Source organism: Microtus pennsylvanicus, chromosome 21 (genome assembly GCF_037038515.1).
Source record: "Microtus pennsylvanicus isolate mMicPen1 chromosome 21, mMicPen1.hap1, whole genome shotgun sequence".
In the NCBI taxonomy this organism is placed as follows: domain Eukaryota; kingdom Metazoa; phylum Chordata; class Mammalia; order Rodentia; family Cricetidae; genus Microtus; species Microtus pennsylvanicus.
In genome coordinates, this window is record NC_134599.1 from 13,379,649 (window position 1) to 13,603,817 (window position 224,169).

At 48.6% G+C, this 224,169-nt stretch overlaps 3 protein-coding genes across 10 annotated transcripts; all 3 read left to right on the forward strand.

The window, feature by feature from the left end:
- The first annotated feature begins 14,765 nt into the window (after positions 1 to 14,765).
- Positions 14,766 to 27,109, forward strand: Aqp1 (aquaporin 1 (Colton blood group)). The gene is made up of 4 exons (XM_075955137.1): positions 14,766 to 15,339; positions 23,928 to 24,092; positions 24,365 to 24,445; positions 25,200 to 27,109. The coding sequence occupies exons 1-4, from the start codon at positions 14,956 to 14,958 to the stop codon at positions 25,377 to 25,379; spliced, it is 810 nt and encodes a 269-aa protein (XP_075811252.1). The 5' UTR covers positions 14,766 to 14,955; the 3' UTR covers positions 25,380 to 27,109.
- Positions 27,110 to 51,821: 24,712 nt separating this feature from the next.
- On the forward strand, positions 51,822 to 64,600 carry Ghrhr (growth hormone releasing hormone receptor). The gene is made up of 13 exons (XM_075955406.1): positions 51,822 to 51,878; positions 55,184 to 55,286; positions 55,407 to 55,514; positions 56,107 to 56,204; positions 57,132 to 57,229; positions 58,036 to 58,168; positions 59,404 to 59,557; positions 59,850 to 59,910; positions 60,332 to 60,401; positions 60,919 to 61,010; positions 61,555 to 61,684; positions 62,808 to 62,849; positions 64,475 to 64,600. The coding sequence occupies exons 1-13, from the start codon at positions 51,822 to 51,824 to the stop codon at positions 64,598 to 64,600; spliced, it is 1,272 nt and encodes a 423-aa protein (XP_075811521.1).
- Positions 64,601 to 71,960: 7,360 nt separating this feature from the next.
- Adcyap1r1 (ADCYAP receptor type I) lies at positions 71,961 to 178,234 on the forward strand. Of its 8 annotated transcripts, XM_075955745.1 has the most exons (18): positions 71,961 to 72,138; positions 113,275 to 113,376; positions 133,049 to 133,170; positions 134,377 to 134,482; positions 146,852 to 146,959; positions 149,175 to 149,195; positions 150,050 to 150,091; positions 152,647 to 152,756; positions 153,252 to 153,349; positions 153,763 to 153,895; positions 155,155 to 155,308; positions 155,656 to 155,716; positions 156,367 to 156,436; positions 160,195 to 160,286; positions 166,524 to 166,607; positions 169,408 to 169,537; positions 172,169 to 172,210; positions 173,568 to 178,234. In XM_075955745.1, the coding sequence occupies exons 3-18, from the start codon at positions 133,120 to 133,122 to the stop codon at positions 173,754 to 173,756; spliced, it is 1,491 nt and encodes a 496-aa protein (XP_075811860.1). In that variant the 5' UTR covers positions 71,961 to 72,138; positions 113,275 to 113,376; positions 133,049 to 133,119; the 3' UTR covers positions 173,757 to 178,234. The 8 variants fall into 8 exon arrangements, with proteins under 8 accessions (XP_075811860.1, XP_075811861.1, XP_075811864.1 ...); XM_075955746.1 differs by lacking the exon at positions 113,275 to 113,376 and having other exon boundaries at positions 71,974 to 72,138; XM_075955749.1 differs by lacking the exon at positions 113,275 to 113,376 and having other exon boundaries at positions 71,974 to 72,138; positions 166,527 to 166,607.
- The last annotated feature ends 45,935 nt before the right edge of the window (positions 178,235 to 224,169 follow it).

A 224,169-nucleotide genomic window follows, 5' to 3' on the forward strand; every position in this document is an offset into this window, starting at 1 on the left:
TCCTAGCTAACTGTAGGACCCAAACTGCTCACCTGCACTCACGGCCAGGAAGGGGCTTGGTAGAACATTGGCTCTATTCCCTTAGAGTAGTTTCTAGGACAGCTGAAGTTTCTGGGGGTCAGAAGTAGACCAGGGCTTAGAGATGTCCAAAGTTAAGGATACATTCAGACTTAGCCTGATTGCCCTGAGTGTCTGTGTCACGGGGATGGGACCAGCATCCAATGGACAGCAGGCCTCCAGTCTGCTAAGAGTGAAGAGACCTCCTTGCCACACGCCCTCAGAACTCTGCTAAGCAGCAGTGACAATGGAGGACTTTCCCTTTTTTCAATGCTAGCTTTACTGCTCAAAGAGCGGTCTTCAGACCACCAGCACTGCTGTGAGTTTCTCATCCATGCCCCATCCCAGCCACGCTCACCTGGAATCTGCATTCTAAATTGGTGGACCAGTTCAAATCTGAAATAATCTGCTATAGAGCTTGTGATTGCCATGAAGTTCAGAGGGCTACCTAGGAAACTCACATTGTAGGTCTGGGAGGAAGCAGTTGCCCCAGCGTCCACCTGACCCACGTGGCCCTGAGCACCTGACTTTGGCTTGCCCAGCTCTGGTGTCTTGTGTATGAAGTGGCAGCGTCACAGCATTCTAGCTAAGATGAAGCGAGTTCAGACACTGAAGCACTTAGACCAGGTCTCAGCACCTTGTAAGCACAAGTCTCGATAGAGACTTCTTGCCAGATTCTCCAAGAGACCGAGAAGAAACTTCTGCCCCGGGCCTTAAAGCATCATTGAGTGAATGATTATTGCAGATGGAAGGCACAGGGTGGGCAGACAGTCACAGTATCTGTCTACCTCATCATGTGCGAACAGAGTGTGCCCAGAAAACCGGTGTTCGGAGGAGAGGACAGATGAAGACTCGGTACACAGGGCAGGAACGGGGTGGCTGCTGGTAGGAAGATAGCATAGGAGCACATACTTGGGTAAGGTGCTGATGTCTTGTGTCCTGTGCCACCACAGGCCCTGTGCAGGTTCCGAACATGTCCACCAGACCCTCAGAGGATCCCCAAAGTTACAGGCGGCAATCAAATTGGGCTGCCAAATCTCTTGGCAGGTCTTTGGCTCCACTCGCCAGAGTTTTCCCGCCTCCCTAATCATGCCCTAATCCTCCCGGGGCTGTGGGAGGTGTGATTATCAGGCAAAAATGCCAAGCATGTGTGATAATGGAGATTGCTTCATGCACACTGCGGGACGGGGGTTGGTGGGTAAATGGCATAGCCAGGTGTAATACGGCCAGGACTTTTATGGGGGACAGCAGTCTAAGCTTGAGGTAGCCCTAGCGGTCACAGAGAGGGCTTAGGACCCCACCGGACAAGCTGAGTGCTCAGTGGTGGCCATAACCTGCAGATGGCCTCTCTGACTATGCTCTTGCCCCTATCCTCAGTCCCACAAATACCCAGTCTGCACCTTTCTTCAAGAGAATCATTAAAGACCTTCTTTGCCTATGCAGATGGGGAAACTGAGGCACTTTTCTTTTGTGGCAGGTTCTTGGAGGTCTGGCCACCAGGTGGTACTTGGGCTGGGGCGGGGTTTCCAGCTTGCTTATCCAGGCATTCTTCCCATCTCCCCTCCAGCCGTAAGTGAAGTCACAGCAGCAGATTCCCCATGAGTCTGCCACTATTGGAACCTTCCTTGGTGTTCCTAGGCATGGCTGGTTCCCGTCTTCCAGTTCCCATTCCAGCTGTCACGTCCTGCCACTCACGTGGGTGGGCTCCAAGGCCCTCCCTTGGGAAGCTCCCAACGTCCTTTCATGATACTCTCGACTTCTTTGCCACAACCGCAGATCCTGCAGGGGTCCTCTTCAATGGGCTCTCCTTTAACACAGATGCACCCGCATATACGTGCAGCCCTTACCTAAGGCATCATGTTTCTTTCCTTCTCCCTGGACCCAGGGCCCTTCCTTCCTTCCTCAGGGACTGATCCAACTGAAGGTTATGGCTACAGGTTTTCAGGCTTTCCCTTCCCTGTCACTCCCCCCGCCTGTCTCCACCAACAGCCTGTCACTGAACATTGGGCTGGGCAGCTAAACCGTTGGTTCAGGGTGTGGTTCTGAGCGTAAACCTGGCGGCTTTCCTGTGGCCCCTCCGATAAGAGTGATCCTGGGTGTTTATCTGTCCTTTTTTTTTTTTTTTTTTGGTCCTTTGAGTCTATGAAGTCTGACAAACGCCAACCTCTCTAGGAGCCTCAGAGAACTTGGTGATAAGCGCAGTGCGGAACCACCTCCCTGTGGCCTGCTTACTTTCAGGGTTCAATACCACCCCTAAGGCCAGGCCTGCCCTGCCCAGCCTTGGCCCTTCCTGCCCCAGCACAGGAAGAACCCGGGACATGATTAATAATTACATGGGTACAATGTGTAAACAGACACTGCTGTGCATGGGGAGCTTGTTCCGAGGAAGGGCTCACTATTGATCTTCTACCCCCTTTCCCACACATTCGCGAGCCAAATTCCTTCTTGGATGACTCTTAAGTAGAGCAGACGGAGGCTTCCTGAAGTGAGAAGGAGCAAAGCTATTTTGTAGGGGAAAGGTGGTGATGGGGCACAGGGGGTACTCTGGGGATATGGGGGGAGCAGGGTACAGAGGGTAATCTGGGGATATGGGGGGAGCAGGGTACAGAGGGTAATCTGGGGATGTGGGGGGAGCAGGGCACAGAGGGTACTCTGGGGATGTGGGGGGAGCAGGGTACAGAGGGTACTCTGGGGATGTGGGGGAGCAGGGCACAGAGGGTAATCTGGGGATGTGGGGGAGCAGGGCACAGAGGGTACTCTGGGGATGTGGGTGGAGCAGGGTACAGAGGGTACTCTGGGGATGTGGGGGGAGCAGGGCACAGAGGGTACTCTGGGGATGTGGGGGGAGCACGGTACAGAGGGTACTCTAGGGATGTGGGGAAGCAGGGGGCACAGATGGTGCTCGGGCATGTGGGGGAGCAGGGGCACAGAGGGTGTTCTGAGAATGTGGGGGGAGCAGGGCACAGAGGGTACCCTGGGGGTGTGGGGAAGCAGGGTACAGAGGGTACTCTGGGGACATAGCTCTCAGATGGAAGGGGTCTTGGGAATCTAGGGGAGATGAAAGTTAAAGTTGTCAGAAAGTAATCACAAAGAACTTTGAATAGGTTTCAGAGTTGAGCATGCACACTGGGGAGCCACAGCAGGGTTTAGGGCAGTTGTGGCCCCGAGCTGTGTCCAGAAGACTGAGATGTCAACAATTATGGACAGTAGATCCTAGAGAAGAGACGAAGAGCTGGGGCCAAAGGACAAGGTGGGAGAGAAAGAGGCCACCTAGGAACCAGGTGGGTGGGGCCATGACCTGGATTCAAGTCCTGCTGTCGCCTCGACTTCTTGGCCTGGAGCAGCTGCCCCCTCTGTTGGCTGCTCTGACAGCCGCCATTCTCCCAGAACAGTCTGTAAAACTTCCCAGCCTAGGATGAAGGTTTCCTCTACTAGCCTGCCTTGGCAAACCATGAAGGAGGGGCCTGAGCTCGGAAAGGTGCCAAGCCTTTGTTCAGATGCTGGCCATGACTGGACCCACTGCCCATTGTTTCCCTTACTTTTGGCGACCTTGGGCCAGATGGCAAGAATTGCTTGGCTCCTGTAGGCTAGCACTGAATAAGCCAGGCTGGCAGGATGGTTCTCAGTCCCTTGGTAGCCTTGGGTAGGGCTCCTCCCATGGGGATACTTGGCGTCCCTATCTGTGTTCTGAAGGCCTGAGACCCGTCTCTGACCATTTGGGGTTTCAGAGGCCATTGTGGAAAATGCTCAACCCCCCAGAACCAGTATCTTCCATCAGGTGTCAAACTTCAAATCCCAGGATGGAACTCTCGTACCCTTGTCTGGCGTCAGATTCTGAGAGCTCTTCTAGACCATGGGTCAGAGACCCGAATCTATCTTCCCTGGCTCTTATCATCCTGGGTTTGGGTGACTCCAATCATGGATTTTGTGCGATAAGACAAAGCAGGAAGTTGGGATATTGACGTGTTTATGATTTTGAACTTGAAATTTGCTTGGTTTAGATTTTAACTCCCCTTTAGTATTTGTCTCACCTGAGTTAAATTACACAGCAGTGGGTTGGGAGTATAGCTCAGTTGGCAAAGTGCGTATCTATCATGTACAAAGCCTTAGTTTCAAGTCCTAGAATCCCAACGTTTGGGAGGTAGAGGCAGGAGGATCCAAAGTTCAAGGTTAGCCTTGACTGCAAAGCAAATACAAGGTCAGCCTACACCGTGGGAGGCTTGCCCCAAAACAAAGGAGCAAACAAGCAAACACGTGACATGACTCTGTGCCTCGGTGTCTCTACTCTTAACGATGGCAAGAATAGTCACACACGTTTGCCCTCTAGCGTGAGGATACCCAATAGAGGGGTTGGAGTGGAGCTGGCGACTAGAGGTGCTCAGGAATGGTTGACCTTGCTCCTGGGAGCTGGAGAGAGGTCCTGAGGCGCAAGTGCGACTAGATGGAACGTTTTGGTAGAACGAGGCTGGCTGGACCTCATGCATGTTGGCTGAATCCTGGATGATGCTCACCCCATCATCCCCAGAGTCCCCTCCCAAATCGCACATCTTTTTCCCTTAGGCACCTCTGACTTCTCCTGGGCCACACGGAGAAATGCCTTCCTTTTGGTTTGTCCTCCCTATACCAGACTTTGGTCTCAGGTTTGGAAAATGAGATTGGGCTAGAAGCTGGGCCTCTCCCCTCAGCAGTGACTGGAGGATGAGACTAGAGGCCATTGTGACAAGCTCTGGGTGCAGCCTCAGTGGTCCTGGGGACAGATTGGAAACTGAGTCTGAGACTGTTCATCCTTCCTTCTTGCTCGGCTGCTCTGTGGAGAAGCAGTGGAGGCTCCAGAACATCTCCACAGCTGACGGGGGGTGGAGTTTCCTGCAGCCCCTCCCCTCTTATCTCCTCTGGTTTCCTGAGGTTCTGGGAGCTTGTGTATCTGGGTGTCCTGATTCCATACCCGGGTCCTATTGTGTGGGAGTCTGACCTTTCCTTCAATTCAACCCTCTCCCAGAGGGTGAGCAGCATGAGGAACGACAGGTCAGCAATGCACAGACCCCGAAAGAAGTCAGCTGGCTAAGGTGGGCAGCTCTCAGCCTAGGCACCTGTAAACCCGCTTCCCGCCACTCCTAAACCTTTGCAGAAAATGCCAAGCACTTCCCTTCTTCCCGGCCATGGTGCACGCAGCTTAGGTTTGTGTCTCTGACTGTCTCACTCTCCTGTTTTCTGGAAAGTTATCAGGATCCTAAAAGCTGCCTTCACAAGGGGGGGCAGGGAAAGAGGGGTGGGGGTGTCCCAAGCATGGCTGGGTCCTTAGGACCTGCTGTGTGTTATCCTATCAGGACCCTCGAGTATACCAGCTTGAGAGTGGAAACCGGGGACTGGACAGCACTTTCCCCCATGGCTTCTTAGCAGGGCCCCTGCTTAGGTCTTTCCTCTCTGTCCTACCATCTTGGGCTCGCGTTCACCTTCCCAGGGCTGACTGTGCTAGGTCCTCCCTCAGCTCTGCTCCCCCTCCGCTGGCCAGGGAGGAGGCATAAGGCTTCCTCCTGCAGAGCCTCTAGCCTTCTCACTTCCACATCCTCTGTCCTCTGTCTCCGTCTCTGGCAGGGTGCTCTAGACTGACTCAGGCCTCCTTATCTGTACATGGCATTGGCTGAGATCTCCACTGGTCAAAGAGTTCAGGCAGGGGAAAGAAGACAGACTCACGCAACAGGGACTGGGGGTGGCAGGAGACATCCCATCCATCCAATGAGTCCCTCTCTTAAAGTCAAGCACAGCCAAAGCAGAGAGGCTTCATGGGAACCACATCTGTGCCTGGCACGACCAAAGAGTCGCCCTTTTGATTCTTCTCCGTGGACTGTCCTCTCCCTACACCACCTCCCTTCCTTGATATAAACAAATCTGTCTGTCATATTCCCTCCTCCTCCCGGAAACCCTTCCTGATCGCCGAGAAGAGGTGGGACTCTTCTCGGGCTCACAGAGCCACATTGCCTCTTCCTGCCCTTAGGCCTGAGTCTCAGCTGCCCTCAGTCATTCCCTGTAGGGCTACATGATGGGGCACCCCAAATCTACTTTCCGTCTTGTCTGTAGGCAGAGGTGTTCAACTGGCTGGTATTGAAGCCAGTGTGCAGTGTGAAGATGCTTCCCCGGGCACGATGTCAGTTTGAGCCCAGGATGGGCACCAGGGGCACTGTGTTAGCATATCCGAACCATCTCTCTGGGCAACAGAGTTACTATACTGAGCCTGAGTCCCTCCCATAGCACACCCGGCAGTTCACAGTCTGCTCTTTAAGACTCTGGCTATAAAGTTTAGTCAATTCCCTGGCAGCCAGAATCAGGGAAAATACTTTCTACTGATAGCAAGCAGCTGCACTGGCTCTCTCAAGGTAAGAACTCGCGAATGGTTCTTTGCATTCTTGCAGTGGCTACCATCCATTGTATCAGTCACTGATACGGCAAACAGCTGGCTGCATTGGGGAGTCTTGACAGTTCAGCCCCTTACTGCTCATGGTGTAACTCTGGACTAACTAGCATTCCTGGGAGTGTGTGAGAACACGGAATTCATAGGTTCTACCCAGTCGGACTTAAGTATCAGCCACTGCATTTTAAGAACTCATGTTCCTACAGAAAGCTGAGACATGCCAGGGAATCATTTGACAGAGGCTTCTAGAACAGATGCGAAATACCCATTCAGGAATGCCTGTTATGCCTCCCCTCTGTCCTCTGTGATTTCATGGTCCTCAGGTCTGGTCCACGAAAACTCAGCCTGCCTTTGACTGACCCTTCAATGTTGCTCTGGCAGGGTCGGGTTCCAAAGACTGCAGGGTTCTCTGTACACACGGAGCACTCTACATGGCGGGTTCTGAGAGAAGAGGCAGGCATTGGGCATGTGCCTCAGGTCACAACTGGACATCATCTGTAGTGCTGGGCTTTCCTCAGTAACAGGCATGGACACTGGGTAATCATGCCAGGCTTGGGAGCTGTACTGCTGTTAGGCTAGGGAAACCAGCTCTAGAGACCCAGAGAGGCCCTCTGAGAAGTTACGACTTGAGAAGATGGAGCCTCCAGTGCCCATTCTGCTCTAAGGAACTGTTACTTTGTGGCGGTATAGAACTCGCATGGACTAGGGCCTTGAAGCACGGCCCTGGAACAGGTGACTGAGTAACTAAGAAAGTATGAAAAGCGCCGTTCAGAGCTTCCCTGAGATGGGGATAGGATGCCTGGGAAGGGAAGATGCGTCAGTCAGAGGACAGGACTTACCAAGGAGCTTTTGCATATGATAATGCACCTGTGATTCAAACCCTGTCCCCTCCCGAAAGGCCTCTGAGACTTCTGCCTCACCAACCAACCTTTTCTCGGTGGCATCTGGCTGTGCCATGGACTCTGCAATCTTTTTTATGAGCATGGGCTCCCTGAAGCTTGCAGACTAGGGTATGGGTCTCCATCATCTGTGACCATCCATCCTAAGCCATGAGGGTAATCAGAAAGGAAGGAATGGCCCATTCCTAGCTCATGAAGTGGCACGTCCTTCTCAGTGTGCCCATTGCCCTGCTGGAGCCACTCTGTCTGGCAGAGGAAGGTGGTGACCTTCTATAAATGATGTTTAGGGAATCACTGGAGCCGGGAGCCTCAGTTTACCAGTGTGCAATGGGGTTGTAGTAACCAAAGCCCCAACTGCCCCAATGCTCTAAGATCCTGGGAGTCGGGGGAGGAGTTCAGAACGGGTGACTGCAGAGCCTCAGAGTCGATGACAGGGAGTCCCTGGAAAGTGACCTGGTGGGCCACTGTAGCAGAGGAAGGATTTGTATGGCTCTGGGGCTGGACTGGGAGTGGGGTTTACTGTGGGGGACCATGTCATCATTTTCTCATTAGATGAGACAGTGATCGCCTGTGTGAGATGATCTTGCTGGCTCGGTGGGCTCCTGGAATGTTGGCTTCACATGAATAGAATGCTCAGATGGACACAGGGGAGGAGGGGTCTCCAAGGCAATGGGGCAGGAGCTGGCCTTGCTCGCTCTCCCCCTAGTATTCAGCCCACTAACCTAGCTCACGCGGTTCCACGATTCCTGAGGAGATAAAGCATGAACAAGAATGGTCTCATAGGTGCCCTGCCTTGTCTTTGCTCCAAGGGGAGTCTAGCACACACGCTGGCACTGGCTGCCTGGTAGGTTAGTGATGTCTAGCTCCATTCATCTTTGAGAATGGTCCCTAACTGTACAGTCTGCAGAGCCTGCTTTCTTCCTGGCCAAGGGCAGGGAGCACCCAGGGTGCAGAGTACTGCTAGGTGAAAAAGAGAGAAGAGCACACAGGTAGCAAACAGCATCCCCCAAAGAAAGACCATAATCAGGTGGCCCCAGGAAGTCCCACAGACGTATTCCTTTTTGTGTCTGTCCTCTACACCACTAAATTCGGCTCCATGAGTGAATTAGGAGAGTCAGGTCCCTAGATTATGAGTGACAAGAGCTGTGAGCACTTGGAAGAGACGTGGGACAGAAGTACAGGGACCAGGGTTACTGATAGCAAGGCCACAATGCATGGTGGAGGTTCAGATGTATGTGGGACTATCCTTATCCTTCATGGGTATACTCATGTATGCATGCTAGTGTCCCTATGTGTACACATTCATATGCATGACACCTATGTGTGATATATTCATGTGTGGATAGACGTATAAATCCTGTATGTTTGTATTCATGTTTGATCATGCATGTGAAAGCAGGTGTTGTATGTGTGTAATGTACGTGTAACCCATACACAAGAAGAGGGACAAATAAGCCTATCATGTGACATATGTTAGGGCTTGCATAGGCTGTCAAGAAGGATTGGGAGCAGAGAAGATCAGGGAAACCAACTCATGGGAGCTTGCTAGAGAAGCTAAACAGAGTTTAGCTACATGGGGCAAGTGCTGTGGTTGCTAAGAGTACTCCTGACTGTTGGTGGTGGACCAAGCCATACTACACTTTGGTGATCTCTGAGTTCTTCCCTAGAACAATGTCCTCAAGGCTCTGGTGCCTATAGGCAAGCAGTGTTACTGGGGACACAGCCCAGAATAGGAGGCTTTCTTGTAGAAGGTGTCTGGGACCTGCTGGGCTTTGCATTCTGAAAACCCGAAGCCACCAAAAAAGCCAGAGAGGCCTTGGTGCTTGAAGCCCCTGATTCTCCTGCAGCATCCCTGGACGAGGTCCCAGAGAATTGGATTTATCTGAGAGGTGCAGGAGCGGTGTCCGTGATGGTTCTCAGTGGTTGACAGAACCAACAGGAAACAGCGGCATGGTGGAGGACATCAGGCCCCACTCAAGGCTGAGACCCCAGTGCCAGCCCAGAGGGCCCAGAGGTATTCAGGAAAGGGATGTACCTCAAGGAGACCCTGCCAAGTCCCTGCCTTGTGGCCTGGGTCTGAACACCTGGGCACAATCTGTGGAGATCGTGAAGAGCAAGGGATAGCATGGGTGGGATGTTCTGAGACCCTCAGAAGCTGAGCAGCCAGGAGTGGTGATGGAGGGGCCACAGTGCCTGCAGGAGGTTCAGACAGATGTGGGACTGTCCTTTTATAGGAGCTGGAGGCGATGTTGATGTCACTCGGTGGGTTCCAGGCCTTTCTTCTGTCGTGGTATTGTGGAGCCTTTCAGGAAAGCCCGTGAAGTTGTCTGAAGAGGCGGCTTTTAGTCAAGAGGGGAAGAAGGGAAGCTGGTTATGGCTAGCAGTTCAGAAGGGCGCAGAAGCCCAGACTGTTACGGATCCATCCTGATGGCCCTCTGCCTACCTCTGGACCATCTTTCTTTTCCTCTCTCAGCCCCGATTTCTCCAAGGGCTTCGGAGCAAGTGGTTTATGGATCCCTTCTCTTGAAGCTTTGTAGTACAACAAGGCAAAGACAGGAGATGTCTAAAAAAGACAGGGAGCAGGAAGCTAAGCTGTAGCCAGGCTGGGCCCAGAGCAGAGAAGGAACCCAGAGTGAGGAAGTCTTCCCAAACCACATACACACATGACACTTCCTCCCAGGGCCCCACAGAGCAGCAGAGCCCTGTTCTGTTCTGCCTTCTCCAAGGGTGCGGTCAGGCTGCTCATTTCAGAAACCACCAGCGGTGCTCTCTGCAAGTGGGAAGACACCGCCCTCCTGGACCAGAAGGGATTCCCACTGCAGAACGGATTGGGGAAATTTTGACTATACTCCTTCACGGAGGCCTTTGCCAGCCAGCCCTGAGTGGGTTGGAGTAGAGGCTGGGGCATCCCTGTCTCCTCAGGCACCCCCCTTGGACCTCAGACTTATTCCTGAATCTCCATTTTTAATCCTGGATATGAGACAAGGATCAAAGCTGAGTAGACTCCACCAGGCCAATGGCAGCTTTTTTCCATCCTGTCTCAGACATTGTTTCACTATGGCCCGAGAATTGCTGGTGACACATTGAAATAGAAAACCCCACTGTCCAGAAATGGGTGTGGTGTTGCCCCTAACCCCAAAGACAAGAGGCCTGACTTGTGACTCAAGGCAAGCAGGGGTGAGGATGAGGGTAGGGAGGAGCAGGGTGAATGGGAGGCAGTAGCCAAGAAAATTATTAAATTGTTCCATCCCTGCTGAATCACTGGGGACCTGCTAAATCCGTTTTTGATTTAAGAGCGATCGTGTGATGCCTAAATGCCCAGGCACCGCCTCTTAGACAAGGAGCTTCCTCCCTTCACATGCTAGGAAAGGCAGGTGTCCCTCCCTTGACAGCGGGGGCAGATGCTTACTAGAGCACTGTGCCCAGCTCTCTGCTCAGCAACCTTAGGGAGCTAGCGTTTCCTGCGTTCACTGTGGAATGATCCAGGGTGCCTTCACAGTGGAGGATGTGCAGGGGCATCTGGGAAGGAGGAGGGATGGGCACTGTGCAGGGGAGGGATGTAGATGGCCACAGCAAGCCAGAGCACAGGGAAGGGCGACATGGGACCATGCTGTGCTGCGAAGAACCTTAGAACCGGGTAGGGGAGCCGAGTCTTGGAGGTACTGAGAAATCCCCTTCCCTGGCTTTGAGCTGACATTGCCTTCCCCGGTTATCTCATGAGGAGGATGGCTCCAGACTGGCACCTCTGGCTCTGAACGCCTGAGAGGAGTCCAGAGAGCTATGGCTAACAAGTCCTGGATGAAAGCCGGGAGAAGGGTATTAGCAGGTGACCCACTGCGGGGAAGTTTTCAGACAAAGCTGGGAGCCCCATTTGGTAGGCCAGAAGGGGAAAGGGGCCCACTTTCCTCAGGCCTAGGAGAGACTTTCCTCTTTTCCCCTCCTGTTTCAGTGTTCTTGCTTCCAACTCAGGAAAGCCGGAGCAAGCCTGGAAAATGCATTCAAGCTGTTGGTGAGCTTATGGTGACTGTGTGCTGCCAAGTCCCCTCCTGTCCCATACTCTCTTCCTGGTGGACTTTCTGGGGGCGGGGGGATAAAGTTGTTGCTCTCTCCTGCTGGCTTATGGAGAACATCTCTGCTGGCAAGAGGAGCAGTCCTTTCCTTTCAGCTCCTCTGCCTGGCATGTCACAAAAGCTAGGCATTGAAGATGGACCACACCCAGGGACGTTTCTTTTCCATACGACCTAGTAATCCTGTCCATAGCCAACATCTGAGGCTCCGGTGGCCATCCTCTGAGGTGGAGATGCAAGTTCTGTGGATCTGTGAAGGAATAAGACAGCCCCAGATCATCCCATGAACAGCGGGCTCTGACCGGCGCCAGCCTCACTGGGCATGTCAGGAGTGGGACACATCTGGAAAAGCACTTGCTAGGACAAAACTTTGACTGATGCCTGGGCCCCAGTGGCCTCAAGTCCTGCATGGATGGAGGGCATATGCTTTATTTAGCCTTCCCGAGCCTGGGAGTCTATTCACAGGAAAGACATGAGCCAGTCCCAGGATTCTGGGACACCGTGAATGAGAAACACACGCACCAGGCCTTGAACCTAGGCTCCCAGGGCTGGGTTCTGGCTGCTCCCTGCTCCTCTGTGACCACTGCAATCCTCCCCACCCTAGCTATGCATGGAAGCCGGAGCTGCTTTCACCAGCACCACTGTCTGAGGTTTGTAGCCCGCGGCCCTTGCCCTTTGTTCTGGGCCAATGAACAGAGTAGAGTAACCTGTACCTCGGGGACCCTTCTTTGGGGGAGAGGTGGAACTTAGGCTCTGGGGTCAGAATTAAGTGGTGGAACATTTTAATGCCAACATCCCTTCCCTTGGCACATCACTGAGGGTTACCCCAGCCTCAGCAAGAGACTGCCTACTTTTGGCCCGCCTCTCCTGGCCAGGCAGCGTGGACTGTGACAGACCAGTGAGGGAGAGGTTGAGGTATAGGCCTTTCTGTCTGACCTCCAGCCAGGAGCCTTCCCACCTTTCCTTGCAAATAGTCCGTTCAGAATTGTAGTGGCCCCTTGACATGGTGGGAGGTAGTGACAGAATGCCTGCATTCTGATGGCATCCTCTATTGCTGACATCACCTTTGCCCAAAGAATGAAGCCATGTTCATCGGCTCAGCTGTTACTGGGTTTTCACAGAGTTTGTGAGATGATGTGGAGGAAGGGAAGCCTCAAGAAGACAAGGGGCTGGTTTCTGTGGCCCATGGCTGTTCAGCGGTATCCAAAATGGTATTTGGGATGCTATCAGCGCTAATAAAATACCTGTGTTAGTGAATGTGTTACTAGTTTCCAAGGACCAACACACACACACACACACACACACACACACACACACACCACATACTTCAGCCACAGTAGACCTGGTCTGCAGATACTGCCATAGCCTCCTGGGACATACTTAGGTACAAAATGGCTGATGTTTCCTCACTTGGTTCTGTTGTGCTGTTCTGCTGCCTGGCCACACCAGCTTCTGGAAAGTGCTCTCCCTACTGTTTTCCTAAAGTCTTCCTGACCGGGTCCCTGAGCCAGACAGCATAAGATCTTAGCTTCGCAGCCTGATCTTTGATTAGAGGCCCCTGGAACTGAAGAATGAGTTCCTTGAATGGCTACACCACAGTCAGGCCATAAGGGAACCTCTCAGAATAAAGGATGTGGTGGAGGTCCCGGGAGGTGGTCCATCGTACTAGCTGCCTCTCTAGAGGGTTAATAAACCTTTGATTACCTCCGGCTGCCAAGACTGCCTGGGCAGAGGGAACCAAGTGCCCTCTGTGCCACCATTCTTCCCTGAGCCCCTCCCTTTTGGCCTTGTAAGAATTTAGGTGCATGGCGGTGAACGCATTCCCAACATCAAACATACCACAATCCCTGCAGGCCACATCCAGCACCAGGGATGCAGCTGGACACAGGTGGCCCTTGGGAGACAGTATCATGCTCTGTATGGTGGATCCCACTTTAGAAGGTGCTTGATCCACGTGTTTATCCTGCTCCATCTTGACCGAGGTCAGATTAGAAGTTGTCCTTGGTTTCCCAGGTATAGTGGGTAAGAAGCCAATGATCCCGAGAAGGACTGAGGTGGGGAGAGGGTGGACCTGATCATCCTAGGCCCAGCCCTGTGGCCACAGAGAGTGCCCCACCCCTGCTGGGCTTGGTTCATCTCCCAGCACACTCACACAGTAGGTAAGTGACCAGTTCTCTGGTCCTTCTCTCCGGATTCTGGGGGTGTCCAGGGAGCAGGGTGGGTTCGGGGTCTGCAGCACCTCCTGCTGTTGGAGGTCTCTGACCTCCCTCTTCCTTCGTTTCTGTATCCTGACTCCGGTTCAGCCAAATGTCCCCTCTGCTCAGTTTGTGCCCTTCCTGTTTCTGAAGTATTGTGTTTTGTTCATGTTTTCTGTGTTGCTGGGGATTGAACCCTGTACCCAGGCAAGGAGACTACCCAGAGCTACGACCCTAGCTCTTCCTGCTGTCTCCCTGGCTGGGAAAAACTCCTTCCCTTTCCACTCTCACTCAGAAAAGCTTCCCGCTGCCCTGTCATACCATCTCTGTCTCTTAGCCTCAGCCGTGTGTGTCTCCCTTACTCCCCTTCTCAGGTCCAGCTGCCATTCCTTCTATCTCCCCAGTGACCTGCCAGCTCCACTGCCTATTAGAGGAAACCCACACAACACACACACACACACACACACACACACACACACACACACACACACACACACCAACCAAGCACCATTATTTCCCTCTCTGTCTCAAATCATTGGTTCAAAGTGTTTTTTAAGTGTGAGGATTTGGGAGGGCATTCCCAAATCCCAGGCCTTGTCTGGCCCAGGCCAAGGCCCATCCTTGTCTGGAGAATAGTAGGTGACTCCAAGAAAGCTTCTCAACCCCAATCAACTGAGGCCTGGGTGGTGAGGGAACATCCCCAAAGTGACATGCAGCCCCTTGGCTCAGGCCAGGACTGAGGCCAGACTTGCTCTCGGATCCCTGAGCCTGAGGACTTCAGATTAGTAACTGCACAGAGTGGGATGGGACAGGCAGGCGGGTTTGGGTGCCACCTCCAGGGAGGGCAACGTCCATCCTGAGAGTCCAGTCAACTCCTACTCCCCACCCCCTCTAGAGTGCCTGGCTCTGCCCTCAGGCACCCTTGAGCTTTGCAGGCTGGGCGGGGACACCTGGATTTCTCTGGCCCCCTGAGAAGGGCCAGCTTGGAAGAATTTCCCAAAGCCTATTAGAGCAACGGCTGCCTCCTGCCTGCCTCTTCAGGCTGGGCAGGGCCGAGGGCTGAGGCGGGTGGAGGGAGCAAGGGAGGGCAGGAGGGGGAGAGGAGGAAGGAGAAAAGTTGGCAGGCAGACAGCAGAGCCCTGTCTGCATCCATCGCAGAGAGGAGGCCCGTGTGGTGTGGGGCGGGACAGGAGCAAGGAGAGGCCCTTCCTCCCTTTGTGCTCCCCCCGCCACCCAGCCCTATAAATAGGCCCAGCCCAGGCTGTGGCTCAGCTCTTGGAGGGAGTCGAGCACCAGGCATCCAGCAGTTAAGTTGTACCCCTGCCAGCATGGCCAGTGAATTCAAGAAGAAGATCTTCTGGAGGGCTGTGGTGGCCGAGTTCCTGGCCATGACCCTCTTCGTCTTCATCAGCATCGGCTCTGCCCTAGGCTTCAATTACCCGCTGGAGAGGAACCAGACACTGGTCCAGGACAACGTGAAGGTGTCGCTGGCTTTCGGTCTGAGCATTGCCACTCTGGCCCAAAGTGTGGGTCACATCAGTGGTGCTCACCTCAACCCAGCTGTCACACTGGGGCTCCTGCTCAGTTGTCAGATCAGCATCCTCCGGGCTGTCATGTATATGATTGCCCAGTGTGTGGGGGCCATCGTCGCCACTGCCATCCTCTCGGGCATCACCTCCTCCCTACCTGAGAACTCCCTTGGCCGCAATGACGTGAGTGGGGTGTCTCAGGCTTGGGAGGGTTATGTAGGAGGACACAGAGAGGGCATTGGCTCCATTTGCCTTGTGCACAATGGGGACACTGAGGAACAGAGAGGATGATGAGGGTTGCTGGGGTCATGCCGAGTGCTGGGGCTGGAACCCAGTATGCTGCAGGGTTTGTTTGCTGCCAGGTGCTGTGGGCATGAGTGAGTTAGTCTCTAACGGTTGTGCCAAAGTCCCCTGCAGAGTATCTACTGCCAGGAATGAACTGAGGGGGCAGCTAGCTGTGTGCCAGCATTTCTCCACCCCACCACTAAAGTTTCTTGGCCCTCCTCTGTTCTACCTGAGAAGCCACTTCCCTCCTTGGCAGCCCTGTGCCCTAGGCAACCTCTTCCTACTGTCCCAAGTCCACTTTCTCCAGATACATATCATGTTTAAACCCACTTTTGCAAGTATCTGAGCATGAGCCCCTTATGAAGTTGCCTGGGCTTCTAGGTCCACACTCAGGTCCCCAAGTCAGCTTTCCCAGAAGGTCAGGAGACAGCTCTCTTTCATTCCTCTGTCCCCTATAATCAGACAAACTTGAGGAGTTGTTGGGAGAGTTTTCTAGATAACAGTTCAGGAGAAGAGCTCAGCTCTTCAGTCCTTGGCCACTGAATGGTGTGCCATGCCCGCTTCTTGTGTGTGGAGGTGGGAGTGGAGCGGTGCACGTGTCTACACGGGTCCTGAACTTGTGTAAGCTACTTTCAAGTTGATGGTGCATTTGCGAGTGTGTAACCACTTGTGCCCATCGTTCCTGACTTGGATGACAAGCAGATGCTGACAACTGCATGGCAGCTGTTCAAAATAACTGCTAAGTGGCTGGCCCTGATGGTGGCTGCCTGGCCACAGACCTTTCCCATCTTCTTAGCTCAGTGCCCATGCCGAGTGCACTTGGGTTTAATGGGGACCAGTTTAGTAGGAGTGTCTGAGTAAGGGTGGCGGATGTCTCAGGCGGGACAGGGGCAAGGGAGTGGTCTGGGGGCTCCTGAGAGTTGGATGTTTATGGATGAGTAGACTCCTCTCATTTCCCAGCCGAAGTCCAAGTGCAGGAGATGCAGACAGGGAGGGAGGTGAAAGTCTGGTGCAGAGGGCAGCTGATGTGGCCCTGCTGCAGGGATGAGCACGTCTATGTCACAGTGACACCTCAGGATCACGCTTTTAAGTCAACCTCTGCTCAACTGGAGATTGAAGATTAGCCCTGTGGCCGGAGTTTAGACTTTAGTTGGAGAAAACTTGGCTACGGTAGGCGCAGGGAGCAGAATTAGATAGACTGTGTCCCTCTAGACTCCAGTCTCTCCAATAGGAGCAGGACTAGGTGCCTTGCTGAATTCCACTGAGAAGGCTCAAGTTCCCACTGAGCTGGGGGCTGGGGGGACAGAAGCAATGAAGGGCCCCTGTGGGAAAGAGGTGGTGGAGACTCCTAACTCTTGTCCCTTCCAAGTCAAGTGACAGGCAAACCTCTGCCCTTGCTGGCAAAGGCTTTGCATTCTCTAATATGTCATCCCAGGCAGAGGCAGAATGTGATTGCTTCAGAGGCACCTGAATCTGGCTACACCCCACTTCAGTTTCTGCAGCCCCCTCCATTTTCCAGAGTTACCCCAGTATCTGTGTCAGGCAGGATACAACTGAAGGAGAAGGAGGGCCAGGCTTGTGTGGGGACAGCTTGGGGACAGGCACCCTAGCCCGAAGTCCTGTTTGCTGTTAACCACTGAGTCTTCTTGGAGCCGAGTATCCTGAGGTTTGAGGTGGGGGCTAGGTTCTCGTGACATTTCTGCTGCCCGCATACTACCAACTTATATTGTTGGCTGGAGCTAATTACCTACCTGAGAAGGGCTTGGCTAAGAGGAACCCCCAGTGGCAGTGCCATATGAGGGGACCAATATGTGGTGGGACTCTTACTAGCCACCCAAACCATGGACTTTTGGCATACAGTCTGTCCCCCAGCCAAATAGCTCTTCTCAGGCACTAGCTCCTGGACCTGGCGGGACTGAGGGTGGTCTCAATGCCTTGGAGGGACAAGCAGACAACGGAACAGGTGGCAATCCCTTCCTCTGCACCCCAGGGGAAGGCGCTCACTGCTCCTCTGATCTTACTCCCACCCCGCTGCCAAAACCTGGGTGGGGTGAGTTGTTGGCATGGAGATTTTCAAAGAAAATAGAGAGAAAAGTGGCAGGAAGTGGTTGGGTGAGTCAGGGGGTGTCCCCAGGGGACATGGTGGGGACAACTCTCTCCTGACTAAGTCAGGAAACGCCCAAGAGAGAGACCACGGACCTCCTATAATCCCATTGGTGCCTTCTGGGTTAAAGACCTGAAGCCTAATTTTCACTCTTGGTTGGAGGCTCTGAGGTTCCCTGCCCAGGGTCAGCCACCTGCACCTTGTGTTGCTCCATGCAATTGATGGGACTTAGATGTCCCTGATTCCCACCTATGAACCATGAACAGGATATAAAAGGGTGTGGCTATCTTTGGAAAGTAGAGGATGCTGGGGCCTTAGAGTCCTGGCGTTCTGGCTGTTTTCATTCTTCCCCCTCTCTGGCCCTCGTCCTGCAGAAATGACTGGGGCTGTTGGGTGCTGAGGGTAAGGCTGGGTCAGCCAGGCTCCCCACACCGGGCAGCTCATGGGCTTGGGGCCAGATAAGCAGCACAGCTGCCTGAGATACCGCGCAGGAGGCAGGTGAGATAAGAAGTGTCAGGGCGGGCCAGGGAACTTTTGAACTGGAAGGATGGGAGGGCCAGGAGAACTGCAGGGAGGTGATCTTGTAAGAACCCACGTGCGGACTGAGAAGGGGCTGCTGGGCAGAGCTCAAGCAAAGGGCAAGGGAGGCCATGATCTAGAGGTGGTCACTGAATTTGGGCAGGCTGGGATCATGATGGGAGGCTGGACCCCAGAAGCGGTAGGAGCTGGTATCTGAGTACGTCTGGAGAGGACTGTGTTCCCCGAGCCTCCCCGTCTAGCCACCTGGGGATACAGGCAGAGGGCACAACTAGTCTCTTTAGGGTCATTCTTAGTCCTATTCATTTGGGTCCAAGGACCCAAAGGCTTGGAAATGCTTCCACCTGCTATGCCAGATGGTATAGCTCCTGGTTTTAAGTTTTCACTCTTCTAGTTTCTTAGGGGTTAGCTTCCTCAGAAAATGAGGAGAGAGGGCCTTTCCTACCAATAGGCCTTCCCAGGTTGAGCCCCCTGCTGCCTCCCCCGGGACTTAGGAGTGAACTATGTGAAGTAGGTGTGACTTTCCAATGCCTTGGGCCAGTCCAGCATGGCCAGGAACAGAGCTGGAGACGGGGTGTATAGCAAAGCTGAGACCTGTAATTACTGTTTCCAGCCAGAACCTAGGAGTGAGAGGGCAAGGGAAGAGCGTAGAGAGGTGGAGCCTTTGTGGCAGGGTAGTCATTCCTTCTCGCAAAAATGCTGAGGCCGGGTCCTCCAACAGCATCTGCTGAGCAGCGCAGCTAGTGTGGACCACTTGTCCCAAATCAGGGTCTGCCTGGAACACGTATCTGAAAGAGTGTACTCCATGAAGGTCTATGCAGGTGGAGTTTGAGGAAAACTGCTCCCACCCCAGGTCACCCCACCCCACTACACCTCAGCCCTTCTGCCCCGGTGCTCCCCTCTCTAGCCTGAGCAGCCCCTAGCAGTTCATCTGGAAGCCCCTTCACAGTTTATTCTCTCTCTCTAGGGCTCCACTCAGGGTGTCCTCACCTGCAACCCATGAAGCCTTTCCAGGCAGATCACAATACCCCCCCCCCGCTGTGTGTCTGGGAAGCCATTCATGGTGGCAGAACAACCTTAAATTCTTGATCACAGTGGGTCCCTGGGAACTCAGGTCCTGGTCACTCCTGTTCCCATCATTTAGAAGCAGCTGTAGGGCTCAGAACTCGGAACGGTTGAAACTTCAGCCTCTTACTTGCAGATCTGAGCGGGAACATGTCCTTGAGGTTCCATGGTGACCAGGGGCTCCTCTGTCTGGACCTTTTCCTGGAGACTAGAGAGGTCTCTCTGCCACAGTAGGATGGTACCTGGCGGAATGAGCAGGAAGTTATCCATACTCATGTTCCTCAGCATCCTGGAGCCTGAGACTAAAGCCCACAGACCAAAGACAGTGGGCAGGCATGATCAGCCCTTCAGGGGTCTGAAAGCTCAGTCAAGCCTTTCCAGAGGGGAGATTCTGCTCTGTATAAAGAAGATTTTGTTGTTTGTTTTAAACTCAGGAAGCAGTTTCCTCTAAACAGATGAGCTCCTGTCTCTAGAAATATGTAGGTTGGACCCACCTGACAAGGCAGCTACTCCAGCAGAGCCTGGCTGTGTGGAGGTGCAGTGGAGATGGGCAAGAGTGTTTGTGACACAGGCCTTGTGCCACACCGAGAATGGAGACTTGTACTCAGGTCTCTGGACGCTGGCTAGAGAGACACTACCTGATTTCAGGCAAGAGGAAATCTGAAGACCACCTGGGGCTGGAGTCTAGGCCAATGTCCCCATTCTACAGTTGGGAAAACTGAGACCCAACGAAGGTGTGGATCCTTGTCAAGGTCATACGGTGGGTAATGTCAGGGTAGGACCGTGTTTTAAATCTGCCTCCCCACCCTCCAAAGTGCACATATACTGCACAATCATGTACACAGCCATGCACATACATGACATGGGGCACAGAGCATGGGTTCGACACTGCCTGGATCTGGGGGCCCAGGCAGGGAAGGCTCCTCTCAGGAGCCCCTTCCTCTCCCTGCCCTGCGGTAAGGAAAAGGAAAAGAGGAAGTTGGAAACCATTGCTTTGTGTATTGTTTCTTGTCAGAAAGACAAAATGGTTCTGGGCGCAAATAAAAGGCCTTTGAGGCCAGCTGCTTTCTTACTCGAGGGGTCGCTCCCTCGGCCACTTCCCCCCCTTCTCCAGCTCGTAGTGGCACCACCCCTGTGGGTGTGAAGCCCGAGGAGGGACACAGTGACGCACTCAGAAACGCCAGCAGACACACCAGTGCAAACACACAGCAAACATCTGGGACTTCGTGCCGTGCAGAGCTCCCTGCTCCGCAGAGCATGCCCAACGTGGTGTCTTGAGTCACAGCGAATGTCAGGCTCGGCTTAGGAGTACTTGGCCAGGACCCTATCAGCTTGTTTAAATTTCCCTCGGGAACTTCAAAAGACTGACAAGCCTCTAATCCCAAGGCGAGGGTTTTCCCTCCTTTTCTTTAATCAAGTACAGCTAGTTAAGTGGCTGGATTCTCGCCTGTGTATGTTATTAGGCTTTCCGACTGCCTCATTCTATCATTTCCTAAGGGGAGGGTTGCTGAAAAACATTCACTTTGGGACTAGCTTGATCCGATTCTTGTAACGTTCCATTTTTAAATAATTTACTTTTTTGTCTAAGCAATTTCTTCTTTCTGCCTATAGGTCTAAAATTTTTTATAGTTCTTAGAGCGTTTAATTATTCTGTAACAAACCTGTTAAGGTCTAATGAAAGAGAAGGAACGAAAAGCACAATTGCCACTTGCAGACACAGCTGATGGTGGTCCACAAACCCATGCAGCTGTGCACTGAGACAGGAACACATGTAAGTTCTGGCTGTGGGGTGACAAGGTGGGGCCCACCGTTCCCTGGCGGACCAGGGCCAAGTACTGGAAACAGTGGGGGTGGGCAGACAGCCTTGTCTCTTAAGCCGTTCCTTGAGAGCAGAGCCTCAGCCAGGCCCAGCTCTGGACTCTGCAGCTCCCCAAGGGTGGGGCACAGGGGCAATCAGGGCCCTGTGCCTAGGACTTAGTGAGTTTTCCCAGTAGGCTGCCTACAAGTGGCAGGGAGGGTTCAGGTAGCATGTCATGGAAAGGGCGATCCTGGCCTGGGACACACACACCTCCTGCCAGCAACCCATTCCAAGCTGGGAACAGCCCGGTCCCTTGGTAGCCAGCGGCCTGGTGCCCTGGTAACCAGCACATTTGCCTGTGAGCCTGGGGTGAGGGTCCTGGCCTTACTGCCTCCTCCTTGAGCATAGGTGCTCCTGTCCTTCCATATGTGAGTCTCAAAGGTCGGCCGATCCTCTCCCAGCTAAACAGCAAAAGCATGGGCCCTTCTCTCTAAGAGCTTTGTTGAAATCAGCTGCCACACAGAGGTTGGAAGTTCTGGAAAATGTGCACTTTCAACCCATTTTGTACTGCACAACAAGCTTCCCCGTGGAGGTTTGTAGAGACCCACTAAGGCTCCCAGGTTAGGAGGGACAAACACCCAGCTGGGTGGCAGGTGGATTCCTCTTCTCCGTGATGCTCAGCTGCTCAGGTGATTCCATGAGGGCGTGGCAGATGGGAGCAGAAAGAAGCCAACTTCCATAGAAGGCTCAGAGCTAGTGTGTCTGAAGGGTGGCTTAAGCCGTGAGCTTGCCTGGGTCCAATAAGGAGCTTTCAGATGCTTCCCAAGAGCTGCGTGGCCTGGTCCACCACTCAGAAAACTCAGTGCTGCAGTTGCAATGTTAACCAGTGAAAATCCAGGCAAAACTCTGCACGCATGTGCTGACCTGGATCCTTGCCAGTGACAAACGGCAGCAACTGGGGTTGGCACTATTAAAGCGGTTGTTTGAAAGATAATGGACTGTATGTGATCGCTACGGTTTGACGTTTCTAACCTTCTCTTTCCTGGACGTGGAGTTTCTGCAGACCTTTATCGTTTCTGACCCTCTTACGTTTTCCCAGATGTAAGTTGAAGTGCATTAGGCAGTGGAGAACAGTTGTGATTAGCAGCCCAGACGGGAGGTGGGTGGGGGAGCTGGTGACTGCTGGGAATGGTGGTAGATGTGGGCTTTGGAAGGGAAAGGCTGCCAGTGTTATTGTGGCTTTTGGCAGTCAAGAGTAGGTACCTTCTGGAGTTCCCAGGCCTCCTGAAGACTCAGACCTCTGGGCCTGGAGCTGCCCGCTCTGCTTTGTGTAGACAGTGGTACTTGGGGTATGGCCTGGGATCGGCTGTGGTTAAGAAGCAGGGGAAAAGATGGACTGGCTCTGGCTACATCTGTGAGAAGGGCAGGGTGGTGGTTGGATCTGAGCAGGAGACTTAGGGACAGCTCCATTAATTGGTGAGGAAGTGCTCATCTCGGGACTTCTGCCAGCTAGCAATTAGGCCATCCCCAGAGAGAAGAAGAGATGGAGAGAGAGAAGCCATGAATTTAAATGAGGGTCACAGCCTTCCAGACTGTGAAGTGGAATTAGCCATCCTGGGCTTCTAGTCCTTCCTCCATCAAGCCTTCCCAGCCTTAGGTATGCTCTGCCAGCCAGCCCAGCTATCCCTCACCCATCTCTACCTCCCGATAGTTCTTGCTTCTGCCACCTTCACCAAATGCCTGAGACAGACCCGGGACCCTTGAGTCTTCTGGAGGCTCTAGAGTCTAGACAGAGCTGAGACCTTGAGCCCATTTTGCAGATGGAAAAGCTAAGGCCCAGAGAGAACCAGGTTTGTGGTACCAACAAGCAGAAGAGTAAGAACCTGAGCACTGGGTTCTGCCTCGATTGCCTGACTTAACAGTGAGGTGATAAACAGGCATTGCCCCAGAAGGCTCACAGGGCTTTGGTGGGCGGGGGAAGATGGGGGACGGGGACATAGCTTTGGGGTTGGTCAGGAAAGGCCCAAAGCTGGGGCTTCAAGGCAGCCCAGGGGATGTGAGTCATTCTCTGGGAGCCAGCACTGCAGACAAAGGCGGGAAGAGAATTGTTCTTGTGAGAGGGCCTCAGGGCCGAACTGGGAAAACCCCTCAAGAAGTGGAGGTGTGCCTCCCACCTCTCCCCCATAGAATGCCTGGTGGCCTTGGAGATACCACCACTCAGTTGGGAAACTGGAAGTGAGCCTTTCGTGTCAGCTTGCTGGGGCCCAGCCATGCCTCCTGGGAGGCAGACTGAAGGCAGAACATGCCGGTGTGTTCACCAACGTGGCCCAGCTCCCCTGTGGGTCTTCTCACTGCAGCTGCAGAGATGGTAGGGCTCCAGTGACTTCGTGGCCGTTCTCGTTCCCTTCTTTTTCCATGAGTCATGTTTCCAAAAGTGGTGTAGGCACAGGGGCAGCCAGACTACGGTGGTGGGGCCTGTGGAGCCAAAGAGAGGGGAAGGCAGGGCGGGGACCAGGAGAGAAAAGAGGGAAGAGAGGAGATGCAGGGGGGCAAAGGGAGTGGAGATAGGAAAGGCTTTGGACTTGAAAGGGTGAAACGACATCCACTTGGCTCCTCCTGTCTATGCTTCTCTTCTCCTGTGAATGTCCCTGACCACCTCTTGTGTCTGAGAAGCACCTCTCACCTGTATGAGCACTCCATGTAGCCAACAAGGAGGCCCTGCTTCACCCTGGGCCTCCGAGCAGAGGGAGGCAGGGTCTAGACAGGACAAGGGATCAAGCTAGAGGATCAACAGGTGTCGGAGGGGACGAGGACTGATCTTCGTTAACTGCTGTGTATGTCTGGGCCCTCTGGGTACACACAGTGAGAAACTGAGTGAAAAGCTAGGAAGGGGTTGAAGGTTGTCTGTTGGTGCTCTGGGGTTCTCATTACAATCGCCCCCCTGCTCCACTCACTGGGCCTTCTTGCTTCTCTCCTTTGCAGCTGGCTCGAGGTGTGAACTCTGGCCAGGGTCTGGGCATTGAGATCATTGGCACTCTGCAGCTGGTGCTGTGTGTGCTGGCCACCACTGACCGGAGGCGCCGTGACTTAGGTGGCTCAGCTCCTCTTGCCATTGGCTTCTCTGTGGCCCTGGGACACCTGCTGGCGGTGAGTAGGGGAATTCCTAGGTGAAAGCCACGGTGGGGATCAGGGTCAAAGCAGCTGGTGAGAAGGGCTAGTGTGGTATTTGTGGTACCCTGGATGGAACTTCCACCATGGGTAGGGGATGGCAGAGCTGCTTTGGGTGCCAGGAAAAGGACCCAAGGACTTCTAATCATGCCCCTTACTCAACTGGGGTTGATTGTCCCCTTCTCTGCACTCTCTCCCTGGTCTCCTTGCCACTTTCTTTACATTCCTGTTCTTTATATGCCCCCTTCTAGATCGACTACACCGGCTGTGGTATCAACCCTGCCCGATCATTTGGCTCTGCTGTGCTCACCCGCAACTTCTCAAACCACTGGGTAAGTGACCCTGGGGCAGCCAGGCACATGGTGGAAGCAAACTCTACCCCCACCCTTGAGGCCTATCTTCCTTTCACAGAGATTTTGGGAGATACATAGGGCAAAGGAAATCAAGAAATCAAATCCTGAGATGAAGAAGGGTGTTTGCATCCTGATAAGATTTCTGTTTAGGTTCCACTCTGGTAGCTCAAGCCTACAGCCCTGGCCGGTGCTCTTCCCCCATTGTCCTAACAATATGGTGGAGAGTAGGCTTGGAATCTTGGCTCTGCCACCTTTGCTTTTAGCAACCTCAGGAAGGCTTTGTGCCTTGGTTTCCCAGGCTGTGAATGAAGTGGGCTTAGGAGAGTTGGCTCTCCCAGGCTTTTTAGGATCAGGAGAGGACCCATGTCTGCAAACAGAGCTCTGAGCAGAGGAGACATTGCGTAGGTTTTAGCTCTAATTACCGTTGGTCTGTGTGCTCCTGGCCACCCTTCTATTACACTAGCCCATCGCTGGGAACTTTCCAAGGCTGGGGGAAGGGAGTAGTAGCCATCTTAAGAAGTGAGGTGCTACAGAGATGCCAACAGCTGGGTACAGAGGCCAGGATGTATCTCTACTACATACCCTGGTCTGGACCCACTCTGGGGAACCCAGGAATCAGAAAGTAAGAGTCTGGTCTATCTGCTTCTGACTCAAGACCGATTTGGCGAGATCCCCAAGGGGAGAAGGGATGATGCGGCCAGCTGTCCCCTAAACTCTCATGCTTCTTTCCTAGATTTTCTGGGTGGGGCCATTCATCGGGGGTGCCCTGGCAGTGCTGATCTATGACTTCATCCTGGCCCCTCGCAGCAGCGACCTCACAGACCGCATGAAGGTGTGGACCAGTGGCCAGGTGGAGGACTATGACCTGGATGCTGATGACATCAACTCTAGGGTGGAGATGAAGCCCAAATAGAGGAGGCTTGGCCTAGGCATCCATATGGGGGTGGGGCAGGGATGGGTGGAGGGAGGGGAGGGCTTAAATCCTATTGTAGACACTCTGACAGGCTGACCAAAGTCACTCCCCGAGACCTGCCTGACCTGAGTGGTCCTGCCTCGTCTGGGGCAGCAATATCACTGTCTTTCTTTCTATTTCCTGGTCTCAGAGCTTCCTGGGGACCAAGATTTATCAACTCAGCACCTCATTCCATTGACACCATGGAGGAGTGAAAGGGAGGGACCCGCTTGCTAGGTGTCCCCTCAGAGTGTGCTAGAAAGTCCCCCTCATCCCAAAGTTGCCCAGCAAGTCACCCACCTTAGGTGCCTGGAACCCTGCCATTGTTGCTTTGTGCCTTTGACCTTGGCCTTCCTTGAGTAGGCATCTTGTCCCCAAACTTGGAGGGAGAGGAGGTCCCCTAAAACTTTTACCTTTGGTCTATATTACCTCTAGGGCCCTTCCTCTTAGACTCACTATAGGACCTTGAAATTGTCCCTATGTGCTGGGGCTTCAGTGACCACATCTGTCAAGTGGCAAGGAAAGAACCGCTATGGGGACCCACAAGAGGGGACATACCACAGGTTCTAGAAGGAACAGTCTAGACAGCACTGCTCTGTCTACCTGGCCTGAGCTCTTTCCCAACATCCACAGCCCATGAGCACATGTGGATGAGCTATGAAGCAGAGAAGTGGTTTGGGGTGCTGGAAATGCCTGTCACCCAAAGAGGCCTTCTTTAGGTCGGTCTGCGGTAGCAGAATGAAGGACATTTTGTGGTGGAGGAAGAGCTCCCGCTCAATTATCGAGCTCTAGTTGGTCTGCCCATCTAGTATGGCCCTAACTGGATAGTTTTTTTCAGTCCTCCAGGCCCCCGTGCAGTGTAGATTCAGGGGATGTGTTTATTAAAGAGCGTTGAGCTAAGCAGCACTGTGTCTAAGGACGGAAGCAGCTGGACGTGGAGAAATCCTGGGACAGACACCCACACTGGGCATGCAGGGCCTTGGGTGCCCTAGCTCACACCATGATCAAGGAGGTCACTCCCGCCCTGGCTGATGAGCTCCTGGCTGTCTGTGTTCTGGACAACCTCAACAGGCTCACTATGGGACCCTAGGCACAGTCTTCTTTCTTTATGGACCTGATGAAGCATCTTCTGCTGCAGCCCAAGGACAGGTCAGAGCACAGGCAGCCCAGGGGCTGACATCCTAAATTCAGCTCTTTAGGCTAGTCCATCCAATCCCATCAGGCCAGAGTGGCTCCACCACTGTGCCCTTAACCGTGTTGTGAACATAAACAGATAGGCACATTCTTCAGGTGCTTAGGAACAGCAGGACAGTCAGAAGGCCTATGGTTACAGCCTCATCTCCACTCCCTAGCAGGCACCATAGCCCACTTAACAGATAAAGACACTGAGAACCCATGTGCCCAACTAGATCATATTGGGTCAATCTTAACAGCCAAGGTCATGTTTGGCCGCTCCCTGGTCAACGACGTGGACTCCTCTCACCTCCAGCTTCTCAGTTTCTGCCTGGGTAATGGCTAAGGGTCATGGGTGGTGATGAGAGACTATGTTAGAGGGGGCGGGGTGGACCCATCCCACCTGGTTCTGGCTACAATGATCAAGGACCCCACATCTGTCTGCTCTGTGTATGTTTCTTTGCAATTGAAATTTTATCTTATGGTAAGAAAATAAAGGACAATGACTTGTAAGGTCATCCAGCCTTCCTGTGTTTTTTTTTTTTTGCTTTGTTGTTATTGCATCCCCCCAAAAGATGCAATCCCCATCCTGGTCTGTGAGGGGATTTGTCTCACTGTTATGCCACCCAGTCTGGGAAGATGACAGACGCCCTTGTGTCCTAAGAGAATGCGTAGAGCTACAGGACAGGCCCGAGGGGGCACAGGGTCTTGCCCTTAGTAGGATGTGGAGATCTTGGGACAACTATGGAGAAGTGAAGGACAAATTGGAGCCACTTTAAACGGAGTTACAGGAGACATTCTGGGTTCTGGAGGATGGAAGGGTTAGGGAAAGCAGGGTTGAGGTTGTATTCTTGTTACCCCTCTGATCTCAAGACAGAGTCTGCAGGACCAGACTCTGCCACGCCTCTACCACCCCTCAGCTCATCCTGGAAGCCCCACTTATAATTGTCTTAGAAGCCCCAGGGGAGTTTTTGGGGTTGACTCATCAGAGAAAATGACCCCTGTGCTATGCTATACTGAGATTTGAATGCAAGTTCCTGACACTGACCCCACCTGTGACACATAAAACACTTCAGGGGAACTATGAGCCTAGCCACTGGGACCAGGCAACGGGCAAGTCGGCTCCTTCCACAAGCTTGCTCTGGGAGGAAAGAACCCTCATCTTTATGGAATGGTTTCCAGACCACAAGCACACATATCACCAGAAGTGTAGGCTGAGAAGGGCTCAGTATTCCATCATGTTTCCTAAAGACACAGTGATGACATAAGAGGTCACACTGAGAGGGCTTAGTGTCATTGGAATGGTGTCTCTTACTGCAGTCTGTGTGCAGCCTGGGGCTGCCTCAACCCATCTAAGCTTCCCTGGCTTCTTTCTGGTGAGGTTATGTGCTGCCCTTATGAGGGAGTGATTTCTAGGCCACAGGGACATTGTAGAGGCTAGCCCGAAACCTCACAGCCTCACCTGTGAGGGGATTCCAAAGTGTTACCTCACAGTCCCTCCTAGCCTGCCTTCTTGTTCCATCTCCTAGATCACAGGTCCCCTCAGTCTCCAACCACTGCGGCCCCCAGCTACTCCAGTGCTCAGCCTCTGCTCGATTCCACAGTACAGCCCTTCTTGTATGGCTTCTAGAAGTTGTCATTTCTAGAGTCCTAGAGCGCAGATAGGTCCTGGAGAAGAGGTCAAACTGGGTCTTCTGGAGTACCTACGGAGTAGAGTTTTAGGGACCTTGCTGTGACTTACTATTTAGAAGACAGAGCTATCTGCGTTTGCAGAGATTGCTCAGGCTCCTGAAATCTTTCTCTCAGGGCTACACAACAGGATGGTGGTGGGATTGAGATTTGAACCTGCTCTGCCTGGCTTCAACAATTGGCTGTCTCCATCACGTGATGCTGACCTATCTATTTTGTTGTGATGCTTAGCAGAGTTAGGCTCTGGGCTCTCAGAGAACCAGGCTGAGCTGCAATTGCATCAACTCCTACAAGGTAATGGGGAGGCAGAAGGGAGAAGGGCTGGCCTTGGGGCCCCTGATGATCTGAGAAGCCTGCTCCTTCTAAACAGACTCATGTGGTGATGGCTAAAGGGAGCACCAGGCTGACGCTACATTCATGAAACTGTACTTATTCCTGGCTGAAAGGGGATAAAATAGCATATATGAACAGGGGAGGCCAATGCTGCACCATGAGGGATGATAATGCACCAAGCCAGGTATTCGATACCCAATAGGCTTGGCTATAATAGTTTTGGGGCCAGGCTGTCCCGGACTCTTCCTCTAGCCTATGGGATTAGTGCTCTAGGTATCCGTCTCCCTGGGGTCCACAAACATTGTTCCGCTCATGTTCTACTTAGCTCTGCGCAGAGAAGCGGTTTGGGGAAGCACTGGGATTGGACGGGTCTTCTTGAGTAAGCAGAGGTCCTTGTCTGTTTTGTTCATCAGGTTTTAACACAGGCAGCATATTTCCTGAAAGCCTCAGGACTCAACCTTTGTCCCTAGGCTCCTGAATAGTCAGGCGACTAGCACGTGAGGTGCCTTGGTGGGGGGCATCTGTCACCAGCCTCTAGATTGTGACCTTGTGGAGACTAGATTATAGGTCAGCCACCCCTATCAAAACTATCCAGTGTTAATCTGAGGTTGATTCAGCCAGCACGAAAGGTCATGCCTCTGCACCTGGCCTACAAGGAAGTAGGATGTGTTCTAGCAGTCACTGAATCCTAGAGTATTTGTCTTTCCATTAAACGCACAAGAGCAAAATGCTGAAATACTACAATTGTCACACCCCATCGGAGGTCTCTGATCAGGCCTGATACAGAGCAGAAGCTCTTCCAAACCAGGGAGCCGGGAGCACCAGTCACAGTGCTGTGTTCAGAGTCCTGCCAGCTTGAGGTTGAACTAGTGCTAAGAGAATCCTCTGTCATTTCTAAACATGTAGTCTGGAATCTTTACAGATCTGTGACCCGTGTGTGTGTGTGTGTGTGTGTGTGTGTGTGTGTAAGAGAGAGAGAGAGAGAGAGAGAATGAGAAAGAGAGAGAGAGGTAAATGTGTGTGTGTGAGTGAGAGAGAGAGAGGTGTAAATGTGTGTGTTTTTTCTCTCTCTGTGTGTGAGAGAAAAGTGTGAATGTGTGTGTGTGTGTGTGTGTGTGTTGTTCAGGTATGTGGGTGTAGGCATCCACAGCATTCTTGTGACGAGCAGACGACCTTCAGATATCAGTACTTGCCTTTCTACCTTGTTTGAGGCAGGATCTCTTTGTGACCCGGCTGGAGATGATTCTGCTCCTGCTTCCATCCTCCTCTAGGGGCATGCTGGGTATACAGACACTACTGCATTCATATCATAAAAGTTTTAAGTTGTTTTGTGTGTAGATTCTGAGGATCTGACCTCAAGTTATCATACTTCGTGTGGCAATGTTTTTATCCACTCCACCATCTCCCCAGCTCCATGTTTCTTCTTTCAGTAGCTCAGATTCTCCACTAGAATCAGGGGGATTCCGCTGTCTGGGTGCTGAAGAGGTCTGTAAAAGGATTGGCCTATGCAGGCACCCTTGGCTCGATCACCCGCTGGTTAATGTGATCTATTATACTGGCCTTGAACCCGGCGCTGTTGCCTAAGAGCTCAAAGCTCTGGTGGAAGGCGTGGTGGCTTAAGGCAGCCACTTGCCACTTGACCCTAAGGACCATAGTACCTTTGGGGAACTTGATAGATGTCTGGAGGGTTCCTTTACTTTGGGGTTTCCAGGACTGGTTCTCAGCATCCTTGGAACGAAAGTTGGAAGCCCAGCTGGAAAAGCACTGGCACCAGGCCCCCGCTCTCGGTGTGGCCAGGCCCCCGCCCTCCGTGTGGCCAAGCCATGTATATTAGGATTTTTCCATGGCTCCTGTAGAGCATACCTTCGCTGGTCAGAGGCTTCTCAAGGAAGGGACAGTGATTAATGTTTTATAGATGAGCTGCTGGGCAGGATGCCTTGTTTTCTTTAGGTTTAGAATACAATGAAGACGATGATTGGAATTTGCTGCCCAGCAAAGGGGGCTGGGTGAGGCCATCCTTGGGAGGCCAAGGACCAAAGGTGCTGGTGTTTACCATTCTTAGTGCCAAAAGGGAAAGGAGGCGAAACCCTTGCTTTCAGGGCCATCTTTACCAGCCCCAGGGGACCATAAGTCCCCATCTGTGCTTTGGGACCAGTGTTCAGTGGGGCATTGACAGAAAGTTCAAGAAGCTTGCCTGCCAGGCGATTCCCTTGCATGCTGATAAACCATTTTGGCTGTGTGTAGAGTTGGCGCCATTGTTCTTCCTGAAGTTCACTGATTGGTTACAGGGAGGGGGGGATTCCGCTGCTCTGCAGTTGTAGGGCAAATTGACGGCACTTGGTTTTGTTGATCTGGGGTGTTTGTTTATTTGTTTAGATAAAGTCTCCAGGTTGGTCTTGAAGTCTCTGTGGAGCTAAGGATGATTTTGAACTTCTTATCCTCCAGCTGCTACCTCCTAAGGTCGTTGTTACCAAGCCTGATTTTTTTGGCAATGCTATGGGCAGAATCCAGGGCCTTAGGAATGTTAGGCAAGTATCCTACTAACTGAGCTACACTCCTAGTCTGCATGTCTGTTTTTAAAATACTACAATTCATTCAGGTGGGAGAACACAGTAAAGGCTAAAGACCAGAGTATACGTGTACACGCACTTGTGCTGGTGAATGGGGACAACTTTCATCTGTCATACCATTGTAATTCATCCTTCTACGGACCGTTCCCTGTAGTCGACTGTCCTAAGGAAGGCCAGTTCAAGCCTTCAGAACTGCACAGACTCAGGTCTCGGGGGATTTGCAGCCTAGCCCAGGACAAGCAGAGGCCACAGAAATATCTTCTGTCAATAGCCGCTCTTTCCATGGGTGCTGTTTGGTTTGCCTACCTCCATTCTGCTGTTTGCGTTTATGTAGCTCAGCTTGGGTCGCTGGGGGACTAGCACATGTTTTGAAAATAAGTGGCAAAGTAAGTGATAGACTTGTAATTTGTCTGCAGTTATGACATCATAGACAAGGGAAGAGAAGACTTTGTGAAGAAGTCTAATCCAAAGGGGGGGGGCATAAAATCCCAAAGCATTGATTAAAGAGAGACACATCCTCTGAGGATTGGAGCCCACCATTGGTTGCACAGTCTTTGATGTTCTGGAAGGGTCCAATGTGTCCCGACACCTTATTAACATAAATCTCACTATTTTTTAAACCTATTGTTTGTAATGAAAATCAAATAGAAAACTAAAACCAAAGAAAGCAGTAAGATACATTCAGATTAAGTTTAAAATTGATGGGTGGCGTCGAATCCTTTGAATTGTTAATCTCAAGTATCATTTTGGTGTGTGTGTGTGAGTGTGTCTGTGTGTGTGTGTGTGGTTTGTATTCAGTTCATTGCAGAGAGCTGCCAGGCCTCCATATGGGATGCCCATGCCCATGCTGAATCTGAATTGACTATGGAAATTGGCCCAAATACGCCATGCCCCAACTCACACCTTCCTGGTCACTTATCTGAACTCCAAGGATGCCTTTCTTTTACTTGAGTTTTGAACAACATGAGGGCAGCCACTGGGTAGGCCTCCCTTCTGAGCAGAGGCATCAGTGTTAAGTTCATAACAAGCAAAGTAAGCCTCTGGGTGGCTTTCCAGGTCAGGTGACATCCATGTCCCTAGTCACCTTCTTTGTAGATGTATTGTCTGAATTGACCTCTTTCCTTCGTGGGTATCGTCCAAGGCCATTGTGCTCCCCTCCATGGAATAATTTTGTTTCACTGACAAATAGATACTAAATTCTAAATTTGCTAAGAATACTGGTAACCTGTGTCTTCATTCAGCATGCTTCCTCAGCTGCTAGTCTATGCCAAAGATGGTATGGCTTTGACAAAGCTAGTCCCGTGTCTCAAACCAGGATTGGGAGGCAGGTCCAACAGGTGATTTGGCACGAGCAGGAGCCTGGCATGCATCCAGGCTGTGCTTTTCCTGCATCCTGCATGTTCACGGACTCTGGGGGACCTCAGTGATGGAGAGATGGATGGGCAGGAATTTCCAGGCTCCCCTTGCACCTGATCCTTTAGCTTCCTGCCTCTCTTTGCACCATCTTTTTTTTTCTATGATGCTGCAGACCCAAAGAAGCGTCTCTGCTTCTCCTGTGGATTTCTAGGCCCTGAGATGGAATGACTGCTCAACCGTTCGTGAAGTTCCCGGAATCACTGATTCACCTGGACTGTGACCACGCCAGGGCACTGACCACGCAAGACAGACTCCAAGAATTGCACAGCTGCCAGTGACCTCCTGAGCTGGGAGGGGCAGCTCATCTGCCTCCAGGAATGTGGGACCCAGAGACACCAGATCGGAAACTCTCAGAGAGCCTGTGGCTTTGTTTCCAGAAGATTCTGAAAGCCCCTGCTCCCATTCCTTGCCATCCTTCTATGTGAATGGGAAGCCAATCCAGGTCTCCCTGGGCAAGATCTTTGGAAGAAAAGATATCCTAGAATGTTGAATCTGAAAGGAAATGAGCAGACTCTGGGGTTTCAGTCATGGGGGAGGGGTGTTCCATTTTATTCTGTCTGCCCACCCCTGGAAGATGCAGGCCAACGCTTCATCCATGAGCTGTTGTACCCACAACTTCCAGTCTACCTTGCTTCTACCTAGCTGTAGTACACTGAAAGCCTCTTTCCTTCTCAGGTCCCCTGAGAAGAAGGTCTGAAGCAGGTCATCTCAGGCTCTGCTTGGCAGAACCCCTCCGTATTCTGACCACAGAAATAAGACCCACTCACATGTCTCTCTGTCATTCCACATACCTTGCAACTTATTCAGGTAGAAACAGCACCTTGTCTCAACAGTCCCTGAGCCAATACTTTTGGAAGCTGCTATAAGGTTATGGCCAAAGGCCTAGGCCTGCAGAGGCTATTTGTGAAGCCCTATTCTCCAGACCTTCTCCCTCACCTCTCCCTGACTGGAGACTAAGCTGTTTCTCATCTTCTATAGGGCAGGTCCTGGGATTTAAAGGACCTAAGGGTAGCTGATAGAACAACACAGAGAAGAAAGGAATCTGGAGCTTTGGTTTTAAGGCTGTCCCCACAAAGGGGGGCCAGGAATGCTGTTTTCCCTGGTGCTAAGTGGAGGGACTAGGGTATGGGGAGATTAATGGGGATCAGGGGCCATAGGAACTGTTGGGCAGGTTTGGGGTTCTCACTACCCATGCACTTCAGAATGAAATCTGGGCCTGGAGATTGGGGATCCCTGACCGAAGCCCCCTGAGCAGAGAGAGGAGGGCCTCCGTTGCTCCTACAGCATGTGGTATTGTGCTGTGACTTTATAAACACACTACCATGCCTGATGTTGAAAAATGAGCCGAGAGTGAGGGATTCCGTACTTAATACATCGGCCAAATCTGTATCAAGTTCTTCCTAGGTGTCAGCACTATTTTGGCCGCTGGGCATTAAACAAAAGGGGTAGCATTTACATTTTATGAAGAACAAACCAGAGGGGTTAGGTGATAAGCCCAAGGTTGCTAGAAAAGGCAGACCAGGACACAGAGCCAGAGCTGGGGAGTTCTGAGATGGAACTGCTTCCACATCTGTGTACTGACTGGGCAGAAAGGCAGGATGGTGAAGTCGGAGGTGTCCAACTACCTGGCTGTTCAAGTCGAGGCAGCTCACTTTTCGTTTTGAGCCTCGTTTTCCTCCACTAACTTCAAGGCCCTTGACCAAGCTGTGAGGAATTGACCCTGGGAAATAATAGAAATTAAACTTTTACATGAGAACAGCTGTCCACTTTTGAGCAGGTCTAGGTATTAGCTTCTTCAAGATCTATAGGAAGGTCTGGATGGTTCCCCAGCAGTGGAAGGGATATGGCAAAGCATTCCTGAACTCCACATGCCCCGAGCCCCTCCCAGTTCCCCAGAATTGGTCCTTGAGTTATCAGGGGAAGCAGCTGAAGCTGTGGACAAACAGGCAGGGCAGGCAGGGACACAGGGACATGTGGTTTATAAATAAGGGTGGGCGGGACAAAGACAAATCAGGTAGGAAGTGGGGAGGGGAGCAGCAGGGAGAGGCAGAAGGTCTCAGCCTCTACCCCCGACCTTGAATTCACATCCCTTCCCCAAGGAGCAGGCTCCCACTCAGATCAGAACTGACTGTCAGCCCCCTGCACCAGTCCCAGCCCCAGTAGCTCCAAAGGAAACCCAAGGGGCAAAGTCCTGGCCCAACCCCAGGTCCTCCCAGAGGGATTAGGGCTGCTTCCTCTTTAAAGTCTTCCAAATTCTCTGGACCACACAGGTTATACTCTAGGTTTGTAAATGGAAGGAGGGGCTAATTAGCACCAGGTGCTCAGGAAAAGGAGGGAGCTAGTGGAGGTGTGTGTGTGTGTGTGTGTGTGTGTGTGTGTGTGTGTGTGTATATGTGTGTGTGTGTGTGTGTGTGTTTGTGTGTGTGTGTGTCCCCATCCTAGCGACTGCTCTCTGTCAAGCTTCTTGCCTCTTTCTTCGCACACCGTGACCATCTCGATGTTTTGACCCTTTCAATTCTCCCAAGACATTTCAGTTACTTATTTCTTTAAAAAGCAGAGCATATAGTCAAGCATTGGGGCATACCTTTATAATTCTAGCACTCTGGAGGTGGGGGTAGGAACATCAGGAATTGAAAGTCAACCATTGAAAGTTTGGTGCCACCTTAGGCAACATGAGACCGAGTCAGACAGCCTGGCTTAGGATCTGGGGTCTGACGCCAGCCATATGATCTTCAAGGACTGATGTACCCTGTTTCTCCATCTTTAGAAAGGACCGCACATCCAGAGGTCTTTGTGAATGCAGACTCTCCATATCACAGTGCTCTGGCTCACTCCTCCTCCTCAGTTCCCCAACTCTATAGCCGCAGGTCTGCTCCACCTATTAAAGGCTGCATGAACCCCAAGGGCGATCAGAACCATTATTTCCTCAGGCAACAGGTAGGGGGCTATAGAGTAGAATGGAGAAAGAAGTGAAGGACCAGGGCCGAAGGAGCTGCTAAGGGCGTGGCCTGGAGGCGCCCCATTTTGTAGGTCCCACCATGTCATCCCTCTGCTTATGGCTCTAAGCAGAGTGGCTGGTCAGGGGGCACTGGGCCTGAGTCCTGGCTTTGTGGCTGACTGTGTAATCTTGGCTAGTCTTCTGTTCTCTCTGGCTCTCGGCGCTTCTCCCCGCCGAGACAAATGAAAGGCTTCCAATTCCAATTCCTGCCTCAGCCCGAGGGCACTGTGCTCTACCCAACATGCTCAGGGGTCAGGGCCTAGCTGGAATTCTGCCTGTAGCCCTGTTTGTTCCTTCTCAGCTGGGGTTTGGGGTTCGTTCTCACAGGACTCTCCCATCATGCTCTGGGGACACCACTCCCTGTGTTCTTTACGCTAGTATGCAATAACCGCTTTACACCCCAAACAAAGACTTCGTAGGTTTGAATAAGAACATCACAGCGAAGGGCAGCATGGGAATGGATGGTTCCTGGGGGTCCCCTCTTAGAGAACCTCAGGTGCCCCACTTTTTTCCTGCAAATTCAAGCCAATTATCCACATAGGACACATGCAGAAACAGCTGAACCTGTTCAACCCACAGAAGCCCCTGCTCCAAGGAGGAGGGCAAAGTCTGGGGAGACGCTGGAAGTTTATAAAGGCCTGAGTTACCCATGTACACATCAAAGCACTTTTTCCGTTAGAGGAAAACAAAGTGCCACGTTGTTCTCACATCGCCTGGCCTGGCTGGAGGCCAGCGCTCCTCCTCACCTTTGCCTCTCACACCTACCTTGCCCTCCACCTCCATTCATTTAGCAGGTGCCCTGGCCAGATACCCGAAGGGGCCACACTGCTTCTGGTAGAAAGGGAAGGGGGCACTCAGGAAATGGACCAGGGTCTGGGCAGGGTGGTCTTGGGTGGACAGGGCCACGGACAGGTAAAGATGCAGCACGCTCCTTCTACCTGCACTAGGGACATTGGAGTTCTCTTCCTCCCGGCCCTAATCGCTTCTCACAGGGGGCTCTGGGCATCCATTGTACATGGACTCTAGGGACACACTACCATAGAAGACCCAGTCTAGCCCATATGTCCAGTTATGACCCCAAATTCTAAGTCAGAAGATGCCTTAAATACACCCTGGACAGAAACATTTCTGAGAGTGACCCATGGAAGCTGGGGAGTAGCCAGCGATTGTAAAGCTATGGTTAAGAAAGGGCTGGGGATGGGACATCTGCCTTTGTGCTATTCATTCTGAGGAGACAGGGACCCTGCTTTTTCAATACCAGTGATTCTCAATCTTTCTAATGCTCTGACCCTTTAATACATTTCCTCATGTTGTGGTGACCTGAACCATAAAAGTAATTTTATAATTACTTCATAACTGTAATTTTGCTAATTTTATAGATCGTATTGTAAATATCTGATACACAGGATATATAATTTGTGATCCCCAAAGGGTCAACCCCATAGGTTGAGAATCACTGTTCTATACTGTTCATTTTCTCCGTAGGGAGGGCAATGTGAGAGCAAAGCTCAGGATTGTGGTTATCCTGATCTTTCCCTGAGTACAGCCTGAAACCTACAGCAAAAAGCCATTTGAGCTAAATATCCAGAGGTAGCTGACCCCTGAACCTATCCAGTTTATCCCAAACTGGGTAAGTATTAAGGGCCCTTAACATTCATCGGAATACTCTCCAGTCTGCTTCTAGAAGATGATGTAGTTGCTCAGGTTCACCACCGGGGGCGGTGGACGCAGGCGAGACGAATGTCTCAACATAGCAGCTTTGCAAACACGGAAGGCTTTCTGTGACAGCGAGAAGCCAACTGTCCACTATCAAGGAGTCCACCTGTTTATGGGATGGGCAGAAAGAAGTCACCCCGCTATCTCCAGCATTCACCCAGCGTGGTCAGAAAACCATACCATTCGCTACTGCTAGAGTTTAAATATAATTGTATATGTGGTGTCCAGATAAATATTTTTTAAAAACTAGAATATAGGAATAAAAGATAATGCTTGTTTTGGCGGTTTACCCACATTACAGAACTCTGTGCCTTGGTCCTGAGAACATCTAGACTTTCATACAGAAACTTGTAAATACAAACATTGGGTTTTCCTTAAACAAAACAAAACAAAAACCAATTTATTCTGTACTTTCTGTTTTTGTCTTAAGACCTACGTATTTTTATTAGATTAACTGAGTAATAATTTACAAAGAATATATTTCTAAATGTAAGGTCTGGTAAATTTTACCCAGTGTGCACAGCCACAATCGTGATCTCTGGGACATTCCTAGCATCCCCAAACATTGTCTCCCCAACCCCTCACTATTCATTCATACCCTCCCCCCTGTGCCCTGACTACCTCAGCTTCTCTGATGCTGCAGCTTTGTTCTCCTGGAAGGAATTATTCTAAGCCTGATTCCTTTCACTCAGCACAATGCCCTTGATATTCACCTCTATCATGTTTAAGAGCCATGTCCCTTTTTATCATCAAGAATTATTCCATAGTATGCAAATGCCACATGAACTCCCACCAGCAGTTTGAGCTGCTGGATAAAGATCTTTGGATATCTGAATACAAGTTTACCTTGGGCAAATATGTACTTGGAAGATTACTGACTCAGATAAGTGTGTTTGACTTTATATTTAACTTTCAGCCTGTTGTCTGGATAGGCTCTGCTTTGTATTCCAGAATTGTAGGTGTTCCCATCTTTGCCAATGCCTGCACTGGACCTTCACACTCAGTTAGCCTGTCCAGCTTGGTGTGCAGTGGGGTGTCATGGTGGAGTTTTTGTTCCTCTAACAGCCAGTGATGCTGAATATCTTGAAGAGATCTTATTTGCTATTCATAGCTTCTTCGACTGACAAAAGAGCTGTCCATCCTTCTAAATCTTTTTGCTTCCTCGTCATTAAGAGGTAGGGCGTTTTTATGAAATACATACTTTAGAAATGTATCTTCCCCGTGGCTTTCCTTCTCATCCTAGGTAGTTTTACTTGGAAAGAACGTTAGACTTAGCACCCTTGCAGAGGTCACACTGCTAATGGTAAAACTCAGTGGTCAAGCATTAGAATCTATGTTAGCCCCGCAGTGCAAATATCTGCGCACTTTCTAAAAACCAAGCTCCAGTTAGGTCTCCCTGGTCTGTTCTAACCTGTGTTGGGCCAGTATTTTGCCAGCGGCCCTCAAGAGCCTTGTGCAAGGCTTTCTCCTCATTAGATTGGACTACTGGGCTTGGAGCATACGATGTGTTCTCATTACGTCACACCATAGCACGCCCAACTTCTCACTGGAGATGATAGCTTTGAACGTTTCATGTCTGATGCCTTTCTCTACTCCCCCCTTTGTGTCTAATGCACATTTGGGAGAGACACTTGGAGACCAGACAACTCTCCCATTCTTCCTAAACTTTGGCATTTAGTGGAGGATTTGCAGGTAGAGATTGCTCCCATGATGTTCTGAGTTGCTTGTTTCAGCTCCCTGTAGTGTCCGAGTCCACGTGCAGGGCTGTGCCCCCTTCTCCGCCATCTATTTCCAGCCCTGCCTGTGTGGGTGTTTGTTTTTCTCTTTAGATCATAATACCATGTCTCTGCTCTTTCTTTATTTGCTTGCTTATCTGCCCGGCCCCTGCAGAGGGAGCTCTGCCAGGCTTGAGTGATCCCCAGTGTGTGTTCTCTCTCTCTCTCTCTCTCTCTCTCTCTCTCTCTCTCTCTCTCTCTCTCTCTCTCTCTCTCTCTCTCCTGAATACTTTTGTTGTTTCTGGCACTGAGAAAGGCTTCTCCAGGCTCATCTTGAATTATTTGGGATGTAGTCCCCAGGTCAACCCTTTCTTAAACACCTTAGGTCCTACATGGCATGTGGTATTTAAATGTATTTAGATACTAGACAGCTGCCAGGTGATGTAGGGATATCACTGCTTTTGTGACATCGTAGGCCAGAATTGGGACATTTGTGAACAAGCATATGTGTGCACACATATGCTTGTTCATAGATTGACAAATTTACATATTGGTAATCTACTGACCTGTCAACCCACCATTCATCACATCGCCTATTAAAGAAGCCTGATTTTGCACTAACACTGATTCTGGCCCAGCACCAACTCCTCATTGCTCTTTACCCCCTAGCTTCCAAACTAGTATTTGTTTCACCATCTCGTGGCCATTCAGATTCTTTGACTTAGAAACAGACAGAGCATAATATGTGTTCCTTTTTGTCTTTAGCCTCACAGCATCCAGGTGAAATATTTAGACTATATCCTCTCTTTTCTGTCCACTACTGGTGACTAAATCACACATCTGTGATCCAGCCAAGCTAGTTTGTCTCAGCCTGCTCTCATCTGGAACCTCCTAACATTCTGGTTGGATTTTATAATTTAGACGGTAAAGTGGGGACTGTAAGGTGCACAGAACCATACATCGAACATTACAATTTAGAGGAAGTGTGTGTGTGTGTGTGTGTGTGTGTGTGTGTGGCCTGCTTGGCTCTTAGCCATTCCTAGTCCTCTGGAACTTGCTCTTCCGGGGTCATGAAGACCCCAGAGCTGCGGTCACTGGCATGCTTGGCACTTAGTCATTTCCAGTTCTCTGGAACTTGCTCTTTCGGAGTCATGAAGACCCCAGAGCTGCAGTCACTGGCATGCTTGGCTTTCAGCCATTCCTAGTCCTCTGGAATTCTCATGACTCAGTCTCAGTGTCTTCCGTTTTCACAACCTCTTGGCTATTGTCCTCTTGGCTATTGTCCTCTTGGCTTTCTGTTGTCACTTGTTGCCCTCTTTCCCACTTCATAGCCTTTGCTGCAGTCACTCTCTGGAGTTCTCAGTGTCCTCCTGGCTCCTAACTAGGCTGCAAACCCATCGGCTGTGGAGTTCAGGGAGTTGCTGACACGATAATCCTCTACATCCACTTCCTTGTCACCTCTATTATGTTCTTGGTACTGGAAGCCAAGGATTCTTCTGCTTACAGTACTACCAGCTCAGCTTCCCCAGCTTAGGACAAAGATCAAGAGTAGGCCATCAAGAACCTAAAGGAAAAATATAAGGGACAAGCTTTTCGTTTCGGGGTGACACACCTGAGGTAAGCTTACAGGAAGAGAGTTATCCTCAGACAGTGGAAACGAACCAACTTAACCTCCTAGGAGAAGGGCACACATGGGCACAGTATGACAGTTTCTAATTTCACCAATCACAACCCTCCCACCAACTACCACGGGTTTTCTGCTAAGTCACTAAGGAGGTGCCTCCTTCCTGCTGCAGGATGGCCAGAGTCATCTCTACCTCAGGAGGCCAATGATGCATGTGAAGTTTTTTATGGGATATTGTTTTAACTATGGTAAAGTGTGTTACATTTATTTCTGCTGCATTTGTTTAATTATGGAAAGATGTGTTGCTGTTTCACCTTGACTACCTAGGGCATCTGATGGGTCTAATAAAAAGCTGAATGACCAATAGCTAGGCAGTAGAGGGATAGATGGGGCTGGTGGGCAGAGAGAATAAAAAGAAGGAGGAATATAGTGGGGTGGGGGAGAAGGGAGAATGAGCCTGGGGCCAGCCAGCCCGGCAGTTGCCAGACTGTTGTAATGGGAGCGGCGGGGCTGCATTCCCAGTACCCCAGCCGCCTCGCTAGCTTATGCCCCAAAATAACAACACACAAATTGTATTCATTTAAACACTGCTTGGCCCATTAGCTCTAGCCCTTACTGACTAATTCTGATATCCTGATCAACCCATCTCTAATAATCTGTGTAGCATCAGTCTTACCGGGAAAGATTCTAGCCTACGTCCATCCTGGGTCTGAGCTTCATGCGTCTGCCTCAGAGAGCAGAGCTATCGCGTCTGCCCGGGGGAGGGGAGCATGGCATCTCTCTGAGCTCACTTCCTCTTCCTCCCAGCATTCTGTTCTGTTTACTCCACCCACCTATGTTCTAACCAATAAAATGGGCCAAGGCAGTTTCTTTATTTTTTAACCAATGACCTTCCTCCATCACCAGACAGATAGACAGAGTAGGACATACAGAATAAAAGAAAAGTAAAAAGCCCCAAGGATAAAGAGAAACAGGTTAAATCAAAGACTAAGAGCTGGTGGGACAAGCATAAGATAAGGCTGAGCATTCATAGTTGATAATAAGTCTCCATTTCTTGATTTGGGAGCTGGTAATCTGAGAAAGCTTGCTACAGAAGGTTCCTTGACTTGTGCAAGGTGTCTGGAGTAGTTGTGACTGGGGCAAATCCCCCCCACCTCCACCCCAGAACAGAAATTGTGATTGCACTGCTTCTGCAACTGACATGGACCTCCCTAGACACCGCTGATGTGTTCAGATCAGCTAAGCTACCGTGTGACTGTCTGGCCGATTGTCCAAGGAGGAGTTGTTTGGTTGACATCTCCCAGTTAAAAGACAATCAGCACAAGGGGGAAGATTTGATATCTGTCAGTCAAAGGATCAAAACCAACCCATCTCCCCAGTAGCTTAGTTTATCTGAAGGAAAACTAGGCACCAAAGAGTACTTACAGTAAAAGACTTGCCATGACACTGTGATGTTAACAGTCCTTAACAGTGGTTAACCTCTGGCCAACTATCCTTAGTGGGATGTGGACCCCTCCTATTTTTCTCACTACAGAGTGTTTCCCATCTCAGCCATACTGTTTGGCGTTCTTAACAAAGGTTTCAGAGGACTCCACTTGCTCTACATCTTCGTAAATACTTAGTTTTATTAGTTTGAAAGTTTTAGCCATTCTAGTAGGTGCTAATAGGTATAGAGTTTATATTTTGTAGCTTGTGGTTTTAATTTTCTTAATGACCTATGTGGAGAATATGCTCTGATGTCATTTGAATTGCCTCTGTTGATGGGTCTTTCTTGGAGAAGTATCTGCTTAGTTCTTTGGCACATCGAGAATTTTATTTTGCTTTTCTCTGGGTTTTGAATACTTTTTTCTATATTATTAGTACAATTCTGATTAAAGATCTGACATCTGATCTGTACATCCTTAAAAAATAATAAACTAATTTGTGGTTTGTCTTCATATTATCTTTGAAGAGCATATGGCTTTGCTCTGTTGGATAATAACGTCTCAGTTTTCCCTCATGTGGATTGTGCTGTGAATTGCCTCTACTGTGGACAAGCGCAAGGAGACGGCAGTCTCCCTGAGCTTTCTTCCAGGTTATTTATTGATTTTGGGTTTAAATTTAGGTTGTGATCCACTTTAGGTTAGGTTTATGAACGCTATAAGGTGTGTATTGAGGTTTACTTTTTTCTTTCATGTATGGGCACTCAATTGTTTCAGCAGTCTTTCTTAAAGAGCTGATCCTTTCTCACTGAATTGACTCTGTACCTAAAGATGTGTGGCTCTATTTCTGGGCTCTCTGTTTTGTTACATTCCTTTATGGGGTTGTCCTTTTGCCAGTACCACACCACCTTGTTTACTGTGGGTTTGTGGTAAATTTTTAAATTGAATAGTGGGCAACAGGATCTGAGTATGTTATATTGCCCATGGCTCATATCTTGAGTGCTTCTCACCAGATTGTGGCATTATTTTGAAGGCTGCAGAGCCTTTAGGGAGTGGAACCCGGACAGCAGGAGGACACTTTTGAAGATTATACCCACTTCTGGTGCTAACCTGAATTCTTTCTTTCACATCCTGCAGGATGCCACCTGTCTGTCACCACAGAGCTGTTCTGCTATGCCTCACTGTGGTGGGCTGGATTCCTTCTGAAAACATGAGCCAAGCAAACCTTTCCTTTCCGGAGTTGTTTCAGCCAGATGTGTTGCCATAGAGATTAAAGTGGTGTCTAGCACCGTGGGGTCCTTTAACTTTCCTTCTTTAAGGAATTATTTTACTTATTTTGCTTCCTTTGGTTTTCTGTAAAATCACTAAACTATATCAGTAAAGCAGCCACCTAAAGCTATGTTGAATTTATAGTTCAAATCAGAGAGAACTAAAAAAAAGCATTTTCTTTAATTTTTTATTCTTTGCAAGTTGCATATATTTATATAATGTATTGATCATATTTATCCACCATCCGTTCATCCAACTCTCCCTAGTGCCTCCATTCCTTTTTCCCTCCCAGATTCATGTCCTCTTTTAATTTAATTAATTTTGTTATGTTATTAATAACTCCCAAGTCCAATTAGTGCTATCTGTATGCACGTGGGTGTAGGACCATCCACTGAGTCATGAAAACTCATTATGGTCACATCCCCAGTGAAGAGTGACTGTCTCTCCCTCAGTAGCCTTCAACTGCCTATAGTTCCTCTGATAGGGTAGAGCTTTGGGGACCCCTCTACTACTTATGCTGGAATTTTGATTGACTTGCTATTATGCAAGCAACCACAACTGCTATGAGCTGATGCATGCAGAAGCCTTGTAGAGCCCAAATTTAACATTTCACAGCTCTCCTTCCCATTTACCAGCTCTTACATTCTTTCTGCTCCGTCAGAGGCTGTGGAAGTATTGAGCAGGTGACAGCTAGTGTTCATATGTCAACCCACCAGAGGAATGATTCTCTGATGGAGAAGAATCCCATTAAGGTAAGGCCCATGGGACCACTGACTCTGGAAACTTTTGCTCCTGTTTATAATTTTCCATCTGCAAAAGCAGTTATGGTGTCTCTTCAATATCTGAATTGTAGTATATAATCTCATGTGATGTGTATATGCAATCCCATGATTGCATCTCAATATTATAGGCACATATATCCATGGGTGTTCAGGAAGATGACTTCTCAATAATCTGTATAATTTTGATATATAGAAAATATACTAGGATATGCTTTATAACTAGATCTATTGTGCCATGAGGACTGTAAGATACTTAAAAGCCTTCTTTGTTTCTTTTACTCAGACTAACACAAGAAAACAACAATAATTTCTCCCCAGTCTATGACAAACTACACACAGTCAACCCATTTTTACCTCAGAGCAAGTTCAAACTAGACTGAATGTTTTTGTAAATGGATCCTAAGTTAAAATAAAAACTTTACAGCATCTTGGTTTCCACATGTACTCCAGACAAGACTAGGGTCTACATATGAGAAGGAAGCTGTCATATTCTTTTTTTGTGCCCGGAGGACTTCACTCAGTTTTTAAAAACTCTATCCATTTGCCTGTGTCTTAGTTACTTTTCTATTGCTGTGATAAGACATCATGACTAAGGCAACTTATAGAAGAGTTTATTGGGGTGGAAACTCACAGCTCCAGAGGGTTACAGTCCATAACTATTGTGGGGGCAGGCAGGCATGAGACTGGTATGATAACTGAGAACTTGTATCCTGATCTGCAAGTAGAGGGCAGAAAGAGCTAACTGGGGATGGCATGGGCTTTTGAAATCCTAAAGCTCACCCCCAGTGACACACTTCCTCCAACAAGGACATTGTTCCTAATCCTTTCCAAACTGCTCTACCAACTGGTGATCAAATATTCAAATACATGCCTGCATGGGACCATTCTTACCAAAACCACGAATTCTGTAAAGTTCATGATTTCAGCTTCTTTACAAGTGAGTAATATCCCATTGCGTATATGTACTACATTCCCCTTATCCATTCATGAGTTGATAGACAGCTTGGGAGATACCATTTCCTCTCTATTGTGAATCAAGATACAGTGAACATGGGCGTGCAGTATCTCTGTAGTAAGATAGAATGGACATTGGGTATATGCCAGGAGTGGTTTGACTGGGTTACATTGTAGTTCTGTATCTAGTTTTTTTTGAGAAACTTCCAGAATGATCTCCACTAATGGTGTATAAGGGTTCCTCTTTCTCCACATTCATGCCAGTATTTGTTGTCACTGTATTCCTGATCCTGACCCCCAAATGGCACTATGTAATCCACAAATACTAGTTCTAGAGGCTTTTCTGTGGGTGTCTTGAATTTTCTACAAATGATGGTGTATACTCAAAGAAATCCAGAACAAAACAAAGTAAAAAAAAAATAGCTTTTTTTTCATTGATATCTATAGTTCCCTGCTGTCCTTTTGATACTGAGTAGGAGTAGGGAAGGATGCTGTTTTTGGATCCCTAGCTTAGGGTAAAGAATTAACCTTCTGTTATTTGTCACAGTAACAGCTGTGCTTTGAAATGTTCTTATTTATTATGTATTTATTTATTTAGAGAATTTCCTATGTGAGTAATGTATTCACATGATTTCTCCCCTCACATGGACCCACTACAAGAGTAATAGCTACAAACCAATGGTTGCTGAGAGAGAGAAAATTCATCTTAAAAGGTGATGAAAAGCCTGCAAGATTATCCAATCTCAAGCAGTCAGCCCTAATTACTTATACATATGAGCAACAGCAAAGAAATTTAGCAGATTATATTAGAATATATATATATATATGTGTGTGTGTGTGTGTGTGTGTGTGTGTGTGTGTATGTGTGTGTAATAATTAAATAATAAGAGGTCAAGACTTTGAGAAGGAGTCGGGGGAACACAGAAGGAGCCTGAGAGAGAAACCCATTATACCATGGGTTATGATTCATGAAAATTGCATTTCTGGAGGCGTCTAGACAATTTTTTGGCATCTCAATAATCAAAGAATCTCTCATCAACATTTGTGTTGCATGCACGCACACACATATACAATTTCCTTGAGAAGGACTAGCTGTTAAACAAATTCTCTGGTAGGTAGACAGTTACGGAGAGGGAATAAAGATGGCAAACTTCAAAGATGGCCAAATTTTCCCTCACCCTCCTATCTGACACGAAAGCCTGAACTTAAAACAAAGGCCTTGTGGGATTTTTCTCCTGCCTATAGATCCCTTGCTAATGGGCTAATTCAACACATTCAAGCCTGGATCAGGAGGTATTTTCACAACAGTTGTAGGTCAACTAGTTATCCCGTCTTTCTATAAACCAATTGAGCCTAAATTAGGGGAGGAAGACCCTTCACACTTTAGAAACTCCCGCCCTTCAAGGAGAAGGCCAATCATGTATTGGATTCCTGAGTGCCTCTTCTGTTTTGTGGAGATTTTTTTCCCTGGGTGCCTGCTGTAGGTGTGTGCTTGCTGATCCCTAATAAAGCCTTCCTTCAACTGTTGATTTCCTCTGCTCCTATTTGCTGTGTTAGCAACTCTCCCAGCTGTTACCTGTCATGATTGAGATTTTCCTGCCCTTGAATTCTTTAAATGGTAGAGAAAACAAACCGGATCAAGACCTCTAGATGGTATCACTTTGAGAAGGGACTTGGGGATCTTGTAAGTTTCAGTGTCTTCCTGGGTCTCAGAATTTCATCAGGTTCCCAAGTCGTGACTTGTATGTGCCAGCCTGTTGGAGATTGATTTCAGGTTCCTGAGTCATGGCTTGTATGTATGTGCTAGTCTGCTGGAGATAGATTTCCCTCATATTTCCTCAGTCTTTGTCTCTTTGAGGAATGGGTATTTTCTGTATCTTACTGGGTTTTTCTGTTTCTCCAGCACTTGGACTTATCTCATGCACCTCCATGTTTCATAGCTTTGGCTGTTAGTCTATGAGAGGCTCTTTTGTTTCTTGTTTGAATCCTTTTTGGTACAAGTAGTTCAGATGCGGAATGTTCCCTCATTATCAATTTCCCATACTTGGCTGTACTGAGGCTCCCATCTGTGTATGAATCACAGATTTTCTTTTCATCTACATTAAAGATTGAACCCAAGGGCTATCTCCTATCACTTCTATCACATTCTTTTTTTGCACTGTCCAATTCTTCACTTTTAGATTCTGAAAAGGGCTCTTTAACATATATATAACTTATACTCTCATCTCTTATCTCATTCAAGCATTAAGAAACAGCAAGACAACACACCTTTATCTCATGCACCATATTTTCTGTTTTTCCTGTCAAATCAAAGCCTAATGTGCTGGTGATTTCATCACTGTTCTGTTGCTGTGAAGAGACACCATGTCCATGATCATTCTTATAAGAGAAAGCATTTTAGCCATGCAGTGGTGATGCATGCATTTAATCCTAGCACTAGGGAGGTAGAGGCAGGCAGATCTCTATGAGTTCAATGACAGCATGGTCTACAGAGTGAGTTCCATGATAGCCAGTGCTACAGAGAAAAATTTTGTCTTGAGAGAGAGGGGAGAAAGAGAGAGAGAGAGAGAGAGAGAGAGAGAGAGAGAGAGAGAGAGAGAGAGGAGAGAAAGAGGAGAAAGAGAATAGAGAGAGGAGAGAGTGAGAGAGCTTTTAATTGGGAGTTTGCTTCCAGTTTCAGAGGCTTTAGCTCATTATCATCATGGTAGGGAGCACGGTGGCAGGCATGGCAAGCAGGTGCTGGAGAAGTGGTTGAGTGTTACATCCATATAATACAATCATATATATATTCCCATTATATGGACAGGTTACATTTTAAGGCAACCATTTATTAAAATAAAAATATGAAGAAATAGAACTTCTTGCTCTTAAGACATGTTGGCATAGAGTCAGTAAGTTGTACCAAGTTATTTTTAGAGTTGCTCAATAACATTTTCACCCATTCACACACACACATACACACAGTTTAAAGGTACCTGCTTTCTCACATCATCATAATGGTACATTATTAAACACAAAAGTTTTGAGCCAGAAACTTGGAAAAGATGGCTCGTTGGTTAAGAGCACATGTGTATTGTTCTTGTGGAGGTCCAGGGTTTGGTTCCCACTACCCACATTGGGAGGCTTGTAATCACCTAGAACTCTGGCTCCAGGGGACCCAAGGGCTCCTTCTGGCCTCCATGGGCACCAAGACTGTTGTTCTCTCAATACATACCCAGGTTAAAAATAAAACAAAGCCTGAAAATAAGTTTAGGACAATGTAAAGAAGGGTATATTAGTACTTTTCATTTCTTGAGTACTATCAATGTTAAACATATTTTCTTCTCATCTGTTCGGTAGTATATATGTTTTACTTTTCTCAATTGCTAGTATGTATGCATCCTTAGCCCAGTTTTCTGTTGCATTTCTCTTTATTACTGATTAATTAGTATTTCGAAAGCTAGGCATCTACTGGTTGGTGCTGTTGGCAAGTGTTTTTCAGTGTGGAACTTGTTTCATTCTTATCCACAGCATCCTTTCTAGAGCATGCACTTACTTGGATGTTCATATGGTCAGTCTTACAGACTCTTCCCTTATAGCTTTATTTTATTATGTAAGAAAGTCTTCTTATTCTAAGATCATGTAATAAATTTCTGTTTTCACAAAGTTTTTATTATTCTACTATCTTATAGTTAGGGGTTTAAATATTTTCTTTCTTTGTTTTTTTTTAAATATTTATTTGTTTATTATGTATACAATATTCTGTCTCTGTGTATGTCTGCAGGCCAGAAGAGGGCACTAGACATCATTACAGATGGTTGTGAACCACCATGTGGTTGTCGGGAATTGAACTCAGGACTTTTGGAAGAGCAGGAAATGCTTTTAACCACTGAGCCATCTCTCCAGCCCCTCTTTCTTTGTTTTTTAAAAAAGATTTATTTAGCCAGGCGACGGTGGCGCACGCCTTTAATCCCAGCACTCGGGAGGCAGAGGCAGGCTGATCTCTGTGAGTTCGAGACCAGCCTGGTCTACAGAGCTAGTTCCAGGACAGGCTCCAAAGCCACAGAGAAACCCTGTCTCGAAAAACCAAAAAAAAAAAAAAAAACCCAAAAAAGATTTATTTATTTATTTAATGTATATGAATACTCTATTGACTTTATGCCAGAAGAGGGCATCAGATCTCACTATAGATGACTGTGAGCCACTATGTTGTTGCTGAGAATTGAATTCAAGACCTCTGGAAGAACAACCAGGGCTCTTAACTGCTGAGCTATCTCTCCAGCCTGATTTAAATATTTTCAAATTTTTATTTCACAGTTGCGAGCTGGAGATCTGATCTCTTTCGATGCAAAGGGTCTTCTGTGCCAGCTTTGTTGATGGTCCATTCTCAGACATGCTGGTTATTGTCTATTGAGAGCAAAGCTCTAGAAGAAGGCTCTTTCTGCCTTTTCTTGTCTATCTGTGTCTATATGAAAGGTTCTAGTATTAACCCTATGTGCTGGAAGAGTTTTATGTCAACTTGACACAAACTAAAGTCATTGAGAAGAGAGAGCCTCACCTGAGAAAATGCTGCTGTAAGATCTGGCTGTAGGCTAGCCTGTAGGGCACTTTTTAGATTAATGATTGATGTGGGGAGGCTCAGTCCATGGTGCGTAGTGTTACCCCCAGGCTGGTAGTCCTGGGTTCAATAAGAAAGCAGACTGAGCAAACCAGGGGGACCAAGCCAGTAAGCAGCACTTCTTCATGCTCTTGCTTCCAGGTTCCTGCCTTGTTTGAGTTTCTGCCCTGACTTCCCTTAGTGATGATTGTTACCTGGTAGTGAAAGCCAAATAAACCCGTTTCTCCCCAAGTTGTTTTGGTCATGGTGTTTCATCACAGCAATAGTGACCCTAACTAGAGCACCTCACTTTTTACAGGTAGGGAAACAAGCTCAGCAAGATGTACAGCAGCAAGCAAGTATTGGGGGGCACTCACATCCTGGGTGGTACACTACACCAGGGTGACCAGGCTGTTCTAATGACTGTCCTGGGGAAAGCATGGGGAAGCAGAAACCTGGGGTTAGTTCAGTCTTGTCCTGCTGACCTTTCAGACTGGGTGGATCATTGAATGGCTATGGAAGCTGCCTACCACACACCAGCCGTACCTGGCTGCCCTTCTCCCCAGGCCCAGCCCCTGCTCGTGGCCGTAAAACATACTGTCAGACATTGTTAAATGTCTCCAAGGGGGCAAAGTTTCTCTTTAAGTGCCATTCATTTAAATAATATGAACTGCTGTGAATTCTTGGTATAGATTATTAATACCGCTAATGCTGGTAGGGGAGATGCTAATTACGAAGCGCGATCAATCATGTATTTCTTCTCGTGCAGTGGCCTCTGTCCCTTTTTAGTTGTGTCTTTTCAACAGCCATTGATTTCTTCCTGCCTGAGTCTCCTTAGCCTGCCAGGGAGCAGCCACGTACCACCCACACTGGGCGACATGTGTAGAAAATATTTTCAGCGTTTTGTTGACAACGAGTAAGAGTGGAAAAATAAAGCCTTGCTGATGTCAGATGATTCCTAAATGCAGATGCGGTGGCGGGAAGCTTTCCACATTCATGACACGAATTCACTAGAACCACATCTGGTGCCCCCAGCAGCAGCTCTGTAAATGGCAGTGGCCATTCAGGAATCAACACCCCATAAGTCCCCCAACATTCAGGGTTGTTAAAGGTGATATTCATTTTAATTTCCGAATGCTCAGTAAGATCTACTCTGGTTTAGGACACTGTTATTAGTCTGGCCAACTGAGAGCTTGTATTTTAAAGTCAAAATAATTTGAATGGGTCTCTTCACTCCTGTAATGGAAGATGGATATCTTGCCCCTGTTGAATGGCCCAGCTCCAGGGATCCCTTTGAGAGGCCTCTAATTGGCTTCATTGTCATCTCTAGACAGAAGGAGTCTTGGGAAACTTTGCTTAGCCCCAGGTGAAGTTGGGAGCCTTGATGCTCAGATGTCACCTCACTAAGTGTCCCCCGTCAGGTAAATAATGTGACACATTCTTGGGCAGCCTAAGCCGTGGTTAGTGACTGCTTCTTTGTTTCATGGGGCAAGAGATTTGAGCCCAGAGCCTCACACACATTGAGCAAATGCTTTATCACTGAGCCACACCCCAAGACTCTTACGGTCACTTCCATAAAGCTCATTTAAACCTTGCAGGCTCCACTGTCACCTGCCCCACTTCTTCTGGGTTCCCTCGGCTTTGAGCTCACCCTCCACCCTCCATAGAAGAGACTGGACCATCAACAGACCTGGGGCTCCTTATTTTGTGAGGTCCCCTCATTCTGATACAGATGTTGGAGGTCCCTTCTTTCTGATGCAGATCTGGGACCATCCTATACTTCTAGGTAAGACCACTGAGGCTCAGAAAACGATAGAAATGCAAACTGACTAAGTGGAACCATGCCCCGTGGTTGTCACCTCTCTCGTGTCTTATCTGTGTCCTCTGGATTCTTGCTGCCAGAACAGGTACACTCAGACATAGAGTGAGGTGGTGTACCAGAGCTCAGCTACCCCCCGCTGAGGACACAGCGTACCATCTAGGGCTGACAGTAACACAATGTCCCATCATTCTGCTCAATATTCAGCTGGATGTCCCTTCTGCTGGCCCTGCCTACACAGCTCCTGGGAAGGGAAGGCAACAGAAGGCACGCCTAGGTGGCACCAGCAGAGATAGTCTGGGAGGGAATGGCCAAGGCTCACTGAAGCTGAGCACACACATCACCGCCATGGACCGCCTGTTGTGGGGTACCTGTGTCCTCTGCTTGCTGAACCTCTTGGAAGTGGTAAGTAGCCAGCTCAGACCTCCTCTTGTGTCTCCAGCTGGGTGGTGGCAGACTGTGGCTGGGGACCTCCTGAGTCTGCTGGCTACCTCCTTCACCTGACTGGTCTCAGATTCTTCCTGGAAGTGAGCTGTCTCCGTGTTCCCTCAGACATGTCTTATCTGTGTTCCCTGGGGGTCCCAGAGACACATGTCCAGAGACTCTGTCTTGGAATAGCCGAGGCCAGGTAGGACCGCCTTGTCACACATGAGCTTGCCCCTTCTGTAAGCCACATACTTCCAGGCTGGCCCCACTCCTTCATCCTCCCATTGTCCTGTCTCCTCAGCCATCTCTGGAATGGATGCTTCCTTGAAGGGAGTGTGGCCAGCGACCTTGTGGAGTTAGGGTCCCTGTGGGGTCTGAGGAGTTAACTCTTCCAGCTGTGACATTGGGGGACTCTTCCTGTGGTGATGCTAGGGTTGGAGAGGCTTCAGAAACCAGCCGCTGCTCCCTGGTCTGTGCACCGGGGTGTGGTTTGGCCAAGAGAGGAGGCTTCCCTGGATGTGCTGCAACTTCCCAGCAGACTTTTGGGGTCACTCAAAGTAGCGTCAAAGGCCAGTCGGGGAGGAGTCCCATGACACTAGTGGGAGCACATGGGGACTGAGACTGTCTTCTTCCTCTACTGCGTTCCCAGGGTGACCACCCATTTTGGTAACTCACTGCCCTTCACTCAAGATGCCAGCATCTGGGGACTGTGAAGTGAACTGTGTGACACCTGAGCCTTTATTTGCGGCTGTAAAAAGAAAATCTTGGCGTGAGGTGTGACGACTCATGCCTGTAGTCTCGGCACTTGCTCATATCTGCCGTCTTGGTACTCGCAGGGCAGGAGTATTACCATGGGTTTGATGTTAGTCTGGGCCACACTGAGAATTATAGGGCACCCTCCATGGGACTACCATACCTCAGGGAGGGGGTAGGGGGTGAGTGATCTGACTTGCCATGGGCTGGCGTGGGAGTGTCATGTGGGTAACTTCCACGAGCTCCCTGAATAGCACAAAGGGCTCATACTGTCTCCTCTGTACACAGCACCATGAAAACTTCAGTTGGGGGAGGGAACCCTAGACTGGAACCTGTTGTTCAACAGCTGGAATAGATACCAGATTCAGGACTAGAGTTAACTATTATCTCCCAAACTTTGAGGTGACCACCTTGGTCAGGTCAGGAAAAGGATGTGTGTGTGTGTGTGTGTGTGTGTGTGTGTGTGTGTGTGTGTGTGTGTGTGTGTCTGGTCTGGCAAGGGCAAATGGGTAAGTCTTGAGAGATGTTAGAAATTCTAATTCTCTAAAGAAAATTAAACGCCAAATCCTAGACATATCCCAGATCTCTGCCTAGCCTGGAGCACTTGGGCTTCAGATGGCCTCAGAAGCACTCTTCAGAAATAAAGGTGTCCAGAAGAACTTAGAGACCATTCCTTGTGGTCACCAAGCTGGAGGAGGTACCCAATCTGCAATTTTGATGATCACCCAGTCACACATGAAAACAACTCCTTCTATCTGCCTAATGATCAACTCAGTCACCCTGATACGGGGCCCTTATCGCTCCCCGTACTGCCATGCATCCTATGTGTCCATCCTCCCCTATCTCATTGTCTGTGTGTCTGTCTGAACACTCATCCCCTCCACCAGCCCTCCAGCTAGTACCCTTTCTCCCAGGCCCTCCTTCCTTCCTGTCCATTGTTCCTTTACCTCTTAGGTGTATTGTCTTCCTGTTCTCCCAGCCACCTGGATACTCCACCTCTTACTAGCCTACACATTTGTTCATGTAACTTGCCTGAAGCACATCAGAAGGCCAACATGCTAATCCTAATTGCTTGGCAAGATTGTGGTCTCTAACTCCATGCAGCAGTTTTGACCCAGAGAGAGTGTGTCTGGGGCCAGAAGGCAGCTGGAGCAGAGCTTTGCCACCACAGCTACTGCTGCCGGTCTTGCTCTCTCACAGACTGTGCAGACAGCTGAGACTGTCAACCAGCAGGCTGAAAGAGTCAGCAATGCTTTGGATGTTCAGAATGATCTTAATGGACATATTCATTTGGACATATTGTCCTTGAACCAATAAGTGGCTCTGGTTCAGGAGCAAGTGGACTATCTTTGGACTTTTCAACTGTTTATCATGTTATGTGTGTTACTCATGGCACTGTATTGCATGCTTCTGCTACTGTTACGGAACTCAACTGTCATATGAGAGGGATTTGGAATACTGCTTTTGTTAATTTTACCACCCAGTTAGTGCATGCTAGATGGTTGCAGCACTGGTCTGGCTCCTTGGCACTGTCAGTCCTGGGGATCCTTGGTCTAGGGCTATGTGTCTGTGTAGCGACTGACTGGCAATACTTTGGGGGCACCTAAGACAGGGAATATTAGAGGGCTATTCCCCATGACAGGCAAGGTATTATAAAATAAAAGAGGGGGAGTTGTTGTGATCCAGCTGCCCTCACTTCCCCTGACCGGCAGGGGAACTTCCTTGTGGTCTGTAATTGACAAGAATGTTTGTGTTCTTCCTGGCCGGTGGGTCTCCACAGAGGAGTAGAGGTATATAAGGTTGCTGAGCAAAATAAAGGTTGCTCTTCTTCCACCTGAAAAAAAAAAAGATTGTGGTGTCTAGTTTCCTTCCCTGGCCTGAGGCTTTTCTTCATCTTCAGTAAGCGCAGTAACCCCATATAACCTCTCTTTCCATCATTTCCTCTCTGACTTGGTCTCTGTGGCCCCCTGTGATGACTCTGGCCCCCATCAGATAACCAAGGACATCTTCCTGCTTGGTGATCATATCTGCTAAGTTCCTTGGTTGGGTTGGGCTTTGTGGATTGGGAAATGAACATCTTTGTGACCATTGTTCTACCTACCAGGGTTGTTTATGCAGAAAAACACTTCCAGGACCTAGGAATATAGAGCAGGGGGTGGGGGAAAAAGGAGAGGCCATGTTAGGGACTGTCATGTTCTGTAGTAACTTTAGATGGCTTTCTTTAACGTGTCTCAGACCTTACTGCCATGAAATGGAAGAGTGCATCTGACCCTCCCTCCTTCCCCCCTCTCTCTCTGACCCTCTCTTCTTTTCCTTCCTCTCCCCCTCTGCTCTCTTTCCCCCCACTCCTCTCTTCTTTCTGAACTTTCCCTCCATCCCCCCCCCCTTCATGCCTCACTACCCACCAAGCATGCCTGGATTCCAGTGGGGCACAGAGATGTGTCCAGCTTGGTCTCTGTCTTTAGATCATTAGAACTTGAGAACTGGAGGCTGCCAGTGGGCTTGGCTCATCCTGTCACTGTTTCTCATAGGCCCTGGGTCACCTCCATTCGGAATGTGACGTCATCACTCAGCTGAGAGAGGATGAGCTCGCATGTCTTCAGGTGGTAGAGGGGACCAACAACACCTCCCTGGGTATGAGGGAATAGGGGATGGATCCTCCCTGATCCTGACATATCTTCCAGGTTGCCCTTCAGAATGGCCATATCAGCTTCCCTTTCTAGGTCACCCCGTGTCTTCTTTCTCTTCACCTAGGCTGCCCTGGGACCTGGGATGGGCTGCTGTGTTGGCCCCCGACAGGTTCTGGCCAGTGGGTGGTCCTCCCTTGCCCTGACTTCTTCTCTCACTTCAGCTCAGAGCCAGGTGAGTGGCCTAGGTATGGCCAGGGTGGGGATGTGGTGATCCTTTCTGGGTTGTACATCACTGATTTGGGGACAGGCGTCCTGGGTTTAAGCATGACCTCCCCCCCCCCACCATGTTACCCTGACAATTTTTAGTCATCCTGAATAAGGATAATAGTTTAACCTCACAGTGTAGGATCAGTGAGAACATGGGGGGGGGGCTGTCACCCACCCAGTGCTCTCTGGCCGTTGCCAGGAGGTGGTACCACGCTGAGAAGGATGAGAGGCACTGCTTTCTCCACTTCACCACCAGGCCTTCCTGCCTCTTACGGGGCAGAGGGCATCTGCTTTCTTCCCACCTGCCCTTACGATGTAGAGGCCCATCATTCTCCACTCTGTGTTCCTCAGTTGAATACTATTCAACAGGTCTCTTGGAGGCCAGAGGCAGACCAGGCTGGTCTGGAACTCTGGTCTCTAGAGAGGAGGACTCTTCTCTCCCTGTGTTTAAGAACTCCTTGTGCATACCTCACCGGGGCACTTGATTGACAACCAGGGCCCTCCCACCATCTTCTGGGAAAGGGAGAAAATCTGCAGAGACTCTTGCTTGCCCCTAGGGGATGTGAAGAGAGACTGTACTAACGCTGGCTGGTCTGATCCCTTCCCACCATACCCCGTGGCTTGCCCTGTGCCCTTGGAGCTGCTAACTGAGGAGGTAAGCGACTCTTAGTATCTTCGAGGAAGGTGGCCACAACTGCTGCTAAAGGAATGGTAGGTGGCTGCCTTTCTTTCCCCTCTGTAGCCGTCATGTGGTCATAGTAGTTAAAGGAGTTGTCCAGCAGATGGCAGTAAAGTGCCTAGTGAAGATGGTCCCTTTACTCAAGGTTGACACGGATTACTTTGCTTTGAGGGAGAAGGGACGCTGGAGTCACTCTCCTCTTGGCCAGCCTTTTCCGTTCTCAGTTTCCAGTGGAGAGGCTTTGGTTGTTTCAGAGAAAGCAAGGACTGCCGGCTACGTGGGGCAAGAAGCTCTTGCTTTCTCTGGTCCTCAGCCGATAGGACAGCGTACAGGGCTGCTGCATGGTGAGTGGGAACTCAAGGATGTAGTCACAGAGAGCCTTGGCTCTGTGCAGCATACGCACATTCTCCACACAGCATACCCACAGGGTCTCCACAAGACCCATCCACACGCACAATTCCATTTCCTTCAGCCCTATGAGCAAAAGATGTAGGTACAAGCCAGAGTGGCACAGACAGGGATTGCCTGAACAGCAGAGCCCGAGTAGAGGCAGCCCCTGGCCCTGCTACACTCCAGCTCTGACCGATTCAAACACTTGGGCCTCAATGAGCCCTTCCCTGCCTGCCTGTGGCTGTTCCTGGTGCCCTGGATGTCACCTTTATCTGGGGGTGACTGTGTTCTCAAACGGGTAGCTCGCTGGTGTCGATTTTACCTTGGGCTTTCATTACTCCCCAGGGAGGTGGTTTCTGCCCCCTCTCCCCACTTCCAGTGCAATTGTGAATGTTCAGCTTCTCCACCTGCAGGCTCAGTGCCCAAACGGGGCTTTCTGCGGCATCCAGGAGGGGGCAGTGGGTGGAGCCGCAGACTACCTGCTTGACTGCCGAACCGTTCTTCTGTCCCCAGAAATCTTACTTCTCCACCGTGAAGATCATCTACACCACAGGCCACAGCATCTCCATTGTAGCCCTCTGCTTGGCTATTGCCATCTTGGTTGCTCTCAGGTTTGCCACCCTTGTCACTTGCTCAGTAACCTCTTGTCCCAGGACCAAGCCTAGTTCTTTGCCTGGATGGTCAAGAGGGGCTCAGAGCTAGGTGAGATGCTCATTGCTGACTTCTTGCCTTTTCCCCAATGTGTGGCCCATCTCATCTCTTCACACACCAGAACTCAGTTCTGTGGCCACACCTCCGCTCACACAGAGCTCAATCTGTTTGCTTCCAGGGCCTTCTTTTTCTTTTTCCTGCCATCCCTGGAAGCTCAGCTTTCCTCGGGTTCTAAGAATCCTCCTTGCCCCTGTGTGATACCCTTTGATGGTTGTAGCCTTCTGAGCATTATAGTGCTTTTTGTTTTGTTTCCAGGATTGGGGATTGAATCCAGGGTCCCCTGTATGGGCTCTACTACCTTGGTCACCCTCAGCCCTTACTTCTGGGTGCAATGGTTTCCAGCCGTCAGAGACTGAGTTTCCCGTGGGACTGTGTCTCCCTGATACCTAGAGGCTCCCCTAGGCCATGCTGGGCTGTGACTGCCTCTACACCCACAATCACAGAGCTGTCTGAAGATGGGGCTGTAGTTACCTTGCTCCTGTATTTGAACCTAGCCCAGGAGGAGGCTGGTCAGCTGACCTTCAGGGTCAGACTGGCACACTATTCACTTCTACTCAGTTCTCTGGGTTTGATTGCATTTGATGTGGCACTGGCTGCTTTGCATTTGCTGGCTTGTGCCTAGCTTCCCAGCCATGCCAGGCCTATTGCGGGCCCCAGGAAGCCCTTTGCAGCCAGATTCTTTATTCATCTCTCCTGTCCCTTCCAGGAGGCTCCACTGCCCCCGGAACTACATCCACATGCAGCTCTTTGTCACTTTCATCCTCAAGGCCAGCGCTGTGTTCCTGAAGGATGCTGCCCTCTTCCAGGGTGATGGCACAGACCACTGCGGCTTGTCCACTGTAAAGGCCCTGGCTGGAGGGGGTTGGGACAGGGGGAAGAGGGCTGAGGGCAGAGGGCAGAGGGCAGAGGGCAGGCCTGAATTGCCTAGGCTGTTGCCACACAGGCTGACCCTGTACTCATGACCAATGACAAGTGAAGGAAGCCTCAAGCTTTTCCCCACATATTCAAAGGCTGCAGTGCCAATCCAAGCTACCTTTAAAAATGAGTATACAAGGATCCAGGTGGAGCTCGGTCCCTCCTTCCAGAAGCACCTAGAGGACAGTAGGCACCCCAGATCTGGGGACGAACCAGTGCATGGAGAAAGCGGACAACTAAGAGAACAAAAAGGCTTTAAGGAGGAGGTGACCTTGGAGCTGCGCTGGCACAACACTGGAAAGACAGGGAGGAAGCTCTCAGTAATGGGAGAGTCTGGGGTAGAGCCTCTGAAGTGGAAATTGTAAGTGGAGGAGCAGAGGAAGGAGAGGAGAGAAGTGGATTGAAAACCAAAGAGGTCAGAGTTCAAGGTCTTTGAGAGTGCTCTGGAAATGAATAGACAAGTGACTCCCCAGATCAACAAGGGGCCGGGTTTAATTAATGAACTAATTACTGAATGCGCTGTGCACTTACTTAGGCCGGGCAGCACACCAAGTACTTTACATGAATTATCTCCTTTGATCTTAAAATGCCTTGAAAGCCCCACTTTAATCCCGTTTTGCTAACAAGGGGCAGCTGGCCAGGTCACCTAGTCACACAGCTGGGGAATGGATAGAGTTTGGGCAGCTGGGCTGGCTCAGAGTTGGTACTGTTGCCCCCATAGGTAGGAGAGGGAGCAAGGCAGATGGTCGCATCTATGCTGAGAGTATCCTGTATTCCCAGACCAAAGCTGTGCACGGACAACTAGGCCATAGCTATCACTCTAAAAAGGAACTCTAGCTTTGGAAAGGCCTACGGCAGAAGAACTAGAGCAGGTCTTAGTGGCCCCGAGACAAGGCCGTGAGAGATCCTGGAGTTCTTCCTTTCACAGAGAACACTGAGGCTGATGTGGTTGGCATGTTTGACAGAAGGCACACGTGAACCCAACCTGCCTGTCCTCTGCCTATCACAATTATATTGTCAAATTCCTTTTGGGGCAGCCCAAGGCCCGGCGTGGTCCAGGCCAGGGTATAGAAGTGGACCTGAGGGTTTGGTGTCTCGGTGGGGGTGAAAGAGATCCGACGGGAGCCAAAGCCCTGAAGCATCACCACTGTGCTTCCAGATCCTGTGTAAGGTCTCCGTGGCCATCTCCCATTTTGCCACCATGACCAACTTCAGCTGGCTGCTGGCGGAAGCTGTCTACCTGAGCTGCTTGTTGGCCTCCACATCTCCCAGGTGCAAACCAGCTTTCTGGTGGCTGGTTTTTGCTGGCTGGGGTGAGCATCAAGGGGTCACTGGCCACCATAGGGGAGGTAGAGGCTGGGAAGGCCCCTGGGAGCTCATAAAGAGGCATTTCACATTGTGGGAGACTCTGAGGCCCAGGGAGGGGAAGAGACAGGCCACAGTCCTGTACTGAGCATTGGGAGGTAAACCAGATCCCCCCCAAGCCATTGCTTGGTCCCCACTATTACTGTCTGCACATGGCTAACAGACTGGTGGGAAGTGGAGGCTAAACTCAGAGCGCAGAGCGCAGGGAGCTCACTCACCCCAGCGCTGTCTCACCCACAGGGCTCCCTGTGCTATGCACTGGTACATGGGTGGGCTGCAAACTGGCTTTCGAGGACACTGCGTGAGTATCGCAACTTCCTCACCCCCATGCTGTCAGCAGGGCCTGTAGTAGACCATCTGAGGAGGAGGAGGGAGCCCGTAGCTTAGAGTGTCGCTGGTGGGCAGGCTGCTGGTAGCACGGAGTAGTCACGAGCTCAGGCAGGAGAGGATGTCAGAGCTGCATCTCCGGAGACCAGCTCTGTCTGAGCAGGCCTTTTTACAGGAAAGGAAAAGTCTGAATGAGGATGAGAAGCGTTAGCCAGCCTTCACTGGGGCTTTCCTGTGGAAAGACTGAGAAAGATCAGGCCAGAGGGAGATGGAGTGAGGCTGAAGCTCTGAGCATTAGACGGGAGAGGCTCCCAGAAGCCATAGGATGTTTGTTGAGGAGGTGGTCATCACTGTAGAAAAGGGGCGCCTTCAAGCCCAGGCTGTCTTCTTCCCAGGTGCTGGGACCTAGACGACAGCTCCCCCTACTGGTGGATCATCAAAGGGCCCATAGTCCTCTCTGTTGGGGTCAGTCTCTGAGGCCAGTGTCCTTTGCTTTATCCAGCCAGCCTCCAAGTTTCTTTGTATGGTCCTGCAGGGGTGGTAACATGGCTACCTGGAGGGAATCAGGAAACCGATAACCTAGCTTCTCTGGCAGCCTCTCTGGGCCATAACCACTAGGTTTGTCAGCTCCTAGGCATGTTTTCTGGTTTCCATGGGGCTGACTTGCAGAGCATCTCGGGCTGGGATGGCACGTGACATGCATGGGTCCTATGGGCGTGGGATTTCTCCCCAGCAGAGAAACTGCCCCAGTGACGGACAGCTGCTCTATACCCGAGTGACCCTGAGGTGGATGGAGACAGGTGGCTAGACCTGACTCTCATCCTTGCTGCCAGGGCTGGAGAGGGAGGAGGAGCCCTCAGTCTTTCCCTGACTTGCACCTCATGGGCTTGAGGTTCCTGGTCACCGAAGGACTGGGGCAAATCCTAGGCCACCTAGTGCTGCCTCTGACTTTTGCAACCTCTTTCCTTTGCCTCGTTTCTAGGTGAACTTTGGGTTGTTTCTCAATATAATTCGCATTCTGCTGAGGAAGCTAGAGCCTGCACAGGGAGGCCTCCACACACGGGCTCAGTACTGGTACAGTGCATGTGTTCGTGCTTATATGTGTATGCATGTGTGTCTCTCTCTGTGTGTCTGTGTGTGGTATATATTTGAGCGTGATAAGCCTCGTGAAAAGCGCTCGGCAAAAATGACATTTGTTTGTGTCTCCTCTGGAAGCTGTTTATTACCCTGGTCCTGTCCTCTTCCCTCCCTATGTCCCCTAGAGAGAGAACAGATCTGACGCCTGCCTCCCATGAGATCACAGTACTTGAAAGTGGGACACAAAACTGCCAGTTATCATGGCAAATGGCTGACAAACGCTTCATCTGTTCCTAAGGGGGCCTGGAGAAGCAGATTAGCAGATTATATCTAGATGGGGAAAGGGAGAATTGGAGAAGGCTTCTTGGAAGAACCAGACTTGGAAAGATGTATATAGACTCTGGAGTAGCTGGGGTAACTACATGGCCACCACAGTGGGTTGGCCTTAAAGTAAAGAAGTTCAGAGATTTGTGGGGAGGACAGAGTCTCCAGTGTGGATGATGGTGGGCAGCCTCATAATCTAGAATTTGTCTTCTTCAAGGCGGCTTTCCAAGTCAACACTTCTCCTTATCCCGCTGTTTGGAATTCATTACATCATCTTCAACTTCCTGCCTGACAGTGCTGGCCTGGGCATCCGCCTACCCTTGGAGCTGGGACTGGGCTCCTTCCAGGTGAGATCCTCCCCACAGGTATTCCTTCCAAGCACTAAGGCAGCTAACCTTGACTAAATTCATGTTAGGCTGAGGTCTATTGTTATTCAGTTATCCATCCATCTATCCATCTACCCATGTGCACATTTACTCACCCACTTAATCACCAACTCATCTGCCATTCAATATATGTTAATCAATTCAGCACCATTTCTTCCTACCATCCATCGCTACCTACCTATCCATCAATTCTTTTTTTCTTCCTCCCTCTCATTTATTTTCCATCATTTGTCACCAGCTGATCAATTGAAACACCTACCCACTCACCTATACATCTTTACATCATTTTCTTTTTTTAATTTTTTTTAAATTTATTTATTTATTAAGGATTTCTGCCTCCTCCCCGCCACCGCCTCCCATTTCCCTCCCCCTCCCCCAATCAAGTCCCTCTCCCTCATCAGCTCGAAGAGCAATCAGGGTTCCCTGACCTGTGGGAAGCCCAAGGACCACCCACCTCCATCCAGGTTTAGTAAGGTGAGCATCCAAATTGCCTAGGCTACCACAAAGCCAGTACGTGCAGTAGGATCAAAAACCCATCGCCATTGTTTTTGAGTTCTCAGTAGTCCTCATTGTCCGCTATGTTCAGCAAGTCCGGTTTTATCCCTTTACATCATTTTCTTTCTTTTGTTTCTTTCCTCCTTCCTTCCATCTGCCCCACTTACTCCTGTATCATTGCACCCACTCTCCACCCACCCATCCATCCATCCACCCACCCATCCATCCATCCATCCACCCATCCATCCACCCATCCACCCATCCATTCATCCATCCATCCATCCATCCATCCATCCATCCATCCATCATCCATCCATCCATCCGTCCATCCGTTTGCTTAGTCATCCATCTAATCTTTTCAGTCTTACCGAGTACCTATCATGCATCAGGCTGTGTGCTCGCTAATGCAGATACAGAAATGAAGATACATCGTGAGATGGGGCTATCTATACAGCCCATGCAGGCATGGCTTGGTATGTCTACTGCGCTGTGAGTGAAGAGTGAGGGAGAAAACAGTAGAAAAACTACCATGTTCCAAGGCCAGAGAAAGTGTTCTGATGAGGTCCTTCCTTCCTCTTTGATCCCACAGGGCTTCATTGTTGCTGTTCTCTATTGCTTCCTCAACCAAGAGGTACGTGTGCTCCCAATGACTCATGTTTACTCAACAAGTAGAATTTCTCTTCATCTCCGTTTCTTTTGCCCTGGCCCTGTAAATTCCTGCTAGGCTAACTCCCATAATCCTCCACTCTTGTGATCCTCTGTGGGAGTAGGTCTTGATCCTGAATCAAATTGAATCTAAATACTTGATGAACACCTAGTACACATCCTTCCTCTGAGTTGGGATAGGTTTGACTACCCATTTATGAGATGGGGGAGGTCTTTCAGGGGTCAGGGAAGGGTAGAGGACAAAGTAGATCAGTTGGTGGACAGAGGATGAAAGAACAGAGACAGAAACCAAGAAAAGTAAGACGTTCATATAGAAGGAACTGGGGTAAAGCATCAGATGCAGAGACCAGAAGAGCCAGAGCAGAACAGGAAACAGGAAACTTCTAGAGGACAGGGAATCTAGACTAGGACACCAGAGTGGAGGCAGAGCTGAAGCAAGCAGACAGAACAGAGACCATGGCACGTAAGAGACCACAGAAGAAGGCAGGCTGGTGGAAAGAGATGGTCACTCCGAAGACCCTAGCGTTTCTCCCCTTGTGAATGTCCTGCTGTGTGGAGGCAGGGAGAATTCAGCCGGGTCCAGACCCCTAGGACTCTGGCATTGTGCACAAGCAGGGCCACGGATCCTCCTGATGTCTTTGCGTTTGCCATGGGCTCTGAGGCCATCTGGCCAACTCCTGTCCTGTTTCTCTACTGCTGAGAAATCCCTTCCTTCTTTCTTCTCCTCCTCCTTCCTTCTGTCTTTCCCTTAACCTGCACATCATCTCATCTTTCTTTCCATCCATCTGTCCATCCATCCTGTCTTACCTGCCAAACCTGTCCCCAACTGACCTCTCCCTCTGAGACTCTCAGTGCACCCAACCTGGTCTCTGAGTCTTGTTCAGCCTTATAAAGGCCATAGTATCTGAGTATAGCAGTCCCAAGGGTCCTGGGAGCCCTGGAAGGGGGTGGGGTCAAGAGATCACTGAGGTGAGTTTGTCGGGGAAAGGAGCTCACACAGAAAGTAAGTTATGAGGGGGTCTGTTATATGGAGCAAAGCTAGACATGAGGTGGTTGCATACTTTTGGTAATAGGGACCTACCTCACTTCCTTTCAATTAATTACCCTTTCTACTTTGGGGCAGTTCTGGGAACCAGTTTCCCTTTTCTCTTTTATATAGCCCCAAATTAGCTATCAGGAAGAATGTCTCTCAGCCAGACACAGATATAGACTGCCCTACTCCCTCTTCCCAGCTTTCTCTCTCCACTGGCCCCCAGGACTTGAACCTTAAGACAAGGGTGGGTCAGAGTCACTCAGAGAGGACCACCTGGTGATTGGGCCAGCAGGCAGAGAGGTACTCACTATGTTTAACTGGCCTCGGACACAGGCAGTGTGGAAAGACGAGGTGTTAAAGACAAATGCCAGAAACACTCCAAGGATGGAGGGAGGAGTGTCCTCCAGAGGCTGTACTTGGCAAAGCCCATGCCCAGGCTTCCCTTGCCTGCCTTGTTTCTCCCGCCTCATCTGTCGAGGCAGTACCTTTAGTCTTCTGGGGTTGAACTGAGGAGTGTCCGTGGGATCTCTCTAAGTTCCTCTCCTTTGTCTGTGGAGGTGAGGACGGAGATTTCACGCAAATGGTATGGCCACGACCCTGAACTTCTGCCAGCTCGTCGGACCTGCACTGAGTGGACCACACTGCCCCGATCGAGAATGAAGGTGCTGACCTCGGAGTGCTAGGCCAAACATCAGCAGGAGCTGAGCTCCAATCCCTGTTCTCAAACTACCATGCCACTGAGTTCTCTGCATCTGCTTTCTCTAGGTCCCTGTATGTCAACCTCCGACTTTCTCAGTTCCTGTCTCTGCCCCCATCTATTCTTTCCTCCCATCTAGGGCTATTGCCCAAGCCCCAGAGAAACCCATAAACTAGAACATGAATGATCTGTGCTTGAGTCAATGTGGCTCCGAAAGGGTAGCTCTTGTAGCAGCTATTATTGTACTTCCGGGGCATTCCTCATCCCTTGGCTCCGGCTGCCTTATCGCCATTTGTCTCTTTGAGAATTCTCATGTTTTATTTATTTTTTAAAAGCATGCTCTCTCTTTTGTCCTAACCCCCACTCCCACCCCCCTCCTCCCACAGGCAAAGATGCGAATCTTTGCGTTTCTTTGTGTCTTGCTAGTGTGGAGTGTGCCACGTGTCTGTATTTGAATTTAAATAAATGCTATCCGTCGTGTGTCTCATCGTGCCACTAGCGTTTGCCCCCAGCACTGTGCTTTTAGGAGCTCCGCTGTATGGCTGGATGTACATCAGAACATCTGGTGCCCTGTTTTGACTGCACCATGCCACCTGATACCATTGCCCAAGGGTTGCCCAGCCCCCTCCCGCTAGATGAGCACCCATCTGCCTGTCCTCCCAAGGACTGTAAGACAAGCCTTTCTCTGGGACTCAGATCAGGAAGACAGCCTTGGGGTAGTAGTTACAACCCCCTTTGATACGATTCGGTGGTACCAGATTGCGGGCTTGCGAATCAGTATCCTAACAGCCCTTGTCCTTGGGCAATCCCTGCAGCCCAGTGAGCACTTGGCATCCTCCCTCCTTTTAATGTTTACAAGCTAAACAGGTGTAAAGTGGCAGGGTGCTGTTGGTCCCTTTTCCTTGATGTCAAACGAGCCTGAACAGACCCTTCTTGTGTCTGTTCGCAGTCTGAGCTTGGTCTGGAAATTGCGCACAACTCTAGTCTTTTCTCAAGAGGCGGGGAGTCCCCAACTTTGCATCTTTCCCCTTTGTTCTCCTGTTAGGGTTCTGGGTTTGATAACATTTTTCACCATCATGAAAAAGTACCAGAAAGAAGCAACTTAAGGGAAAGAGAACTTATTTTGGCTCACCGTTTAAGAAGGTACACTTCACCATGGTGGGAAAGCATGGTTGGAGGGCAATGGTTCTCACCTGGTTCAGCTGGGTCATGACAGTTGGTTTCATTGCACCAACAGTCAGGAAGATGGGAGCTCTGGCCAGAGCGAGAATCAGGTCAGGCTGCACCCTATAACACCCATTCTCCATCCCTTCCACCAAGGCCTCGTTCTGAAGATTCCACAGCCTCACTAGACAGCGCTCTCTAGGGACCGAGTGTTCAAGCATATGAGATTATGGGGGATTGTCCCCACTCAGATACTAATGTAGGTCCGTCTATGTCTGAGCCTATGGCCAGCTGCTCTCACTCACTGCAGGCTGCCTTGATGCTAGACATCCTCACCCTCCCTCGTCTTCCACCCTCCTTCTTGGCAGGAGGAAGGGGAAAGAGAGCAGGCGCTGTCCCCAGGGACTTGCTTGCTGACTGATGGGGTGGGGGATTTAATCAGGACGGGAGGAGGAAGTATAAACAGTGTTTTGTCAGCGTACAACCCCTCTTCTGCTTGGTCTACCACAGCAGCCATGTTCTGCAGAGCCCAGCTCCCCCCTCGCAGGAAGCCTTGCCTGCACTACACAGCCCTCCTCCTCTCTTTATCCTGCTGCCCTAAGAGCTCAGATCTCTTCATCTGTCTAGCCCAGCGGTTCTCAACCTGTGGTTCATGACCCTCTTAGAGGTCAAATTATTCTTCCATAAGGGTTGCATATCAGATGTCTTTGCATATCAGATATTTAGATTATGATTTATAGCAAACTATGATTTGTAAGAAGATTTCAGTTATGAAGCAGCAATGGAAATAATTTTATGGTTGGGGGTAACCATGACATGAGGAACTGTATTACAGGGATTTCTTAAAGTTGTGGTAAAACTCTCTCTTTCACGAAATTCATCATGAACACCGGAAAGTGGGTGTGTGGAGATTCAAAATAAACAGAGACTTACAGATTTGACTCTTCTAGATTTGCACCAAATACAGAGGACTCCCTGCATAGGTGGTCTAGAGCTTTCTCGCTTAACAGTGGTTAATTAGTGGTGAGCAGCTAGTTAGTGTTAGCAGAGTCTAGTATCAATCATTGTTAGTGCTGAGTATCAATGGTTAATGGAAAGTTAGTTGCTAGTTAATGGTTGGTGGCAGTAAACGCTAGTTAGTGACTAAGTAGTACTTACCTAATGGAGTTTATGTTGTCAGCTTTGGTGGAAATACTGGCTTTGTGGATTATGCATCTCACCCTAGGGGTTTTATTGTGGTTACTTCTTGGTCCCTACCAATTTCATTCTGAGCTTCAGATTCCCACCACTTCTTTACTCTACTCCGTGACAGGGCTCTGGAGTCTTAATATATTGGCACCATCAAGTTCTCAACAGATTTCTTGACTGGCCACTCTCCCTCTCTCAGAATCTTGGCTTTCTCTTGGTGGTAGGAGAGGCTGGCTAGAAGGTGTTGCCTGAGGGTTTTCATGAGGGACACGATATGGGCTGGTGTATAGTTCAGTATAGAACCCGTGTCTGGAAAGGACACTTGGGGGGAGAGAAAAAGCAATGTTCGTCCTGGCCACCAGGTGGCATATGAACTGTGGCCAAGATTGGGAGCTGGGCAGTTGATAGTCCCTGGAGAAGTCCTGATCTGGAGAGGACAGAGACTCCCAGGATCTGGCTTGGGGCTCAGCAAGTCTAAGACGTAGGTGGAAGAAGGGCCCCCCCTTCTTCCGTCTTTGAAGAAGGGGAGCCGAGTTGAGTAAGAACTGTATAAGCAGAGAGAGTTCTGAGGAGACAGGATAATCAGTGTCCCATGGGGTCTCTCTCTGTGCAAGGGTCAGGCCACAGGGGGTTTCCTGAGGACCTTGGCTTCTTTTTGAGGAAAATCCTTGTCCGTTTTCCAGTCACCACACTCCTCTTGGCACCTCTTTTCAGGTTCTGAGAGGAGTTTTGTATGGAGACAAAAAGAAAGAAAAGGATGGAAGGGAGGGAAGGGAGGGAGGGAATGGAGGAGAGAAGGAGGAGGAGAGAGCAGGAGGGAAGGAATGAAGGCTTCTCCACTCCGAGGAATATGGAAAGCTTTAAGGTAGAGCCTGGGGCTGGTTGTGAGAACCGCCATGTTGGATGTGTAGGATTAGAGCGGAGGGTGTGGGTGGCTGCAGGGATGGCTAGGGAGCAAGTGCTTGGCTGACTATTAAAACCCAGCGCACTGGGCTGCACAGTGGTCTGTCCTGGCTCTGCTGCCCCGCTGACAAGACTGTGGCTCAAGACTGTCTGATTCCATGCTGGGAGCTATGCTTTGAGGAAGCAGGTGGAGGATGGCGAGCCCCGGACCTGGTTTTGCAGCTCCCAGGGACTCTCTTGGGTTTCATTCCTGACTGGTCTTCCTGTTCCTTCATTAGGTATTAGGTAAGTATCAGGCTCAGTGACAGTGATGTGCTAGTGGAGATAATGGTGATCTTCTCAGGGTTTAGAGACTGATAGGGGAAGGTAAGGTTAGTTTTATGTGTTCCCTCGATGGGGCATTTAACTAGGAGTTGTTTAGGTACTGGAAGGGTGTGAATGGGTGGGCCAGGTCACACACTTGGCCTTTCCCAAGGTCATTGGATAGAAATACAGAAGTCTGGGTGTACACCTTCTCTGTCTCACCATTGAACTGGAAAAATGTACCTGGCTGACCTTAGTTCTCAGGCCTTCCGGTATAGTACCCAGGCCTTCACAAGGCTCTCCTGTGAGAGCAGACTTCCATAACTGCATGAGCCAGTGCTGTGTAGATTCCTTTTTAGGACCAAGTGAAGGGCTTAGTAGTAGGGTGGTTGACCACTTTCCTAGTAAGTACCAAGTCCTGGTTTCATTCACAGCAACGGCACACACATGCACACACACATACTTCATCTTTCTAAAGAGCCCTGATGAGTGTAGAGGGTGTAGAGAACGCCTCCATTACACTTTCCATTCTGCAGGCACGTGATGCTGTCAGGTCTTTGTGTGGTCTATGGGCTCTGGAGGACCAAGTCTCATGGTAGAGGCCGTAGCCAGGAGAAGTGCACACCTCACACCATTGTGTCAAATGCTATTTCCCACGTCAGAGACAGAGTGGGTCACAGCATTAATACTGGGCACGGAATGCCAGGAACCCTGCCTGGCTGTCCTGAGAAGCTGACGTCTTGCACTGCCTCGCTTCTCAAGGTCCCTGATGCACCTGTCCCTAGACCCCTTCTTTCCACCCAGTCCCACGGAGCTTCCACTGACGGAGACAGCTTTGTCCTGACCCGGCCATCTTAACTTCAGCAGGGCTCGGCCAGCAAGCTGTAGCTAACACCCTGGCAGGTCTTCCTAGTGTTGCAAGCTCGTCAAACACAGGAAGGTCATTCCAAGCAAGCTGGCCAGCATCTAAAGTGACAGATGTTCAGCACAGGGAGACAAATGGCCACTCAAATGACCGTCGGAGCCATAAGCCTGCAAAAGAGAAGTCAAATGTGGAGAGAACAAGGGTGTGCAGGATCAAAGATAGTGTGGAGATCTTTTGTTGTTGTTGTTGTTTGAAAGCTTCTTATAGGAACGTATACCTAAACTGAGTTAGACCAGAAATATGAGTTGGCTAGGTGAAGCTCCGGTGGAGGAAACAATATGTGCAAAGGCCCTGTGGCAGGAGGAGCTTGGCACTGAGGGGGCTGGAAAAAGGTGCAATGAATGAATTTCAATGGGAAAAGGCGAAGGTGACCAAGACCACAGTGGGGTGGGCCAGGCCATTCCCAGATGGCAAAGTGCCAGGAGAGCCATGAGAGGGAGGTTTTATCTCAAAAGCTATAGAAAGTGTCTGAAATAGTGGAGGTCATGCATTTAAAATACCCACCCACCCCGAAGCTGGTGTGTGCAGACTGGATTTCAGGCAGAGACCTCTAATGAAGGCAGCAAGATCCAAATTGAGGCCTCTGACCAGAGAGACGGTGGCTAAAGCAGAGGAACAGACTTAAAAGGTGTTGGCAATTGAAGTTCATGTGTGAAGTAAAGTTTCTCAGGTTTCCTGGTGCGTGCAGAGATAGAGAGGAGAGGGTTTTAGAGGAGAGTGGCGGTCAGTCTGAGCAGACTCATAGTGGTAGCCACGAAACCACCACTGACGTATGCGTGAGATGCCTGTGGGCTGCAGAGAGCGGTGGGGTTGCGAGAGATCCGGTCTGGAGTTGGGTGGAGGTTGCTGGACTATGACTGGGTTTCAACATTAAGAGCACTGGTGAAGCCACTTTGTGATGAACACCACCAGCTCAACTTTCTCCTGGGTCTGACTGAGGAGCGGGAGTTCCTGAGGAGGCTGAGAAGGAACAGCCAGCGGGGTGGGAGGAAAAGCAGATGAACGTGAAATCCTGGGGCCAAACAAAGACTACGGCACAGAGTTTCTGGCGAAGGGTCTGAGCACTGCTGAGCAGCCTTTCAAGAGGAGGCTGGAGACGCATCCAGGATTTGGCAGCACCGCGCACAGCAAGAGCAGATTTGGCAGGGGACTGGCAGACGTGGGAGCCAGACAGAAGGGTACTGAGAAGTGAATGGGCCGTGGGAAAGTGGGGGCAGTGTATGCACCAGCTCCTGACTGAGGTGTGCCTAGGATGGGTGGGAGCATCCTGGGTAACAGGAGGCAATTCTGCATCCAAGTGGACCCAAGCAGGTGCGCTTGAGGAATAGGGCACAAACGCCATTCATATGGAGATGGAGCCACTGATGGCTGAGGGCATAAGGCCATCAAGGGAAGGTGACTGGGGACTGAGGAGGGCCAAGAACATGGGTAAGGGCACAGCCAGGAAGAGGGTATTTTCCTAGAGGGTGTAGCCCAGGCATACAAGGCTTGGCATGGCTGTGGACAGCAGAGGGAGGTGAGCCACTGGCTCCTGGTTTACCATGGTAGCTAGGTTCATGGCTGGCTGCAGTTGGGATGGTAGGAGCAGAAAGTGGGGTGGACCTTGTGAAGTGTGATGATGAGAAATGATTGTATCTGGAGTATACAAAGCAGAAAGGCAGGGCACATGGGGACTGCCAGCCATTATTAATAACGTGGGTGCCTCAACTAGAGAAGACAGGATTGCGCTTTCTCAAAGACAGGGAACAAGAGGCTTGGCCACACTTGCAAGAGAGCTTATGCAGTAGGCATGGAGCTAAGGGGAAGGATGCTGACTGAATGGGACATAGACCTGGCATGTTTAATGTCAGGGTGGAGCAGAGTGCTGACAAGGAACCCTGGAAGGAAATGAGGTTTTACCCACACAGTAGGCTCTCTGGCACTGTTGGAGCAACATGCCGCTGCTTCCAGGGGTTCTGAAAGAGTGAAAGAGGAGGCTGTGTGGAGTCGAGGGGCCTCTGGAGACAAGGGACTGACCGTTAGCCCGGGCATTGCTGTCAGCCAAGATGAAGGCTGGGGCCAGGAGAACCTGAGCCAAAGACTCCTGATCTTTGGGAATACTGCAAAAGGCCAGGAATCTTAAGAAGTGAACCTTAACAGGGGGGTGACGGCTCCGAGAGAAAGGACCAGGATGGAGAGAACTCAGGAAAGTAGCAGTTGCTATAGGAAACTCGTGTCCTGGACTCGTGTCCCTGTGTGCCACTTGTGATGGTTTATCCTGCAGCTTCAGAAGTTACCAGAGGCTCGAGCCCTGGAGTCCTTGACAATAGATTGTGCATTGGAACATATCAAGAAGCAGCAGGGTTGGAGGGTTTTTTTTGTTCTCCGTCTGCTCTGGTTGGCTCACTCATGCGCACGAACCTCTTCCTGTGGACGGTGCTCTTTCTGGCTGGCTCTCAAGCCTATGCTCATCTCGTCCCTTCGTTCTTCCCTCTAGGAGGCCCCAGCTCCCAGATTCAGGCCAATGAAACCAGAATAGCACATAAAGCAGTTGTCCTGTCTCTATGATACCAAACATCTGGGCCCTGGGGCTGCCAGAGGTGGCTGGAGCCTTCCTGTATGCAGGCGGTCAACTACTAGTCAGAATTTTCCTCTGCTCCTACTTTCTCTTTCCTTCTCCTTCTTCCCCACTCAGGGCCATTCTAACTCAGGCACGGTATTGTGTACATGACTGGGAATATGTGGCTTTCCACCTGCCCCTCAGTAGGGAGTCACAGGTGGGTGACATACATGTTCACAGGCAATTCTGGGGCTCTGGCTTCCCTGCAGCAAGCAGGTGGGTCTGTGAGTCTCCCTCCCTCAGAGGCATTGCATAAGCAGCAGCAGCAGCCCCGAGTACATTCCCATGGTTACCAGGCTGGGAAAGGCTGGCCGAGATGGCATCGCCATGGCACCGGCATGGTCCACAGCTCTGATGGGTGTGGCTCTGGGCTCTTGCTGGACAGATGGCCTTCACAGTGTCCCTCACAGACATCCAGTGGCCTTGGATCTCATGATGTGAGGTAAGCAGACGGGAGCAGGCTGGGTGGAGTATGAGGGCTTCCAGCTCCTCACCGAAGGCCTTCAGCCACTAACACAGCAGCCTTGCTGTGCGGTTGCCTCTGAGGTTAACCTTTCCACACCGAAGGCTCAGCACATATCAGATAGGCCAAGTCACAGCACTGCCTGTTGTCCGTGCCCCTTGCTCAGGCCCGTAGGAATGTGGAGCGTGGACTCCATAACCATCTGTGTCCTGCCACCCTCCAGCAGCCTATGCCCGGGGTACCATAGAGTCAGGGATAAGAGCTCCAGGCCTGGCTCTGTCTCAAGAACAAAGACATGTAAGATGCAGATCTTCAGGGTGACTGAACTATCAAAGCAGCTATGGGGACAGGTGTGAGGGGAGAAAGCCAGGTAAGGAAGCTAGCAGGGAGGAGGGGCACGATTCTAGTCATCAGATCAGATCAGTGATGGATGGTGTACGGAAGTGGCTCAAATCTGGGCTCTGTGGTGCGAGAGCACAGGACTCTACCTGAATGTGGTAGGGTGGAGAACAAGGCTCCAGGATGGCATATGGCACCCAGGAAGCCTTAGCAGACAGGCCTCTCACAGTACAGCCAGATTAACTCAAGTGGTCCCCTGAAACGCAAGTTTGCATCTGTGATTGGCCCATAAGATACCTCACAAGGGTTGCTCAGCTTTTCCAGCCTGGTTCTCCGCTCCACAAATGGCGGCTTTGCTCCCAGCAATTCTTCCACACTTCGGCTGTCATTCCACGCCTCCCCTTCTCCTTCCCAGCCCAGTCAACCAATCAGATCATCCAAACCAGCCTAACCAGGGTGCCCTAACCCTTACTCTTGTCGCTGCTTTCCATGTATAAGCCGTCTTAGGCCAAACCAGGCTGCCTGCAGACCCTAAACCGAGACCCTTTTGCCCTTCACAACCCATGTAAGAGGGATAAAACAGACCTTGTCACCTCCCTGCTGTGGCAACCCTTTGGAACAGGAAGCCTCGCTAACCTTTGAGGACGGCCGTGAAAGTGCAGTGGGATGGACTGTGGGGCTAGACGGCGGGGAATTCACAAATGGGACCCCTCCGCAGATGGAGAGGGTCATGCTCATGATCCCGAGCAGATGTCTCTCTGAAGCTGTTTCGTGTTGCTATGACAAAATACCCGAGGGTGAATGATTCCTAAAAGCCAGACACATAATTAGCTCACAGTCCCGGATGCCTAAGGACATGGGGTCAACATCTCAGATTCGGTGAGGACCTCTAGGCTATCTCAACACATGGTATGTACATCACACTGGGAGCACTTGGGGGAAGAGGGAGGGAGGGAGAGAGCGTAGGGCAAGACAGAAGGGGAAGGCTGCATCAGGAATGGCTTTGCAGCACCCTGTTCTCTTGCCAGTCAACCCATCCCCCATATCAGCATCCGCTCCTTCCAAGAGTGGTTCTGACTTTACTATGTGCCCTGTGGCTCCACTCCTTAAAACTTTCCCAACTTTAACGCTGCCTCCTGGGGTCTTCCAGCACATGTTCTTTGTGGGATGCAGTCAAGCCATGAAAATGTCAACATGATGTCCAGTGACATCCAAACCTGGGCACACAGAGTGCTTATGGAGAAAGAGATAGGACATTGCTTTCTATTCTGGAAAGCCCAGGTGGGAAATAGAAGGAAGATGCTGGCAGGAAAACGGGGGATCCATAAAAGAGAGCCCTTGTCCCATAGAGCCCCATTATCTCCATTGTCTCTGTCCCTATTGTCAGACCCATCACTTGCTATGGGGATGGGGGAGGGGATTCTCTCTCTCTCTCTCTCTCTCTCTCTCTCTCTCTCTCTCTCTCTCTCTCTCTCTCTCTGTGTGTGTGTGTGTGGCACAGAGAGCTCTCTCTGGTCGGATGAATGCAGCACAGGGTGTGGACACACAGCTTGGCTGAGACCCCTGGTCCTGAACAGGGTGGATGTTCATTTGAGGGTGCATGTGTATGTGAGTGTGCACATGCAGGGATGTGCATGTGCGAGCATGAAAATATCGGTGCGTGCACACACATGAGAGGGAGCCTGTGTCCCCAGTGGCGAGGCACATGTGTCAGCATGTGCCTGGCTCTGTTCTGATGAGGGCTGCCGGCTTTCCAGCAGCTGGAGTGCTTGCTGTACTGACAGGGCCTGTAATCACGGGAAATTACCCAGCCCCGAACTAAAATTAAGGCTGAGGCTGCTACCACAAGACCTGCTTACAGAGCAGGCTCCAGGAAGAAACTGAGGGAGGTGTCTCTGCTGGGAGTTGGGATTTCTAGGGAGGACAAAGCCTGGCTTAGAGGCACGAAAAGCAGAAGCCCAGCTCTAATTTGGCCAGCAACCGCCCAGTGCCAAGGGCCATGTTGCCTGCTTGCACGCTGCCTTTCACTTCCTGGCCGCACAGCTCAGCATCCCTCTCCCTGCCTAGGAGGTAGGCATTGTCCTCTTCACCTCTGAGAGGAGAGACTGAATCTCCCCGAGGCTGAGTAGTGGAGTTTGTCGCTGCAGCTCTTGAAGGACAGGGCTGCCTGACAGGAGGAAGGTGCCTGAGGAGGGAGAAGGCAAGCTCTCTGGGTCCTGTGTGACTGAGCAGTGTGGGTCTTGAAGGATTTCTCTGCTTTTTAATACTTGGTGGGTGGGTGCAAGATGCACCAAGAAGAAACCCTGGGGTCCCCAATTAATTCGTTCTCCTGGCTCTATCTTTCCCCGTGGTCTGGAGCATGACTTCCGGAACCCACACCGATCTCCACAGAACTCAGGGAACCAAGCATCGCTCCATTCAACCCTGTTCCCAGGGCCTATGGGCTCAAGGCTCTCCCGCTGAGGACTCTGCTGGCGTCTTGTGTCTCTGCAAAAATCTCTCTGTGACCTTGTGAATGAATGCGAATGAATGAGTGACAGTGGGTGGCGTCTGAAAGGGGCTCTGGGCCAGGGTAGATGGTTAGCCATAGGTCCGCCTTGCTCCTACCCACCAGTCCCCAGGATAACCTAGATCACTGGTGTAGAGGCTATGGAGAGAAAAAGTGCTAGCCCAAGGCCCCATATGGCATTTGTTGGCATACAATCTGCTGGCTTGCAGCCAAGGACTGGCTGCATCTGACTGAGCAATGAAGAATGATCCTAGCGCTGTTCTAGGACTCGAGTGTGCACAGGCATACCATTTAAAGGGCCCACTCGTCACCAGCTCCGCTTCACAGGTGAGGAAAGAGGCAGCCAGCCCCATGATTTGTGCACAGCTGGGTGGCAAGGGGGTGTCTCCCCTCTACTAGTGGCCTGGTAGCGAAGTTGCCATGTGATCTAGTATCTGAATATGTTTGAATATGTCCAAAGTAGGTACTCATTCTGCGTAGCCCTCCAAAGATGGCTCTGCTCATCAGATAGATCCCTTTTCAGACATCCTAAAGCAGCACCCCAAGTTGTGCCTGCACCAGACATCAGCTGTCTTGTTCTGTGTGCTTGGTCCCACGATGCCCCTTTGAGGACTCGGAGAAGACAGCCATTAGGCTATGAATGTAAACTCCCAATAGCCTATGCCAATGTTTGCCAGCTGCCACATGGATTCTGGGACCTGAACCTGGATCCCTTGCAAGAGCAGCCAGTGGTCTTAACCACTGAGCTATCTCCAGGGGCCCCTGTTTCACCTTTTACATTTCATAAAGTTTGGAAATATTTAGCCCATTCGGCAGATAAGAAATGGAGACCGGGAGAACTTCATCTACTTGTTTAAAGTCTCAGCTCCTGGGCTCAGCTCTGGGTCACCGGTTCCATCTGTCTGCAGCTGTACCCCTGTCTGGGAATTATGAAGACAAACCAGGTGTGGGGCCTGACCCTCACCATCCCACCTCATTGGTCATCTCCTTCTCTTTCCTGAGCCGCAGCTCCTGTCGGGTTCCCTTGGGATGCTCCCTAGAAGGACTGAAGGATTCTGTTGGCTAGAGGCAATAGTTTCCCCTGGAAATTCTTGGAAGCCTGCTGTGGCGTGGGGAGTGGGCCAGGCTGATGGGGGTCCTGCCTGGTTCAGCAGGATCTGTTAAGCAATCCCTGGACCCAGACTCACTCATCCCCAGGCCTTCGCTATTCTTCTTTCCCACTCAACTCACAGCGAGCAGCCGGAGGCAGGTTGACACCACATTTTTGGTGGATGATATAGCACAGGAACCCATACATCCTCAGAGGGCCTCAGAGCCCAACACGACTGCTCCTTAGGCCTGCGTCCTTCTCTCACGGGTCCAAGTCCCTGGTCCAGGATTTACTTCCAGGGCTATTGTGTCCTGTACTCTTGACTTCTTTCCTAGTGGGGTCCGACTGAGGGGTGGAGTCACTAAGTAATACAGCAGCTGGTCAACTCCCCAGCCCACTGCCTGCCCCTTCTTGTGCCGTGGCCACTCAATTCTTTACCAAGCCTTCCTTTTCCCTACTTCCCTTACTTCACTCAAAGCAAAATGCTGAGCACATGGAAGCCTTGGGTGCCATGCCTCTCGAGACCGTCTCTTGTTTTTACTTCCTTGGCTTAGTTCCAGCAGGCAGGTCTGTTAACTGCTTCTGATCCAGGGTCTTCGTACCTGTCCTTCCCTCAGGTGTCTGCGTGGTTCCCCTCTTCACCTCAGTGAGGCCTCCGAAGCACATGACTCCTTCAGCCAGGACTTACACTGCTTCCTCACTTCCCAGTTTTCTGTTTGCCACCTCCTATTGAAATGTAACTTATTTTAGCTTTTCATTGTTTGATTGCATTGGGATATGCGTTCCATAAAGGTGGAAGTCTTTGTTCAGTGTGTTCAATAGCACCTGGCCCAGGGTAGGCTTTAGAGAAATGGGAACGTACCGGCCACAGACATGGGCCTGTGGTGTGTCCTCTGCAGGCAAGAATCCAGGCGTGATCTCACCTACTGGCTGTGGTGATTATTAATTAATTTGCACCGTGTCTTTCCCATCATAAATCCCGAGTAAGTCTTTATCATGAGGAAGGAATGGCATTTTTATGACTTGAAAAAGGAAAGAAAATGCTTGGAAATGAGATCAGATAAAAATCGATATGAAGAAGATTGGAACTCTGATTTCTCCCTTAACTTCCCCCAAACTTCCCTTTTAAGTTCCTTGAAGCCAAGATCACCCTACCCACCTGTTTCTGTTGCCTTTTTTTTTGCCTATGCCCTTTTCCTTTGTGGGATCCTGCTTTGGTCTAGGACCGGGTCCACGCCGCTTGCTTCAAATCTGCATGAAGCGCCCTAGTTCAGGCTTTGTAAGGAAGACTGCTCACACAGACCAGCCAGGTAGAGCGTGCCTGACCTCCCATCCCAGGGTTCCCAGCCAGAAAAGTCCAAGGGCATAGCCTGCAATGGTTTGTTCCTGGCTGGGACACTGTTCCTGTAGGCACCACAAACACAGCTTTGGCTCTTCGGGACTCAGAAACTGTGCCAGTAACTAGGCAGAGAGCAGTTTGACTGTGGCCACACAGGGAACCTGCATCCAGGCAGGGACTGAAGGGACTGAGAGTTGACCTCTTGCCTCATCCTGAGGCTTTCCAACTGCCTTACACATGTTCTTTGGAGCCCCTGAAGGCAGCCTGGGTTCCCTCCAGAGAATGCCATGGCCTTGACCCTGTTAAGCCTTCAGGGCTGTTTCAGCATCCCTGGGGCCACGGAACTCAGTGTTGCTGAGGCCTGCAGGGCTGGCTGGAGGCGTGGGAGTCAGGGCAAAGCTAGTTCTCACCGTGGTCTTTACACGATCTGAACTCCCAGGCTCCCCCTTGCCCTTTGAGGATGGACAGTCCTTTCTGAATGTCTCTGGGGAGACCACTGCTTACCTTCTTGGGATAGAATCTCCCAAGGGCAAAGAGAAATCTAATCATCCAAGCTAGAGAGGCTGTAGATACCTTCTTGCCATTCTGGAGACTAGGAACTGGGGGCATCAAGAGGAAGTGGCCAGAGTCAAGGCAGGTGTGGTTTACACTCTGAGGGCCTTTTCATCCTTTGGCTGGTGTCCCAGCATCTAGGCATCTATCTACCTTACGTGTTCAGTGACAGAGCACTCCCTAATTCAATGGTATTTAGAACTTCCTGTCCCCACACCATGGACCCTTCTTGCTTTCTTACTTGGTGCTCCAAGAAACCCTCACGGGCTGGGTCCAGAGGGGACTTAGGTCTCCATAGACACACAAAAGGTCAGAGACAGTGTTTGCTCATCCTTCCCTCTCAGGCCTTCAAAATTTTCAGTTGAAGTTTGGCTATTCTGTGTGCCAGAAACTGCTCCAGTGACCAAAACGCTTGATGAAAACAAATAATACCAGACCCCAAGGATTTAATTGGCTCTTGCCTTTGACTCTTTCTCACCCACAGCATAGTCTCTTGCAGCTGTGAGGCCAGCAGCCAAAAGAACAACTGGCCAAGGGAATAAGGAGACAACAAGGATCCGAAGCACAAGAGGGGGTGAGGATGGGGAAAGCCACAGCCAGGGTTTTCTCCGCCCACAAATTACAGGGCTTCCTTTTGACCCTCTCAGGATTGGAGGCGGAGGAGTCTTTGGGGACATCTGGAACATCTGGTAGCTATCCCTCCCATCGAAGAGAACAAGGCAGCGGGCAGGAAGGAAGAAACAAACCCAGGTATCTTCCTGCTCCCAAACCTCAAAAACTGCCTCTACATCCTGGTGGTCTGACTTTCTCCCCAGCCTATCCCTGAACACCCCAAGACCTCAGTTTCATCTCCTGCCCTCACCTCTCAGCATGGGCCTGCTCCTACACACTGTAGAGCCTACTTGGAAGATTAGAGTCCCACAGGAACCCAGGCTGAGAGGCAAGGGTCCGAGATGAGAGGCTGAGATGTGGGAGGAGGATGCACCCGAGGCGGGGAGGAAACGTCCTGCAGGAGAGCTGGTCTTTGGACAGTGAAGGAGGAGCTGGGTAGAGATGGGACAGCAGAGCGGTGAGCTCACAGTCGTGAGATGGAATGAAACGGCTGAAACTCAAAGGCTGGAGGTGGCATAGGCTGCTCAGTTCGTCCCCAAATCCACATGCTGAGCTTTCAAACCTAGTGTTTCGAATGTGTTCATTGAGACATAGCACTTTCTTACCTGTGCTTTTGGTAGTGCTGGGTGAGGGTAGATCCTAGGGTCTCACACATGCTAGGTAGATGCTCTACTGCAGAGCTGTACCTGAAGCCTACGTAGAACTTTAAAAGAAATTAGTAAGGGAAAATGATATCACTGGGGAGGCTCTAAGCCGACATATTGGTGTCATGATGAGAAAAGGTGATCAAGGTGGAGACAAAAAAAAGAAAGAAAGAAAGAAGGGAAGTCACATGAAAAAGGAACTATGTCCATAAGCCAAGGAGTGAGGTCTCAGAGCACAGCCTGCCAAGGCCTTGATTCTGGCTCCTAGCCATCCTTAACTATGAGGAAACAGATCTCTGTTGCTGAAGCATCCTGACCAGGGTGTTTGTTACAGTGGCCCCGGCTAAGTCATCTAGGAGTCAGACTATTGGATTATGACCCTGTTCCTTGTCTCAGGCGTGTGTGCCTATGGGCCACATGGAGAGTCCATTATCCCAGGACTCTGCTGGGAAAAGACAGATACCAGGGAAAGAGTCCTGGCTTATTCTTTCCATGTGTTTGTGTCCAGTGGAGCCTCTTGTATGGCTGAGGCTCATCCAGAAGAGAAGGTGATATTATTTATATGAAGATTGGGCTGACCTTTGAAGGGAATTGGTGAGTTATGTTTGCTTTCAATTATGTGGGGAAAAAACAGATGCAACATTGCCAGCACAAGGAGATGGACCAGACATAGCACAGACGCTGTCTTCTTCGTGTGCTCTTAAGGGAGGGAGGTGCCGTTTTTACTCCTTGAGCCAGCAGAAGGCCTATGAGGAAAACATCCTTAAATACACATCTCATGCCTGGGCGGTATCATTCACAAAACTGGATGTGGCAGGTGCAGAAGGGAGACATTGAATGTCCATGGCATAGCTCTAATGTTTTCCTCTAGATGCTTAGAGACTCTTGTGTTTTAACCAAGTAACTGTGTCATCCTTATCAAGCCTCAACAAAGCCCAACAATGCAACATAGTTGCTTCCCTTGCTTTCCAGATGAGAAAAGGGAGGCCCAGAGGGAGTCTGTGACAAAGCCTACAACAGATGCTAAAAAGAAAGAGCCAGGTGGTGGTGGCACAGGCATTAATCCCAGCACTCAGGAGGCAGAGGAAGGTGGATCTGTGTGAGTCTGAGGCCAGCCCCATCTACAAGAGCTAGTTTCAGGACAGTCAGGGCTGTTACATAGAGAAACCCCTGACTTAAAAAACCTAAATAAATAAATAAATAAAATAATAAAAGAAGAAGAAAGAGCAATACAGTCAGGTGTGCTGGGATCGTGAAGACAGAAGCCCAGGAAGAGGTTAGGCAGCAAGCACATGGGCCACTCCTCCAAAATCTTGCCCTCAAGAGGGATTGTTCAGACTCTTACTAGATTACTAGTACTCCTACTAGATTACCTACTAATTACTAAATGTGGTCTGCTGCATCACCCATGAAGCAAGGCAAGCACAGTGACCTCAGTATACCATGAGGCAACATGCCCGCAGCGGTCCCTGTGATGCCCGTGAAGAGATTTTAATATAGCAGCCCCTGTCGTCCCCCTAAAGTCATTAGAGTAGAGTGACCCCATGTGGATGACATGTACTCAGAAAGATAGTGCTCATTCTGATCATACACTGATTTGCATGATACACACACAAGTATGACAATTCTTTACTTCGCACTTATTTTATGTTGGGTAATATAAGAATTCCTGAGATGTTTTAAATATATGAGGTATGCGTGGGTTCTACATGAATACCATGCCATTTTGTTAAGAAACTTGACCATCTCAGGACTGTGGTATTCAAGTGGTAATTTAGAAGAAAGACCATGTGGGTTACTGGGGAACCAGTGATCCTACTAACATGTGGTTGGTAGGCTTGGGCCTGCTGCCATCTCTCAGAGGTGTCGACATCTATTTTTCTAGTGGTTTAGCATGCAAAAGCCCAGAGATCTGTAAGAATTACTTTTGTTTCCTTGATCTTTGTGTGACACATCCAGAAACCTACCCTTTTAAAAATCGTGTTGTTTATGATAACAAGGTTGAACCCCAGTGTGACACCTGTTCTATTTGTTACTTCTGTTCTTTGCTAATGGATTTGGGGACCAGAGAGTCTCATTCAGTCTTATCTAATAACAATTTCTGTGAAGGCCATTTTACCTCCTGAGCTTCATTCTTTCTTCCTTTCCTTGGGATAGTAACCCAGGATCCCCCGCTGATTCTTGGGCCTGCCTGCCAGATGTGGGGACTGCGGGTGGAATGACTAATGTTCTCTGGTAATCCCCAGATGACTCCTGTCAGCTCGAGCAAACTTGGACTATTTCTGGAAGATTTGGGCAAGAGAAAGGGCTTGGTGTCACTAAGTGGGTGAATGGATAAGACCCAGTTGGCTGTGGAGTTTTCCTCCTGGAGGTTCAGAGAGATAGGGTGTGGACTTGTGTGTCTTCATGGGCGGGGGAGGGGGGATCAGGCTAGGACGCTTCCCAGAGTTGATGGGAGGCCTGACACCCACGCCATGGCGGCTGTGGAAGGATCTGCTCTAGTGTCTAGCCAAGGCCCTGGGTTTGCAATCAGGCCTGAAGCAGTGGCCAGAGGAAAACCAACCAGAAGCAATGCACTGTGTGCCACTTTTCCTTGGAAGAATGCCAAACGATGCTGAGGATGGCCATACTCCTCGTTTAATAAGGCCAAGGAAAATGGCCTGAGAAATTGAAAAGATAAGGAAGAGACCTTTAGTGGTCTGTGCCCTCGGCAAATGTGGTGTCTTTGCTGTGTTCACAATAACTGCCCTTTGAGAAGGTATGCCCTTCTGCCCCCTGCTGCATCTTCCAGGGAGGGAGGCTGCTTCAAGGAGCCACACTGTGTAATTATAGGTTGGACCAGAAGAGAGAGAAGAGGCAGAGGGTGGAGGGTGACCTCAGAGGCCCTGGGGAAAGATGATGGTGGCGTAGGGAGGAAGGAGGAGCGACAGGACCCTGTGGAGGCCTATTTCTCAGCTGATAGTATGGGGTGCCAGAGTGGTATCCATGACCACCACTGTATCCCCCTCATCTGTGTTTCCGCAGAGGATTCTAGGAGAGGTTGCATCTTCCGGCCTCTCATCCATAGAGGTGGGAGTTGGGCCAGCTTTGGGAATCCAGCCAAACTCCCCCCATCCCGGACCCTCCCCACCCCTGACAAGGAAGAGCCTGTCATCAGGAGAAGGATCACACTCCCGTGTCCAAGTCTTCATTTCACTTGCAGCTCGGCACTAATCCAATTGCTGCCTCTAACCTAATTCTCCATTGTTGCTAGAGTCCTTTGCTTTGCCGATATTAAAACTCTTTTCATTTAATTGTGCAGAAGATAGATCCTCCTTGGCCATCAGGTGGTAAATATAGAATAGCTGATGTGTAGCTCTAATTTCTTCCCTGGCAGGCCTCCTGCATCTCTGAGTAATTGGGGACCCAGATCTTATGGAAGGAAGGAGACAGGAAGGGAGAATAGGGACAGGCTTTCTGCCCTGATATTGCTAGGAGGTCGCAGGTAAAAGGCAGTCTGCACATGTCTATAGGGCCAGTAGTTTCTCTACTGCCCTGAAACGCATATGTGTGTGGTGTGTCTGAACCAAAGGTGAGTAAGGGATGCTGATCCGTTGTAAACAATGTGAGGGGTCACATTATCGGCCAGAGCTGGGACCACAAGAGAGAGATGGCTTGGATTATCTCCTGACTCTCTCTCGAGGCTGCACTGCTCATGTCTCTGTGCATAGTCACCAAAGAGCCGCATGATATCACAGTTCTGCTATTCTCTGAGGTCCCGTGTGACAGTGGACTATAATCTTGTTTGGTGACTACGGGGTTTCTCAGCAAGACAAAGAAGGGCAAGATATCAGTGCAGGTGTATTGATCTCTAGCTGGGAGGGGAAATAGCATGTGGAAGGTGGGGCCACTGTGTTCCCGTTAGGTGGGGAGAGAAAGCGTATCACGGTAGGTTCCAGGGCCCTTAGCATGCTCTGAGTTCTCTCCTGCTTATCCAGGAGGCAGGGATCTCAGTCGCAGTCACTGATCCAGTCCACAGTCACAGTTAGCTAAGGAGGAAGAAGGAAACATCTTTGGATGAACCACGGGTCAACAGGGGGTCCTGATTAGCTGTGACTGCAGCTTCCTGGAAGCTCAAGCTTTCATGACTCCCGTACGCTATGGAAAACACAGCAACCCATTTGGTTCTCTCAAGGAGAGTGGTAGCATCCTTTGGGCAACATGCTCGGCTCTCTGAGCCTCTAGGCCCCTCCTTCAAGACTCCGGATGAACACAAGTTTTTAGACTAGTCTAGTTTCCCATCAGCGGCACCCCTGCACTGTAGTTTACTGGCTTCTCTCACCCCTGCTCCTCATGAACTGGTAAGAATATTTCCCCCAGGCTGGGCCTGGGCTGCCTTTTATTCCTCTTCAGCCTCACAGTGAGATATGTGTTCAACTCAGAGTCCACCAGAGCAGGACTCTGCAAGACCTGACTCTCCAATTCCCTTGGTGCTGATTCAAGACCCTCAGAACAAAGGGGGAGGATTCTCAGGGTTCAAGTAGCCATGGATCCCTCTGCACTATGGTCCTAAAGACACCAAGGTAGTGCTCAAGACTCTGACCTGGACTGGTCTCCATTGACACTTATCTCAGATCCTAGGACCCAGCATTCTGGCCTGCAGGTGACTCTCCTTCCTTGCCTTTCCATTTTCGGAACCAGGAACAGCAGGACATGTGACTGCTGGAAACACTGACCCGGATGGTTCATTCACAGTTGTATCAGGGCCAGGATCCATCATAGCTCTCAGATCCTGTCTGTTCAGACAAGGAGCCTGAGGCCCAGAGGTGGAGTCTAGAAGGTATAGTACTCCTGCATGGCATCCTAGAATCCTGACCTTTCAGATTCTCATCTGGGATCAGCATTTCTGTTGCTGCAGTAATAGAAATGGGCACTTACAGGTACAATGGTCGGAACTACAGGCATATAACTCCATCTTCATCCTCTACCAGCTGGGTGATCACTCACAAGTTACCTGACCTCTCTGGCCATCAGTTTCCTCATCTATAAAATGAGGGTGACAGTGGTCTCTGTCTCTTGCGGTGGCCTGAGAGGTGAGAGATAGCCTTTGCAAAGCCCCAGCGTAGCATCTGGAAAGTGCACATGATAATTACTTATCTCACACTTCCCCTCCAACCAGTTCAAACCAGAATGAGCACAGCAATTTCAGCAATCCGCGAACAGGCATTTAATTTATTGCCTTGGAAAATGGAAGGGTTCTGTCATCAAGGGGCTATTTGGATGGCTTTCCCAAGAAGACAAGATTGCACAGATGTCTTTTTCTCCGCCGTAGAAGTTTCCTAGCACTGGGAAGGGGCAGCAGAGTCACCCTGTCCCTCTTGAAACTGTCCACACACAGGAAGGAGAGAGAGAGAGGGGGGAGAGAGAGAGAGAGAGAGAGAGAGAGAGAGAGAGAGAGAGAGAGAGAGAGATAAAGTCAGGCTTCTGCTGGTATTCCCCCGGGAGGCTTCCAGAAGTCAGGGTTGCCTTGGCTTTTGCATGCCTTTCTCATCTCTTCCTTACTGACTTCTGCACGGAGGTTACAGAGCAGGAGGAGCCTTGCTCCACGTCTCAGGAAGCTTTGCCACAGTGCTAAGCAAAGATGTGAGTTCTTCTCCCCAGGGGCGCGAATAGAGGAATGTCACTTGCCTAGCACAGAACACACAAGGGACACCACAAGCTCAGAATAGTAGCTCCTCTAGCTCATGGATCATCCCGAAAACTCCAGCCTGTGGCTCAAGATAAACTTACGAATGAGGCATAGCACAGTAGGCGAGATGGACAACTGGTCATAAGGAATAGTTATTGCATACTGACATGAAAGTTAGAAGGCCACAGTCATTTTCTCTGCCAGAATAACTTAATGTACTGGACCCACATATCCCACGATGACATGATGTTTAGGTTTCAAGACGAAATGAAGGGGATAGTGCTGGAGGTCCTGCTAGGTTCTGGAAGACAAACCATGTGGTGCTGAGAGAGTGTATCTGATAGCCAACATGGCTGTTCTGTGGCCAGTGGGCCACTGGTAGCATACTCAGAGTGCACATTACATCAAGGGATGATTCCTGGTCCCAGGTGGGTGTGTATGGAGCCGAACGGCATGAATGTCAGCCCAGTACCCAGAATAAGTTGTTTAGTTCTGGAATTTTCCACTTCGTATTTTTAGACTGTGGTTGAGTAACAATAAGTAACTGAAACCGTGGAAAACACAAGGGAAGCCACTTGTAATATTTTATTGACATCATTCATTAAAAACTTAAAAAATCAGTTTCAAGACTCCACAAAGAACAGAGCGTCAGACTTTTAAACAGAATGGCATCAACCGTGTGCCTGTGTCCCCTGAAAGCAAGAGCCTCCCACCTAACTTGCCTGACCTTAAGGCTCAGCCCATCTCAGGCCAGTGTGGTCTGTGTCTCTTAAAGTAGAATCTGGGCTTGCAAAGCCCCACATTAACTCAGTTGTGAGAGGACCCAATCCTCCTGCTTTGAGGGAGGAAATGAGGGAAGGGCATTCAGCTGCAGAGAAGGCTGGGGGGTGTGATCTGGTCCCTTCCAGTCCCTTTCAAAAGACTAGAGCTGGTGAAGTTAGCTACGGGTGGACAGGAGAGCCTCTGCCCAGGGCCCTGCCATTCTTCTCTCCTGCATCTGTCTGATGGGGATCTTACTGCGGTTCACGTTTGTGCAGAAACTTTAAGAACTACAGACCCATGCAACGGATGCACTTATTTAATCCATGAGGACACTGCAATGCAGTGTTTCCCACTCCAAATATCCGGAGTCCTCTCTGCTGCTTGGCCTCTTCTGCCTATTTCCAGGCCCAGCCCACTCTTCCCAGTCTTCTCTGTAATCATCCATTCCCACGGATATACCCGTGAGGGATTTTTCTTAATGAGATAATTTGAAGTGGGAAGAACCGCCTTTAATCCGGGCCACACCTTCTGTGGCAGCCTATATAAAGGGCATGGAAGAAGAAAGCTTTGGCTCTTTGCCTGCTTGCCCTGGTTCTCACTGGCAAGCCCACTCTTTTGCTGGTGTTAGAACCCATGTCTTTGGGATTCGAGAGTATACTGAAGACCAGCTGAGACATTCAGGCCCATGGAGCAAACAGCTATTGGATTCTTGGCCTTTCCATTGGCAGACAGACATTGTTGGACTAGTGTTGGACCACAGCTTGTAAGCCACTCTAATACAGCCCTTTTTCTTACCCCCTTCTATCAGTTCTGTTCTTCTAGAGAATCCTGATTAGTAAGTACACTCTTGCTCATGGTTTCCCTCTAGAACTTGACTCTATTGCCGAAGACACCACATATTTTGGCCACTGGACAAAGAGAAATCCAACTGGTATTGATAGGAAAGCTTCCTCCCTGCTGGCTTCACAGTACTGGAAAGTGATTCTAGGGGAGAAAGTCACCAATAATGTTATTTAGGTATGAACCACTCAAGTTACAATAATGACAAAGCCCGGCAAGATTGGCCCATGGGTGCGGTAGTGGCACTGATGTTATTGGGGTAGCCAATTGCCTTTTGGTTGGATTTTAGGCTTGCTCCACAGTAGAAAGCACATGCCTGGGATATAACTCTGGCCAGCAACCCATTTCTGGGGGAGGTCATAAACCCTAGGGGTGATCCTCCTATTTTTTGATAAATGGACATAATATCAAAGTGCCCTATAGCTCTCTACTAATATAGTTCCCAGTCCTTATCAGAGAAGCTTCTTTGGCAGTATTTGGTGGTTCACACAGAAGTGCACAGATGGTCAAAGTGCAGAGAATGTGACTGTGTTGTTTGCTCAGCTGTAAGTGGGTCATCTATATAATAATCCCCTTTACCCCTAAGGTTTAGGTGACATCACAGAAGAGCAGGTGTGATGGTGGTAAGGGCCAGAGGCTCAGGAGAACCAGGTGGCTAAACCCCTGTACTCATGAACTTGCCACACCTGTGGTTACCTGAATAAGGCCCGCACACCATCAAACGAAACAACATTCCGGCATGCACAGGGCAGGAGGTCATGAGCCCCCATGCCTAGTTAGGAAGATACGGACAGTTGATGTCTGCTAGGGAGGAACTGCCAGTTTTCTTTCTCGAGCTTAAGGAGGGGATACTCAGACTCGAACACAAGAGGATCACAGTTCTGCCATCTCACCATGTCTGTGCCCCCAGCAACGTTTTAATCCCCTGTTGTTCATTCTCCATCTTGCGAGTTTTGCTTCCTCTTTTCAGTTGACTCCCCTATGTATTGACTGCGGACTTCTTATTCCCTGGTTCTCTTCCATTTTTGGTGTAGCCATTCGCTAGGAACTTTCTAAGAAACACAGTGCGTTTCATGTCTGTGTCTGACTACATCTATTTCTCCTCTTTTATTCATTGTTTTCCCCATATGACGAATGCTTTGATAAGATATGGAACTCTAGGTTGCAAATGAGTTTCTCTGGAGCCTGTGAATGCTTCAGTTAATCACGCTCCGGTTTCCAGTGTTGCTGTGGAAACATCTGGTGCCCTTTGAAGCCTTGTCCTGGGTACACGATCAGTTCTTCCTCTTGTTTCAAAATTTTCTGTCCCTGATAGTCTGAATTTCATGCCTTACCATGTCTTCTGTGATTTGTTCCATAATTCATGGGTGCTTTCAAAGCAGAGACTCACATCCTTGCATTCCAGAAGATCTTATATCTTCTCTTTGAAGCTATCGCTCCCTCCACATCCTCAAGGCTCTCACGTGTTGAAATCCCTGTTAATGAGATGTTAGATTTTATGCATTGAAATACTCATTTCATATCTTTTCTTACTCATCAGCTTGTACTGTTTTCCAAAAAATATTTTACCTAAGCTTTCTGCTTTTCAACTGAACGTTGACTGTAAGATGTGATATTTTTCTCCTTATTTTCTAAGAATTTTGCTTATTCTCTGGGTATTCAGTTAAAAATAGCATCCTGTTTTTAAAGAATGTTTCTCTAATACAATCTATTAATTTTTTAAAGACAACACTTCCATCTTCAGTTTCTCCAACTACCTGTCTCTGTGTCCACTAACTCGAGTCCTCTATCTGCATCTTCCTTTGCTTCTCTCCTTGTCTCAGACCCTTCACATTGGAGCCATCTCTAAGGTGTGAAGGATTCTCTAAAAGTCTGTATCACAGACAGAATCACTGGTCAGCTGTCAGAGGCTCTGTGCATAAACACAGCTTGCCACTGCTCAGCTTCTCTAGAGGGGTTCAGGTGACACAGTGTTTTGAGTAAGAATGGCCCCCCTATATTTAAATACTTGGTCCCCAGTTGGTGAAACTGTTTGGGAAGGATTAGGGCACGTGGCCTATTGGAGAAGGTGTGTCACTGGGGGAGTCTGAGGTTTCAAAAGTCCACACTGTGTCAGGTTAGCACTGTCTATGTTTGTGTCTCTGTGTCTCTGTCTCTCTCCTCCTCTCTCTCCCTCCCTCCCTCTTCTTTTGGATCAGATGGAAGCTCTCAGATGCTGCTCCAGAACCATGTATGTCTGCTATTGTGCTCCTCACCATCATGGACATGAACTCCAACTCTTTGGAGCTATGATCAATGCCCCACCCCCAGACTAGATGCTTTCTTGTATAAGTTGTCTTGTTCATGGTGGTTTTTTTCCCATTTTTTAATTAATTTATTTATCAAAGATTTCTGTCTCTTCCCTGCCACCGCCTCCCATTTCCCACCCCCTCCCCCAATCAAGTCCCCCTCCCTCCTCAGCCCAAAGAGCAATCAGGGTTCCCTGCCCTGTGGGAAGTCCAAGGACCATTGTTCATGATGTTTTATCTATCAGTACAAAAGACAGCTGTGTCACTTTTTTGAGGTCTTTCCTTTAGAACTGTTAAATCTTTCCTGAGGGGATTTCTGTCATCCCTTGTGCCCACATTGGGTAGAAGCTGGATTCATAAGTTCTCCCTCCTATATGTAACCCCTCTTTTCTCTGGTGCCTCATCTGCAGTGCCTCCTTACCACCCTAGGGATACCAAGGCTCAGCATCTCTGGCTTCAGTTTTCCTGAGAGTCACCCATCCAGCTTACGTAGGTGGGAAGGGGATCTAGAGATTGGTTTGGGGCAGGTCTCATGTCTGTTTAAAGCATATGTGCACTACTGACTCTATATTCAGCTCTATTTCTGCTTCTGGAAGTTTCTGGAAGCTTCTGGGAAGCTCTGTGCCTTAAGGCTTTGAGGCATCTAAATAGAATCTGGCTTGCTGCCTGCTTCATCCTCTCACCCCAGGCACTTAACTTACTTTTTGTGGTCCCTCTTCTGGCTATCTTTGACCTTTTTTGACCTCTTAGTGGTTTTTTCAGGGCTGGGGAAAGGAATATATAATCAAATGTGGTTACTCCATTGAAGTCTTTTGAATGTCTTGACAAGACCAGAGAGACCTCCTGACACCTTCCCACTCTGATACCAGAGACCTCTGCAGTCTGTTTCTCCCCCTAGTTCTACTCTGACCTTGAGTTTGGTTTATCTCTTTTTCAACTCCTTCCTTATCTTGTTTTCCTGCCTCTTCCCCTTCCTCTCATCCTCTCTGACTGAGCTCTCTTTAACACTTGCCAACTGTGTTTTGCCTTCTAGAGAGCCTTCCTTAATGTTATCCTGACCCTGAAGCCTTCCCTGATGCTCTCCTGACCCTGGCTTGCCAAGATTGGGAGAGTGATCTTGCTCTGCTTTTTTTACTTTGCTGCCAAGTCCTCTCTGCCCCCCCCCAATCTTGCTCCCCATGGGATTTCCAGGTCTGTGAAGGAGGTATGTGCACAAGGTATGTGCTCCCTTTCCCCTATCTCCCCAACTGGGCCCAGTTCTCGGGTGAAGTAGATTCTGATTTGTTGAACTCATAAATGAATGCTATAATTAAAGCATGATGACATATAAATTATATACTTAATATATAATTATATAAGTCATAGATTGATGTTATAATTCATTTAAGGGAGCATTAATTTTTTGCTAACTTAATGAGCCTGTAGCCATGAATGAGTAAAGTCCATATTGGTCTGGGCAGAAGGCAGAAAAGGGGGAACCACTTAGGAGTGCTTAAAGAAGTCTCTGTAAGTCACCATGACCTGGCCTCCCTGAGACCTTCGAGAGAAAAGAGGGTGTGGAGTGAGCCTCAACAGTTCATCTTCTGTAGCCAGCTTGGTGCTGGGCACCCTTCCTTGGGGAGGTAGAGCTACATATCCAGGCTCGGGGCAGAAGAACCATCACTGTGTCTGTGTGCCTCCTGCACCAGCTCCATCTGGTCTTCTGAATAAAGCCAAAGAGGCAGAGCCTCTCCATGGGGAACCAGAGAGTCTGGACAGTGTCTTCAGCCCTTTTCCACGACATCCTGCTATTGCCCCTGCTGCCCTTCCACAGCATCACTAAACTCTGACCACCTCACAGAGATCCCTAACGCACTGGCCCCTGTACAGGTCTAGGTGTCGGCCTGGCTGGCGAGGTCTATAGTGACCGTGATTTGATTCCTACTACCCGACACATTGCCCCTCCTGAATTGACACTGGCAGAAGCACAGAAAGGCACAGGGCCAAGACTCTGGAGTGGGCATCCAGGCGTGGTACAAGAATCCCTTGCAATCCCTGCTCTGGTTTTCTTGACTATAAAATGTGTGTGAAGGAACACTAATTCACTGGATTGAAGTGCAGTTCAAGCACAAATTGCTGAGAATTCTGCCTGGCCCACACAAACCTTATGAAAGAAAGTCTTGCCTGTGATCGCTAAGCAACTGCTTAGGAAAGATCTGCTGAGTTGACCAAATCAGGTGCTAACAGTGGGATTATCACTCTGCTTTGGCAACCACACACTCCCTGTTGGCTTTGTGCCTCCCATTGACCTCTTTCAGTCTGCCCTCTCTTCTGGCTGCTCGCAACTTTGAGGAGGTCAGGCTCATTATGTCTGACACTGCCCTATTTCTCTGCTTCCCCTAGCCACACATGCACAAATGCACACGGATTACTGTGTGTGTACGAATACATGGATCCAGGCTCCATTTCCCTGGTCCCTTATGCTCTCCAGTCTGCCCATTCTCAGGGTTCCTTCTTTTCTGGTTCTCGCTGTCTGCAAGCTGCTGCCCAGTTTTGGTCCTAGGAAGCGCTCACGATGCTTTTGGCTCCGTTATTTTCTTCCCTGGAAGCCAATTATGGTCCATTGCTTCTAGTGCTTTGAGAGGTTCCCGTTACATTCTGTGACTCCATTACTCTCCAGAGCTTCTGGAAGAGGTCCCCACCCCAACTCATAGTGTATGGAAGCCTCCCCACTGGTCGATGAACAACTAGAGTCCCACTTGGGCCTTAAGAAGAGTGTTTATCACCCAGGACACAGTGACTTGCTCTTGCTTCTGCTTGGCTAGCTCCCTGCTCACTAAGGATGCAGGATTCTGGGGTCTTTGGGCTAAGGCAGTCCTTCTGTTTGGCTGGGTCTCAGCCTCAGGACTGAGCCTGTCTGTTCTGTTCACTCCTTCTGCACTCTTCCATTCTTTGCTCTTTGTGTCTCTAGACCATTTCTTCATTGCCATCCTTAGACTTGAAGGTCCAGGGGCAGAGTTGAAGGTGAGTTGTCGTGTTACATCAGCTCAGTCTGAGGAGCAGCACACGCACCATGCTTTTCACCTGCTTTCCCCAATTCCTGGGGGAAAGGGCGGGTGTAGGATTGAGCTCTGTTTCAGCAGAGGGTAAGAAGAGGCTTCACTGGCCTCTCCCCTCCCTTAGCATCTCTCTTCTCCCATCTTTCATCGACACTCAATTCTTCAGTACTCCGCATGCTGCTGGACCACCTGTGCCCTGGGCCAAAAGCAGGATGTGGTGAGGAGCTGTCCCGAGGCTGAAGTGCTGAGGAAGCCGGCACCAGTCTATGCCGAGGGCACTGGCGGGAGCGGGGTGTCCACAAGGGAGCTCCCATCCCAGTCTTCCTTTTAGAGGGTGCGTGGTGCTCACCAGTCTACTCTTAGCCCTGTGGGACTTGAAGTCTCACCTCAAAGGCTTTTTCCTCAGGCCACTGGAAGCTTATCTTTTACCTTAGTGTGAATGAGATCGTGCCTCTTCTACGAATGCATCCTTTAATTATTGAGGGCCCTATAGATGGAGCTGGAAATGCCTTTTCTGAGCCTATATCCCAGAGCTGAGACCCCTCCTCTGGGCCCCTGAGCTTCCCCTCTCACCGTACTAAACCCATTGCCCCTGGAAGGAGACACGGGGTGGACACACAGGAAGCTACAGGGTGACTGTGGGCATGAGGGAAAAGAGAGCAGTCCCAGGGAAGGAAATGAAGTCTCTTGAATGTTAGCACACCTCCCCTCTGCCTTGGCCTAGCCTCCCCAAATTCCCAGGGTTGTCTTTCTCTGGGGAGGGCAGAGGAAGGAAGGGATATTCTTTGTTTGGGGCCCCAGCCTGGCCTTGTGCCCTTTCCCTCTGAACCAAGGGTGATGTCTTTATTGTTGTTTTTGCAGTGTTTTTGGCATCTAGGGTGAACTCCAGTTACCATGGCAACTCCAGCAAAGGGAAGAAGGGAGAGGGTTGAGGGGGTAAAATGTATTCCACTCTCAGCTTCTTTTCTAGGTTGGGGTCTACAGAGGGCTAACACTAATATTTTCCACAGGAAGGCCCCTCAGCACCCCACATCTGCCCTGCCTGGACCTAACTCCATGCTGACTGCTGCACCTAGCAAGCGAGATTCCTTTTAGGGTGAAAAACAGGCTTCCATGCAGTTAGACTAGGGGGAAGGGGAGAGCTCAAGAAACTTCCCAGTTGGAGAATCACTCAGACCCCTCTGTCCTCCCAGGGCACAAGGGAGCATCAGGCAGGGCAGGAAGTCCTCTAAGTGCTTGGTCAGTGGGAATTTAAGCTCTAGAAACCCAAGGCCAGGAAGTCAAAAAGGAACGTATCAGCGTAGACATGCCACTGTCCTTTGTTCTGCAAGGACAGAGTCTGCATTAGAAAATGACAAATAGATCAATCCTTTTATCTTCCAATTCAATTTTCAACTTCTGCTTAATAATGCTACCATGTCAGAGAAGCAGTTTTGTGCTGTGGTGACAAGCAAGCCCACTGATAAATGGCAGCTGGCATGAGGAATGGGGGTGCTGGGAGAAGGTGAGTCTGTCAGTGGAGAGCAGTCATTCTGGGGAAAGGACTGTGGCCATCTGGCCTAGGGCTGCCTGAGTGTCTAACTGTTCAGACGGAGAGCTGGGTGGTATGAGCTTCCTGCGTTTTGCTGTTTTCTTCACCTCAGTCCTGGGTTCTGTTCCCTGGCTTGATCCACCTAGAGCTTGTTGTCAGATTACAGATGTCGGCCCAGGCTGTATTTCTGAACGGTTCATAAGGGACGGCTTTCTGAAAAGACTCACTCATTCTGTCTCTTCCTGTTCTGCATGGGGAAAGTGGGCCTGTATGGGTTCATGGATTCTTGGCAGGGCTGCAGCTGGGGGTCCCCAGCAGAGAAACAAATGGGTGACCCGAGAATATACATGCTGCTGAGGGCACATGTGGACACCTCACCCTATTGGGGGCAGGTCAGACCCAGAGGACCAGGGAATGATGGTAACTTTAGTTCACGTTGACTGGGGCAGGTGCTATAGCTAGCATGCTGGTGTCTATTGACCGCACTTTTGTGTTTCAAAGTTCTTTTGGAGGAGTACTTGCTTATTGCACTAGATGAAAACCCGCTCTCACCTGCATCTTTTCTGCTCACCTCTAGGCCCCAGGAAAGATGTTACTTAGCCCCTAACACACATTCCCCTCATCTAACTCAAATCTAGAGACCACAGCAGGAAGGCTTTTCTGTCCTCCTTGACGTGCCCACCTGATGACCAGGTCCTGGTCCTTTCCCTCTGCAGGTGGAACAGAAAGGAACAAGTTGGAGGAGAATAGGAGGGGAGTTTTGCTGGACTTGCTTGGCACCATGTATTGTCTTCTCTAGTGGAGCCATCTTTGTTCTGACTTCTCAAGGGGATGGTATCCATCAAGGATAGTAACGCTCATTCATGGTCCACTATCACCCTCAGAATTCCATATTACCTGGTCCACCCTACAGAAATTGGTCAGCGTTAGATGCCTTTGGATTTGGCCATGTATGGGCCGTGTAACCTTATATAAACCAAGTGGAACCTCTCCATGTCCCAGTTTCTACATCTTGTAGAATAAAAAGTGAAGAGGTCACTACTTTGCATGAGTGGTCCTCCTGATGCTGAGGGGCAGGGGTGTCGTCTAAATGTCAAATGACAAATGAGAAGACCTTTCTCTAGGTCTTTAACTGGGCCCCAAACACCAGAGCAATGCCACATCTGATCTGCTGTAAGACTCCAAGCACATGACCTCACTAGGGTCTTTAGAGCTCTTTGGCCTGCTCAGAGCCCTCCCATCTCCTTCTGTTTACCATCTCTTTCCTTCCACCTACCAGGCAGAGGTAGAAAACCATGGCTTCTATCGTCACCCACAAGTCCTTCCCACAACCAACAGTGTTGGTCATGGGCTTGGTGGGGACACTAGATGACAGACATTCTTCTCGTTGATCCTCTGATGGTATTACTTTGCCTCTCAGTATAAGGCCAAGACTGAAAGGACCCTAGAGCTAAGTGAGTATCTAGATGTTGGATACAGGGGTATAGAAAGATGGACCTATCTAGGTCCTGTTGGTGTTGGGTATGGTAGAATTTTCTGTGGAGAAAAGAAACTGGATGGGGCCTCCTGGTTGGGGAGAGGAGGCCTTGAATCGTCTCTCTATTCAGTCAGAGAACTGGTGCGGCTGCTTCTGCACCTTTTCACTGGAGATCCAGTGCACCTATGACCTTCATGCTGCCTGAGGAAGGACAGAGATTTCATGTTGGGAAGTCTTGCAACAAGCTCCCTTCAGGCCTCAGCCACAGGCATGGAAGCCACTCTAATGAAAGCTAGGTCAGTCAGGTTTTCCAGAGTATCCAGGGAGCCTCCTCTGACATCTTAGCCTTCACAGGCCTTATTTTCCTTTTCTGCAGTGAAGGGAAAGAGCCACTGTGCCAGGTTCCTCATTTCCTGACTAGGGTTTGACCATATCCTTTTATCTCTGGACCTCTAGCACAAGACCATATCCTATCTGGCCCCAAACCAGCCTTGTAGGGATCTCTGCAAGGGATGCTTGCAGGATGTCTGAAGCAGTGCTTCCATGATGAAGGGAGAAAGTCATGGGGAGACTTGTGAGAGGAGGGGACTGAGGTAGAGTATGCTCCTGTGGACAATAGAGGCACTTCTGAGCATGCTCCGGATAGAGACTGGCCTGCTACCTTGGAGCACCTTTGACGTCAGACTGTGTACCTCGACTGCTAGCTGTGTGACCTGTCCACCTTTCACTTCCTGCAGAGATGATCCAGTAGAGGAGGGGCAGAGACTTGAGGAAAGCAAATGAATACAGTAAAAGAGAAAGCCAAAAGCAGGGCCTATAAGAGAAGGCTGGAGGGAAGGAAAAGAAGGAAGGAGGAAAAAGGAAGGATGCAAAGAAGAGGGATGCCAGGAGGGGTCACGCAGGAACGTGATGAAGAGGCTCCTTTTCTCAGTCTGTGTTCCCTTCAACCTGATGGAGCAGTTGATGAGTGTTGACTGACTTTTCTGTCCTGCCCAGTTCCCACAGTCATTAAGTCCCAAAGAAATCACACAGAGGTCTACATTAATCATAAACTGATTGGCCCATTAGCACAGGCTTCTTATTAACACTTATAACTTATATTAACCCAATATTCTTGTCTATGTTATCCACATGGCTCAGTACCTTATTCAGCGAGGCAGTCACATCTTGATTCTTCTATGGCTGGGTCACAGCTACAGACTAGGACTTCCTTCTTCCCAGAATTACCTGTTCTCATTGACCCGCCTCTACTTCCTGTCTGGTTGTCCCACCTATACTTCCTGCCTGGCTACTGGCCAATCAGCATTTATTTAAAATATAGTTGACAGAATACAGACCACTGTCCCACACCAGGTGAGCTTATTGTGAATGTTTCTTTGGGGCCTCTTCACCTAATAGCAGGTGAGACTAGATCCTTCTTCAGTGTGGGTCAACCTGAGACTCTAATCTAGGTTCCTGGGGCAAAATGACCAGAAGCTGGCTCCTTTCCTGGTCTGCAAATGTCTCATGCTTAAAATCAGGAGGTTTGTGGTCTCTGAGAGAACATGGCACAGTGAGTCTGTAGGATCAAGCTACCCAGGCTCAGGTGCCTGCCAACAACTCTTAGGTGACTCAATGACAAATAGTTTAAATGCTTTCATTTTTCATTTGAGGGTTTCCAAATGTGACAAGACCATTTCCCTAAGAGCTGGTATGAGGTTTGAAAGAGGCAATCCAGGTCGAACATAAAGTCTGGCCATCATGAGGACTGCAGAAGTCTGTGTGATTTTGTTCCTTGGGCCCTTATGTATGGAGGTGGAAGCATACACCAAACTTCCGATCATGGCTACTTGCTTACAGAAAGAGGTCAGTGATCCTGGCTCAGAAGGTAGCCAAGGATGGTGAAGATCAGGGACAAGCAGCAAGTTTCCAATGACCGCCTCTTCTTGGCTTTTTCCTCCCCTGTCTTTGAAGAAGTATTAAAGGCCGTAGTACAGCTAAGGAAACCCAGGCTGGCAGCAGACAGGGGCTTGCCCTGGCAATGTGCAAGATCCAAACAGCCAGAGAAGTAGGGATTCATGGCCTAGGAGGTTCCTTTCAATGTGGGCTCTGACAAAAAGCTTGAGGACCGTGGGAGGAGAGTTCCTGCCAATAGCACCCATTACCTCCCACTTACGGTTCTTTGTTGATTCTGAACAGCAGGTACCAGGTCTTAATGCCACCGTTGCCTCTCCACATCAGGAGGAGAAAATTGGACTAAAATGGCTTTGTGCTTTTACCTCACAGTTTGGAAGGGGATAAAGCAACAGCACAAGGGCAAGTAGGGATGGAAAGAATGGTTTCCAGTTTGAGTCCAGGCTTCCCAGCCTGCAAGGAGCTCAAAAGCAGGTGCTTGGGAAGAGGCAAAGGGAAGGGTTTAGCAGGGCCCAGGATCCTTCCGTATAAGATTCTGAGTGTCTGAGCATCCTCCAGCAATTGAGTGGTCCTCTCACTTGGGCACATCCATGTGGGATCCAGCAGGAGGACAAAAGCTTGCCTATAAATATAAGGTTTTTTAAAACCACACAAGAGAAGACAAAGTTTGATACTCAGCTGGCTGAGGGTAGGGGAAGGGGAAGAATCAGAAAACTGTGAAAATATGTCAGTTTTCCCTAGGGCTGGGATATAGGAACCTCACTTGCCTAGCATAAATTTAGGGCAGTGGATTCTCTTATTCACAGATCATCCCAAGACCTGTAGCTCAGGACAAACTCTAGAGTACACTTCCCACAGAGACTGGGTTTTCAACCCAGTACAACTGCAACCTAAATGCTACTTAGAGGATTACCATACCCTGTGGACCACTGTCATTGAGATGGGATGAGGTGAACACTCAGAGGGAGAAGAGGCTTGGAAAAGGGCTGAGAATCTGGCCATCATCATCCCGTGTTTCAGAGGCAACTGAGAGGCAAGATATGGAGTTGGCAGGAGGTTGCAGAATCCTCAAATCACAGCATGAAGTCTGTGGATAGAAAAGCCCAGATCTTGGAGGCCATGATGGGACTACCTTCGCTGGCCCTGAGGAACAGGTTGGGGCATCTAAAAGACCCCTTTCTTCTCTCATTACTGTAAACAAATACCTGAGCAAAAACAACCTAAAACGGTGTCTTAGGGTTTCTATTGCTGTTGTGGAACACCATAATGAAAAAAGAAAGTTGGGGAGCAAAGGGTTTATTTGGCTTACACTTCCACATTGCTGTTCATCACTGACGGAAGTCAAACAGAGCATGAACCTGGAGTCAGGTGCTGAGGCAGAGGAGATGGAAGGATGCTGCTTACTGGCTTGCTTCTCATGGCTTACCCATTCTGCTTTCTTATAGAACCCAGGACACCAGACCAAGGATGGCACCACCTACTGTGGGCTGGGCCCTTCCCCATTGATCACTAGGTGAGAAAATGCCTACAGCTGGATCTCAGGAAGGCATTTCTTCAACTGAGACTCCTTCCCCTCTGATGATGCTAGCTTGTGTCAAGTTGACACACAAAACCAACCAGTACAGAGGGGAAAGACTCTTTTTTTTTTGTGAAAATGGAAAGGTGGTTGCTCATGGTTCAGAGAAATGCAGTCATGTTGGGGAAAACAAGAAGATGGAATGCTTGCTCTATAATATAACCAGAAAGTAGAAGAAGGATAATGATAGTGTTTAATTTGTTCTTCCCTACTTTTCTGTGTCAGTCTAGTGTATGCGTATATGTGTGCAGTAGATGCAGGAACGTGCATGCCTGTAAACGTGTGTGTGGAGGTCAGTGGTTGATGTCTGTGTCTTCCTCTATTGCTCCACTTCTTATTTTCCGAGACACAGGTCTCTTATATAACTGGATAGCTCTGATTTGGCTAAATTAGATGGCTAGCAAGCTGCCAGAATCCCCCATCCGACTTTCAGGGCTGGGGTTAAAGGCACACACCATCATGCTCGGCTTCTCAAGGATGTTGGACACCCAGACACAGTCATTAGTGCTTATGTGGCAAGTGCTTTGCACTGAAATTCACAAGTCTGTCCCTTTTCAACTTGACACTCAGACATCATAAACCATAACATTCCACCCATCATCCTTCTTAGGCTCATGGAGATCTCATACATAATGCAAAATGCGTTCACTAGGAAGTCGAAAGTTCTCACAGTCTTAAATTTTAACACTTTTTCCAAAGTGCAAAGTCTCTTCAGAGACTCAAGACAATCTCTTCACTGTAAGCCTCTATTAAACCTAAACACAACAGGGCAAACACTAAATTTTTCAGTTCCTTGTTCAGCCTCTGGGGATCTAAATGACATATCTAAACTCCTGCAGTCATTGCTCTATTGATGCTACATATAGCACATTTAGCTTCTGTCTCTTGGTCCAGATCTACTCTGTGCTTGCAGCCTTTTTTTTTTTTTTTACAGATTTCCCATGGTCTTTGCATCTCCAGTGTCCATAGGTCTCTAACAAAATGTAGGCTCCACCTTTCCATTTTCACAAAACTTCTCAGAGTCACACATTGTCTGCTGGCCTTGGTTGCTTTCTGAAAACTTGGAATGTTTTCCATGACCTTCAGCTTATATTCTGCAAACCTGCAAAGCAGCACCATATCGATGGTGCTGCCAAATTCTGCTGCTGGTTTGAAATACAGCATGGCACCCTTCTGCCACGGCTGTAATTATCTTTATGCCTTGAAGAATGAACCTATACAACCCCTTTCTCAGTTTTTATTTTGCAAAAAGATTCCCTTTAGTGAGCAGGGCACCCCTTCAGAAGAATTTTTAGCTTACCCTCTCTCCTTTCAAATGGATTTGCATTCTTAAAAATTTTATTTTTAAGTATGTGCATGTGTGTGTGTGTGTGTGTGTGTGTGTGTGTGTGTGTGTGTGTGTGTGATTATAGGTGCCTGTGGAAGCTAGAGACACCAAATCCCTTGGGGCTGAAGTTACAGGCAGTTGTAAACCACTTGACTTGGTGTTGAGAACTGAACTAGATTTCTCTAGAAAAGCAGTACACATTCTTAACCTTTGAGTCATCTCTCCAGTCTCGCTTATGCATTTTTATAAGGTGCGTTTTCGAGGTGTGGGGTCTTGCTATTAACGAGAGCAAATGTGAGGTTTCCTTGTGACTGTTCTAATTTCATAAACAGTCACAATAGGTACATCTATACGCCCCTTGTTTAAAACTTTAAATTGGACCATGCTCTTTCCTTGTCAGATCCCACAGTTGTCTTATCTTTGTGCTCTCTGAAACTGATCAGGTGCACTAGATTCCTCCCTTCCCAAAAGTTTATAAGTAGCAAGGACTGCAGAGAAAAAGCAAGCAAGCAAGCAAGCAGCAAGGGAGCCAGAAAGCCCCCTCTATAATGCAGCAGAGTGAAAGGCAGAAATCAACTAAGCTGCCTGAAAGAGTCACTTCCCACCTTTCTGAGCTGCTAGTGTGTTATCATTAAGCTTTGGGTTTTCAGAATTTGGGAGCTATCACCCATTCCTGGTTGGGGTTGGGGTGATGCAACCCTCTTTGAGTCATTTAAGCCCCATAAGCCCATAAGTAACCATCACCTCCACTCTGTCAGTAACCCAATAAAGCTCACTGTCCATCAAATTGGACTTTGGCTGCATCCTTTCTTTGGTCTGTCACCAATTCCCTTTCTCAGGCAGGTGGACTTTTGTTCACGTTTCCACAGAAATAGTGTCACATAGCAAGTTGACAACCAAAATTAGTCATTACATGGAAGCTATACGGAGGTCTGGACCCCAGGAAGTCTATTCTGTATATGTTCAAACTCCATCCATTGAATTTTATATATTTTTCACTTAAAATGTTCTCATGTAATATGTTTTGATCATATCCTTTCATGTACCCCATCTCTTCCCAGATACTTCCCACCTCCCTACCCATCCAACTTCATGTTTTTTCTTTCACTTTCAAAAACAAAAATAAAAAACCCAAACTGAGAAAACAACAACAAAAAATGAGAAATGAAAATCAAAACAGACAAACCTAAAGTAAGGAAAAAACTAAAAAAAAAAAAAAGAAGAAGAAGAAAACAAAAAATGTATGGGGAAAAAACAAAAACTGAAAAACATGGGGAATATGGAGTCTGATTATGGTGACCAACTATTCCTAGGCATGAGGCTAGGCCAGGAGTGTGGCTGACTTACCTAGGGACACTACATTAGAGGAAACTGGTATTTACCTTTCCCAGTAGGTAATTGCGAACAGCTTGTAGGTGCGGAGTGGGACTCTGTGTGCATGTCCCCTCCTCAGGGTTGGGATTTTGTCAGCTTTGAGCCTGTGCTGGTCTTGGGTAGGCTGCCACCGTCTCTGCGCTTTCACATGTGTTTTGGTCCTATTGTTTCCTTAGAGTCCTCCACCACCTCTGGCTCTTATATAATCTTTCTGCCCCCTCTTCTGTATAGATCCTTGAACCTTGATGGGGTGGATTTGATGAAAAAAAGATCCACTTTACGCTGAGTGGTCCAAAGTCTCTTACTCACCCTTGGCACATGGCATAGTTGTGGATCTCTCTGCTAATTGCTATCTACCACAAGAAGGTGCGTCTCTGGTGAGGGTCGAGTGATGCTCTGATCTGCACGTATAGAAATTAGGGGCCACTCTATGTTCTTGTAGTAGAATAATAGTAGGAGTCTCCATAGGTCCATGACCTACCTACTCTCAGATTGTCTCCTACTTTATCAGTGTCCTATATGGGTTCTCGCTCATGGAGTGGGCCTTAAGTGTAATTTTTAAGGGACTCGCTGAACATAGCGGACAATGAGGACTACTGAGAACTCAAGATCAATGGCAATGGGTTTTTGATCCTACTGCATGTACTGGCTTTGTGGGAGCCTAGGCGGTTTGGATGCTTACCTTAGGAGACCTGGATGGAGGTGGGTGGTCCTTGGACTTCCCACAGGGCAGGGAACCCTGATCGCTCTTTGGGCTGACGAGGGAGGGGGACTTGATTGGGGGAGGGGGAGGGAAATGGGAGGTGGTGGCGGGGAGGAGGCAGAAATCTTTAATAAATAAATAAATTAATTTAAAAAAAGAAAAAAAAAGAAATGGTTGATTGCTCTCATAACATTTGCACCACGATTGCATCAATACTGGCAGATCTTTTGCTGGAGGTTTCAGGATTTGTAGCTTGGTGAAACTGACAGGTACTTTTCTTCTCTGTAGTGTGCAAAGTATGTGGTTAGTAGGTATGAAATTTCTAGTTAGGCACGAGTTTGATTTCTTCATATTCAGTGACATAAATAAGTTGTGTCTTCAAAAAGGCCTTATCATGAAAAGCTTAGAGAGTAATCAATAGCCGTGGTAGTAGCCTGTGACGGTGGGGGTGGAGTCTATAGTTAATAAGTCAACAAGATAAAACTCATTTCTGGAACTGGGGGTTTTACTTGGTGGAATAAGATGTCTACTTTGAACACTATCTACTCCATTATATGTTGACTCCGTTTAAATCCTTTTTATATATTTCAGGATGTTTTTGCCGTTGTAGGTTTATATATGGCCTTTACAAAGTCTTTAATGGTAGTTGTCTTTTTCCATATTTACTCATTTACCCAGTTCTCCCGTCTCCCTCCTTATTTAATTCTCCTACTCTTGTTTGTCCTTTATCTCTTTATAACACTCGAATCTATTTCCCCTAACTTGGAAGATCCCCTCCCCCACACCCGGTCTCTTACTAGGTACCTAAAATCTCGTGTTATTTGAATTGAAACAAACACACATATAAAGCTTAAGAGTTAACATCCATACGTAAGAGACAACATGCAATATATATGTTTTGGGTAAGGGAGGCTATTCTTGTTCCCGTGAGGTAAGACACTGATTTGAGGACATCTGGGAGAAATATCCTCTCCCAGATCATCTACTTTGCATCTCCCCTCTACCCTTCCTCCTCCTCTTTTCTTCTCCTCACACTTTAATAACTGGAAGAATAGACCACACATGTCTTGGTATGTCATCATCAGGGGCCCAGGACTTTCTCTTCCCAGAGGTATAGTATATACAGAGATGGAGTCTGTATTTCATATTTGTACATTGACAGCCTACAACTTGGCTTCCCTGGTAGGCATTTAGAAGAACATGTAAGCTGAGATCAGATTTTGAAATGGCAAAGTCCACCTGTAAGTTAGCCCTCGGGGGTACTGACCAGGAGAATACAAAGGGCCCTGTGCTACCTGTTCCAGTACAGTAGTCAAATCCCTGTGTCTAACATCCATGTCCACCAAGGAGAGAGGCTGTTAGCATCCTGCAGTGGAGGCTGCTATCACAGGCCCTTGGGTCCATACTCGGAGCTCCCGTGGTGTTTGTAGCAGCTGTATCGTTCTCCTAGCTGATATTACTGAACACCCAGTCTCTACTAGTGAGTGGGTGTTTGTCCATTGACTGCAGACCTGAAGAGGACCAAAGGAGGACCCCGATTCTCGTGTCCCGGTACTGTAGCCCTCTCTGCAGGAAATCCTTAGATCCTGCTCTAAAACTCAAGCATTCTTCAATTCTGGAGAATGCCAGGATATGTCCAAACTGGGGTAGACTAGCAACGTCAAGCATCCCAGTGGACTTTCAAAGCATGGAAGGGCTTCAGACAATGCTGTTCAGTGTCCTTTCTAGGCATGTTGAACATCAGGACTAAAAGTCTAAGCAGGAACCTCAGTGACTGAGACACATGATGACTGAGTTAATCTGACTGCAGTAGGGCACTGGCCCAGGGCCTCCAGACTGACCTCATCCTCCCTGCTCAGCCAGGTCAACCCTTGGAATATCCTTGATTACCCACCTGGGCTCTGGGAAGTCCGAAACTGGGTGGATTTAGTGCTCTTTGAGATGCTGTCTCAGATAGGGTTCCTATTGCTATTTTGACCACCATGACCAAAAACAAGTTAGGGAGAAAAGTGCTTATTTGGCTTAAACGTCCACACTCTGGTCCTTCATTGAAGAAAGTCAGGGCAGTAACTCAAACAGGGCAGAAATGGATGCAGAAGTCATGGAAGGATGCTGCTTACTGATCTGCTCCTCCTAGCTGCGCCCTCCCTCATCAATAACTAAATGAGAAAATGCCCTACAGACTTGCCTACAGCCTGATCTTATGGAGACTGTTTCCTAATCGAGGTCCTCTCCTCTGAGTTTAGCTTTTGTCAAGCTGACAGAAAGCTAGCCGGCACAGACCTTGTCAACAGATTTCTATTTCTCACATTGTGCATTTGTCCAGATGTTTTTAGATAGGTACACTGAGGCTAAGACAGAGGGTTTTATCCAAGATGACTTTGGCACAACCAGGGACACCAGTGTAGGTTCCTCCATCTTACTCTGGCTCCTTCCAGCTGCCCCAGAGAGCTCCATCTTCCTGCCTGATGATTGGATTCCAACAGCTCTGTTTTAGAGAATAATTTTATTGTCCTCATTATGCATTTCAATATTCGAAACCACCTTCCATCTGCTTTGGAGGCAGGCAGGGGAAACATTATAAACACATATATACAATCATTATGCTTCCTTTGGTCATTCAACTCTGGCGTCTGCTCCCTTGTGCAAGGGAATAAAGGAAGATAAAGCTGAGCATGGGTCTAGACAAAGGGTATAGACAGTGTGGGGTTGAAGGCAGAGGTAGGTACTGTGCTTGACTGCAGGCCTGTGATGTTGTGTATCATCCCTGCCTCTTAGCATGAGTGCCACAGATCCACAGCCACTTAGCAGCTGTCATCTTTGGCAAGTCTGCTAATATCTCTGTGCCTCAGTTTCCTCATTGACAATGTGATAAATAAAGCAGCCTCTGTGCCTGAGGCTTGGACCTTGGAGCCCTGGCTTGGACTGTTGCCGAGGTCTGTTCCAGAAAATAAGAGACTATGTAGGAAGGCAACTCTTCACTCTGTCCTGGGGCCGTGGACTTGCCTCTGCCTTGTCTGAGACAATGTTTGTCGCCTCTGTGTGAGTGCTAGCTTGGGTAAATGTGTAACAGGCATAGCCCTTTGCCTACCACATTGAAAGAATTCAGAGAGTGTGCATTTCCCTCCACAATAAGACAGGAAGCTGCCCTGCCCATGACGATAAGATCATCTTTTGAGTTAGGAGAGAATATTAGAGGTAATTGGAGCAGTTGAGGAGGCCAGGCTGAAACAGAGGAAAATTTCATTTTTATCCACTCACCCATTTTCTAGATATGATTTATGTCTGCTCCCTGGTTGGTATCCTGGGGTAGGCAGGTATGCCTTTATACTTCCTGCCCCCAGGAGTTCCTGTGCTGGAGGAAACAGGAGGATGTACAAAGGCTTGCCTGGTGTGTGGAGGCACCAGAGGTGGAGGGCTGAAGGACAGTCTCAGTAATGTAAGAATGTTGCCACACTGATCGAAAGACATTCTGAGTGGAAGGAACACATGGGAAACCAGGGGCAGATGACCACAAAGTGTGAAGGATAAGCTTGTGGCAAGTTGTGTACTGACCGCTTCCCTTGGACACCCCATTCAATGGGGGAGTCTCCGGTCCTGGAGCCAAAATGCAGAGAGCTCCAATAAGGTAGCAACTGACTGGACTAGTCTAGTTCTGGAATGGGGACCAAATCTTACTGGTTCATACTGCATAGATGAATAATATGTGCAAACTCAAACTCTCAAAAGGGCCTGTGAAGTTCAGAGAAGACAGCAGGAAGCTTGAATAGGGCTAGCAGAGGCCCAAAGGCTTCTGGGAGCAGGGGATGTTCAAAGAGGAGAAGGCCTCCCCAAGAAAACTGAGGTTGCTCATCCACCTCGCATGGCAGACACAAGCTGGGAGCCTCTTCGTACTGTGTCTCACTAAGGAGACAGGCCTCTTCTCAGGCACGGGGCTGACATGTTTGGTTTCCCCAGATGGGGATAATCAGCCTGTTTGGGAGCAGGGCTGACAGCTCCAGCAGCAGGCACGGGTTTGGGGGCGGGAGGCCCCAGGCTGCAGTCAGCTCCCAGCTCTCTAGGGAGCAGAGGCTGCCTGTGTGGCAACCTCCAGCAGGTGGGGATTTCTGTTTGCACCACAGAGAGGGCTGTGGAGTCATTTGGCTCAGTTACATGAATCCTGAGAATTAGCCCAGATCCTCTTGCCATTTAATTTATGTCTGAGTGTCAGAGCTGAAGAGCATCAAGCAGGCCTTCCCCAGCTCCACTGGGAAAGGCTATCCACAGCCCCGCCTTGGGCTGAGCTGGGCATTTGCAGTCCTTATGCAGAAAGAGGGAATCTGGCTGTCCTCTCCACTTCTTTGGGAAGATGAATATACTTACCTGTTCTTTCCTGAGCTCCCCACTTCTACCAGCTCTCCAGTCCTTGGCCTCCAGTCTCACATCCCAGCCTTTCATTAGGGGCTGTATAAGGTTCTTCTTTGGTTCAGGTTCTGGGGGGAGGGGACTCCTAGGCAAGCCTGCTCTGAGGCTGGGCTAGGGCCCTGGTTTGTTGATCAGCATTTTTAAGCATTGGGCTGGGAGGATATTTGTATCTTAAGACAGGACTGAGTCACTGTGATATTAACATTCTCAGCCATGTTCACCCCGAAGGTAATGGGTTCCTTCTCTAGAGGTCTTGGGAGACCCAATACTTGCAGATGGCAATGGGCTCTTTTTTTATCTTTTCTTCTCACCCTGTGTCTCAGACTGAATTACAGGAGACCACAGGGGCCTCCTAACCCGTGTCCCCATCCACAAGTTCTCCCAGTTCTAAGGCCCAGCCAGCTCAAGGTTTCCTGGTCATAGTTTTTGATGCCCCTCCCCCACCTTGTCTCAGTACCCCCTTTTCTGGGTCCCCAGCCAGATGGCAGCTTCCACATCTGTGTTTGCTCATTGACTCCCTGTCCATCAGTGTTTGGAGTCTCCCTCAGCCTCCAGCTGTTCCAGTCTAGCTGTTCCTGGGAACAAGCTTAATAAGGATCTTTAATAGAGTCAGGGGTCTCATCAGGGGAAAACCTGCACATATATGCACAGGCCTATGAGGTTCTCTGTCTGTGCACCTGGCCATCAGAGCCCAGGATGAGGCAGATCCCTGACTTTGTCCCTAGTTCCTCAACACCCACCCTCAGGGAATTGGTGATCCAAGCTCTGCACCTCAGTTCCCTCATCCACCTAGTGAGTGCATTCCCCGTGAAATCCCAGCAGGATGTACACAAGGTTGTGATCCCCAAGAAATGCACCTCTGGGACCCCAGGCCATCTGGTCTTCTGAAACCTTGTGGAACAGCTTTCCTCCGCTGTGGTCGCCCTGGCAACGCAGAGCCACCTGCCAAGCCTGCTGCCGGGGCCTGGTGCCCGAGCCGATCTTTAGAGCCATACAGAGATGGCTGATGGCAGGAGCCAGGGTGAGGCTCAGCCTTCCCAGCTGTCACAGCGAGCAAATCAGACAAAGGTTTAGTTGGTGGGGGTGGGGTGCTAGGGCCAGGGGGGCCTGGGAAAGTAGCTTTGAGGCCCTGGCTGCACCTCTCCCACCTTATTCTCTTGACACAGCCCTCACAGTGACCCTTACTTTCCCTAACACTCTCTGTGGGCTTTCTCCACCTGGCCTCTATGTTTCCTTATCTACCAAAGGAAGGGGCACATTCTCTATCCCTCTAGCTCATTGACTAAAAACAAGAAAGGAGCTTAGATATCACAGTCCTATGGCAGGGGCAGCCTTCAGGTAGCTAGTGACTTTGGGAAAGCTGCCCAAAATTGTCCTACAGGTCTTTGTAGGGTACTAGTCTCAGGGGCATTTATTAGCAAATATCTCCAAGACCCTTAGGTTCAAAACCCAGAAGCCACCATGACCATGATACTGAAAAGCGTTCCTTCCCAGAGCTAGGTTTGCCCTTGAAGTCTCTCCCCAAGACCACCAGGCTCTGGTGGCTGAGCATCTATCTTGGTTTCAGATCACAGGCACTCTGTTAAGGACACCATTATTTCCCTGTCCTGAGAGAGCAGGATGTTAGAGCTACCCCCGGGAAAGGAATCCAAAAGATCCGTGTGTTGAGGACAGCCCTGGGGCTGCTGCTTCTGCCTATAGGCAGATTAAGGACAGGGAAGGAGATACTATTATACTTCAGCAGACTCCAAGGTCCAGCGCGAAGGTCCAGGTACTTCCATCTAACCAGGCCTGGGTAGCAGTAGAAATGATTAGTTGAGAGAGGTTCTCTTGGTGCTAAGCAACTATCATCAAACAGCAAGATCCATAAGGACAAGTTGCCCTCAGGCCCCCATAGCCCCTTTATGTGAAAGAAAGATGCCGTCTTTTCCCAGGCTTGGTTGGATAGTGAATGCACTTCATTCACTCCCCCCTCTACAGGCTATAGTTGAACCTGAGTTGCTATCCATTGCAGCCTGCCAGGCAGGAACGGAGGAGCAGCAACTCCTTGACCAAATACTAGAAAATCCAGGGGCAATTCCCAGCTGGTCTCATGGGGAGGTTTTGTTGACACTGAGCCTGAGACCCAGAGGCCAGAGCAAGAGCTTTCAGTTCCTTCAACAAACACGCATTGAGATCCCCTGCCTTTGCAAGGGAAGTGCTCAACTCAAGACTCAAGACCAACTCACAGAGAAGGTCCCTGTGGTCTTGGTGCATGTTCTATGTAGAGAAGAGACTAGAATAATACCATGAGAGATGGGCACGGAGAGACCCGTACCTCAGGATGGGTAGCGAGCGCATGGTAGGAATTGTTCTGGTGTGCGAAAACACATCTGGCAAGACCCTCAGAGCTCTGAGCTGCAACCCACATAAGAAAAGATTTCTACTTCTGCATGGACACCTTGTCCATAATGTTTTCCTGTCCTCCCTGAGGTCTTGGAACTGACACAGCTGATCCCCTTGCTGGGCAGAGGCTTCCAATGCGCCAGTTCCAAGCTGTCATCTGAGCCTGGTTTCCAAGGAGCATTTGGGCCTGGTGAGATGGTGAGACGGGGGCAGTTTCTGCCTCGAAATTCAGGGCTCTGGGCACCGTTCACAGAGGCTCCTGTAAGTCTTCGCATAGCTGGAAGTGCAAGGCTGTTGAGTGAGTGGTATATGAAGGGACCTTAAACCAAACTCATTCAACACCCTCATTTTGTAGACCGAATCAGTCCTGGAGAGCAACAGTGACCCAATGAACTAAAATGTAGGATGGTTGGTTCCATCTTGTCTCTAGGGGAAGCTATTCCCCTAGCCCCCCACCTTTGGAGTCACACATCTTGGCCTCATGAGTACAAGTCTCCTCTGGCACAACACCCTCTTCTCAGCAGGTCATCAGCCAACCCACCCTGGGTGTTAGCCGGTGACCCGAACGCCTACTTTACCACAGACATCTTGGCAGTCTGTTGGCCTTTCAGTCCCAGAAGCACAGACAAAGCATGACAGAATCTCAGCAGAGGCTTTCCTCTTGGCATTCCACTTGCCAGCCTCCATGGGTATGAGCAATGGCCAGTAGATCCCCGGCACTCAGCAGAAGCCGTAGCAATCAGATTTCAGAAATCTGTGCGAAAGAATGGATTTTCTTGCTGGGCGTACTCTTTCATTTCCTGTGTTTGCCCCCGAAGGGCTTTTCCATCGACAAAGCACTTGCTTTTGCAGGCAGTGCAGTTGATGAGAAGCCGCTGATGGGGAGATTAGTGATGGGGACAGGAGGAACCTGGAGAGTTGGGGTGGCAGTGTTAATGAACGGCTGGGACAGCCCAAGCAAGCCTATAGACAGGAATAGGCCAACTAGGAGAGGAAGCCAGGTGTGACTGCACTGGGAACTGGGTGACCCCAAGAATTTTGCCAAACCAAACAGTCTTTATGTGTAAGCAGTGTTCCAAAGAAACTGTGTGTTCAGCTGCACTGCAGGTAAGAACTCTGAACAAATGTTCTAGTCAGACAAAAGGACTAACTTCATGGGTATTAAATGAAGGAGTTTCTTAGGTCACTTGTCTACACTGAAGAGCCTTCCTCTTACTTATCAGGGGCCACTTGGCATAGCCTTTCTTAGGAACAAGTGCTATCTAGCTCTTGGGGATCAAGGATGAGCTTGATGCCTGTGTGGATTAGCTGGAGGAAGTCCCGTATCAGAGAAACCCTGCCTTGGGCATCCCTAAGGTTGTCTTATTCCCATAGGCTTCCAATGGCCACCACCATCACCACTCCTAGGATGCATTCCTGCCTCGCTTCTCTGTCTTTGCCTCTGAGCTCCTCTCCTAGCCCCTTGCCTTTCCTTCCTGCCGAGCTCCAGGCTCCACTCAGAGGCCCTTCCCTCAATATCTGCACTGTCTAGGTAGTGTTCTCGCCCTCCGAGGCTCTTTGCCCACAATGCCCATCTATACTCCATGGACCCACACAGATCTCCTAAGTCTCTTTTCCCACCTGCATGTTCCATGCCCTGTAAACAGCAGTGCCCTTCCGTACTAGTCACACCTAGATCCTTCTGTACCTTTTGGATCCCTTGACTTTCCTTAAGCTTCCCTTTGCCTGCTGATCCCTCACTGATGCCCGCTGAGTTCTGACTCACCCTTCCCCCTCCCCGCCACTGCCACCACAGCCAGGCCCCCATTCCCAGAGGAAGTGATTCATCACCCAGAGTCTGCAACCAGCTATGAGATTACTGCCTGTGCAGCTTTGGGTGAGTTAATTAGCCTCTCTGGGACACGGCTTCCTTGTGAATAAATCAAAGATAAGAATGATATATACCTTATGCCGTTGTGAAAATCAAGTAGTACATGTGAAACAGGCTTGTGCGTAGAAGTAGGGACCTGTTAATCAAGGCTATCTCTGGCCACTTCCTGCTGCCTCATAGAAACATATGGGAGGCACAATGGAGCCATATATACAATTTCAAAACATCTAGTAGTTGTATTTAAAAAGAAACAAGGGAGTTTTAATGGTATGCTTTATTTAGCCCGTTGCATTCAAAATATTTCAAAATTTTATCAACATAAAATACGAATGAGCTATTTTGCCTTTTTTTCTCATGTGCCAATCCGGAATCCAGCGTTTATTTCACATTCCCATCACATCTCCGTTTGAACCAGCCATGTGTAGCATGTTCAGGTATCATGTGTGCCTTGCGGTGCAGGCCCTGGCCAGCAGCAGTGTGAATAGCCTCTGCTGCATGCTTCCTCCAGGGCAGACCTGCTCAGCCACCATGAACTGCTGCCATGGCTTCCTGAGAAGCCATGTCACACTGTGAAGAAAGTCCCTGCACTTCCCTAGCACTGACAGTGTCACCAAACTTGGCCCTGGCTTACGGAGGGGATCACCTCTACTCTCCTCAGCCACCTCTTCATTCAACATGGGACAGCCCAAGCCAAGTTCATTCTTTTCACCCGTTCTCTCGCCTGGGTGGGCTTTCCCCTTTGGCCTTCACTCTGGTAGGTGACCCAGTGAGGGGAGTGATGGAGTACAGGGGAAACAGGTGCCTTTGTTTCAGACCTCACTTGAAGGCTGATACAGACACTCCTTCAAGATCCTTGAGTTGGGTCAGTAGGGCCCAGTGGGGGAAAAGTGACAGCCAGCCTTAGGAAGACCCTTCAATTTAAGGTTTTTTGGTAGTGACCCCAGTTCAGGTATTTGGAGAATAATCTTCAGTGGGTTTCGCTTGGTCAGTCTCTACCTGGGGAACAATATCAGTAGAAGGGGGGTGCAGAAGAATTAGTATGCATCAGGATGGGGCTTTGGGAAGCTAGTTTCTCTAGCAACCACTTGTCTTGATAGGGCGCCCATAATTCTCTTGGTTTGTAGATGGGATCAGCAAAAGCACAGGGCTAGCTGTCAGGGAAAAGAGTGACAGAATAGCCTGAATGCCTGTGAGTTTGCAGCATAGGTTGGTGCTTGCAGACTCGCCAGCCGCTGCAATGACAGAGCTCATAGAATGGCCCTAGGCAAGCGCTGGGCAAGGAGCTCCTTCCCAGGGAGGCCCGTGGAGCCCACCTCCTGGTAGCCTACATTCAGGTCAGCTGTAAAGCCTAGAGAAGTTCCTGAGAGGCTAGGGGACAGTGGGGGTGTAGGCAAAAGAAAAGCGGGCATCGTCACTCTAGAGCCCTAGCCGAGAGGACAATATATGTCTTATCTGGTGTCCCCGCCATGTTCCCCATTGCCAGAGCTGGGCTGACTGGGCAGTGGCTAAGGGTCATCACACTTTCTCACCACCAGGTAGTGGCAGGATGTGTGGGAGGCACTGGAGAGGCCAGGTTCTGAGTTCGAGTCTCCTTACTCTGTGCTTTCTCCCTGAGCCATCTGTCCACTCCCAGAGTCACCATCCACCCAAGGAATCCCACCCTTAGCTGCCTGGGAGAATCGAACACAGAGTTTACCAAGGCACCAATGCCAGTCCTTGCCTCAAATCCCTTCTGTCAAAATCTGCATGTGCCTGCTTACCAGAATTCTGACATAGTCTTGTGCTTCCAGGGTGGAGAACCCTGACTTTATTTCTAAGCCCAGGCTTGCTCTTCCAACTTCAGCCTCTTTTCTGAGCTTCTCACTTCCTCCTGTGATGTCTCTTCCTAGGCTTCTCTTAGGGTGCCTCAAACCCACATGACCCAAGTCCAGTTCATAATCCATGTGCCGCCTGCTTCCTCCTTCAGGTTCCTGCTCAGTGAACGTGTCCACCAGGTAGACAGTAGTGCAGCCTGGTGTCAGCCGTAGGCTCTGCCAGCGTCAACCTCCCTATACCTCATGGCTAGTCCATCATTCTGAAGCATTGCTTCATCAGTAGCGTCCCTGAACAGCCGTGTAAGAATGAAAGAGAAGTGGACGGTTGCCTTGCATACAAATCTGAGTGGTTCACAAGGAAGCCAGATCCTTCTCAAGAAGCAGTTTTCTCTTCCTCACAAGGTTACCCTGGTTTGCACTATCACACTTCGGCCCCAGTCAGTGGGGAGGAGAAAGCAAATGGTGCATTCAGGCTTCTCCCTTCAAAAGAATATACTAGATGTTGTTTACGTTCCCCAGTGGCCCGAATTCAATCATACACTCATACACCTGGCTGCTGAGTCCTATTGGCTGTGTTCCTTATAGTCTCCTGTTTCTCCATCTCTCTGTCCTTTCCACAGGTCCTGCCTGATGCAGCCAGCCTTCTAGCTCTACTCTCTGCACCCTCCAACCCCCTTTTTCCTGACATCTTGGGAAATACTTTAAAAATGCAAGTGAGACCTTATACTCTCTTCAACCATTTCCCACTGCTCTGAGGATAAGGCCTCTGACCATGGAATCTGGCCCTATGGCTCAAATTCAGTCCAACCCCATTGGCTTGCATTGGTTGCAGTGGGGCCCGTGCCTGCTGCTTCTTTTCTCTGAGGCCTATAGCTTTTGGTTTCTCCATGGAGCCCCCCCCCCCTCCACTCCAAGCTATTCCTTAACTTCCCCTTTAAATCTAAGAGCAGTCAAATTCTTGACACATCCCTGACATCTGGCTGAGATCAGAGTGCCCTGCTTCCCAATGTCAATATTCTAGTTGGGTTCCACTAAGAGGTTAGTCATTGCTTTAATTATGTACATCCTATTTGACCACAGGCCGAGGAGGAATGGATCACTGCCATTTCAAGTGTGCCACTGTGACTAGCTCTTGGAAGTCCTCACCAACACTGCTCGCTGCATGAATTATGAGTAGCAACGGTAAGGAGTGACACCCAGGCTCCCCACTGCCCAAGAATGTAAAAGAGGTACATTTGTAGAGGAGGAGCCCTGGAAAACATGGAGATGGCAGGCTCTTGTGTTCAACATGGAAATGTGGCCGGGAAGTATCCCAGGAGTTAATGGGATCAGTCATATGGGTTGCTACACATGCTGGTCTGGACCCCCGGAGGAATATCCTGTCTGGATCAAAGGACACTGGATTCTCTATCTGCACCAGGGAACTGGAAAAAGTAGAAACTGCCGAAGATGGAAAGTGACAGTCTTCATTGTCAACGTGATTAGAGAGATAGACTCTTAGGAAATTAGTTGGACACAGCTCTGGGTGTGACAATGAGGGTTTTTCTAGGGGCACTTGACATGTGGGCAATGAAAAGCCTTGTCTGTGAGTGGTACCATCTACTAGTTGGGACCTGGAGAGAAGGAGAGGAAGAAGGAACAAGTCAGCTAACACACAGAGTGCATAGCATAGCTACTCCGTCCCCTTACCCCATCTTTCCTTCCCTCTCTTCCCTTCCTGGATACCGGGGGAAGTAAGTGACTTCACTCCTCCTCACACTGTGGTGTTCAGCCTCATCACAGCCTAGAAAAGCAAAGACAGCGGACATGGCCGGATACCCCGGGAAACATAAACCCAGGAACATTCTTTCTCCCTTGTTACTTTCCCTAGGTTTTTCTTTTTTTTCCAGAACAATGCATATGACTAATACATGCAGTCATTTGAATCTTCCTGTGTTACGTCAACCTTTGAAGGGGAAAACTCCCACCCCACCACCTCTGGTGACTTCAGTGCTGTTCTGGGGTTCCCACTTTCTGAGTCTTTACCTTTCCTGGGGTGGGTGGGACGACCATGCTGCCTAAACAGGGCTGAGGACTCTCTTTGTAAGTCCTGTAGAGATGACCTCTGTGTAGTTCTCAATGAGCAGAGGGAAGCCATGTTGCAAGTGTTTGAGGGTGTTTTAAATTTCCCAGTGACTAGCCATGACTACTGGGATTTAGAACCAGAGACACACTGAACATTGGCTAGGACAGCCTGACAATAGAAGGTCTCAACCCACAGACCTTCCTGTTGTCCTTGCTGAGAAGTGAATGCAGGTTATATGGCTGAAGCACTGTGGTTGGCAGCATGGACTCGGCTTAGAAGGAAAGTCTCTTTGCCACCACCCGTGAGGCCACTGTCACCCGCCTCTCACCTGTCACGCAGAGAAAGTGATTCTCTCTAGAGACATGTGAGGCTGGCTATGATGAAGGTTTTCCTTATGACCGCACGCTCTGTGGCCACATGGGCCACGTGAGGCTGGTCATGCCACTCCTTTATTATTCCTCCTGCTGAACAGTTGGAGAGCTGGGGGTCTTTAGGACTTCTTTTCCTTTCCTGACAGGAACCTTTGAGCTTGTGGGAGTGAGCATGTTAATCAAGGGCTCGAGGAGGAGGAGGTCTCGAACCCTCCACTGCGGCCATATTGAAAAGAAGAGGACAGCTCCCCCCTAGCTTGATAATGGCGAGAAATCAGAATTCCTCCTAGGCATTCTCTGTGCTCAAGAAGGGCAAGAAAGACCACCAAGGAGCCTGCATGAGAAGTGTGAACTGCACGACCCATTCAGGAAGGTCATCCATATCTGCCTCCATTTACCAAAATTACCAGGGTCAATATCTTGTTCACCTTGCAAGGAGGTGCTGAGCTGGGTCACTGCATGGCTTCTAGGAATGGCCTTGACCAGGGCACTGAAGGAATGGAGAAAACACAAACACACAAATACGTAGGGGAAAATCGAATTGGGTTGTCTGCACTCCCAAATGAAGAAAGCTCACTGCCCCAGAATCTCGCATGATTATTATACAGAACTGACACAGAGGCAGAGGCATTGCATTCAGCTGAACAGGAGAATAGGTTATTCCATACACATCAACAAGGAGGCCAGGTTTATGGCAAGCAGTTGGTTCAAGGAGGCAGGTGTAGCTAATCTCGGTAGGACAGTCTCTGTAGGGGAGCAGTGCTCCAGCTGTAAAATCAGTGGGGAGAAATCTACAGTGGATATTTTCTGAGCACACTGTCTATTCATGGACCAGAAGGGAAGGATTTACCATTTCTCTCCTTGCCCTGAGTCTCACCCCAGCAGGGGAAAGGGAATTTGCTACTTTCCAAAGGGGCTGAGAGTAGGCTCCCTGTCATGTCTGTGATGATGTCAACAACACACGTTCACTCAGGACTTTGATTCCTATAGAATGGTTACCTTCACCCTCACTCACCAATTCTATCACCACTCCGTGTCTTCACCTCCAGCAAGGATGACTCTGTCCACATCGTCTGTGTCTTGACTCTGGGTGGACTAGCATCTACCCACTGACCTCCTTTTAGACTCTTTGTGGACAGAGTCTGGAAGGGATCTTGGGCACAAAGCTACTCCTGGAATCACACACACACACACATACACACACACACACACACACACACACAGAGAGAGAGAGAGAGAGAGAGAGAGAGAGAGAGAGAGAGAGGGAGGGAGAGAGAGAGAGACGCACGCGCATACACACATGCATGCAAGCACACATATGCACACACACACACAGAGATGCGCGCACATACACACACGCATGCAAGCACACATATGCATGCACACACACACACACACACACACACACACACACACACACACACACGCAGACACTCCACAGTAGGATGAGTCCACTTTGAGGAGCAAGGGGAGGGAGTTTGGGCTAAGATTCTGCAGCTGCGAGTTTCTAGAAGTCAGTAGGGCTCAGGGAACAAGCAGTTCTTTAAGAAGAGTCCTGTCTTCAGAGAGAGAGCTCTATGGAGATGGGTGAGATTTAGAGATGCCCACTGAAGCATGCTGGGAGACTCCAAGTAGGGTCAGGGCTCTGTCCTGAATGAAGATGTTAGGTCATTTTGTGGCCTGATCCAAGGCTTCCTCTGAAGCCGAGATTAGAGGGAGGCCAGTCTAGAAGGGTAAGGGGAGGCCTGGCTGGGCTGCAGTACTGAGTGGCTTGAGCCTAGTGAGGTCTCATACTTGGTGCTTCTTATACACTCTCAGCCTCTTTCCTGGCTCAGTCTTTCTCCCCTCAAGGCTCCCTAGTGACAATGACCTTGCCTTTATTTCCCTGGTGCACAAGGTACAGCCACATTCTTCTCAGTGCTTGGGATCTCAGAGTGAGACAGAAAACCTTCAGAACCTAAAGTCCTCTGCAGACTGACTTTGCAGACTGTCCTGATCAGGGAAGGAGAGGACAGCCCTGGGGTCTGGGGTTCTGCCAGCACTGGCAGCTGGATGAGCAGCTGTAATGGGATTAGGACCAGCCATGCCCACATCCCTCCCCCAGTAGCCTGATTAGGATGCAGTGTTGGCTCTGCTGACTGGACCAGGCAGCTCTTTGTCCCCACCCCCAGTGCTGCTAGTGCCTAGCAACCCTCACAGGAGAGCCCTTTCCCACCATTCTGTCCACTAGCCTGGCCCTAAGCTTAGAGCACACACAAGCGCCATTTGCCTTTTTTTTGACACTGACAGGGAGCCAGCTGGCCTATCCAGATCCTCCCATGTTCCAGTTCCGAGTTTCTTCTGAAAGTCTAGGTTTCCTTTCCAAGAGTCCTGCCTCCTATCAGTGATGCTCGGGTAGAGTTTCATTATGGAATCTCTGAGTCACGTGATCTATTCTAGAAAGCCCAAAACTCCAGGATTGTAGGACAGGGGGTCTCAGATTGGTGGGCTGGACTCTAGTGTTTGGTGAGTGTGTTGGAGAGAGAGGAGTGATCTGGAAGTGGGGTCTGCGATTGTGGGTCGGGGGGCACAGCTAAGAGATGCTGGAAGCTGAAGCTTCCTTTGATTCTCTTGAAACTGCGGTTTCTGAGTGTGCAGAGAGAAGACCAGAGCCTTTCTCCAGCTCAGCAGTATCCAGCTGGCCAAACTGGGGCTGGAGCAATGAGTAAAGAAGGACTTGGTCCTCAGCCAGTCTGTGATGGCCTAGCGGAGACACATCTTGTAGGAAGAGGCAGGTCGTTTGTCGTGTGTGCACAGAGAGGGCTGTGGGAGAAAAGGGCGAGCCTGGAGTGTCAGTGCTTTAACCCTAGCATTGCTGAGAAGGAGGGGATCCCAGGTCTATCCTGGGCTAAGTGAGGAGAGCCTGTCAAAAGCAAACAGCAGTGACAACAACGAAAACTAAAGCAAACAAATCGACGAGAACAATCTTAAAAATGAAAACGAGCAAGCAAGGGAAACATGGCTCTTTTGTATTTCCCCAATGCTAAGCATCACTCCAAGACAGATGTATTATGTGTATATATAAAAGCACACATATTTATATATTTTCACAACAGCCTTAAATATTCAATGCTGTTATTTAACTTGGCTTTCAAGGTAAGAAAATAGAGGCATAGAAAGTTAAATAATCTTGTAGGACCGACAGTTTAAATCCTGAAGACCGATGATGAAGTCTCTGTCTTGTTAGTACTGCTTGCTTCAGTTAAACAGGAGGAGATGACAGGGTTCACAGTGGTAGGGACAAGTGAACAAAGACCAAGGAAGAGGAAGGGTGATACATGTGGAGATCTGGGGAAAGTTCTGGATAGCTGTGTCCTTCAGAGAGTGGGTTGGTGGCTCCTTCTAACAGGAAGGATGGGGGAGGTAGCCTGGGGGCTGGAGGGAAGCTTCCCGCTGGGGCGCTGGTAGAAGCATCAGTCTCTAATAGCGTGATGAGGATATGTCTCTCTCCATCCCAGTCAACATTATTCCTCTGGGACCTTTCCTTCCAGACTGCTGCGGATGAGGTCCCCTGTCCTGTAGAAGTGTCCTCAAAACACAAAGAAGCAGCCAAAGAGACAGCTTGGTGATGGAGATCACCAGCCAGGCTAATTGGGAATAATTGAGAACACCTCTCCCTGCGGCCGTCATCCCAGGGTGAAATGGATCCAGGACTGATTTCCCCTAGGACCCTGGAGAGAAGGGCAGGAGTGAGGGAAGTAGCTGAGTGTCTTGGGCTCTCCTTGCACAGCCAGCCCCTGTTACACAGAAGCAGTGTTGGTGACATTAGGCTTGAACTGAGTGGGCTGGCAGCATCTTTTGACTTGGTCTCTCTGAGACTTGGTTTCTTCCCCTGCATACACGTGATCACCATGTCCCTATCCAATACAGCCTGATGAGCTCCTAAGATGAGAGACAGCACAGAGCCTAACTTATAAGGCTCCTTGTGGACAGTGGGGCAGACGTTGTTTCAGCCTTACCATCTGTGGCTCTGGACAGGTTGATGCTGTTATTTTTCTGTCCTGGCCTTTGGACTACTCACTGAGGTACAATGGAGACAGGGGTTGGCCACTCACTTGTAATCAGCAGAGAGGGAATGCCAAACACTGGAGGCATAGACAGACAGGCCCAGGCACTGACTTCAGGGAGCTGCTTTAGCAGACTGCTGAGCCCCAGCCCTGCCTTCACATTCCAGGCTCCATAAGATGGGAACTGCAGTAGGTTGGATTTGGAAGTACCCACAGTTCCTGCCCCTGCTGTGAAATAGCACATAATTTCACCTTCTTGAATGTGGACAGGACTTGAAAGTACGGTGTGATCTTGCTTTCTTGATCGGCGCTCGTCTGAGGCAAAGGGGAAGGGATCTTGCTGTCTGTTCCCCATTGAGTTGCTTTTAAATTTAGGACCAGGGAACTTACTCTGAAAGAGTCTGAGCCAAGCAAATGAGCCTTTGGAAAGATAGATCAAAGACAGAGAGGCCGAACAGCTCTGAGGGTCACAGTGCTAGGACAGGCCTCTCTGCAGCATGTGGTGCTTGACCTTTCAAAGCTAAGGCCCAAGTATGACAGCCCCAAGCAACTGAATTCTGCAAACACCTTGGGATAAGACCGCAGACCTCCACGGAGCTCCCAGACCTGGTTTCTTTTTGATTGCAGCCTTATAATGCACTGAATAGAACTCCCTGTCCAGTCTCTGAATGCATGGAACTTGTGACATATGCCAGCTAGTCAGGTAAATTATCTCAAGCTACTATGTTTACAGTAACGGTTTGCACAGCACTAGAAAATCTAAACCATATAGACGTCGCCTTGAATATTTCCAAGGTCTTAGGTCATCCCGTTCGCGCAAGCTCAGGTCTAGGGCCGAGGCACCTTATGAATTTCTTACACACAGTTCTTCCATCTGCCACGCAGCAAAGAATTATTTTAACATCTGCCAAACTGTTCCCAAAGTTGGTCATCAAATAACCTTCTATTTGCCCTACTTTTAATATAATTATCAGCATCATTTGCATGACACCAACTCAGGTCTAAGGCTGTCACAGGCCTTGCATTATTCTGAACTGCTTTTTCTGGGAACAGCTGTATTCATGCCTCATGCAGCCTGCCTCCTCCTACATGAATTATCTGCAATTTCCACACCTCTGTGCTTGACTGCCGAGGTCCTTTATTAGAGCTAGGGCTGGTGTGGGGCTGGGGCATACTGTCATTTTTAGAGCAGTCAAGACAGACTCTAGGAAGCTGCAGGAGCGGCAAGCGGAAACTGGTTTTGACTATGGTATCGGCAAGAAGGGAGCAGACAGAGGTGATGCACAAACACATCATGACGGAACCTAGAGCAGGTCAGAGATAGCAGACCTGCTCCTAGCTAAGGGTGGGGTATGTGCAAAGTGCCCTTTAAATACATATGTGGTCATTTTGTAGTCTAGACTGGAAGGGTTCTTTCTACAACTGAAGAGGCTACGCCCAAACTCCAGGTATGAAGAAAACAGTTGGGGATGGAAGGATAAGAAAAGAATCCTATGGAGAGAGAGGAGATGGTGTGAGAATAGAAATATTTCATTCTCCACCAACTCTGGGCTCTCAGAACACTTGGTTCCCATGAGTAACCAGCTGACTCCCTGGGGAAGGCACTACAGAAGGTGAATGGGAAATGTCACTCACTCTCTGACAAGAACTGCCTAAGAGTGATGAAGCTATGCCTCTGCAGACAGGCCCTGCTGTCTGCCTGAGATCCCTCGGGAGGGAATATCTCTATCCCAGAGGAGAAGCTGCAGATTCACAGCACGAATCTGTGTGTGGGACCACCCACTGGCTCGTCTGTGGCCACACCCCTGGGGATGCAGCCTGTACCAGAAGGTGCAATGAGTATGTATATTTGCCTGTGTATATCTGAGCAGGGCAGTGTATTTGCATATCTGTATACACAGTGCAAAGAGCTGAAGATCTGCATACAGGTCTCTTGCTTTTCCTCTGGGCTTCAAAGAATTATCTCTCTCATCTAGTCCACCCCAACACCCATACTTTCCAACTTCCTAGACACATATGTGCTTATCCAAGAGCTGGGGAGGCCCGGGGCCGGTAGCTCTGAGACCTGCTCTGCCAGCAACTGTAACGTCCTGGAACTGAAGCATCCTTTCTAATTCTGAGCCTTAGGAGTGAGAGCTCCAGAGCTCTTGCCCCTGGATCCCACCTGCCCCTAATTCCAACCAGCCCTTGCCTCACTCATCTGTATCCACTGCTGGGCTCTGGAATGGATGGGAGGGGGAGCAGAGAGAATTTAAGCCTAGTGAGGGGTGCCAGGTGCCTCTGAAGATGACCCTCCGTCCTCCTTGACTCCAGGTAGCTGCCGAGATATCTCAAGGGATTTCAAGTACCACAGGACCACAGTCTGCATAGCACGGTTCTAGACAGAGAACTAACATACATTTCCTTGTTTTTCAGGGTATCCAAAGGTCTGGGGACCAGGTCCTCGAGGTCCCTGTTCTGGTGGTATTGAGTAGACCATCTTGAGAGGCTGGCACACAGGCGTGGGGAGGGCTTCTCATAGTGCTCTAGAGCACTCTGGTTGGATGTTAAGAGACCCTAGGGAGCTTTCAAAAAACACTCCTACCCAAGCCTCTCCACAGGCCAATTATCTAATTATCTGTGGTGGTGAGGCCTCAGGCAGGGGTGTTTCTTTCAAAGCTTCTGAAGAGATTCTGTGGAGAAGAGTTAAGAAGGGTCATTTCTCCACCAGCAAGTGCCAGGAAGCCAGAGCAACCTGGGGTCTCCAAAGGGAGAGCGTACCAGAAATGCGAGCTCCCCGCCATGAGACACCTGTGTTCTGGGAGGTGCAGCTTCTGTCTGAGTGGCGCCAGGGCTGGGCTAGAGTCACGAAAGGAACGGCTGCCCAGGAGAGATGAATGCTGGGTAGGGTGGCCTGGCATCCATCTCCCTCAATCCCTCATCTCAGGAAATTGAATTAAAACCCATATTTTTCAGATGCTGCCTGCCCAGCTGGCTGGCTGGCTTGTGGAGAGGGATGAGGCAGTGAGCTCCTCAGGGTAGGGAACAGTGGGAGTGGAGGCCCCTCATTCCCCTGCTCTGGGAGGGAAGGCAGCTCAAGCGGACTCTGGGATACCACTGCCACAGTGTGTCTTTAGCATCCCCTAATACGTTCCAGAGCCTGACAGCAAGGTCAGTGGCGGGCTGCCAAGCATAAAAAGTCAAGGTTAGAACTTGACCTGAAGTTGACATTTTGGGTGAATGAGCGTAGATATAATGGCTCTCTTCTTGAGGGTGCTCAGTTTAGGTGTCCAGAACTGGTGAAGTCATTATGCAAGGGACCATATTTGTCAAGAGGCCCAGAGACAAATGCCCGTGACAGGCAGAGAGCAGCATAGGACACAGAAACTCGTCCTGGCCTTATAGGATAGTGGAGGGGGTAGTCACAAGACACTCCTCTGCTGGGTTATGGTGTTTGGTCTGGTAAGAAGGTCATCTTTTTGCCCCTGGGAATTGAATCAACTAAGAAGAAGCACCACTTTTGGATGCTTCAGACAAATGTAGCTGCAGGTGTGTCATGGTTTTCCATCCCCTCTTTGCCCTTATCTCTTTCTAGGCTAGGTGCAACAGAGGCCTGACTGCCCAGTTGGTTCTGCCAGGGACTCACTTTCGGGCCATAGGCTGTGAATGTGTGTGTGCATGTGTGCACGTACGTATGTATCTCACTTCCTTCTACATGACTGGCTGTCTGGACAGAGGTAGATGCGTGCTCTCTCTCTCTGTCTTTTTCTTTCTTTCTTTCTCTCTCTCTCTCTCTCTCTCTCTGGAGAGAGGAAGATGCATCCTATGGCTACCTTTTCAGACACAATGGTGTGTGTGTGTGTGTGTGTGTGTACAGAGGAAGATGCATGCCATGACCATCTTCTCAGACACCACATTGTGCACCTTGTGACAAAGAACAGCAAACAGGGTTTTGGTTCCCAGACACAGATGTAAAGAACCAAAAACATGTAATAAACCAGGAACTGGATGCACAACTTCAGAATGGCAGGACTCCCATAGGGGACTCTGACTGTCACCATTTCTGGAGTGAACTGCCCTACCGTAGGTGATCCCTCCTCCCCATTCCACACATCCCTAGTGCCAGTGTCTTGCATTTCATGCTTAATTTCCAACCTAGACGCTCCCAACAGCCATGGCTTCCCTTGTACGTCTCAGTTTACAGAATACTTTCCCAGGTGACATCTCATTTGTTTGGTCCTACATTGGGGCTGGAGGCTGAGTAGAGAAGCTGACCACCAGCTTGGGAAAAAAGACTAGAAAGAGATGCAGTGCATTCCAGAGGGTAGTCTGGCTGACACTTGCTTAGCACCTGGCTATGTTCTTTCCAGAGGGGCCCTGACTACTCTTGATAGAGAAGAGTGGTAATCTGCACTTCTCTTCCTCTGGAACATGGCCTCAAAGGAACACAAGCCAGTACCAGTCAACAGTGAGGTGAAGCAGGCAGGCCAGGGTTTTTTTTGGGGGGGGGCTACAAGGGGGAATCATGGACATCTCTGTATATAGGGGACTTTATACACACATCTTTCTGGAACATTAGGTTGCTCCTTATTCTGAGCCTTATTATTTTTATTTGTGAAATGGGGTGTAAAATGGTCAGGTCTCGTGTGTTAGGGTTCTGTATGGCTCCCATCTATGCTGTGATTCTCTTACCTCCCAGACCTTTTATCTTCTGCTTGACTAACCTTGCCAAAGAGATGCTCAAGTCCTTTCTGCTTTCCTCTTCCTCCTTGGGGATTCCTCAGAAGGCACTCTGTACCCCAGTGACTGGACCCATAGGGAGGGTGGCCCAGAACCTACCTGAATGGGCAATGACAGGCCTGTTTGAGAGCTGAGTGATGGAGATGCAGAGAACTCTGACTGGGGACAGTTACAACCAACCGGGCATGGCAGGTTAGTTGGCTATGAGACCTACTCATGCTGAGTTCTACTCATTAAGCCTCCACTTACCAAATTGTACCAGGAGAAGACCGAACAGACCATGTCATCAAGAACAATAGGATTCGTTCAGCATCAGAGATTATAAAAGGCTAGTACCAGTCTACTACGGGCACATAGACTGTCTTTACTTAAGGCTGTTCTCAAGACTACAGAAACAGGAACTACGATTCTATAGTGCAGGTGAAGTCAGAAATGTCAGGCCACATGCCCAAACTCACAGCGCTGGCAGGGTAGTATCAATTATTTTAAGAGACCTCCTATTAGCACCATCATTCCTATACTGACTATAGAGGTGTTCTCCAGAGTGTCACATTTGAGGACGTCCAGACAGGCACTTGCAATCCAATCCTTGCAGATCTGAATTGTGGGCCGAGAAAGGCCCAAAGAGGGCCTGGGACTTGCTCAGGGGGCAAGGTTGCCAGAGGAGGCTTGGAACACAGTGAGGGAAGGGAGAGGGCTTTCTCTCTTGGATGTTTTGCCGTTGGACAGAAAGGTGGAGAGTCCAGAGGAAGGCTCTATTCAGCCCGGAAGCTCTGCGACAGAACTGGGAAAGGGGGGCTGTTACCTCCGCCTCCGCGCCCTGGGTCTCTGCCGCAGCTCCGGCTGTGTCAGTGCGGTGGTCCTCATCCTGCTCCCCATCTCTGCCCGGGGTCTAACCCCGCCCCCAGGCTCTCATTGGCCTGAACCCCCCCCCCCCCCAGCCTGCTCGGTCCTCTGGGGAGGCGGTGGTCTGTCGCCTCCCTCAGCTCCGGGCCTGGCTGCGCAGCAGAGGCGGCGCCTCTCCCGCAGGACAGAGCTGGCCGCGCTAAGCGGGTCGGGCGAAAGCAGACGAGGGGCTCCTGGCTCCCATCCCCGGCAGTGACTGACGGCTGCTCTGGACCAGTGTGGTCCCCGTGTGCACAGACGCACACGCCGCGGCGCAGGAACACACAGATCCAGCTGCCCGCGGCCACAAGCACTCAGAGACCAGGCTCAGCGCGCGCTCCGCGGCTCACTCGCTCTAGCCAGTGCAGCTCAGGGCGGGCACGGCTTCGCGGGCTGCACGCCCTCCTGCCCTCCTGCACCTTCCGTCCCGGCACCCTGCAGCCGGCACGACCCTGGGACTAGCAGGTAAGAGCCACCCCCGGCCTGTCCCTCCGCCCCGCAGCACGCGTCCAGCTCCAGACCCTTCTCTGGCGGGGCCCTAGGACCCCCTCCTCCAGCCCAGAGTCTCTTGGAGCCGCGTGCTCCGCCGACTCAGAGCCGGCGAGGGCCAGCACCGGGCACAGCGCTAGAGCCCAGTCTCTCTTGCTGCTGTGGGCTGCCTATGCTTCTCTCTGCCCCATCTAAGTGTCTGGGACGGTGGCGTGAGGCCACCATTCCTTTAGATCACTGAGTGGTGATCGGCCTAACACTCTCAGTCTTTTCTGGTGCCAGAAAAGGACATTCAGGGGAAGGGATGACACTGCTGCCAGAGGGACCCCAAGAGATCTATTTCCCTGTCTCCAGGGCGGACCAAAGCGCCTACGCGGATTTGGAAGCGAGGCACTGGAGAGTCCTTTGGGGGACTCCGTTCCACAGTCTGCGGGGTGCTTGAGGGGTGGGCAAGCTATGTGCTGGGGATAGAGGTAGGGTAGGAACCAGTTCAGTTTGTTCCCCAAGGGAGATAATTTTTAGGATTGTTTAAAAAAGGATAGTCCTCCAGTTTTTCCCGCGGCGCCGAGAGGTCGAATGAGAGATGCTTGGGCTTTGGTGGTCTAACAAGGAAACGCCCTGCAGGGCCTATGGGAGAAAATCGCTGCTGGAGTGGGCCCTCCTGAGACCCCTGCTGACTGTTTTAAAGGCCCTCAGTAGTTAGTTGCTGGGAGCAGGACCATATCATCAGCAAGAGCAAGGCAGGTTTGGGGGTCGGGGAGACCAGGCACCAGAGCATGGAACTAGATCTTTAGGAGGAAGCACGCAGAAAGAGGATGCTGATGGCATTTCATTTGCTGCTAGGGAGTGGGGCATCAATTCTAGAAGGAACTCAGAGCCTTCTGGAACATCTTGACCTGACAGTGGATTTTGGTAATTCTTCAACCCATTTCGGGACTGGTGTGTGTGCTTGTGGCTACTTTTCTATACTTCAAGCTATATGTCCCATAATCCCTCACTCCCCAAACAAAAAGAGAAACAGGCCTCTATTGCGATTTTTCTGTAGTAGCTCAGGTGCATTCCTGTGAGGGTATGTGCGAGTTTAGATCCCCCACAGAGCATGGGGGTGCTGGGGGTGGACTGCAGTTGGACTGAGGTAGGCCATTCTGAAGGTCAAGCTGAAGGCTGGAGGCTGGCTATGGGCATGGGAAGAGGATGGGTTACCATGACCGAACCTTTTGGGGCCCAGGAATAGCAGGTAGCTCTAGGTTTGTGGGGGACGTCCTGGGATGCATTTGGGGTGGTGGGCAGCTGAGGCTGGAGCAGGTCCCATTCCCAAACAGGGGGACCTAGGACTCCTGCTTCTCACCGACCTTGGAGAGAACAGGCAAAGGCCCCAGTCTGGACACAAGCCAAAATCTGAACACACAAATTAAAGACAGGACATGCTGGAGGCGGCCGTGAGCCAGGTCTCCTGACCAGTCCCTCAACAAGTGTGTGTGGTGTGACCAGGAGTCAGAGGTGGTTCCTCCTGCTTTATGCCGTCAGGGGAGACTCAAGGGTGGTAGGATATCTGTCCTGAGGTCCCCGAGGGTCTACTCTCGACTCTGTGTAGTGAGGGATGTGTGTGTGCTGAGCCTGTAGGAGGAGGACCTTTTCCTGCACTTGGAGACGGAGCTAGGCTAAAGGCTGTGTTCACATCCTGTTTTGTGAATGCTTCAGGCTGGCAGGGACCTGACTGGTGAAGCACTTTGGAGCGCTTGGTTTTTGTTTTGTTTTTTTCATATGGTCACCTCTCTGCCATGCTTCTACTTTTGGACTCCATTTGTACTGAATGAAGGAATGTACTCAGTGCATGTTTATAGATCAGTATACAGGTGAGATTCTAGAAAGGACAGTAGATAGGGTCACAAGGTGGCTTTATCACTGAGAAGGGGGCCAAGCAGGGATGGATTTCATTGCCTAGGAATGAATGGCATCGAGTAAGTGAGTAAGTGAAGGGCCCTGTGCTGCCTGCCAAATGGCAGGGCCCAGGGTGCTCAACGCAGCGTAAGAACTTCGTTTAGGACCAGAACACCATGCTCGCCTGTGAGCCACTTTTCTTAGAGAGGACCCTGAGGGAACTAGAACGAGCAGAGGATGTGTCCCGCAGAGCTGTGATGCTCCAGATAGGGGACATTGGGGCTTTTTTACCCCAGAAGTCCTGGAGGCCTCAGAAGCTGCCTGTCACTTCTGAATAGAAGGAACCGGGCTTCTGTGCCTGAACGGATTGGACCTCATGGCCCAGCTGCCTGGCAACATGGAGGCAGGAAAACCCTTAGCGGTGATGTGTTTGTACTGAGCTCTGGATGCCGTCAGAAGCACACCATGAAAACCACCCCCACATTGACACACAGAGGAGAGACACACAGCTGGGGAGGCATGGAGGCTTCCCACGATACCTGCCTGGGATCTGGGATGAAGCAGAGGTAGGCATTAACAGAATCATCCTCGCATAAGATCTGGGAACACTGGGTCACAACAGACAACTTTAATGAAGGCCCAGATGCGTGCGTGTGTGTGTGTGTGTGTGTGTGCGTGTGGTGTTTGTACACTGTATTGCAGGAGCCTAGAACATGGTATGTAGCTTTTTCCACCCTGTAAATCTAGTAAATATTTTAGACTCTGTGACCATCGTGATTGGTTGCAGTGACTTTATCTTGCTGCGTTAGCTTGGAAGGAAGCAACTGCAGGAGACATATGAACAGAAAAACAGCAACTAAAGGACTATGTTTTGGTAAACTTTAATTTCAGGCAGTTTGTATTTCATGAAATTCAATTCTTTTAATTTCCTGGCCATTTAAAAATGTACCATTTAGAAACCATACTTGACTCTCTGGCTGTTCAATACGGGGGCATGAAGTGAATCTGATGGACTAGAAGGCTCCCTAGCTGCTGGGCTGAATGGTTAGAGGCAAGAGAGGGTCCAAGAGATTGAAGAAAGGGGAGGTCTGGCCTGGGAGCTCAAGATGCCTGAGCACTAGCTGCTCCCCTTCGTCTCCCAGAGGCATCTGTTTGTCAGTCCTTGGGGAGGCTTCCACTGTGCTCAGGCGACACCTCACCCCCATAGTATAACTGGGAGACAGCACACACTAAATACTTCTGATGTTGTCTGAGCATGCCGTGTAGTTCCTAAGCCCCTTCTCCTGTTTCTCTTATGAGGGAGAGCCAACACAAAACCTTACCTTGGATCTCACAGTAAACTTGGCAAGATCTCAACAGCCCAGGCAGGAGGGAGGGGCTCTCTGTTCAGGGCTGGGGACCGGAGGGTGGGCTTTCAGGAGGTGGCGCTCCCAAGGTGGAGTGGCCTCTCTCCTCCCAGATCTCGTCAGACCCAGAGTAGCACCTGGCTCTTTCCACCTTCTCCCTGGCAGATGGGCATGTGGCGTACTGGCTGAGGGCACTGGCAGCCACTGTGCACTTTGGAACCTCTTCTCTGGGAACCTAGGGCTCGGGCAGCGAGCTCACCCTCCCCTCTGCTTCGCTCAAGTCCTGCTGTCCTCCAAGGACCTTTCCTTCCTGCCACATCTTCCAGGGATTCTTTGCTGTTATATTGCTACATACCTTAGCATTCGACCTGCTTCCCATCAGCCTGGTCCTGATCCTGAAGGGCCCTGTGGTTGCTTCTGCTCAGTGGCGGGGAAAATCTTTTCCCTTGGTGTGGTGCAATCATCTCTCCCCACCTCAGGGACACCCCATTTCCCGATACAGTCCTCCAGTGTTCCAGTCTCCCCTAACATCGTTCCTACCACCTGATGTCTTGCCCTGGAGGTGACTCTGCTGCCGGGTGTGTGTGGAACCCAAGCCTGTATGAGGGGCTAGGGATGGAACAGTGCTGTCCTCATGTCAATCCCCGCCTGTAGGGGCTTCATGGGGCAGAGTAGTTCAGAGTAAGGAAGGATGCAGAGAGACACCAGACTCCAACTGAGAGCCAGGACCAGCTGTGGGAGGAGTAAGTGGCCTAGGGCAGAAACCACGCCCCTGCTAAGCATGGCAGATGGCCTCTGCTGGGTTTGGTGCAGTGAGCTGAAGGGTCTGCAGATCCCCCCTTCTTCTTCTGACGAGGAAAGTCTCGAGGTCCGTGAGTCACCAATTCTCCAGTGTGCTGACTGGTGATGCGGCTGCTGCTGTCAGTTCCTGCTCAGCTCAGTTCAGCACTGCTGGGGCCTAGGGAGGGTTGCTGGAGGGGTGGGGGATGTTCTGGGGTTTCCTAGACCCCCTCAAGTTCTGTCCACATCCCATTTCTGTCAGTCATACCTCTAGGCTCTATGCCCTGTAACGTTGGGAAACACCTTCCCGCTCTGGCCTCAGCTTCTCCACGATGAGGTGGCTTTTCAAGTTGATCTCAGGCAGGACTGAAATGTTCTCTTCAGAGTGGCTCTTTCTGAATAGGGAGACAGGTACAGGTAGGGCTGCATCTGCACAGGCAAATGGCAGCCAGCGGTAGAGGATCTACATAGCTCTGGGCAGGTGAAAAGTGACCAGAGACTGCAGCAGGCTCCTTTACAAGTGATAGACCAGAAGCCAAGGGACATATGCTTTGGAACCACTTTCTAACTCTGTGGGGGTACTTCCTGTGTGGCCTTGGAGAAGCTGCATAGTCTCTCTGTGCCCCTGTCACCTACACTATAGAACGAGGATAATGCCAGGAGCCACTTCATGAGTTTCCGTCAGGTTGCAGGAGTTGACGGGTGTAACTTGGAAGCGCGCCCAGCACACAGGGAGTACTCAGAAAGGACTGGCCATTAGGAGATAGAGTGCAGCCAGCCTGCTGTTCCCAGCGACACAGGGCGGAGGTGACGGCACAATGACACGAGAATCAGGAACACGAGTGGGAGACACCTCGCAGATGCCAGTCTGTGGCACATCCCTGAAGCTGCTGTTGCCACAGGCATGGTTGTCATTCCCACTCTGCAGACAACGCGTAGAGGCTAAGCAGGAAGCTTAAGTACTTTGCCTGAGGTCAAGACTAAAATCTCCAGGGGGAACCTCCCACTTCTCTCCCTCTGAGAGCGTGGAGGCAGAGCCTCCCTGTTCTCAGAGCCACCTGCCTAGGACCGTTAGGAGCCCAGGGAGCACTGGGGTGGGGAGGGCATGCAGGGTGGCCGAGTCAAAGGGCCTGATGTCCCTCCTCAAGCTAGGGCTGTCTTTTAGACCTGCGGTGGCCTGGCTCATTCCAAGACGGGGACACTTGCATCTCCAAGGAGTTTTGAGGCAGAGGCAGCAGACTGGTGTGGCAGATCCAGGGGATACGTGGGAGGGCGGCCTGTGGAGGACTGTGTCTGTGGAAACCGTGTGCTAGGTGCTACCGGGAAAGAGTGGGAACAGTCCGGATGCACTGGAAGTTCAGAGAGCCGTGTTATGTGAGGTCTCCAGAGTCAGGAGGAGAAGCCAGGCCCCGAGCCCTCTGTGGTGAGGAATGGTAACAGCATTGGTAACCCAGAACCCTTGCTCTAGCTTAGTGGTTGCTCCAAGGGAAGATACTTACCTGTGTGCCCTCATGGCTCCTGTGTCAGACCTATGGATTTCTCCCTGGATTGTGATTTGTGTGGGAGGCTGCACACAGAACCAAGGATCCCCATCCATATCCACAGGAGGGTGATGTGAGGTGATATTTAGTGTGTGCTTTAACAGATTAAGCTTGCCTGAAGATCAGAGTGCAGGAGCTAGCCATATAGTCCAGGCAGTGGTGGCACACACCTTTAATCCCAGCACTTGGGAGGCAGAGGCAGACGGATCTTTGTGAGTTCAAGGCCACCCTGGGTTGGAGTAGATTGATCCAGTCTCAAAGAGAAACAGAGCCAGGCGGTGGTGGCTCACACCTTTAATCCCAGTACTTGGGAGTCATAAGCTTTTAATCCCAGCACCGAGGAGACAGGAAGGGATATGGCTGGGTGGAGAGAGGACTGTAAGGTGGGAGGAGACAGGAGCTCACGGTATTTAGCCCGAGGATTCATAGAGACAGGATCTTGCCCCCCTGGTTCTGAGGATTTTGTAGAGTTAAGAACTAATGACTGGCTGCTCTGCTTCTCTGATCTTTCAGCTTTCACCTTTTAATATTAGACTCTAGCTTTTTATTATTAAGACCAATTGGAATTGGCGTGACCTCGATGTGTCTGTGAGCTAGTAGTTTCCCCAAAGTAGTGTCTTCTGTACATTGCGCTGGCTCTCCATAAAGGGACTTACGAGGGAATGTGTTGTCACAGGTGGTGGAAGCCCTGTAGGTAAGGGTGGGCTAGTGTCTGTGGACATGACATGGTTTTATGCTCATTTGCTTCAGAGAGGGGAATGGAGAGACAAGGAGAGGGAAAGGATAGAATACCAGTGCCCACCCCCTAGCTCTCTGCCGTTATGTTCCCTCCACCAGAGAGGACCTTAGGGCTGCAGCTCTCTTTGTCCTCTCACAAGGACTGATGCAGAACCCCTATAAGCCTGTCTCCACAACTCAATTGGAGGGCCAGCTGCCAGGCTGGCCCCAGGCTGCACTAGGCTGCAAGGATCTGGGATGGAGAGGAGGTAGGTATATCTGGGGACAGTGTGCTCCTAAAGTGTTTCCCTGGGGATCACAGCTCGGTTTTGGAGTCTTCATCTTGCGATTACTCAAGGTGAAAGAGATTCAGCTCTGAGCACAGATGACATTCTGTTCTTAGTGGATTTTCTGTCCTGGAGTAGCTGGGAATGATGGCTTCTCACTCCTGCTGAGGTACCCAGAACTAGATATTCCTCTATCCTAATCAAGCCTGAAGTTATTTCTGCAGGCAGAGTCTGGGATCTCAGACTGGTAGAGGTGACCACAGCCTTTGGAGGAGCCATCGCTACCACAACCAAGGCTGCCTGTAGCTACGAGGAGGGTAAAGAGCCTTGGGGGAGGAATAGGAACTCAAGCCTAGGTGCATGACCTATGTCTGTTCCCAGCTTTCTCCCAGCCCACCCAGCCCTACTTGCCCCTTTCTCCCAGTCTTATCAGCTGTCTGAGCATCTCTGAGTGAGCTGAAGACTGGGGAGGGACATTCTCCTCTCTTCATCTTCCTATCGCTGCTCTTCAGTCCTCATTTTGGGTATTTGTTTATCACCTCATGGAGCCAAAAGGGCTGAATGAGGATGTTAAGACAACACACCAGAGGCACAGAGGCATCAGTGACAAAAATCTGGGCACACAGGACATGTGGGTACAGGGGACAGGCTTGTTTCAGCTCCTCGGGCCTCCAGAGTGAAGCCCCTCTGTGTTAGCCATGCTCTGACAGGGCTACTTAATAATCCTTCCCACAGCAATGTAGTCATAACCAGCATCGCTCTGAAGGGATGACAGTGCTCTGCTTGGCAGGGCCAGTGTGATGCGGCTGCAGCGAGTAGCCTCGCGTGGGTTGCTTTCGATCCAAGGGCAAACATTCCTAAGAACTCCTGAATGGCAAAGCATTTCCACCAATGGTCAATTGGAGAAGCAGAACAGGCTCCGATGACTCTGTGCGCTCAGTTCCCCCAGTTTCCTCAGTTATCTGTAGCTTTTCTGATCCCTTCTGGGGTTGCTGGTCCTCACACACCCGTCCTTGAGGGCCAGCAGCACTAGGATGTGAGCATACCCCTTAGCCGTCCGTCACTAAGGACAAAGTGTGGTAGGACAGGATGGAAGGGGAATGTACTTGTCCCAAGGATGCAGTGGGAGCAGAGAGGCCCTCTCAGAATGAGCAGGTGCTCTAGAAGTTTATTGCTCCACACCAGAACTGTTTGGAGTTGGCTAGGCCACACAACCTGGAATGGTGTCTTGATGCCACAGACTGCACCGTGATCCTGGCTCCGATTCCAGCGTCATTCTCCAACTGCTGGGATATCATTCCACCTCCCCTTGAAGAGGTGGCCCTCACTTAGAAGGGAAAGAGAAGGAGCTGGGAGCCTGTGTGCCCTGCACAAGAGGCTCACGCTTGTGCCTGAGAACAAGGGAGCCTGGTAAATGTCACAGCTAGGTGGGCATGCATATGCCTGCCAAAATGCTGTTCCAAGTGGAAGCAGAGAATGTTGAGACGTGGAGATAGCTGGTCTACTGCAGAGCTGCCCTAGAGGGTTCCAGCAGCCTAGTGGCTGAGCTGCCATGTACCCGCATGTGGTGCCCTACGGTGGGCTCATGCAAATGGTACTCAACTCATGTTGGTAGGACAGAAGGGTGAAAGAGAAGGAGTCCAGACCCTGAGGATTTACCAGGTCTGGAAGCCTGGACTGGGAACCCACTGCTGTTGACACCTTGTGCTGTCTTTCCTTCCTTTTAGCCTGTGGACAGTGGTGCTGATTCTCCACTGCTGGGAGCAGCAGCCAGAGCCGAGGCCGGGCCGGAAGCACCATGGCCAGAGCCCTGCCGTGCTCCCTGACTGCTCTCCTCCTGCTGCCCGTGGTAAGGGCCCCGCGTCTCCCTCCACAGGGGTACCCAGTCTCCACCTGTAGAACCAGTTATTTCTGCGTTCTCGCAGCCAAGGCGTCCCCTAGGCTGTCACGTCTGTTAATTTCTGCCAACACTCACCCCCCCCACACTCACATACACACATACACTGTACCACTCACGCTTCTGTGGTGTGAATTAAATAAGTGGTTTTCCTCAAGACTGGTGTTGATTGGACTGGAAGTTGTCACAGAACTTACAGGTCTATTAAGATGGTGACATGTGTGTGGCGGCATTTAGAGCTGCATAGAATCTGGATAGCTCCACGGTGTGGGCCACAGAATTGTCTTCTGGTCCGTATCCCATGAGACCCTCTGACATCTAAACTCAGGGCCCTGTCCTCTGCTCAGTTATCTCTAGAGCAAGGGTGAAGGTAAGGACAGGAGGAGAGTTCCATTCGGGCCAGGACAAGACTGTCCTTAGAGCCCCAGGTCCCTAGCATCCTGATCTGTATCTCCCTATGTGACAGGATGGACATATTCCTCTCTGTGAGCAGCTGGGGTTGGATCTGTCTTGGGACATGGCCCTCGGGAGCTCAGATCTTTGCCACGGGAATAATTTCTGATGTGGGGACTGATGGACATGAACTTGGCCATCTATCGTGCTAACAGGGGATGGCTGTAAAGTTCCTGCTGTGGGAACCGAGAGGGGCTTTGCACCATACTCCTTCTGAGCCTGTCTTTCCTCCTTTGAAAGAGAGTGCTGAGAGCCCTGAATCCTGCCATTACCCCTTTGTCTGCTGAGGAAGACTTGCTCCTATAGCTCTCAGTTTACCAGCTCCCATCTTCCCCTAAAGTGCAGCAGGAGCCAGAGTATCAGACTCAAACCCTGCTACCTGACCATGTGTCTTGGAACAAGTTGAATAACATTTCTACTTAGTACACATCTGCAACAGAAAAATGATGAAACTCAAACCCATCCCTCTGCAGTGTTTATCTAGCATGCATCCACACACACTAAGGCTCAGGAGCCTGTGGGTCCCACACATTGAGTTGGGGTCTGGGGAGAGCCCTCACGGCATCTTTGACAAAGCAGATGTTGGTGCCCCTGCTGGTCTGAGGTCTGTCACCCTCCTTTTTAGTAACACTTTACTTCTAAGTTAAAGCAGAGGGGGTGTCATTGGATCTCCCTGCTCTCTTGTTTGTTCCTCTTGTCCTACAGGCGATTGCTATGCACTCTGATTGCATCTTCAAGAAGGAGCAAGCCATGTGCCTGGAGAGGATCCAGAGGGCCAATGACCTGATGGGCCTAAATGAGTCTTCCCCAGGTGAGTGAGGAGGCAGACAGTCCTGGTGTCCTGGGCATGTGTAGGCTAGCTTTGTAGAGGGGTGGGAGGGTGTGAAACTCTGGAGTCTTCAGAACACCTTCTGAGGCCATGGTATTCTACATCTGCCCTTGTCAGTGACACTGGGTGGCTCTCCTTGTGACCGTCTTGGGATGGGCTCTTCTGGGTAGCTTCAAGCAGCCACCGTTTTCTCTTGGGCCTGGTCTGGATAGCAGCTGCCCACAAGCTGGTTCAGAGGCCACCTGGGACCAGTGGCAGCGGGAGCACAGCTGTGACGGCTGTGTGGTTGGGCTATAGAGCATCTGGCCAGCTGGAGGTAAGGGCGTGGGGTCACTTCCTATCTGATGGGTCCAGCAGAAGCCAGGGTGGAAAGCAGAAGCCAAGCCCAGGACTTTGGTTATGTGGAGCTCCTATACCGTTCAATAGATGTGGCCGCATATTGCTTTAGCCTGATCCCTCAAATGATCCCAAGGATTAAAAAAAAAAAACAAAAAACAGTGCCTCCTAGCAGTTTATGTCCTGAGGGAGAGGCACAGCTCCTGGTAAGACCCAGGGGTCTTCTTCTTCCAGCTCCCCCTACAGGTGTAGGGGAGGTTGGGTGGGCATCTCGGAGATGTCTTGCTTTTCTCCTGCTCCTCTCCTGCAGAGCAGGCTGAATCTGCCTGAGGGTGGGGCTCCACGACATCCCAAGAGGTGCGCCTTTCTCTCTGGACTCACCTAGCTCTTCTGAGAACAATCTGTTTGAATACTTTATTAAACTGCAGCCCAGTTAACAGAATTTCTGCCTGACCAGCTCTATGGCAGAGACTTTCTCGCTAAGACTGACGGGGGGGGGGGGAGGTCCTCCCAGCAGGGCATGTCTGCTTTGCTGCCAGACCAGAAAGTGGACTCTAGCCCACAGCAAGTAGGGAAACTGAGGAAGGGGGGACAGATAGGTACACAGTGGTAGGAAACCAAAAGCCTGTGTGAAGAGTCTCTGATCTAGTGGCTTCTTTGCATGCCTGGGAAAGTGGGTTCTGAAGATAATAGCTATCCAGTGCCTGTCTACCTTAGCATTGGGTCGACCCCATGCGGCCTGCCTCCTGACCTGGAGCCATTGGTCCCAAATGGCCACTTTCAAGAGGGGAGGAAAGAGAAGTGAAAGCATACTGCATGAGGCTGTGCACAGTGTAATTACACCCCTCACTTGTACACCGGGTCAAAGGAGTTGATAAGACAGGCTCACCCATAGGGTGTTCTTCTCTGAAGGCACTGATACAAGAAGGGGCGAGTGGTGGTGGGAGGGGCTTCCCTGGAGAAGAGAGGTGAGGGCCAGGAGGAGCAGGAAGGGTTCGAGTAGCTTGGAATACCCACCCACCAGGGAATCTTTGAGGAGAGCATTGCCAAGCCACAGTCCAGATTAAACCAGAATCTTGGCTTGACATAATTACATGACATTCAATAGCTCCCAGGAGGTTCTGGTGAGAAGCTAGCGCTATGAAAACCAGTCTGAGGGATGGGTGGGCATGGGACAGCGGGAGACCACTACGGGCACAGGCTGCTTGTAATCACTTCCTGCTTCCTAGATGAAGAAAGAGGTGCAAGGAAATCCTGCACCTTGCTAAGGACAAGTGTTATTGCGAGGGGGTCCTGAACTGGGGCCATCTACGTTGCCTCAGGACGGCACACTCTGAGGCCCGGCATCCCTTCCATATCACCTCTGAAGACATGTCACACCTCCATTTTCTTGGGTATCATGGAGGGGGGGATTAATACCTAGCAGCTGTCATCTGCAGGAAGCAGGAAGGGCTTGAGGACCTCAACGTCTCTGCATCTGCAAGTCTCCCTAAAGGCTTCCCACCTTCTGCTAGGTCAGAGTTCTTCTGACGCGGGAGCCACCCCTTGGAACTGTCTGGAAAGGCTTTCTGAAAGAGAGGGGAGTGGAGTCGCACATGCGTTTGGACTTTCTTGGACTGCCAGCCCCCACATAATGACACAGAGACTTCTTGTTAATTATAAAGCTTGGCCTTTAGTTTAGGCTTGTTCCCAACGAGCTCTTATAATGTAAATTAATCCGTTTCTATTAATCTACGTTCTGCCACGTGATTCTCTACCTCTCCTCCCTGCTGTTTGTCTGACCCCCCCTCCCCCGCAGTGTCTCACTGGCATCTCTTGAGCACCTAGATTCATCTCCAGTTTCTCTCTCCCCTGGAAGTCCTGCCTAGCCTCTCTTGCGTAGCTATAGGCCATTCAGATCTACAGGCCATTCAGCTCTTTAAACCCACCAGAAGGCACCTTTCCCATAGTGTGATCAAATATCCTGTCACAGGGGAGAATTGAGAACCAGCCCTGGCTTCAGAGAGCTGAGGAGAGAAGGGAAGGGCAGGAGAGCAAATCTAGGTAGCAGTGGCTTACCTCAGGTGAGAACTGAGGGGGTGGGCTTAGAGAGTGTGTGTTAGCGGATACACTTGGGTTCTCAGCGCTCACGTCTGCTCACAGCTTGTCACCCTAAGTCAGCAGTATGCTTCTTTCCATCGGAAGATGAAGTTATTCCCTCAGAGAATCCCTTTCTCGTTTCCTTGTCTATCATCTAAAACCCCGCACCCAGGCGGTAAGAGTCGGTGTGTACTTTTGGATAGGTCCGGAGATCCCAGCTCCCCCAATCCACTTCAGGGCAGTTGAAGAGTGAAAAGGCTCCCCAGTTCTAGCTCTCCTCTTGGCTGGAAACATGGGTTGTGGGACGAAGAAGGCGACCTTGGGTCTGTCTTCAAGAGAGCCTGCCTTGCTCGGAGCAGAACGGCACAACAGCAATGTGTGTCTGTGTAAGTGCCTCATCGGCGGACAGTCCACGGAGGAAGGGCAAGGGCAGAGGGAGGAAGGCCCCTTGGGAAGGCAGTGATGAGTGCAGCATCCATCAAATCTGCAGTCTACAGGGCCTGCGGTCTGATCTGCTGCAAACAAGCATCTGAATAGGCAGTTTCTGTGCACCACGCCGGGGTTCTGGGTTCTGCACAGCTCATCCCTGTTGTCAGCCTCTGAGGGACGGTCTTCTTGTCCTCCTGAGCCTCAGATGAACCTATGCCTGCCCCTAGAGGTGTCTTCACCTGGGCTGTCAGGTTAAACAACCTTGTGACCCTGGAGCGGGAACTGTCTCACCGTACTTTGCAGTGTCATTGAAGTCCCTAGGAACACTCTAAGGTACCAGCGGACAGTCCCTTCCCACCCACAGCCAAAGTCAGCAACATCAGGGCGCAAGCTCCAAGGAGGTGTGTTCTCAGAGCAAGCCTCCGGATGGTAGGAAAGTGTGTCCAAAGTTTGTGTCCAAGGTTAGTAACTCTAGAGAACCACCTTCATCCCTGTGCCCACGTGGTATCAGGTGTGAGAAAAAGGGCATGGAGCAGGTGAATCAGGCTAAGATCTCATTCTATCTGGGAGTGGCACGGGTTAAGAGCTGTGTTGTGGTGCTGGCCTTGGTTGGGGAGAGTAGGGATTGGTCAGCTGCAGTCTCCTCTTGCGTCTCCAGCTGTGTTGTCCCTGAGCACTGATCTGTGTAGACACTGCCAGAAAGTAGTGCTAACTTTGGGACATGTTTGAAAGTGAAGAAGAAAGCCTGCCAGTTTGCTTCAGCTGAGCTCAGGGCAGCTTTTACACACACACACACACACACACACACACACACACACACACACACACACACACTGGTTTCTCAATGTCAGGGCCATCTGAGAATGGTGAGCCTCTTAAATCACCACCCAGTGCAGGAATACAGGCTTTGGTGGTCTGGTCAGCCCCTGCACATGGCCACACCGTGCAGTTCAGAGACTGTAAACAGGCCTTGTGTGAGAATACACAACATGGCAGAATGCTTTACAGTAAAATCGAGAAGTTAAGTACACTGTGAAATAACATTAAAAGTACAGTTTTGTAGATTCCATGGGCCAAGGATTTAGTCAGCTTCTACACCACACATGATGGTGTGTGCTATGCAGTTTCAAGTGGCTGGCAGTGAGGCGGGTGTTCCCACCAGCATCACCAATGCACACAAGTGACTTTAACAGGGTGATACTGTCACTGGCGGAGGGGATTTCTCAGATCTAGTATAAGGTTAGGAGACAGCCATGGCATTTCTAGTAAACAGGGTCTGTTGGAATGAAAGCCTGGTGTGTTGGAGGCAAGGCCCTTGTGTGGCCCTGTGAGGTGGGGATTACTGTCTTGGGGAGGCACCTATATTCCCTCATCTTCCTGATGTTCAGGGTCAGAAATACCACCCCATCATTCTGAGCAAGTGTTGAAGGGGTTTCTTGGGACGAGGATCTGGGATGGAGGTATGTTTCAGTGTTTTGCTTCTCTTTTCAAATCCCTGATCCTGCACGGGACTTGAGCCAACTCTGAGTCTGGCTCTGCCGTGTGACACACGAAGCGGCTAGAGCCAGAGGTGCTGTCACTGGCAAGTCACACGGAGAGTCTCAGCCAGCTCTGGGTGGATGCCCAGAACTCCTGACTGGGGAGTTCCCTTTCTGCTGCGCTGTGCCCTTGGAGGAAGAGGAGGACAAGGAGAGGGGCCTGCCGTGCACGGGACCTGGGGCTGGTCTATACACCACAGGCCGTGTAGTGCCATTTGATCCCTCTAACTGGGTCAGGGTTGGTTTGTCTAGGTTGTGGCCAGCACCACCTCCTCTTTCATAGGGCTTTGAGCCGTGAGCCTGGGAACCATCCTGTGTCTAAGAAGAGCTGGTGTCTGGCTAGTCTTTAGGGAGCGCCAGATGCTGCAAGTGATGGGCACAGCCTGCAGCTAGCTCTGGGGCAGGTCAGGAGAGAGGCCTTCAGGTTGCCTAGGTAGAGTTCAAGTGCCTAGATTAGCCCCACTCAACCCCCACCCACCCTGACCCTGCTGGCCGTCCAGCTGCTCTAACACTGACCAGGCCCAAGCACGAAGTGGGTGTCTGTAGAAACCCTTGCTCTGAGGAACTTTCTCAGAGAAATATTCTCCAGAAGCTGGTCCATTTGGAAATCAAGCATGTATCAGACTTTCCTGGGGGTTTGTTAAGCACAGGTTGTTGGGTGGTCCCGGGGTATCTTGTACAGGATGTCTTGGGTTGGCTGGGGCCCAAGCATCTGCATTCTGGGAGGTTGTCAGGTGTGTTGCTGGCTTGGGCTCACATTTGGAGATATGCTGCCTTCAGCTCTGCTCCTTTCTCTTTAGAACCCACATCACAGGAAGGGGGGTGGCGTTCATTTGATGAGACAAGAAACCTTGGCTGTCAAGTGATTTTTTTTTTCAGGAAATTGAATTGTTTTTCACGCTCAAATGGAGGACTTTCTTTAAGAATACCTGCACATGCCTGGGTGGATCTTGAAAAGAAGGGAGGGCCGTGGCTTTGTCTGTCACTCTGGTGTCCCTGGGCTCATGAGTTTTGAACTCTATGTGGAACTGGACAGAATCATCACCATGACAACCTCTGATTAGCTCCTCATTCTGTTCCCTTCAAAGACTAATGGCTCATGCACTCTCTCTCCGCTCCTCGCCTAAGTGGATTCTGTCTCCCCTGCTGTCACAGAGTCTCTGCTGCTTGGCATGGAGTGTCATGTCGAAAGGAAAGTGCACACAACCCTCAAAGTGTGTAGCACCTCCTGGCTCACGATGCCCTCATTCCTCCGTCGGGTTTATGTGGATTGAGCTGGGAGGACTGAAGGCAGGGCTGGTGCCCTGGGGAGTAGAGAGAGGTCACCAGGAGGGACTGGGTCTGGGAGCCCTCAAGTGAAGCAAGCTCTAGGGGGATCAAGGCCCACTCTAAAGGTGGGAACTTGAGCATCTGCTCTCAGAAACCAACGTTCCTGGCTGATGTCTCACTGCCCTGCCCTCTTTTGCTCTGCAGCCTTCTTTGCCAGCTCTGCTTCTAAACCTCGGCACTCTTGAGTGTTCTGTGAACTCACTTTCTCACTGGATAATCATCTAGCTACCCTGGCCACCTTACCCATTCTCGTCTGGTTTAATTTTGGCCCTTACTACTCTCTCAAATCCAGCATATGTGAGGTCAAACATGATTTTCAACTTGTCTAATTCTCTCACCGTTTGGTGTCTAACTAGTTCTTACATTGTGACAGGTCTGTCTGTCCATCCATCACCCTTCTTCCTACTACCTGCCCACCCATTGCCCCCATCCATATACCTATTCAAGCATCCATCTCTCCATCTTCACACCCATTCATTTCATCATCCATCCATAGAGATGCTCAAGTCAGAAACCAGGGTGACGTCAGTGATACTTTCTTACCTCTCTTGTAGGAGAGTCATTATCTCATAGGCTATGTTGCAGTTATGAGCCAGGCTTAAAATCCAAAAACTAGAACAATGACTGTTTTTTTTTCTTATATAAGTCATCGGTCAGTATGGTTAGCTATAGTGGGAAGGTAGAATTTAGTTTTGCTTGGTCATTAAGAGATCCAGGCTCCTTCCCTGTTGGAACATTGAGACCTGTTGTATTTGTAACAGGCTTTCTTTCAGGCCCCCCAACCAGCTCCCAAATCATGACATGGAGACTTATTATTAGTGATGAATGCTTGACCGTATCTTATACTTGTCCCATTGGCTTTTAGAACTTAAATTAACCCATTTCTTCTCACCTTATTTTGCCTCAGGGATTTTTACCTTTCTTTCATTCTGTATGTCCTACTCCGTGTCTGGATGGCTGGTGACTGCTTGGCTGGTTAACCCCTGGTGTCTCTCTCTCTCTCTCTCTCTCTCTTGTTCTCTTCTCTCTCTTCCTCAACCTATATTCCTCCCCCTCTTTATTCTCTCTGCCTACCAGCTCCACCTATCCCTCTACTGCCTAACTATTGGCGATGCAACTGTTTATTAGACCAATCAGTTGCCTTAGGCAGGCAAAGCAATACATCTTTACATCATTTAACAAATGCAGCATAAACAAATGTAACACATCTTTGACTAGTTAAACACTCCACAACAGTATATGGTCTCGAGGGTGCTGCTGGGAAGGAACAGAAAGAAGGGTAGTGGGGGCCCAGGGTAGCTTTGGATACTATTTTACCTCTTTCACTTCCTTCCTAAGGGCTTAGAGGTCAGTAGTAGTCACATGACATTGGAGAGTGCTAGCCATCTATGCCATATTCCAGTCCTGTCTTCACCATGACCATGTTCCTGTTTCTGATCTGTCCTACCCATCTTTACTGCCATTACTCTGAATTGTTGGCGGAGACTGCTTATTTGTTTCCCGGTTTTCCAGACCCAAATAATCATACAGAAACTATATTAATTACAGCACTGATTGGCCAATAGCTCAGGCTTCTTATTAACTAATGTTTACATCTTAAATTAACCCATAATTCTTGTCTGTCTTAGCCACGTGGCTTGGGACCTTTTATCAGTGAGGCATTCTCATCTTGCTTCCTCTGTGTCTAGGTGACAACTTCAGACACAATTCCTCTTCCCAGAATTCTATTCTGGTTGCCCCACTTATACTTCTTACCTGGCTGCTGGCCAATCAGCATTTTATTAAACCAATACAAGTGTCAAATCATTATAGGGTACAAGACCATTGTCACTCAGTACTGAATCAATTCCTTTGTGATCCCTGGGCTACCACTAGATCTTGGCATGACTTTATGTCCCATTCTTGGCAATGTGTCATCTCTCTGATCCACAAAACTAGATCACCTGGATAGTATCTTAAACATCCTCTATGACAGACACAGAAAGATTCTCTGCTACCTTCTAGGGACACATTCTTCTCTCTCAGTCCCTGGCACCTGCAAATGCATGACCTTACCTGACAAAGGGCATTTTCCCATGATCTGGTAATAGAGAGAGGGCCTTGGGTTACTTGGATGAATACAGAGTGATCATGAAAGTCTTTAAACATGAGAGGAGAAGGGAGAGTTGAGGAGGCTTAGATGCCAAAGCTCTTCATTTTGAAGCCAGGGGGAAGGAACAGAAGCCAAAGGACACTGGTGACCTCTTGAATCTGGGGTTATTGAAAGGTTCATCCCCTCAAGCCTCTAGCAGTCTTGCTAGGTGAGCTAGGGGAGACTCATTTCAGGCCTCCTTCCTCCAGGATGGTATGATAGTAACATGTGCTGCCCAAAGATGCTTAATTTCCTTATAAACCTCCAGCCCCAATAGGAAACTAGCATCTCACTCACTCAGCACAGCATTCCAGACCATTGTGAACTCTGCGAGGCCCAGACTGGCTGCTTTTGCTTCATCTGCACTGCTGAACTAATTATGTCTTCGCTGAATCTCTTTTGAATTAATGAGCAAATGAGAAGGAAAAGTAGGAAAGGGAGAGAAAAGGAGAGGAGCGTGCAGGAGCACAGGCATTGTGAAGGCTTCAGTTAGCAGAGTGCAGGAGCACAGGTATTGTGAAGGCTTCAGTTAGCACAAAATTAACTGCTCTGAGCTGTGGAAACTGCACGTGTTCACTCTGTGTGTGGTGGGGATGTAAGTTTCTGTCCTCAGTCAGAAAACCTAAAGGCCTCTTATGAGCCCACCTCCTGTCCTGCCTAAAGGTGGTGAGTCTTTAAAGGTGGAGGGTCCTTGTAGGTCCTGGGGTCCTGGAGGTCTTTTTTCTGGGCTTTCTTGATAGCCTGGCCTTGTGAGAAGACAAAACTGGGGACAAAATGAAGGACTGCGAGAAATTCCAGGCTTGTGGCAGGTACATCATTGGAAACCCTGGGCAAGGAACTTGGCAGATACACCACAAAGTAGTCCCAGTGATTCTTGCCATCCCTGAGAGTTCTCTTGTGAACTCTCTGTTCCAGATTCCAGATCTGGCCATTTATAGTTGGGGGGTACCAACAGACACCCGGCCCTTGCTCTGACACTAGTCTTTGAATCAAGTGGAGGAGACCATATCATAAATCTGGGCTCTTTTAGGCAGATTCAGGAGGGATGCCCTGCCCTTCCTACAGCTTTATCTTCTTGTGAGCTTCATGTCCACCGGGCACAGTGAAGTCACTGGTAAAGCTTTCATTAAGACCATGAATTACTTATCCTGTCTTCGCCGCTGGTCCCCAGCTCAGGATCCTGGCTGCTGCCGCTCCTTGCCCCTCAGCTCTTACATCGGTGCCCTCTATGTGGCCCCCTTACCTCAGCATTATCAGCTAGAGGAGCAGCTGGTTGTGCCAGGGCCTAATGCTCCAATTATGGGAACATCTGCTGGCCAGGGCTTCTGGGGTATGGGCCAGACATGGCCATGCTCCATGGGTATTTCACAGTTAGCACGGACCATGGCAGCCAAAGATGTGCTGTTGGGTCTCTTTCAAGGACATGATGTCACAGCCAACTGTGTGCTGGCTAGACGTCCTGGGTGGACAGGAATCCTTGATAATGGCCTCTTGGGACATAGGTGACTTTCCTGCTCTGGTCCTCTGAGTCTCTGCGCACTAGAGCTTTAGCAATGTCGCTAACTCCTAGAGGATGTCATTCCATGGGCAGGATGTCACAGGCCAGAGTACTAGTGTGGATGCCAAAGCAGCAGGGTCTAACTTCTCAGAGACCTAGAAGCTGAGAATACCGTGGGCTGCCAGAAGTCATGACTATGACAGAGGAACCATGCTGTCATGAAGCCTGCTCAGGCCACCCCTTTGCCTGCTCAGGTTTCCTCTGAGCCTGTCAGCATCTGGTCATGAAGCTTCTATCTCCTCAATAGGGCTCCCCCTCGAAGGAGTGATTTGAGGAACATCTCATTGAAATAACAAAACTAAAGCCAGTGATGGCCAACATGCATGGGCCCAGCGTGGTGCTGATCATAGAACTTTCTGCATAGGAACTGGCTAGTCCCCCTAGCAGTCCTGGGAGGTGGGGCGTGGGCAGTCACTCACTTTCCTTATGGGAACACTAAAGTTCTTCCATCTGTAGACCCTCTGTAGGACAGGTTCCTTTCCCAAAGCTCTCTGTTGCTGTCTGACCTGCTTCTGAACCCATCTCCAGACCCCCTCCACCGTTGTCACCCACTCTCTGCTATGTCACTATACGTGCTGCCTTTGTTGACCCCTGTGTGTGGTATATCCTGGGCTCCCTCTTTCTCACTTCTCCTCCTCCTCCTCCTCGTCGTCCTCGTCCTCGTCGTCCTCATCCTCGTCCTCGTCCTCGTCCTCCTCTTCCTCCTCCTCCTCCTCCTCCTCCTCCTCCTCCTCCTCCTCCTCCTCCTCCTCCTCCTCCTCCTCCTCCTCCTCCTCCTCTTCTTCTTCTTCTTCTTCTTCTTCTTCTTCTTCTTCTTCTTCTTCTTCTCATCCTTTCCTTGGGAGAAATGGCTCCTGGTCTGGAGAAATGGCTCAGCCCTTAAAGGCTAGGCTCACAACCAAAAGGACATGTCTCACTACTCATGTGCTTAAGGAGAATTTAGCCTGGCAGCCTAGGTAGGGACAGGGCTAGGTAGGCAGGGCAGGGACAATAGGCATCATGCTTATGAGTTGGGGTAGGAATAACATAGATTTTACTTGTTGTTGTGGGGTCACTGAGCTGCGCAATTTGAAAAGATTTTGGTCCTCGCTAAGGGCAATCTAGGAGGAGCCTGTGAGTCCAGTGGAAGCTGATAGTTTCCAGTGGTATCTGGAGGGAACCAAGGAGTGCTAGATGATGCTCAAGATCCACATGGAGTGAGTGACTCCCTCTCCATTCCAGCTGGGCTGAAATAGATACCATGTTATAGGAGGGTCTAGGTGGTGTCCAGAAATCCTGTGTTTGGCTTGCCTTTGGCCCCTCAAAGTGGGAACAGGCAGCTGGTAACTAACCTTGGGAGTCAGCCCAGAAAGTGGCTGGAGGCCAACTACTAGAAATGTCTGCATGTCATTCTGTTAAGTCCCTGAGTGGGATGAGCTCATCCAAGGTGAGTGGGCAGGTGGCCCAAGACAGAATGACTTCCAGAATCTGTAGCCAGTCAGGTGGGCAGAGTACAACCCGGCTGGAGTTGAAATTGTTCCTCAGATTTGGCAGCAAAGTGGTTGTTGTTGACCTTGAGTGCTGCTGCAGTGTGTAGAGGAGGGAGGGAGTGAGGGAGGGAGAGAGAGAGAGAGAGAGAGAGAGAGAGAGAGAGAGAGAGAGAGAGAGAGAGGAGATGGTGGCCACAAGGGGAGAGAATCCACAGAAGGACAGGGATCCCAGGAGCCACCAAAACCTCCCAAATCAGAGCTAGGCGAGCCTGACATACTCTTCCTCACTCCAGGAAGACTTGGGGATTCTGAAGTCTCCACTATGTACTGGTCCCTTTCCTTCTGCCAGCCAATTCCCACAACAGGGCTCTGACCTTAGCCTCCTCAAGGACTCTGCTTCCATCACCTCCTCCTCTTCCAAGTCTTTCTGTGGTCACTTCCGAGCTTCTGTCTGGATACTTTCCATCCTCTCGGCTGGGGGAGCTGTGACCTCACTTCACAGGCCAGCTTTGTGGGTGGTAGATCATTGCTCCAAGCCTATGCCGGGAAGGAGGTGGGCTGTGGGGTGCAGCCTCAGGCCAGCTGGTCTGGCCTCAACCCCACTTCCCATGGAGAAGTGAGACTCACTGTGGATGTGAATATGAGGCCAGCTCCTGCAGTGGTGGGGAGGCTAGGGGAACACAGGAGTCTGGCAGGCTTCAGGTGAACTGTGGCATGAAGTGGGCTCTCCACAGAGCCTCCTGCTCTGAAGCTCCCACAGTGGCTTTCTGAACTACTCCTGGAGCGCTGTTCCAGGTGCAGGAGCCAGCTTTCCCCACCCAGGAAGACGTCCCTTCTATTCTCATAAACTGTTTGCCTCCTACAAAGGCCAACTTCTGAGCAGTTTATTCAAAATGTGTGTATGTGTGTGTGTGTGTGTGTTACTTGCATATGGTTTGTGGCTGTAATTTACCATTATTATCACCCAATTGCAATACCTAATAGAAATAATTTAAGGGAAGATTTATTTTAGCTCACGGTTTCTAGAGTGTTGTTTGTGGTTGGGGAGGCCCAGTAGAGGAGCTCAGCTCATGTTATGGTGCCTAAGAAGCAAAGAGATAGGGAATGCTAGCACCCCATTAGCTTCCTCCTTTCTTCGCTTTATTTTTCCCAGGATACCAGCCCACCCACAGATAATATCATCCACATTCAGGATGGATCTTTGCTCTTTAGTAAATCCTCTCTGGAGAGGTCCTCCCCATCACCAGAGGAGTGCCTCACCATCTCCTAGGTGATTCTAAATCAAGTCGAGTTGATATTTTACCATTACGGAGGGGCATATGTATGTTCCCATCTATAGTATGTGTTGTATGTTGTGCCTATGTGTACTTGCATATGTGGGAAGTGCATAGTGTGTTTGTGTCTGGTTGTGGTATATGTACACTCGTGTACATGTGGTGTGTATACGGCTAGTCACACACTCACGGTAGCTCTCTCCTCCAGGTTGTCCTGGCATGTGGGACAATATCACATGCTGGAAGCCTGCTCAAATAGGCGAGATGGTCCTTGTAAGCTGCCCTGATGTCTTCCGGATCTTCAACCCAGACCAAGGTAAGTAGAGCCCAGAATCTCTCCCAGCGGAGTTGATTTAGTCTGCCACCCACATAACCATACCCCTCTCTGGAGCTCAGCTTCAAGAACTCCGTCGCCTGACGAGCAGATGGCAGACAAGATAGCATGGTGTCCTTCATGCTGGTATAGGGCATAGAAACATTTCTCCAACACAGTACCTAGTGACAGGTATGCTTTGCCAGGTGAGTGTCTTGGTAGGTGAGATCAGTCTGGGCTATGGATGCTCTACTGCTTATCCCATTAGGGGCCTTAAGCAAGGAAGACCATCCCTCAAGTTTTTGGTCTAGTAGACGGTAATGCGACAGACACAGTGGCTGTGTCCCAGGTGGCTTGTAAGGATAAAGCGAGGTCGCTTATGGAGATTCTGTGTAGCACAGCGCCCAACGCATTTTGCATTTTCAGTAGTAAAGTTAGCTGACGTCATCACAGTCACCATGACGATGGCGTAGTCCCGGAGATGTCTCAGAGGCCTGGAGGAATATATGTGTGGGGCTGTATGATCAAACATCCACAGGCAGAATGGGAGTATAAAGATGACTGACAAGACACCTGTGCCCACATTCTTTAACCACTCGATGTGGGCAGGTACCCAACCCTCTAGAACGCCAGCCAGTTTGCCAGCTTGCCAGTCCACACATGTGCTAAGCAAAGCGTGTACCTGGTCCTTGCTGCCCTCAGGAGGCTGTGAAGATTCGGGAAAGAGGAGTTGGAGTCTTGCTCCTCTACCCCAGCTGTCCAGGAAAAGGCCTTGGACACCAAGGAAAGTAGTTTATGATGTGCGGACACTGACTCTCGGGGTATGTGTGTGATGGCCTATTTTAGTTAGGGTTTCTATTGCTACGATGCAACACCATGACCAATAAGCAAGTCGGGGAGGAAAGGGCTTATCTGGCTTACATGTCCACATTGTTGTTTCATCACCAAAGGAAATCAGAGCAGGAACTCAAGCAGGACAGGGAACTGGAGGCAGGAGCTGATACAGAGGCCATGAAGAGGTCCTGCTTCCTGGCTTGCTTCCTATGACTTGTTCAGCCTGCTTTCTTGTAGAATCCAGGACCATCAGCCAAGGGATGGCACCCCCCACAACGGCACCCCCCACAATGGCACCCCCTCAGTGGTTAGTTAAGAAATATTATACAGTGGATCATATAGAGGTGTTTTTGCTATTGAGGCTCCCTCCTTTCAGACGACTCCAGTTTGCATATCAAGTTGACTTCATGGAGGGGATGCCAGGACCTGTCTGGGAAGCCACAGCCAATAACTTACCTCCACCCTGGGTTGCAGGAGGAGGAGAAAGAGTGGTATTCCCTGGGGTCCCTAGCCACCATCTTTGACTTCGTATCCAGAGCCAAAAGAAGGTGGGGTTTATCTAGATAGCCTTCTTCTACCCACATCTTGTCCACCTCTTGTCGGCCCAGAAGAAGCTGGTTTCTGAATGTTCCCGTCCTGAGGGTTTGGAGACTGGCTGTGCCCCAGAGCAGGCCAGAGGGTAAATTCAGGGACAGGGCCTGACTCCTAAGGTTTATTCCCATGGAAGCCAGCTTCATCACTTCCTCTATGTGCCCATTGCTTTATTTCCGTTTGTTATTTGAAGCTTTTGGAACGGGCTCCCTAGGTAAATTCCAGCCTTTTTTTTTTATCCCTCTGTAGCAGCCACAGAGGTGACAGGAATGAGGGTAAAATGATTTCCCTCAGCTGCACCCGCCTCAGGCCTCAGGGAGCATGGAATGTTATTTACACCTGGCTCTTAATGGCTCATTAAAGCAGGCCCTTTAGCACCTCTGCTCACAAGCCTGGTAGTGAGACCTGCCCTCCCCACAGAAGGGAGGGCACTGCAGTCTCTCTTGGCTTTCTCTTTCCTAGGAAGCTCAGTGACAATGGTGTTGGATAGGGCTTTCCTGAGGTGCTGGCTTTGTGGGAGCCTGGCCAATGCCTCCTCTTCCTCCTTGTGTGCCGATCTGGAGGTTGAGTTAGAGACCTCCCTGAGCTTGCTAGGTCCTAGCATGGGCTCTTCAGACCTTAGAACTCTCTCAGAGTTGGGGGTGGGGTGGGGAGAGAATGGCCTGTGAGAACAGACCTTCAGCCTGCTTACTCCTGCATTCATATTCACATTTATGCTCTCTCTCTCCTCTCTCTCTCTCTCTCTCTCTCTCTCTCTCTCTCTCTCTCTCTCTCTCTCTCTCTCTCCATATAGTCTGGATGACAGAAACCATAGGTAAGAGGACCTTTGGGAGGGCGCAGGAGATCCAATGCCCCTGGCTGCCTGCTGGAATGATGGTCAGGAAGGGTAGCATGCATGGCCAGATTCTTCCCTCCTTCCCAAAATTTAGCCATCCCGGGGGCAAGGAGAGATGGGGTACACAGTGGTTGGCCTCAAGGCCCTTTCAAGCTGAGTCAGGGGTTTGAGTCACCAGTGGAGGGGTTGGAAACCAAGTCCGTCTGTGTGCATAGTGCATACGTGTTTCTACATGTGAGCAGGCCCTGTTCGTGAGTTCATGCAGAGACTGTCATTCCAGCAGCCAGGAGGTAGAATGGACCTGTGGATCAAGAGAACAGAAGAGAATTTAAAGGCAGATTATGCCGAGGGACAGGGAAGCGGTCACGGGAGACCTCCTGAAGGAGGTGGCACGTCAGCTTGGAAATGGATTTTGAAAAGTTGCATTAATTTCTAGGCTGTCTTTGGACAAATATGGGAATCAAGGTTAGGGAGTTGGGAGAAAACTGCACATGAACTTTCTGGGCTTTGGGGGTCCATTTGGTGAAAAACAGACTTGGAACAATGGTGGCAGTCGACCTTTGAAAACGAAACCCCAAACCCAGGCTTATCCACTAGAGGCTCTCTGGTGGGGACCGAGCCATGGACCACTCTGAGTATCATAGCCACGCAGCTGCCGCCCTTGTGAGATTGATGCTGCACGCGGCCATGTACCACAGGGATGTATGTGCAGCTGCCGAGTGGATCCAGACTCTCGATCCTAACCCCACTCCCTGCGGAATGGGCAGCCTTGGCCTTGGATAATGGGGCAGGTTGATAAAAGCAGTATTCTGACCCGTGCTTGTGTTTTGCAGGGGATTCTGGTTTTGCTGATAGCAATTCCTTGGAAATCACAGGTGAGAGGGGAGCTGGAGCCACCACCTTGGGATGGTAGGGTGGAGGGCACTGCTGTGAGAGCTCCGAGACCTGCTCTGTAGCTGGACTTTATTCTGTGTGGTTTTGAGTATGTGGCTTCTCTGAGAAAGCTGTGCACTGCCTCCTTGGAAGATGGCACTCAGGCCCCCAGAGAGAGGATGGTACATCCATCATGCATGCAATCATGTGCTGTGGGGGAGCTAGGGGTGTCTCAAAACCCCTTCATGTATTGTGAGTACAGAGTTCTGGATTACAGGGTCTTTCTTTGGTGGCTTTGAACCTCCCTCCCGCAGAGGTTCTCAGACTTCAGGTTTGCACTCCAGTTGCCTGGAGGGGCCCATGCACCACTGTGAGCATCACAGCCATAAGCCGCAACCCTGGTGAGACTGGAGCTGCAAGAGGCCATGTGCCAGGGGGATGCGTGGTGACTGAGATAAAGACTCCCCTCCCATCCTTGCTCTCTGCAGACTGGGGAAAGTGCGGATTCTGGGGTTTCTACTGATGTAGGCCCCTGAAGCCTGGGCCTGGGCGGATGCATGGCCAATCATTCTCCAAGTGAGAGGGTGGGGCCCTATCAGGGAGGCTGCTGTGCTCCCGTGACATTGCTGGAGCAAAACAGCCCAGACAAAGAGATGCTGTCACTGCGAGGTTGTGACAATCTGGAGAGCGCCCCATCTTCCGGAGATTTCTATCAGAACAATATTCATAAAACCGTTTGGGGAAGAAAAATGTTTATGTTTTTCCGAGCCTACACCGTGTTATTAAAATAAAAGAGGAAAATAAAAGACAGGAAATGGCTTTTCCCTCTAGGAAGCTTTTTTTTTTTAATTGATTTTCAAATTCCTCTGTACCCTTTGTCCCTTTCTTCTTCCTACTCTGTGAGAAAAGCAAGGCAGAGTTAACCAAAGCCCAGAGAGGGCAGTAGCTTGGCCATCCGGGTCAGAGGGAGATGGGGGAGGCATTCCGATTTTCTGAACTGTTCAGGAGCCTTTGCAGCGAGGTTGCCAGCAGCAGCCTGAGACACATTTTTTCTGACTAGGAGACAGTCTGGTGACACCGTTAACACTGAAGTCCTGGGCCTGCTGGACCCCCTTCTTGGCTTGTGTCACAGGTGTCAGAGAAGCTGTGGGGACCCTCCCCTGCTGAGCAGATTGTTCTCCTGGGCAGGTCCCTGTTCTGCCATTCCCACCAGCCCAGTTTCTCCAAGTGCTAGTAAGGTTATATCCAATGCTCTTGACTGAAGGCAGTTGGCCCTACACCTTCCAAGTCTACCACAAGAATAGGATGTTGGTTAGAAAAGTGAGGGCTCTTCCCCCCTCCCTTCTACCCACCCCCTCCTCATTGAGCTCCCTAGAGGCCACCTTACTCACAGAGGACAGGATATTTTCTAGAAGTATGTGCTCCAAACTCCCTACCCACCGTGGTCTCTTACCGTACACAAGTCGCTGGTCTTTGAAACCCATAAACTGACTATATCAGAGACTGTAGGATGAGGCCCCAGAATCCGCACTCTACTGCGCCCACAAACTGACCAGGAGTGCACAGCTCAAGTTTAAAAACAAAACAAAATGCTGTTCTGTTCTCTTAGGTAGATTTCAAACTACCCTAAGCCCTGTTCCTTTTGATGTTTCCTAAGAGATGGGTAACTCTTGGGCTGCCAACTAGGGACAAGAATCTGGAGCTAGCTAGAAGAAAAGGCCTCCTTGTCCTGTGCTTCCCTGGACCTTAGTGGTTCTCACCGACTCATAATGACATGATGTCATTCCAGGCTGAAGCAACCCACTCACATAAAAAAATAGCCTCCACTCTGCTTTGTAGGTAGCAAATGCCCTTTTCGGTAACCGTGACTGTTCTGCCCTCCAGCATCCCACACAATGGCCTTAAAGTCAATCCAAAGGGAATGAATGCACGTTGATGACAGGAGACAGACTACAAAACCCTGTAAGGCAAGGAAACACCAACAAAGGCCCTCCAAGATTTGTAAGGTTGAAAGGAAGAGAGAGTAGGCCTGGGCTTGCTAAAAAGCAATGAACTCAGGTGCCCCATCCATGTGAGATGTTCCAACTGCTGGGAGGCTCAGAGTTCTGCACTCAAATGTGCCGAATCCTCACCCCACCATCACTCAAGGAGGTCTCGGACATGCTGGATGCCGTGTTAGGGTCCCTGAGTCTGGGACTGGGGTAGGGTTTGGAAGCAGCATTTGTGGCGAGTTTCTAGGTGGTTCTGTCTGCACATTGACCCTCTGAGAAGTGCTGATCCAGGGCCCCAGGGGCAGGCTCCGAATCCTCTTCTGGTGAGTGTTTGGGAATATTGCAGGAGAGATACAGGCATGCTGGACGCTTGGCTAAGGGGTCAGGGTTCTACTGCACCCCTGCTGTCATTAGTGAGGGATGAATGCCAGGTCTTCAGCAGTCACTCCATCTTGTGCTTTCTAACTCGAGCCTCCAGGTGAACACGCGGATTTCCCATTATGAAATCATTCTCAGAGTCCCTTAAAGTCATTCGCATACCTTGCTTGGCTTTCTGTTCTCTGCAGACATGGGGGTCGTGGGCCGGAACTGCACAGAGGATGGCTGGTCAGAACCCTTTCCCCATTACTTCGATGCTTGTGGGTTTGATGACTATGAGCCCGAGTCTGGGGATCAGGTAAGTCAGATGGTGGGTTAGTTCTGAGGAGCTCGGGACTCTGGGCAGCACTCATGAGCACCCGCTGTATACTGAGCCTGAAGCATGGAGGTTAGGATGTTCACTCACCCTGCTGGGGGCGAGGGTTGTCCACCACAAGTCCCCTCAACCCTGGCTGCTTTTTCAGGACACTGCCTTGCATATAGCCCAGCAATTGAGGGCTTGATTCTGGGGCTAGCAGGGAGTTTCTTCCGCTCTTCTTCAGGCGGCTAAGGCTGCATTCTGTTCAGACTGATCAGGGCTCTTGCCTTCAATACAGTCTGAACATGTTTAGAGTCCTGACCCTTCGCCGAGAGGAGCAGGCATCCAGCAAGAGTGGAATGATGGCAGAGAAGGGGGAGATGTTCGGCCTATAGATGGGCAGGCCCTGGTCTGGGATGCTAGGTGTGGGTCCTAGGGAGGCAGTGCCTGGTCCCAAGCGGAACCCTGTGTGTCCTGTGCCCTGCTCTGCTCCAGGATTATTACTACCTGTCGGTGAAGGCCCTCTACACAGTCGGCTACAGCACGTCCCTCGTCACCCTCACCACTGCCATGGTCATCTTGTGCCGCTTCCGGTGAGTGCCCAGTGGTTTTGCAGCCAGAATCGTCCATCCTGCTCCAAGTGCTTACCTCTCTCCATCCCTGGAATGTCCCCTGGAAGGCAGGCCCTGTCCTTAGCATAGCAGATGGGTGGCCTGGGAGGGCAGCTCAGGCATCTAGGATCACATGGTCTGCCCAGTCCCTTCCAGAAATCTCCTTTGCTTGCCTTAATCTCCCTGGTAGAGAGGCTGGAGAAAGGAGAAGTCTGGCCAGCAGATGACCATGGTGGGGAAGGCAGAGGATTATTAAGATGGTAGGAGAGGGTGGTCTGGGAGAGAGACCCCATTAAGACAGGCCCTAAGTAGGCCCAGAGCAGATTCTACCCCCTACTCCCCCCAGGGTGTGAAATGCCATGCAGCTCATGGCCTTCCCACCCTGGTCCGTGTAGGAAACTACACTGTACCCGCAACTTCATCCACATGAACCTGTTCGTGTCCTTCATGTTGAGAGCCATCTCTGTCTTCATCAAAGACTGGATTTTGTATGCCGAGCAGGACAGCAGTCACTGCTTCGTCTCCACCGTAAGTGTGCCAAGCACCCTAGCTAACCTGGGACTCTGCCCTGTTAGCACCCTAGCCACCCTGGGACTCTGCACTGCTAGCATCTTAGCCACCCCGGGACTCTGCCCTGTTAGCACCCTACAGGGAGGTGTTCCTGCAGGTGAAAACCTTATCCCAGGTCAGGTGAAAGTTCAGGACCTTTGCAGTGGTTACAGTACTCAGTATATGACTTCAGTCCCAGCCAAAACACAGTCAAGCCTATTGTGGGATATTTATACACTGTGTGAAGGTGTATTGCTGTGATTGGTGTAATAAAAAGCTGAACAGCCCATAGCTAGGCAGGAGGTATAGGCGGGATTTTTGGGGAGAGAAAGGAAGAGGACAGGGAATTGAGGCACAGAGGAGAAGCCAAGGAAACATGGAGGGAGTTGGACATACAGGATGAAAGAAGGGTAAAAAGCAACATGGTAAAGCATAGGTTATTAAAGGCAGGCTCATTTAAGTTTTAAGAGCTAGTGGGACAAGCCTTAGCTAAAGCAGAGCTTTCATAATTAACAATAAGTCTCTTGGTCACTATTTGTGAGCTAGCAGCCCAAAGAAAAAATCCAGCTACACAGACCCTCAGCCTGGACCTTGGGCCAGGAAGGCCGTGTGAGGATGAGGCTCAGACAGGGCTTACCCAGTCCTTTGCTCTGTAATCAGCCATGTGGAATCTTGTGCCAGTGTGCAGGGTTTTTGCAGACACCTTCCCAAGCACAGGTGTGTGAAGGAGGTATATGCAGAGAACTGGCTTAGGCTAGAGCGGGATAAGTACAAGCCAAACATGGGGCCTTCACTGCAAGGGTATGTTTTAAGGATCTGTTTGAGAAGAGATTTCCCATGGCCAAGGTGTGTCTCTACCTGTGATGTGTCCAGCTCCTCATTTTGTAAGCAGTCTCCTGTGAAGATTGCTGGTTGTTTCTCTTCCTATTTACCTGGCTTGCAGTGCTGGGTAAGGGGCGAGAGGGTGGGAAGGAGGAGCTTGGAGCTTTAGCTTGTTATCACCTGTCCTTGTACATAGCGTTTTCCGTGCTGGGGAGGTTCTCCTGAGTCTTAGGATGCTGTGTATTCTGCCTCTTCCATCCAGGAATGTCTATAACCTTAGTTCCTTGGGATGCCTGAGGCTGAGTATGTCGGTACGGATAGACCTCCAAATTTCCCCATGTTGTGTGGAGCTGGATTTCAGGATTTATCTGGGGGCAGGGCAGAGAGCTCAACTGTTCCTCTGGCTGTCACTGTAGGTGGAATGTAAAGCTGTCATGGTTTTCTTCCACTACTGCGTGGTGTCCAACTACTTCTGGCTGTTCATTGAAGGCCTGTACCTCTTCACACTGTTGGTGGAGACCTTCTTCCCTGAGAGGAGATACTTCTACTGGTACACCATTATTGGCTGGGGTAGGTTCCTGGCTGGGTCAGTCTGGATGGGCTCAGGCCTCCTAGTCAGAGTTGTACCTTTGGTTCCAGGTTTACAAAACATCAGGTAACAGAGCCCTCACTTCACAAGAAGGATGTGGACTTCTTGTTTATTCTTAGAACCATTTTCTATTTTACTTTCTTCCCTTGGGGACCTCATTTTCTGAGGGAGAGCTATACCCAGGAATCATCTTGGGAGACCAAAGGGCCTGAAGCTGGGTGAAATGGAAGGAAAGCTGGAGATGAGGTGTAACAGGGTCCCCCCAGAAATCCCTGTCCCAGGCTAAAAGTACCCCAAGCAAGTTAGACTTCCTTTTGTCATTCTTCAGGGACCCCTACTGTGTGTGTGACTGTGTGGGCTGTGCTGAGGCTCTACTTCGATGATGCAGGGTGAGTACCTCTGGAGGAAGTCAGGCTGTGATACTGAGGACATTTCAGGCATGGGCTTCAGTGCTTGCCTGGTTTCACATGACCTCCCCAGTGTTGTTCTGAACAAACCCCAGCCCTGGGTAGCATTTGACTCCTCAGCCTGTTTGATCAGACCTGTCTCAGCCCCAGACCAAAGCCTGGTCCCAGGTTCCTCTCAGCCTTCACCCCTTGTGGTCAGCCTTGTCTTAAGTGACAACCCAGCAAGAGAATGGGTACATTTCTGAGCCCATCTGGTTTGGGGTTACTCTGAACATCTGGTATCCTTTGGAGAGAAGGAGGAAGAGCGTGGAAGGTGAGGTCACTCTCAACCCCAAGGTCATCCTAAGAACCCCGGATCTGAATGGGAGGCATGTCCCTTCCAGGGATCCCACTGTAACCCTGATTCTTGGGCTCCAGTTTCTGACAAAGGAGCAGAACAACAGCAATAAAGCCTTGGGTGAGGGGTGAGGGGTGAGGGGTGAGGGGTGAGGGGTGAGGGGTATTCTTCTAGTGCCCACCTCTACTCCAGATCTCCCTGGCCAGGGGTGACAGGGGGAGAAAAGTACAGGCTCCTCCTGTCACGTGATGCTCTGCAGGGTCTGTTATGATGTCTCCTCTTTGCCATCTTTCAGCTGCTGGGATATGAACGACAGCACGGCCCTGTGGTGGGTCATCAAAGGCCCTGTGGTTGGTTCTATAATGGTGAGTGTCCTGGGGACAAAGGGAAGGGAGAGGCAGACAAAGAGAATACCGGGAACAGAAAGATAAGCTCTGTCACAGCTGTAGTATATGCTGTAACACTGATGCACACATTACTAAGTTATTCCCTCTAGGGTTAAGCCAGACGTATTATTCCATTTTTAATTATTATGAAAGGTGTTACTAGGAATAATTTCACATGTAATTTTGAGTATTTCTAAGTTTTTCTTTAAAGTAACTCTCTACAGATTGCTGGTCAAAGGGTATACATTTAACATTTCGGATCCTCCGCCATTTTGCAAAAATGCTTCAATAGCTCGTGTCCCCTTTGGTGGCTTTGTTCCCCAGACACTGTGTACTTGCAGTGCCAGTCATTTGATGGGCCGCCTGTGGAGGCGGCGCTGACTTCTGCACGGTGTGTCTGTTTCTCTGTGTTGTTAGTGGGCCCGAGCACTTCCAAATAGCCCTTTGGTGGCTTGCACTTATTTTGGACATTCCTGTGAACGTCTCTGTCCTCCGGCAGATTGTCTCTCGGATCAGATGAGGAGCAGTGACGCCTCTTTGCTATTTTGTCGTATTCCCAGGCCAGCGTGACTGTTGCATTGGGATCCTCAACCTTCATCTCTACAGTCCCCAGCCTCCCTTCTTGTTTATGGAGGATTTCAGTCAGCTCAAGTTTTCCCACCAATCTCCTCCTAATTTCTTCACAACACGGTTGTGGTTTCGATGATCAATGTATCTTTAAGAACTGATGTATTTATTTCTTGTCTTTTTAAAACTGCTATCCATTTCTCTACTTTTCTATTTTTGATGGCTCCACATTTCCAATTCTCAGTCTTATTACGGAATCTTATATGCTGGAAAGTTATTTACCCCAAACACCTATGCACAGTGTTGGAGACCTCTTTGTGCTACTCAGATGCCTGCGCAGGTGGCAGGGACAGCTACTCTGACCCTGCATGTTTCACCACCTTATATGTAAATTTCTTCTTTGTTCTATTGAACATTTCCCGCACATTCACCCAGGTAGATTTTTGAGTATCCTTACTACGTTGTCAGAAAAAAATCTGGTGGAGCTCTGTCTCGAACTATGTACCAGTTTGGAGGGAAATAGATATTCTCCAAGAACATCACAACATTCCCTGGCTGCCAGTCTTTCTTGCTGCCATTTGCTTCCTCTGAGGTGTTCCCCAGCCTGGGCCTTAGTGGAATCCAGGGATCTTTCCATCACTGTGGTAACCGGTAGGTTATTGGGGCCATGTAGAGAAGTGATCAGTTTTTGTGATTTCTTGGCTGGGTTACATTTTTGAATTCTCTCATGAGTTTAATCCCTCTTTATTTGGTTCACATGGGGTTTCTACATGGGAAATTATGTAACCTGTAAATGAAAACAGCTTTGCCCATCTTTCCCAATATCTGTTCCTTTTATTCCTTGTTTTTATGGAGGACAATGTTTGCTCTAGTTTTTGGCAGTTGTCTTGCATGCAATTGGGCAAGGGTTTTTCCTGGCTGGCTTTCGTGTGTGTTGTTATGAAGCCGAGCACGGGTATTGCACTTATTCACATGTGCTGACGAGATGCTGCCCTTTGACAGAGCAGTATCACCTACCAGTCCGCTTTGTCTCTAGTGCCAGGGATACCTTTGTGTCTGGCTCTGAGCACAAGTACTTAGGTCTTTGGGATAGATCGCTAGGAACAAGGTTCTGGGACAGAGAGTGTTTACTAGTCACACGGCTGTGGACAAGGAGCAGAAGTGCTCACCTGTGCTCCCTGTGTCTGATATGATATGTCTATTACTAATTATTTGCCAGTCTCCTAGGGATGACTGCAAAATAGTACATTTCTTTGCATTCCTATGATGAAATCTCTGTGGTCATGATCTGCTTCCTCTTTTCATGCACCACCAAATTCTCTTTGCGAATGTTTTCCTTAAAAATCTCTGCATTGTTCTCCATGTATCTTATATGTCAGTGTGAATTTATTTTCTGTTCCTGCCTGGCTCTGTTTTGTTTTGCCGTTTGAAACAGGGTCTCACTACGTAAGCAAGGCTGGCCTCAGGTTCATGATCTTCCTTCTTCCATCTCTTGAGGTCTGAAACTGTAGGTATGTGTCACCATGCTCAGTTTCTGTTGGGGGTATGTCTGTCCCCCCCCCCCTCCCGTGTGTGTATACTTATGTGTGGAATGGGGAGGAGAGAACAGATCAGTCTCTAGTACAATTCTTCAGAATTCTGCCCGTTTGGGTTTCTTCTGAAGGGTTCCTCACTGGCTGGAATACAGCCCAGGATCTGCCTGTGTCTGCCATTCAGCCCTCAGATGACAAGCATTCCTGTCACACCTATCTTTTCTTTCTTTTTGTTTTCTTAACACAAGTTCTAGGGATCAAACCCAGTCCTCATGCTTGTAAGGTTTTATTGGCTGAGCTACCTTTCTTCTCTCTCTCTCTCTCTCTCTCTCTCTCTCTCTCTCTCTCTCTCTCTCTCTGTGTGTGTGTGTGTGTGTGTGTGTAGCAAGATCTTTTGAGAGTTTGTTTTTATTTGCTATGAAACATTTATATTTCAGGGGATTGCATTTTCCTGACAAGTTCGTAAAATTATCTGGGCCTAATGTTTTATAATGGGTATACTTTTGACGATCTGTAAGTTTCCTTCTGAACTTTCTGCTCTTCTCAGACCTTCCATCTCTTAGTGAGTTGTTCTTGCTCGTTTTAGTTTCCTGCTTTCGGTCAGTGTTCTTACATGATTTGAAATAGTCTGTTTATCTCTTGTGCTGTCCTCTTTCTCTCCCTCCCCCAATATTTAATGGTACTTTCTCCTTAGCACGATTTGCAGAGTTTGTTCAAGCATTAATTAGACAGCAGCAGCAGAAGCAAGCACAGCAGAGTAGGGGTGTCTTTCTTGCTCTCATAGATCTGTGAGACAAAGAACACAGACAGGGTCCCCTCTCGATCAAGCCGCCTATCCTTCCCGTTTCTTTCTCCTGACTCTACCTGCGCAGCATCCCCTTTGGTGTGCAGCAGTTCTAAGACCTCTCCAGCTTTCGCATCCCTAGTTGTTCTCAGGAGCTGTTGTTGTTTTTTAAATAGAATTGTGTTGTTCTTTTCTTAAGGGCGACTTTGGCTCCGGCCCAGAGATGTCGCTGTGCTTGCTGTCTGCTTGTTGTGCCTCCTTTGCATGTATTTGCAGCCCTTCCTCCTCCTTTCGCAGTACACAAGCAGCTTCCCACTTTGTTTGGGAAGCAGCTGTCCCTGATGGCACATGCTGCTCCTGCTGTTCCCAGGCAGTCCTCTAATTAAGACTGCTCTCCCTGCTTCCCTGGATCCTGCAACTCTGAACTTGAACTTTCTCCTTATTCCCACCCTATCTCCGAGGCAGGGTCTTGCTAAGTATCCCAGGCTACCCTGGAATACCTGCTCCTGCTGCTTTGGCCTTGCAAGTGCTGGGATTGCAGGCCCGTATCCCCACCATCTGCTGAGTTTGGGGTCACCTGCGCAGTCACCCCTTTAGCTGTGCTTTTCCATCACCTTAGCCTTCTCTCCTTTCTCTTTCAGACAGGCCTTGCCTCCCGATTTACTCCCCGTGTTCTCTATTTCCAGGTTTTTGCATAGAATTCTTTTTTTTTATTTCTTTCTTTTCCTTTGGATGACTCAGTGGGAGCCTTAGAACTCTGCAAGGCAACTTGCCTGGCTGGGAGAGGGTCCTGTTGGTGGTGGGGAATACCAGGCTGGACAGAGACTCGAGTTTGCCTTTCCTTCCCTGCTCAGGTGAACTTTGTGCTTTTCATCGGCATCATCATCATCCTGGTACAGAAGCTGCAGTCCCCAGACATGGGAGGCAATGAGTCCAGCATCTACTTGTAAGTATGTCATGTGGCTCTGTGGATGCCACAGCCATTTCCGACCACATGGCCTGCACTCGGGGTCACAGGCAGGACAGAGCTTGAACTTCGCTGGCAGGTTGACCTAGCATGGGGATTTGCAAGATTTCTTCCTCATTAAAGTGCCCGTGAACTACAACTGCCCTCCCAGGCCTCAGCCAACCCGAGCTCCTCAGCTCCGTGAGCCCTGCATGAAAAGGGAAGGAGAGAGAAAGACCGACAGAGCCTCTGTGGTCGCAGGAAAGGCAGCGGAGAACTCCCGAGTCCCTGGGGCAGCTAGGGTCTTGGTTGTTTAGAAGTTGGCTTTCCTTTGGGGATGCTGGTTCTGTGGGAAGATGAGCCCATTGGAGGCCTGGCTGTGACAGGCCACGCCCCCTCATCCACTATGCAGAAGCTGCTAAGTGCCTGGCAGTCAGCAGGGGGACCTTCTCCTTGGTCATGCTCTGCATGGGGATTCTCTTTCCTCCGCCTTCCTTCAGAACAGCACTGTCCACCTCTGTATCTGCCTGGCCTTCTGCCTCCGCCCCCTTCGTCCCTAGCAGAGGAGCATTGGTTCTGTGACTGCCACTGAGTGCAAGGCTTTCGCTACGCTTATAGACATTTGGCTTATAGGCATTTGAGTTCCCAAAAGTCAGTTGCAGTCACTACCCCCCCACCTGGATCCTGCCCCTTCCCATTCTGAAATCAGACAGAGATCCTGTTGACTCACCCTCCATCCTGCCTCAGGAATGGGGTGTGGCGTGGGGAGACACTTCTAACGCTAAAGAGAAAGGTCACAGGCTCTGTCTGCCAGGCTGATTGGAAGGGCATGGTAGCAGCTGAGGGTAGATGAGGGTTGCCATGGGACTCTCACCGCGCCACTGGGGTCTTTATTATAGACTCAGCCTGAGGTGTGCAACCTTGCTGGCTTCCCTGAGTAAAGTGAGGGGGACAGCAGAGAGAGTGAAGCTGAGGATGCTTGCCAGTCAGTCTCCTAGGGAGAAAAGAAGTGCTGCCAAGAGATTGAGTCCTAGATCCTCCTCCTTGAGGCTCCTTCGTGGGAGACAGCAACCACTGTTTCCCTGTGCCAGTGGGTAGCACAGGGTCTTTATTATATATACTATATGTTCTTTACCTCTGCAATAACTATACAATTGAAAAAGGACACCTTTGTGGTTATATTCCTGTTCTCCCCTATGCCTGTTTCATGTTTTGCCATGTTTTATTTTTATTTATTTATTTATCTGGTTTATTTATTTATTTAGGCAACCCTTTACTTGTCTGTTTTTTCATGTTTTGTCAGCTATTTATTTATTTACTACTCTTTGACGGCCCTTCCTTATCTGTAGGTGACAATAATAGGAAGTTATTGCTATAAGTCATGACCTCTTGTTAGGGCAGTGGTTCTTTTGCTTCTAGCTCTGCACTGGAGAGAAAACCTTGTCTCAGGCAGTCACGAAGCAGACCCCTTCTCCCATCTGCTACCTTCCTGTTAAAGTCGTGCCTCTATGCCCAGCCTCAGTTTCTCTTGCTTGTCTTGTGAGCTGGCTCTCCTGCTGACTGTCACCTTTTGTCATTGGAGCTGGTGAGAAGCTAATCTCGCCTCATTTTCTCCTGAACACTATCAACCTTCCTCAGTCTCCTCCGCTTCCTGGTAGGATCTGTGTCTTGCTCTGAAGCTCTGAGCCATCTTCTTTGGGCTGAATGTGAAGATCCTTCTAGCTTCTCCCTATGCCTATGCAGAGACACACCCAAGGAAGCTCTGGGAACCCTGATCACTCATTTGCCATAAGCCCTGCCCTGGATAATAACAATTGCTGCCCCTGGCCTTATGGGAAAGAACAGTGGTTTTTCCTAATGCATAGATAAGAACCACTTGTAATTAGCACATGCTTTATATAGTTATATTTATATTCACATGTTAGTCCAGAACTATGAAGAAACAGCTAGTTGGTTTTCTTTCTTAGCGTAAAAACAGCACTTTCTAGGTTTGACCAGTGCTATTTGGTAGGAAAAAACCCCCAAAACTATGATAGTCTCCAGCTTCAAAGATGAAAAACTCAGGTAGATGATATTTGTAAGGCTAGACAAGGGATTAGCTTGATCCTGTTGAATTCAGCTATGTGTCTGAGTGTTCCCGGGGTTAAGAGGACCTCACTGATCCTGATGACAAAGCCTCTGAGAGCTGCTGATGTAAAAACACTTGCATACAGTTGATGCTTACAATCACACTGGCAAGCTGAGCAAGCTAGCCCTAACTAGAAGGCCCTTTTACAGCGGAGGAAGTTAGTGTTCCATGAAGGTTGGCAAATCCAGCAGGGAGGAGCTAAGCTGTGGCCACAGTGCAGGCAGTTGGCATCAGTGCTGGCTTCAGTCACCCTTCCTGGTCTCAGGGAATTCACAGATTGTGAATGATAGGGTTAAGCCAGTGTGTACAATAAAAGACTTCCTGGATAAAGATACTTGGTAGGCTTCAGACGGCCTCCCTATAAAAGTATCCCACTCTCAGGGCTTTAGGGAAGCTGACTCTAAGAATAGGTGCCTGCACTGGGTTGGAGGGAGAATCTGGGGTGGGCAGGGCATGGCGGGAGACTCCAAGGCTATGCCTGTGACCCCAGATGTATGTATTTTGCTGTGAAGACCAGTCCGACCTCCCCACAACAGCTCTCTGGTTTTTTTCCTCTGTTTCCAGAACAAATTTAAGACTGAGAGTCCCCAAGAAAGCCCGAGAGGACCCCCTGCCTGTGCCCTCAGACCAGCATTCACCCCCTTTCCTGTAGGTTGGTTCCAGCTGTGCAGATACTAAGGGCTTGTCCACTGTCAACCAAGCTGCTCCTGGCTCAGCCTTGAAGGATCTGCTGGATGTGCGACCCTGTAGAGGGCAGGGGAGCTTCGGTCTGTGTTAGGGGCAGCAGGGGCTCAGGTTAGGGCTGTGCAAGCATTCAACCCTGGCCTGGGCAGGGTTGCTTTGTTTTGGCCTGAAGCCTGAGTTTCTGCTAGGCACAGCTCCCCGACTCCGAAGGGTGGAGGAGAAGGAGGTTTTTCTGGAAGACTCTGACTGAGAAAGGAATGGCTCAGTCCAGCCCTGACATGGCCTGGCTCTAATTTCCGAGGTGTGCATTGGAAGCTACCTCTTAGGTCTGAGGTGATGAGGGAAAAACTCTGTGCAGTCCCCCCCCCCCCCAGGGCTTCTTCCACCTCCTCCCAGGACAGGCTCTGTATGTGCAGGCAGCCCTTCAATCAGGATATTAAGACAAGGATTTGGCCCTACAGGTACAGCCTTCCAGTCCCTGTACCCCATTACCCCCACCCTGTCAATGAGTGTCTGCCCCCAGACTTCTATCAGGGGTGGTTTGGAGAAACTGTTATCCTGAGAAACCCAGGAAAAGAAAACCACCCGGTAAGTCGGTGGCTATAAAGCCTTGAGAATGGTATGGACATCCTCTGGGATCCCAGGCTCATTCTGTCTCCTTGCTGGAGGAGGAAGTTGAATGAGCCATGCTATTTCTAGGGAATATTTCTTGGGGCCTGGGCAGTGTTCTGAAGGTGCAGGTGAGCTTAGCATCAGGAGACCACCATGACCTACAGACTGCCAAGGAAGCAGTAGTACATGGATTCCTAGGCTCAGAGGCGAAGATGATGGGAGTGCGATCTGCACAGGGCATGGATACTTGTCTGTCTAATATCCTATTGGATGTTTCCTGGGCTGCAGTCCAGCTACCCCTCACGCAGAAGGCACTGTATTAACCTTGCACCAGATCCCCAGGATAGACGAGAGAGCTGAGAACCTGGAATAGCCCTGACCTTCCCACAGATGATGAGAAACCATGTCAGAGCTGGACCTAGTAGCCAAGACTTCCCTGACTTGCAGAGGGGGCTCAGCTGCACCAGCCACTGGCCAAATTCCCACAGGCCAACTCCCACTTCTGTCTGAGTCTCCTGTGCTTCCTTGGACTCAGGGCTGTCTTCCAGGTTGGCCTGAGTGTATCTCTAGAGGAACCCTTTCTCTACTCTTGCCTGGTTATCCTGGGAGTCCTACACCCTGCCTTTCTCGTTGTCTGGGTCAGCTCTCCTGCCTCTGCTGGTCCTGTTGCTGTTCAGTGAGACTGTTTGTGAGTCACTGCAGGCCAGGGGCAGGGGTTTGGGAGAGACTCTCTTGCCCTCCTTCTGTGGATAGTCTTCCCTGAGAGTCCCCTGGATGTCACTCTTGCCTTTGCTGTTCCTTGATGTGACCTTCATCTTCCATCAAGGCGACCCATCCCAGTGAACATATCACTAAATTATCGTTTGGTTATTTATTGTCAGGAATTTTTAAAAGAAAACCAGAGGAGTCTGTGTTCACTGTAAAATGTTGAGGAACCCCAAGATGGAGGAATATGTGACAGTTTTGAAAAAAAAAAGGAGAGGTCTTGGGGGAGGAAAACTAAAGCTTGGAATTCAAGGTGGCAGAAATTGGGCAGCAGATATGGGGGGGTGTGGTGTCTTAGACTGACCCTGTCTGCTTCAGCCAGGGTTTAGGGTTGTCAGCCACTTGGTCTGGATGAGGGAGAGGACAAGGCAAGAATAGCCGCTGTTCCTGTTGACCCCGCGATCCTTATTTACTTATTTATATATCTCTCTCTTTCTCCATACACACGCACACACATACCTGCACGCATACTCCAGTCCACTGTCATTTACGGAGAACACACAAGAGCCTTCTCATGAATAACCTTGCTATAGGGCTTCTCCAGTACACCCCCAGGCTGAGGCTGAAGGGCAGCTCCTGAGCTGGCAGGGCAGCTGACCAGAGTGGCACCATAGTCTGTTAGTGATATGCAGTCAGGTACTATTCCTGCTGCTCATCTGCGGACCCCTTGAGTAGCAAGGCATCAAAGAACACTTACAAAATACAGCACCCCCCCTCCATAGGCGTTTTGAGATAAAAGATGCCATTTATACAATGAGTACCGCAGGCCTGGAAAGGAATGGCCGGCTGGGCAGGCTTGCATTTGCCTCATCTGAAAATACGCCATGCAAGTCCTTGCCTCAGCCGAGTAGAGTGTCCCCAGATTGTAGTTGCCTTTACATCCAGCTGGTGTCAGAAGACAGGTCTCTGAATATGAAGGACCTAATTGCTCCTGCATACGTGTCTCCATTAGCATCTAATCCACACCTGATCAATGCCTTCACTCACCAGTCTGAGGTGCTCCAGAGCCCTCTGTGGGTAGGTAACTTGTTATCTAAGGTGACAGGATTCTTCATCTCTGATAGGGAAACTAGTGTCCCTGGCTTATGCCAGCTCAAGCATGAGAATCAGCAGAGGCAGGAGAATAGTAGTAGATGCCTCTGTGAAGGAGAACAACAGGGCCGCCTCTCAGGCTTTTGCTTTTCACCCCTTGTCCATATACCTGGATGGAGTAGTCTAGCTTCATGCTGACTTGTGGAGTTCCTCAAGTGTTCTGTGGTTTTGTATCCACATGGTCACCACTAGCCATGCGTGATTATGAAGTTCTGATACTGTGACTGGAATTTTGAGATAGTAGAGTCTTCATTCGATTGGATTTTGATTAATTTTGATTTGAGTATTAGCTAGGGCAGTGGCTATATTAGTAGGTAAATACAGGTCAGACGAACAGTTCATTAAGACTGGCCCGCCTCTACTGTCCTGTGTGTCCTCAAACTGAGAGGAGTTGGGGGCGGGGAAAGAGGAGATGATCAGAACAGCCATGGTAATCTTTGCTAACAAGCCTGGAACTCTGTCTCTCTTGTGCCAACCATGTATGAGGTCCCCAGCCCGAGTTTCCAGCTGCTCATCTTACTGAGTGACCTTGGCAAAGCCATGCACGTTCTGAGTCTGGGCCTGACACAGAGATGACCTCTGACTCCCTGTCTGATTCCCAGCCTTTTAATACTACTTGCCTACTAGTGGTCCCGGTGTGTGAGTGTGTGTGTGTGTGTGTGTGTGTGTGAGAGAGAGAGAGAGAGAGAGAGAGAGAGAGAGAGAGAGAGAGAGAGAGAGAGAGAACCATGCATACACACATATACTTATGGACATACATTCCTTTGTCCAGAGCTGACTCTGTTTGAGTCCTTAGCTTCCTCGTTCTCCTCTGCGTGACTTCCTTAGCTTGTCCCCATTCCCTCACTTCTCTGTCCTCCCTGCGCCCCATGAACTAAGTCTTCCCAAGCCCTACTGCAGTTTCTTCGTTGCCCAGTGTCCCCAGCTGACAGAAGTGCTAATCTTGTCACACCCAGCAGCTGCGTGCAGAAATGCTACTGCAAGCCACAGCGGGCTCAGCAGCACTCTTGCAAGATGTCAGAACTATCCACCATTACTCTGTAAGTGTGTGTGGCCGTGGCTGTGGCCGTGGCTGTGGCTGGGTGCCCTGGAGGGGTGGGGGATGCATGCTGCTATTGCTGCCACCGCCTGCCCTTGTCTTCCGTCGGGCTGGAGGAGTGTGGAGGGCCACCCGGAGCCTCCCAGCTTGCCCTGTTCCTGGCTGTTGCATGTTGATGTGTCTTGTGAGTTCTCTGCAATTTTGTGGGTGGCGCTGGAGGGCATGTGGATATTGGAGCTGTGACATTGCAGGGACATCTTGACTTCGTGGCTATCCTGATGCCTGACTCATTCCATAGTGAGCAGTTAATGGCTGCTGGTGGAAGTGTGTCCTTCCTCAAACCCCAGCTCCCAAGTAAGGAGTCAGTGACCGCTGACAGAAGCGTGGGCAACCTCAGATCCCCACTTCTCTGGGCTTTGGTCTTGGCAGTTGCCGAACTGTAAGAGCTCAGAGTTGGGATGAGTTCACTATGCGTTGAGCACATCATGTGCTTCTTGACTGAGTTTAGTCCCCACAAGGACCCCGTACAGTGGCTTCTTGCACTGTCTCCATTTTCTAGACAAGGAAACTGGAGCCTGATGAGGTGGAGTAAGTCACATGACTGGGAAGGCACAGACTGGAACCTAGAGCATCCTAAGAAGCACACCCCGGGTCACCTATGATACTCACACAGTGGGAGGTGTGCCCTTCCTGACAGTCCACCGATAGTTCTGGGGACTCTGAGCACTAGAAGGTCTTTTTGGGGCTGTAGGACTCTTCTTCCTATGGATGGTTCTTTGGGGTGGGAGGTTAGAGGTAGAGGCTATGTCTCTGTCTATCTAGGTTAATCAGTTTGAAGACATAGCTTGTCTTGGAATTCCCATTCCCAGACAGTCAGCTCAGACGTTACAGGTCCCACACATCGGGTTCCTGAAGCCTCTCACCTGTCACCCCTTCCCTGTCTACCAAGGGCCCCGGAAGTGTTCTGAGTCCCTGGTTGTTATCCCTGCTTCAGAGCTCTGAAAAGACAGATACTGCTCTTGGGCCACATCCTACGAAACCCTCCATCCAGACCTGCATCTGCCCTGTGACTGGGAAGGGTCTGGCACACTTCTCAAAAGCCAGTTTCTCAGTCTGAACCCAAGACACGGAAGACTGCCGTGAACCCTGGGAGGCTCCCAGTTTTTTTTTTTTCTCTCTCTCTGCTGGGTCAAGAACCTGGAATGGGTTCACTTGCAGAGGGGAAGTTGGAGGAGGAAAGCAGGGCCCTCGCCTGCTCAGGACCCAACAGGACCCCCAGATAGGCCATGCATATGCTTTTGTAGGCACATCTCCCAGGCCTCCCCACTTCCATTCTGTCTCCAGACACACTCTGTGCTGCTTTCTGGTGTCAGATCCGGGGCACCAAGAGACAAATGGGCCCTGGTGCCTGGGAGATACTGGGTTTTAAGGACTCTGGCAGGCATTTCCAGTGTTGACTATGTGCCTGGAGGTACTTGCTGTGAAACCTAACAGATAAAAGAAGGACCCTCTTCAGGGTCATCTGGTATAGACAATGATGAGGACAGGCTGCTAGGAACCCATGTGGGCTCATGCAGAGACTCACTCAGATCCCATTGGCCCTGTCCTAGTGTAGGGACTATAGGATATGCTGCCTTCGAGCAAGGGAGGCACTGTGAGCCCCACAACTGTGGGCTTCTTTTCTCCTAAAGATCACCCCAAGCTTCTATTCCTCTCTCCTTTCCTCCCCCCTTTCTTGTCTTCCCTCTAATAGAAGCTGGGATACCAAGGGCATTATTCAAATCTAGGGATTTTTTCCCCCAGAGAGACTGGGAAGGGGATATGAGGGGCACATGGTAGAATTGCTTCCAGTCAAATGGTTGCCTTATATTACAGTCCCCTTCTGAGGTCTAAGCTGTGTCAGGATAGGGTGAGGCTGGTGGTTCCAGGGGGCTGGATAAAGCTGAGGAAAAGGCATCTGCAGAGGAGAGCTGGGCTCTTTGGGGAGGTTCACAGGGGACCAGTGTCCTGGGATGGGACCCTCTCTGGGAAGCCCCTGTGATAATTTACTCCCCCAGAGTAGCATTCCCAACCCACGTGTGTTTGGTGTCCTCACTGTGACCCTCTGTCCCTGTATTGTTAGACAGGGCCCTACCTATTCTTGGCTCTGTTGCAAGAGTTAAAGCAAGAGAGGATCCCAGGAGGCGTGGTGGGCTCTCTGGCTCACCCATCCTTAGGTCAGACATCCTTCTTATCCTTTGATTCAGTTTCCTGAGCAGCAGCTCTCTCCTGTACAGGTAGAATTCCTGCTCAATCAGTAAGTCCTTCTTTGAAACCCTTCCAAGTTTCTCTATGGTCCACCCCTAGTACCCTCCTCCTGGTCACTAGGATATTGCTCACAATATCCCCAGCCATTCCCAGACTCAGAAAAGCCCTGTCTCCATGGGTCTTTGGGCAGCTGTTTTTGAGGTCAGGTGGCTTCCCTCTGAGCCAGGACAGATTTGTTTCGACTCTAATCCTATCCTGAATTTTCTTCTGATTTTATACATTCCACAAGGGGGCCCTATGAATGAAATATTTTCAGTGGTCCTGCAGGGGACTGACTAGGTGCCCTGAAGACTGGGGAACCCTCCTTACAACATCCTAGGAACCCTGAGCTCTAGTTGGCTCCCTCACTCCCAAACCCCTTGTATCAGTAAAGGATGCTAAGCAGGTCTGTGAGCAGGGGCACTGAGAGGTAGCCAGGGCTGGTGACAGACCCTCTGCCCTCCCTGCCCCCAAGCTCTGCAACCCCCCAGCAGATTTTCGCTTTCTCCTGACAGACGGCTGGCCCGCTCCACCCTGCTGCTCATCCCACTGTTCGGAATCCACTACACAGTATTCGCCTTCTCTCCAGAGAACGTCAGCAAGAGGGAAAGACTCGTGTTTGAGCTTGGGCTGGGCTCCTTTCAGGTAGGCATGGTGCATGCAGAGGGCATAGCTCATTGGAAACTGAGCCCTGACCTCTGACCCACGGCCAGCTTCATAATCCTGTGCACCTTGACTTCCAGTCTCGGTGTTTGTTTAGCATGAGTGTTCGAGCATAGGTCTTCTACAGTTCTTTCTGCTGCTCTAAGATGCGACAAAGTCTGGCTGTCCCTGTGCCTGGGGATCCTGACCCAGGTCCCGCTGATTGACTTGAGATGAAAGTGTTCTATAAAGCGCTGGAGATAAGATAACTTCAAGTCCCTCCTGCCGTGTCCACATCTTAATCTTAGTCATGTCCTCCAGCCACATGAGGACTGGAGTTCTGTCTTATCCACTTGAGTCCCTGGCACAGGGGGGCCCCAGTCTAGGGCCTGACACAGAGAACTGAGTGGGCTGGATGTACCAGGACAGATCCTTAAATGAATGGGTGCGGGGACGAGCAGAGGAACGTAACAGCAAGTGTGTAAGCAGGAATGAGTAGGAGGCTATACTGTGTACACACAGCAAGTGTGTAAGCAGGGATGAGTGGGAGGCTGTACTGTGCACGCAGCAAGTGTGTAAGCAGGGATGAGTAGGAGGCTATACTGTGTGCACACAGCAAGTGTGTAATCAGGGATAAGTGGGAGGCTATACTGTGTGCATGCAGCAAGTGTGTAAGCAGGAATGAGTGGGAGGCTGTACTGTGTGCACACAGCAAGTGTGTAAGCAGGGATGAGTAGGAGGCTATACTGTGTGCACACAGCAAGTGTGTAATCAGGGATAAGTGGGAGGCTATACTGTGTGCATGCAGCAAGTGTGTAAGCAGGAATGAGTGGGAGGCTGTACTGTGTACACACAGCAAGTGTGTAAAGCAGGAATGAGTAGGAGGCTGTACTGTGTGCACGCAGCAAGTGTGTAAGCAGGGATGAGTAGGAGGCTATACTGTGTACACACAGCAAGTGTGTAAGCAGGAATGAGTAGGAGGCTGTACTGTGTACACACAGCAAGTGTGTAAAGCAGGAATGAGTAGGAGGCTGTACTGTGTGCACGCAGCAAGTGTGTAAGCAGGAATGAGTAGGAGGCTGTACTGTGTACACACAGCAAGTGTGTAAAGCAGGAATGAGTGGGAGGCTGTACTGTGTACACACAGCAAGTGTGTAAGCAGGAATGAGTGGGAGGCTGTACTGTGTGCACGCAGCAAGTGTGTAAGCAGGAATGAGTGGGAGGCTGTACTGTGTGCATGCAGCAAGTGTGTAAGCAGGGATGAGTGGGAGGCTGTACTGTGTGCACACAGCAAGTGTGTAAGCAGGGATAGTGGGAGGCTGTACTGTGTACACACAGCAAGTGTGTAAGCAGGAATGAGTGGGAGGCTGTACTGTGTGCACAGCAAGTGTGTAAGCAGGAATGAGTGGGAGGCTGTACTGTGTGCACGCAGCAAGTGTGTAAGCAGGAATGAGTGGGAGGCTGTACTGTGTGCATGCAGCAAGTGTGTAAGCAGGAATGAGTAGGAGGGTGTACTGTGTGCATGCAGCAAGTGTGTAAGCAGGGATGAGTGGGAGGCTGTACTGTGTGCACGCAGCAAGTGTGTAAGCAGGGATGAGTGGGAGGCTGTACTGTGTGCACACAGCAAGTGTGTAAGCAGAAATGAGTAGGAGGCTATACTGAGTGCATGCAGCAAGTGTGTAAGCAGGGATGAGTGGGAGGCTATACTGTGCACACAGCAAGTGTGTAAGCAGGAATGAGTGGGAGGCTGTACTGTGTGCATGCAGCAAGTCTGTAAGCAGGGATGAGTGGGAGGCTGTACTGTGTGCATGCAGCACAGCTAGGAAGTGAATAAAGACGCTAATGGGGGGTTGTAAGGCGAGCATCTCTCCCTGTTTAAATTGGTATTTAGGGTGATGATCAGAAATTAACTCTGCACACCTGACTTGAACTTTAATGCAAAGTCCTTTTTTCCAGTTCATGTTCTGGCAAGGCTTGGAGCATGACAGATAAAGCTCTGACCCAGGAGTTACAACCCACTGAAGGCTCCCATCTTCGTCTTTGACAGCATAGTCTAGCCATCATTCATCTGACATTTTCAAATGAAAGCCCCAGGGTACTGAGGTCCTACAGACCTGGTTTCCAGCATTCAGGAAAAGGTTGCTTTGTTTCGTGCTGAGAAGCTGAATTCACGCTCTGCCAAGTACTCACCACACATGGGTTGCTGTGCTATGTATAAAAGCAGCTTGCCAAGGGAGGGCAGAGTAGGGGGGTAGTGATGGATAAAAATCCTAATGGTCTGTTCTGTTCTGAAGGAGCCTGCTCTTGGGGGCCTGAAGACCAGTGTCAGAGTTCAGAGAACATTCTGGCTTCCTCCAGAAAGGGCTAATGGCTTCCCTAGGAAATGGGATGAAGCTAGTCTGTAGCGATGGGAAGGATTTGGCCTGTGAATGTGAGGTCTAAGATGAGATGCCTGTCAGTGGGAACTGGTCTATCAGCCATTTGGCCTCATGGACACGCCTGTCTTACCCCGTCTAGACTGCGACGTTTTTCTTTTTCGTGCTATCTTTTCCACTGCTGTTCCTCCCACATGCTCACAGTGTCTCAGGACGTCCCTTGCTTGTAGGCTCATGGATGTTTGTGTTCTCTCCCCAGGGCTTCGTGGTGGCCGTACTCTACTGCTTCTTGAATGGGGAGGTAAGACACAAGTCTTCCCACCTTTCTCAGCAGGGCACGTGGCGGGTGTTGGGGAAGAGAATGGGAGCAGGTTCATTCGACTCAGGTTCTGAGGACTGAGGACAGGTGACATAGCTGTCAGTGAAATGTGGTACCAACATTTCCCGGGATCCCCCACCAGTTCCAGAATTACTCCAACTCTGCAACGAAGGCCGAAGCAGAAGACAGAGTAGAGTATAGTTGGTGAAGGCGAATCTGCGGAGAGCACAACCCCAGGGCACATTCTTTCCCAACGACATGTCTTAGCGAGCAGGAGTAGTACCTATAGGTCATGGGGCTGGGATAGGCAGTGCCACCGAGCCCCAGTAAGCCAGGCTGACTATCCCTGCTAGCCCAGAGCCTAGGAGAACTTAGAAGAGACTGTAAGGAGAAACCTGGAGCCTTTCTGAGGTGTTTCATTCCCAGAGATACCATTCGGGGCTCCTTCTCTAGCCTGCTGGGGTAATGTTCTGGAGCAGAGCCCAGGATAGGGGTGCCAGGGAAGTGGGGGGGACTGGCTGTGTGGCTTGGGTTTGCAAGCAGAGAGAGAGAAGTCTTTTTCCTAAGTCTCTGGGCTTAGTGGAAAGATCTTGGCCTCAGCAGACTCTTCCCCTTGTTTGTATCTAAGGTTAAAGATAAGCATCCACAATCAGAAGGTCAATGTGGATCAGATGATAGCAGACTGAGAGAGCGCAGAGAGGGCTTTGCTTAAAGATGCTAGGAGAGCCAGAGATAGGAGTCTGGGCAGCTTGTCTGGAGTCTGCCGAGGGAGAGGAGGCACGAAGTGGGGAGAGTGGGTGTGGGTGCTGCTTCTAGTCACGCAGTGTGTATACGGCATAAAGGTGCCCGGCTGAAGCAGCATATGGCGCCTTACGCTTTCTTGGCATGGCCACCATTTACATACGCAGAGCTACACGGGGTTTGCCAAGAGGCATGGGCTATTTTATAACTCTCAGTCTCGGGAATCTTCTCACCTTGGACGTGTTCAAAGCTGTGGATGTCTAGGCCTTATCTAGGGATGTTGCTATCATTCTTCATGGGCTTGGGGCATCTGGGATATTCCAAGCAATTTGAGTAAATCTCATATGCATCCCACAGTGGCCAACAAGGGTGATGATCTTTATTTGATCCATTTGCTTCTAGAGGTTGCTAGGAGAGCCTTCTTGGCAGTTACAAAGGAAGCTGTCTGAGGACCTTGCCAAGACAGAGTAGGAAAGGGCTGCATGATATAGCTAGGGAGTGGGAGTTGGGTGGATAGTCATGATGGCAGCTGGGAAGGTACCAGGCCAGGGCATAGAAGCTGCTCACTGGGAAGTCACGTACACGTTGCTCATTGCAGGTACAGGCAGAGATTAAGAGGAAGTGGAGGAGCTGGAAGGTGAACCGTTACTTCACTATGGACTTCAAGCACCGGCACCCATCCCTGGCCAGCAGTGGAGTGAATGGAGGGACCCAGCTGTCCATTCTGAGCAAGAGCAGCTCCCAGCTCCGCATGTCCAGTCTCCCAGCTGACAACTTGGCCACCTGAGCCCTGTCTCCCTTCTGTACAGGCTAGGGCTGCAGGCCGGTGCCTGCGCTTGTTTGTGCCTCTTCCCTCTCCTTGGGCAGGCCCTGGGTAGGAAGCTGGACTCCTCCCCAAGGGGGGAAGAGAGAGATAGGGTGTAGGCTGATATTGCTCCTCCTGTTTGGGTCCCACCTACTCTGCAGTTCATTGAGCCCAATCTGACATGTAAATACACCTCAAATTTGGAAAGTTGCCCCATCTCTCCCCCCAATCCATGCCCCTGCTCATCTCTGCCAGGTTCCAGCTTGACCTACTGTGTCAAGGCCAGCCTCAGTGATGGCCTGATCCCAGGTACAAGGCCTTGTGAGCTGAGGCTGAAACATGCCTGTCTTGTTGAGGCTGGGGTAGTGCCTACCCCAGAAGCTTTTCACTAAATTGACTTTGGATGTGGGCCCCTTCTCAGCCTGTTCCGAGTCCTGAAGCTGGCCAGAGATGCAGTGCAGTGGCCAGAACCTTCTTTGAAGTGGGTCAAGCTGAGGCTCCTTTTGCTTACCCGACATCTAGGATATCCGGGTGCTTAGCTCCCGTGTGCCTGGATGATGGGAGAGCTACAGGGCTCTTTCAAAGGTTGGGGTGGGGGTGAGGGTCAGGGAAAGTTCTGGTGCTTTTCATTTGATCTAAGAGCTGAGAGCTAGAGATGCAGATGCATTTGGGAAAGAGATGAGCTAGCTGAAGTTCTTACCATGTCCACGGCTGTGCCCTGACTCAAGACTTGATCAGGTGGTAGCTTTATTTCTACCCTTCTTGCCCACGATGAACGGTCGGAAGAAGCCGTCCTCCAGCCATGCCAACCACAGAGAGCCCCTAGCTCTCTCCTCTCTCAATTTCCCCTGAAGTCAAAGCCATGTCTAGAATGAGCCAGCCACCTTGCAGTGATATCAATGAGTTCTGAAGCAACTTTCAATTTCCAGGGCTCCCCACAGCCCTACCTTTCCTGATGACAAGAACGGTAGATGCTGCCCCCAGCCTGGACTCCATTACTAAACTCAGATGTTGGCAAGACTTCCCCCATGTGCCCTTGACATTTGAATCACCTGTGGGCCTCTTAGGGTGTTTGGAGGGGATGCTGTGTCTGTGGTGCGCATGAGCAGAAGCTGCTGATGGGAGGAGTGGTGGCTCCCCAGCTGTATGTTGCATAGCCATAACCTAAGGCTTTAAAATAAGGCCAGATGTGGAAAGACAGAGGGGAGAATGTAGTGCCATGGAACCACGTGGCTCAGCTCTTTCCACGTGGATGCTTGTTTTTGTCCCTGCCTCTGGGGACTTGTTTGTGGCCATGCTGTGGAACGCATGGGGAGCATGGGAAGCCGCTTTGCTTGCTGTTGTATTAAGTAGAAGGAGTGCTGGGAGATTTGAGACGGCGCTGCTGGAGGGGCTGTTAGAAAGCCTGGAGAAGGTTCTAGATGATACGATGTAGAGATGAGCTCTGTGTTCTTGACCAGTGAGTTCAGGGTTTGGGTCTCTGGTAAATCCAGAAGGGAAAAGCACCTCCTTGCTCCTTCCCAGAAACATTAGGGGCTTGGACCAGCCACTGGGTGTACATTGACCCTTTACCCTGCACCTTATCTCCCTTCCAATCCCCTCTCCAGTTCTGAGAGCAAGGTTATCAGCCACACAAGAGTCAGTTGATCACCCTGCATTTTGGACACGGCTAGGGAGCCTGAGCTATTTAGAAGAAGCCACGGTTTGGGATTTCCACTGGTTTAGAACGTTGTGGCAGTGAGCACGTCTGTGCTGTGCTAGACCTAAGCATCCTTGGTTGCGAAATGAGTTTTTTTTTTTTAGTGCGTCTCCAGGTTCTGTATTAGTTAAAAAACCGAGGCAGGTAAACAGACACATACTCTTGTGCATATCATCCAAGGGGTGTGCGCGCACATGTGTGGACACATGTGCATGTGTGTAGACGCATGTGCATGTATGTAGATGCATGTGCATGTGTGTGGTAAGAGGAATGACGTTCTGTTTGTTTTCCCATTTGGATAACAGTGCAAGTGTGCATAACAGAGGGAAGCTCAGGCCATGGTCGTTTGAATAGGGCCTCCGATGTGATGGGCGGAGCTAGCCTTGTAGGCCTGGCAGGGACAGGTTGCCCATGGCACCCTCCATCCAAAGTGCAGCTCCTGGTCTATGGACCCCGTTCATTTGTCATCACCCCCCGCCCCCATCCGTGGGTTTGCTTCACTGTGGAAGAAGAAACTGTGACTTTCTAGTTGCTTCACTGCAAAACAGCAAAAACCAGATCAACCCTGAGCCCTTGCTGCTTCCTGAGCCCCCGCTGCTGCTTCCTGAGCCCTGGAACCTGAGTCCTCCTAGAAGTTCCAGGTTCCTGTTGCTTTATTTGTCTGTCTGAAAGATTATTATCCAGATGATTAGTCTGCTAGTCTTGTGAGCAGATGTACCCGAAGGATTCTGCATGTTCTGGGAGGGTCTGGCTCTCAGGCCTCAGGCAGTGAAGGGATAGCGTAAGGCTGGGTGCTGGGTTAAACCCTTCCCCCTTGACCCTCTTTACATCTATAGTGCAAGCAATAAGACTTACTGATCTGTGTGTAGCCCAGTGTACCTCTGGGGTTCTGTGCTAAACACCAACCATCTTCTCTTGGAATGGATCCCAGGCAAGGCTTGCAGCAATACAGCCTGGATCCAGAGAAGGGGAAATGGTTGAGAAATCCTGTGTGGGAGGTGAAAAGGGCTCCATGGACTTAGAAACCCCGAGGTAGTAGCCGAGTAGATCCAAGAGGCACCCAGCCTGTACAGGATCATTCCTGGGAAGTGGAATCTTGTTCTATGAAACCCCAGAGGCCAAATCTCATGGACCATATAGTATAGGGGACAAGACATCCTTGTCTTGTCCTGTCTCCTGTCATGATTGTCCTGCTTCAGGGTGAGCAGGGTGTGCCAGCAAAGGGTCTAGTTCTCACAAAATGAGATTCTACATCAGGCAGGCTCAGGCTGCAAAGCAGTCAGAGGGATTGGAGATGCTGCACCTTTGAGACTCAGCCTCCATTTTCGGGGTGCAGTGATGAGGTCCTCCTTGACACGCTCAGGAGCCCTTCATGAGTCTCCTCCTAACCCCATCTTCCCTGAACTGACTTCTCTGTGGACAGTGATGGGAACCTTGACCAGGGTCCAGTGCTGGGAATAACCCTGTCCCTGTTGCTCAACACTGGGACCTCTTCTGTTTGCTCTGTACCCCCTCTTCCTTGGGGGGAATGCTGTGCGAGACTCTTTAATTCATTGTGTACCTTTTGTCCCATACAAAGAGAAGGCAGCAAGTCCTGTGACATTACAAATTCCATTTGAGCCTAGTGAGCCTGGAAACCAGCTAGAAGAACCTTGAGCAGGAAGTCTGGGACTTGGGGCTCCCCAGCTTTGCCACTCACCTGCTGTTTGACCTTGACTCATCCCTTTAAGGGGAAACTCAAAGACTATTAGAGCTGGAAGAGACTTGGATATCTGAAGGCAAACCTTCTCCGTGGGCTCATGAGGAAACAGGTGGGCCTAGGGTGTTTTTGAATGAGAAAGTGGCTCTACCAGTATTGCACAACCCTGCATGTGATCCAGATGGAACACTCCAAGCAGCCATAGGATACAATGTACCACTTGCAGACGTGGCTGCACCTGCAGGAAGTCCAGGGGTCCATGATACAACACAGAAGAAGCAATGGAGTCGGTGTGGTAGAAGGATTACCTGCAGCAAACCTAACCCTCTCCATCTGTTCTGGGACTCCACACTTTACCCTCAACCCCTAACCTGCATCGGTGTGGCCATAGTTACATCATCATCTGCCCCCTAGCTAGGGAGGAGGGAGAAGTGACATGCTCCCTGTCAGTTTACAAGCTCTGAAAACAACACAGCTATGTGCTCATTCTTAGGGTGAAGACCCCTGAAAGGTATCCCCTTGCAACCAGCCTACTGCTTTGACCCCCTTGGGTTAACTGTTACCCTACCGAGGGCGAGGGCAAGGCCACAGGGCTCGGGTGGACACTGAATTCCAGCTTTATCCCCGTCACTTTGTTCAGTTTGCTTTGAAGGTCGGGATGGGAGAACTCTATGAATGCTGGACCTCTGTACCATCTGCCTAGGAACCCTTCAAGGGTGTGGGACATTCCCCTAGTGGGACCAATGCCCATTCTTTCTCCTCTCCCTGAACTCTGGGTCCTGTGGTTTGTCTGTACTCAGCCATGTGCGTTTTTGTCTGCTGTCTGTCTTCTGAGGCTTTGCGTCCGTCAGGGCTGGGGTGGTTCAGCCCTGGGTACCCCAGACGTGGCTCCAGGCTCATTCACGGGAGCTGGACCAGCCTGGGTTTAATTTCCCACAATAAAGATAAATCCCACGGACCTCACTGCTACCGCTGCCTCCATTAATGCTGTGCTCACACCCTGTCTGGGATTTGGAGGATGTCATACTGCTGTAGATGATCAATAAATGTCTTATCATTTTCCCCGGTGCCTGTTAATTGCTGAAAGTGGAGGGAAGGGAAAAGAGGCAGCGGGAGAGACTACTCCCCCCAGATCTGATTATCCCAGAGTAGGCAGTCTGGGAGTCTTAGTGGCCTTTGGGTGAAAACGGGATTGAGTGAGCTGAAGATGAAGGAGGGAAAGAAAGGAAACCCTCGCCTTCAGAGGACACCCTTGTGATGTGGGTAGAGCTGGGTTCGCTTGGATGTCTGGAAACAGAAATGGCTGACTCTAAGGTCTTTGATGCCTCATAATTTTTATGAAGTTTGGTGGGAGCGGCCCCCAGATTCTGAAAGCTTGCCTGCGGGGAGTGTTTCAGCTCAGCCCAGGTGTGCCCGTGGCTGGCAGTGTTCCAACATTCTTGGAGAGTCAGAGCCATCGGCCCTGCCACAGCAGGTAACCCATTCGAAGTAGCTCTCGTTTCCTTAAGGGAATGATTGTTGTAACTCCCCTGCTCACTGCATTAGTCATGTTTTGATTGCTGGCCACAGAAAGTCAGAAAAAGAGTCATAGAATTTGTGTCAGGGTGAAGAAACAAGAAGAGTTACCTGAAGCTACCTGCCATGCCCCCAAACTGATGCCCAGGCTGTGGTTGTAGTGGCTGCCACCCTCCCAGTGATGCATTCTTTCTGTTGGGGTCTTGATGCTGATGTCGTCACTGCCTCTGAAGCCCATAGCTCGAGGCAATTCACCAGCAAAGCATCCGACAGGTAGCATCCTCTCTCTGGTTGTGCATTTCTTGTCAAAGCCTCGTCTGATCTTTGCCCGGGGCTGTTCTACCTGCCGGCGTGGTGTTTTCCTGGATGCATCAGGGAGGAGGTCAGGGTTTCAAATCTGGAGATTTTAAAATCATTCCCGAGTATTGAGGAGGCCTGAGAATAGGAAGTGCTGACCACAGACATGACCTGGAGGGCTACAGCCATTACAGAGCTAGCTCCCTCCAGTTACCAGGCCACTCTAAAGTGAAGCCAGTGAGATAAAGGCCAACAGATGTCAGCCTTCCGCCCAACAGGCCATGGAGGCCTCTGACCCCAGTGTCTAGGAGGCTGTCACATCGGCTTTTCAAGGCTACACTTGCCCTTTTCTCCTTCTAGGAGATTGACTGGCCATGCCCCACGACTCAACAGACACGTTCTGAATGTTAAGCTCTCCGCGGGTCAGAATCTGTTGGCTGCTCCCTCAGAAGACCTTTCTAAGCTGTCATTATTTGACCAGGACAAGTGGAGGCTCCATATTTCATTCTTAGAGGTCATTTCCAAAAAGCATAGGCAAAGAGCCAGACGTGAGTTGGAAATCTTGAGTTCCATATTAAGGAGGAACTTCTTGGCAAGTGTAAATATCAAACTCTTAGTTCATGGAGTTAATAGTTCTCAACACCGAGAGCTGTTCCAGCCTCTTTCTCCCCATGTCCCAAGGAAGCCCCAAGCTCCTTTTTTTCCTAGGTAATTCCTGGTTTTAATTTGGTAACCACAAGTAAAATCCCATTCAGGAATCCAGAGTTCTTACGCTTTTGGCTGAACCAGAGCTACCATGTCGCTGGGCCCACCTGCACAGTTCCTGATGCATCATGGCTCAGTCTGGGCTCAGCAGTCTGCGGTTACTGCCCTTGGAGCTAGCGCTGTGAGATCCACTGCCTACCCATCCTGTCTGAGGGGCTGTGGCTGGACACGGCGGCCTGCTTGTGAATCCTACGCTTGGGCAGTGGTTCAATTCCTAGGGGCTAGATAGCAAACAGACGCGGACAGGGTGAGTTCACTGTTTTAGGAGGCCCAAGGGTCTGAAGAACATTGGCCTTTAGATGTCTTTTGAGGCTTAGTCATCCTTCCTGGATCCTGTAGACCATCAGAGATAATCTGAGAAGCCAGATCCAAGAATACCAAGAATACAAACTGTCTTGAGTCTTAGCGCCATCTTGGAGATAGTTAGGGTCAAGTTCAGAGGTCATAACTGAAAACCCCCAGTAAAAAGTGACCTAGAGGAGACAGAACTTTATCTTCCTCACATTAAGTCTGCAATAGGGAGTTCAGAACTGGTACTGTGGTTCATGGTCCCCCAGGCTATCTCTTGACATGTTCATCGTTAGCATGAGTCCCACCCCTAAGTCAAAATACCACCTGGAATTCTGGAACTAGACTCAGAGCTAAGGGAGGGAAAGCAGGTATGTTTCCCACTTACCTCCCATTGGCCATTATTTGGTCATATGACCACACCTCGCTCCAAGGCCAGTGTCTTAGTTACAGTTCTATTGCTGTGAAGAGGCACCATGACCGCAGCAACTCTTATAAAAGCGTTTAATTGGGGCTGACTTACAGTTCAGAGGTTTAGTCCATTCTCATCATGGTGTGGAGCTTGGCAGCACGTCATCAGATATGGTGCTGAAGAAATAGCTGAGACTTCTATATCCAGATTTGTAGGCAGCAGTAAGGAGAGACCCAGTGGGCTTGGCTTGGGGCTTTTGAAACCTCAATGCCAACCTCAAGTGGTACACTTCCTCCAGCAAGGTCGCTTTTCCTGTTCCTTCTCAACTGGTGCGACTGTCTGGTGCCTAAGCTTTCAAATATATGAACCCAGGGAGGTCATTCCTTTTCAAACCCCTGTGCAAGAGCAGGGATCGTCCATCTGTAGATCCCACTTTATTTGAAAGAAAAGCAAGGGGGATGCAGTGTCCTAGGTGAAGCACAGAATGACTCTGAAGTCTCTTGGTTAGAACTGGGTGTTCCCCTCCCTGGTAGCCTTGCTTTGATCAAGGGATAAACACATGCTGCCGTGTTTTGGGTTTTCCTTCATTCTTTGAGTTCCTTCAAATGTTTGTATTTTCGTGAGTGCATTTTGTGCTGTGGGAACGTCTGCTCATTGCACAGTTTTTAATTAGGGCGATCTTCAGAGATAGTTCTTTTGGAGAGGAGAATGAGCATCATAATTGCCATGAATTCATGATTGCTACCTCAAGTAGACGCAGGCGAAACGCTTCTCAGCCTCTCTTTTGTTCGGTTGCCCCCTAGTGGACAGCACTGCGCAATTGCACTGAGGAGAACTCGGCCCCTACCCATCCTGGGATGTAAGATTAGGAATTCCCTGTGGGTACCAGCGCTTTTCGATACACCCATTCAATATTAGAGAGGCAGTCCTTAGCAGAAGACTGCGTGTCTAGAAACACATTTTATCTTTTAGACACCGGTGTAAAGGTCGTTTTTCTTTACTGGTGTGCTTATTCCATTAAGAATGCTAGGAAGGGCGACCTTTTTGGAGCGCACGCAGCGGCAGGGCACGAGGCGGCCATCTGTGTATTCATTTGGTAGCTACTTGTTGAGCATTCGCTTCGCATTGGATTGCTCTCCAGTGTGTGTTTGCAATTAGAGCTGCTCTCAGGCACTGGTGAGTGTCTCAGAATAGTCTTCGCTCTCACAGCTCTTGCTCTACTGAGTCAGCAAGAAGGAAAGAGAGGGAAGATGGTTTCCAGTGGAGGTCAGTGTCATCAAGAAAACGGAGCAGTTGTGGGGAGGGCAGCCCTGCAGCTGGGGGACTGTTTTAGAGCAGGTAGCCAGAAAGCTGGGGTGCTGGAATCTGAGCATTGTAATTTCCTAAGCCTTGCAACTTTATTAGGGTTTTCAAAACTACCAATTGCAAGAGCATCCTAGGTAAAGGGCTGCCACAAATGAGAGCTCCGGGCTTTGAAATGAGGCTCACTTATAATACGCAGTGACTTCCTATCGTCATCATAATGAATTACTGCAGGTCCAGGGAGGGGCCATCCGATGACTGACATCTACTCTCTCACAGTTTTTGAGTCCAGACATCAAGTCGAGATGCTGTTGGGACTGTGCCCTTCCTGAAGACCCTGGGGAGAATGTTCTATCTTTTTATGAGTTTCAGCTCTTGCTGGTGATTTTCTTTCGGCATCTCTTGGCTTGTAGATGTTGCACCTTGCTCTTCTGTCACCACAGGGCTTTCTCCATGTCGGAGCCTCTGAGCTGTACTTCACTGTAAGGACACAAGTCCTATCTGATTTAGGGTTTGTCACAATCTGGCGTGACCTCAACTCGTCTCATCTTCTCACACCTGCTTCCAAATCTGGCTCCCTGCATAGACGCTCGGAGTCAGGATGTCAATATGTCATCTGGAGAGACACACCATACCTGCAGGGATAAGCTAAGGTTTGCAGCTTCACTGGTTGAGCTGGCATACTGGGGTCATTTGGGCTATTTATGAAGAGTTGTGGCCGAAGGGAAGTCAGGGCAGGGACTGAAGCCCAGAACCTGGAGGCAGAAACTGAAGCAGAGACCATGGAGGAACGCTGCCTCCTGGCTTGCTTCTCTGGCTTTTTCAGCTTACTTTCTAGTACAACTCAGGACCGCCAGATAGGGGGTGGTACTGCTCCAGGGGGCTGGGTCCTCCCATATCAATAATCAATCAAGAAAATGCCCCCACAGACATGCTTACAGGACAGTTTGATAGAGACAGCCATGACCTTGGTTGCTAAACTGGGCCCCACCTCTAGGCACAGCCCAGAACATGACCGCTAGTCTGTGCGGGAGTCTCGTAAGCTTCCTGTCCAGCACCACAGACAGCTCCACAGCACTGAGCCTTCTGGAGAGTTCCTGTGTGTTTGTCTGCTGGGAGCATGGCACACACAGGTTCTATGGGATCTGAAACTCCTATTATTCAAGGTTTCCTCTTTGACACAAAAACAGGCAAAATGATTTTTAGTATGACAGAAGCTGGCAACAGCCTTAAGCATAATGATATCTTGTATATTCTTTACTGAACAATCTTTATGTCATTCTCTATAAAGTTAATTGAAATATAATTTAGTTCTAAAGTTAATTAAAATGGAATTAAAAAAATTTGATTGGCCTCTATACCGATGGGAGCAGAATACTTCAATTAAAAGTTCACATATGCGCAGGCGATGGGATTTGTCTTGCGGAATAGAGCCTGGCTCCACGCATGTCCCTGTCTTTCTCCAGTATCAGGGGGATCTTCGTATCATGATACCCACAGTTTCTGGCACTCCAGCCTGGTTTATGGAGTATAACAGCCTAACTGTAAAGTGAAACAACTTTCACCCATCCGCAACCCACGAACCCAGCCTGACTGTGTCTCTGACAACGTCTCCCTCTATCCATCACCAAATGTTCCTGGCCAGTGTAGAGCTACTTAACATGTGAAGAGGTGAGGTGAGAGGAAGCCATGGTGCCATGAGGTCGCGTGCTTACCCGATCAGGGACAAATTCTGGCAAATGGAAACTGAGCAAGGATTGAACCTCAAGGTAGTTGGTCCCCTGAAGGAGAACCTTCCTCTGTTAAAATATATAATGTTTTGGAATGCACAGACCAGAAATACCTACACTTCACCCCTTGGATGATGCCACATGTTCCCCCAAACACTCAGTCCCCTCTCAGATTTCAAAGCTTCTTTCTAGGCACTAAGAGGTAGCGGCTTGGAAGAGACCCCAGTGCCAGAAATAATCTGATTCACTTTGTACTTATAGTCAGGCGGCGTCCTTGTTTGCCTCTGTCTGGCTGTGACAAAACACTGACCAAATACAACTGAGAGGGTGTGAGTGGTTATTTAGCTTACGGCTTGCAGGCCAGCACCAAGGAAAACCAAGGCAGGAGCGCAGGAAGGGAATTGGAGACAGTAACCGGAAGAGAGACCTTGGAGGGGTGCTGCCTACTGGCTTGCTCCTCATGACTTGCTTAGCCTGATCTCTTAGACAACCCAGGACCACCTGACTAAGGTGGGCACTGCTCACAGTGGGCAGGACCATCCCTTATCAATAACTAATTAAGAAAATGTCCCACAGATAGGTCCACAGGCCAATCTTCTGGAAATGATTTCCCAACCGAGGCTCCCTCTTCCCCGGGTGACTCCCGTTTGTGTCAAGCTGATGGGGAGGATGGAAAGAAAACCCACCAGCGTTGTATGTGATGCCGCCATGCTTACACTATCAAGGGATCCCGGAGTGTGTGACCGAGATGACTGCAGTTCTGTTACCTACCACTCTGTCTAAGGTGTAGTGTACTCCGTACAACAAGCCCGCACCTTGTTAAATGACAGGGCTGTGAGCAGTGTGAGAAAGTTACCTCCAAGGCTTCTGGGAACAAGGGAGGAGCTCACTAGCATGCGACATGCCTGTGACAGGTGACACAGCCATCTGCAGTTAGGAGAAAGGCAGCAGGGGGCCATTCAGAAAACACAGTAGGGAAACCAGGGATGAACCAGACACTGATGGAGACGGGAGGAAGAGAAAGAGAAACGGGGGCTGTGGTACCGCCATTTGGCTCACTGGGTCTAGCTTTGACTCTCTGACTTTCTTAGGGGTTGTTTGTGAGTTATCTGAACAGACTACACAGAGGAAGGACATCTTCTTACCATTAACTTTTCAAATAAACACACCGAAGTACAGAGACATATACAGTGGACTCACATGCCTACCCCAGAGCTAACACATATGAATATATCACCATGCTTAATTTAACTATTTTTTCCTTTATAAAAACAATATTTTTATTAAGTCTTTGAGAATTCTATACAGTGTGTTTCAATCTTGATTATGTTTGCTCCTTCTCACCTCCTCCCCCATCTACCCTCTCCAACCTCACCCCTACTCACACCATTTTGAGTTTTCTTATTTTTTTTTCACTATTGACTAACAACCATCTCTTTCTCAGATATAATCCACCGCTGGCACTGGGATTTTTTATTTGCTAGCATGTTCTGTTCTAGTTGGAGTATCGTCTCACCACTGTTTGGCAGCTCCATTAAAACTGTATGGGTAAAATTTAGGACGCTTCTATAGCAGCAGGTTTCCATATGGCTTTCTCAAAGGCCGCTAATGTTAGTTATCTATCCCAATGTCCCCTCCCCTAGCCTGCCTTCTGATCTTCCTATCTTGACTTGAAACATTACAGACAGAATTGGAAATCTCCAGTGTCTCCTTGTCTACTTCATGACCAGTTACTAACACGAAATTATCCTGTATCTTTCCCACTCCTGTTTCTGAGGTGCATCCCAAGGGCAATGCCAGGGGGCTCTCGGGAAAGTTCTAAGCCAGGGAGTGATGCTTACTTTATATGTTAAGGTCACTGCATCCTGGTAGAGAAGTGGGTAGGCTGGGAGGTTTCTGGGACTTCCAGAATAGTGTCAGAGTGGAGCTGGACCATCAGAGATGAGAATTGGATGGATATGAGATATTTGGAGACAATAAGCAGGAGGTGCTCTCTGCTTGGGTGTGGCAAAGGAAAGCACCTGGCTGGAGCCACAGTGGGGGTGGGATGGGGTGGCGTTCTCTTAAGGGTGGCTTGTCCCAAGGAAGTCAATGTTCAATCAAAGGTAAGGCAGAAAAGGGAGAAGACATTTCTGATACTCCAACCATGAAGTCACCAGGAGGAATTGTAAACCTACAGAGCACTGGAAAGGATGAGGGCAGCATTTCTGGTGTCCCCCCTCAGCAGCCAAGCGAACTCTCACCCAGAACTGAACCCCAATGTTACCAGTAAAGTAGTGGGCTCAGAATGTGGCCCTGGCACTTTGATGGTCCCCAAAACTGAAGCCGCATCCAGTTCCAGCCACTCCCTCACCCGCCCAGCTCATGATGACTGGGCTAGAAGACAGCAGTTGGTTAGGAGTCAAGTGGCTTTGTTAGGAGCCACCCCTTGCCCAGGCTGGATGGGCAGGTCCGGGTAGGTCTCTGTGCTTGTCAGAGCCAGAATGGTCTTCCCAGCAGAAGCCGAGACTCATGTGTGTGCCCACGTGGCTACCTCCTGGAAATTCCTCGTGAGGGTCTGTGCAACATGTTAGCTGGGAAGGGCTGGTTTTACAGTCCTCTTTGGGTTGCGTTGGTAGAGGCAGACCCATTCATGCTTAGAGCCACCGAATCTCTTACATTAAAGACCCCCATGATGGTCAATGGGGCTCTTAATCCCAGATTGAATGTGGTCAGCCTAATGAAGGTAGAGACTGGGAGGTCTTTGGAAAGACGCTGGCTTCTGCCATCCTCTGGGAAGGAGTGGACGGCTCCAGGCTGCAGAAGAAGGGTCTGCCAAGGGGATGTGGGAGGGAGGTCCTGCTTGGAAGGGCTGACTGTGCCCCAGCTCCTATTCACCTCCAAGATTGTTGCTGGAAAGGAACCTTCTACTGAAGCCAAGGGGCTGCAGAAGGAACAGAGGCAAGGCCAGACTGGTCTCTGATTTTTGATTCATTTAAGTGAACACTTCCGCTGTAGTTCACTCAAACGATAAGACCTGCTCTAGACCTTCTAGTGTTCCCCCACTGGACCACATGGGGCCCATCCTTGATGGGAACCACATACTCAAATCTGGGAGATGTCTGCTCGGTGTCACAGGAGGCGTGGGTCACACAAAGTGACCTGAGGCACATGAGCTCTGAGACTACTTCCTCCCTGGCCACAAGGCAGCACGCGTGGCTGCCTGGGGTTAGGGTTAGAGGTCAGCCTTGTGTGCTTCGCAGGTGGCACCATGGAGGACCCTGTCCTGACATTTGATTATACCTTTGCATCAGGACCAGAGGGAGGCCTAGAACAGACCACGGCACCAAGGCGCGAACACATCTTTTTTAAACAGGGGTTAGTGAGGGAGGCAATAGTCTTGGGAATACAAGCAGGAGCTGGAACTAGGAATCTGGGAATCATTTCCTTTCCCAGCAGCAGCAGGTTCCTTTATCCTTATCTAGAGGTCTTTCTGGTCAAAAAAGAAAAAAAAAAAAAAATCCACTCGTAGGTCTGCACTGCCCTCTGCTGGTCATTTTGTTGATGGCAGGTGTAGCGTAGTCTGTTGTTGGGGTAGTTCCCTGACCGAAAATGGCAAGGAGACAAAGAGAGGCAAGAGTAAGCACAAATGTTTGCTATAATTAACACTGGGAGGAGGCACTCATATCCGAAATACCTTGTAAGAAGAATGTGACCCACCCCGCACTGTGCAGGGCTTCGGTCTCGGGACTTGTGTTGGGACCCGTTTGTATTTCTGTATGATCACACAGAAAATTTATTTCTGGAGACCATGCATAAGGCGCATACCAAAGTGTCTTTGGTGCCATTTAGGATGTGAATTCGTGTCTAAGAACCTTCACACTTAATTGTAAGCGTAAACAACCGCATCCATCTGGTCATGCTTCAGATTTTCACGGAGGGTTTTGCTTTGTCTTCATTTTGAGGCTTTGGCGAGCACTGAAGTGAGGGGAATGAGGGACCCTTCCCAGGAGCTTACTGGTTGCTGGGAGGTTAAGGAATTCAGCTGGCCCCTGTACCAGTAGGTTTCTCATCTGAGAACCCCGAACGGAAACTATTCTGGGAGAAGCGTTACCCAGCAGCTCCCAAGTCTAGTAGATATTGGCATAGCGCTCACATTGCGCCGTGTTTCATAAGTGGTCTAGACATGACTTAAGGTGCGTGGGCTGAGATGTAGACTATGTACACCGTTTCGCACAACAGTCTTGAGCCACCACAGCATTTGGCGGGGCAGGAACTCGTTCTCTGTGGGTTTGAGAATACTGGGGAAGCACTGTAGCCTGAGTGAATTCGGTATCCAGACAACATACTCAGCCGATGCCGTGGAAATGCTGGCTCCTTTAATTGCTTGGCTCCAGCAGGTGTGGGCTGATGTAGCTTTTTTACGTCTTCTCTCTCCAGCAATCGCTGACTGGTGCCCAATGGGGGCACCGTCACACCCTCTGTCTTTCCATTTCACGTGTTTCGCTGCCAACGACAAGCTGGAGGAGTAGAACACTGCACCCTGGGAGGGAAAATTTTGTCGTTCAGGGTGCAGGCCCACTTTCTGGTGCAGGGTCAGGATTAGGCCAATCTGGCGTGGGTAACTGTGTCTAGCCCTCTTGGCCTTCTTCACTGCTCTGCAGAGTACTACCTTCTTCAGCGACTTGCTCTCCGGTGGACATGCCGGCTGTGCCACCAGGGGACTTGAATGCATTTCTTCCTTCATGTTAGATGTATCATTTCTTCCATTGTGTTAGATGTATCATTTCTTCCATTGTGTTAGATGGATCATTTCTTCCATTGTGTTAGATAGATCATTTCTTCCATTGTGTTAGATGTATCATTTCTTCCATTGTGTTAGATGTATCATTTCTTCCAATTGTGTTAGATGTATCATTTCTTCCATTGTGTTAGATGGATCATTTCTTCCATTGTGTTAGATGTATCATTTCTTCCATTGTGTTAGATGTATCATTTCTTCCATTGTGTTAGATGCATTCATTCCTTCCATTGTGTTAGATGTATCATTTCTTCCTTTGCCTTAGATGCATCCATTTCTTCCTTCATGTTATATGTGTCCATTTCTTCCTTCAGGTTAGATGTATTCATCTCTTCCTCAGAGGCCCTGATGGAGTGCCTTACCTGAACTGGGTGCCCTCTTAAGCCTCGAGGTTGCAGAAGCAAATGTGATAGAGTCTGTGTATCACTGCACACAGCTATGTTGTCATGAAGAGAGAAAGACACAAGAGAACAGATGATGAGCAAAATGGATTCAGCTAAGCCCTACAGGGATGGTGGAAGGCTGGACCGGATCAGCATCATCAACTTCCTTTCTTGTTCTCCAAAGCCTTGCCCAGAGGAGGCAGATGATCAGTTCATCCTGTCCCTGTGGCTCTAACTCCTCACTGTCAAGTATTAGCCGGTGTTATTATCTGCTAGATTTCAGCAGTAGATATTCATTTTGAAAGGTGGCATTGGCACTGAACATTCTTCAGAACCCCTCCCTCCCAAACCTGTATTAAAGCTCTCAGAACATTCTTCAGGCTTTCCAAATAACATTAGAAACATTGATTTGGTTCTGGCTTCAGAGCAGAGGGGCTGCCTACAGCACAGTTTCTTAACTGCGGTTTTCCACAATTTGGTAACAACCAGAGTCTTCTGAACATGCAACAACAGAAAACTAATTGAAAATCAATAATCGCGTAATGAGCCCTCATTTGCCTATGTTGCATCGAGGGATTTCATTGCAGCCTTGGCTATGAACATGTGTGTGCACTATGCCCTGTGTGCTCTCAAGTGAAGCCAGGATGCACCAGCGATTGCTAGCTGAGACCCCTTGGCAAAGTTTTCTGCCCTTAAAAAAGCTTAATTTCTCAATTATGGAGAACAAAGACCGAACATTTCCTGGCATCATCCCTCAGTGTGTATCAAATCAGTATGTCTTTGGATTATTTTATGTTAAAACAGTTAATCTTAAAAATTCTTGAGTTGCTGACTTGAGTTTCATTTTAAAAACTGTCAAATGATATCTTGCTTAGAGTTGGGCATTTCCAGCAATTTCAGAAATGCCCCAAATGTAATTCTGCCATTTTAGGCCATATATTTGTGAGAATGGTCCTCAGTCTTGATGATTCTAACACCAAAATATGAGTCAAATTATGAAGACACTGGAAATGTTCTATGTCCTAGAACATCAACTAGTCAGCCAAGATTTAATTCCTTATCTAAAAATTGACAAATATATCCCCTCATTAGCATAAAATTGTATTTAATAAATTATAAAATGATATGCACACCATGGAATTCTCTTTCAAACAAATCTCTTTATGATTTATTATCACTAACGGTTTTGTTTGTACATCTAATTTTTATTTTATTGAAAACAGATTTTTCAATACAATAGATTTTCATGCCATACATTCTGATTACGGTTTTTCCTCTCCCTACTCCTCCCAGCTTTTCCTCACCCTCCTTCCCATCTGTATTCATTCCCTTTCTGTCTCTCATTAGAAAACAAATGGGCATCCAAGGAATAATAATAAGTGAAAAGCAATCAAATAAGAATATGACTAAACAACCAACACAATCAAGAACCTAATAAAAAGCACAGGAAATGCATAGAGACTCCGAGTCACACATGCAGGAGTCCCAGAGAAATCTCGGAACCAGAAGCCATAATATATGTGCACAAGACCTGCAAGGTAGGGAACAAAACCATAAACAAAAACTCCCTGACTTAAAATTATGAGACAAAGAACCTCCGATTCATAACATCTACACAGAATGGAAAACCAGGAGATGTGCTATATTGGGGAGGGGGTTTTACTCTTGTTTCCACAGGAGAAAAAAAGATATAGATACCATCAAAATTAATAAATATTCAGTTTGGAAAAGAGAAACCTCTTGAGACAGACAAATGACGGCTCATTCACACAGGTGACAATCATACAAGTGGTGAGGAAACCTCATAAGTGTTGGGGCAGGGTTCTGTTCTTGTCTTTGCAGGAAAATATTCATCTTCAAAAAATCAAGAGACCTTGGATATCTGGACGCCTAAAGAATAACAGATAAGTACTTAGAAAGAATCACCAGGCAAAGAGAAAGCTGACTTATGATGACATTTCATCTGCAGGATAAAATTTCATCACCTGAACATGTATATATCTTTACTTAAATAAAGTTGGCTTTGGAGTTGGACAATAGCTATCCTTCTTAAATCCAAGCATGTTGTTAAAAGAAAATTTCAGAGTTTCTGTTTCATATCAGAAGCCATATGGTATGGAACAGAAAGAAGAAAGAATTTAGGAAAGATTTTACTTTTCCCCATAAATATTTTTGTCTCTTTTGTACTGCTCATTGAATATATGTCTATATGAATAATGTTTAAGTTTTCCATAATGAACAAAACATTTTCCTGAAGAAGATGGGACCCTACAACGGCAATTCCACCTGGTTGTTATGATGCCGTGGTGCTGATAGGACTACTTTAAGATTGGTTGATAGCTGCTCAAGGTGATTACAACATGGTTAGCTGAAATGGTGCACCTTCTTACAATGTTCTGGCCAGAACTTAAAATAAGAACTTCAGAAAAACCCTATTGACTACTCAGTGATTATTTGCAATTATACCAGACAGTAATCTTGAAACTTAACCATCATTTTAGTTTTACAGGATCCCATAGAAAGAACATCATCCCCATAACAGCTGGAAGTAATTCTAGAAGACGATGTCCTGTCTTCCTACAAAGTTTCTCCTCAGGGTTAGGGACATCAATTAGATGTTGAGTATAATTGGTATAAGGTTGAAGGTTGGGGTGAACATTATGTAGACTCAGGAAAAAAGGGAAATTGGATTCGATAATAGATTAGTGTGAGCTTACACACACTAACAATAATAGTGAGTAATAGAGTGAATACTTATGAGCTATAATTTATAGACAATTTACATTGGTATAGATTCTTATATATTGATACAAACTCAAATCATATTTGTTATATTGAATATGCTCCTATTTCTGTTTACAATATTTGTACACCTATGCAAAATTATTTTGTCAGATTGTATGCATGTATGTTTCTACCTCTGCTTAAGTCATTTTGTATATTGATACAATTTTAGGATATATTTATCATATTGCACTATGCATTTCTACCTCTGATTGAGGCCTTACTCTTTAAGCCATGTAGGTATTAAGAATTACAGGTCAATAGTCATCCATGTTTGTCATACTTATAGTTAGGCTATTCAAGTTCTTTAAATACATAGAGATTGTATTCTGCATAGATTGGTAATCTTCAACCACTTCAAAAAACTGTAGAATATGGCATTTAAATCACTTAAGGTTCTTTTGATGTGAGACACAATCGCTCCTGGCAGCACTAATCTATTCCTAAGAGAATGTTAGGTACCAAAGACACCCCACTTGGAACTTGTTTTCTTCTTGGCAAAACTGGCCTTTGGACAAGGAACTGCCCATGCCTTGACCACAGACAAAATGCAGAGTGTCCAGACTGGACAAGCAGGATACAAGGAAAAAAGACTACCAAACCTTGCCAAGACAGGGTAAGACTGTTTTGAAATTTTTTTCTCCCTCTGAAAATGATCTGTCAGTTACTCTAGGCCTTAGTCAAAGTTGGTTGCTCCAACACTGCAAATGAGACTTTGGGTGATTGCCCAGGTAGCCAGTTGTCTCTGTCATTTATTACACACTTGGAAATTGCTTGATTGCACTTTCTGTTTACTCAGGTAATATTTCCTTTCTCATTATCTTCAATGGGGTTGAAGACTAGATAGTTGTGATTACTTTCCTCTCATGGCTTGATCAAGTTATTTCTTTTTTTATTATTGTTTTATTTTATTACTTTAAAAAATACCTACCCAAATTCCCACTTCTTTCCCTCCTTCCACTACCTTCACACCCCCTCCCCCTTCAATCGTAAGAGAGGGCAAGGCACTCTGCCCTGTGGAAAGTCCAAGGTCCTCTCCACTACATCCAGGTTGAGCAAGGTATACATCCAAAGAGAATAGGATCCCAAAAAGCCAGTACATGCAGTAGAGACAAATCCCAGTTTGACCAAGTTATTTCTAAAACAAGACTTAGACTCCTTAGGATGGGATAATTAATAAAACATTTAGCATAAGTTTCTTGCTTAATATTACTTATATGCTTATTTTATGCTGGCTGTAATTCTAATTTTTATACTTGATATTTGTTCTTATTATATATAGTTTTGTATTGGGTTTGGAGCTCTCTTATTTAGACAAAAAGGGGAGGTGCTGTGCGAATTCCTTCAACCAATAGCCTTTAAGATACCAGCCACTTGGCTGTGGTTTCTTGTACCATAAATGCAGACATAAAGCTTGCACAGCTCTCCTGGCTGCTGGATTTGGCTCCTGTTCCCTGCTCGTGCAAAGGACTGTTGATCTGTGAATCTACCCCTAAATAAAGAACCGTTTATTATACCCCATTCTGAGCTAGTGTGGGACGACTTTATTGTAATCATCTACATAAGCTGCCTGTCATCTGGTGTTCTAGGAAAGCAGCCCGATGGGCTAAGATACCCAGCTCCTCCCCATTCAGTCCACTTTAGAAAAGCCCTCTATTCCCACAACCAAACAGCAGACACTTTTCATCTCAGCTCCCCATGAAGCTGCCCTTGGTTACTTCAATGCACACTCACCTGATAGTCAAAGTTATTTCTCGCTAATCTGTATAATACAGAATGTCCCTAAAACAGGAGTTAGAATTTCCAGTCTTCCTCCTTCCCTTCCTTCCTTCCATTATTCCTTCCTTCCATTTTCCTTCCTTCTTTCCTTCCCTCCCTCCTCCTCCTTCCCTCCCTCCTTCCTTCTTTCCTTCTTTCTGTCCCCCATCCCCTTCCTCCCTCCTTCTTTCTCCCATCTCCCTTTCTTCCTGTTCTAGCTAGCTTTATGTCATCTTGATCTAAGCTATAGTCATTTTGGAAGAGAAAAACCTTAATTGGAAAAGTATTTCCACAGGATTGTCCTGTGGAATTGCCCATGGGACATTTTATTGATTAAATATTGATCTGGAGGAAGTACTACCCTTGGGCTGGCCTGGGTTCTATAAGAAAGCAGGCTGAATAAGCCATAGTGGACAAGCCACCAAGCAGCATTCCTCGTGGTTTCTGCTTCAATTACTGCATCCAGCTTCCTGCCTTGGTTGAGTTCCTGTTCTGACTAGAAACCCTTCCTTCCTTCCTTCCTCCCTCCCTCCCTTCTGTCTTTCCTGCCTGCCTTTCCCCCTCCCTCCCTTCTTTCTCTCTCTCTCTCTCTCTCTCTCTCTCTCTCTCTCTCTCTCTCTCTCTCTCTCTCCTCTGTATTCAACAGTACACTGGATTACCACTAAGGCTTTCTAAAATATCCTGACCCTTCTCTTTCTTATAAGATAGATGTCATTCACCTAAATTCCTGACGTAGATGTGTGCATGTGATGTAATTGGTCATCTCTGAACTAAACAGCTATCCGATCACTTCACTGTTTGTACTGGCTGGTTTTGTGTGTCAACTTGACATAAACTAAAATCATCAGAGAGGAAGAAGCCTCAGTTGAGGAACTGCGTCCATGAGACCCAGCTGTAAGACATTTTCTTAATTAGTAATCAATGGAGAAGGGCCAGCCCATGGTAGGTGGTGCCATTCCTGGGTTGCTGGTCCTGGGTTCTTTAAGAAAGCAGGCTGAGCAAACCAGGGGAAGCAAGTCAGAAGGAGCTCCCCTCCATGGCCTCTGTATCAGCTCCTGCCTTTAGGACCCTGTCCTGTTTTGAGTTCCTTTCCTGACTCCCTTTAGTGATGAACAACAATATGGAAGTGTAAACCAAGTAAACCCCTTCCTCCCCAACTTGTTTGTTACTGCACTAGAAACCCTAACTATGACACTGTTGAAACATTAAGGAACTTACGTAAGAGTCATCGTATTATAGTTTTCCTTTCTGGAGAAGAAGTCAACATTTACATGTGAGCTGAACTCTGAGACTAATTCTGTACTTGATTTTTTGGGGGAGGTGGTGGGGATAATTATAATGCAATTATAATATACATAATTATATACATAATATAATTACATAATTTTCTCTTTCTCTTTCCTCCCATATATTCCTCCTGTTCTCTTTCAACTTCACGGCCTCTTTTTAAATTAATTAATTGTTGTTGTGTGTGTTCATTCCTAAATATAAGCCACTCAGTCTATGTAATGTTGCTTGCATATGTTTTCAGGGTTGACCATTTGGTATTGGATAGCTAATTGGTGTGTTCTTCCCTAAGGAAGGCTATTTTGAGATGTAATCTGGGCATGTGGACTTCTTCTGTTAGTTTTAAGTTTGATATTGACAGAGCAGGTTAGGGTAGAAGAGATGGTGTACATGGGAGTTGAGGGGGTGGGGCTAGAGGTTGGAAATGGTTGGTCAAATGAATTCAGATGGATAGAGGGGACTGGTGTACGGGATGTGCCTCCTTGTCCAAGCCTGGACTATGAGGGTAGATCTGACTGGGTAGGAAGGTTGGATGTGGCATTGGAGGGTGTCCATGGGTTGTGAGATAGGCAAGGTGAGTTTTGGAAGAAGTTTAGAGATGAGTTGTGATGGACTCAGGAATGGCTAGACTAATCTGGGTTCCTAGATATAGGACCTGTACTAGATATGGCATCTTGGAAAGGGCATATGAATGGAGAGAATCAGGGAGACTTACCAGGGTAGACCCTAGGATGGGGAAGATCTGACTGGGTAGAGAATTTGGATGCCCTGCAGGAGGGGTCTTTGGGCTGTAGTAGGTAGGGTGGGTCTTGATGGAAGCCTAGAGGTTGGTTGCAGCTTAAGCAACAGTGTTCAGACTAGGCAGAGGTACTGGATGTGGGACCCAGGCTAGATCTTGTGGGTTGGGGCGGGGGGGTTACGTAGATAGGGAGAGTCAGGAAGACACAGTGGACTGGACCTTAGAGAAGGTTGAAGGAACCCTATAGTTGTTTAAAATTACAGAGTTGAAGACAGTGATGATAATTTCTACTACATACTGCAGAACATTCTACTTACAGCCCTGAAAACAACAAAAGGACCAAAGAAATTCAGTTCCCAGTGTGGAGTGTGGAAGGTGGGAGAAAGTTTAAGAGACAGAGTTTAGTGGGTAACACATTCTTATCATTGTACTTTTTATCTGTTAGCCTCTGGTGGTGTGCAGTAGAAGCCTTGTCCACTACTGGATACATACACTGAAACTTTAAGAATATATGTACAGGTATGTATTTTAGGAGGCTTCTGCACTAATAAGCTTCCATATATTTTTGGAAGATCTTCAGTGTTACTTATCCTTCCCAGTATTGACTCTTAGTTTCTATCCTTCCATTTCCTACCCATTTAATTCTTCCTGTTCCATTATTCCCCTTTAAATCTTTATACCTCTGCATCCCATCTCCTTCCTTTGAAAGCCACCTCACCATGGCCTTCTGCTAATTTCCTGACCCCTATGGCTATTCCAAATGGAATACACATATCTGAAAATTCAAAGTTACCATGCACAAGTGGGAGAAAACATGCCACCTTTGTCTTTCTGGGTCTGGGCTGCCTCACTCAGGAAAACTGACTCCAGCTCCACCCTTTACTTGCGAATTTTATAATTCCAATTTTTAGCAGCAGAGTCATATTCCGCTGTGTATATGTTCTACATTTTCATTATCTGTTCATTATTTGAAGATGGGCATTTGGCGCAGCTGTATCTGATGGGAACGGCAAAAGTCATAAAGCCAGCACAGCTGCCTGACAGAGATCCAGCGAAGCTGAGACATATTATGGCCACCATGCCGCTTTTGGTTCTGACCTCCACATGTTGCATACTTGGGGCGGTGCTTTTAATGTTTGTACGATGTGGGGGATACTGAATTAATGGGAAATTTCGTACGAATCATTTATGCCTTCTCCCAGGAGTATTGCTTCTAAGCTTCCCCAGGAAAGTCCTGAACATATCACCCCTCCTACTTTTAGGGAAACATTTATCTACTTGAAGGTCTTCCTTATGCCTTGGAGGTTGTGACACACATAAAGAAGCCAGAGGTCTCTTTAAGAGGCTATGAGATGTTCTTGAAACATCTGTCCCTGTACTTACTCAGGAACAAGATGACTGAAACAAAATAAACTTAAAAGGTCATCGAGATTCAGTGGGCTAGAGGAGCCGTCTGCAGATCAGATTGCAAGTCTCTTCCTACTGTACACTCAGGCGACTGCGTGGCATATACAGCAATGACCTTAGAGTAGCTGAAGTTACCTCTGCCCTCTGCAGGGACTGATATTGGTGAGCCGAGAATGGTGTGGAAAGATGGTAAGAGAATGAGGTGTCAGGACCAACCCCCCTTCTTAGAGAAGTTAGCACGTGCAGAGCCCCTGTGTTGCCATGTGGCCAAGAAACAAAAGAATGGCAGAATTAGACATATAAATAAATCATATAAATACGTTTTATAAGATGTAGAATGTAAACCTTGTGTTATGCCAGATATGGAATAAGAGCTGCACCAGTTTTGGCTTGAGGATGTTCTTGGGCACTCTGATCTTTAAGAGTCAATAACACACTGCTGGGAACATGGCAGTCTGCCTGGGCTGGCTTGGAGAGTTTCTTTCTATCCAGTGTCCTTGAGGACACAAGAGCTACCAGCCTGAGAACAGGCTGTCGTATGCCTCTAGGTTCTTAAAGGTCGGGTTATGGCCAGAAAGCTTGCATGGGTCTGACCTAGGCACTCTGCATATATGTTACAGTCATGTACCTTGGTCTTCCTGTGGGACTCCTGACAGTGGGAACAGTAGCTGTCTTCAACTCTTTACCGGATTTTGGGACCTTATTTCTCATACTGGGTCCCCTTGCCCAGCCTTAATACATGGGGAAGCACTTAGTCTTACTGCAACTATGCGTTGAAGGAGCTGCGGGCCGTGTTCCTGCCGCCCAGCTCCTGGCCACCAGCTAGCTTATGCCCTGAAATAATTACATGGAAACTGTATTCTTTTAAATACTGCCTAGCCCATTAGTTCCAGCCTCTTATTGGCTAGCTCTTAAATATTGATCTAACCCGTTTTTAATATTCTGTGTAGCACCATGAGCTGGCTTACCAGGAAAGATCTTATCCTGCGTCTGTCTGGAGTGGGAGAATCATGGTGACTGTCTGACTTGACTTTTTTTCCCCAGCATTTTGTTCTGTCTACTTTGCCTACCTAATTTTCTGTCCTATCAGGGCTAAGCAGTTTTCTTTATTAATTAACCAATGAAAGCAACAGATAGATACAAGACCCACCTCCATCAACTATGTTTTGTTGATACTCATGGGAGACATGCCCTTTCCTGAACAGAAATGGAGGGGGAGTGGATTGGGGGGTGGAAACAGAGGGAGATAGGAGGGAGGGCCTGGGAGGAAAGGAGGGAGGGGAAACTGTGGCAGTGATGTAAAATAAATAAATAAACAAACAAATTTATTTTAAAAATTGGGTTATGGGGTTGATGAGTAAAAATGGTTATAAACGATAACTGTTCATCAATGCTGAGTAAATGTGAAGAAAGCGATTGTGAAAATAACTCTGTTCTGCCACAGCTTACCAGTGATGACAAACTTATGACCCTAGATGTACACAAATAATAAAAAGTTGAACACAGGTCTGGAAACAAAAGTGATACGATCTAAGTTTTGGAACCAAATGAATCTACCACTACTTACTTAATTCTGGACAAATGAAGCATCAGATTACAGTTAGCCAGACTGTAAGAGTCTCACCACCACCATGGCCTGGCTCACTTCTTCCCTTGTCTACTCTTTACCTCCGCTCTGGAATCTGTCAACTGCCAGGACCTGTCCCCAGCAGACATGGTCTTAGTTAGGGTTTCAATTGTTGTGAATAGAAGACTCCATGTCCACGGCAACTCTTATAAAAGGAAAACATTTAGTTGGAGTGGCTTATATTTTCAGAGGGTTAGTCCATTGTCATCATGGTACAGCATGGTTTGTGCAGGCAGACATGGTGCTGGAGAAGGAGATGACTGACTACATCTTGACTGGCAGGCAACAGGAAGTGGTCTGAGTGTCACACTGAGCTTGAGCATAGAAGGCCTCAAAGTACACCTCTAGAGTAGCACACTTCCTACTAGAGTATATGCCGTAGAGTTGTATAACTGGACCATTTGGCCAGCACGGACAAAGTTTCCTGGTCAATACGACTTCATTTCTCAATGTCCAGCGGTCAAACTTTGTGGCCTCCTTCAACAATAGGATCTTACAGTCAAGGTCTGGTGGGAAACCAAGAGTAGCGGTAATTACCTGCCCACCGACTGATGATAATATCAGCGTGGTGCCCATACACAGGTGGTGTGAATGGGAGCGCCGATGTGAAGGGGAGCACTGGGGAGGAAGGTTCAGGTGGGAGGAGGGGTAGGAGGGTATGGCGTTCGTTTATTCATTCATAAAAACTCATTCTTTATCAGACGTGAGTTACAAATACTCCTACCCCGTCTGTCTTCATATTCCTAACAGCGTGTTTAGAATCAATATTTTTTATTTTTTTACAAAACCCAGGGTATTATTTTTCCAGTTTTTTTTCTAATTTTGTTTTCAGAGACTATTTTTGTACAGCAGGAAATAGAAAGATTTTGAGGAATTTTGAGCAGAGGGGCAACATATTGAAAGAGAAATTAAAATAAAAAATGGTTCAATTGTAGATAATAAGAAGATTGAAGTAGAAATACATTTTTGAGTAAGAGCCATCAGCTGTTAAAATGAATTAGATGCAAAAATGAGGGCTTAAGGAGGTATGAAAAACCATAGATTTAGGCATTAAGACTTTGCCGCTCTGCTCAGCGGTGTCGTTGCAGAGTAAAACTCATTATGACCACGGCAAGAAGACTCCAAAGGAGATGTGGAGACCTCCGACCCACGGGCATCCTGTTTGCTCAACCCCATGCAGCTGTATTTCAAATGAATTCCTTTGGTGAATTATGACTTCCGTGTCAGGAAACAAGATTTTCTATAGTGCACCCCCTCGTAATGATTCTATAGGCTGAATAGTTGCAGAAATTACAAATCATTTATGCTCCCCACTCAAAATCTGCAAAAAAACTAAATGACAACCTGATGCCAAATTAGCAAAAGTATTTCACAGAATTGCCTTCCCTGAAATAGAGCAGTGAACAGCAGAGTGTCTGGTCTGAAATAAGTTTAAATGGCGTTAGTGAGACAGTAGAGTGGGAAAGGTGCCTGTAACCCGTCCAAGGATCCACGCGGCGGAAGGAAATAACCAGTTACAGCAAGCTGTTCTCTCATGCCAGCGCTCCCCTACCAAAGAAATAAATAAAAACCTAAAGAATTAAGAAAGGGAGTAAATATTTGTCTTCAGGTTTTCTGTACAAGGTGCCTATGAAACGCGCATGGCTTCTTATTGAGAATTGGGTCTTATGACCTGGATGTCTTGCTATGCGTTTGTAAGAATTAGAAACCCTGAAACCCTGAAATACTAGTTAAGATGGCGTCTACTCAACACGTATCCGTTAGCAGTTGCTATCACAGACCACTTCAAAACCCAGGGTTATAATCACCTTTACTCAGCCCAAGAGTCTCAAGATTCGCTTCTGGTTCTGCCATCTGCATGAACCCTCTTCTGGGTTTGCCAGGTCCTCTTGAGTAGCTTTGCTGATCTTGGCTGAATATGTCATGCCACCGTAACTTGGCTAGGATGACTAACCTGCTCTACTAGGGTAGCCCAGAGCAGTTCCCCAACAGTTGGTGGAGATCCTTGAGGACAGAAACCATCAAGGCAAGCCTGTTCCAGGACAGACTCAATCAGAAAACGCCCTCTACCGTGTTTTGTTAACAGAAGTATGCCAAAAGGCAGTGTCATTCAAGGAGGAGGTGGAGAGAGGGAGTCGCCTCAGTGGATTTAGCAAAGAATGTTTCTGAGGCATGGGCATTTTTGTGACATCCCTTGGAAGGAGAAGTGTCCCAGGGTCCGTTCTTTTCAAGTTCGTGGTGATGTAATTGCTTGTGAGTCTAGCTTTTATTAAATTTGTCGTTACGTGGTCGGGGCTTTAAAAATGGAGCTGACTTAGGATCCGACGTGTAACTCCCAATTCCCGCTGTTTGCTTCACACAAAATTGAGCAGCCGTGGTACGATCACAGGCTGCGCCTTGCTGCAAGTGTTAAGTAACGATTGACCCTCCCTGGGGTTCTCCATTGGGGCACTTGCGGGAAGCGGCTCTCGTAATTTTCAACAGCGCTTTATCTATGAGATGATCTTCCTTTTAGCTGTGCTGGGCTTTCAGACGCATTAATATAGCTTAATATCTCTTCCCGTTGCGTAGCTAATTAAAAGCTTGTTGGGTTTTCAAAGAAGAAATCATATACCCGTGCACTGGTAATAAAGTCTGCTAATAACCAGGAGGAAAACATCATCATGGGACAACATCAACCAGACACAAGAGATCAGGCAAAGAGACCCAGCCTCCCGAGAAGGCCACTGCTGCCGAGGTAAGCAGAGTGTCATCTATGGGTCCTGTTCCGTGCTGGACCTGGGGCACCCGGGTCTGGGGAGAGGAGCTCATAAGGTTGCCCATCTGACTTCGAGCTTCCTTAAATCTCTCCTTCCTTTTCTGGCTGCCCTTGGCCTCGCTGGTCCTCACAGCAGGCGATGCTGCATTTGTAACAATCCGCCACTAGATGGCACCAACTCTGCACCAAAGAGCTCTCTGACCGGCACAGACCCTTCGGAAAGGGTACGGAAGACTGCCTCTCCTGGAATTCCCACCGCTCACTTCTCTCTCCCTCTTCTCACCCCATTGAAAATTAGATTTCTTCTAGCAGCACTTCTGCATGATTTTGGAGTTAGGGGAAGTGTGTATGTGTGTGTGTGTGTGTGTGTGTGTGTGTGTGTGTGTGTGTGTGTGTGAGAGAGAGAGAGAGAGAGAGAGAGAGAGAGAGAGAGAGAGAGAGAGAGAGAGAGAGAGAGGTTTGCTGTGAAGACACAATGGTAAGGGTAGTGGGGTCACAAGGATTTGGGGAACCTCTCCAAGGGCCTTGCCTTCACTGGGCAGTCCCTCACTTTCACAAGCCTAGTCGCAGCCCCTCCTGAACGCTCACAGCGGGCTGCTCTTCGTATGTCTTTCTTCCCTGCAAACGCTGAATGACTTTCTGCTCTCCAAGCCTACATTCCGGTTTTCCTTTCTCCACGGTAGGGCAGCGACATCCTCGCCTATCACACCCATTGTCCCCATCGCTCCCACACCCCAAACCCGTCTTTTACGCCCACTTGTTGCTGTTGGTGCCTTCTCCCTCAGGTCGGCCCCTCCGTCTGTCCCTCTTTCCCACTGCTACTGAAGGGCACTGCCTTTGTTTGGCCAATGCTTGATTACACATGCCTGGATATTGACACTAGGGATCCAACGGTGGCAACCGCAGCTGAACCCTTACAGATGGCTCAAAGTTGGCGAGACAAACGGAAATTATGGTTTTCAAATGGTGATTTATTTATTTTTTGTTGTTGTTGTTCCACAGGGACATTTAGCCATGTCTAGGGATGTTTTGGGAAGAGTGCTTGCTCCTGGCACCTACTGAAGAAAGGGCAAGGCTTGGAGTACATATATTAGGATGTGCAGGGCAGCTCGCAACAACAGATTCCTCATCCTTAAAATGCCAAGGGTACCGAGGCTTAGTGGGGGGCTGGAAGTCATATTACTGCAGGGAGAATGGCAGGGACCCCCGCATGAGGCATCCACTCAGGACTCTCTCTGGGCCAACATAGAATACAGAAAGCTTTGGGGCCACTGGAAACATTGTCCTAAAGGTCACCGAATGCTGCTAGTGGAGTCCTATAGTTGGGATAAGACGGCTCCATTTCGGTGTCTGGCTTGCATCAGTTCTTGTCTGGACCATTATGGTGAGTATACTTTTGAAATACGCTAGAATGAGTTGTCTTCAACTTCATTGGTTGGATATACACGTAAGATTCTGTGCTGTCAACCTTTCTTCAGGTCAGTGCTGTGGTTTGGGTATTCCCCCAAAGGCTCATATGTTACCTGCTGTTCTAGGTATGGGTAGAATCACTAGGAAGTGGGAATCAGTGGAACAACTTTTGATTCCCAGGGTGGCAGTGCCCCGATCTCTGATTTCCAGGCTGCCATGTGGTGAGCAGGCCTCCTGTCATGATGTACCCTGATATCACAGGTCCAAAGCTCATTGGTCATGGGCGGAAACTGAGCCTGACGAACGTTGGCTGCTTCTGGGCTCACTCATGGGGCTTTGTTCCGGTGGTGATGGGAACTGGGGAGTGTGATGGTGGCGTCTGCCCAGGAGATAATGCCACAGCCACAGCTGCCAGGGTAATTCCTTCCAAAATGTTACTGTCTCACATTTAAGTTTACAATGTCTTCAAATCAACTTCTGTGTGTAGAGAAAGATGATGGACAAGGATTTTTTTTCTCCTTTGCTCTCCGGTGGTTCTGGTGGTTCCTAGACAACCACTTTTTTTTTTTTTAATTTAGAAATGTTTTATTGAAATGTAGCAGACTCAAGGGAAAAACCACAGACATCACAAGCATCAGTATCAATATCATAATGGTCATGTGATCTCTGCTTAGATCCTGTGAAAGAATGCCAGTGCCCAGAATCTGTACCCATCCCTGGAGGGGTTCACTAGCAGGAGTTTGAGATAAGCAGATTGACTTTTCCTGCCTTAGATTCTTTCGGTGGCCTTGCTGGCGGCTTGGTAGTGGGGCTTGAATCCAGGTCATCGGGCACACTGGCCCCCATTGCCAGTCTAGAAGTTGAATGCGTAGATTCACATGGCGTATACTCCTCTCAATGTCTAGATGGTTTCACAGCATCTCTTATACCCATGCTGCCTGCATACGTGCAGAGATAGCTCATTTTCATTGTTGGGCCATGCTTGAAAGATAAAGTGTCAGTTGGTTTATTCATTCTTGTGTTGGTAAAGTTTGGCTGTTTTAGCTTTTGACAACTTCAAATAATATCAGAGCATACACACTGGTGCACACACGTGGTCCAGCTGCACTCCTAGTCAGAAGAATGTATAAACGAAGTCTGAGAGGCCAGTTTTCCCAAGTGGCTCTAAAACTCAACACTAGCGCAGTAAGTCCATCTGCTATGGGTTCACGTGGCATTGCCACTGTTTTACACTTGGCTATTCCTGTGGGCACACAGCAGCACGACATGTAAAAGCAGCAGTTTTAATGGTCGTGGTCATTCCTGTGTCGAATAATGGAAACCGAATATATTCCCTGCAGTCCTGGGGCTATGCCCCAGGCCTCCTGCCTGGTAGGCAAGCGCTCTCCCATTGACTGCGAACTCTAGCTTTTTATATGATTACTTGATAGTTGAATGGCCCCTTCTGGGAGCTCCTACTCAGTTTTCTGTCTGCCTGCTCACTCACGGTATTGTGCTGATTCAGGGTGTTAGTGTTTCTTGGACATAAGGTCAGTGACCCTTACTGCTTTCCCTGACTTGCTGCTTACATTCTTTCTGCCCCTTCTCCCCGCAAGTTCTCTGAGTCTTGGAGGGGGTGATGGAGATGTTCCATTTATAGAGGATACATTTTGTGTGTGTGTGTGTGTGTGTGTGTGTGTTACAAATGTTTAAACTACACTCTTCCATACGTTTTCAAGGATGTTATATTAATGTAATATTATACTTGTACACATCACATTGTGCAAAGAACTCTTAGGGTTATTCTCTTCCAGCTGAGACTCTGCTGTGGCCTGAGTATCTCTTTCACCAGGATAACCCTCAGACTGGTCAGCTCAGTCATCTTAGCGTTGCTAATCACATTGCACCGTTACTGTCTAAGGTGCAGGCATTCCCGGGCCCTAGCAACCGTTTCATAGCTCTGGGGCCTCGTTTTGGTCTTTTCATAGTCATGGGTTTCATAGGGAGCCTGTGGACTTTTGATCTTTATTCTATCAGCTATTTGCCTCTCCTGTGCTTTACAATTGCTGTAATTTTATTGTACGTGTTTATGTCTGATGTAAGTTTTCAATAATGCCATTTTTAGAGTGGTTCTAGACTTTCTCCGTGTGCATTTCCTTATAGATCAGAATCACCTTGGAATTTTTCCTCAAACCTGTGACCAATATTTTGATTTAAAGTCCATTGTATCGTTAAAGCCATTTCAGAGTAACTAAAATCATTTTTTCACATGTCCACATACATTTTCTGACAGTTTCACACCTGAGTACATTGTTTATGTCATTTCTTTCCCTCCTTCCTTCTCTCCCCTCCAACAATTTTCTCTAATCACTCCCACATCCTAGATTTCTTCTTTAATTTTTATTTTTTATTGAGAATATATCACATATAATACATCCCGATTACAGTTTTCCTTCTCTCTACTCTTCCCAGGTCCTCCCCATATCCCCTCCCATCCAGACCCACCCTGTTTTTTTGACTCTCATCAAAAAACAAACAGACGTCTAAGGGATAAAAATAAAATAAAATAAGAGGAAACAGAAACTAATACATTTGAACAGGACAAAACAAACAAAGAGAAGGAAAGGAGTCCAGGAAAAGGCATGAGAAACAGTTACAAACAGAGATCCACTCCTCTGCACACTCAGGAATCCTGTGAAACCCTGCACCAGTAGACATGGTATTTATACAAAGGACCTGTAAGGAAAATGAGAGAGGGAGAGAGAAATAAAGTAAAAACTAAAATGTTAAGATAAAACGAAAGAAAGAAAGGAAGGAAGGAAGGAAGGAAGGAAGGAAGGAAGGAAGGAAGAAAGGAAGGAAGGAAGAGCTTTGGCATGAAATTACGAGACAAGGAGCCTCCAAAATTGCGTTTGTCTTCCGTTGGCATCCACTGCTCGGCCTGCGGACTGTCTTTGAGAGCAGTTTGTTTCCCCAGCGAGACTCCATTGGAGAAAACTAAAGTCTCATTTTCAAGTGGTTATCAATTAGAGATCGCTTCTGGGTCAGGGATGTGGATGTGCGTCCACATCTCCTTTCATCTCCAGAGCCTCATCATGTGCAGACCCGTGCAGGCCCAGTGCATGCTGCCTTGTCTCTGGGAGCTCATGTGTCCTGCTGTGTTTAGAAAGCCTTGATTTCTTGGTGCTCTCTGTCCCCTCCGACACTTACACTCTTTTTGCCTCCTCTCCCACAGAGTTTCCTGAGCCTTGAGTAGAGGATTTAATGGTGACATCTCTTTAAGGACTGAGTGTTCCAAGGTTTCTTACTCTAAACATTGTCTGGCTGTGGGTCTATGTACTTTCCCCATCTGATGCAGGAGGAAGCCTCTCTGATGATGGCCGAGGATGGCACTGACTCATGAGTGTAGCAAAATGCCTTGAGGAGTCATTTTTATCATCAGGTTCTTCCAGTAGAATAGTATTTGGTTTTCCCCTAGGTCACTGGGCTATCTAGTTTCAGGTTCTTGGTCATCCAAGCAGTTTTGGGGATGGGTTTGATCTCATAGAGTAGCTCTTAACTCAAATCAGACATTGGTTGATTACTCTCACAAGCTTGTGCCTTCATTGCCCGGGCATATCTTGCAGTTTGAACACTATTGTAGATCAAGGGTTTGTGGCTGGGTGATATTGACATTTCTCCTTTGATCGTGTGTAGAGTACCTTCCTGTACCAAAGATATTAGCATATAAGGATGAAGGTTCCAGGTAGGTAAAGTTTGACATTTTGTGTTCAATGAGTTGTGCAGGTTCTGTCTTCAACAATAAGACCTTGCCATCACTTTGTGGAAAGCAATCTATGGCCTTGTCAACACCCTGGGTTGTTTGGTGTTCCCATGGAACCCCTTTGGCCAAGAACGCAATTAGATGTAACCTATTCTTGGTAATGGAAGCAACTGATGACGAGAGATATCCAATTAGGAATCCATTCCTCCCATTATTTGGCAATATCATTTACATCACCCTCATATATGCATACATTTTATGAAGTTTCAACCGCATTATGTTTCCATACTGTCTCCCATATGGCCCTTAATTTTAACTGTCTCGCCTCATATTTTCTCTCTTTCCCCCCTCTTCCCTCCTCTCCCACTTGATCCTCTTGTTCTGGTCGCCCTATTCATTCATTCTCTCTTCTATTTCCCCTTAGGCAAATCTATCTGTACCCCCTCGTTCTTCTCTACACTTAAGCTCTGTGCTTCTACGGACTGCAGCTTGGTTATCACCGACTTAACAGCCCCTGAAATCTTTTAACAGGAGAGTTTTGATTCATTATCCTGGTAGTACTCATCCACTGATTTTCATTTAATATTTCCTCACCATGTCTTATAGCTATCTAAGAAGAAACAACTATTACATTTAGCATTGATGTTCATATCTTTAATATTTTGGAAATGTTATTATATTTAGTAATTTTCGATTCCAATCCTTACTTCTCTAAGGAGATAAAATTAAGTGTTCCACGCTAAATTTACAAATTACCTATACTTTTTTTATTTTGTTTTGTTTTTCGAGACAGGGTTTCTCTGCAGCTTTGGAGCCTGTCCTGGAACGAGCCCTTTGTAGACCAGGCTGGTCTCGAACTCACAGAGATCCACCTGCCTCTGCCTCCCGAGTGCTGGGATAAAAGGCATGCGCCACCGCCGAAAAATGTTTTTCTCTGCATCATCATGTCGTGTGCAAATAAACACTTATTAAAGTGGAAAGTTTACAGATAAATCAATACTATTGGACATTAGTACATTCAACACTTTCCTGGTAGTAAACAGACTCTAGAATTGTTCTCATGTAGTTTAGTTTAACAGGCCTGTTAGTTCCGGTACTCGAGGACTGTTTCTGTTTCTTTAAAACTTACTTAGATAGACCCTCATACTTCCCTTTGGCTTCCGTATATTTCTGCATTTTTTGACTAAACTGGAATTATTTCCCCATGTCTTTGTTAATTCACTCATGATGGATCTTCTTTTGCTGAATTCCTTCAGTTTGCACTGTCTGAAGTATCTTTCTATAGTGTTTGAGGACATTTCCTGGGCCAGACCTCTAGAACATTGTAGTAATAAGGGCGGCGGGGCTGCGTCCCCAACACCCCAGCCACCTGGCTAGCTTATGCCCGAAATAACAACATACAAACTGTATTCATTTAAACACTGCTTGGCCCTTTAGCTCTAGCCCTTACAGGCTAATTCTCACATCCCGATCAACCCATCTCTAATAATCTGTGAGCACCGGTCTTACCGGGAAAGATTCAGCATGTCTAACCTGGCGGCTTGCTTCATCACGTGTGTCTGCCCGGGAGCGAGGCATGGTGTCTTTCTGAGGCGTCTGCTCTCAAGAGGAGAGCTGTGGAGTCTGAGCTCACTTCCTCTTCCTCCCAGCGTTCTGTTCTGTTTACTCCTCCCACCTATCTTCTAACCAATGAGGACCAAGCAGTTTCTTTTTATTTAACCAATGACCTTCCTCCATCAGAACATCCTTGCTGCTATAATTCTATAGTTGTCCTGATTACACTGTTTTCAACAGAAATCAACTGTGTTTCTCACACCTTCTCTGAAGAAAAAAATCTGCTTTCCCTATTGATATGTGAAACACATTTTTGTTGTTGTTGTTTATGTATTATTTAACAATTTTGCCACGAAAGTTCTATTTTTGTCCTCAAGATTTCTTTCTTGGGGTACAGGTTTCTTATTCATGTGGTTTGGCGTTGCTGAGATACCTTAAGATGGGAGCAGAACTGTAGACTCTGAAAAGTCGAAGCCGCTTGGGCTTCATGGATGCCTTCAGTCTTGCTTCATTTTCAAACATGAACAAACCTGACTTATTTTAAAAATCAATGTCTGTGTTAAAGAAAAACAGAGCCAAAGCTTAACCAACTGAATCGCCAAGTAACTCAAAGTCACAGCTTTCTGACAGGGCAGAGCCAATGAGGCAGCTCTGCTACTATACTCATTTCTTCAAAAAGTCTAGAAGCAATTTGTAAGTGCACGTGTGTGTGTGTGTGTGTGTGTGTGTGTGTGTGTGTGCATGAGTGTGTGTGTGTGCCTTTCTTTTTGTTTTCTTTCTTTTTTTTTGTTTTGCTTGTCTGTTTTTTTCTGGTTCCATCCATTTACCTGCAAATTTTTTAGCATCAGAATAATATTCCATTATAGCACAAACTCTAATTGGTATTAATAATAAAAACTTGGAGTTAGGTATTAGGAATGAAAGCTGAAGGATTGAAGAAGCAGAGCGGCAGCCACTCTATCAATGCTCAGACCAAAGAGTTGATCCTGTCTCTACGAATCCTCAGACTTCATGCTCACACCAAATCCTCAAACTGCATCTGTCTCCCCCAAACCTCAGACTGGACTGCTCCTGTCTCCTTCTGCCTTATACTCCTCTCTCCACCTAGCCACACCCCTTCCTTTCTCCTAGCCATACCCCTTCCTGTCTCCACCTCCCTGGTATTGAGCTTAAAGGTGTGAGCTATCACCATCTGACTCTGTTTCTCTTTGAGACTGGATCAATCTAGTGTAACCCAGGGTGGCCTTGACTCATAGAGATCCCTCTGTCTCTGCCTTCCAAGTGCTGGGATTAAATGTGTGTGCTATCACTGCCTGGCCTCAGTGGCTTAGCTCTGCACTCTGATCTTCAGGCAAGTTTTTTGTTAGATTACAAACAAAATACCCCTACATTCCATTATGGGCAATATTTTCATTGTCCGTTTAATAGCTGAGGGATAAATGGGCTTTTTCCATATCCTGGCTATTATGACCAGAGCAGCAATGAGTGTGGATTGGCAGGGCACTATATGATAAAATATAGAGTCTTTTGGATACATGCCTAAGAGTAATGTGGCTGAATTGTGTGGTAGATTTTTTTCTAGTTTTCCGAGGAAAATTCACACTGATTTCCATAGTGGTAACACTACTTTGCACTCCCATCAAAGTCCAATAGTGAGTAATTATTCACTGTTCCCACACCCAGGACTGCCTTTTGTGTGTGTGTGTGTGTGTGTGTGTGCTTCCCCCATCCACTTTTCCCAACAGGTGAGGGCTCCCACTGGGAGTCAACAAAGTCTGGCACATTAAGTTGGGGCAGAACCAAGTCCCTTGCCTCTGCATCAAAGCTGAGCATGGCATCCCTCCATAGGGAATGGACTCACACAAGCTAGCTCGTGCACCAGGAGTTGACCCTGGTCCTGCTGCCGCCACCATCACCCACATATGGAGGGCCTAGTTCAGTCACATGGAGTCTCCTCAGCGGTCGGTCTAGAGTTTATGAGTTTCCATGAGCTTGGTTCAGCTGTCTCTGTAGATTTCTCTATCATAATCTTGACCTCCCTTGCTCATGTATTCTCTCCTCCCTCTCTTTGATTGGATTCCTGGAGCTCGGCCTGGTGCTTGGTTGTGGATCTGAGCATCTGGTTCCATCAGTTGCTGGATGAAGGCTCTATGATGATAATTGGGGTATTTACTAATCTGATTAAGGGGAAAACCAGTTCGGGCACCCTCTCCGGTATTGCTAGAAGTCTTAGCTAGAGTCATCCTTGCAGATTCATGGGAATTTCCCTAGCACCAGGTTTCCCATAACTCCATAGTGGCTCTCTATCAAGATCTCTTTCATTGCTCTCCCACTCCAGCCCTCTCCCCCTTCAACCACTGCGTTCCCTCATGTTCCTCTCTCCCATCCCCTCCTCTGTATCATCTGCCCCCCCCCCCCCCCCGTTTACCCAAGAGAGCTAATCTAATTCCCTGTCCCAGGGTGATCCATGTGTCCCTACTTGGGTCTTCCTTGTTACTTAGCCTCTCTGAAGCTGTGGATTGCAGCCTGGTAATCCTTTGCTTTACATCTAATATCTACTTATGAGTGAGTATATAAGACAGAACGGCAGCCTACAGAACGGGAAAAGATTTTCACCAACCCCACATCTGACAGAGGGCTGACCTCCAAAATATATAAAGAACTCAAGAAACTAGACAGCCAAATACAAAATAATCCAATTAAAAAATGGGTCACAGAGCTAACAGAAGAATTCTCAGCAGAAGAATCTCAAGTGTTTGAAAGACATTTAAGGAATTGTTTAACATCCTTAATCATCAGGGAAATGCAATTCAAAACAACTCTGAGATATGAATCTTACACCTGCTAGAAAGGGTAAGATCAAAAGTCCTGAGGACAGGTTATGTCGGAAAGGAGGTGGAGTCAGGGGAACACTCCTCCATTGCTGGTGGGAGTGTAAACTTATACAGCTACTTTGGAAATCAGTATGGTGGTTTCTCAGAAAGTTGGGAATCAATCTATCTCAAGACCCAGCAATACCACTCCTGGACATATACCCAAAGGATACTCTATCATACCATAAGGACACTTGCTCAATGAAATACATAGCAGCTTTACTAGTAATAGTCAGAACCTGGAAACAACCTAAAAGTTGTTTTAATTTGCATTTCCATGATGGCTAACAATATTGAACATTTTAAAAAGTATTTCTTAGTCATTTGTATTATAGTTTAAGAACTCTTTGTTCAGGGTTTTGCTCCAGTTATTAATTTAGCTGTTTGATTCTTGATTTTTGGCTTTAGTTGTCTCTTCTAGCCCTCTGTCAAATGTATAGCTGGTAAATGTTTTTCCTATTCTGTAGGCTGCCTCTTCACTCAAATGATGGGGTTCTTTACTATACAGAAATTTTGTTTAGTTTTAGTTTTATGGACTCATTTGTCAGTTGTTGGTTTTAATGCCTGTGCTACCAGATCCTGTTCAGAAAACCCTTTCTTATGCCTATAAATTCAAGCATAAGCTCTCTTTTCTCCTCTTACATTGAAGTCATTGATTCATTTGAAGTTCAGCTTTGTGCAGGGTGAGAGATAAAGATCTAACTTCATTATCTATGTGTAGGTATCCAATTTGATCAGCACTATTTGTTGAAATGATATCTTTATTCCAATGTGTATTTTTGGCCTCTTTGCCAAAACTCAGATATTTGTAGGGTCCTCAAATCTGTTGCCCTGATCAATGTGTCTGTTTTTATGTCAGTACCATGTTGTTTTCATTGCTATTGCTTTGTATGTGCCATATAACTTACAATTACAGATAGTCATGCCTCCAGCAGTTCTTTTATTGCCCAGGATTGTTTTGACTGTCTTGTATTTATTTGTGTTTCCATATAAAATTTAAAATTACTTTTTCAATTTTGTAGAAGAATTACGTTGAAATATTTATGGGAATTGTGTTGACTATGTAGTTGCTTTTGGTAGGTCACTTTCACAGTATTAATCCTACCAATTCGTTAGCATGGGAAAGCTTTCCATCTTCATGTATTCATTCTCTTTGTTTCTTTCTTAAATGCTATAAAGTTTTTATTATGCAGATCTCTCATTTGCTTAGTTAAATTTAGTCCATGTTTTTCTTTTTTTTTTTTAAGACATTGTGAATAGGATTGCTTCTCTGCTTTTTCCCAGGTCATATTTGTTATTGATGTCAATTCTGACAGGCCAGCCTTCATATGTGGCTTGGTCTTTTTCTTTTGCAGCTTTCAATACTCTGTCTTTGTTCTGTACATTTAGTGTTTTGAGTTTTACAGGATGGGTTTTCTTTCTGACCCTGTCTATTTGTGTCTATTTGGTGTTCTGTATGCTTTTGATCCTTGATAAGCATTATTTTACTTAGATTTGGAAAAAAACTATCTTATGATTTCTATCTTATTCATGTTTCTAATTACTTTGATAAGTACCATGATCTAAAGCAACTTGGAGATGAAAGTAAGTTTTTTTTTTCTCCTTTTTTGCTTACTTGTTACAGGTCACAGTCCATTAAGGGAATCCAAAGCAGGAACCTGGACACAATAATGGAAGCAGAGGCCACTGAATAATGCTGCTGATGAGACTGGTCTCTATGGCTTGCTCTGCCTGCTTTATTTTTCATTTAAAATTTTTTTTATTCCTTTTACATACCAGCCACAGTTCCCCTCCCTTCACTTCCTACACACCTTTCCCCATCTCCTCCCAATCAACTTCTCAGAGAGGGTAAGGCCTCCTACAGGGAGTCAATTAAGTTTAGCATATCCGGTTGAGACAGGACCAAATGCCCCCCCCCCCTTCAAGGCTGAGTAAGGTATCCTACATAGGGAATGGGCTCCAAGAAAACCAATTCATGCAATGTGGATAAATCCTGGTCCCACTGTAAATGGTCCCACAAACAAACCAAGTCATACAATTGTCATCACGTTGAGAAGGTCTAGTTTGGTCCCAAGCAAACTCCCCTACTGTCAGTACAAAGACCATGAGCTCCTACTACCTCGGGTCAACTGTCTCTCTGGGTTTCCCCATCATGATACTGACTTTCTTGCTCACATAATCTCTCTTCCATCTCTTTAACTGGACTCCCAGAGTTAGGCCCAGGGATTGACAGTGGATCTCTTCATCTGTTTCCATCAGCTCTCTAATGACAACTAGGGTAGTCACCTCTCTGATTACAGGAGAAGGCCAGTTCAGGCACCCTCTCTACTATTGCTGGGAGTCTTAGCTGGGGTCATCCTTGTGGATTCTTGGGATTTTCCCTAACACCAGGTTTCTCTCTAACCCCATATTGCTTCTCTCTATCTTTATATATTTTGGAGATTAGTCCTCTGTCTGACGTGGGGTTGGTGAAGATCTTTTCCAATTCAGTTTGACCTAATGATTCTCTGGATTTCCTCAGTGTCTGTTGTTATGTCCCTCTTTGCATTTCTGATTTTCTTAGTTTGAATGCTTTCTTTCTGCCTTTTGATTAGTTTGGATAAGGGTTTATCTATCTTGCTGATTTTCTCAAAGAACCAGCTCTGTGTTTCATTGTTTTTTTTAAATTGTTTTCTTTGTTTCTATTTTATTGACTTCAGGCCTCAGTTTGATTATTTTCTGGCTTCTACTCCTCGTGGGTAAGTTTGCTACTTTTTGTTCTATAGCTTTCAGGTGTGTTGTTAAGTCTCTAGTGTGAGATTTCTCCAACTTGTTTATGTAGGCATTTAATGCTATGAACTTTCCTCTTAGCACTGCTTCTATAGTGTCCCATAGGTTTGGGCATGTTGTACATCCATTTTCATTAAATTCTAGGGAGTCTTTAACTTTTTTTCTGTAGTTCTTCCTTGACTCCGTGGGGATTCAGATGAGTGTTATTCAGTTTCCATGAGTTTGTAGGCTTTCTGCAATTTTTGTTGTTGTTGTATTCTAACTTTAAGCCATGCTCATCTAATAAAATACTGGGGGTTATTCTATTTTTTGCATCTATTAAGATTTACTTTGTGACCTAGTATGTGGTCAGCTTTAGAGAAGGTTCCATGCGGGTCTAAGAAGAAGATATATATTTTTTGTGTTTGAGTAGAATCTTCAATAGATGTCTTTTAAGCCCATTTGAGTCATAATATCTGTTAGTTCCCTTATTTCTCTGCTACATTTCTGTCTGGTAGTCCTGTCTATTGGTGAGAGGGGGGTATTGAAATTTCCCAGTATAAATATGTGGGTTTGATGTGTGATTTAAGCTTCAGTAATGTTTCTATTACAAATATAGGTGCCCTTGCATTTGTGGGCATAAGTGTTCTGAATTGAGACTTCATTTTGATGTATTTTTCCTGTGATGAATATGAAATATCCTTCTTCATCTCTTTGGATTAATTTTAGTTTGAAGTCTATTTTGTTAGATAGTAGGTTAGCTTCAACAGCCTGTTTCTTAGGTTTATTTGATTGGAAAATATTTTCCCAACCTGTTAGTCGGAGGTAATGGCTGTCTGTGTAGTTGAGGTGTGTTTCTTAAATGCAGCAGAAGGATGGATCTTGTTATTGTATCTATTCTGTTAGCCTGTGTCTTTTTATAGGCAAATATTAGGGGATATTAATGACCAGAGATTATTAATTATTGTCATTTTTGTTGTTGTTGTTGGTAGTGTGTGTGTGTTTCCCTTCTTTGGGTTTTGCTGGTTTGAGATTATCTGTTGCTTGTGATTTCATTGGTGTAGCTAACTTCCCTGGGTTGGTGTTTTCCTTCTATTACTTTCTATAATGCTGAATATATGGATATGTATTGTTTAAATCTGATTTTGCTGTGGAATATCTTGTTTTCTCTGTCTATAGTGGTTTTAAGTTTTGCTGGGTATAGTTGTCTGGATTGATATCCTTGGTCTCATGGGTTAGGGGTTAGGGACCTTCTGGCTTTCAGTGTCTCCATTGAGAAATCAGGTATTATTCTGATAGGTCTGCCTTTATGTGTTACTTGGCCTTTTTTCTTTGCAGCTTTTAATATTCATTCTTTATTTTGTATATTTTGTGTTTTGATTATTATGTGGCAGCGGACTTTTTTTTTGTCCAGTTTATTTAGTGTTCTGTAAGCTTCTTGTATCTTCATAGGCCTATCCTCCTTTAGGTTGGGAAAGTTTTCTTCTATGATTTTTGAATATATTTTCTGTGCCTTTGAGCTGGTATTCCTCTCTTTCTTCTATCCTTGTTATTTTCAGGTTTGATCTTTGCATATTGTCCCAGATTTCCTGGATCATTTGTGTAAAGACTTTGTTGGATTTAACATTTTCTTTGACAGATGAATCTATTTCCTCTATTGTGTCTTCCATGTTTGAGATTCTCTCTTCCATCTCTTATATTCTGTTGGTTGTGCTTGCATCTGTAGTCCCTGTTGATTTACCCAGATTTTCTGTTTCCAGAATTCCTTCAATTTATGGTTTGTTTTTTTATTGCCTCTATTTCAATCTTCAAGTTTTGAACTGTTTCCTTCACCCATTTGGCTTTTTTTCCTTTTGGCTTTCTTTAAGGTATGTATTGATTTATTACAATTTCTTTAAGGAAATTTTTCATTTCCTTTTTAAGGGTCTTTATCATCTTCATAAAGTTATTTTTAAGATCATTTTCTTCTGCTTCATCTGCCTTGGGATGTTCAGGTCTTGTTGTTGTAGAACCACTAGGTTCCAGTGGTCTCATATTGCTCTTTAAGCTGCTGAATGTATTCTTACACTACCATCTACCCATCTTCATTTGTGATGATTATAGGTATAGGTGTTGATTTTCCTCCAATCAGTACGGGTAGAGCCTGTGCCTTTGGGGCCTCTGCTGACCAACTGCTGGGACTCTGCCTCCAGCCCTGTAGGTGGAACCTGTGCCTCCAGGGGGCAATCTGCTTACTAGCTGCAGGGCTGAGATGGGTGGGGGAGGGGCATAGGCTGTCTAGGGCCTGGAGCTTTTCAGCAGGAAGACCTGTTGTTCACCTCTTGGAGCCTCCCTGCTTTAATTTTTAAAGATTTATTTATTTATTTTAGTATAGTAGTCTGGATTGATATCCATGATCTCTTAGGTTAGGGTTAGGGTTATCTACACAATGTCTGTCCAGGATCTTCTGTATGAATGTTTTGCCTGTATATGTATGTATATGTACCACATGCATACCTGATGCCTGCTGAGGTCAGAAGAAGAAGATAATATCAGATCTCCTGGAACAGGAGGTAGAGATGGTTATGAGCTACCATGTGGGCATTTAGAATCAAACCCAGGTCTTCTATAAGAGCAAGTGCTCTTAACTGCTGAGACATCTCTCCATCCCCTCAGGCTACTTTCTTTTACACTCAGGACCACCTGACTGGGGTGGTAAGGCCCCTGTGGTCTGGGTCCTTCTGTATGAATCGCTAATTAAGAAAATGTCCTATAGATTTCTCTAATGAATTTTACTTCAGTTTGACTTGCCTTCAGAGGTTCTAACTCTTTATTCAACTCTATTCTAACATCTTGTTTTCATTTCATTGTATTTTGTGGGTTTTTTGGCATTGATTCATATCCTTTTTGGGTTCCTTGAACATATTTCTAATACATATTTTTAAAAATGTTTTGTCCATTTGTCAGCTGAGTTACTTTTCTCAGGGAACATTACAATGGGAGCACTAACTTCTGCAGGAGAAATTTCATTTTGTTTTTCATGCTGTTTTGCATTTTTGAGATGGGAGTAGGGTATCTGGAGTTAGGTTGAATGGATGTTTGATCTTTGTTATTACCTTAATTCATCAAGCTGTGCACCAGATGAATGATGTTCGGGTTTAAACTCGGGCAGCTCTGTGTTGAACTCTGGTACCCAGGCCTGTACAGCAACACCTTTTCCTGCTGAGCCATCTTGCTGGCCTAGGCAAATGACCCAGGGTTTGGTATATATGCCCATCTAAACTTTGTTTTATATGAACCGGATGGACACATTTGTGGTTTTCCTTTTTTTCTTGTTGTGACAGTGTTCATGCTTCCTGTTTAAATCGACCATTCTCATCTGTGTCTTTCAGGGAGGCACAAGAAGATGAATATAGGAATCTTGACTTTGAAGGGCTGTCTTTATACCAGAAGATTATCTCATTTGCATTTTAAATGGGTCATTTGGACTATCATGCGAGACATTATTTCAAATAGCAAAAGACTGGAATGAATCTAAATGTACATGAATACAGAATGACTAAATGAGTTATGATAAATTTATTTAATAAAACAACATAGAAACTAATAATAATTATGTAGCTCTCTGTGTGGTGACATGGAACTGGCCCAAGAGTTAGTGACTGAGAAAAGCTAGGTGTCAAACTGAGTGTAACATTGCTCATACCATTTGTATAAAAAAAAAAGAGTAAGTGAACATATTTTTATAAGCACATAAAGTATTTTTAGAATGATATGTAAAAATTTATGTATCTAGAAAAAAAGCACTTATAAGTAAAAGTAACATTATTTAGAAAAGGCCCTTCTTAGGAAGGCAGAAAGGGCCCTGGGATGGCTATTCTTCGTTGCCAACTTGACTACATCTTGAATGAACTACAATCCAGAAATGAAGATTCACACACTTCAAACCAATCAAAAATATTCTCTCAGAAAATCAAGCAGTTAATCAATAAACAAATCAAACATTCATTTTTACCCTACCCTAGTGACATGACTTCCACTTGGGAGCATTGCTAAACTATCTTTTGTTTTCAGTTTTATCTGATGTATCATATATTCTCTATATAACCACAACCTTTTATTTCTCATAAAATGTATTAATTTTTTGTCACTATAGTTAAATGCCTGCGATAATTGGCTTATAAAGAGAGAAGGTTCATTCAGGCCCAGCATTGGGACGTTCTAGTTGTTCACTTGGTGGCTTGGACCTATATTGGGGTGGAACTCAGGATGGGAGCACGTGGTGGAGCGGAACCACCCACTCAGGGCCAGTGAACACATGAGGGGGAGGAGAAAGCATCTAGGGGTCGAAAATGCACTGCATAAGTACCAGCACGGTGACCCTGAAGAAGCCACTAAAGCCTGGCTTCCTACTGTCCCATAGTTCCCAGTATCACCACATTGGGGACAAAATCACACTGGGGACCAGGAAGATAAACCTTTGGGGACCATTAAGATCTAAAGCATGGTGGTAATAAAAAAATTGCTTGTATTTTCATTCTGCCTTTGAAATTATTGGTTAAGATATTTGAATAACATTCTGTTTAGTCTAGGTGCCATAATTCAATTAACTCTGTCTCCAGAGTTGGCTGTTTATATTTTTAAAGATTCCCTCTTAGTGTCTAATGTAGTTGTAAACACTGCTGTGGATGTCCCTACATTTGGTGCCTATAATTAGCTCTAATGCTTAGTGATTATTTGGTGAGGTTGAAGGAAAATAAATCCTGTATGGAGTTGAAGAATGGTCAGAGATGAATGCAGACCATCCTCTGAGACTCCCAGACAAGCCCAGACATTTCCATTTGCGCTAATATTCATCTGCAGGGTAAAGCAAACGGGAGTGCTGCTCTTTAAGTATACGTACAGTGAAAATTGAACTCGCAGGAAATATTGTACTTTAAGAATCATTAATTATTACCTAATTACTTGCACCACTGTGGCATGGACAGAAAAATACTCTGTGATGATGAAGTTGTCAATTATAGTTGATAATTAAGGGGCCAGGTGCGTGTTTAACGTAACAAGATAAATATCTGCCCAGATGTTGTTTGTCTGCTGCCTCATTACCAGGTAGCTTAGAAGATTTTCACAAACTAGAAAGGCTGGTAAGTCTGTAACCTTCTGCACTAAGAACCTTCAACAAATTTGTTAACTCTAGGCAAAGCCTACTGAAGAGGGCCAACCATCAGATTAACTAGAGGGCTGAAGGAGTTAGCACAACTACACGATGCTGCCTTTGCATCAGCTGAGCACGGAAAGGTCACAGGTCAGGACCGGTGAGCTAGAGAATTTGTCTCCTTACATCAGAGACAGGGAAGGACCTCATGCAAAGTTTCAAATATTAGACTAAGGGTCGACAGCAAAGAACCAGTTTGAGTCTGACCACCCCAAGGACTTCAATGGCCTTGCAAGAGGATTAGATGGGAAGAATTATAAGATAAACCAAGTTAAAGGAGACTGTGGGAGGAAATGAGAGTTGAGGAAACAGTGCAGGTCTGATTTCATACTGCCTTTGATCAACTTTCTAGGGCTGAAATAAAATATTCCAGACTGGGTGGCTGAATCAGAATTTGGAGGCTGGAAGACCAAGGAGAAGGTGCTGGCCCTGATGGTTTCTCCCAAGACATCCCCCATAGTTAGCACACGGACCCCACTCCTGTCTTTGCTTATTCTTTTGTGCATGGCAATCTCATGTATCTTCTCTTCTTTAGAGGACATCAGTCACATGAGATTCGGGGGCCATTCTTATGATCTCACCTTCCCCTAATTGTCTCTTTCTAGTAGTGCCTTCAAATGCAGCAATGCTTAGTACTTCATTGTATGAATTCAAGTCACAGCCCTCTTTCTTGAAACTCTCCTATAGGACCTTCATGGTAGTCCCATGCAGTGTGTCCCATATCTCCTAATAGTTCATGTTTGCATGTATCTTCAGCCATGTTGATGCTTGCTATGTGCCTAACAACAAACCTACTCCCACGACAGGGCCCTTGCGATGGCTTTCCCACCTTTTAGACTACTACCGGGCTCGTTTCTTCCTTGCTGCCCCTTTTTTTCTCATAAGCATTATAAAATACAATTCATCATTCCTCTTGGCTTCTCACCAGGCTTTATTATCTTCCCCACGTAACCCTTAAATCTCCAATTAATTATATATAACTAAATATAGATGCCTTTGCTTATTTCTATCAGTTCCTAGTAATAACTTACGTGAAGTCAGGGCCATTGTGTTGAAAGACATTTCCAAACAAATCAAAGCAAAAGTGGTTTTCTACTAAGAGGTGTTCATTAAAAAAATTACAGGATTAAAGAAAGGAGGGGGGGAGAGAGAGAGATCTCAATGGTTAAGAGTACTAGCTATTCTTGCACAAGACTGGGGTTCAGTTCCCAGTGCCTACATGATGGCTCAAAATTGTCTGTAACCCCAATGACACCCTTTCTGTCTTTTTGGGCATCGGACATGCATGTGGTGCACAGACATGCATGAAGACAAACATTTGTATACATCAAATAAATAAATAAATCAAAAGAAAGAAAAGGCAAAAACTTAGATCATGATGTGGTGACACATGCCTGTAGTGTCAGGACTTGTTGAGGCAGTAGGGTTATGGATTTGCACTTGTACTACATAGTGAAACTTCTCAAAAAGTTGTTAGTTCATATAGAAGGAAAATTACTCTGAGAGGTTATTCGTCTAATATGCAAGAAGGAAAGGCAATAATAAACAAAAACCAATCCAGACAAATACATAATTAATATCATCTAATTTGTGGAGTACAAAGAAAGACAGAATCAAAAGATACATAGGAGTGCAAAATTTCACACTAGTGAAATAGCAACACAGGCTTAAGGAAAAAAGTAAAAGTTTACGGTTGCAAAAAGGATAGGAGAAAGAGAGAGAGAGAGAGAGAGAGAGAGAGAGAGAGAGAGAGAGAAAGAGAGAGAGAGAGAGAGGACTAAAGTGGGACATGTGAGGAACAGTTTGAGTTCAGGCTGTTCAAAGTATGCTACCAACCTATAAAAACAGACAGACCCATCAATCAAATCTTGTGGTTTGGGGCTATGGAGGTAGCTGTGCCGGTAATCCAAGTGACAGAGGCAGGAGCAGGTGGGTCCTGGGACTTACTAGTCAGTCAAGCTGCCCTACTTGACACATTCCAGGTCAATGAGACATCCAGTCTGAAGGACAGCACCCAAGAAACAACATCCAATACTGTCCTGTGGCACACAGACAGACACAGACAGACAGACAGATGACCGTAACACAAATTCAGAGGCAGATATAGGGGTTAATGCTGAAAGACCAGAGAAGCAGAGTCGCCAATGACTAGAGAGTTCTTACCTCTTCCAATGCTTAGACCGAAAGGGAAATCCTTTCTCTACTAATTCTCAGACTGAATCCTCAGACTGCATCCTTCGGCTGAATCCTCAGACTAATTCTCAGACTGAATCCTCAGACTGCATCTGAGCTCCTGTCTCCTCCCACCTCATATTCCTCTCTCTACCCAGTCATATCACTCCTGTCTCCAACTGCCCAGTGCTAGGATAAAAGGCATGGGATCCCAAGTGTTGAAATCACCTTTGTGTGAGCTCTGTTTCTCTTTTTAGACAGATTCAGTCTCGTGTAGCTCAAGGTGGCATTGAACTCACAGAAATCCATCTGCCTCTGTCTCCTGAGTGCTGAGATTAAAAGTGTGTCCCACCATGCTTGGCTTCTATGGCTAACTAGTGACTTAACTCTGTACTCTGATCTTCAGGCAAGCTTTATTTGTTGAATTACAAACCAAATTATCACTACTGATGACAGAGAGACAGACAGACAGACAGACACACAAACACACACAGACATATACAAGTTTGAGGCTTTTAAGTAAGACGGTAGATCCAAAATTACATTGAGTGGCTGAGCATAGCTAAATTAAAAATACAATTTATGTAATTTATAAATAGAGTCAATTTATATGAAAAGGCCTATAGAAGTCATATCTAGACCCAGGTAGGAATCAGAATTGAGAAGAACCTAAGGTGCCCTGAACCATGGCTGCAGCCTGCTGACCAGTGTTAGCTGTAGGCACCAGCCCAGAGCTCCTGCACACAGCATCAGAGAGATACAGGCAAGGCCTGGGTGAGAAAACCCTGTCAGAAGATGGAGAGGGTGGTGTGCACAGAACAAACGCTAGCACAGAAGAGGCTGGGCTGTCTGAAGTAGCCACAGCATCTCTGACTGGCCAACTGGCTTTAACAGAGGTGAAGGACTCCATCCAGAAATGAAGAATCAATCGATCAGGTAACAAACGCACGCGTGCGCACACACGCACACACACACACACACACACACACACACACACACACACACACACACGAGCAAGGATAGCTAAAGCAGCTCTGAGCAAAGAGATACTGTTGGAGATACCAGCATCGTAATAGCACAATAACAGACACATAGGCCCGTGGAGCAGAGCGGAAGGCTCAGATGAAGTCCATTTGGTTATAGCTACCTGAGCTTTGACAAAAATATCAAAAGTAAGCACTGGAATACAGAAAAGCATCTTTTACAATTGGTTCTGAGAATCATGAACTTTTATCGTGCAGAAAAATGCCGCTCAATCTTTACTTCTCACGCCGCACTGCACCAAACCTCACCTGCAAATGGAGCAAGGACCTCAACCTAGGACCTGAGACCCTGCAACCGGCAGAGGGAACAGTAGAGAGTAAGTTTCAACTTACAGGCACAGGAAAAGACCTTCTGAATAGGAAGCAAAGCCCAAACTTGGCCTTTGGGATCTCATGACACTGGAAAGCTTATGGAGAGCAAAGAACACTGTCAGTCAAGGGAAGAGGCAGCCAGCAGGATGGGAAAAGTATCTTTACGAGCTATATAGATGACATATATATATATCATCTATATATATAGACATATATAAAGAATTCTAAAATGTAAACATCAAGAAAACAGACAGCATGACTGTAAAAAAACATGGGAAGGAGGGGCTATGTAACTGAATGGAAAGTTCTTAAAGTAAGAAATTCAAATGACTAAGAAACACTTAAAAAAAATCAGCCTACTTCTGGGTGGTGGTGGTGCACGCCTTTAATCCTAGCACTCGGGAGGCAGAGGCAGGTGGATCTCTGTGAGTTTGAGGCCAGCCTGGTCTACAAGAGCTAGTTCCAGGACAGGCTCCAAAGCTACAGAGAAACCTTGTTTCCAAAAACCAAACCAAAACAAAAACTCAGCCTACTGCACAAATGAAGGCTCTAAACAAGACGGGGTAGTGGTCCTCACCTGAGAAGTAGGCTTTAAGCCAAAACTAGCAGGAAGGATACATAAGGCCACTAGCCATTGTTAGAAGGAACAAATGTAGACACCAGTGTGTACTGTCATAGGGGCCACAGGATGCCACTGTGCCCAGGATTGCTAGCGTGATTTATGGTCACTAGGTTGAGGGTGCCCCTTGTACCCACAGTGTTAAAACACTTCCCACTCTTACAATGAATCGCTGGTGAGAGAGGAGGCACGTAGTCTTGCTTCCTGACACCGGTGCCCTTGGAGGATTTAATATCTGCCAAGGGCCTTTTGTGAATCAGTTATGAGGTGGCTGTGAAGCTGTGCTTTCAAAATTCTGTCCTATGGTTTACATTCATATTTTGAATTCTTCCGTAAAAAAGCAGTCACTTTTCTCTCTCTTTTTCCTCTTTAAAAAAGTTGTTTTTATTTTTCCCCCTCCTTTTTGAATACCTTTTATTTGAACTACTGCTGTTTTGAATTAGATGCACCAAGAGTCATCAGTGTGATCATTTTTTGATATCTGAAGTGTCTCAGTCTTTATTGCGGAGGCCCCAAGTAGCCTTCTATGTACTACTGTCTTCCTCCGTGAGTTCTCCTGCATCTTTCCTCCACAGAGGATGAGGGACTCTTCTGCCTCCTGCTTTCCCTGCCTTGCAGCAAAAGGCAGCTTTGATTTGTTGTTGTTTTTTTTTTAAATTTAAAATTTGTTTACGTCTTTGAGAATTTAATACTGTGTACAATGAGATGTGTGCATTAAATGGGCTTAATAGGTTATTGTTTTGTAGAAAGAAAGATGAACTTCAAGCATCTCAGATACCAGAAATTAAGGTCCAAGTGAGTAGGTAGGTGGCTTATCATTTGCTGCCTGGTGTCATTTCTAAGGTAAATAAATACTGGAAACACATTTTGAATCATGGGAAACGCTTCGAACACCTTGCTTCTCTTTCAGGTTATTAATGGTCCACATGCATGTCTTCATTCCTAAGACATACACAAAGAATGAGCTCTGTCCATTTTATGCTTGTAATTCTTATGATCCTGGGTGATACACAGGGAAGACAGTGTGTAATCTGGATGGGCTCCCATCTCCTCTGTAATTTAAATTCACGGGAATCAGCTTTTGTCTATACAGTGGCCTCTGTTTAGATGTGGGTTTGCTGGTGATGGGAAGGGTAGCAGTCAAGGCAGTTACATTTCAGCATTTTCACTAAATTGGTCCCTGAACAGAAAACACTTGAGAGTTAAATCATTTATCTAATCACCTTTATTTGTGAGAAGAGAAATCTGCATGAGTCCCATACAGAGATGATATGAGAATTGTCGATTGTTATTTCTCTATGGCAATAAAAATCCATATCCAATGTTATGTTCATGTTACCCTCTTTTGACTCAGTTCAGACAGTCAAGTTTAAGGAAAGACCAGGCAGGTACGCAGTATATTAGCTTCTCATGCAGACAGCTACAAAAGACAACACTCAGTGGTAATTTACTGTGCAATTGCATTAAGAGATTACAATATTTATTAATGTTTACTTTA

Coding starts and splice junctions, on each gene's coding strand:
- Aqp1 (XM_075955137.1), top strand. CDS start 14,956: ATGGCCAGTGAATTCAAGAAGAAGATCTTCTGGAGGGCTGTGGTGGCC. Junction 24,093..24,364: donor CCCTGGGACACCTGCTGGCG/GTGAGTAGGGGA, acceptor GCCCCCTTCTAG/ATCGACTACACCGGCTGTGG. Junction 24,446..25,199: donor GCAACTTCTCAAACCACTGG/GTAAGTGACCCT, acceptor CTTCTTTCCTAG/ATTTTCTGGGTGGGGCCATT.
- Ghrhr (XM_075955406.1), top strand. CDS start 51,822: ATGGACCGCCTGTTGTGGGGTACCTGTGTCCTCTGCTTGCTGAACCTC. Junction 57,230..58,035: donor GCCATCTTGGTTGCTCTCAG/GTTTGCCACCCT, acceptor TGTCCCTTCCAG/GAGGCTCCACTGCCCCCGGA. Junction 62,850..64,474: donor ATTGCTTCCTCAACCAAGAG/GTACGTGTGCTC, acceptor TTGTCTGTGGAG/GTGAGGACGGAGATTTCACG.
- Adcyap1r1 (XM_075955745.1), top strand. CDS start 133,120: ATGGCCAGAGCCCTGCCGTGCTCCCTGACTGCTCTCCTCCTGCTGCCC. Junction 155,309..155,655: donor GTACACCATTATTGGCTGGG/GTAGGTTCCTGG, acceptor GTCATTCTTCAG/GGACCCCTACTGTGTGTGTG. Junction 172,211..173,567: donor ACTGCTTCTTGAATGGGGAG/GTAAGACACAAG, acceptor TGCTCATTGCAG/GTACAGGCAGAGATTAAGAG.